At 43.9% G+C, this 288,358-nt stretch overlaps 4 protein-coding genes and 1 pseudogene across 9 annotated transcripts; 3 read left to right on the top strand and 2 right to left on the bottom strand.

The window, feature by feature from the left end:
• The first annotated feature begins 14,923 nt into the window (after nt 1–14,923).
• On the top strand, nt 14,924–15,023 carry LOC132575595 (U6 spliceosomal RNA; annotated as a pseudogene).
• Nucleotides 15,024–47,942: 32,919 nt separating this feature from the next.
• NUDCD1 (NudC domain containing 1) lies at nt 47,943–116,990 on the bottom strand. Its single transcript, XM_060243316.1, has 10 exons — nt 116,583–116,990; nt 109,695–109,849; nt 100,717–100,902; nt 96,508–96,691; nt 91,759–91,941; nt 87,493–87,703; nt 77,249–77,393; nt 64,438–64,563; nt 50,554–50,710; nt 47,943–48,962 (listed from the first exon to the last, which is right to left on the bottom strand). The coding sequence occupies exons 1-10, from the start codon at nt 116,701–116,703 to the stop codon at nt 48,670–48,672; spliced, it is 1,761 nt and encodes a 586-aa protein (XP_060099299.1). The 5' UTR covers nt 116,704–116,990; the 3' UTR covers nt 47,943–48,669.
• Nucleotides 116,991–117,031: 41 nt separating this feature from the next.
• ENY2 (ENY2 transcription and export complex 2 subunit) lies at nt 117,032–128,205 on the top strand. Of its 3 annotated transcripts, none has more exons than XM_060243318.1 (6): nt 117,032–117,270; nt 119,560–119,641; nt 121,952–122,050; nt 122,761–122,831; nt 124,605–124,679; nt 127,879–128,205. In XM_060243318.1, the coding sequence occupies exons 3-6, from the start codon at nt 121,983–121,985 to the stop codon at nt 127,953–127,955; spliced, it is 291 nt and encodes a 96-aa protein (XP_060099301.1). In that variant the 5' UTR covers nt 117,032–117,270; nt 119,560–119,641; nt 121,952–121,982; the 3' UTR covers nt 127,956–128,205. The 3 variants fall into 3 exon arrangements, with proteins under 3 accessions (XP_060099301.1, XP_060099300.1, XP_060099302.1); XM_060243317.1 differs by having other exon boundaries at nt 117,177–117,454; XM_060243319.1 differs by lacking the exon at nt 117,032–117,270 and having other exon boundaries at nt 119,536–119,641; nt 121,971–122,050.
• Nucleotides 128,206–131,013: 2,808 nt separating this feature from the next.
• Nucleotides 131,014–154,713, top strand: EBAG9 (estrogen receptor binding site associated antigen 9). The gene is made up of 7 exons (XM_060243315.1): nt 131,014–131,322; nt 139,079–139,176; nt 145,419–145,497; nt 145,611–145,769; nt 147,859–147,966; nt 150,210–150,301; nt 154,169–154,713. The coding sequence occupies exons 2-7, from the start codon at nt 139,094–139,096 to the stop codon at nt 154,287–154,289; spliced, it is 642 nt and encodes a 213-aa protein (XP_060099298.1). The 5' UTR covers nt 131,014–131,322; nt 139,079–139,093; the 3' UTR covers nt 154,290–154,713.
• Nucleotides 154,714–158,798: 4,085 nt separating this feature from the next.
• On the bottom strand, nt 158,799–236,265 carry SYBU (syntabulin). Of its 4 annotated transcripts, none has more exons than XM_060243311.1 (7): nt 236,171–236,265; nt 229,381–229,588; nt 189,589–189,786; nt 169,184–169,286; nt 166,070–166,174; nt 161,222–161,371; nt 158,799–160,609 (listed from the first exon to the last, which is right to left on the bottom strand). In XM_060243311.1, the coding sequence occupies exons 2-7, from the start codon at nt 229,577–229,579 to the stop codon at nt 159,499–159,501; spliced, it is 1,866 nt and encodes a 621-aa protein (XP_060099294.1). In that variant the 5' UTR covers nt 229,580–229,588; nt 236,171–236,265; the 3' UTR covers nt 158,799–159,498. The 4 variants fall into 4 exon arrangements, with proteins under 4 accessions (XP_060099294.1, XP_060099297.1, XP_060099293.1 ...); XM_060243314.1 differs by lacking the exon at nt 236,171–236,265 and adding an exon at nt 231,429–231,567 and having other exon boundaries at nt 165,974–166,174; XM_060243310.1 differs by lacking the exon at nt 236,171–236,265 and adding an exon at nt 231,429–231,567.
• Nucleotides 236,266–288,358: the final 52,093 nt, after the last annotated feature.

Raw genomic sequence — 288,358 nt, 5'->3', positions numbered from 1 at the left:
ACAGAACAAACAGTGTCTCTAAATGGATCTCATGGTTTTGCTCAAGGGGCTGAAAGGAACTAAATTAATCAAGTGACTAAAACATCTTCCTATGCAGAGAGGTTTAAACATTTGGGAAGAAAAGTAAAGTAAAGAGTGTGAGTGCATGATGAAGGTTTATACAATTCTACATTGAGGATGGATAACTGGTGGTGGTGGAGGAAATAGCTGCCAAATCACAGCTGACTTATAGTGACCCCATAGGGGTTTCAAGGCCAAAGATAGTTTGCCATTGCCTATCTGTGCAAAGCAACTCTGGACTTCCTCGGTGGTCTCCCATCCAAGTACTTATCAGGGCCAACCCTGCTTAGCTTCCAAGAAGTGCCAAGATCGGTCTAGGATGGGCTAGATAGAGGGAATTTTAATGTGAAAACTTAATATAACCCAATTGAAGTGTGTGCCTATGTCGCTCTCTCTCGCCCACCTGTAGTCCTGTACCTAGACCAATAAATCAAATAGATATTCCTTATGCATAAGTGTCAACAGATTCCAGCCAAGAATCTGCTTTATTTCTATGTTAATGAAAACAGAATGGAAGTCTCCATCTGGCATGTGTATCCCCTTCGTTTAGCAGGAGAGAAGTCAACAATAGTCACATCCAGTTTCAATTAAATATGTGGGCCTGTTTCCACCTGCAGAAATGAATATGAATGAAACCGAGGGTTTGATAAACATGCATGTTCATCACTTATGACTGTACCACCTCATATAGAATACTAAGTTCACCTTGCAGCACTTCAGGGTTTTTCAAGAGTCAGCTCAATGGCAAGTTATCAAGTTATACAATAACCAAGGGTGGAGATTTGATATGATCTACTGGCTTATGTGAACCAGGCCAGAATATATATGTCTCTGAAGCACTAGGGAACACAGAAAGAAATTGGACTTCAGAAATATGTTTCAGTGCAAACCATTTTTTGACTGGGGAAGGCAATGGCAAATCACCCCGTTAAAAAGTCTGCCGTGAAAACGTTGTGAAAGCAACGTCACCCCAGAGTCAGAAACGACTGGTGCTTACACAGGGGACCTTTCCTTTCTTTTAGATATACTGCATTAACACTTTTTTAAAAAAAAATTGCTTCATTTATACATTGTTTGGTGAGCCAGTTTGGTGTAGTGGTTAAGTGTACGGACTCTTATCTGGGAGAACCGGGTTTGATTCTCCACTCCTCCACTTGCACCTGCTGGAATGGTCTTGGGTTAGCCATAGCTCTGGCAGAGGTTGTCCTTGAAAGGGCAGCTGCTGTGAGAGTCCTCTCAGCCCCACCCACCTCACAGGGTGTTTGTTGTGAGGGGAGAAGATATAGGAGATTGCAAGCTACTCTGAGTCTCTGTTTCTGAGAGAAGGGCGGGGTATAAATCTTCAATTCTTCTTCTTCTTTTTCCTCTCTTCACCTGCCATCTAATGTGAAACCACTAGCTCTGTTGCACATAAAATTTCTCACCCTCTTTCCTTTACATTTAAGAAGGGCTAGCAAAAGGATCCTTCCTGAAGCTAAACTATAAAAGAGGTTTAAATCAAATACCAGGCAATACCAGAATGCTAAACTTATTGTCACAGGAAACAAAGGGAAAACACAGTGCATGAAAGTCAACAAAAATGTCAACAAAAATGGAAAAGAACACAGCATATGATTATTTAAATTGATACTATGGTCAATTCAAAAGGACACCATAGTCTCTCAACAATAGTAACAGTCAATTCAAAATAACATAAGAGTCTTTCAATAAATAGCTAATGATGATCAAGCAACATAGGTGGCAGGGGTGGAATTCTAGCAGGAGCTTCTTTGCATATTAGGCCACACCCCCTGATGTAGCCAATCCTCCAAGAGCTTACAAAAAAGAGCCTTGTAAGCTCTTGGAGGATTGGCTACATCAGGGGTGTGTGGCCTAATATGCAAAGGAGCTCTTGCTAGAATTCCACCCCAATAGGTGGTAAACATGAAACTACATGCATCCTGGGCTTTAAGCATGTTTCAGGTCAAAATCTTCTTCACAGTCACAATTCTACCTTAAGAATTCCAAAGGGAACTGATGCTCAACAGAATGACTTGCTACAAGTAAGTACCCGCTGTCAAATGGTTTAAATGGCATACAATTGAAACTTATTGTCAGGCAGTAGGAACCCAACTGAACTTACCAGCTAGAAGTAGGACTTCCAACTCTGAACTGGGAAATTCCTGGAGATTTTTGGGGTGGAGCCCAGGGAGAGTGGGATTTGGGGAGGGGAGGGATCTTGGCAGATTATCATGCCATAGACTCCATTCTCTAAAGCAGACATTTGCTTCAGGAAATTGACATTTGTTTCTGGAAGTATGCTAAAATTCCAGGAGATCTCCATGTCCCACCAGAAAGATGGCAACCCTAGCTAGCAATCAGGGCTTGGTGACAGTGACACAGGCTCTCCCTTGCTCCTCCACAATGTGGGCAAACGGCCATAGTATCCCTCATGCACTGCCAGCCAATCAGAGCTCCATTAGGGTGGCACCAGCTTATCCTTGCTTGGCCATAAGCAGGGTTTTTTTTCTGGAAAAAGAGGTGCCAAACTCTCAAGCAGAAAATGAAGGAGAAACACATGGGATTCTTTGAAACAATATTATTTTCAAGCTCTGTAGACTTACCTCTACTTTAAAGCAATTTCCAAACTTTAGACATGTCACCAACTTTCCAGGTCTTGCTTTTGGTGCATAATGCTGAGTAATGACCTTGAGGCAACTCTGTTTTAACATACTTTGTTGGATCAAAGACTGCCATGCTCCCCAAGTGCCCTTCATGAACTTTTAGACATTTTTGGAGGATTTTGTTACCACAAAGATGTTCTGAAACTGCATTTTGGTGCATTTTCCCCAGGAAAAAAAGCTTTGGTCATACATGAGGCTGGGCTGGCCTCACCTCCCCCCACCATGGTACAACCTAGGCAATCCCCTGGAGGACTGGGCAGCAGGTAGGTTATAAGGCTATCTCCTGAGGAAAGAAGCAATGTGGCACATAGCAGGTGGGAGTGGTCTGTAAGCAGTGGTTGGGGCTTATCTCTGAAATAAGAAGCAGCCCTGCAGACTGGTGGTGGGGAACAGCATCTGGCCTAATGGTAGATCAATGAGGGTGGGAGGAACCTGCTCAGGCCAGTGAGATATTTCTTCCAAAACCCAGGAATTTCTAGTCACATGGGTGGAGCAGAAATGGCTAAGAGTAGGGTTGCCAAGTCCAATTCAAGAAATATCTGGGGACTTTGGGGGTGGAGCCAGGAGTCTTTAGGGGTGGGGCCAGGGGACATTGGGGGTGGAGCCATGAGCAAGGTTGGAACAAGTACAATTGAACTCCAAAGGGAGTTCTGGCCATCACATTGAAAGGGACTGCACACCTTTTCAATGCCTTCCCTCCATTAGAAATAATGAAGGATAGGGGTACCTTCTTTGGGGGCTCATAGAATTGTCCCCCCTGGTCCAATCCTTTTGAAACTTGGAGGGTGTTTTGAGGAAAGAAATCAGATGCTATGCTGGAAATTTGGTGCCTCTACCTCAAAGAACAACCCCCCGAGCCCCAGACACCCATGGATCAATTTCCCATTATTCCCTATGGGAATCGTTCTCCATAGGGAATAATAGAGTGCTCAGTAGACATTTCCCTCCCCCCCCCACTTTCTAAAGCTTTCTAAAGCGGGGGAGGGCCTCCAAACCGGGGATTCCCCTGCCCCCACCTGGGGATTGGCAACCCTCCCTCTCTCTCACACACACATACTTACTGGGTCTGGTTACTTGCTCTGAAAATGAAAGCAAAACAAACTGAAGCTGCTGCTGACCCTTCCCCATGAAGTGCTTCCTGTTTCCTGCTTTCTGCTCAACTTTAAAGACACACAAACAACAGCAACACACACACACATTTTAAAACGGGACCTATTTGCAGGTTTCTAAACCTGCTGGAGCTCTAGAGGTACATGGTGGCTGTGAGGGCGGGGCTTCCCCCACCGGCCAGCTGGCTGGGGGTGGGGGGAAGCCTGTAAAACCAGGAGATCCCCTGCTGGGATCCGGGAATTGGGAAGCCTAGCTAAGATGGCGTGGCAGCCCACTAATTATTAAAAGAAGGCCTAGAAGCAGGCCAAGGATATTGTAGCTGATCCTGCTCAGAGCACTGAGGAGCAGAGAGTGGAGAAGAGGAGACTTCTGGTGTGGCAACTTTTCACATCTCTCCTCACTAAGGCCCAGAGTGCCTTTTAGTGACAGGAGAGTTTGAAATGAAGGGGCAAGCCATGGACCAGGGACAGAAGAAGCCTCACACTTCTCCATCTGCTATTCTCCAGTTCACTGGTTGGTTCAGAGATGCATGCTAGACTTGAGCGATAATGACAAATATTGGTTACTTTGTAATTACCATAATTAATATTTTAAAACAATCCCAATCTGAACAGCCTATAACACCTTCCCCAAATAAATATTTTCTAGTTGATTTCGTTATTGCAGTCTCTGCCTCTGTTGGTTCCACTTTTACAAGACAGGTAGCATTTAATTAATAAGGGGGAAGAGAAGCACTGGGTTTTCTTGAATGGCAGCAAGCTGTAGCCTCTGGGATTACATACCTGTGTGAGGTATTCTGGTCTTGAAGGACATGGAGCAGAATGTTGCTGTCTTCTCTCCTCCCAATGCCTGCCCTTCTTTGCCAAAATTTCTTGACATCTGCTCTCCCCTGCTTGTCTGCTGTTCTTCAAACCCTTCCAAGTATATCTGTTAGGGATGTGCAAAAAAAAAAAAATTCGGTAGTACACCGATTTCGAAATATACAGGGGGGGGGGGGGGGAATATAGAATCCTGTATATTTCTGAATTCCGTAGTTGGAATAGCCGCATATACGGTAGATGCTCAGCTATTTCTGAATATACGGCCCCATTATACCCTATGGGCCATTGAAATCAATGGCAAATAGGGTATATTTGTAGCCGCCTGAAGGGGAGGGGGTTTGAGGGAGAGCCCCCAAATTTGCAGGGGACCTGCAGGGGACTCTCCCCTACAACCTCCCCACATCCCAAGAAGATTGGGCCAGGGGGTCCAATTCCTGGGGCATTCAAAGCCAAACCTAACTTCACACCAGAGAATCTCTATAGGACCCAAATGCACTATATACATCAGTCTACTCTATGAACCCTGCCACACAAAACACAATCTGCTCAAGGTCTGCTCTGCAGACCTGGCTGCAGCAAACCCAGATGCCATCTCTCCAGCCCTGTCCCAAAGAACGCGGGGAGAGCTGGCCAAGCACAACAAGCATGCTGGCTCTGGGTCTCTCACCCAGGTGCCAGCTTCCCCCCCAAAAAAACCAGAACCAGGAAAAGGGACAACAGGAGAAGGCCAAGAAACTCAACTGTTAGAAAAGTGGCCTTTTCACCTCAGGCCAAATCAGTCAACAACACCCCCCCCCCCTAAAACCAGAACCAGGAAAAGGGGAACAACAGGACAGGAGGATGCAAAACCTGCAGCAATAGAGAATAGATCCAAACAGAAGGCCAACACAAACTCAACTGTTAAAAAAGTAGCATTTTAAACAATAAAAATTAGGCCAAACAGCACCCCCCCACCAAGAACCAGAACCAGAAGAGAAAAGGAACAACAGCAGCACAACACAGCAGCAACAAATCAAACACAGAATCCTTTTAAAACAGTAAAAAAACTTAACTTTTAACAATACAGGAACTTTACCAACCCCCCCCCCAAAAAAAAACCCCTTCACCCTAACCCCAAGAAATCCAAGCCACCCAAATCAGGAAAAGTAAAAGGACACTGCACTTTTAAAAGTCCTCTCACTAAAGTAAGATATGGGCAAATCGGCAAAAAACCTCCCACCCCAGGCTCCCTCCCCCAGCAGAACCCCCTAACCCCAAATAAGCTACCCACCACCCAAATCTGGATAAGTAAAGGGACTCTGAGTCTTAAAAAAGTCCTTTTACCAACTAAAATAAAAACAAGAACCCCAAGACTGTCTTACCTTAGATGTCTTCTCTACTTCAGGCAAGTCTGGTAAGGCTGAGAGAGAGCAGCAGCAGCTGAGGCCAAGGGCCAGCAGCACAATCTCTCTCTCACACCAACACACACCAACACAGCAGCAATGGAGGAGTCCAGCCAGGCAGACTCTTTAAAAAGGTTCTCTGGCCCTACAGAGAGCAGTTTCAAAAAATAGCACTGCTCTGTGATTGGCCAGACAACAGTGCTTACTTGGATACCCAAGTAAGCAAAAGATCAAAAGAACAACAATGTTGCTGATGGCTGGGGGATCAGCTACACAACAGCCCTGCAAAGCATGCATTTGCAATGCATTTTGCAAATGCATGCTTTGGACTGGCTGCTGGGGCTCCTCTTCCCCCTCCCCCCCCCTCCCTGATCCTAGGGAGGCTATGGGAGAGGCGGGAAAAGGCTACCAAAGGTGGGAAAGGAGGCAAGCAGCTCCCGAGGCTGCAGAAGCCCCTTTCCCGCCTTTTCCATGGATTTCTGTATACTTCCGAATATCTATACGGAAGTATAAGGGGAGCCATACTCAGCTCCCGCATAATGGGCCCCAATTGGATTCGGCTGTATGCGATTCCGTATACAGCCGAATCAGGGGTGATTCGGCAGTTGATTCGGTTCGGCCGAACCAAATGCACACCCCTAATATCTGTCTCAAGGTTCTCTTCCTGTTGCCTGCCTGTTTGCCCACAAACCTTACCTTCCTTGTGTCACCAAACACCTTGCATGTCTACCTTGTGCCCCATTCTTCAAGCTCAGTGGTCACAGTGCTGTATTTGTTACTGCTCGGAATATATCCTATCACTTCTCTCATAGACTGTAATGCAAAACATGTGTGCTTTTCATTGCCTCAAGGAGGGACTCCCATTATTCTGTCTGTCCCTCTCCCTCTCTCTCTCTGTCTTGCCATGAAATCACAGCAGATTTATGACAACCCTGTACAATTTTCAAGGCAAGAGACATTCAGAAGTGGTTTGCCATTGTCTTTCTCTGCATAGCAACCCTGGTGTTCCTTGGTGGTCTCCCATCTAGATACCAACCAAGGGCAACCCTGTTTAGCTTCCAAGATTTGATGAGATAGGACTAGCCCAGGCTATGCAGGTGAGGGAAAGAAACAGAATTATGAAAATGAAACAATAATAACAATAGAAACAAAACCATATGAAACAACCCAATAACTAGAGCTTTTTTTGAGCAGGAATGCACAGGAATGCAGTTCCAGCTGGCTTGGCATCAGGAGGTGTGGCCTAATATGCAAATATTGTTGGGCATTTTTACAGAAAGAAAAGCCCTGTGCAAAACAATGGTGATGACAAGGGATGTAGCCTAATATGCAAATGAGTTCCTGCTGGGCTTTTTCTACAAAAAAGGCCTTGCCAATAACAAAACTTCCTTTTGGAATTAATACCAAAAACTAAAGAGAGGAAACTAACTTCCATGCACAACTCTAATGCATGCTGAGTGCAGCCTCTCTCCAAGGTGCTGAAGCTTTTACATATTCCACATTCAGTAGGAACATGGAGCTTTCTTTGCAGCTGCACTTAGTCTGGTTAAACCCCCGCCCCGCCCCATAAAGAAACCTGTTGCACTATAGACAATAACACATATCGTGGAGAATAAGTTTTCACAAGATGAAGCCCCCATTGTCAGATTCAGGCAGTGATCTTTTAAATTGGTAGGCACAGATACACATAGGCACAGAGGGAAAATAAGTTTTACAAAGTGGTGCCAAAAGGTTAGGAAAACACAAGAGATAATATTAGGTGTCTGGTATTTCGATGAAGAGCACAAATGAATACACGATCCAATCAAAGTGAGTGTGACCCATTGCTGACTCTCTACACATGATAATTATCAGCAAACTGAGAATCAAGGGCAATTACATTCTGTGCCAAAAGAGCACTCCTCGTGTTTGTTGAGCCCAAGTTTAGAGGAGGAAATGAGATGCTGAATTCTCTTTCTATAATAGCAAAATAATATGTAATAGCTTTCAGAGGAAGAGGGGAAATAGGAGCAAAGTGCAGTTGCACCAAGGGGTTAGCAAAAAGATCACTCCAAATACATCCAGTCACTTGCTACAGGAAAATAGGTACAGAATTGGATCATTTCCAGATCAAGTGTGTGTGTATGTGTGTATACCACCCAGAGCTCTTGCACAGGCTAGCTTCTCCATTCACTTTAATGGATGAATAAGCCTCCATTCTTCCATTCCTTTGTCTGCATAGAATTGTCTCCTCCATAGAAGTGAACAGGGAAGGTCTTGTGGGAATGTGTGTGCATCATAATATGGGAGGGGTCTTTATTATTTAAAACATAGTTTAAAGGTAAAGGAAAGCATACCAAACTAAACAAGATGAGTGAAACCATCTCCTATAATGTGTTTCAAATCTGCCATTACAATTTGGTCCCCTGTAGAAATAAAAACAGGTTTCTTACCTGTAACAGATGATCTTCAAGTGGTCATCTGTGCTGTCACACACATGGGTTATCCGCCAGGATCAAACCCGACCTCGGAGAATTCAAAGCAATCTTTGAGAGTTAATTTTGGCGTGCACTTCCTCTCGTCCTGGGGAGGAGGCATCCACCGCGCATGCCCAGACGAGAGGGAGGTGTGTCACACACCCAGTTTCTTCCCGCCACCGAATAGGTGGAAAAATTTTTCTTCAGGAACAAGAAACCAGCAGTGGGGAAGGATGGGCGGGCATGTGTGACTGCACAGATGACCACTCAAAGATCATCAGTTACAGGTAAGAAACCTGTTTATCTTCTTCGTGGTCTCTGTGCAGTCCCACACATGGGTGACTGGCAAGGTATTCTGTCCGGAGGCAGGTGCTGGATCTGTAACCAAAGGACAAGATTAGTTATGCATATAAGAAGCAATACTGTACTTACAGTGTAGACATCTGGGGACATCCGTCGAAGATGGATCGTAGTACAGCCTGTCTGAAGGACGTGTCACGCTGGGCACAGATGTCTAAGGTGTAGTGCGAGGCAAATGTAGATGGAGATAGCAGCCACAATCCATTTGGAAAATCTCTGCATTGAGATTTTAGTGCCTTGATTGTGGGTTGTGTATGCTACAAAGAGTCTATTGTCCTTTCGGAACTGACATGTCCTTTCGATGTAAAAGGCAAGGGCCCTATGTACGTCCAGGTTATGTAAAGTTCATTGACCTGCATCGGTAGGGCACTGGAAAAAAGCAGGTAAAGTCGAAGGTTTTCCCAGATGAAACGCTGAAACCACCTTTGGTAGAAAAGAGGGGTCAGGGCGTAAAATGGCTCTGTCATGATGGAAAATGGTGTATGGCGGGTCTGCTCTGAAAGCGCAGATGTCGCTAGCTCTCCTGCCAGAAGTAAGTGCTACCAGTAAAGCTGTCTTCCAGGACAAGAGATGTAAAAGAATGGATGCCATGGGCTCAAAGGGTGGCTTCATTAACTGGCTCAGTACAAGTGACAAGCTCCAGGTGGGATGAACCTGGCGGGTTGGAGGATGAAGGTGGAGAATTCCTTTCAGGAAAGCTTTAGTAGCATAGGGGGAGAAAACAATGCAGCCTTGAATATGCGGATGAAATGTGGAGATAGCCGCTAAGTGGACTTTTAGAGAAGAGTACGAAAGTCCTGAGTTAGAAAGAGATAAGGTGTAGGTTAAGATCTGAGTGATGGTGGAGAGTTCAGGTTTGAAGTTATGAAGAACAGCATAAGCCGAAAAACGTTTCCATTTCAAGGAAAAAGATTTCCTGGTAGGTTTTTTGGCGTTAAGCAAGACATGCCGAACGTCCAGAGGGAAATTCAGAAATTGATTTTCCAGTCAGTCATAGAAGTGCCGGGTTGTGGTGTAAAACCTTGCCTTCTTGCCTTGAAATCAAGTCCTGAACTTGAGGAAGTCAAAGGAATGTGTTGTCTGATAGGAGGAGAAGAGTGATGAACCAAGGTTGACAAAGCCACCATGGTGTAATCAGGATGCAGTTGGTCTGATCTAACCTTATCTTTTGTAATACCCTCGTGATAAGAGGGATTGGTGGGAATAGGTAGTGTAGTGTCCCTGACCATTGCTGGAGGAAGGCATCCCCTGCCGACAGTAGGGATGTAGGGCCCTGAATGTAAAAGCGAGAGCACTGTGCTTTGTCTGGATATGCAAATACATCTACTGTCAGAGTTCCAAAGGTCTGGAACACTGCGTGCAGGTAACGATGGTTGAGGGCCCATTCATGGTCGTTGACTAGATGGCGACTCAGTGTGTCTGCTTGGACGTTTTGGACTCCTGGTAGATGCACTATCAGGAAAATGCCGTGAGCAATACTCCAGTGCCATAAGGATAGGGCTCATTTGCATAGTTGAATAGAAGCTGTACCTCCCTGCCAATTGATGTAGAAGACAGTGGCTACATTGTCAGAGGTGACCTGAATGTGGTGGTTGTGAAGAGATGGAAGAAAGGATCTCAGGGCTCTGTGGACCGCCAGAAGTTCTAGACAATTGATGTGAAGGGACCTCTCGTAATCGGTCCATTGTCCCTGAACTGTCAGTGTTCCCAAGTGGGCTCCCCATCCCCACTTGGAAGCATCGGTCGTGACAATCACAGAGGGCGGTGTTCATATGAACAGCATTCCTGCCAGGAGATGACAATCCACTGTCCACCACCTTAGAGATGGGATAATGTGAGATGGAACTGTAAGCAAGGTCATTTGGTGTTGCCGGTGTGGATGGAATGTCTGGACAAACCACAGTTGAAGAGGGCGCATGTGAAGTCTTGCAAAATAGAGGACGGCGGTGGTGTCCGCCATAAGGCCTAACATCCTTTGAAAGATGAGGGCAGTTTGGGAACGATGTGTTATGATCGTATTGGCTAAGGATTGGATGTGTTGCACTCTGTCTGCTGGGAGAAAGGCCTTGTGAGATATCGTTGACAGACGCACTCCTATAAATTGTATGTTCTGAGTGGGATTCAGGTTGGATTTTGCATGATTGACCAGAAGACCTAGTGCAGACAGGAGGGACAGGGTAGAGGAAATGTCCTTCTGAAGTTGTTCCTTTGTTTGGGATACGACCAGCCAATCGTCTTTATAAGGGTAAATGGAGACCTGTTGTTGATGGAGTGCTGCTGCCACCACAGCCATACATTTCATGAAGACTCTCGGTGCTGTAGAGAGACTGAAGGGGAGGGACCAGAATTGATAGTGCTGATCTCCGACAGTAAACCTGAGCAATCTTCTGTGATGGTGACTGATGGTGAGATGGAAGTAGGCATCCTGTAGGTCTATCGATGCCATCACAGCCTGCTCTGGAATCAGTGGTAGAATAGATTGCAGAGTAACCGTGCGGAATTTCTTGTAGCGGATATGAAGGTTGAGTGTTTAAGATCCAGTATAGGGCGCAGCCCCCCGTCTCTTTTAGGGACCAGAAAATAACGGGAGTAGAATCCCGTGTGATGGAACTGCGGTGGAACTGGTTCTATGGCTCCCTTGTCCAGCAAGGTGGCGATTTCTGATTGTAGAGGAGGAGAGGGGAGTGTAGGTATGAACCTGTGGAATTTTGGAGTCGAATCGAACTCTATGGTGTAACCCCTGTGGATGATCGCCAGGACCCATGAATCCAATGTTATGGATTCCCACATGGGATAGAATGGTAGTAGTCTGGTGGTGGTGTCTGGATGGTATTGTGGCTGTTGAAAGGTAGAGGGAAGAAGTCAAAGAGACTGCTTTGGGGCTGGTGCTGACTTTTTTGAGGTTTCTGGACGTGCTCTCTGCTGAAAAAGCTGTTTTGCCAGAGGAGCCTTACGTTTCCAGAATTCGGCTTGCCGGGGGGATCGAGAACGTTTGTAAAATGAAGGCTTCCAGGTTCTTTGCTGATTAGGCTGGGATTGTGGTTGAGTAACTCCCAATCTTTTGGCTCATTTCCTACTGTCATAGACTGTGGTCAAAATGTCATCTGTGGTGGCATTGAAAAGACCCTGACCATCAAAAGGTAAGTCCTCTATTTTGAATTCGATGTCAGGCTTCAGTGACGAGGACCTAAGCCATGCATGCCGGTGTAGGGCAATCGAAGAGGCCATAGTTCTAGATGAACATGCCACAGCTTGACGCACTGTGTTGATTTGTTGCTTGCTAACCCTAGTAATTTCTTGGAGGAGGTGGGAAGCCTGCTTCTGTGCTGCATCCGGTAACGAAGGAACCAAGGTGTTAAGTTGGGAGGTGAGGTTGAAAGCGTATGCCGAGAAATAGGCCATATAATTGTGAATTCTTGTTGTGGCAGTGGTAAGGAAATAGATCTTCCTTCCTGGAGTATCCAGTTTTTTGCCTTCCTTTTTCGGTGGAACTGGGTGCCTTGTTTGTTTTGATTTGGAGGACGAATGCACTATCATGGAATTTGGAGCCGGATGATTGAAAAGAAATTTAGATTCAGGGGCATGAATTTTGTAAAGGGATTCAACTCATTTCGATGTGGGTGGCACTGAAGCGGGTTTGTCCCAAGCCTCTTTCAAGATTTCCAGGTGAACTGGGAGCATTGGAAGGAAAGATCCTGCTGGCATGTCTGCGTGTACTAAATCATGGACTACATCCAAAACCCTAGGTGTGTCAGTAGTCAGCTTGACATTAAGGGAAGTAGCCAAGTTAGATAACAGATCCAGATAGGATTTGGAGCCCTTTGAGGGTGAAAGGTCAGCAGGTTTGATTATGTCAGATGCTGGTGAAGGAGGAGCTGAGGCTGTGGAGTGTGATGAGTCAGATTGCTCAGCCTCAGACTCTTCCTGGATATCGATAGGTGTCTCAAGAGGCTTGGTTATAGTAGCAGTAGCTGTTTGTTTGGTCAGCAGAGGAGGCTGTTGTTGTTTAGGAGAGACTGAACACACCGAGGTCGATCTGGTTGGAGACAGTGGCTTTGACACCATAGAGTAGTGTTTAGGGTGACGATAGGGACTTTCATGGTACCGAGGACGGACCTCACAGTATGCCTGCTCTGAATGTGAAGAAGTTTCATGGTACCGAGGGTGCTCATCTCGATATACCTGATCCCGATGTGAGGGATGGTAAAGTGCCTCACAGTACCAACAGTCTTCATGGTATCGATATCGATGGGAATCCAAAGATGGAGACCTGTAATATCTTCGGTACCTGCGAGGAGATGGTGACCTGGACCTCGATGGGCTATAATAATAACAGCATTCCCTATGGCAACTTCGTGATTTCTTGGCTTGAACTCGAGTAGATGGCTCTCTCAGTGTCGTGGGTTCTCTTAGGAGTGGAGATGCGGGTGTCAAATTCTGTTGTTTGGGAGGCAACGAGACCTCCCGGAATGAGTGTGCACCGAGAATGTTTGCGTGCTGACTTCTGCTGGAATCTGGAGATTCGGTGTCGAGGATCTTGTCTGGTTAAGATCCATGAACTGAAGGGGACCGTGAAGGAATGTGTACGACCTCGAGAGGTACGGTATCGATGGGTGCTGAGGGTTCCAATGGAGTCGGTGCTGTCTGTACCGAGGTCGTTGTGTCGATAGTCGGGTGTGATGCAGAAGTCGTTGTTGGAGACTTCAATTCTGAGGGTCTATGGCTGGGTTTAGATTTAAATTTTGGTGATGTCAAAGTCGAAGGGTCTTTAGAAGTCGATTCTGTGTGATGTCTCTTTCTAGAATCGTCAGACTTCTTTGAATGTTTCCCAGACTTAAGCTTGCTGGGAACTGAGGCCACGGAAGCTGCCAGTCGAGCCACTCCCTTTTGAGTAGATAGGGAAGATGGCGAGGTTTGGAATCCCGAAGTATGGGACATAGTAGGGCGCAGCGAGGACTCTAACAAGAGACTTCTGAGTCTAGCCGCATGGTTTTTTCTTGCTTGCTTCCCAAACTGGCTACAATGCAGGCAAGTGTCGGTACGATGAGCCTCACCCAGACAGAAAAGGCATAAAGAAGGTCCGTCGGTAGATGGGATTTTAGAGACGCACCGAACACACTTTTTAAAAGTGATTTTGTCTTTTCCTTCCATCTGCCCAGGGGGGAGGGGAAGGAGAGGGAGAAAGGCAAAATAGAAGAGAGGATAGTAAGATTTTTTTTTTTTTTTACAATACCAGTGAGTTGAAAAGGAAGAAGATGGACGTGGGGAAAAATGGTGAGGAATTGCAGGAAAAAGATGAAGATCGCGATGAAGAGAGGAGATGCAATGAGGTAGGTGTATCCCAGGTGGCGGTAAAGAAGAAACTGGGTGGGTGACGCGCCTCCCTTTTGTCTGGGCATGCATGGTGGATGCCTCCTCCCCGGGACGAGAGGAAGTGCGCGCCAAAATTAACGCTCAAAGATTGCTTTGAATTCTCCGAGGTTGGGTTCGATCCTGGCAGATAACCCATGTGTGGGACTGCACAGAGACCACGAAGAAGATCATGAAAGATACATAATTTTTCCCCTTTTTAAAGTAATTGTAAAACATCACCCTGACTATAATTGCCTCTGTCAGGCATCAAGGTAACATCCAGCTCACTCCCCCCCCCTCCCTGATTTCTGCATGGTTAAGTCTCACCTGACTGATCATTCCCAATTTCAGGATGTTCACTGAAATGCCTGGTGCATATTTGACATGCTGAGCAAAAAGTTACATCTGTATTTAATACATGAACAGATGGAGAGCCGATAAAAGTTACAGTGAAGTACAGCTTGGGGATTTTAATACAAGACATGAAGCTGCATTCTAAGGACAGGGACTTGAATTGCCTGCCCATTTTCTGAGACAATACAATATAGTATCTGAGCAGAATTTGGTAATAGCACAGAATACCAGTTAGGAACTTACATGTTCCTGTACATTTAAAATGGGAAGCCATTTTGCAGATAGTTTGAGTCCCTTCTTCCCCCTTTGGGAAGAATTTATACAATGGGAACAACATTTTATCCACACTTAAAACATTTGCAATAGTGCTCGCTTCGGCAGCACATATACTAAAATTGGAACGATACAGAGAAGATTAGCATGGCCCCTGCGCAAGGAAAGAAAAGGGATGGTATTCCCACATGTGGTGGGAGTGTCCTGAGGCCAAGAAACTATGGGATATGGTAGTGGGAATGATAAAGAAATTCTTTCAGGTAGAGCCGAGAATTAACTTTGAACTAAGGCAGATGAGTTTATTAGGGAATGAAAAAATAGGGAAGAACAACCAACATTTACTAAAAGCAATGATATCAGCGGGTAAAGCGGTAATAGCGGCAGGATGGAAGGATAAAAGTAAATGGAAGGAAAGTACTTGGCATAACTATCTCTTTGATTTTGTCCAGTCAGATATAGCCGCTATAATGTTGCAAGAAGAATCATGGGAAGAAAGAAGATCAAGAATTAAAGAAAAGTGGCTGACGTATCTGAAATGGGCGAAGGAAGAAAGGAGAGTGGACATTCAGTGGAAGCTTCGAGTCCTTTGTCCCTGGCTGGAAGAAGAAAAGGATGCATAGACTAAGGGGGGTGGGTTGGGGGTAAATGTAAAATGGATATCAGAAACCATGTAGAGAAACGGATAATGTATTAATAATAAAAATATACATATTAAAAAAAAACATTTGCAATAGACAGAGGAATGTAAGAAACAGTTGTGTTGGTAAGAAAAGGGGTGCTGAAGTTTTAAAAAGCAATGCAGAGGTGGTGGTTGTTAGCCATTCAGTCATGTTTGACTCTTGCAGATTCTATGGGCCAGCTTTCTCTCCACGTTTTCTGATCTTGTACTTTTTGTGGTTCCAAGGTCAAGGGGAGGTGCAAAGGCAGGCACCCCAGGCAAAATTCCTCCCTACTAACACATTCTAGTTTAGTTTACAATTTCAACTGAAATAACACACAAACACACCATTTTCAGAAAAAGTGGAATAAAATTGGCCACAATTTTATTTGTTACAGCTGTAGTAAGCCTTGGCACAGCATGGGGTAAGGATCCCACTCATCGACTGACCCACCTGCCAGTCAATGCTCTGCTGGTCACCTTGGGATGGCAGGTTAGGGATTCCACTAGGGTGGAAGCCCAGGGGTGGTTTCCCCTGCCACCTGAGTTTAAGGCAATCCCCTGGACATGCCCCCAGGCTAGGCACATCAGTCACCCCTCACACCAAGATCCCTTAAGAGGACCCCCATACTCTGGAAGTGGGCACGTAGGCCGATTTTCCAGAGAAGGAATCCAGTCCCATGCTGATACCGCCAAGTTGTGACAAGAAAATGAAGAAGCCAAGCCATATGGAACCCCTGATAAAACACCTAAATAAGGGGCTGGGAGGGTGGGTCAAGCAATCCAATGGCCAAAGAGGGCAGGAGGAGGTTGTGCTGCATCCTAAGTAGCTGCCGCTGCCCCCTGCCCTCTGACCCACCCCAAAGACAACCTATAGGGCCAGAATCAGGTTAGGGCGGCCCCCTGCTTCCTGCACGTGGTCTGGCCCTGCCCCCCTCCACCAGCAAAAGGCTGCCTTGCCTCTTACCCCTCCCCACGGTGCCACAAATGGGGATCAGGGCAAGTCCATATTTCCACTTCTCTGAGTTGAGTTGAGAGGCAGAAATATATAAAGTGTGAATTGCAAAGGGGAAGTCATGTTAGGCTGTTGCACTCCAGATAACCAATTCTTGCAACACCTTAATTTATTTATTTGATCTTTGTTAAAACATTTATACTCTGCTTTTCCTCTTGGTTCAAGGGGTCTGACAATAATAATTTCCAGCTAAATCCAAAGATAAAATAAGAGGCCCCAAATTCCTCCCCTGTTTGCCCTTAAAAGATGCCTGCTTTTCAAACACCTTTCAAAGCTCTGGCAAACAGGCAGGCCTTGCAGCACCTTCTGAAGAGAGGGGCCCCCAACCCACCTTTTTGAGGAGCTTATTCCACAGTTCCAGAGCCATGATGGAAAAGACCCTGGCTCTGGTCAATGCCAGACAGGCTAATACAATGTAAGTGCTGTAATAACTAACAGATGGCTGTCGGATAACTGTAATTGGCCCACAGGGATACATGGAAAGAAATAGTCCTTCAAAGATGTGAGCAGGAATACAATTTTTTGAGCAGCAATACAATTCTGGCTGGCTTGGCATCAGGGGGTATGGCCTAATATGCAAACAAGCTCCTGTTGGGCTTTTTCTACAAAAAAAAGCCCTGGATGTGAGTGATAGGTCATTTTTTATATTTTTATATTTTTATGTTAGTTTTATATATGTTGTAAGCCGCCCTGAGCCACTCGGTGGGAAGGGCGGGATATAAATCCCAGATAAATAAAAAAAAAATGAGGGGCTTTAAAGGTCATTACCAGACTAACAATCATGTTTGCTGCCATTGTGTCAGAGTCCCCTTGATCCAACGTCTGAGTGTGGGTACCAACCAGAGGAGGTTGGGGTGGTTTGGAGACAATATTTACAAAGCAAAGCCCATCATTTTGCAAATACCTCCCTGTTTCCATTGCCTTCTTAAGAACATAAGAGAAGCCATGTTGGATTAGGACCATGGCCCATCCAGTCCAACACTCTGTCACACAGTAGCCAAAATCCAGGTGCCATCAAAAGCTCCACCAGCAGGGCCAGAAGTTGGTACCCACATCAATTTTTACAAGCTTGCTGGACAGCAATATGTGGTTCTCATTCCCTCTCCAAAATAATCTTTAAGGTGCTGCAAGACTCTTTGTTAAATTGTGTGAACTGTAAGTAGCTGGGCTTGAAGCTGAACATTTTAGCTTCAAGCCCAGCTACTTACAGTTTGCACAATTTAACAAAGTCTTGTGGTGCCTTAAAGATTATTTTGGAGAGGGAAAGAGAACCACAGAGTTATGTGAATTGATTTTTTTCCATTCATTTCCCCTTCATTCTTCAAATGTATTGTGCTAAGAACTGTTCCTGTTTGGTATATACTAGTCCTGAAAAACCTGAGTTCAGATCTCAGGTCTGCCCTAAAATTGTGTGGTAATTTTAGCTGAATCATGGTGAGTTTGGGATGATTTTGAAGTAAACTGGAAAAGCAAAGCAAATGGAAACTCTGGCCAGCGGTGCCTTTTTCCCAGTTTGGACTGGGTAGACCACACTGTAGACTTTCCTGGGGAGAAAAGATTTGGCCACTGTGGTGCATGCTCTGGTCACATCTAGATTAGACTACTGCAATGAGCTGTATGTATGGCTGCCATTGAAAAGTGTTCAAAAATTGTCACCAGGATGTTGGCAGGAATGGGTCATATGAACCATATCATTCCAGTCCTGGCCCCTCTACACTGGATCCCATTCTGTTTCCAAGCATGATTTAGGTTCTGGTGTTGAGCTTTAAAGCCCGGTATGGTTTGGGACCAACATACTTGAAGGACCACCTAATCCCTTATGAACCCACCTGACCTGACCATTGCTGTTACCTTTCAAGGCCTGGCTTTGGGTGCCCCCTCTTCCTGAGATGAGGTGGGTATCAAACCAGGAGAGGAACTTCTCGGTCATGGCACCAAAATGCTGGAATGCTCTCCCCAGGGAGACTCATCTGTCTTCTTCTGTTGCCATCTTCCACCAGTAGGTGAAACCTTTTCTGTTTTGTTTGATATTCCCTAAGAGATCCCTCCTTCTTGCCCAATTTTTTGTTATTTGTATGTTTTTGCATGTGTACTTTAGCTCTGATTTTAGTTGATTTAATGATGTGTTTTTGTTGACTTCAATGGCCTTTCCATGTGTTTCATGAGAACAAACCAACCTGGTGTATAAACAAGTAAAAAAAGGTACCAATCAATCCTGGGTTTTTGAGAAATGTACCTGCATTTTCAACCCTTTCCCCAAAAGTTGAACATTTAGATTCATATTACAAAAACTGGATATAAATATGGAAATCAACCATAACAGTATCATAGAATATGCCTCCAAATCCAGTCTCCTTTCCCCCCACAGCTCAGGTAGCCTTTCTCATTGTTTATACCTTTGTCTGGTTGCTACCATTTCTCTGCACTTGAAACTCACTAAGTCTATAGTTCTATTTATACTTCAAGAGCTTTTCATTCATTTCATCTGCATCTTCATTCAGTTATATTCCATCTTTAGTCACATTAACGTCATGCTTCACCAAGGTAATAATTCTGATGATTATTATAAAAAAATGTAATTCATAAGCTCTGAGGGAAAAACAAAAGCTAATCGATTTTAGCACTGGGGAATCAGATGCTTGTATTGAATAGCTAGAAGACTGACTTATATGGCTTTTATTATTGCAAATACAATATATAAATCAATTGTCTCAGTGTCTCCAAGGCAGCAAAGGCAACTACAATTTCCTTTTAACAGAAGGAAAACCAAGCTAAAAGACATGGGAACATAAAAGTGTTTCCAGAAGCTGTTTTTGTCTCAGTAGAGCTTCTGCTTGCCAGACATAAAAAAATCGGCTGCCACAAACCTCTGTGTTGGTGTTGGGCTGAACTCCAAAGGGCATGTTTTACAAATATTTTTATCTCCTGCAAAACATGCCCTCCCCCTGTGCAGGTTTTGCACCCTTTTGCCAAAGATATGAAATTATTCACACAGTTTGGGTAGCAAAAGGAGCAGGGATGATGCACTCATGCCCAAATCCAGTCAGATTGTTGGTTAATGTACGCAGACACACTATGAGGAAATGAATGGCCACGATTAGGCTGATATAATTTACAATTTCACATTTTTTAATACGTGAGCACAAAAATCCTGGAGCAAGATCTATGGTCTTTATAATGTCCCTATTTAGCTACATGGAATAATATGTGCATGAATTAATTAACGCTTTGTCTGACTAATTATATTAACACTTGTTCTTGACGTGCATGTATGTATTTGCGACCACTGAAGAATATCCATAGGGCCAAGAGGCATTTGGTCTTGTTTACTCTGGATTTGTTTGTGGAGATTCTCATTAAGTCTGGTTTACTGTGGCCTTTGCATGTATATTATATATACTGAGGACTATTTAGTCTAGTGATTTTTGATCCAAAGGCTAAATTCAAGGGCTTTGTTTTTAAATTTGTATTTTAAGTGCACTGTATAATAAAAATATTTATTTTAATATTGAGAATCTGTGTTGACATATCATAATGCTCCACATCTAGATACACAACTAAATGTAGAGCTTGTTCATCTATACTTACCTTAATTTCAGTGGTATGTATATTTAGACGTACATTCATATATACCGGCACATCCACATTCTGCCTCAACGGTTTGACTGTGTTGGAGTGAGTCTTGCTACACAGTAGTTGACAAGTCATGAACTCACAAGTGCAGCATCACAGGACCAGGAGTATCAGTTCAGGAACCTGCAGATCAGAATACATTCTCTTTCTCAGCCCCCCCCCCCATCCCATTCAGAGTAGGAGTAATGGATTGGCTGTGCGACAACATGATGTCATCTGTGACCCCTGATTGGCAAAGATCTCAGAGCAAAAAAGTTCTTGCAAGGTTACAAAAATGACACTGAAGCAGCAACTGGTTGGCAAAGATATACAAAAAACTGCAAAAAAGATAGAATGTGGGATTTCCCCCCCCCCCCATGAGTTTCACCATCACCACTGCTGCCCTTTGCAGAAACAATATTTATACTTCAGAAATGTTTAGCAACAGCATTACTTTTTTAATTACCTGCAGCCCCAGTGTTTGCAAGATAATGACTTTCCATTCTTCCCCCATCAAGAGCACCCTTAAAACACACATTAGTCCAGTAACCTACTCAGGTCATTCATTAGCAAGAAAATATAATCTCCTTAGCATCCCCTGAGTTTCAGTTCTTTGCTACTGTCAGAGTCAGGGATGTTTTGTATGAAAGGAACTTTTGAGCTCACACTCTGAGATTATCCCACTACCACTATGACAGGAAAATATGGCCTTGATCATTCCCTCACCACTACCACTCTGTCTAGAACCCCAAGACCACTACAGGTAATAAATGAAACACTGGCTCTTGCCCACCTTGAACCACCCTCTCTGTATCTCCATGGCCATTCTTTCAGCCTTCCTTGACCAGAGCCTGGCTTTTCCAATCCCTGCTTTGTCAACCTCCTCATTTGAGCCCTGCTCAGTGGAACCTCAGATCCCCATAACGCATCTCCTTCCCTCACCTGCGGCACCCTTTCCCCTCTTTTCACTACTTCCTTCTTACCCAGCTTCATTCTGGTAGACACTGTACATACAACTATCACAACTGAGCTCTGCCTGGACTACCTGTTGGTGAATAAATCTAATTTAAATAGAATGGCTTTTATTACTTTCCCATGTATGAACTCCCTATACATGAAACATTAGCCCACAGATTCTAGCCTACTCATTCACATAACATACTAGTTTTTCACGGAATTATTAGTATAGGAAAAGTTTGAAAAATGCAATCTTTCACCTGAAGTCTGAAATTCTACTATCTCAGTGTTCTGTCACCTCACAACCATGCCAACGTCCCCCATATTTAGATTTCTCAGAGCAGTGGAAAAGGAGGAGTGGACTTCCTTTTCCCAGCTCCATGGTCCCATATATACACACATCTTTTAAAATATTAAATGAAATGTTTTTCTTCACCTTCAGCATTCAGAGCCAGAGTACACATAGCATGGGGATAACTATGAGTCCCCCCAACCATTATAATGATTCCATTTGTTCATTGCTCTAGTATCTTGTTATAAACTGTACACATATTCCCTAAGAGTTACTAATCTTGAACTATGAACCAAATGAACATGCAGATATTGGAACCATTTGACTGCACCAGTAGCCTGGGTGGAAATGACCTTCTAAGCCACACCAACCCTGGTTGTCATGTCACTGAGGCCACAAAAGACATCTTGGCCCAGGTATTTTTTAACCCCTAAGAGCTTTTAACCACTGCCTAGAAAATCCTACTGCTGTATATGTCAAAAGAATAATTTGCTTCTCTGAAATGGGGATGATTCTGAAAATGTGCCCTTCATTTATTTCCCTTTTTTTCAAAGTAGAATTATTTATCTTTAACAAGACATTCAGGTCAATGTAGCCTCAAGAAATAAAGACAACTGTTCACTTAATGTATGTTTTATGGATTCTACAACAGAATTTTTTCATCCACTTCTTATCTGTTATATTCCTGCATTTCACAACCATTGTTATACAGCCTCACTGAACATAACTTATTATTCTAGGGTTTTTTTAAACCAATTTCAGTCTTATCTTAGATGCTTAAAAGCACTCCAATAAGCAGAGGCAACCTTTTTTTGTGACATTAATGATAATCTCTTTGTGATCCCACATTTTCAATAAATAGGGTTACTCATGAAGAACCAGTCCAATAATAAGAAAATTAATTCCATCTCTCAGTTGAGAAATATATGGAATAGTCGGTGACAATAAATATTAAATGTTTATACTTTTCAAAGTAAGAGATGGAGTTTGGTTCCTTATTGACAAAAAGATTCTGCAACACTCAGCCTAGTTATTCAAAATGTTTGGATGTAGACCCCACAGCAAAGTAGAGAGCACATGGATCTTACTGTTTTTACTTCAAAAGATTATTGGTTGAATCCTGCGGTACACAAGCACAAAAAATCTCATTAAGACATATATTCCCTCCTTGCCTCTTTCCATAGCAACTCCCTGAACATTCGTCTTATACTGATGGTTGTGGCATCCTAATGAATAAAATGTGACACAGTACAGGGGTGAGGATGGGAAATTAGGTCAAATCATTCCCCTTTCCTCTTTTGCTGCCAGAGGAAGGATAATAAAGTCAGTTCTTTGCAAAAGAGGGAGATGGGGTGACTTAATAGAAGGTGGTGGGGTGGGATTCTGTTCAAGGACTTTTCACCGAGATATCAGACTGACAAGCTATCCGTCACCCCCTTTACACTCTTCAGCCTGTCCTGTTTGATCCCTGGGAATGCTCAGATATACTTGCTGCAACAACCTTAACTTTATTAGATGATTGCATTTAAACTGGAAAAGCAAAAGGTGCAAAGGTCGGGGTGGGTTAGGAGGAGCCATGGCTTAATGGTAGAACATTTGCTTTCCATGCAGAAGCCCCCCATGTTCCATCCCCAGCATCTCCAATTGAAAGGACCGAGTAGTAAGTGGTGTGAAAGACCTCTTCCTGAGCCTCTGGAGAGCAGTTGCCCATCAGAGTAGCCAGCACTGATAGAATCATAGAATCATAGAGATGGAAGGGGCCTCCAGGGTCATCTAGTCCAACCCCCTGCACAATGCAGGAAACTCACAAACACCTCCCCCTAAATTCACAGGATCTTCATTGCTGTCAGATGGCCATCTAGCCTCTTTACCTTCCTCCCCCACAACAGACACCCTGTGATGTGGGTGGGCTGAGAGGACTCTCACAGCAGCTGCCCTTTCAAGGACAACCTCTGCCAGGTGCAAGTAGAGGAGTGGGGAATCAAACCCGGTTCTCCAAGACAATAGTCCACATACTTAATAATAATAAGTTTTATTTATATCCCGCCCTTCCCGCCGAAGCAGGCTCAGGGCGGCTAACAGGACATGGTATATACCATGATCAGTTATACAATTCATAAAAGATACAGTTAAAATACAGTTAAAAAGTTACATAAAAATTATAAAACCATAGTAAATTAAAGGTGCTACATTCAGTGGGGTGTCTATCCAGATGGCTAGATGTCACATTCAGAGTTCCCTATAAGCTTGTTGGAAGAGGGTAGTTTTGCAAGCCCTGCGGAATTGGTTAAGGTCCCGCAGGGCTCGCACTTCCTCCGGTAGCTGATTCCACCAGTGGGGAGCCATTATTGAGAAGGCCTGCTCCCTCGTTACTTTCAGTGTGGCCTCCTTTGGTCCAGGGATTTTTAGAAGACGTTGGGAGCTGGATCTCATACTTAACCACTACACCAAACTGGCTCTCAACAGAAATCCCTAACACAAATATCCTATATTATTTCCCCAACCTACTTAACATACTCCCTCAGGCAAACGTTTGAGCATGATGCCTGAATAGAAACTTTGGAACCTTAGGTCCCAATTGAACTTTTACTGTCTATTGGATTCATGATTAATCCCTTGCCTGAGGAAGGATTCTGGAAACAGGAGAAAAGTCGGCATCGCTGTTGCAATGTTATTTCATGTGATTAAGACACAAGGATTGCACATCTTTTTATGACTTAATCTGGAGATTGGGGTTGGAGACTTTGAATAGGAGCCATATGACCATTGAGTTCACTGATGTTTGTTAGCATGATATCCACCAATTGATTTGTCTGTAAAATGGGACTGAGTACTTAGGATATTATATGGACTGCTTTGGTTATAATTATCACAGTAAAGTTTATTGTAATTTTCAATAATTATCCATAGTAATTTTCACAATATTTGTTTGTTATAATTTCCTTTTGTGACGGCCTTTGTGTTACAGTACCCACCTGGAGGTTGGCAATCCTAACTTTCTCAGATATGCAGGGCCCTGATTCAGAACAGGTCTATATAGAAAAGGAACTTATATTTTTCTCTCACAGCAGTCACCTAACACCAAATTATCCAGGAGGCGCTATTAGCAGTTGTATGCATCAGTGTACCTACAAGCCCCCAATGGGGCAAACAGCACTTCAGGCCATTGTAGGAAAGGAACACTGCCAAGAGGAAGGCAGAGCCCTTTCTCCCCACACATGGCAATCACAATCTGAACTGGAGTCCCACAAACCTTAGAGCAGAATTCCCAGCAAGGAACAAATTGCTGATATATGACTCAAAGCTCGGGCTCCCATAATATGTAAAATGTAATGCTTAATTGGTAGACTAGTAGTCTACATACACTCTGATTGCCTCATTTACTTTTTGACCAGATATTGTTTTCATCTTTGCTGTATAAAATAATATAGTATACCTTGTCCTGCGAAACGGGACCTCTCTTTCTGAAATGGGACCTCCCCTTCTGCCCTGGCAGCTCTGGGTGTAAATCTGTTTGCTACCTTAATAGAACTTGTGATGCATTTGATGAAGTTGGTTCTGGGTCAGAAAAGGTTATGCCATGCTAAATTTGTTAGTCTTTAAGGCACCACAACACTCTGTCATTTGGGCCTCAGCAGCTTAATGCAGTTGTCACACTAAAAGAATTTATTGGGCTTGTTTTTAAAAATTTGGGATCATTTTGAGCTATGATCTTCTTTAGGGAAACAAAGATTTTCTCAAGGAATCTGTTATATTTACGCTCTTGGATATAAATGGATGTTGAAAGGCTTTTTAAAAGCTGGTTTTGGTTGATGGAAAATATGTTTTTTCCTCCAGTTCCAATGGACAGGTTACTGAACTGATGAGGTCTCTAAAAGAGAGAATAATGTGAGACTTTTAGAACTGATATGAGAAAGTTTTCTCAGAGAAGCAAACTGTATATAACTCTTAGAAGGGTCTAAGGTGTTATGCTAATCAAATACATTACAGTTCCAATGAAACTTGGAAGGGATATATAACCAATCGTTACTATGTATTGTGATTTTTTTTTTTAGGCTCAGCTAACAATTTTACCTGTGTGGTATCTACTCTGGCGTGTAGGCCCTATTCCACCTTGCCTTGAAAGATTTTTCTGAACACCTGGAGAGACTTTTCTTTCACTCTTGGGTAGCGTGCCGCTGCCACCACCACCACCACCACCTGACCTTTGTAAGGAATTGCCCACTAGGAGGGTCAGGACTTCCAACTTCCCGTCCAATTCTGAGGCCTTGCCTCTGCATCTCCTGCTGCTCAGTGCCTGGTTGCCATGGGGACAGATTACTGCCTAGTGCACCCTGGAGAAATTGCCACTTGCCAACTGTCTGCCGTCCCCCAGTCCTCCTTTTGAAAGTGTGTGTCCAAGATGGCAAAAATCTATGTGGTACAGAGAACCACTCCCAGCATCAAAAGTTATAAAGTATTTATTAAGACGACAGCTTTTGCAAGCATACTTTTAGAACAACACCAGACTGAGCAAGGAATCAAAAAGAAATGGATAAAATTCAGATCCTCTGTTCCTCTCTCTAGACATGCCCTATCAGATGTTAAATATAGGACAGTCTCCCTAGCTCATGAAATTACAGATCTCTACAGAGTGTCACTACCTTAAAGATCCCTCCAGCTCTTCAGGCAAGCATGCGACTTGCTCAGCGGAGAGGTCTGTCTGCTGCTATCATGGATGCAGCACCCAAGGAAAAGAGACAAAGACAACCTCCTTGCTGCATATCTGTCAGACCAGGTGAAGGAAGCTTTTCCTGGAGGTTTCCAGGATTTCCTTCCTGAAGATTATCCCTGGAGCCTTGTTATTTCTCCTCCTAGATCTATTAGCATTTCTATGAAGATGAACTGAGGCAATTCTGGGGAGCAACTGAACTGACTTTTACCCTGTTCTCTGCCCAGAGGGCGGAAATATTTTTGGGGGAACACAAAGCTGAGGTTCTGTTCATCTCAAATCTCCCAGTGAAAAATGCATTTTTTCACAACCTGCATTGAGAAAAAAAAACAGGTTCTGATACATGTATATTCAAAACTTTTAAAAAACATGTATTTAATACTTGTTTTCCTGCCTCCACAGATCTTCCATTCTTATGCTACGAGATACTATGTCTCGTTTACCTACCTACCACTTTTCTTATCAACACTGACAGTGTGGATGTTGTTCAGAAATCAGCTGAGATAATCTTAAGGCTGTTGCTCATCTGTGTTACCTGGGTTTATGGCAATACAGAGATTATTCTTCCATGCCGCTATATAGAATGAACCTTTCTCTCCTGAAATTAATAGACATCAAGAGAAGAGCCTTCAGATAGTCTATTGCAAAAGCCAGTGGCTAATGACATTTTTCCTGGAAACCATTAGCTGAAACTATTGGTTATCATTTCCTTCATAAAAGCTGTTCCCCCGATGATCCTCTTTTCGGCCTTCTTTTTAGAAAACACTTAACAACAAGGTTGAAACCCATTCCATGTTATCCAGCTGCAGCATGAGACACATCTTTCCATGGAGCTGAACTTCAATCTAATGATCTTCCTCGCATCACACTTCTTCCCTGCTAATTTCTGGAGCACATAATCACTTCCTTGTAACTCCATTATATTCCACCTGGCAATGGGGAGTCAGCTAATGGCTCAGTGACATCAACCCACACTTTGACTATAAGTCAGCATTTGGCCAGGCTTGGGGGGTCAAAGGAAGAAAGAGGTTCGCCCACTTACAATGGATAAAAGATCCAGTCATTTTGCAAAAATTGTACACTGTTAGTTTCTAGTACAAAAAGCCCAACAATCTCCTGTAGGGCTAGGGTTGGATTCTAGGGATGCAGATGACCTGGTTGTTTCTATTTTATCCACATTCTGAGCATATTATATTGCTCCTTTCTAGGCCATTAGCTGGCCCAGATTCTTGGGTTTTCTTTTTTAAAAGTTTCTAGAACTTATAGATTCAGAGGTATGAGCTAAACGATCATGGAGTATTGGCTAGGGGTCCCCTGGGGTGGACTTTCTCACTTCTTTCCCCCCCACCACAACACTAGGGTTGCCAGACCACCAAGTGGAGGCAAAGGTCCCCCAATTCCAGGCCCTGCCCCTCAGCCTCCAATCAGCTGGCTGGTGGGAGGACTTGCCAAGAGAAAGAAAGCAGTCCAGGCCACGTCACTGATATCGCACAGGAAGTGATATAATCACAGCAGTGACATCTCTGTGATGTCCTGGTATTTTGGCAAAAACTTTATGGTAGAAGTCATTTTACCATTGAGTTTTTGCCTTAAAACCAGAGCATCACAGTGATGACACAGCATGATGGTGTCACTTCCTGTGCAACACCAGCAATGCAGCCTGGGCACTTCCTCTTTTTCCTTGTAATTTCCCCCATCTCCCACAAGTTGCCAGGAATGGCCTGGCAATCCTATGCAATGCAAATTTGCCATTGAAATGCTATTCCTGGGAGACATGGAGATGCAGGAGCAGCATTTTCAAAATCACATCAGGTTGTTAGTAAGCTTAATGGGGAATCGGTGGAATGCGCATGCTCTAAAGAGAAGAAGCCTCGGCTCGCCCCTCTCCAGATAAGAAAAGAGATTAGGACCAAAAGATAAGTAAATATTGAAGTTTTTGGGGTCATAATATTTGGCAGTGAGGCTAAAGAGTCAAAGAGGTAAAAGGCGTGCTCAGAAGAGAGCTGGCAGTGAGAAAAAGGGAGTATTTTGGCAAAACAGATAAGAAACGGAGGCAGTGATTAGCATCATAGAAATGGCTGCCACTACAGTGAAACAGCTTTCGGAACAAAAAGCTTAATGGGGAATCTATGTCCCTGTTTTAGTATACGCATAACTATAACATCCAAGTAGTGACTCCAAGGAACTCATGGTTTCTACACTAACTGCTTCTTACAGAAGAAAACATCCTTTTTGCTTTTGATGATAATTATTCTTGTTCAGGCTGTGAGACTCCAGAACATCAATAGACTAGAGAAGGCCCCACTCCCTCCAAATGAGGGAGAGAAAAATGCCTCCTCAAACAGCCCCATACTGTGGGCAGCTTGGCAGGCATCTCCTCCACCATGCCAGATGCCTTCTTCCTTGCACTGTATAGGGCTCATCCAGGCCACATACCACCTTCCCTATGCCACATCATGTGTTTAGATCTAGCCATACACCTCTTGCCCTGGCCTTTGCGGACTCTGCTGGGCCATGGGGCTCCTTCCCTGATCGCTCACCTCCTTCCAGTGGTAGCTCCTGTCCACCCTGCACGGATCCAGAACAGCCTCTCACTTGGGGCTGGGTGGCCCCAGCAGAGTGCAACCCTCAGGCTCATTGCTTCATTGGGACTTTCCCTGCTGGCCTTACTTGTCAATCCACCCTCGACCCAGAACCCTAGTCATGATTTAGTCAGGCTACAAATCAGGTTACAAAATGCAAGCAAAACAGTTAGTGCTCAGAAAGCACTTTGACCCAAACACAGATTGCCAATGCAAGATCCAGTTTTGCTTCCTTTTGTTTGGAGCATGTGGTCAGCCAGGAGAGCTTTTGTTGTGCTCCAAATCTCTAGAGCCAGTTTGGTGTAGTGGTTAAGTGTCCGGACGCTTATCTGGGAGAACCGGGTTTGATTGCTCAATCCTCCACTTGCACCTGCTGATGTGACCTTGGATCAGCCACAAGTTCTCAAGGCTGTTCTGCTGAAGAGCAGTTCTGGGAGAGGTCTCTCAGCCCCACCTACCTCACAGGGTGTCTGTTGTGGGGAGAGGAAGGGAAAGATTTGTAAGCCTCTCAGACTCTTCTTCTTCTAGAGAGTCAGAGAGAGTCAATGGAAAACAGGCAGAGGCATCTGACACCAGCAGTTTAAATGGGTACCAGGAGAGCTGACATGGTACGTGTGTCATTGCTCCTCCTGAGGATCTCCTTGCACATTGGCTGCTGCTTTTGAAACTGGCTGGCTAACCCAACATCGCCAGGTATGCAGCTAGAGTCCTCTTTGAGAGCAGACACATGGCAGCTGGACTAGCATGTTCCTTGGCCCGTCTTCTGGCCCAGCCCACAAATTCAGCCTTCATTAAGTTGGGTTCATTGATTGTCAGTCCACCCTTGACCCAGAACACTGTTGATTGACTCAGGCTATAAATCATCTTCAGGTAGGTTGCTCCCACATAGAGATAATTGCCATAGGACTCTCATCATTACTGTGATTACAATGAGTAATTAATCTGTCCCTATAGTTTAAAATGAGTTACCGTCTTATAGCTGTAGCCTAATGCTATAGCAACAGGTCCACTGCAGTTTTTAAAAAATCTTTGGTGTCCTTGGTGGGTTGGTGGCTGCAGAAGGTTGGAGAAAACAGTGCCAATATGGGCAGGACTTATAAAAATGTGAAACTTCCTGTCTTGGGCAGACATGTTTTGACTATCTTTCCCAAAAGATCATATCACATCAGGTTTAGGAAAAATCAGAGGAAGGCTAGGGAAGCCCTAGATAGGTGACTGATCTTGTGTGGATGCTCAAAAATACCTGGAGAACCTCCACATGGAACCAACCATAGTTAGTTTTTTTTTAATGAGAAAACTTGATCTGAACTCTCTCATTCTCACCCACTGACTTTTAAAACTCTATAGTCAAACAGTGATTATTCCTAGTTCTTGAAACACTTTTTTCCCATACTGTCTAAATAAAATACAAAGCCATGGGGGAGTTCTGCTTTCATAAAAATTCATTACTGCCAATAAATAGAAATTTAGATCCTTGCAGAGAAGTGTATAGACTGGGATGGAAGGTAATGCCTGCGAGACAGAAGAGACTATCAAACTACTGGTGCCTTTTTCATGTGCACAACATGGCCCATTCAGAATGTTCCCCCCCACCCCCACCAGTTTCCTTCAAGCTTGAGATTCTTTGGTTTCCATGCTGGACAATGGATTTACTTTGTTGTCTTTTGTATGGAGCAACTGGCCTCAGGCACCAGCCAATGAGCCTGAAAGGAGCTTAAGATTCTCCACAGTGGTGGTTTGTAAAGCTCTCTTACCACTTGCAGGGATGTGCTTTTTGTTTCCCTTTTCTTTGGAAAGTAACAAACATGCTATGTCTCATTCTGTTCCCAATAAATTGGCTTGCTCTCAAACTTTCTCCAGTGCCCAGAGAGAAATTTCTTACAAGAGCAAAGACCAAGATTTGAGTTCAGTATCACCTTAAAGGTCAACAAGATGTTCAGAGTATTCATTGGAAATCAAGGATCTGCATTCCTTCTTGCGTTTGGCAGAGAGTTCTGACTCTTGAAAGCTCATACCCTGAAAATCTTTTGGTCTCTAAGGTGCTACTGGACTGAAATCTAGCTCTGAGGGGAGAGGCTGCGGCTCAGTGGAAGAGTCTCTGCTCTGTATGTAGAAGGTCCCATGTTCAATCCTCACCAACTCCAGTTAAAAGGACCAGGGAGGAGGTGATGTGAATAAGACCTCTAAGACCCTGGAGAGCTGCCACCAGTCTAAGTAGATAATACTGACATTGATAGATCGAAGGTCTGATTCATTATATGACATCTTCCTGCGTGCTCTTTTACAATCCATCAAGATGGCTACCCACCTGAAATTGTAAGAATAAAGAGGTGTTGGGGATTAAGTCCTGCCATACAACTCAAGCTGTGGTTCAGTGTTTGTACTTCTTGGGGTTCACACCCAGCTATGGATTCCTGCTGTCCTTCAGATAAGAACATTTTTTGCCAACTGGGTCTGTGGGCCAATCAAAGAATGCTCTCCATGGGGTGAGATCTTTGCTAGCAACTGCTATGTGTTACATTGTTTCTGCCTCTGATGTTTCAGGTATTTCAAAACACAGGATTGGATACAGACTGAATTTCCCACTGGCAGAACTGAACTTTCCTGCCTCTCCCCTCCCCTCCAAAATTGCTTCCATGTCAAGCCTTGTCCATCATGTTCCTTTTACCAGCCTCATTAAGCTGACTCATCCTCTGAAGTCCAACTGTTGCTTTTTACTGCTGTTTCCATTGTCCTCCAGGTGCAAGCAATTTGCCTTCCTACCAGCTTGCCATTCCTGCTCTTATAATGACTCTGCTCCAGGAATTAGCACTGATTGCTGTTGGGCAATTAAATGGTCACTTCTTTGTCTCTCTTGAGCTGTCAAGTGCTCTTTCCTTCTTCGGTGCTCTGCTGGTTTAGGAGAAGCCAGCAGTGATTGATGCTCTGATCTCTGTACCATTTCTTTTATCTCCTGCCATTATGAGCAGCCTGGCTGGGGATGTACTTGCTTCCTGACACTTTTTTTCTGGGTGTGCTTCTAGACCCAGTTGCTCAGGTGGGCATTCCAATGATGCAAGGTCTGATTCTTCCATTTCCTCATCCTCAGAGGAGGAGGCAGATGGCTGGCTCATGACAGTCATGCAGATTTTTTTTAAAAAAAAAAATTCTTGGGCAGCAGAAGGATTTTCACTGTGTGACTGGAGTATGATGTAGGAGCCATTTTGTCTCCTACATCATACTTCAGTGCTTCCTTCAGCAGCTATTCTTTGGCAGCTATTCTAATCCTGCAGCAGCTATCCTTTGGCTGTGTCCACCACACTGTGTCAGAATTCCAAAGGTACCCAAAGGACTGAAAAACGTTGGGTACTCCTGAGCTATTGCAACTAAACTGAACCTCCACATTCACAGGCCCACTTAATCTCAGTGCCGGGAGATAATATTGAAGGAAGGCTTCAGCCTCTAGGCCCAGTTGTTGGCCTTCCAGAGGAACTGGTTGACCATGGTGTGAGACAGGATGCTGGACTAGATGAACTATTGATCCAGCAGGGCTCTTCTTAGGTTCTGAAGTTTTTTAACATCCTCATCATACTTTAATTGTGCTTAAAAATAATTTCAGATACCCAGTATGCCACACCCTAAAGCTCAAGCTCCCAAACCAACTCACCCAGGAGAAAACATCTTTTAAACATTATAAAACTCCCCAGCAGCACTTTGGGAGTTTTTCAATAAACAGGAAGAAAATCCCTAAAAGAAGTAAACAGGGCTTCTAAGCATGCAATGCTGAGAGTAACCTTCAGAATTTCTTTCTAATTCTTAAAATAGATATTCAAGGGCTCTTGGGTGCCAGTTCTAAACCAAGGTATTTGAAACAAGATAAAAGCCTACAGGAGAAAAACCATTATTTCTAGCCTGTTCCAATCCTCACTCTTTTTGCTGTTTCTCTTTAAAGAACCCTCTTAAAAACCTGCAGGCATTGATATCCCTGCAGACTATGCTGTTGCAAGGGTGTTTTTTTTTTTTTAAATCCATATTACAAATACCTGCTTGTAATGCTCATCACTATCCTCACCCAGTGAATTCTAGTAAATCTGTGAGTGCAGTATTCTGATTTTCACAGGATTGAGAGCTGCCCTGCTTTCTTAAATATACATGAAACAGCAATATCCTTTGTAGGCATTTGTCCCATGGGAACTATTGGTGAAGTGAGGCAACATAAAGTCTCCATTGAGGTCAGTGTGGTTGGGGTGGTGGCGGTGGCGGCAAGTACTTTGAAGTCACAGCCAACTTATGGAGACCCCACAGGGATTTCAAGGCTAGAGACATTCAGAGGTGGTTTGCTGTCCTCTGCCTCTGCATAGCAACCCTGGGCTTCTCCGTTAGTTCCCCATCCAAACACTAACCAGAGCTGACTCTGCTCCACTTCCAAGGTCTGATGAGATTAAAGTCTGACAGCAAGATGTCAGAGTGTAGGAAGTTCCTTGTGTAGAGCACTCTGATCAGCCCAGCCCCAGCTATAGTTCTAGTGAAGACAAACTCAACAACAGCCAGTTCAACAAGTATATTAGGGTTCAGGCAATAAGCATAAGTCAAAGTCAGTCCAATGGTCAGGTCACTCACATTCAGTCCAGCCAGTTCAATGGTACAATATCACAGTCCAGAAGAATAGTCATTTACCAGTCCATCAATCCAATACAGTCAATCAATCCAACAGAATAACAAACCACTCTCCAACTCCTCTCCACGTCTCTCCTCCAATATTCACCCACAAGAGTTAGAAGTGTGGCCACTGTTGTTATACATCCATTAGCCAATCCCTTTGCTCAATTAGCTAATGAGTTTCACATGTTGCTCACATGCTTCTAGTTACAGCTGTATAGTGGGAGTTACATAATCTTTACACAGTATTATGAAGCCTTAAAGTGACATATACTGTCACAACAGCTAAGAAACTCTAACCAAGGGGTGGCCAAACTGAGGCTCAGGAGCCACATGTGACTCTTTCACATATATTGTGTGGCTCTTGAAGCCCCAGCCACCTGGCTTGGAGAAGGCATGTCTCTCTTTTAATGACTTCTCTGAGGCCAGCCAGCCTGTAGTTTAGAGAATGCGTTTAAAGTTGCTTTCTTTCCACCTGTCTGTCACTCCTCCCATCTATTTGCCTTCCTTCCTTGCAACTCTCAAACATCTGACATTCATGTCTTGTGGCTCTCAAACATCTGACGTTTGTATGCGGCTCTTACATTAAGCGAGTTTGGCCATCCCTGCTCTAACCTCTTTAATCTTTCTTCATAGGGAAGGGGTTCCATCTTAATCACTTTAGTTGCCCTTTTCTGCAGGGACTGTTCCACACAGCTACATTCCCACTTGTATTAATTTCAGGACCTTTTATCGATGGTAAAAAAAATTGAGATCCTGAGTAGCTGAGCAGATCAAGAAAAGGTAGAGAAAAACTAAAGGCAGGGATCCAGGTAATACTGCAAAAAAACCTACCACCCCAATCCTGCAAGGAGCTTTATGCTGAGGCAAAGATACACACTGTCCAGAGAAACACATTAATGGACTGTGAGTTGTTGAAGATTTGAATATTCCCCTTCCCCTCCAGAAATGCAGGTTCCTGGGTATCATTCTAGCATGAAGTATCCATCCAGTTCCTCATTACTGCTGTTAGCCATTGTATGCAGTGTCTCAAATGGGATCCGTCCACTGATTTCACAAACACCTCTCCTAAACGCCTTATTCATTTTGTGCCCAGAAAACACTAATCTCCTTGGATTATTTAAAAATATGGAGCAGACATCAGAGTGCACGGTGGTTCTGTTGATTTGACAAGTTGGTAGGGAATGACAAAATTAGTCCAGCTGATGTTCATTAGAACAGCTATCAATTTTATAACTATATACTAAAATATAGTAACAAAACAAATGTTAATAAATGCCTGCTGGAAGATCAAGTAAATAATACAGGTACAACCAATGGGCCAAAATATGTTTCCTATAGCAAATTCTTCTTCCTTGCCTTATCCTTTCTTTACTTTACAACATGAACGTGCATTGACATAAGCATACCATCTGACTTGGATGAAAGATAGGAGTGTTAAAACTCTTGATTGTAGTTTTTCACCCAATGTCAGATGACTCCTTATTTGTCCGGGTCAAACCTTGCCACATTGATCCATGAAATGGTCACCTTCAGATTGGACTACTACAATTTGCTCTTCATAGGGCTACCCTTGAAAATGCTTTGGAAACTGCCAGTGGTCCAGAATGCAGCTTCATGGTCAGGTCATATTACTCTAGTCTGTGGCAGCTGCACTGGCTACCAGTCAATCTCTGGATCCAATTCAAGGTGTTGGGGTTAACCTTTAAAGCCCTTAATGGTCTGGGACCCTCATACCTATGGAATGCCTCTTCCATTACAATTACCTGTGCTCCCTTCGGTCATCATCTTGGAGGCCTCTTGCAGGTGCCTGGACCTAAGATGGCTCAATTAGCTGTCATCAGGGGAAGGTCCTTCTCAGTTATGGCCTCTACCCTGTGAAATATACTCTTAGATGTCATGAGTCAACCAGGGCTCAGTGATAGTGAGGACTCCTCAAGAGAAAAAGACTCCTCGGGAGAAGGGCAGCTCTGAGTTAACAGAAGCTGGCATGCAGGAAAATGAACTGCAGACATGTCAGCATTCACAACCCTGCAGCCCTGATCCAGCAGGTGAAACTCAGTTGGTTACTTCCAACCGTCCATTATCACCAGCACCCTTAGAGCACCACAGACAAAGACTAAGAACAGAGCTGCAAGAGAGATGGCAAAGTGCACACCTCCTGGCCTGATGCCAGTTGCTTGTTGATAACACAGATGAGTAGTTGCAGGACTAGTCTCAAGCAGCTGGCTGCAGGCATGACCTTTAGGCGTGTGGCTATAAAAACCAGCCATTAGGTGCGGAGGCAACAGCTAAATCACTGATTGTGCCTTGCTGATTCTTGGAAACTGATCTTGGTTTGGATACCTCTATGTAGCCTGACTTTTGGAATGAACAGCTTTTGCTTTGGAAAGTCCTCCTGCCTGATATCTTTTGAGGAACAGATGCTGTGACCTGAGACTGGAAGCCAGTGGGTCAGTACACCCATGCCCTGCTGGACTTGTTCAGTTTCTGTAAGACATGCAAAGCTGAATTGTTTAGGTTGGCCTTCAGAGGGTCATTTGCTTGGGCTGTTTTAATAGTGGCATGGTGATAACCGCATATTTTAATGTTAGAATTCAATGTTTTTATGTTGTTTTTAATGTTTTTATGTTGTTTTTACTTTATTGGCTTTAATGTTTTAAGTTGCCAGAAGACCCTTTGGGTAAGCAGCGACCCCAAAAACCCAAATAAATAAATAGAATCTCTTTAGGTTGACTCTGAGCTTCTTCTCAGCCTCTCTCACAAGATGGTCAGGAGAATAATATTGCAGATGCTGCTCTGGGCTCCTTGAAGAAGGGGTGCGGAAAGGATGCAGTTGTAATAAATACATACATGGCAACTTGGGAGTCTCCCAAAATAGCTTCTTCCAGTTCTAAGAGACAATCTTTAGGTGCTCTTCCACTGGTATAATGGTAATTACACCAGAAGAATGGCAGTTGTATTGGCAGACGAAAAAGGGATTTCTCCAAATATACTCCTATCACTGATTTGATTTGGAGAGTAGATTCTGTGATGTTACACACTGGGCGTTTTCGCACTGACCTTCAAGTAGCGCGACCACCCTCTTCACACCGGAGGATCTGCCCGGATTTTGCACAAGAAGCGCCGGCGCACCCAAAAGAGCCGGCTACTTCCGTCGCGAAACCCGCTCAAACGGAAACCGCCAAGAAGCAGGAAAACGTTTGAGCGGGTTTCACGACGGAAGTAGCCGGCTCTTTTGGGTGCGCCGGCGCTTCTTGTGCGAAATCTGGGCAGATCCTCCGGTGTGAAGAGGGTGGTCGCGCCACGTGAAGGTCAGTGCGAAAATGCCCACTGTTTTCTCCCTAGGCTCCACCTCCCAACATCTCCAGGTATTTTCCAACCTAGAACTGGGAACCTTAAGAAGACTACAGCAGGTCTCTTGTGAGACAACACAGAATACTTAAAGCAAATAAGTAGCCAGAGTGAGAAATGTAAAAACTGCCCAACTTTCAAACCTAAGTCTAAAACCAAAGCACTAAAAACTATAACCACACAGGAATTAAAGAAGACAAAGGGGAAAAAACCAATTTCTGTTTTATTCTTAATTATCAGAGTTTTCACTTTAGTAACAGTCCAAGTTTTCTACCAGGTACCATGACAAGCTTTTTTTTGCTTTTTAATCTACCTCACCTTGTATCATTTTGCTATCTATCACACAGGAGCAGTTGAGTTGCAGAAACTCAAGAGGAAGCTGGTAACAAAACACAGAATACTTAAAGCAAATAAGTAGCCAGAGTGAGAAATGTAAAAACTGCCCAACTTTCAAACCTAAGTCTAAAACCAAAGCACTAAAAACTACAACCACACAGGAATTAAAGAAGACAAAGGGGAAAAAACCAATTTCTGTTTTATTCTTAATTATCAGAGTTTTCACTTTAGTAACAGTCCAAGTTTTCTACCAGGTACCATGACAAGCTTTTTTTTGCTTTTTAATCTACCTCACCTTGTATCATTTTGCTATCTATCACACAGGAACAGTTGAGTTGCAGAAACTCAAGAGGAAGCTGGTAACAAATGAGTCAGGTATTATCCCTGACAATCCTACCTTGCAATTATCTCTACTTTGCAATTATCTTTCAGCTGCCCTGAGCCCCATAGGGGAGGGCAGGATATAAATATAATAAAATAAATGGCCAAAGGTCTTAATAAGGTCTCTAGCCTCCCCCCCTGCCCGGCATTGTGACTCATGACCAACATTGCAATGCATTTCCTTCCAGGTCACTGGAGGTACACATTGCCAACTGCAATTCATTTTTCAAAGAGCACAGTGGCAGGTTTATAGCATCCTCACTGTCTAAGAGAATAATGGATTTGATGAGATATTTGGAACAAAACCAATAAAAAAAGAGTAATGAAAATTCAAGTTAACAGCTTCTTTGTATTGTATGAATTCTGCATTTGACTGGGGTTTGGGTTTATATACAACAGTGACTTCTGTCAGAAGAGGCCAAACCATCCGTACCCTTTTGACACCCAGAAAAAAAAAATCAGCTTCAAACTTGTTGAGAAGTGTTCAGTTTCCAAGAAAAATTCCATGCCTTGCCATCAGCAAAGTTAAATGAACATTCTTATGTATAAATTGGCTGTGACATCCTTCAAAATTAATAAAAAGCCCAACCGACTCCAGGGTAGGATTTCTGTCTTCACCAAGCCTGGATGGTGCCTGGATGCATCACTCCTAAATATTTTGCCAAATGAAAATATGGCCAGATTGCACGTAGAAGTAGCAGCTGGAATCGCTGGTGGCAACATCTTGGCAGTGACCTTCAAAGTCCACTGAAGTCAATGGGCTTAGAAGACTGTAACTCTGTTTAGGATGGGACTGTAAATCATTTATAATTATAGATTACTGTTTATCAAATGCTCCTAAATACCATTTTTAAAATAATTTTATGTTATTTATTAGCTGCTCTCTCAGGCTGCTGGCGCTTAAAATCAAAAAGGTGGCAGAGCAGTTTTTAAACTAAATCTTGGGGGAAAGCCGACAGGAGATGAAATGTCTCTGGTTCGGGAAGACTTATCTCAAAGAGATGAAGGGTTAGCTGATACTTGTCCACTGAGATGGTGACAAACAGAATGGACTGCCTGCCAGAGTCTCAAGGCGGCAGGAAGAAGGTGGCGGGCCTAGCTTGCCTGGGAAATTATAGATGTTTGTACACAAATGCTAGAAGTTTTCAAAGTAAAATTGGTGAGTTGGAATGTTTAGTGTTGGGAGAAAACATAGACATTGTGGGAATTTCAGAAACTTGGTGGAATGAGGAGAATCAGTGGGACATGGTGATTCCTGGATATAAGTTATACCGGAAGGATAGGGAGGGAAGGGTTGGAGGTGGGGTGGCTCTGTATGTCAGAGAGGGCATACAGTCCAGTAAGACTGAGGTCAGAGAATTAGACTCCCTTCTAGAAATGCTTTGGGTTGAAATAGAGGGCCCAAAAGGCAATTTAACTATGGGAGTTTGTTATCGCCCACCAAATCAAAAGATAGAGGATGACTATAATATGAAGGAAGGCTTGAAGATGGTGGCTAGACATAAAAACTGTGTCGTCATAGGTGATTTTAACTACCCGCAGATTGATTGGGTCAATATATGTTCTGGTCGAGAGAAAGAGATTGAGTTTCTAGATGCTCTCAATGACTGTGCTATGAAGCAGATGGTCTCTGAACCTACCAGGGGTGGGGTGATCCTGGATTTGGTCCTAAGTAATGCCCAAGACTTGGTGAGAGATGTAAAAGTGATTGCACCGCTTGGGAGCAGTGACCATAATGTTATTGATTTCACCATTTCTATAAATAGAGAGTTGCTCCAAAAGACCGGCACAACCATGTTTAACTTTAAAAGGGGTAAATTCTCTGAGATGAGGAGGCATGTGAAGAGGAAACTGAAAGGAAAGGTAAATACAGTCAAAACCCTTGGGGAAGCTTGGAGGATATTTAAAACTACAATCCTAGAAGCTCAGATAGGAAAGGTACAAACAGGTATAAGAGAAGGCCTGCATGGTTAACAAACAAAGTAATGGAAGCTGTAAAAGGTAAGAAGGACTCCTTTAAGCGGTGGAAAGCTAGTCCAAGTGAAATTAATAAAAGGGAAAACAGGCAGTGGCAAATCAAATGCAAGACTGTGATCAGGCAGGCAAAAAGGGACTATGAGGAGCATATTGCAAAAAACATAAAGACCAACAATAAAAATTTCTTCAAATATATTAGAAGCAGGAAACCAGACAGGGAGGCAGTGGGGCCCTTGGATGACCAAGGGGTCAAAGGATTACTGAAGGGAAATGGCTGAGAAGCCGAATGCATTTTTTGCCTCCGTCTTCACTGTGAAAGATGAGAAGTGTTTGCCTGCTCCAGAACCACTTAGATTGGAAGGGGTGTTGAAAGACCTGAGTCAGATTGAGGTGACAAGAGAGGAGGTCATACAACTGATAGACAAATTAAAAACTAATAAGTCACCAGGTCCGGATGGCATACATCCAAGAGTTCTGAAAGAACTCAAAGTTGAACTTGTGGATCTTCTGACTAAAATATGTAATCTTTCATTGAAATCTGCCTCCGTTCCTGAGGACTGGAAGGTAGCAAATGTCACCCCATCTTTAAAAAGGGATCCAGAGGAGATCCGGGTAACTACAGGCCAGTCACTGACTTCAATACCGGGAAAGTTGGTAGAAACCATTATCGACAGAATGAGTAGGCACATTGATGAACACGAGTTATTGAGGAAGTCTCAGCATGGGTTCTGTAAGAGAAGATCTTGCCTCACTAACCTGTTACATTTCTTTGAGGGGGTGAACAAACATGTGGACAAAGGAGAGCCGATAGATATTGTTTACCTTGACTTCCAGAAAGCTTTTGATAAAGTTCCTCATCAAAGGCTCCTTAGTAAGCTCCAGAGTCATGGAGTAAAAGGACAGGTCCTCTTGTGGATCAAAAACTGGTTAATTAATAGGAAGCAGAGAGTATAAATGGGCAGTCTTCGCAGTGGAGGACGGTAAGCAATGGAGTGCCGCAGGGCTCAGTACTGGGTCCCATGCTCTTTAACGTGTTCATAAATGATTTGGAGTTGAGAGTAGGCAGTGAAGTGGCCAAGTTTGCAGATGACACTAAATTGTTCAGGGTGGTAAGAACCAGAGAGGATTGTGAGGAACTCCAAAGGGATCTGTTGAGGCTGGGTGAGTGGGCATCAACGTGGCAGATGATGTTCAATGTGGCCAAGTGCAAAGTAATGCACATTGGGGCCAAGAATCCCAGCTACAAATACAAGTTGATGGGGTGTGAACTGGCAGAGACTGATCAAGAGAGAGATCTTGGGGTCGTGGTAGATAACTCAATGAAAATGTCAAGACAGTGTGCGATTGCAATAAAAAAGGCCAACGCTATGCTGGGAATTATTAGGAAGGGAATTGAAAACAAATCAGCCAGTATCATAATGCCCCTGTATAAATCGATGGTGCGGTCTCATTTAGAATACTGTGTGCAGTTCTGGTCACTGCACCTCAAAAAGAATATTATAGCATTAGAAAAAGTGCAGAAAAGGGCAACTAGAATGATTAAAGGTTTGGAACACTTTCCCTATGAAGAAAGGTTAAAACACTTGGGACTCTTTAGCTTGGAGAAACGTCGACTGCGGGGTGACATGATAGAGGTTTACAAGATTATGCATGGGATGGAGAAGGTAGAGAAAGAAGTACTTTCTCCCTTTCTCACAATACAAGAACTCGTGGGCATTCAATGAAATTGCTGAGCAGTAGGGTTAGAATGGATAAAAGGAGGTACTTCTTCACCCAAAGGGTGGTTAACATGTGGAATTTACTGCCACAGGAGGTGGTGGCGGCTACAAGCATAGCCAGCTTCTAGAGGGGGTTAGATAAAAATATGGAGCAGAGGTCCATCGGTGGTTATTAGCCACAGTGTGTATATATATATATTTATATATGTATATATACATATATATAAAAAATTTTTGGCCACTGTGTGATACAGAGTTTTGGACTGGATGGGCCATTGGCCTGATCCAACATGGCTTCTCTTATGTTCTTATGTACATTATGTTGAGAATGGTTTACAACAGAATCTAATGCTAGAAGCTGGGGAGGGAGGTCAGCCAATAAAGATGGGCAACAAAAAACCCAGACAAAATAAAGGGTCTCTTCAAACACTGCATAGTTAACATACAGAATTCACTGCACCAGCACATAGATGATTACTAGTTCAGAGGCATAACAAAGGGATTAGAAAAATTAATGGAGAATCCATCTTTCAATTGCTATTTGCCAAAGCTTTTTTGTAGCAGGAACTCATTTGCATATTAGGCCACACCGCTCTGATGTACCAATTCTCCTGGAGCTTACAGTAAGCCCTGTACTAAGAGCCCTGTAAGCTCCAGGAGGATTGCCTACATCAGGGGTGTGTGGCCTATCATACAAAGAAATTCCTGCTACATAAAAAAGCCCTGCGCCATGACAACTAAATGGGATTTCCATGTTCAGGGGCAATATACCTCTGAATGCCAGTTATTGAAGGCCAGGCTTTGGTCTCTATGACCATTGTTTGAGACCCTTCTGGGTAACTGGCTGCAAAACCAGATGGACCATTGATCTGATGCAGTGTGACTCTTATGTTCTCATTCAGCCAAATCTAGTTCTCCAAGCAACTTGGAATGAGTTCCAAAGCCAAAAAGGCGCATCATATTCTACACATGAACACTGTATAGAGGATATCTTGTAAAACAAGAAGAAATTTAAAACATAATATTCATTGCAGCATATTCCAGGATAATTTTCTCATAATTTTAATGGGCAGGAACTAAAGAATATCTTCCTGAGCTCGCATCTCTGTTTAAAAGGGCATTTGAGATGTTCTTGGGACAGACTTTGTTTGTTCTTTATTATTATGATGCACTCTGTCCTGGTTTTATGATATAGCTTTTTTTAAAAAAAGATATCGTGATTCCTTATGTTCCAACTATTTTTAATTCCTAGGGCTTATTACTCTAGTGTGCTATCTGCCCAAGGTCAATAGATGGTTTAGAAATATTCTGATTTGATTTTATTTACATTATTATCACAAGGACAATATGGATTACACATAGTCAGTACAATCAACAAAATGGGACATTCAATAACCGATGTATTAGAGTATTAAAAGTCCGAAAACCACCAGAAAAGCATAGCGTTAAGTATAACACATTAAGTGGTACAGAAATTCCATAATAGGATCCTACTTAGAATAAGCTATATGCAGCAGTATAGACAACAGTCTCAATCATTTGAGTAAGTTTGTGCAATATATTTACAGCCCTTAAGTCTCACCTGTTGCTTTCTAAAGTCAAACTCTTCAGACCATTGTTTTCTTTAAGCACAGTGGTTCTAACATCCCCATGAGGGCTTTTCTGGTAAAAGGCCAAAGAAATATCTAGGCTGAGTAGGCCCCTTCCCTGAAGTGAAAGGAGATGAACATTGGCACATAACCTCATGAGAGAAGGCTACATGGACTACATCTGGTCTGTGAAACAAAGAAGTTTTTTTGAAAGATTTACCAGCCCCATGGAGAAGGCACTTTCCCTTTGAAACTATTTATCTTGCTGCTTTATCAATAAATAAAAAGATTTTTTTGTGGAAGGCTGAAGAGCAGCCATCCTTTTTGTGCCCCAAACTCATCCCTAACTCTCCAATTTTTTCCAGCTCTTGATTTCCTCAAGGGATTAGGTGAAGGAACCAGCCAACAATAAAAACATTGGATTCACATTTAATATAAAAGCTTTTGGAACATTTTGGGGGAAAACAGCATTTTAGAATGCGTTTTATGCTGGTTCCTTTACTTGCTTCAGTAGTAACTTGCACAGTTGTGTAATCAGCCCCTCTTTTTTGGCATTACTGTAACTTGTGGTCTTAACTTCAGCATTACAACATTTGAACAGAGGATTTTCACCTCTGAAGTTTTTGATCACTGTTGCCGCTCAACAGAGTTACTATTGTAGGCAGAATACCTTCTGTTGAGAATAATCATTCAGAGTGGCTATAAACGTAACAAGAGGCATTTTTACCTCAGAAGTCTCTTACAACAGATACAGCAGGGACTTTCTGCCCTGTTCAAGTGAGCATTTTGTCTTAAGGGAATCTTCCAAAGTGACCACTAAGGGCTCAAAAGCTTGATTCAAAGATATTGTGAAATTTATTTTGTGGAACAAAGATTCTGCTCACAGCACCTCAAATCCTGGTTTCATTTCCTTCTCTTTGTAACCTGGGAGGGCATCACCAGAACATGACAGGATTGTCTGCTTTCAGACATCACCTGAAACAATTACTAAAACTATTTATGGCTAATAAACCAGAACTTGGTTTGATGGACCCTAGCCAATCATAGTGAAATAGCCTGTGCAGACAATCATACTGTGTGTGTAAAGTGCTTTCAAGTCGTAGCCAACTAAGGCGGGCGTCAGCATACCCTGAGGCAGGGCAGCTGCTGGGTCCAGGGTTTCTGGCAGTCCCACTGCTACACGCACACCCTGCCCACTCACTTGCTAGTGCTCCACCACCCAGGGACCCTGCTGCACACACTGCCTGGTACGACTGGGGAAAGGCCTGCAGGCAGCTGTGAATATAGGCAGTGGGAGTGCTTGTGAACAGACGAGGGAAGGACACACAATAAGACAGGAGACATAGGTGGGTGGGAATGAGTGTCTGGTGGCAGTCAGAGAGAGGGGGTCTTGGAAACTCTGCCTGGGGCCCCTCCCAGGGCCGTAGCCAGGGTTTCATATTTGGCGGGGTCCGCAGCAGGATTTGTTGTTTGGGGCGGGCCGAGGCCCACCCAGTTTGGTGGCCCTGAGCTCTCAGCACTGTAAGCTGCCTTGAGTTCCACAAGCTAACCCCCCTTTGCCTGGGCAGTCACAGCAGCTCTGCTCCGCCCACCTCTTTCTTATGTGCCCCTCTCTCAGAGAGACAGAGACCTCTTGACTCTCCCCCCCGCTTTGCTCTGCACGCTGTGTTAAGGGAGAAAAAAAAAGCAAAAAGATCAGCAGCAATGATACTACTTGTTCAGAGCAGCAGTGAACAAAGGGGACAAATTGGGGGCCCTCCAATGGAGGGACCATACAGTTGGAAGGGGGGTTTGAAAGGATGGGCCTGGCCTCTCCAAAACCTGGAACCGGCCCTGGAGCCAACTTATGATGACCTTGTAGGGTTTTCAAGGCAAGAGATGTTGTTCAGAGATTGTTGCCATTGTCTGCGTCTGCATAGCAACCCCTGACTTCCTTGGTGGTCTCACAACCAAGTACTAACTAGAGCCGACCCTGCATAGTTTTCCAAGATATGGCAAGATCGGACCAGCTTGGGCCATCCAGGTCAGGGAAACAATTGAATTAACCATAGCTGAATTAAAAACCATGATTTCAAAAGATCTGTACAGTCATTTTGTTAAAAAATCCCCCATAGTTATAGATAAAAGGGTCTTCTGAAGCCACATCCTCAGTTATGAAACACAACTTGTCAAAGGCAATGATTTTAACAATTATAATTAAGGGAAAAGCTATGATCTAGTGGGATAGAAAGAAAATGAGATTGATGAAATTATGCATGGGAAGAGAGTTGTTGTTTTTTTATCAGAACACAAATTCAGAATCAAGTAATGGATAAAAGAAAGTTCTTTACATAGTGTAATTATGGAATTAGCTGCCACAGGTGATAAACACTGTTAGATCAGTTTCAAGTCAATTTATGGATGAGAGGCCATCAAACCCTACTAGGCGTGATAGTTGAGCAGCTCTTCCATTTAGAGGCATCATGCCAGCTGGCACTGGAAGCAGTGGCCAAGGACTGTTGTCTTCATGTTCTTCTTGTGTGTTTCCTGGATAGACAGAGACGGCCACTGTAGGAAACTAATGATTGAACTAGAGGGCTTAATCTAGCAGGGCTCTTACTTTTTTACTTTGCCAAGTCAGGTTGCTTCTGAGTTTGTACTGCTTGGTGCATCTGGACAGTTTCACAGAAGTATTCCTGGAGCCGTTCTTCCAAGAGACTATTTGATGATAGTTATCCTCTGCTAGTGGCCCATTATCACAGTGTGGCCATGAGCAGCTCACAGACGCAAGGGCAGTTCTAGAGGGATTACAGATTTATGATTAACCAGAAACAGCATTGTGTGCCATAATCTCAAAAAGAGCAAAAGCCCTTTTCTGGTTAGATTTGCTGCGTCAGTAACCTGTTCTCCAAGTCAAGGTCCATTTGCTGTTCATCTCTTCACTTTATTGTCTATTATAATAATAACTTCAGGGGGAAAAATGACAAGGATGTTACTTTCATTGCTTAATCTGTCAAGAGAATGAAAATTAGTTTTCAGTAGTTCCAGGCTTCATAAATAGGATTCTGAATGGAATAGATGAACCATTGCATAATAGATGAATTGCTCTTTTATGCTGGAGCGTTTCATCAGATGGTAAAATCTTGTTTCACAGCTGGGCTGGCTGATACAGGTAGATATTAGTTTTTTCCTGTAGGAGTTGATCGCCTATCCATTATTGTCTTCACTCATTAAGCTTTTAGGAGATTTAAACTGAGATATAAGCACAGAGCTAGTTATGCTTAGTTTCATGTGCACTGAAAGAAACCCCCCTGGGTGTTTGCTGTCTCCAGTTCTAAAGACCTGAGCTATTTCTACCTTTAGTAAAAAATGTTCTCCCTCTCTTCCTCAAATGCATCCTCATACACAATTTTGATGTAACCCATTATTCTTCCATACCTACAGAATAAGTATCTACAACTGCATTCATACATATTCTTCCCACATGATGCTTGCCTCTGCTCTGCCCCTAACACTGTTTTGTCTCCACCCTCTCCTACCCCCCAGGATAAATTCTAATCTCCTTCAGGAAAAGACCCACCGTTTTGCAAATATCATTTTGTCAAGATCCAACTTCGAAAGCTAAGCAGGGTTGGCCCTGGCTAGTATTTGGATGGAAGACCTCCAAGGAATACCGGGGTCATGACATGGAGGCAGGCAAAGGTCAACCACCTTTGAATGTCTCTTGCCTTGAAAACTCTTGAGTTCACCCATAATTCAGCTCTGATGAGACGACACTTTCCACCACCACCAAAGCACCATCTACATTTGAAGAACTATTTATTTACTTCATTTATACCCTGCCTTTCTCTCCAACGAGGACCCAAAGTCCTCCTAACATTTTCCTAAGTTCCATTAGGCTGAAAATGTGTCTCCTAAAATACATTAGGCTGGAAGCGTGTGTCTGGCTGAAGGCCATCCAGCTAGTTTCCATAGCAGAGTAGGGATTCAAACCTGGTCAACCAGATCCTAGTCTGACACTAACCACTATGCTAGGAAAAAATCTGGAATGCTGAGCAATACTATCCCATTGAATTAAAAAAAGATGTTACTAACCGACTGGTGGTATTTGGAAAAACTGATGAGATTAAATCTCAACTGGTCAATTTCAATAATCCACAGAATGGAGCTAGGGCTGGTGTCAGTTTTTAAAAACATTTGTAAAATGTCAATTTTTAAAAACAAGGATTAGTTTCCAAAGTTTGAGAAATTGGCAGAGTTACCTGAACACCAGGGCAAGAAAAGATGGAACAGAGCAAAGTCTCTTTCTGGGTCAGTCCTGGATCACATATTAAGCCTTCTACAGCTGCAGAGCAGATATCCTTCTGCCTGTGCAATACTGTTGAACATTCCCCTCCCACACTGTTAGTATAAGCACAGCTACACATCAAGTTCAGTGCATCTTCTCTCTTATTCCTTTTGACTGTGATAGCTATTTTGCAACTTGCAAATTCAGATCAAGTCGTATTCCCTCTCTTATCTGAGCTACAGTCTCCCTCCAGGAAGATTTGGCTGTCCTCTTCCAATCTTTGTCTTCTGCCAGCAGGTAAAGACTTTTTTGTTTGCTCCTTCCTGCCCTATCGCTTACCTTGAGAGCCAGTTTGGTGTAGTGGTTAAGTGTGTGGATTCCTATCTGGGAGAACCAGGTTTGATTCCCCACTCCTCCACAAGCACCTGCTGATGTGACCTTGGGTCAGCCACAAGTTCTCTCAAGGCTGTTCTACTCAAGAGCAGTGTTGGGAGGTCTCTCAGCCCCACCTACCCCCCATAGGATGTCTGTTGTGGGGAGGGGAAGGGAAAGGAAATTTGTAGGCCACTCTTGAGACTCCTTTGGCTAGTGAAGGGTGGGGTATAAATCCAGTCTCTTCTCTTCTTCTTCTGATTACTGGTATATATTTCCTTCATATATGTTTTAATTTTAATTATTAAGATGGGTTATTATATGTAATTTTCAGCTGCCTTGGTGGTCCTGATTGGGAAGGTGAATAATGAATGAAATGAATAAACAATTGAACCTGCCTTATAAAGAGTCGGACCATTTGTCAACTAAAGTCAGCATCATCAACTCTGGTAGCATGCAGTGTCATGTTGGATTGGTGTGTATTATAAATAAAGATTATTTCAGAAATTAAAAACAAAAAAAAACCCTCTGGTAGCAGCTTCCCAGGATTGAGGTCTCAGACTGGGATTGAACCGGGGACCTAACGTGGCAAAGCGCATGCTCTACTGCTGAGCCACAGCCCTGCCTGTCATTAGAAAAACACACAAAAGACTTGAAAAAAACATCCTATTTTATTTCTAAAATGCCTGTAGATTTTCATCGGAAACCAGAATACAACCCAGTCTGATCACCACCATTACAAATAATGAGATGGGCTTAGCTTCAATTAAAAAGATGCCTGAGCCAAGCTGATGTTCATATTCCTCCTCATTTGTTCAATGAGCCAAGTGAAGCCATTTAAGAAGAAGTGAAACATAACGTGGGTGGGTGGCGGGGGAGTTTTCGTACACTTTAGGTTACAATTTAATTATCTGGGATATTTTTCTAGTTTGTTTTTTTAAACAGGGACTCGGTTTGTTTTTTTTTACCTTAGTAGGATAGATTCTATGAAAATAAAAGACTAGCTACTTCCATTTTATTTTTAAAGAGTTATAGTGGAAATCTGTTCGTAAAAAAACCAGCAAATAAATCATTTTGCACATCTAGATCCTGCCCACTGAAAAGGGTTGAAAGAGAATGGGAAAAGAAACATTTCTCATAACATTAGATTAAGGCTTCCAACAAATACAACATATTACTGATGCTTAAAGCTGGATTTTTTGTCCTTCTTAAGTATAGGCAAATTCTAACATACAACTGATCATGCTGTTAAAATAATAGTACATGTGACATGTTGCTTTTGCACCAATATGCCATTGTACTTTCCAATGCATTTATAAAGTCATTATTTTGAGCTGCAAGTCGAAAGCAGAGAAGTCAATGGGATAGATTTTTGGCCTTCAATTCTCAGTGCTTACTTTTATTATAAACAGGATTTTTGCTGTGAGAACAAATAATCTTTCGTTTGTTGCTTGAAACCCCAAAACTGGGTCGTGGGTTTCCAGAGTCGCTACCAGCTGTTTGGCAACTAGCCCTACTTGTCTTCCTTCTTTTCTGTTGTAGAGGACGGTGGAAAGAGGAGTCGGCTGCCGATAGATAAACACTCGCCTCAGGCACTCGCAGAGAGCAGAATAGGAATGGTTCGGGGCGCAGGCCATGAATTTCTTGTCTTGTTTGGATGCTTGCACATAACCTGAAAAGCAGCGAGGCAATAACAGTAGATATAGTTATCCCAGTTCAGTTCAGGCTCTGCAAGTCTCTTGGATGCACGAACACACAAAGCTGCCTTATACAGAACTGGACTCTTAGTTTATTGATGATGTACTTGTCTACTTAGACTGGCAAAGGCCTTCCCTTGTCTCAGGAAGTGGTCTTCCACATCACCTAGTTCCTAATACATTTTCAACTGGAGATGCTAGGAATTGAATCTAGGAACTTCTGCATGCCAAGGTTATGCTCTACCACTGAGCCACAACTTCTCCCTCCCCTTCTGCACCTATGCATCCTCAGGACTAGACTACTATAATGCAATCCACATGGGACTGCTTTTCAAGACTGTTCATAAGCTGCAGGAAGACAGCATTAAGTGATAGCCATGTTCCTGAGCAGTGAAGGAATTTGAAGAATATTATACTAGTGCTCCAAATTATTAGTTGGCTCTCTATAGCTTTCTTATTCACCATGGCTTTTATTGCATTTTTAATCAAAGGCAATACATGGACAACATACTTATAAGCATAGTTAAAAAAATACAGAAGCAGGAAAGTCAAAGTAGTACTCAATTAAGTGTATATATAAAATCCAAGCACATAGTACAAGCTGACATAGCAATAGCCTAAAGAAAATAACATGACCACATGACCAAATTTTCTATATGCTTCTGAGCACGCTCAGAAATGTTGAGTTATGTCTTCCTAAGTCACAAAATAAGTGAACCTCAACATACTTTAGGGACTGCCTTCTTCTTCAAGTTCCTACATGATCCTCCATGTTATTATCAAATTGTAAAAAGGATTCAAAATGCCATTTGACTGTTTTAATGCTTAACAGGGAACTCTGTCTGGGTGGAAAGGCAGCACATAAATGATTTAAAGACGATCTTTGAGGTAACTAGGAACATCTTTGTGATCTCTTTGTTTGAACTGTTTTGAGATCAAACTAGCCCTAATGATCCTATATATTTGCCACAAACCTAGCTCTGTATTATTGTTTGCTAATTACAGTATTTTCACTTCAGAACTGTCCACGACATTATTAAAAACACCACTCCTCAACTCCCACACAAAACCACTTTTATCTGCCATTTAAAAATTAAGAATGATCACACCAACTGCTGATGAATTTTCAATCAGATGATGCATGACAGTTTGACTCCCCTGATAATATTGACAACAACAAAATTGGCATGCTGTATAATGTGCCTGGATTGCTTCTGAAGGATTGCATTTGGAGCTCATCTAAAATAGTCTAAAATAGTTTACATCAGTAGTCGTAATTGACTAGAATCATTTATTCAATGTTCCCCAAAAGCTTTCCTGCACAAAACTGATCCCTGGTTAATTCAGAAGAAGGCTGGGCGTGACAAGAGAATGGAATAGCTAAATACTGATCTCTATTGCCACAGTAAGTTATTATTTGGCACGATAAGCTGCTTCCAAAATAAATTCCATTTCCTTCAGAATTGTAGGAATAGTCAACAAGTTTCTATCAGGGAACTGTGGTATGAATGATTGCCTGAAATGGGAAAGGTTTAAAGAGAATGCTGCAAAGTCTGGTTTCTGTACCTAAGGCATTGAAAGTAGAAACATGCTCCCACATGTCCTGCCAATCTGGGCGTGGCTGCCAGAGAAGAGCGTCAACATCATGGCGCAAGCAAAAACAGGGCATTTCCTTGGGATCCACCACCGCTGAGAAGAGATACTGGTTGCTCCCAAGATTGACCTATGCAACATCAAACACAAAATTAAAACATGTTAATACTTACTCTGTAAGTATGATTATTCCTTAAATGCATCAGTGGCAACAGGAAGAAAACAGTACTAATAAAACCCCCTAGTTTCTCAAGGAGAGGGCCCAAATGAAGTGACCAAATTTTGAGTTCTGCCTTTCCTTTAATGGTCAGCTCATTTGACCAAAGGTCTCAAGTCAGGATGACATACAATATCTTAAAAAAAATCCACAAGTGCTAAAAGCTTATCAGGGATTCAATTTATTGCAATGGTTCATTCAGGACCGTATCTTCATGGGTATGAGGCTATTCAAACACATGAAAATAAGATCAGTGCACCTTCCTAGCATCCCTGCCCAGGGCCTGAGCTCTGCACATGAAACAATCATAACTATGTCGTTAGCACCTTAAAAGGGCTTACTGCCCTGACTGGATACTCCAAGCTAGCCCAATCTCGTCAGATCCCAGAAGCTAAGCAGGGTCACCCCTGGCTAGTATTTGGATGGGTGACCTCCAAAGAATACCAGGGGCATGATGCAGAGGCAGGCAATGGCAAAACCAACTCTAAACATCTCTTGCCTTGAAAACCCCACCAGGGGTCACCTTAAGACAATTGTGACTTGACGGCACTTTTCATCACCACCACGGGCTTACTATGTATTAAGACTGTCAATAATGAAAGAAAGTAAAGGTATCAAACCATTAGTGTTATTGGCTTGCATCCTACCACTCAAATGAACTCAGCAAAGCTTGAAAACTTCCTCCGGCCTAACGTATCGTTGATTGACACCAAATCAATTCAACTTATTCCACTGCTTTATAAAATAGTTCTTTCTTGGTCCGTTGAAAGAATCAAGAATGCTACTATTGTTTTTTTTTAAAACCTCTAGAAAGCTCTCTGGTTTTATATTTTATATTTATGGATTCTATTCTTTGCACCCTCCTATTACTTATTGCTTTTGGCACAAAAGCAGTCCATTTGAGATTATAAAAATTTCAGTGAAACAGCCTATAAAGATAAATTTCCAGAGAGAGGATTCACTAGGGAAACCTCAGTGTTTCCTACATATCGCCTAGCAGCACACTGGATTTCACTGTCTGTATTCCATGCATTGTCTGCAATAATAACATTGCTGCCTGCTTCTTCAATCATATTCTGATTCATAAATCAACACTGCCTGAATCAATATGACTCCCTAACTTATCACCTAACTGTTATGGGAATCCCAGAAAGCACTGTAACTAAAGTAAAGTTTCTGTATGATCATAATTCACAGCAGATCCTATATTCTCTTCTTCCTTCTCCTAAGCCCGACATTGTTTTTTTAAAGATGCAAAGAATACTTTATTAAAATATGAAAGAATAAACAGAACATCAACAATCTTAGTGAATAATTTCAAGGAGCATGGTTATAAGCACATTATAAAACAGAGATAATTAAAATAACTACAATACCAGAGGAATATGTTACAACTAAAAATATTGTTAGTGGTTATCAACATAAGCTAAGAATTGATAATAAAATTAATAGGTATAAAATTGAGCATGAATATAAAATTAAATGCCTATTATATGAAGAATTCCACTCCTGTGTCATAGCGTAAAAATCTTGTGCAAGAGAGAAAAAGATATCAATAAAAATGTGTGTTAAAAACAGAGCGATGACGTGTGATAGGGACTGATAAGCGGAGGGACGGTGGCTCAGTGGTAGAGCATCTGCTTGGGAAGCAGAAGGTCCCAGGTTCAATCCCTGGCATCTCCAAAAAAGGGTCCAGGCAAATAGGTGTGAAAAACCTCAGCTTGAGACCATGGAGAGCCGCTGTCAGTCTGAGAAGACAATACTGACTTTGATGGACCAAAGGTCTGATTCAGTATAAGGCAGCTTCATATGTTCAAGCGCAGCATTGTTGAGACTGCACTCTTCCTACACAACTTAGTTAAAAATCAAGAAAGCATATTTGTGAGTGAGGTTCCTGTACTACTTAAGACCAAGGCTTTTTTTGAGCAGGAATGCACAGGAACGCAGTTTTGGCTGGCTTGGCATCAGGGGGTGTGGTCTAATATGCAAATGAACTTCTGGTGGGCTTTTTCAACAAAAAGCCCTATGCTAAACAATGGTGATGTCAAGGGGTGTGGCCTAATACGAAAATGAGTTCCTGCTGGACTTTTTCTACAAAAAAGGCCCTGCTTAAGACAATAAACTCCAAGGCCACTAAGGTACAGGAGCAGCACAGCTACCAACTCTGGCCTAAGGAACTCCTGGAAGCTGGGGGATGGACCCTTGGGAGGGCAGGGTTCGGGGAAAGAAGGAGCCTCAGCAGGTATAATGACATAGATTCCACCCTCCAAAGCAGCCATTTTCTTCAGGGGAACTGAACTCTGTTGTCTGGAGACCAGACAGACATTCAACAGATCTCCAGGCCCAGTTGAAAGGGCTAATATATGTATTGTGAAGCTTCCCCCCCCCCCCCAACCCGCTTTTCTTCCACAGCACCTCTAAGCTGGGCTTGTTTCTGCTACAAGAGCCTTGCTGGGGGAGGATGGACTGTGAGGATAACGGAGGGGACGATACACATTTCCAGCTGCATGTCCCTTTCGAGCTTGACGTTACACCTTGCATCCCACATAAGATGGCAGGTGAGCCCTGCACTTGATGACATGGGTCTACTACTATTATGTACTGGTTGGATCTTGGTACCAGAGAGTAATTGTATAACACATCATTAATCCAGCCTAAACCCATTGATTTCAACAGGTTTAGAAAGGGATTGTTCAACAGAGGACTGAACTGCAAGAGTTTAGCATAAGGAGATGCTGCTTATCAGGTTTCCTCATCAGATACCTTTGCAGGCTATGAGAAGACCAGGTTTGGAATTCAAAGTGAAAGTTTAATAGAAAAGGCAGTGGGCCATCTGGTAATCTCACTTTCTCACACTCGCCATAAACTACTGCAATCTCTTGCTGATCAGTGTAATGGAGTTATTTGAAATGCTCCAAGATCAGAAATTGCACCATAATTTTCTCAAAGTACTTTACAAATGAAGTCAGCCACCATAGCTGAGAATTTCCATACTATTTAGCTTACATGCTACTGCTTCTGAGAGGTTGGTTCGCATCACAAAAAATAGGCTACAAGATAATTAGGATGTTAACTGCAAAACAAGAAGCCACAAAAGGCAGGCTGGAATCAAGAAACCGGGAGACTTAGCTGCCGACTCTCAAAGGAATTACACAACATTGCTAAGAAAACTTATTTTTCCACACATCAAACTGTTCATTTCTTTTTCAAAAAACTGCCTATTTCAACTTTAGGAATCATATTTGCATTTTATCACATGACAGAATCATTGCATAAAAATACTATACAGCAAGCACAAACCCTAGATGTACATGAAGCTGGACCCCACCAAACATTTCCGCATGCATAGCAGTCCTTGCACAAGCAAAAGAGTAAAAATTACCCATCTGCTTGCATGACTTGAGAATGATTATATTTTCACTATTTTTTCTGGATGTGCCGGTGGATTGCCAGGCACCACCCCTCTCCACCCCCGGTCACCAGCGTGGGGAGAGGCATCTCAAAATTGGGAAACCCTGGAGATTTGGGGCTGGGGCATGAGGAAGACAAGGGCCTCAGTGGGGTATAATGCCACAGAGTCTGCTCTCCAAAGCAGTCATTTTATCCAGGGGAACTGATCTTTGTAGTCTGGAGATGAGCTGTAATTCCGGAAGATCCCCAGGCCCCACCTGGAGACTGGCATCTCTATGCGGGGGACCTAGCACAAGGTATTGTTCTCCGATACAGTTTCAAAATCTAACTAAATGAAATCATGCGGACCTTCTAATGTACTTTTCAGCACAACATATGTACACTGTTACTTCTTTAAAAATTATATTAAAACGCCATGTGAAGCTGCAGCCACTGTGCTGCTGCTATTGCTTTCACAAGCAGAACTGCATGAGACACATTTTGTTTACTGCTCACAGGTAGCTAGATGCAACCTGCAGCTTTGAGTCCTTCAGGGACAGACCAGTCACAAATGTTTCCATTTCAGAATTCTTGTTTTATTTCTCACATATTCAGTGACATAAAAACATTATTTTTCTCAACAGCGTGAGATCTTGTTTACTAAACTTTAAAAAAAAATGCACTAAGTTATGGTGCTTTGGGGCGCAAGTGATTTTATGCCATTCAAGATAGCAAATTACATCTCAAGGATTCGTTCAGCTAGTGGAAGACTTCCCCTTATGCTTTATATTCTTCCACTTCCTTCCCCAACACAGCGCCCCGGGATGCCATGGTGCCCTCAGGCACTTCCCCCAGGTGGGGCCTTTGTGAAGGCAGAATCAGTGACTGGCTATATCCTTACAAATATAAGGGGCTCTTCACTTGGATCCTCCCATCTGCTCACAGCAGAAGAACCCAGAATCCTAGCCAGTAGCCACAGATAGGCTGTGGTAGAGGTTAGGGAGCACCACAGCAGTTAAGTACCCCTCCCCCAATTGTTTTCTAGGTGCATAATTTAGGTTTCATTTTCCCTTTCTGCCATTGTCTTCTTTTGTGTGTTTGCTATCCTCACCTGAGTTTAGTTTTTGTCTATGTATATCCTCCATCCCCTTTCTTCTTGCCTGTGCTTGACTCTGCCTCTGGTGGCAGCCATTTTGTAGTTGCTCCTGTCCCGTCTCAAATTTCCAAAGGTACCTGCTGGCTTAAAAAGTCTGTGGACCCCTGTGGTACTGAAAGAAAGTGGCTCTCAAAGATAATATGAGAGATGCTTCAGCAATTTCTTCAGTGGAAAAGCTGGCTATGCGCATGTACACACTTTTAAAAGCTGATTTGAACTTTTGTTCAAACTCTCACTCTGAAAGTGCCAGTGCCCTGAAATGGTGATTATTTATTTTGAAAAAATATTGGAAACGCCTGAAGTCAAACATCAAAACAAGAACTAATCTGGAGCGCAATTGAATTACAAGCACACCAGGACAAGGACTAAGGTCACTCCAGGTGATAGAGGGGCCATTTCCTGCTGACCAACTTTAGAATGCCCAACTATGTTTTGGGTGGAGACAGCCTTTAGGATGTTTTGTCTTTGTGAGACAGCCTTTAGGAGAAACATCGTGTTCTTCGAAGTATTTATTTGACTTGAGATTCATCTCCCTCTCTCCACATGGCTTTATTGAACCCTCAGGGCAGCTCACAACAGTGTGTGAAAAACAGACAATACATATTTCACAAGATTAAAAATCTGAAGCTTAATCAGAATAGCAGGACACAAGGGGAGGGACTGTGACTCAGAGGTAGAGCATCTGCATGGCATGCAGAAGGTCCCAGGTTCAATCCTCAGCATCTCCAGTTAAACGATCTGGCAGTAGGTGAATTGAAAGACCTCTGCCTGAGAGCCTAGAGAGATGCTGCCAGTCTAGGTAGACAATACTGACTTTCATGGCCCAAGGGTCTGATTCAGTATAAGGTGGCTTCATGTGTTCAGATAACCAGCAATAGATAATACAGCTTCAGAATAAAATTCAGCATTCCACCCAAATACATATTTGGATAGGAAAATTATTTTGTGGGCAGGAACAGGTTGTAGGAAAAGGAAAAGAAAACCACCTAGTTCATTGGTAGGGTTGCCAGCTCTGGGTTGGGAGATTTTTTGGGGTGAAGCCTAGGGATGGCAGATTTTGGGGATGTCAGGGACCTCCTTAGGGTAAAATGCCATATAGTTCAACTTCCAAAGCAGCCATTTTCTCCAGGGAAACTTGTCTGTAGTAATAGCAGTTGTATTGGCAGGAGATCTCCAGGCCCAACCTGGAGGCTGGCAACCCTATTTGGGCCTGTGCATGTTTGCATTAGAATTTGTTGGCTACTGTTACCAACTCTGGGATGAGAAATGCCGGCAAATTTTGGAGCATTTGGGAAGGGTAGGGACCTTGGCAGGGTACAATGCCCTAGAGTCCACCTTCCACAGCACCCATTTCCTCCAGGGGAACTCATCTCTGTAGTCTGGAAACCAATTATATAATACCAGGAGATCTCCGGGTCCCACCTGGAAGTTGGCAATACTTTTACCAGCCAAAGTGTTAGCTGCATACTTCCGGTAGCCCATTAATTTTAAAGAACAGAAAAAGCTCACCGAGACAGAATTCGTTAGTATTCTAATATAGAAAAAATAATCAGTCTGCAAAAACAATTACATTTTCCCAGGTTGGAGTGCTTTGAAAGACAAAAAAGAGTATGAAAGTGGGATTACTAATGCATCAATCATTATTAAAAAGAGAGAAAGGCACATAAAATACTACTAATTACAGCCATTTTCCTTAATCACCAACTAAGCAGACATACGATATGAACATTTTCTGGACTACTCAAGACAAACTCCCCCTACAGTGTCCGTTTGTCTCAAAATGACAACATGGCTGTATGGGGTAAAATAATCCTGCAAATTCAGATTAAACACAGCAGTCACAAATCTGAACAAGAACTGGCCCACAAATGGAGCAGATTCAATTGCGTCTGGGTTCCAACAGCACAAAATAATGTGCATTTCCATGTTAAGGAGCCATTATGCAATGAATAGATGCAAGCTACCTTTAATCATTAACTGGCATCAATGGGAGCAGATTGAAAGCTGTAATGATTTGCTATAACTCATAATTTATTTTAGAATGGAACTGAAATATGGAAATACATTTTTAGACATACGGTATGTATGCTTCATTTCCACATTTCTTTTTATCTTACTCTTATCTATGCTAATACCTTTTATAATGCCAATAAAGGAAATTGCTGACTGTGAATTTGCCATGTACACAGCAGTAAATACAGAACTCCAGCATTGTTACATTAAGAGATTCCCATGTTAATTTCAAAGTAAAATGTAGGTTAGGGTTTGTAGAATCTTTCGGGCTCAAGTGCCGTGTTCTACTGGAGAAAGTTTTCCTTCCAGACGTTTCGTTCTCAGCTGCGGAGAACATCCTCAGTGGCGTTGCAGCCGGAGCAGGCGCTCTGACCTTCTTGGCTGCTGTGCATTGCAGCCAAGAAGGTCAGAGCGCCTGCTCCGGCTGCAACGCCACTGAGGATGTTCTCCGCAGCTGAGAACGAAACGTCTGGAAGGAAAACTTTCTCCAGTAGAACACGGCACTTGAGCCCGAAAGATTCTACAAACCCTAATGATGTTACCAGCCGTGAAAACCTGAAATCTTTGATAAAATGTAGGTTGCTTTGAGAAGCAGCTGCCTTTTTGAAAGGTCTCCCCTTCTCTATAGTGCCCTGCATTAGGCTGTCTTTGAACTTATGGAGAGATCAGAGTGCAAGGGAGCTATTCTATAAAGATCCAGACCTCAAGAACTCTTTGGACAGCAAAGGCTCACTTGGTAACACTCATCTGTTAAAGTGTTGTATCCGTCTCTATCTGAACATCATTTTTCATTGGCAAAGAACATGCAATTACACACCAAGGAACGTACCAAGGCAAATGATGCAGACTTTGAAGAGGCAGACTCCATTTTGCACTGTAATCGTACCCCACTACTGATGTTTAAAACAAAGCCCCCCCCATAAAGGTTTGCAGAGTGCTTGTTGAGTACAAATATAGTAGACATATCAGAAATCTGAAAGGACATAAAAAGCAGGGCCTTTTTGAGCAGGAATGCCGTTCCTGCTGGCTTGGTGTCAGGGGTGTGTGGCCTAATATGCAAATGAGTTCCTGCTGGGCTTTTTTTCCTACCAAAAAAGTCCTGATAAAAAACATACTATCACTCCAGCTATGAAAATTAAGTCATAATGGAGGCTATTGCAAACAGGTCACAAAATGAAAAGATGGCAAAAATTTACAAGTCTTCTAGGACTTAAAAGTGGGTCATGAAGCCTCTGAAAGTGGGCTGTGAGCTGGCCCTCTTTAATGGCCACCCCTGTCCTTTTCACTGCTCTGTTTTGTATTTAGGAAATCAAGACCTGACCTTGGAAATGGTATCTTCCCTGTCATGCATTGAGTTTGTGTATAAAGTGCCATCAATTCACAGCTGACTTATGATCCCAGCAAAGGGTTTTCAGGGCAAGTGAGAAGCAGAGGTGGCTTGTCAGTTCCTTCCTCTGCATAGTTTTCCTTGGTTGTCTCTCTTCCAAGTACTGACCCTGCTTAGCTGCTGCGATCTGACAAGATTGGGCTATACTGTGCTGCTTTCTCTCTCGTCATATATCAGTTAGTATGTTTTCTTCACAGCATATACATGTTGATCAAGTAAAACATGTTCTGATGGGCATTATAGTGAGTTTCTTAGACTCTTAAATAGGACTAGATGGAGTGATAGAGGAGAGGGTGGTCAAAGGCTGGAACATAACCTCCAAATGCAAAGGCTGTGTATGTCAAAATATGGCTTGCTTGGGGTTCACAGTGGAGACTATTGTGCCCTTTGTGTGATGTTTGCTGGTTTCTCAAAAACATCTGGTTATGGAATGCTGAACCAGAAGCATGTCAAGTCAAAGTTACCTGTAGTGCCAAAAACCCCTGATCCAGTCTTGGAGTCACCACACCACGCCAAGTAAATTTGACTTGTGGGTTACCATATTAAAAAGTTTGGGAACTATTTTGTTAGGGGACCCAACTGAGGAAAGAGACTATGTTCAGGGTTCTGATGAGGGCTGAATGAAAAGCACTAGATGCTAGGGATAAAGGACAGGAGACAGCAGAGAAGCAGGACAATCAGGAGAAGGCAAAGAGACCTATCCTGGGCAGGTCTGCTGTAATTCCTGTTTTATTCAATGGAGGTTACTCCCAGGAAAGTATTCTTAGGACTGCAGGCAAGAATGTCTAACTGGCCAAAACGAGTTGGACTAGGTGAAAACTCTGGAATGATCCAGGAAGGCAGTTCATGTGCTCTCTTTCCACAATGCCACAGGGCACTGGAACACTCCTGACAATACTCTATTTCATTTAGCTGTCTATATATAACCTGTTCTTCTCACAGTGGGGACTCCACTTCATTTATTCCGAGACTGTGAGGAGTGTGTGTTGATCTGTGTATTAGAGATGTATTCTGCGGCTCCATTAGGAATGATTGTGAATGTATGAGAAACTGAGCAAAGGACACCGAAATGATCCTGAAATTCCAGAAAGGACGAGTTCTCTTTCTCTCTTCTTTTATTTTGAGCTTTGGTTGCATTGCCCCAAAGTGCATGACTCTCAGGATGCTTATGTATTAACATTATGGACTTCGTGCCATGTACATTATGAGTTGGATGCATTTGCAAAGAGGAGCTTCATAGCACTTGGATTTAAAAAGACATTGTCTATGCAGGACTCTTGGCTACTGCAAATTTTGTAGTAATATGACAAAAGTATTTGATGAATTTATATTGTTGATGTTAGATATTGTTCTACGCAGCATTTATAATTGCATATTTTGCATTCACATATTGTGTAATTTGCATTGCATTTTGGTGAAAATTGTTTCCACTGCTATTTACACCGAAGCCAGTCAGAGTCCACAACTTCCATGGCAGGGCTGCGATTTAAGTCGGGGTCTCCCAGGTCCTCATCTGGCACTCTAACCACTATATCATGCTGGCAAACCTCCCACAATGCTGCCTTCTCATCTTTGTCACGCCATCTGATCCCCTGGCAGAATCCAGTGCTAAATAACAAATAGGCAGAAGCCTAACCCTAAATAAGTCAATTTTAGGGCTAATGATAATGGAAAATTTTGATTCCCGGGGTTCTTTTGAGGGTAAAAAAAGAGTACTGCACTAAATACTGTAATCATTGAACCAGTGTCTGGTCTGTCACATGCTTTAAAGAAGCCAAGGTAACTGAAATCATCAGTCATTTTAGCATCCTGATTAAAATGGCCCTATTGACAGTCTTCTAAGAATGTGACAAATAGGTAATTAAGAACAAAAACCATTGGCACTGAGCTTGCCTAACTGGCAATTATCTCATCCTGATGCATAAAAGGAAGCCCGCACCTCTCATGAATTGCCTGTTATCTACCCAGTGCCTTTCTGTTGCTGTCACTGGCAATATTCTTTCCAGCTAATGATTCTGGATGATAAATGGCAGTAACCTTTTGACTCAGTTGCAAACAAGATGAGTTGTTATTCTCACAACTACTTAAAAATAAGCAAAGGAGATGATTTTTACATGAACAGCACGTGTTTGCCATACAGTCTTCAAAAAGAAAGGAAGGGTAATTATTCGGACAATAAGGCTAACTAATTCAGAAAGTTGCTAGTGTTACGTTGCGTAAAAGGATTTCAATGCACTGCTAGAAAGCATCGCATTCCAAATGTATAAAGGTGCAATGCTCACCCAGGCCAAAAATGACTCTCTTTCAATGAAAGCCTTCCCCAAGAGCTACTAAGATAAATTCAAGGCATGATGCCTGGATAACTGATCATTTCTTGGGTCTGGCAGTGGGCAGATAAAGCTTTAATAGAAAAGGCAAGGCTTCGTTGGCCAAAGCACAGAGAAGCGGCCTCAGAAGATCTACAGTCCATAAAATAAAGATTTCCATCACTGGCTCCAAGATCCATCAGCCAATACGTATCAAAACCAGTATTTCCTCTAAGCTGTTAGCGTGAGCTAGCTCACAGATTTTTAGCCTCTGGCTCACGTATTTATGTCTTAGCTCAGGAAAAATGGCCCCAGAGCGCAATAATTTATGCAGTAGCTTACAACTTTAATACCAGTAGCTCACAAAGTAGAATTTCTGCTCACAAGATTCCGCAGCTTAGAGGGAACATTGATAGAAAAATATCTAGTCTTTTCTGTAGTTTCAACTGAGGTTGGCTCATGTTTTTCATCCAGATCCAAAAGTATGTGGGAGCTCTGATGAACACAGAGAGCTTATTGTTTACAAATAAATTTGGATTTATATCCCACCCTCCACTCAGAATTTCAGCGTCTCAGAGCAGCTCACAATCTCCTTTACCTTCCTCCCCCACAACAGACACCCTGTGAGGTAGGTGGGGCTGAGAGGGCTCTCACAGTAGCTCCCTTTCAAGGACAACTCCTGCAAGAGCTATGGCTGACCCAAGGCCCTGCTAGCAGCTGCAAGTGGAGGAGTGGGGAATCAAACCCGGTTCTCCCAGATAAGAGTCTGCACACTTAACCACTACACCAAACTGGCTCACTACACCAAAATGACTGCTATATTCATTAACTGAAAAAGGTATTTTACTTAGTACCATCATATGACAGCACATACAGCAACAGTTAAAAAAAAGAGAGAAGGCATCAACTAGTAGCTTTTGAATGACCAACTGAAATGAATCTCAGAGGTGGTGGTAAAAAGGCTGTGAAGTCACAGCTGACTTATGATGGCCCTGTAGGGTTTTCAAGGCATGGGAAGCTTCTGGTACAGATCCAAATGACTCAGACAACTGAGTTCTGCAAGTGACTCAGACAACTGTGGAACTAGTGTAACTATCACTTGGGGGCACTCTGCTGTCAACCATAACTGCAAGTGCACAAGGCTGCTAAGTCGCTACTCCCCCTCCTTGTGACCAGACAGCAAGCAGCCAGAATAGTGATCAGATCCGAATTAACTGCTTCCGAGTATTACCAGCCATCAGTGATTTTTTGTTGATTCAGTTTCTATTATACTTGGTAAGGACAAATACGTCATATTAACTAGATAAATGGAGCAGCAGTTAGGAAATCATTAAGACGGAGGTCTTTTGTAAAGCCAGAAAGAGATTCTCTGCATTCTCAACTGATCAAGTTCAAGAGAGCCCCTGGTGTAGCTGAGTATACTGGGCAGCCCTGCTGCTTCCAGAACCCCAGGGCAAGAGTGAGCAAAGCTGCTGGAACACTTTGAAGGAAAGTATTTTCCTTATGATGACCTGGGCATCTCCTCAAATACTTTGCAAATAAGAGTACAAGGGCTTGCGAAGGCATTGCCCCAAAACTTAGTCCAGAGGACTGTATATGCCACAGAAAATCCAAGTCCTTTGTGATTTTAAACCCACACCTCCCTCATGCCCTGACCTGGATAGCTCAGGCTAGTCTGATCTTGTCAGATCTCAAAAGCTAAGCAGGGTCTGCTCTGGTTAGGGTTTGGATGGGAGAATCTCCAAGAAATACCGGGGTCACTATGTAGAGGAAGACAATGGCAAACCACCTCTCAGATGAACATATAAACCTGCCTTTTAATGAATCAGACCCTCAGTCCATCAAAGTCAGTATTGTCTACTCAGACTGGCAGCAGGCTCTCCAGAGTCTCAAGATGAGGTTTTTCATGCCTGCTTGCCTGGACCCTTTTTAGTTGGAGATGCCGGGGATTGAACCTGGGACCTTCTGCTTACCAAGCAGATGCTCTACCACTGAGCCACTGTCCCTCCTTCTCAATGTCTCTTGCCTTGAAAATCTCATGGGGTCACCTTAAATCAGGTTAGGGTTTTTGTTTTTTAAAAAAAGGTGAACCACCTCTAAAAGGAAAAAAAAAACATCTCCATAATTTGCTGCCGGGGGGGGGGGGGGAAGAGGGATTAGAACAGAAACTAATACTCAATCTTAGGATCACTTTCAAAATGTAGCTATTCTCTTTTACAGTAAGAGGAGAATAACAGCAGAAGTACAACTGTACACCAGAACAGACTATATTGTTGAGGGAGATTTCTGGACTTTCCGATGACTATGTAGTTTTAGAATCTGGCTCACTGATACAGAAATTGTGTTTGTCATCTTCTGCTATTCTCTTTGCTGTATGTGCAACCCTGGCTGAAAACAAAGGTCACTACTGGCCTTAAAAGCAGAGATGTCTCAGCTGCCTACTCAGACCTATTTTTCTGCTGGCTGTTTTAAATTCTCTCTGCTCCCAGTACACTCACTTCAAAAACACTGAACAGAAATTTATCTTTTATTTCAGCACAAGCAGAGAGAGGTATCCCTATTATTCTTGAAAACAACTTTTTAACAATCACAAATCTCTGGTTTCCTTTTTAAAAAGCCCCACCTCAAACTAACCTAAACTTGTTACAAGCCACCCATTTGAGGCTGCTGTGCAGATGGTTTTTCTACCCTTCCAGTTCATGGAAGTGGACCGTCTTATGTGAGTTTGCAAATCTAATACAACATTCCTCATTGGTGTATTGTTGGGATAGACTCTTTATAGATTGTGTCCATCATCGCCTATTTTCCAATGTGTTCTCTCACATTCTATGGCTAACAATGCTCCAGATGCTCCTATGTCTCTGGTACAAAGTGCCATCAAGTTGCAACTGACTTATGGCAACCGTGTAGGGTTTTCAAGGCAAGAGATGCTCCAATGTGGCTTGCCATTGCCAGCTTCTGTGTAACAACTGTTGAATTCCTTGGTTGTGTCCCACCCAGATTCTAACCAGGGCTTAGCTTACAAGATCTGAAGGGATCAGGCTAGCCTGGGAAAGCCAGGGCAGGGCAGACAGACCTTCTCTAAATAGGCATTAATCCAGTTACTAAACAGTTCAAATAGGTATGATGTTATGAGGGCCTATGAACTGAGTGTATTTGGAGTGGGGAGAGGAGACAGCCAATAGGTGCAGAGGTCTGGACAGAGGCTACAGGACAGAGAGTGTGCCCATTCCTCGACCTCAATCAGCCTCCCCAAACTGCAGTCTGCGCCACTGGCTCAATAATATCGATTCTCATTGGCTCCACATAGAGGACAAAGGTAAAGAAAATGGTACAGGAGAAAAATGTTAAAAGGATCTAAGACACTAAAGTATTATTTCCAACTTACCACATGGGTGACCTTCTGGGTGTTACCATCAAATCTGCACAAACTTGTGCTGTCTTCAAGGAACATATCACATTCTTCCAGCTCCTGAGCATTACATGGAGGGTTTTCTCTGGTAGAGTCTGGATTCTGAAATCAAACCATTTTTTTTTTTTTTAAATTTCAAGCGGATGTGCAGGAGTAGTAGTTAAAACATTATTTAACAATGACAAATGAAAATTCAAACATAAGCAGTAAAACCTTGCTTTTCTCCCCAATGGGGACCCGAAGTGGCTTATATCATTCTCCTCCCCTCCATTTTATTCGCACAACAGTCCTGCAAGGTAGGTTAGGCTGAGAGAGTGTGACTGCCCAGGTCACCCAGCAAGCTTTCACAGCATGAGTGGGGTTCAAACCAGATCTCCCAGATGCTAGTTCAACATGCTATACCACACTGGCCCTCTATCATGATATCCTACTGAATCAACTACTTGAACAGAAGAATAGCTGTGCTTGGAAGGATCAGTGGTCCATCTAGGCCAGCATTCTGTTTTACACTACATCAGACCAGATGCCCCTGGAAAGCCTACAAAGCAGAGCATTGGTTATTGCCTTTGACTATGAAGTTTCCACTTAAGCAGAATAGCTGCAACACTTGATGGATCCTCCATGGATGTATCCTCCATGAATCATCAGTCTAAGCATGGAGCCACACAGCCATTCAGCTGCCAGTGTTGGGATATTGACCAAAACCTTTTGGATTACTAAAAATTCAGTTATGAAGGAAGAAAAAATACAGCAGAAATAGGGTTAAATAAGAGCTAATCCTTGTGACTTGGTCCCTAACTTTAGATTGTTTAGACAATTTTTACCCTATCATTCTACTCACAGTGCACTTGAGGCAGCTTGTGATAAAAGTAGATAACAGTACTCTCCCTCCACTCCTCTCTCAAAAAAGCAAACAGAAGCAGATATACAATAACAGCAGAGATAAAAAAAAGTAGTACAGATCAAAATACAGCAGTAATCCAGAAGTCATTTCAGCAGTCACTGGAATCCCTCCTAAAAGATTTCAATGCAATAAAACAGTATAGGCTACAAGATCATTGGTTAGTTCGTTAGTGTGCTCCAACTGGATCAAATTCCAAACCTTGACCAGCTGTGGAAATCATTTGCAAGGTCTTCAATCTGTATGTAGGAAGAAAAGCGGCCTGTTCACAGGCTCAAGGAAAAGACTCGTAAGATTAAGTGATTTGCACATTGGAGTTCAATTACTGGGTTATGAAAAGCAAGTAATGGATCCGCAACACCTGTAGGAAAATAGGTCAGCAAACTGTTGACAAAGTGGTTATGTTGCTTAACACAATTGTAGAACCATTTGGGTATATTTGTTCAGTATTAAGTGAGATTTAAATTTCTGCGTACCAGCACGATGTTTGTTAGAAGCAAAAGAGAAACATACATTGAGATTTTTGCTCGTGAACAGACTGCTGAACAAACATTTTGGTCTCTGGTGTTCTTGACATTGTCAGTCATCTGCCTTCCCTTGTCTGAATACTCAAAGGGCAATGTGGATAGAAATTTTGCTTCAGTTTTCAACGCAGGAGTGCCAGAGAAAAACAGAGGAGATTCTCTGGGTGCCTGAATGACTTCCTCGGCAATTCTTCCTTGCACACAAACTGAAACCCAATTCTTGAACAGAATTGAACTTGGTCCTAGAAGATTATCTCTGATGAGAAAGTGAAGCACAGGGGAAAGCAGAATTTGGATTAGGCTATAAAGGAGAAGCGTTCAAGAGAAAGGGAAAAATATTTTTCTTACTTATTTAATAAACCAGGCAGGGCACTGAAATACCTATGCTGAGATATTTATACAAGCTACCCCAGTGTACAAGAAACAATAATGCCCTAAATGTACTGTTTTTAACCTACAACAAGCAGGCATTTCTCACATTTAATTTTCTGTGGTTTTCCCAAGGAAGATTTGGTTTAATTAAGAAGTCACAGTTAGTTTGAAAAATTATACAACTCTGTGTAAACCAGGAAAAAAACTAGTCTCACTCTGTTTCCTGGGCAACTGTTCGAAAGGACAATGAACAGAGCTTCTTAATGAAGAGAGGTGATTTATTATTTTTAGTATTTCTAGTCTTAAAACAATGAAACATTTATTTGATTTGCTAAGAAGCAGTGCTAAATTTATTTGATTCGTTAAGAAGGGCTAAAAAGGAAATATTTAAGAAAATTTCTAACATGGGGGAATAAGATTATTTCATTGACACTATGGCTCCTTGACAGTTTTCATGATCATGCATTACTTTGAAGATCTATATTGCTACAGCCCCATGGAAGCCAATGGGACTGTCAACAGGATGTGGAAACTGTTGTTAAGTCACACCTGTATGGATAAGCCCCATGTGGTAACTGCCCCTTGGTCCCTCCCTAAATTTGAGCAAATGAAGGAGAAGGCAGTCTAAATCCACTGGTCCTTGAAGGGTCAAACTCTGCTTAGGATTGCACTTCCAATTGCCTCTCCAACCTGTCTACATGGAATTAACATACAGATCTCACTGGTACTTCCATATACATGCCTTGCTGGGAAGGAGTTACCACAGCAAGCCAAACTACGATTTCCCAGAGTATCTATGACCTGAACAGAGGTAGACTGGTAGAGGATGGGCAGAATAGGATAGCAAACCTGAGTTAATGCTACTTATGCACCACAACACCCTAACCTAGATAGGAATATCAGATTAATGACATGAGGCAAACCACCTCTGAATATCTCTTGACTTGAAAACTCTACAGGGTTTCCATAAGTCAGCTGTGACTTGGTGGCACATTTCACCACCATACACCACGGCTGAAAGTGCATCATTATCTGAAAGTCATGACTGCTTTCTCTACCTTGTAATCCATTTTTCTACACTCACTTCAGTGCCATAGTGGTCATAAACATTAGTGGTCATAAGGATTGTTCAGAATTGGGATGAGATAGTCTTTTTTATAGCAGATGACATTAAAAACAGTGCAATAAAAATAGTACACAATAACCAATGCATTACAATTTTTCACAAGTATAAAAATCACACCTCAATTCCCTTTATAAAAATCCAGAACAAATCTATTGTACACATTTTGTGGGGTGAATAGAAGTGTGGAAATACAGAATATGGTTATTATTTTGCTATTGTACTAAAAGGTGAGATAATGCATCATGATGTAAAGGGACACACAGACTCCTAACCAGTGTTCCTGAGCTGAGCTAGTTCACAGTTCTTTTAGCCTCTGGCTCACATATCTTTGTCTTAGCTCAGGAAAAATGGCCCCAGAGCAAACTAATTTATGCAATAGCTCATAACTTTAATGCCAGTTGCTCACAAAAAAGAATTTTCAATTACAAGACTCCACAGCTTAGAGGAAGCATTGCTCCTAACCTGAGAAGATCACAGGCTAATGTGCAGCCTCTTGACCAAATCAAATCTCAGATTCAGTCCTGGGCTGGGAAAACCTAAGTTGGTGATGTATGAAGTTAGGAATCCTGTTGAATCTAAATAGAATGAGTTGAAATATGAAGTGCTCAAACGTGTCTAATTTTAATTAGATTTCTGAGCACCTAACATGCTCAAGAATGGGAATTCTCTTTCTCCCAATACCTTGTTATGGTTTTAAGAGCACAGGATTCTAAAGGTGTTCATTATCTATGTATTTTTAGGTTATCTACATATCTTTAGGTAAAAACTATACTCAGGGGGGGAAGTTCAGATTATCACTTACTTCATTTATACCCCACTTTCCTTCCCAATGGAGACGCAAAGCGGCTTCCATAATTCTCCTCTCCTCCATTTTATCCTCATAAAAAACCCTATGAAGTCAGTTAAGGTCATAAGGATTGTTCAGAAGTGGGATGAGATAGTCTTTTTACAGTTTTCCTTTCTTGCTGAGATACACAGCAGAATCCCTGTGATGTCAGTTAAGCAGAGTGTGTAGGACAGGTCTGAAATCATCCAATGAACTTCCATGGCAACATGAAGACTCAAAGCTGAGTTTTTCCAGTTCCCAGTGACACTCTAACCACTACACTGGCTCTTATTAGGAAGCAGATCTAACAAAAACATCTGAGTAATACAGCAGCATTTTACAGTTGTTACCAGATTGGATCCAAAGAACCACAAATGGATCATTGTGTGGAAATGATCTGTAGAGCCCTGCTCCCCCTCAAAAGTTCCAGAGGGCAGGTTCAAATTCCCCACCGTCCCATGAAAGCTCCCTTGGTGGCCTTGGACTAGTAGCAACCTCTCAACTCAACCTCCCTCACAGGGTGTGAAGATCAAATGAAGGAGGGGGAAATGGCATTGTAAGCCACTTTGGGTTCCCACTGGGGAGAGAAGCAGGGTTTTAATACTGAAATAATAATAAAGAATGACATAGGCCAAGGGTCCCCAACCCCTGGGCCATGGACCGGTACCAGTCCGTGAGTTTTGTATAATTATTTCATTATATATTAAAATGCAATAATAATAATAATACGACACTGGATTTATATCCTGCCTTCCACTCCGAATCTCAGAGTGGCTTACAATCTCCTTTATCTTCCTCCCCCACAACAGACACCCTGTGAAGTAGGTGGGGCTGAGAGAGCTCTAACAGAAACTGCCCTTTCAAGGACAATGCTGCAAGAGCTATGGCTGACCAAGGCCATTCCAGCAGTTGCAAGTGGAGGAGTGGGGAATCAAACCTGGTTCTCCCAGATAAGAGTCCACGTACTAACCACTACACCAAGCTAATAGAAATAAAGTGCACAGTTGTATCATCCTGAAACCATGGACCACCCCCAATCCGTGGAAAAATTTTTTTCCATAAAACTGGTCCCTGGTGCCAAAAAGGTTGGGGACTGCTGACATAGGCTATGGTATGGGTAACTGAATAGTTTGGAACCAAAAGATTCTACTCCCACCTACCTTGCAAATGAGTCTGTGATGGACTGCACTTTTAAGAGCTTTGAAACACTGTACAAACAGCTTTGAGTGATAGGCTGCTCTAAGCAATCTGACTAGTTAGCGACAGCTGAGCAGAGAAAGACTTGAGAACTGCATGCTGAGAGATTCAGTCAGATTTCTGCCTTGATTGAATTGAGTAACAATAGTCTGATTTCAGCCTTAGTTGAGAAGAGTCAAGTACTGACAGTATCAGAATTCAGACCTGACTGAGAGCGGTTTAACACAGATGGAGAACTGGGGGAGGTTGGCAAAAAAGTGGGTAGTTAGAAGACTCCCATTCAGGCCAAAAAAGAGGATAGATCTTCTTAGAGAGAAGAAAATTCCCTACCCAGTCAAACAGGAACTTAGCTCTGAAGACTGCAGAGAACCCTGGTCTGGTGTGGCTTGAAACTGCCTGTAAATATCTTAAGAGTCAGTTTGAAAACTCAAGGTAAGTACTAGCAGGGTTTTTTTTCTGGAGCTCTGGAACCTCTTTGTGGAAACAAAATTCTCAAAAATTGTTTAAAAGATCGTGAGGGGCACCTGTGTGTTTCTCCTTCATTCCCCTCTTGAGAGTTCCAGCACCCCTTTTTCAGCGGGGTGGGGGGGGAGAGAACACCCTGAGCACTGGTGTTTCAAGAGAAGGGGTTTGGAAACAGTGTAGCAACCTTCTGGAAACCAAAAGAGTCAGAGAGTACTCAAAGAAAGTGTACTGGACTACTTGGGAAAACACTGGAACAAAAGCCTCTTGACATAAAGATTTAAGTAACTGTGAATAGCTTAAGAAACTCTCATTAGCCTGAAACATAAAAACTAAAGTCTGTGCATGTACTGGTTTTACCCGAGATTTCAACCCCCAATTTTACCTGATGTTTCATAAAACATGTTAAATAAAACATTTGTTACTTTTGAATTTAAAAACTTCTTGAATGCCATTTAAGTTGTTTAAGGTAAAGTGAGCTCCTGATCCTTCCCCTCAGATTCTTGGGCTGAGCAAACAGCCAAAATATCGTATTGTGACAGGGTGGGGCAACCAGAATTCTTCAAGAAAGAAGAAAACAGACAACTAGGGCAGTTCAGTCACAAAAGGGAAAGGAAAACAGAGGGAATAATCTTGCCTCAGAGGGAGGGGTATGGTCATGGCTGTCATGGAGCCCTTGAGGTTTTTTTGCAACAACGTATGGGTGGAATGGGAGATTTCTGCCAATTCCCTCTTCTCATAGCAGCCCTATGCGACAAGGTTCCTGAAGGCCTCATATCCTCAGAAGTGGCTTTTTTGGTGGGAACACAGAGTAGAAGGAGAATAGAATTGGCAAAGATTTACCCCTAGAACTTTGCTTCATTTGCAGTTCTCTTTTATCCAACCAGACTTAATTTTCTTACAATTACAGCATGTGACAGACAGAAATAATGGGAGAGCTAACTTTTAAACAGACGCCAATAGGTGGACCTTAAAAGGGTTCTTTTTTGGTGACATTTTAAAGCCACTCATTGATTAAATTTTAATGTTAATTTGGTACTAATGATATCTTACTTCTACTGTTGTGAAATGCATTCTCATTAAGAGGATGATAACTTATGTGTCCTTAGGAATTCTGCAAAGTTTCTCGGATCATCTAACATTCATAATTTTAACACTTTGCTTAGCATGACAGTCAGTGCCACAAATGAATACTGTTCAAAGGAAGGTTTTAGAGTACAATGATACTTAGGCAGATGATACTTAGGCAGATGGAAACTATCAAGCCCAAAGATACATCTGTCAAATTCTAAACTACATTTACAGATATAATACCCTACAGGTTACAATAAATAATCTAAACTGATGCGGGACCACAAACTCCCATAACTATTACCTCTCAATATTATTCATTAATGTTATCAATAAAAAAAACCCTATGAAAACTCAAGAAGTGCTTTATCACTGCAGTGAGTAAACAGACTTGACTGTTTGGTAATATTAATAATTTTTTTTCAAAAGGGAAGATCTTCCAAATATATAGTATGTCAGTGCAATATTTTACTGCCTGAAATATATTGAGCTATAAACCTTGGGAAGGGTCATGCTTGGCTTGTGTTCAGTTATACGAGGGTAACTTCTGATATCCCAAAGAAACCAGTATTCAAGCAACACTAGATGCTTCTAAATTTTAAAAATACACTGTGAAAATTATGCTTTAGGAACCACTTTTAAAGTTGAAGATATGTCTTCTAACATAAAACCAAAGTCAATCTCTCTTGAAGCATTTGACAAGATTGTTCATCCCACCTTGAATCAACAGAAACAAGTAGATGACTAGCAACCTTCATTCAAGGCCTGAATGGAATGAAATGAGGGAGCAGTTAACATGTATTCACAGATGAGAGCTCCATCAATGGCAACTAGCCAAGGTGACTATGGAGAACAGCTATATGCAGAGGTAGGGGACGGACAGTGGCTCAGTGGTAGAGCATCTGCTTGGGAAGCAGAAGGTCCCAGGTTCAATCCCTGGCATCTCCAAAAAAGGGTCCAGACAAATAGGTGTGAAAAACCTCAGCTTGAGACCCTGGAGAGCCGCTGCCAGTCTGAGAAGACAATACTGACTTTGATGGACCAAGGGTCTGGTTCAGTATGAGGCAGTTTCATATGTTCATATATGTTCATAGTGAGCTTGAATACCACTATTAGGAAGAAACTTCAGGGAAAGGCCTCAGCCTCTATAGCTTGTATGCTTGCCCTCCTGGGCAACTGGTTGGCTGTTGTGTGAAACAGGATGCTGGACTGGATGGACCACTGGTGTGATCAAGCAGGGCTTTTCTTATGCTCTTATGTACTTCAGTTCACCGGGGTAATCTGAACATCTGTCCTTTGAAAACCAAAGAAGAATAGGTTCTTATGCCCCACTTTTCTCTACCTTAAGGAGTCTCATAGTGGCTTACAATCACATTTCCCTCTCCACAACTGGCACCGTATGAGATAGACAGGGCTGAGAGTGTTCTGCCAGACACAAGGTCACCCAAGCAGGCTTCATATGGAGGAGCAGGGAATCAAGCCCATTTCTCCAGATTAGAGTCCTTTGCTCTTAACCACTACACCATGCTGACTCTTGGGCAAAAAAGCTCCCAGAAGAAGGTGGTGAAACAGATTTTTCCCCACCCACCTTCCCTCCAACAAAATGCACCACAGTACAGAAGAGGAAATCTGGCAAAAATCACCTCATTCTTTCTATTCTGTGGCAAATAAAGCAATTTCAACACCACGATTTTCCAGCTCCCTATAGTGTATGGTTCATGAGGATCACTAGTATTGATGGAAGATTTCAGAAACAAGCACTAGGCTGCTGGGAAGGGGGTGATTTTGCCCCACCTGCTCATTTTGAAAGTTTTTCATCTGGACACATGACAAGCCCATGGCATATACAAAATCTGGGGAAAAATTGTTTTAATAAAATAATCACAAGCAACGTTTTAAGACTTCTGATCATTTTAAATAGTGCAAGCAGGGCTTTCTCTGCAGTGGCACCTCTTTTATGAAACCTCTCCCCTGTGAAACTGATAGAGGAAGCTCTCTATTAGCATTCATATTTTGAAAAGCTTTAGAAAAGGAACAATATCCATCAATTCCTCTTAACTGTAACAGCTTTTTATTTTGCTTTGCTTTCATTGTCGCTGGCTGTCCCATTGGGTTGAAAAATGATGTTAATTGAGCAAATGAAATAGGTCTCACTAGATGAGATAATAGAGGAATTTTTACTGCAGCGCACACACTACATTTTATAACTTGCTGTGCCAGTATCTCGAGCCAGGGAAATTGTGCCTCAAACTCCTCTAGTGTGATTAATAAGTGTTATTAATCCTGCGATACTATGAACTCCGAAAAAGATTTCTCTTAACGGCTTTAACAAATTATTCCTTTCTCTCCATGTTGAAATAACGAGTTTTTGCAGTGCACCTACTTGATTTGTGAGTGAAGAAACTTCTCCATTGCTTTTTCCAGTCAAGGCTGCTGTGACCGGCTGACTTGAGAGGCTATTTGGTCAGTGAGACTCATCTTGTGCTGATGGCACGTGCTATCCAGAGCCAAGTAGAACCTGAGACAAAGGGAGGGATGAAACATTCCCTTTCCTTGGGAGACGTTTTCCACTGGAGCAAGGGAGTTCTCACTTGGGGAAGAAAGGAAGGAACTGGATGAACCCGCAGTAAGCAGGGCAGGATGAAAGATTGTATTAGATAGAAGCAACTTTTGTAGGTGCTATACTATATAGTCCTTTGAATTATATGGAACATGAAAATTTGCTGGTAATGAGAAATCTGGAGCCACTCAAAAGTCTGTATAACTTTGTAACACAAAAAGAAGCCTTGCAGTGCTGTCCCTTACAAAGCATAGAAACTGCCTACAATACGGGATGCTCTTCTAAACAAACGAAAAGGAACAGGCTATTTGCAAAGATCACTCAATGCACAACAGTTATTTCTAAACACTCGTAATTATGCACTGACATTGACCTTTAAAGCTCTGTCCAGTCTGGAGACAGCATACCTTAAGGGCTGCCTGCTCTGATATGAATCTATCCAATGATTCTGGCCATCTATGGACAGCCTGCTTGGGTTGCTGTGCCATCTGCAGCCACATGGGTGGTGGCAACCCGAAAAAGGGCCTTTTCGGTTAAAGTGCCAAAACTTTGGAACTCCTGCCCCAGGGAAACTGATTTGTCTTCCTTGATGGCTATCTTCCACCAATGGGTAAAGACTTTTTTTGTTTTATTTATCGTTCCCTAAGTCTTAATGGCCCTCCTTCCTGTTGTGTGTTTATACATGTCCTGTTTGATTATTTTAAATATTTAACACACATATGTATTTTAAATGCTGTTTTTAATATTTTAATGCCCGGCATGCTTTAATGTTTGCCACCCTGAAGACCCTGAGTTGGGAGAAAACGTGGCACAGAAATGTTTTTAACAAATAAATGTCGGGCTCAATTAATGAAGGATAACATTCTTTACTTGTATGAAGATGGGGGTTTATTCCTTTTTAAGACATTATTTACTCTATTTCTAGTCTGCCTTTCTCACTGAGACAGTGTAAGTTGATTAGTGGCCATACAGCGAGACATCTAATAAGTACAGTGTAGGTTGATACAATCAGTATGAGAAGACATCAAGCAAGTATGCACTAGGGTTACCGAAATCTGAACAAGCATTAAATGTTAGGTACAATACAGAGCATGGATATAATGAAGATAAATGGAATTGTGTCAGCAGAAAACAGTGAAATGACACCAGATTAATATGTGCAGCAAACTTGATAAAATCTTCACTGCCTTTATAAAGTGCCTTCTTGAAGTAGTCTGGGACAGAGAAAAGCCCTCCTGAACAACTGCAGAAGTGCCAGATGTGTAAGCTGAGGGAGACTTATGATCTAGCCCATTATGTGGCCAAGTGCAAAGTAATGCACATTGGGGCCAAGAATCCCAGCTACAAATACAAGTTGATGGGGTGTGAACTGGCAGAGACTGACCAAGAGAGAGATCTTGGGGTCATGGTAGATAACTCACTGAAAATGTCAAGACAGTGTGCGTTTGCAATAAAAAAGGCCAACACCATGCTGGGAATTATTAGGAAGGGAACTGAAAACAAATCAGCCAGTATCATAATGCCCCTGTATAAATCGATGGTGCGGTCTCATTTGGAGTACTGTGTGCAGTTCTGGTCGCCGCACCTCAAAAAGGATATTATAGCATTGGAGAAAGTCCAGAAAAGGGCAACTAGAATGATTAAAGGGCTGGAACACTTTCCCTATGAAGAAAGGTTGAAACGCTTAGGACTCTTTAGCTTGGAGAAACGTCGACTGCGAGGTGAAATGATAGAGGTTTACAAGATAATGCATGGGATGGAGAAAGTAGAGAAAAAAGTACTTTTCTCCCTTTCTCACATACAAGAACTTGTGGGCATTCGATGAAATTGCTGAGCAGACAGGTTAAAACGGATAAAAGGAAGTACTTCTTCACCCAAAGGGTGATTAACATGTGGAATTCACTGCCACAGGAGGTGGTGGCGGCCACAAGCATAGCTACCTTCAAGAGGGGTTTAGATAAAAATATGGAGCAGAGGTCCATCAGTGGCTATTAGCCACAGTGTGTGTGTGTGTGTGTGTATATATATATATATATATAAAAAATTTTGCCACTGTGTGACACAGAGTGTTGGACTGGATGGGCCATTGGCCTGATCTAACATGGCTTCTCTTATGTTCTTATGAACAGGAGAGAGAAAATGATGACATATTGGAACTTTTGGAAGCAACACTGAGTTTGGCTGCTGCTGTTGGGACTCCCAAGATGGGAGCACATACGGCCGGGGCTGCGCGGACTGCACTGGCTGCCAGTGGTGTACTGAGTCCATTACAAAGTGCTGGTTATCACCTTTAAAGCCCTATATGGCCGAGGACCTGCCTACTTGAGGGACCGTCTCTCCCCATATGAACCCCAGAGAGCGCTGAGGTCAGCTGGAAAGAACCAGCTGAATATCCCTGGGCCAAGGGAGGCCAGATTGAAGACCACCTGGGATCGGGCCTTCTCCATTGCAGCTCCACTGCTGTGGAATCAACTCCCGGAGGAGGTGCGGGCCCTGCGATGTTTAGACCAATTCCGCAGGGCCTGTAAGACCTACCTCTTCAAAATAGCCTTCACCTAATACCGAGCCAAGAAAGTTTCGCTAGACATGCTTTAGCCACTGAATTTTATTAAAGATCTAAGTTATAGCACCACAATGTTAATTTTAAATACAAGTTGTTAATGATTTAATGATGATTTTATAATTGTAATTGTAATTGCGATGTATGGTTTTATTGTATATTACACTCGTATGTTGTGAGCCGCCTTGAGCCTGCCCTGGCGGGGAGGGCGGGATACAAATAAAAAGTATTATTATTATTATTATTATTACACACTGCCTTATTCTGCTAAAGGCACATTTTTAAAAATTATCTTAGTCTGTTAGGCATCCCAAGGTGAAATAGCTTTCCATGCTCATTTTTTATCTAGTTACGCTGAATCATCCAGTTGTTGCTTGTGTTTTACCCAGTCTTGTTCACTTGAGTACTGTTTCCAACAGTGAGGGGGGGGGAACTGTTAGGTAAATGTACAAGTAGCAGACATTAAAAAATGCAGTGAAGCAAATGTATTAGCTTTCAAAACAGAAACTTACTTTCTAATAGAGAGAGGGTTTACTGGGAGTTGAAAAATAACAAAACAACAATTCAGGAAAACATCTCGTCTAGCTACTCTCAACCTACATGTTAACTCAGAGATGTCTAAAACTCATGCGAGGAAAGACTAGAGATTCACAAACAAGGGCCCATAAAATGAAACTCAATTTCCAGTCCAACCCCCATGTATTGATTACCCAATTGAAGCATCCCAATACTAGCTAATTATGCATATTTTCACCTAGCTCTGGCAGTAAATACATGCAGGGTATTCTAGTGGTCTGTAACCTTAAGCTAGCTGACATCAGCATTCACAAACAAACAGCTAATTATCTCATGACTTCAGGGACGGAACTTGCAAAACTCCAACAAAAACCAATTCATATTTTATTGGCAGCTGCAAAACCCAGGCTAGCTCAATCTTGTCAGATCTGGGAAGCTAAGCAGGGTTGGCCCTGAATAGGAGACCATCGAGGAAGTCCAGGGTTGCTATGCGGAGGCAGGCAATGGCAAACCACCTCCGAACATCTTTTACTTTGAAAACCCTATAAGGCCATCATAAGTCAGCTGTGACTTGATGGCAAAAATTTTAAAAAGCATATTACCAGGCTGCAATGTAAAAAATGTAACTATATCTTAAAAGATCAAGAGTTTTAATTTTATTATTCATTTTACCATTTCATCAGAGGTAAGATGCATCAGACGCTTGGCTATCGCTTCACTCTGGGCAGGGTCCATGATTAATTCACCCTGTGAATCACCAACAATCAGCTCTGGCCACATACATCCTTCTTCCTTCTTCATCAAGGAAATCTCCAAACTGGAAAGAGAAAAATACTGATAATTGGAAAGAGATAAGGCACATTTGTAAAGTATCCCTTCTTGCATTTAAATAGACTGTATAGCTTTCATATGCATATTCTGGAAAAATGAAGTAATATGATTCAGCATAGCTACTGTTGGGACTGCTTGTATTCCCACACATGCACCAAATTTATCATCTCATGTAGCATTTAGCATTCTGACCATTTCAGCATTCAGGTATCTTTTTAAAGCAATGGTTTTGTCCTTAAGGCAAGAGATAACCTTGAAAACAAGATCAAAGCAAAGCAAAATGTTAAAGTTGGTTCAGGATTCAGATCCTGTAAGATGGGCTCCAGCAGAACCCAAGCTCTAGTGATGCTGGTAGTGGCACCTCCAAAAGGTAGCCATGACCACAGCTGCAATGGGGCAGCTTATGAGCTGCACAGACTGCATATCTGGCATCCAACCCAACTCTCCTTGGGGACCAAGGCTTGTGTCCGCATGCAATTTGGACTGGATCATGAAGCCTTCGAGAGCCATAAATAACTGTAACTCCACTACCATTAAAGCCAAGCAAGAACTTCCCATGGTCTGAGCGTGAGAACAGAACTATGCAAAAATTATACTCAGTGATGACCTAAATAGGTTGGATCCTATGAATAGATTGGAGCCTATGAATATGTTGTTCTACAGATGAATATGTAGACCCTCCCACCAGGGCAGGGAACCTGGCTCTGGCAGAAGACGTGCTTTCCATCAGAAGGAGGCTCCACCATTAACTGAACAGACAACCAGGATATATACTGATAGCTTCCTCAACTTACAGAACTCATCTTTCCAAAACACATTATTTAAATTCCTTGGAAGCAGAATTTGTGCAAGCACAATGGCTGTGTTCTAAGCCAATTCTGATTCTACAATAAGCCACTTACAGCTCAATGCTATAGATAGATCCAGGTGGGCAGCTGTGTTGGTCTGAAACAGGAGTCAAGTAGTACCTTTAAGACATTCAGAATCTAAGCATTCATGTGCATGCACACTTCTTCAGACAGGGAAAGTCTGAAGTGTGCATGCACATGAAAGCTTACATTCGGAATAAAACTTTGTTGGTCTTAAAGGTGCTACTTGAGTCCTGCTTTGTTCTACTAGCTCAGTGCTATGTTCACTTACTGGAATGTAAGAGCTACTGAGATGAATGCAGCTTACTCTAAATAAGTGTAAGAGTTATTATATTTATAGTTCTAGCCTACAGTTCAAAAAGGTCAGAAACCACCTTTTCTCAGAATACTCTGCTTTTCCTCACCAAAAATCTGCTGGGTTTTGGGGTATTCTTGTAAGCTAAATATACCCTAGCAAAAGGATCTCACAGGTAAAGGACGTAAGATCCTCTTGTGTGAACTCCGTTCATTCCTGCTGTTCTATGATCCAACTCTTAATTTCTAATGTTCCACAGGTTTCTGTTAGAAGTTATTATGCAGATCTTCTAGGTTATTTCCTCTTCTTTCCTTCCACTAAACAATCACTGAATCTCAAAGATAAACTTTCCCAGGAAAGACATATTTGCGAATAGAAGTGGAACTTCTTTGTTTTCAAGGAACAATGGAAAGAAAACTTCTCAGTAGAATTCAATCAAGACTCTATGAGTAGCTAAACGTATAATTTTCCACTTAAGGAACATGCCTCTCTCATTATATTCAAGACTCTTAAGGATGAATTCTTCTAGCACAATTCACAGCAAAAATAACTTATTTAGCACAAGAGGATAATATGTCATTTTGGCACTTTATCGCAATCTAATCATTATTGTGCCACTTTGCTTTATAGATGAATTTATCTGTTAGAGAAGTCACTCATTCTTCTTTCCCTTAAACTGTCATTAAAGTCACCCAGTTATTAGGGGGGGGGCACACTGGGGGAAGAGGAAAAGAACTGCCTTAGTAAATACTGTATCAAGATTTGCAATGGATAAAGTATCATGAATATAATGAAAACCACTCCACTTTTTGCAGGAAGGACTATTGAAAAAAAATGGTTACAAACAGGGAAACAACATAATTATTACCACTTGAATATTCCAGAGCAATTCCAGTATTTCTAACAAGCTGAACATGTTTTAAGCCACATCCAGAGATATCTAGACATTTTAAAAGGTCCCAACTATGTGCATCAAAAAGGAAAGCCCACCTTTCCACTGTCTCATTCCATCTTGGTCCTGGATGCTTACTGCCACCACCTTGCTCTTTGCTCTGGTTCTCCATTGCCCAAAAGACTGTTCCAATCCCTTGTGTCTAAGAGAGGCTCAGTCTCTAACCATGTCTTCATATTCTGGCTCATTCTCTTCTGTATTGCTTGGTGTTGTTCTTTGAATATATATATTCAATATAAGAATGGAAGTCCAGCCCAGCCCAGCCGCATCCGACCTAATAGTCCAGCATCCATTTCCAGCTGTAACAGTCAGGTGATTCCAGGAACTTGGACATTCCATTGGACCACCTTCTCCTGTACGAACCTGCCCCAGTCATCTTCAAAAGTGTCCCTTTCAACTAAAGCCAGATGGCTGGTACCTGAGAAAGGGCCTTTTCTATCATGGTGCCAAAACTTTGGAACCCCTTCCCCCTGGGAGTTATCTCTCCAGCAGATGAAGACTTCTTAGTTTTGTTTGGTGTACCCCCAGGAACTCTTCCTAGTGCTTCTCCTTGGTTATTACAATTGTAATGTGTACATGTTTTTATTGAATTATATACCTATTTTAAACACTTATGTTTTTTAATGTTTGGATGTTCCCTACACTGAAACATTTGGGAGGGCGCCATCTCACCCAGTTCCTCTCCTTATAACATTCTTATTCCACTTGCATTTTGGCTATGTAGACCCCAAGATGCCTAGCATAGTTCCTTCCTCCCTCCCTCCCTCTGGTCAAAGGGGACCCCCTCCCTTACAGCAATGGAAAAGCTGGCCAAATCCAATCCCTGGACACCCCCCCCAGCTTTGTCATTTCCCCCTCATTATTTGGATTAGTTCTGGAGATTTCCTCTGAAGCAACAGTATAATCCCCTAAATTCTCCCGAAAATGATTTAAATCGCTTCACTGCTCCATCAGCATGGATTCCAAGTGTAAACATTATTGCCTTGGTTAAAACAGAAACCCAACACTGCCACAGCTTAATGAAAAACATTGTTTCGTGTTCATCCTCATTAAATAGTTTAACACACAACATTAACATCCACCTGATGCTGTCTTTTGTAGGCAACCACATGGATTTGTTCACCAGCATACAGTGCAACAAAAGCTGCTCTCACTCTGAGTATCCAAGACAACCTCTTGCTCTTACACTGGAGTTGCGGGGGGGGGGGGGGGGAGGGAAGGAATGTGCCCAGAAAATATCCACTGATATCCTAAGGAGGATATCTGATATATATTGAGGCCGATTTTGCACTCACCTCACTCTGCCCTCACGTCTGTCTTCTCCACGCGGCATCCTCCCGATTTCCCACTATTTGCGTCGGGGCTGCAGCAAACATCGCGGTTTTTGCACAGCAAACGGAAACTGGTTTTTTGCAGTTTCTGTTTGTTGCACGAAAACTGTGATATTTGCTACAGACCCGGCACAAATAGTGGGAAATCAGGAGGACGCCGCACGGAGGAGATGGACATGAGGGTGGAGTAAGGTGAGTGCGAAATCAGTCTGAGTTGTAGCTGGATTAAATTTTCTGCTGAGGAAAGGCACTTCCATCAGCACTTTCCTTGTCTCCCCTGCTCCCGCTGCAGGCCACTCATCTCCCTGAAATGCTGCTCCTGAGGAGCTGAGGAGTGTGTGTGTGTGTGTGTGTGTGTGTGTGTGAGAGAGAGAGAGAAAGGGGAGCCCAGGAATGGCATGGAGGGCAAATTTATTTATTTAGAATATTTCTATGCCATCTCCTCTGAATTCTGCTTGAGGCAACTTACAGTTAAAACAATACAGAAATAAGAAGCCATTAAAATAAGCTGTTTGTCATAAACAGCATAAAAATGGATGAAGGTAAAGGAAGATTCTCTGCATTAGTGGAAAGGCAAACCAAGGGCTTTTTTTGTAGAAAAAGCCCAGCAGGGACTCATTTGCATATTAGGCCGCACCCTCTGACATCACCACTGTTTCATACGGAGCTTTTTTGTAGAAGCAGCCCAGCAGGGACTCATTTGCATATTAGGCTGCACCCCCTGACATCACCACTGTTTCATACAGTGTTTTTTTTGTAGAAAAAGCCCAGCAGGGACTCATTTGCATATTAGGCCACACCCCCAATACCAAGCCAGTTTGGTGTAGTGGTTAAGTGTGCGGACTCTTATCTGGGAGAACCGGGTTTGATTCCCACTCCTCCACTTGCACCTGCTAGCATGGCCTTGGGTCAGCCATAGCTCTGGCAGAGGTTGTCCTTGAAAGGGCAGCTGTTGTGAGAGCCCTCTCCAGCCCCACCCACCTCACAGGGTGTCTGTTGTGGGGGAGGAAGGGAAAGGAGATTGTGAGCTGCTCTGAGACTCTTTGGAGTGGAGGGCGGGGTATAAATCCAATATCTTCATCTTCTTCTTCTTCAAGCCAACCAAAACTGCATTCCTGCTCAATCCAAGTGTTTGGTATTTTTTGTATAGTTTTTTGGGTTAATATTCTGTACTGTGCTGCCACTGTTTTTCTCACTCAAAAAAAGCCGTGGGCAGACCAAGACCGACTTCCCACTCGCCTTACGCCGCTGTCAAGCTCCTCTTCTCAAATGGGGCCTCCCTCCAATTTCACTCTATCTGCCCCGGAACTTCAGCCAGCGTCAGCTTTTTCGCACAGCAAAGAGAAACCTCTAAAAACCAGTTTCTCTTTGCCATGCAAAAAAGCCGCTCTGGGGCAGATAGTGTGAAATCAGAGGGAAGCCTCACTGAGAAGAGGAGCTTGACAGCAGCATAAGGCGAGTGGGAAATCGGTCCAAGTATTTCAGTTTTTCAGTAGTAGAAAGGATTTCCCAGTAGTAGAAAGGCAGACCAAGTATTACTCTTTCCTATCTTGGATGGGGTTATACTCTGCTTTAAAAAGCCAGGTTTGTAGCTTAGGAGAACCACTCAACACTATGGACACTTAGAAAATCAGCTAGCTGTTGTGGTCCAGAGTGCTTTTGCTCAGCTTTGGCTGGTGCATCAGCTACATCCATTCCTGGGTCACTTAGATCTAGCCACAATTATCCATGTCTCGGTTACATTCAAACTGGACTACTACAATGTAGTCTACTTGGGTCTACCCTTTTAAAGAGTTTGGAGGCTGCAGCTAGGGCAGAATGCTACAGCTGGACTCCAGGTTGGGGTCACCTACTGGGAGAACATGTCCCTCACACTGCAGCATTTATACTGGCTATTGATCCACTCCTGAATGCAATTCAAGGTGTTAGTTTCGATCTTTAAAGCCCTTCATGGCTTGGAACCAAGTCTTCTCCCATATGCCCCTGCCTGGGAATGAAGGTCACAGGGAGTTACCCCCTCCTGTCTGTCCCACAAATTAAAGATGTTTGTTTGGGGGGGGGGGTACATGAGAGAAAGCCTTTACACTGGCAGACCAACAATTATGGAACAACCTCCTCAGAGAGGTGCACCTGGCCCCCTCAATGTCAATCTTTAGGAGGAAGATGAAGATAGTTTATTTAGGACTGCATTTGATTGATTTAGATATTATTGGAACTCCTAATCAAAAATTTTTACGTGTGGTTGTTTCAATAAATGATAACAAAGTTCTAAACAAAGCCACCTGGGGCAGTTGCCTTTGGTCTCTCTAAAATTTGTAAGTAGTTTCTGTAGCCTCATCGTCCAATTTCTCCACAGCTGCTAGACAAAGCCGTACCCACCCATCTTCATTAAATACCGACTTTCCTGCTGTTTCCACACCACTCCGCCTCAGTTCTTTGTGTCTTGCATTTACATTCTCCACTTGGAAAAGCAATGTTTTATAGCATACTTGCAGAACTTTTAGGGCTCTGTTTGGCAGTCGGAATAGTGATAGAAATGGGCAGGGGGAGAACTAGCAGGACCACCCTCTACCCCATCAAGGTCATCACTGCAAGCCCTACTAGAAATGCCTCCAGCCACAGAAGTGTGGCCAGCAGCGAGCAGAGACAGGGCTTTCTCACTGGTGGCTCTTCAGTTATGGGATGTGCTATTCCTTTCAGCTTGCCTAGGAAAGGAAAGGTCCCTTGTGCAAGCACCAGTCATTTCCGACTCTGGGGTGACATTGGTTTCACAACGTTTTCACGGCAAACTTTTTACAGGCTGGTTTGCCATTGCCTTCCCCAGTCATCTACACTTCCCCCCCAGCAAGCTGGGAACTCATTTTACCGACCTCGGAAGGATGGAAGGCTGAGTCAACCTGGAGCCGGCTACCTGAAAACCCAGCTACTGCGGGGATCGAACTCAGGTCGTGAGCAGAGCTTAGGACTGTAGTACTGCAGCTTTAACACTCTGCGCCACGGGGCTCTTGCCTAGCACCCACCTAATTACCAGGTGAAAACATTTATCTCCTCCTGCAGGTTTTTTACATTTTTATACCTGCTTTTGATATTTTAATTCCCTCTTTCTGGCCTGTAACCTTTTATAATGCTGATTGCTGATGGTTTTACTGATGAGAATTTCAAGGAAAGAATTGTTTTAAACCAACTGTGTTGTTTTTGTGGTTCACTGCTTCGGGTAAGATTCTCTGGAGAGGCAGGGCAGAAACACCCCAAATAAATAAATGTGGCTTGATCTTCAGAAAGTGCAATCCCTGCACAGAATACTGACACAGCACCAGTAAATTAAAGCGGAAAGCTCCGCAAGGAATGTTGCTTCTCATCATACACAGGTTTACCTCAGGGTATCTGGCTTCTGTAGGAAAGCAAACCACATTGGGAAGCCATAGCTCCAAGTCCTAAGACCTGCTGCTAGCTTTAACAGTGCATAGATCTTTTTCCTCTGTCATTTTCATTCACTTTTCTCTTTCCACAACAGTACACAAAGCAGATGAGAGTAGCTGTTTGCCAGCAGGTGACATAAGGAAATCCAACACCAAAGGTCTGCCTGGAAGACAGACTGCAGGCAGGAGAGAGACAAAACTCCAAATTCATAACAGCGGGGGAATAACACTGAATCGTTTGGAAACAGACATTCCGAGCAGCTTCATGGTGAGGCTGTGTCTTTGGCAATCCTTCTTAGCAGCTGCACAAGTTTGCATAAAGGCACCGAAAGCCAACAAAATAAGATAATAGCAAGTGCAGAACAGAACTGACTCCCAATTAGGTAAAGAAGGGGATTGATTTGTGACTGATCCCCAATGGGGAACTCACACAGTGGGAACACCGGCAGAACCTCATTTTTCATTTCAGCTTAATGCACGTCTCTCAATGTCTCCAAGCAAAAAGTCAACATCAAGTTTGGGGAAATGTCACAACTGCTTTGGGAAGGCAACGGGCCATTTTGCAGAGAAAGCAGGAGAAACAATCTCACACAGTGGGAATCCACTCCGCCATACATTAATCAAAAGCAGCAATCGGTTGGTTAATAGCAGAGAGGAGGCGCTTCTCCAATAGCACTGTATGTGTAGCACATTTTTTTAACACAAGTCAGCACTGGATCCTGAAACAGAGAATGCCAGATGCTTGTTCCATTGAGAATGGATATAGATGAGGACCACTTATCTCAGTGTGGCTGCATTAAAAAAAAGTTCTTTTGCAGCTGGAAGCACACTGAGGCGGCTGGCTGGTGAAGGAGGAGGAATTGGGTTTTATATACCACTTTCCCCTACACTAAGAAGTCACAAAGCAGCTTACAATCATCTTCCCTTTCCTCTCCCTGCAACAGGCACCTTGTGAGATAAGTGGGGCTGAGAAAGTTTTGAGAGAACTGTGACTGGCCCAAGGTCACCCAACAGGCTCCGTGTGGAGAAGTGGGAAATTGAACCTGGTTCTCCAGACTAGAGTCTGCTGTTCTTAACCAGTACACCGTGGTGGCTGTGTAGTTTCGACTACATAGTGAACCAAGTATTTCTGCATTGCTCTGGCAACTCAGATCAGAAAAACAGGAACAGGGCTATAGATCTGAATTTCCTGAAGGGGGGGAAGAGAGGCACGGGCTGAACCTGGTCGAGGCCCATACTTAGGTAGCTACATTAACTTATTTCAATATGAAACTATATTTTCAAAAATCATATGCCATCAATTCATCCTGTGGTTTAAAATATATTTTTTTTCATTCATAATATTCTGCATCTCAAAGAAATAAGATTGTGCTAGATAACACAGACAACCAAGCTCCCCGTGTGCAGTAAAAAATACCAAGCGAGGGGTTTTAAAACCCATGAACAATGCAACAGGCCTACCTGGACCCACTCAGAGGAATAAAAATGGCAGTGGAATTTGAAGACAGGGACATGGCAGCCCCTGAAGCCACTGCCAAATGAAAGAGCAGTCCAAATTTTAGAACTGTGTCAGCAAGAGAAATGAGTTTGGGAGCTGCCTTTCTTGCTACGGCAATGGGATCCCATTTGCAACTCTCCTAACTTCCTCTTATTGTTTAATGCAAGTGCTGCTAAGCTAAGATTCTCTAAGAACAAGCATAAAAGACTTTGGACCCAAGTTTAACACTAAGATTTCACAAAGCGTCCAATATATGCCAATGCCTGTTGTGTAGGCAGATTGTGAAATCATGATGACTGTTTATTTCTGCAAAATAGTTGCCATAAAATTCACCAGAGAGTCAGGAGAAACAGGAATTGGTTTTCCATTGGAGAAAGCCCATCTGGTCTATATGTCCAATGAAGGAAACAAATGCTAGACATAAAAACCTGGTGTGTGTGTAGAAATGGGCTATATGACAGGCAATCCGATTGCGGGGAGGGGAGGTTGGAATATCTGCCATAAGGGGGATTTCAAATTTTGGCTTAGGGGTAGATGATCACCAAAACAGACAGAAATGTTTAAAAGGTAGAATTTTCCTTTGCTTTTTGTTCAAATGCTTAGCTAGGATGTGTGATCTATGCTGGGACTCATGTTTTTATATTATTTTCCTTAGATCTGTATCCACAAGGTATGGCAGCCACTTTCCATGTATATGCTCTAATTTTACCTTTAATAATAATGTTTATTTCCTGTTAGATTGTGATGCAAATAATGTTTATTTCCTGTTAGACTGTGATGCAAATCCTACCTGCATGCTGAGACTGCTCTTACAAGCTAAGAACATGCATACATGGGAGGGCTATAATAATCGGGAAGCTCAGCCCTTTGCACTTGGCTCGGAGGCAGTGTTTCCAGGGTTCCCAAGGTACTGATTATGTGACAGGCTGGGTTTCATATTTTGGTGCAGTGGCATGAACAGAAACTTGCTTTTACATAACAGGTAAACACGCATATGAGAACATGGATATAGGGCAAGTGTGTGATGATGCCTACTCTGCCCTTTACTAAAAATCAAACTATGAAGAATTATTCTGGATACATACAATTCAGACAGCTTTGCAACAATGGAGGGATGCTGCCCCCCTCTGCATAACCCTGCTAATTTTCAGAGACAGCCTGGATTTCATTCTATGCATATAGACTGTTATCACACACAAAAAAAGAAGGCATGGAGAAGGAAATGCGAAGCCTATCTGAAGCACATGGCACGGTCCTATGGCTTACTCAACTGCAGGCATAGTCATAGAGATGGCATGATAGGAATGTGCCGTTATCTATGGCCAATTGTACAAAATGTGGCATCACCCAGCAATTTCAGAACAATAAATCAGCCATCCACTCGCTGCACTGGCATTGAAGCCAAACAATTACAAAAGGTTTGGAAATCAAACCTGGATTACTTGTTTGCTCTGTTAACTAGAGTTACCAGGTCTTCCCTGGCCACCAGCAGATGGAAGGGGAGACTCTAGGAGATTTGGAGATGGAGCCTAAGGAGGACCGAGACCTCAGTATAGAGCAATGCCATAGACTCCACCCTCCAAAGAATCCATTTTCTCTAGAGGAACTGATCACTGTAGTCTGGAGATGAGGTGTAATTCTGGGGGATCCCCAGGTCCCACCTGGAGGCTGGCATCCCTGGGCACAACATTAACCAGGTTATGAAGTATTGCAATAAATACCTGTTATTTTCTTTAATTATCCATGTTGAGCTTTCATGGTCAATTGATGAATAAAGGGTTCCTTCCAACACAGGTAGGAGTGGATCTTTCAGTGCCACACTGATACTATCCGAAGAAAAGCGAACTTGTATGTCCTCCTTTGTGAACTCTTCCGGTAGCCGAAAAGTGACTGTCAAATCATCTCCACTTTGTTGCCAGTAGTAGAGGGGATCTACAAACAGAAACACGGAAGAGAATACATCACTGGCTGCAGCCCTGAGAAGATTTAATGAGGAAGACTGGTGGGGAAGTGTTCGGAAAGCCAATTCTGTTTTCACTGTGAAGCTTTAATGATGCCAGCCAGAAAATACAGTAGTTACTTTCTACACAGGGCAAAGTGGCACTCATGTCTCCCCCTTGGGCACTTCTCCTCCACAAATGTTGAGACTTTATTCATTTATAATCTGCTCTTCAGCCACACTGAGTCCGAAAGTCGGTCACACTTAACATCTATCATTTTTTCTTAAATTAAAAGTCGTCAAGATGCGCAATTCCACTGGGAACTCCATTCTTATCTTTTCGTAAATGAAATTCATGAAATGCTGTGCCATCTGTTGGGGCCTGGCAAAAACAGACAGATAGCTGGTAAAGGGGATGAGTGAAGGAAGGATCCTAGATGTCAAGCTCTCCACTCTCACAGCCTTCTTCCATCAGCCTGGAGCTTCAATAGCTGGAATCTGTGATGCCCCTGTTCAGTAAGGGCCTCTTGCAAGCACAAACCAACCCAAGTCACTGGGGCAGCATTATTTTTCTAGGAAGCAACCGAGTAGCTGTGACTATATATACCTGGGTCCTAACATCACCATGTGTTTTCCCAAGGCCATCTCCACATCATTGGCAGGGAAATATATGTAGTGGAGTACAGACAAAGGGGTTCGTCACAGTAATGTTAGTCTTCAGGACCCGAAACACTAATGCATTCTATTTTTCATCAACTTAATATACTCTCCTTTATTACACACACCAAGCTGCACTGCGACTAGAAGACCTACAGAATGGATGCCACAAACGGCACAGGCAGCAGAGATCAGTGGCACTCTATGACCATAACAAAGCATTCCCCAGCACAAAGCTAAGAATATGTACATTCCCGGCTGTCTCTCCACTACACCCTGCTACATGTTCCCTGACTCAGCAGGCTCAAAATGACACCCTCTGAGGCATGAGACTGCAAATACACGGCAGTTCAACTACTCCATGCTGCACTTGTTAAAAAGGTTAACTGCCACTCAATTAGCCATGTGGCTGTTCCTTCATTATAAATCCAGGGGAAAAGAATGGCCCATGTTCTCCCCTCCTGTCCCATCAAGGTTGAAGTCTCTCTCTAGCCAAAGGAGCCTTCCGCCAAGTTAAGTGGCTTGATCTCTGGTGGAAGAGGCTCTTAAGCTGCAGGAAGATGTCCGACACGGCTTAACAGAGTGGATGGACACAGGTCAATTATCAGTATCTAAACACAGAACAGATGTCTAAGAACAAGTACAAGGTTTCTATGCAGAGGAAAGGCTTTAGCACAAATCCTAGATGTACCATGATAGATTAGCCTGTCAACTTATCACGCCTGGCACCCTGAACACTCCCCATGGCTTTGGAAGTCAAAACCTCTTCATATAATCAATTATCTGAAATGCTACCAGAGAGGAAACGATTTTTGCTAACCTCTGCAGGTTGTCAGTTTATGTCTTGAGGCATACCTGCGTTAGGCTGCCATGGCCTCAGGTAATGGCCATCAGGTTATTCAGCCTTTCAAATAAGCTTCACATCGACAATTACCTGAGCTGATAACTTGACATCTTGCATGGAGGGGGGAGAAGTGGACCGTTCACATCTAACATTACGGAGTGCACAAAATACTATGTCAGATAGCATCACAACTCTGGATTTGGCCTTTGCAAGACTGACTGTTATCAGAACAGTCCCTCTTTTTTAGGGTATGTTTCTGCGTCATAGAGAAAAGATCAGTCCCTGAGGGTTTCATCTCTGAGACAATTACCTTGTGAACTCATCATGTTTTGAAGAACAACTAATTCTTCTACATTTTACTCTTTATAAGCAGGCAGATTTAGTGATATATGGTGTACGAAGTGAAGCTGGACTTGCTTCTCCCATGTAGCATTGCATGAGCTAAGGGTGAATTAAAAAGGAATTACTTTTTGTGTTAACTGGTTGTCTCAAAGCCAAATGTGAACTTGCAGCTATTTTCATAGGCAATCCTACCTCCACTCTTCCAGTATGAAAACACCTGAATAGTGCAGAATTATTCCAGTTTAGGCCTTTTGGTTTTAATGAGATTAGACTACGTCACCATACCAAATCTGTAAAGGGTTGCACCAGAAGAAACGTTTTGTGAACTGGCAGCGAACCACATGATTTGGAGACATTTTATATTTAGCCATCAACAGTGATCTGTTTTACTGTACAAATTAGAAGACACTGCTTAAAGATTAAACACATTTGCACTGGTATAATAAAAAAGGAACTATGGTGTCATTACTCAGGTCTAAAATAGGTTTTCCAGGATTCATCTCTGTTCCATATAAGGTTACAGTTCCGGAAGTAGTCAAGAATGTCTTCTACTGATTCTGCCTAATAAGGAGGTGGTATTTTCTCCAAGTTCAGTCTGATGATGGCGACAGTGGCGGAAAATGTCATCAAGCTGCAGCCAACTTCTGTCAACCCTGTGGAGTTTTTACAGGCAAAAGATGAACTGAGGTGGTTTGCCACTGCCTGCCTCTGCACAGCAACCTGGACTTCCTTGGTGGTTTCACATCAAAGTATTAATCAGGGCCAACCCTGTTCAGCCTCTGAGATCTGAACTGGGTTTGCCTGGACCATCCAAACCAGGATAAGACTGACCTGGTAATCCTTATTCATGTATTGTAATCTGAAATCTAGATGCTCTTACTGCTGTGTGTTGAACTGTCCTCAGTGGTGGTTTGTAAATTTCACCCAGGGCAGAACCATTTTCTGAAGGGCATTTGTCTCTCTTCCAACTGTTGGGAACTTGTGTTTCCAGTACAAATGTGGTGTGGTGGTTCACAGCATCACACTACTATCTGAAAGGCCCCAGGTCTGAATCTTCATTTGTGAAATGGAAGCTCGCTGGGTGACCTTGGGCCAGTCAAACTCTCTCAACCTAGCCTTCCTCATAGGGTTGTTTGTGAGGATAGCATGGAAAAGAAAAGAATGATGAAAGCTATTTTGGGTCCCCGCTAGGGAGAAAGGTGGGGTGCACGAGAATCAAATGAGAATAACAACTCACTGCATTTGTTCTCCAGCATCTACAGGAGTAGCCTATCTCATCTGATGGCAACCTGTGCAAACAGCTGGTCCCAATGTACTTGAGACAGCACATCTTTTGTTCCATTATGACTTCTTTTCAACAACCCCTCTTGCATCATGTTAAGGTCGCTAGAGCACACTAGAATGATTAAAGGGTTGGAACACTTTCCCTATGAAGAACGGTTAAAGCACTTGGGGCTCTTTAGCTCGGAGAAACGTTGACTGAGGGGTGACGTGATAGAGGTTTACAAGATTATGCAAAGGATAGAGAAGGTAGAGAAAGAAGTGGTTTTCTCCCTTTCTCACAATACAAGAACTCGTGGACATTCAATGAAATTGCTGAGCAGTTGGGTAAGAACTGACAAAAGGAAGCACTTCTTCACCCAAAGGGTGATTAACACATGGAATTCACTGCCACAGGTGGTGGCAGCTACGAGCATAGATGGCTTCAAAAGGGGATTGGATAAATATATGGACCAGAGGTTCATCTGTGGCTATTAGCCACAGGGTATTGTTGGAACTCTCTGTCTGGGGCAGTGATGCTCTGTATTCTTGGTGCTTGGGGGAGGCAAGACTGGGAGGGCTTCTAGTGTCCTGGCCCCACTGGTGGACCTCCTGTTGGCACCTGGGTTTTTTTGCCATTGTGAGACAGAGTGTTGGACAGGATGGGCCATTGGCCTGATCCAACATGGCTTTTCTTATGCTCTTAATTGCATTCAGCAGCTGCCCTACAACAACAGAAAATGCTGCCCTGGAGATACGCTAAAGCCAGAACTGGAACATCTTGCAGAAGCAGTGCAAGATGCATCTGAGTGGGTTTTTGCTAGCCTGATAGGGTGTGTGTGTGTATGAGATCAGGAAATCAGGGTTTTCCCCCCGCTACCGCCAAAGAAAAACCAACTTTATTGATCTTTTAAAGGGTACAAGGAAAAAGGAAACCAGGGTTACCTTTCTTTTTTTCTTCCTCCTTCTCCTTTTTGCTTTCCTCATCTTTGTTATCACAGCTTATAAACGTGAAGGGTTTGTAAGAGATAACCATCAGACCATCACCGCTGGGTTCTATAGCTGCATAGTGAGGAACTGACTTTCCTTGAAGAACCTGACGCATTGAAACCTCATACTCCAGGACACCTAACAAAAAAGAAGAACATTCGGCTAAGAATAAAGATCAAGCTTAATGCAGTACTCTCCCAGGTTGTCTTGTCCTGTAATAACCAAAGTCAAGGCACACCAAGGTCTGAGCAGACGTCTCGAAACTGCTCCATCTAATTAGATTTTAGCATAAGAGGATCTCCATACAGTGGAATAGAAACCAGTATTATGCTAGCTGTGGTCCCAGGGCCAAAGGGCGACACTGTACATTTAGATAAAAACAATAATCTGCTTCGTTAACATTCCTGATGGCAAGGTTAGTGTCCACGGCTTTAAAAGTTCTTCAATTACAAGAACCCAAAATAAGCTAGCTGGAACACAACAACCCTATACAACCTAGTTGGAATCTCCTGTTTGAGAAGGTAACTATCATGGACACCCCCATCTCTGCTCAGCAGCCTCCTCTCCTTTCCTGATTTGCTTTCCAGGACCTGTCTTCCCCATGGTCAATCAGGGTACATATAATAACCTGGATTCCTCTGCCTTTTCTCCAAACCTGGGGAAAAGGAATCTTCCTTTTTAAAAAGCTTTCAACACTATAATTGAAGCCAGCATCTGTTTCCCTATTGTTCTTGCCTTGAGAAGTACTCTCTACTGCAGGGGTGTCAAACATGCGGCCCAGGGGCCGAATCAGGCCCCGCCCCCTCGGGGCTCTTATCAGGCCCCCGAGCAACTGGCTGTCATCTGCTTCCTTCACCCTCTCTCTTGCTTCCTTCTGCATAACAGCTTGCTTTGCTCAATCGCACAGCAGAGCTACTGAGCTAAGTGTCTCCCCTTTCTATTGGCTTAGACTCCTCTCCCTCCTGGTCCCCAAGGAAAGGAAGGAAAGAGACAAAGTTTCCTTTGCTCAGTTCCCTAGATCCCATAGGATACAATGAAAACACCATTAAGATCAACAAGTGCGAATGTTTTAAGCATATCTTACGTTTTTAAATAATCTTTAATTATGTTTGTCTGTGTCCTTTATAAAGTTTATCTCTCTGCTAGATGGCATTACACCTTATGGCACACATGGCCCGGCCCAACAAGGTCTCATTGATGTCAGATCTGGCCCTCATAACAAATGAGTGACACCCCTGTTCTACTGTATACCTTGAGTGTGGTTCCTTATCATGCCCCAAAAATCACTGTGTGCATCCACTGCATACATATAGGAGTACTGGCAAGTTCCCTCTGACATTCAGACTGGTGTTGCCTGAACTTCCTGTCCTGACACAAATAGGCGTCTCTCATGTTTCCTTGTATTTATCTTCTGGATTGCCTTCCCAGATGCTTGAGACCCCTGTCCAAGGCTTGAACCTGTAAGCTCCTGCTTCACCCTCTTTTTCTGCATCTCGCTTCCCTCTCTTTGAAAGTTTTAAAACTGAAGAACTTGAACTGAAAAAAACTAAGCTTTTTTAATGAAACAAAGAGAGGGAGCTTTATCAATGCAGTATGATAACAAAAATTGTTTTTCCACAACAATAAGTCCATGCACCACAATTTTACCTTATTTTTCCTGGGCTGAAGCAGCTGCACATTAAATATCCTGGTAGATAACATCACAAATTCCTTCTGCTGCCTCTAAGTGGAAAATTTTAATTTAGGCTTCAAGCTACTTATCAGCTTCTCCCCTTCTACATTTTTCTCTTTGTGTTTTGTAATTAAAACAAGCCTGAAAACATTATTTAAACGTAAAAGGTATTGGCAATGCTGTGTTTCAAATACCTAAAGGAAATGTATAACATTAGGTGCCAACGCAATAGCCACCAAAGCTCAGGGCTATGGAACACAGGAATGTAAACAGAGAAAGGAAAGGCTGATTTCTACTGCAAGGCTCTGTGCATCAGCAGGTAAACCAGGACAAAATATCAAGACTCCCAGATAATATGGAGTTTCTGTTCCCAGAAGCCATTATCCAAGGACACTGTCTGTTTTTGTCCTGATAGACTGAAGTTTAACACTGTCGCTCAACCTTCACTTGGGATGCAAAAGAGCTCTTGCTGTGTGCAGAGAAGGAGATTCTGGGATGAAAAATGTTATCGGGGGCAGATTGCCTTCAGCAGTGAGCAGCAGTCTTGTAACAAGCTTATTTCTGATAGTAATTTGATTTTTGTAAACTTGGGGGTAAAGACATCCATGTGAGGAGAGTGGCAACCAGACATGCTGACTACAGAGAACCTCTACAGGCAGGGACACTGAGCCTCTGAATACCACTGCTTGGGGGGGGGGGGGGCATTATGAGATGGGCTCAGTCTCTATGGCCTGTATGCTGGCCCTCCAGGGTAACTGGCCAGCTGCTGTGTGGAACAGGATGCTGGACTAGATGGATCACTGATTGGACACAGCAGGGTTCTTCTTGTTGGTGAAGATGCACAGCTTCAGCTATGAATGTAAAACTGGCTCACTGCTGTTTAGGCACAGAAACAGCCTTCTTGCCTGGTATGGGCTTGAGGAGGAAAGGATCCAGTTCTTTCAGTCTACATTAGAAGCTGCATCCGCACAGCACGGATTGGCCAGTGCTTGTGCCTCTTACAAAGCCAACTTCCATCTCTCTCTGAACAGATGTCAAAGACTAAAAACTGTGTAAATAGCATTAAGATAAACAAATATTGCCCTTCCATTTCTGCAAGGCACTGCAAGTGCTTCAGTTTTGAAAACACATGAAAATAGAAGAAAAGGGAGGAATGGTAAGAGTCATATTCCAGTATCAGAAAAGCAGTATGCAAACAGAGTTATGCATCCTAATCCTATGCTTGTTTACTCCCCAGTAAGTGCATACAGGACTGTGGCCAGAGAGGTATAAACATTTTAAGAACATAAATCTAAAAAGAAAAATATATATATATTTTTGTTTTAAAAAAATCAAATAATGTCCATCACACATCACCACACAGAGATACGTTTCCTCACAGGCAGATTATTGATTTGGCCTGGAGACAGAAAAGTTAAAACACAATTTCTCTAAATCCCCCATGCTCTCAGGTGTCAGATTCTGGACCCCACAATTTACACGCTGGGGCATCGAAAGAAGATATTCTTCCGAAAGAAGATATACTGATTAAACTGAGAAACTCAAAATCAATTTTACTCTGATGCACCTTTTGTCTTTCATCCCAGACATCCCAACGTGATCCAAAAGGTTATTTTCCAAACCTTCCAACCTTAAAAGATGATGCTCTCTTTAAAAAAAAGTTGTTTTACACTCTAACCTTTATCAGCTACAAAGACAAGTGAGGTATTGCAAGCATATTTCAGTTTTTAAGTTCGGATGAACATTTTTATTACCCTCCTTGGGCAAAGAGAAAAGGCATAAATATTTTAATAAAGAACAAAATTACACTAGTAAGGCAGGTTGGAACACCTCCAAATCAACCAACTCTTATGAAGTTCCCCTGGGCAAGCTTGCTCTTCTACATCTCTCAGCACTGATGTTGAGAAGTTCCCTACTTCTTTGGGTGGCATTTTGAGAAATGGAATGGTAAGAGAATCCTCCAACCATGACAAATCATACCATAGAGTACAGGAAAAAGAAGAGAAAGAAATGCAGGGACTGGTAGCAGCCCTGTGTATACGCTTCAAGGTTCATTTTTCAGCAGATCATTCGGTGCATGCTCACTGCACCTTTGATGTGGCTTCTCTTGAGAAATTCTGATGAGGCACCACCGCACAGAACTCATGTTCTCATGGCATTTGGCCTCTTCCAAATAATGTTTTCCCAGAAGTAAGTCTGTAAGGCTTCCGAATTGATTCTGCTTAGGGTCACTACCTCCTTTCAAGGTTCCAGCAAGCTTCAAGAATCTCAAAACAGACGCTTTACCTTTCACTTACCAACACTATTTATTTATTTGTTTAGATTTGTATTCTGCTCTCCTTACGAATGGGCTCAGAGCAGATCACATCATAGATAAACAGATACATTCACAGAATATATATTTAAAAATTTAAAAGAATTAGTAATACAGCCTAAAAACAGATAACTGTATGCAGGGGTTATTTTGTAGAAAAAGAGGTGCCAGAGCTCATTAGCAAAACTCATTTGCATATACCACACACCTGACATCACCGGAAAGTGCTCTAAATTATATCAGCCCAGCATCTACCTTAAAATGATTCTTGAATTAGAACTGTCATAATAAAACCTTATTTCCATCATACTTTAAAAATTCCTTTTTTCCTATGTGGCCACAGTGGCATGATGAAGATTTCCATCTGTCTGCTTTATATGTTTTGGCTATTTCCCCATTTTTTTTTGTGGGGAAGAATATTAGAAAGTTTGTCAAATCTTAGAGTGCAGCAAAATTCTCACAAGGGTTTTGTACACTGGAGCCCAGAAGCAAGTATTGGGATGGGGTCATAAAGAACACAATAAAATGTAGAGGTTCCGGAGCTTCGCTTCTGTGAGCTCCCACTCAAAATGAGGCCTGACAGTATGACCACTAAAAGGCCCCAGGATTCTTGACACTTCACTGAACAACTGGAACGGCAACTTCAGAACTGCATCAGCAGCTAGTCATCATAGCTTCGCTTTCACATAAGCAGAACCAAAACCCACAGGCAACTCACCCTCTTTCACCGCCTCCCTAATTGTAACCCACTCCAATGAGACGTGGAAGCCGCTGCCATGCACGTCCAATTCGTCCTTCTCCACTCGCAGCAGCAGTACACCTACAGAATGTGAATTGGCCTTCACAAAGGAGACGCTGTGGACAATAACAAAGGGACTCTCGAATTCTTCATTGAATAATATCTGAAAGAGAGATGGAGCCACTTCAGCTATGGTGGTGCTTTCTGAATGCACAAATGTATACTCTGAATGAAACAGAACGTCCAGAGTCAGACACAAGGTTACAGGAGGAAGTACCTCATTAACTCAAGTCAGGAATTACAGACACTCAAGAGATTTCTCTTCTCCCACAGAGGAAGAAAAGGAAAAAGACAAAGAGGAGGACGAAGAATTAATTCTAGTGCTTTTACATTTCATCTATTTTCTAGTTCTGTCCTGTCAACAAATGAGTGGGTGATATAGGAGCTCGCAAAACCTCTGACTCTGTATCCATAGACCATCTCCCCATTTTCAAGGACCAGAAACAAGCTGAGGGGCAAGGCTTTGCAACAGGGGCATAACATGGCCACCATTTTTGGAGAGGGCCTTATCAGAAACTTCAGCTGTGCCCATTATACCCTGAGGACTGAAGCTGGTGCTGTGACATAACTTTCAAAAAGCTGGGGTTCCAATAAATGATCAATAAAGGAAACAAAACGTGTTTAGAATCTGGACACGTGTCTCCTTGTTTTTTTCTGGCGGCACTTGACAACCAGAAGACCTACAGTGTGATTAGAAGGATTTTTTTATAGTTCGGTGCCTTTTGTTAGTTGGAAAACTGTTTTGTGAACTGCTTACTGAGATTTGTGCAGCTTGTGAATTTCTTCCAGGGGCACTTGGTAGCTGGAATACCTACAATTTGACTAGAAGAATTTTTGGACCATTTTGGTGCCTTTGTTTTATCTGGAAAATTATTTTGTGAACTGCTTATTGAAAACTGTGCAGCTTGGGATTCTTGTTGTTTTACATGTACTGCACCTTTAAATGAACCATTGTGCTTTAGTATATGTTGTGCTTGGCTCTTGCTGCAAGCCATTGTGAATAGTGTAACAAATACATATATGTATGCTTATAAGCACATTTTGAATATTTGAATAATTATTTGATGGATCTACTCCCCAGTGGTTTTTCTTTCCTGATGGGTATTCACACTGGGGGATCCCTTCATTTTGGTTTGTTTTTGCAGCCCAGAAAAAGGCAGGCAGTCAAAGACTCAGGGGAAGATTTTACTCCACTTTCACAGCACAAATATACTTCTGTCAAGAAACTGCCACTACTAAAACTGAATCAGAAAATTCCTAGTGCCAGTTCTGCCTTGTCCATGAACTCCCAAAGCAGGCTTAGGAAAAGCACTATTTAAGCCTCAGCACGTTGCTCTGCAAACTGAGAATAATAATATTGACTTGCCTTACAGGGTCACCATACAGATTACTGTGCTATTGTATGTGAAATGCTTTGAAAACTCTAAAGGACTATAGTATTGTTACGTATTTTTACTACTACTATACCTTTCACCATGACATGAAGAATTAAAAAAAAGATTATTTCTGGGCTGTGCAAGGATGCAAGAACACATTTTGTCATTCAGAATTTCTGACGATTTTGCTCAGGGACCCTGGGCTTCTGGGAAATCCAGAGAGGAAAATGGAACTCATAACATTGCCTAAAAATGCTGCTGATATAGTGTTATTATTAGCATCCCTCTAAAGCTAATTAATGCTGGAGTGCTTGCAAACTTCCTCCCGCCACATATAATATTTAACTCTCCTCATGAATTCGGCCGTGGATCTAGTGACTTGTGCACCAAATCAAATTTCACATTTCGAGAACCAGCTACATTAAGTGAACGGCACGCAAAGGTGCACATCGAAGAACAAAAATAACCTCAGTAAACGGGAGACATATTTTTTTGAGCATTCTATAAATCTTTACAATTTAAAGAAACAAGTTTCATGTCTCAGTTTCAACTCAGGTATACTTTTATCGCTGGGATTAGTAACTAGTAACATTTAAATAGTTTTTATAGCAATTATACCCAAAAACTATGAGCGGGGAGAGAAAATTTTATTTCTGTGTGTTAAAAGCTGGAGCCTCCACCATTCATTTTATAACTGGACTTCCAGGCCCTGGTGTGATCCCACTTCTTCTTGAAGGTATAATATGAACTGCAAATAGACCTGCTTAAACATAGGCACGGTTTGGACGTATTGGCCAAGCCACAGGCTAATTTTTCCATCAGCAAACTGAACTTTCCCGCCTCCTCCATCCTGCTGCAGCCCCCTGGTAAATGCTGCCTGCAAGGGGGGGAGGGCAGGAGAGCCTCAGAAAGAGCAGGGGTGCATGTTCTGCATTGGGAAGGACAAATCAGTGGAAACCACCAGTTTAGTCTGGAACCAGCCCTACGATCTGCCATGACATGAACAAATCTTCGGGGCCACAGAGTAATTAGTTACTTCCTCTGTGTGTAGGCCACCAAGCCGCAGCTGACTTAAGGAGACCCCAGGGCAAGAGACAAGCAGAGGTGGTTTGCTTTCCTCTGCAGAGAAACCCTGAAATTTCTCGGTGCTCTCACATCCAAACAGTAATCAGAGTTTTCCCTGCTTAGCTTCTGAGATATGACTGAGATTGGGCTAGCCTGGGCCATTCAGGTCAGGGTTGTTACTTCCTCTCTTCCTAGAGAGCCAGTTTGGTGTAGTGGTTAAATGTGCGGATTCTTATCTGGGAAAACTGGGTTTGATCCCACACTCCTCCTCCTGCACCTACTGATGTGACCTTGGGTCAGCCACAAGCTCTCACAGAGCTGTTCTGCTCAAGAGCAATTTCTGTTAGAGCTCTCTCAGCCCCATCTACCTCACAGGATGTCTGTTGTGGCGAGGGAAAGGCCACTCTTGAGTCTTCTTCAAGTAGTAAAGGGTGGGGTATAAATCCAATCTCTTCTTCTCTAGATATATCTTAACTGAGACACTCCAGCATGCAATTATTCTGTCAACCAGGATTACAAACCACAGCCCGAAGCTGCTTTGCACCCTGAGAATGGTAGGGTGGTGATAAGCATAGGCCATTGTTTGCCAGTTCAAATACAACAGCAAATTATTTTTCTTCTGGTTTAGGAAACGTTCCCAAAGTTTAGGAGCTACCCTTATTTTTCAGCCTTTGGAGTTTAGTATTTTAATGATCCTTGTTATTACTATCATCAAACCTAATCTCCAGTTTCTTGTCATTTTTTAAAAAAACTAACATAAAAGGTTTGCGATATAGCCTGGGTGGTGAACTAGAAGTTAAGATTTATCGCTCACCTGAATAAACTGTACTTTAGAGAATTACCAAAAGGTGCTTACAAAAAACAACAGATAAAAATACTAAGTACCACAACTGAATTTCTAGGTGCCACAGTGCCTGGGTTTTGTTGATTCCAGCAATAAATTCTCAATAGCCTTGTAGTAGTAGGAGGAGGTAGAGATTGGATTTATATCCCGCCCTTTACTTGGAGTCTCAGAGTGGTTTACAATCCCCTACCTCTCCCCACAACAGACAGCTTGTGAGATAAGTGGGGCTGAGAGAGCTCTGAGAGAACTTACCCAAGGTCACCTGGCAGCTGCATGTAGAGGAGTGGGGAATCAAACCCCGTTCTCCAGATTACAGTCCACCAATCTGAACCACTACACCAAACTGGCCCTCAGTTACTTCATTTATATCCCCCACCTTACTCCCCCAATGGAAACCCAACATGGCATACATTGTTCTCCTCCCCTCCATTTTATCCTCACAACCCATTGATGTAGGTTAGGCTGGGAGTGTGAAATTGGCCAAAAGTCACCTAGCTGGCTTCCATGGCAGAGTGATTAATTTGAATTGGAGTCTTCCAGATCTTTAGTGGGGCACTCTAGTTTCTTCACTATAAAAACTATAGCATTCTTAAAAAATCAAGAGCAATTGTGAAACTGATGCATTTTCTGGACTGTACTCCAGTAGAATAAGGGGGGAAAGTTGCGCAATGAAAAATCTGAGAAGCAATTCAAGACAGCTAAGAACCCGGAAGGCATTAAGTAGCAGAGGCAGTCACTTGTAGTTTTATCCTAAGCACTTCCAAGCAGTGAAGGATAGAAGCAACAGACCATTCATTTTAAACTTCTACGCCAACGGGAAGCTGTTATGTTTTCAAGACTCACTTCCCATTTTTCACAGGCATCTTCTCCACGCTTGCCTGTTCGGATCAGATACAGCCTCCCCGTTCCATCGGAAAGAGTTACCCAGGCAGAAGACGCAAAATGCATCGACGCACAAAGTCGATTATCACAAGCTGTCAAGTCTGCAGGAAGCCTAAACACTTCTCGCGGCTTTTTCAAAGCAGTATCCTGTAAGTGAGAGACCAGGGGGTGGGGGGTGGGGACTGAAATCATTATGTGAAGATAGCAGATAAGTGCATCTTTGAGGAACAACACACAAATATATTCTTGCAGCAATTATATGGATTTTTATTCTAGCATAAACTTTTATGCTCTGCAGCCCACTGTGTCAGAGGCAACTGATTAACACTTTCTGGTTGAAGCTTTGGGGGGTGAGGTGAGGTGGGGTAACATCTGATTTGCATTAATCCAGATCTAGACACTGATTCAAGATGTAGACCAGGGATGCCAAACATGCAGCCCGGGGGCCGAATCAGGCCCCCGGTGGGCTATCAGGCTCCCAAATAACTGGCTGTCATTTGCTTCCTTCTCCCTCTCTCTTGCTTCCTTCTGCAAAGCAGTTTGATTTGCTAGACTTGCTCAATCGCACAGCAGCTAAAGAGCAAAACTTCTATGTTCTCCCTTGGGGAGGAGGGGGGAGAGAGAGCTTGCTTTGCTAGACTTTCTCAATTGCACAAGAGAACTACTGAGCCAAGCCCCTCTTCCTTCTATTGGCTGAGGCTCCTTCCCCTTCTGGTCCCCTGGGGAAGGAAGAGCCAGAGCTTCATTTGTCCAGTTCCCTGGATCGCATGAGAGAGATACAAAGGAAGCATCTTTAAGACCAATGAGTGCTAACATTTTAAGCATGTTTTAAGATTTTTTAAAAAATTATTTGTGTTTGTGTGTGTCCTGTTGGCCTGACATGGCCCGGCCAAACCCGACATAACCTGGCCCAACAAGGTCTCATTTATGTCAGATCCGACTCTAATAACAAATGAGTTTGACACCCCTGTAGACAATTCACAGCACTAGTGGAAGAGAGCCGCTGTCCTTGTATGAGAATTCTGAAATGCCTGAGGATGGCTCCTACCTCTCCATGCCCACTTTAGAAGAGCAGCATATGGACTGAGCTGAAGTCACGAGAGATTTGTGACCAAAAAAGGGGTGATGGCAAACCAAGAAAACCATTTGCTACTGTACCATTAATTCCTCACCAATACGCAAGAAGGGTTAAGGACTTAGAAGAGCCACAATGAAACCAGTGAGGGACTGTGGCTCAGTAGTACAGCGTTTGCTTGGCATGCCGAAGGTCCCAGGTTCAATTCCCAGCCTCTCCAGTTTAAAGGTAGGAGGTGATGGGAAAGACCTCAGCCTGAGACCTTAGAGAGCCACTGCCAGTCTAAGCAGACTATACTGACTTTAACAGACCAGCATAAAGCAGCCTCATGCGTTCAACCTAAATTATGAGTTACACCCTTCTAAGTCTACTGACTCCAATGGATTTAGAAGGATGTAAGCTGCTGAGGACCACATCACTATACAGCTGTTAACACAATACATCTAGAAGAGGTCTCAGCTCCCAAAACTGGACAGCTGACAACCAGAGGGCCGAAGCCGGTCTGTAAATGGGTGCCAGTTTGTCAACCACCAATCTAGGAAATATCTTCTTCAGCATTCAACAGTCTCCTTTCAACTACATCCTTGGGGAGGGGGCAGTGTTGGACAATATACTCAACATACACTGAGTGTTATCTGCTGTTACGGTTAGCAATACACGCTTGAAGAGGATAATGCCTTCAGAAAAAAATACCCTTTTCACCTGAAAGAAGAGTACGTTATTTAAAAAAAACAAATTGCCATTCATCTTTATAGCACATCCTTCTCCTCACTCGTTCATACAAGAGAAATCCACTCATTATTGGTATGCCACCCTCCGCAGATGTGCATTTCAAGCTAAGATTAAAGCAGGTTCCCTGCATTTAGTTTTGTGCCTGTGATTGAACTAGAAGTCTCTAGGAATTTCCTCAGAGCTGAACACTGTGGTCTTAACTGTGAGGCTATCAATATTATCAAGAATGACAGAATTAAAAAAAAATTCACTTTAGCTCACCACATCAGAGAAATACCTTTTAATTAGAATCAAGCAAAGTAACACGAAGCATAGAACAAGTTTTGATATCTCCAAAATTTTTCACCAGACTGGATGTTCAGAGGAAGGGAGATTAAAAAATGTTCCACAAAATGATGGAAAAGTTCAAAGTCTGTTATTACACTTTCATCCCACCTTCTGATTAGAAACTCAAAGCTGTGTATATGCAGCTACCCTCCATTTTATCCTCCTAAACCTTAACTCTGTAGGGAAGGTTAATCTGTGAGTGGTCCATAGTTACCCAGAGAGGTTCCTGACCGGAGATTCTGAATGTTGGTCTCTGTATTCCCACACACCACAGAGAATAGAAGAATAGGTTTTATGCCCCCTTTTTCTCTACTTCAAGGAGTCTCAAAGTGGCTTACAATCACATACCCTTCTTCTCACCACAACAGGTAGGTGAGGTCAAGAGAGTTCTGAGAGAACTGTGACTGGCCCAAGGTTACCCAGCAGGCTTCATGTGGAGGAGTGGAGTACCGAACCTGGTTCTCCAGATTAGAGACCACCACTCTTAACCATTACACCACACTAACTCTCTCTCTCTGTGGACTTCAGGTAATACATAATGGAGACCAAGAAGCACCACAGATTTAGATTATATGGTCCTGCAAGCAGACACTATTGGGACAAAGAATAAAACAAGCAAACCTAAAGACAACTGTTTATAAATATCAAAGCCAACAGTTAATTGGACACTTCTTTGGCACCACCTCATATCAAGAAGGGGGAAGGGAATCTTTGGTTTTCATTGATATTCTCCCCGCCCCCTTCAATAGTGTATGCATTGATGGTGCATGCATCCAAAGCATCTGGTTGACTATTGCTAGAAACTGAATTTTATGTTATGTGAACCAAAGTCTGTTCTTACATAAGAGAAAGTAGCTGAATTTTGTGGATGTGTTTAATCCCAAGTGCACCTGAACTACAATAGTCAACTTTTAAAATGAGTCTGTGGTTATGGATAGGGCTATGGAGATTGATTTCATTTGCAAACCACTTCTTTGCTGTCCCCTAAATATTAGCTCCATCCTGAAGTCAGTACTCATTTTCCAGGGTCAAAGAGACTTTCAACATCAGTTTCCAAGGCAACAGCTGTGTAACAGTTAACACTGCCTATGAACTATTCATTTCTCTCTCTGGCATATACACACACACAAGCACACAAAATGACTTCCTGACCCATTTGCTGAAACAGCTTGAGGATAACTCAGAAGCCATGCATCACTTGGATCTGTAATTCCCAAGTCTGTAGTAGACATGAGGAAGGTTAAAGCTCACCACAGCCAAAGCCAGCAGAAGCACAAGGTGAAAGTGAAGAAAAGAAATATCTTTCAGGGCATGCATAATTCGCGCCCCCCCCCCCCACAAAAGCAGGCCACAGAGAGGTTTGCAGAAACAATAAGATCAATTTTTCCACTGAATTCATTTTTCTCAGCAAAACCAAGTTTTGTAGGAAGACGTGCCCTATTTTGGCCTCACTATAAGCCTCAATTATATACTGATGGAGGTGCGAGTCTTTTCAACAACAACTACATCCTACCTATGAGAGCCGCAGAACTGTATTACTTATCTCTTATGATGCCTAAAAGGGGAGGGGGGCTTGCGTTCCTAACTGGTCTGTGATGTTTCGTCACACCAGCCTGACAGTATTTCAGGATGGGTAGTTTCTAGTGCATGATTCTCAACATGATGCCTCCTGGCACCAGAGTGCTTGCCAACACCTTTTCTGGTACCCACCTAGAGTTCTTAGAAAGTGGGTGGTTTGTCCAGCAAGGTTTCTGGTTAGCTGTACAGATTTTTAAAACTGTTGCTTTGGCAGCAGCTGCTACCACTGCACAAGGATCTTCACTGTGTGACTGAAGGGAAGCTGCAGCAAACATAATTACAGCTCCCCCCGGGCAGCATTTTGTGGTTGTGCCCACCACACTGTGTCAGAATTCCAAAGGTGTACACAGGTGCAAAGAGATTGTTCTAGGAAGATTCAAGACTCACAGCTGGTGGGTTCAACTTAAGTCCAAAATTAGGCCACTGTGACTCCACTGCCTCTTTGGTCTTTCAGTTCCACAGCCTCCAGAATACACTTGTCCATCCATTCCACCGCAGGCCAACGGAGATGCCCTCTGCCATCCTCATACTACATATGAACCCCAACACAGACAGTCAAAACACTAGATGCTGAATTAGAACTCAGGCACTGCTGATGTTTCCCAGAAGCATCTTGCCTGTTGGAGCATTGACTATTTTTAATTATGCATATATGGCATGCTACACTGCTAACTAAATATCTAGGCAGAATCGAAGGCATGCAAAACTTGAGCTTCTGTCTTCTAGTTCTTCTTTGGAACAAAGACGTACCACATCAGCGATCAGCCTAGTGAACATCTTTGTTGGCCATGGGTGATCTTTCGAGCCATCACGTGTGACGACATGGACTTTGATCTTGCGAACCAGTCCATCGGTGCTAGTCAAGATCTGATCCACAAGTCCCTGGTCAACCTGTTCCCCCTACCCGACCAAATTCTGTAGGCTAGCTCTCCCCCACTAGCCTGTGAACTATGCAGCCCTTTCTCCTGCTTCTTCTCCACTTCTATCCACTTGTCTATCTACTTCCAACTTTGTGCCAGGATCCTCAACCTACTTGCCTTTCTAGTCTCCAAGCTCTCCATTTGTGCAACAATCCAGTCTCTAACTAACTTCCAGACAAGCCCACATGGTCCCTGTTGCCTCTACAGATACTTTCTGAAAAATTGAGGTTTACTGCATGGAGGGCAGGGAGTCCAAGCAATTAACTTCTAAGTGGCTCTGCTCACCTTTAAGGTTAAGGTTATGAATATAAGAAAATGTCAAGGAAACGGTTCAGCAGTTAGCGATTAGATTTTAGATGAAGTTTTAATTCTTTATTCTAGTTTTAATCTTTGGAAATTTCTTATCTGTAGTGTGCGTATGTGTGTGTGTGAGAGAGAGACAGAGAAAGAGACACAGAGAGAAAGAGACACACACACACACAGAGTTTTATAAGTATATCTGGTCTAAGGATTGTAATATCAATAAACTAAACTAATATAAGAAAATCCTTTCTGGATCAGACCAGAAGCCAATCAGGTCCAGCATTGTGTTCATACAGCGGGCAACCAGCTGCCTCTTAGAAGCTCACAAGCAGGATAACTGCAACACTACCTGCCCACCAACTGAGAGAAAGAGGCATCCCGTCTCTGGCACTGGAGGGAATAGATATTCATTGTGACTAGCAGCCACTGACAGCCCTTCCATGAAAGGAGCTATTTGCCACCTTTGATCACAAAATCTGAAGCATCTGTTACTTAAAATCACCATATTTTCAGACGATCCAGAACACCTAACCGAGAAGCGCGTATATAAATTCTGCATAAGCTCAGGCAAGCGTAGCAACAAGACAAAATGGCAATTCCTTCTTTGTGTTCTTAAGCAGAAGCAGAACTACAAAGAGTGGGGAGCAGATGAAAATGCATGCCATCCTTTTTCCTGCTGGGACTATTCGAATGGAGATTAGAGATGACAAGAGTGTTACAAGCCTATCTGAGACATCTGAATGCCTAAAGCCTAAGCTTCATCTTCAGATAAGGAAAACCCCTCCCTGGCCTGCTGTATGAAGATTGGACCATGCAATTAATTTCATTTGATGGTGCATTAGGATTTAAAGTGCTAGTACAAAAAGTATAATATTTGATTAGCAAAACAGTGCAATCTGTAACAGCCAGTGAGGTCAATATTATGGACTAGTGCAAACGTTGTTATGCACTGTTATAAACAGAATCAAACAAGGCAAAATCCGGGTCATGCAATCAGGGGCAGTGTGAAATGTGCAAACAAAATACACAGGACGTACTGAGCAGGGCTATCTATGATAGGGAACTGTGTTGTTTATACTGTTCAATAAATAATACCGATTAGTTGGTAAAATCAAGGAATGTAAAATGTTGAAACTAGACCCCCCGGGGAAATCACATAATGTATATAATTTTAAAAGTGTGCATCTTAATTACGCCTCTATCCCCAAGCACAAAATTTCTGAACAACAAATCTCTTTTACCCATCAGGAACAAAGTAGGCATATGAAATTACGTTGAAACGTTGTAGCAGTTTTTAAAAAGTAAGCGCTTGGGAATACTAAGGATGCTAAAAAACAACAATAGAGATGAAAAAAGAAGTACTTTTATTAGGAAAAAAATTAAAGGACATTCTTTCGCAGGGCCTGTAAAAGAACTGTTCTGCCAGGCCTTTGGTTGAGGCAGCGGGGGTCACATTATACGGGCCTCCTCTGCCCTATCCAGCCTGGGTTACTTCGCCATCCCAACCTGCACCACAGGCTGAGGGCTGGGCCCAGTTATTAACATGATGACCCTTTCTGGAGTTACATACAGTTATATCCCTGAGGTCTGATGCATTACCACCTTACCACTTTGTAGATTAGTTGGGTTTTTAGCTTTTAACTGAAACTATATGGAAATTGCTTTATACATTTTAGAGACGCATTCAGTGTTCCCTCTAAGCTGAATTAGTGTGAGCTAACTCACAGATTTTCATCCTAGCACAGGAAAAATGGTCCCAGAGGAAACTAATTTATGCAATAGCTCACAACTTTAATGCCAGTAGCTCACAAAGTAGAATTTTTGCTCACAAGGCTCTGCAGCTTAGAGGGAACATTGGACGCATTATACCCTGCCCTGAACCTGCTTGCAGGGAAGGGTGGGGTTAAAATCCCATAATAAATAATAAGTAAATGAAAAAATAACACAGAATTTTTGAAAGAAAAATTATTCCAAAACCTAATTTTTTGAAGTTGTGGTGGTGGGGGGAGAATACTATAGCAAAAAGGTCCTTATGCTCTAAAAGAAAAGACTGACAAGCCCAAAGATTAAAAAAATTGATAAAATCCTTTCAAGCTTATGGAACACTACAGGAAAAAATGACAACTAAGACAAAGGTAATCAACTCCACAATAAAAAAAATGAAGTTATTGAAGTTTACAGCACCATATTTCACTTTCCACTAGCTTTTAGTTAAGCCATACCATACCTTGCCCATGATGCAGTGCCATATGGCAATGTGGAGCAATGGGTAGACCTATTGTGGCTTTGAACAGTGCCTATCTAAAACAGCTGCAGTGAGTGCCACGCTTGTGGGCGCAGGGCATTTAAATGCAGGAACAGAGAAACCTGTCAACAGCGACCCTTAATTTTATCTTAACCCACACATTTGTGTGACTTCGACTCATTATTCAAGACGTGTGGGGTTTCTGACAGAAATAGGCAGTGCTAAGTCAGGGCTGATGTAACCTTTGCTCCATGCTCCACATACATATGGGGATGGGCAGAGACAAGTTTTTGAGACTGAAGTTACGAGGGAAATAGTTTAACAATGCAGAAAAAAATGATGCCCTTCTCTAACTTTCTTCTGCTTGTTTTTAAAAAAGAGGGAACAGAGAGAGAACCTCTTAATAGGTAGATGCTACTTTACAGGACTGTGTGGGAAAATAGACATGCAAGTGTTTTCTCTTCATGCTGCCCCACCAATTTTTTCTCTTTTTTCCTGTGTTTATCGATATCAGTTTTCATCTTAGATTATTCATGCATACATTCCTTTCACTCCTCCTCAAACATCAAGGTCAAGAGCGTGACTCAGTTTGGTGGTCTCCAGTGACACCCACAGTACTTCTATGGCATTCACACAATGACTGAAGAGCCTTTACAGTGAGGAAGCTGATGCCTTTACAAAGGCAACGATCTCACGCCTCATTCCATGTCTTAGCAACAACCTAGCTGAATGTCTAACAGACATAGGACTGGGGATCTAGAGACAACTGCTAGCATGGTCTTGCGGTTAGAGTGTCAGTCTAAGATGGGGGTCCCCACCCCAACCTTTTTGAACCTATGGGTGCATCTGGAATTGTGACATGGTGGACACAGCTACAAAATGGCTGCTGCAGGGGGCAGAGCCAGCCACAAAATGACTGCCACACCTTAGCTTCAGTTTGGTGCAGTGGTTAAGTGTGCGGACTCTTATCTGGGAGAACCGGGTTTGATTCTCCACTCCTCCACTTGCAACCTTGGGTCAGCCATAGCTCTCACAGAGCTGTCCTTGAAAGAGCAGCTTTTCTGTGTGATCTCTCTCAGCCCCTCACCTCTCTCAGCTACCTCACAGGGTAGTGGAGGAAGAAGATAAAGGAGATTGTAAGACGCTCTGAGACTCTGATTCAGAGAGAAGGGGGGGTATAAATCTGCGGTCATCTTCTTCAGTCACACAGAGTAGATCCTTGTGCTGTGGGGGCAGCTGCCGCCAAAGCAACATTTTTAAAAAATGCATAGCCAATCTTATCTCCAGTAGTCAATTAGAAGCCTTGTTGGGCAAAAGCCCCACCAGGCCCTGCCCACTTCCTAAAATCACTTGATGGGCTCCAGAAAAGGTGTTGGTAGGTGCAATGGAGCCGGGAATAATTATCTCCATAAATAAACGGAGACAGAATTTTAACTTTTTTTGGGGGGGGGGGGGGGAGAGAAGAAGACTACAGATTTATACCCCACCCTTCTCTCTGAATCAGAGTGGTTTACAGTCTCCTTTATCTTCTTCCCCCACAACAGACACCCTGTGAGGTAAGTGAGGCTGAGAGAGCTCTTACAGCAGTTGCCCTTTCAAGGACAACTCCTACAAGAGCTATGGCTGACCCAAGGCCATTCCAGCAGGTGCAAGTGGAGGAGTGGGAATCAAACCCGGTTCTCCAAGATAAGAGTCCACACACTTAACTACTACACCAAACTGCCTGACAGTTTGTTTTCATTTTCCCCTGCAGTCTTACCAGAGCAACAGATAAATTCATGACTCTTCCAAGCTGATCAATGTAGTAAACGTTATCTTGGTGCCAGGAATCCAGCTGCAGGTAATTGTACATGCCAAAGGCACGCATGTGTTCCAAGGTGTACTGCTCATCTCGAAGTCTGACTTCTGCTACCGCTGAAAAACAAAACCAGGGAGAATTGAGTGTGGGGGGGGAGAGATAATTTCAATGTATGCAAGATCACATAACTATTTCAGGATTATATAAAGGAATCCTAATTTGGGCATTTGGTTGTTTGGAACCTGGATCTAAAATAAGAGTCACACTGAAAATTGTGAATTTTCAAAGCATGGTGGCATCTGATTTTTCTCCCCCAAACATACTGAAGCCAGGCTGGCAGATAAAAGAAAGCATCACCAGAGTGCCATCTGCTGCTTGCATCTTCGTTTGTATTTACAGAGGAAACTGGAAAACATTCAGCTCTTTCCTGTTGTCTAAAGCTTACATTGCTATGGCAGCCCAGAAATGGGAAGGAAAAGAAATTGCAAAAGGAACCTTAGATTTTTAGAGCATTTTTCTTTGAAATCACATCTTTTCATCCACCCCAAACTTACAGATTTCCTTTGCAAATCATAAATCTGGGGACATAGACCCATTTGTGTGTACAATTTCAGGTGGGGTGTCGTGTTGGTTCTGCAGTAGAAGAGCAAGATGAGAGCCTTAAAAAACCAACCGGACATTCAGGGTATAAGCCGTTTACAGTCAAAACTCCCTTCATTAGATTACAAGTAGAAACAAGGAGCCCTGAGATCCCAGGCATAACACCCCTCTTTTGAAAGCTCATACCCCAAAAATCTGACTAGTCCTCCAGGTGCTAGTGGACTTGAATCTCATGTATATGGGTCACTACTACTCAGTCCAAATGCCCATACATGATCTTAATGCCTCTTGTTACAGCAGCTGCGATATGGAAAAACACAACTGACTGCTTGCCCCAGTGAGCTGCTAAGGGTCCCAGCCTGTTGCTAAAAAAATCACCAGTTTCAAAGAAGCTGTATTTTCGAAGACAGCTCTTCTTTTGTTTTATATTTGTACACACACACACACAAATAAAAGGCATATAAATAAAGGCATATAAATAAAAGAGCTGCTTCTGGGACAAGACACAAAAGCTTATTTCCTCCGCCCACCGACTCTTCCCCTTGCTGTGAACCAGCTGAAAAGCTATTTGTGCAACATCCATGCATCTCCCCACACTTTCCCATGCCAAAGCTCTGCCAGGCAGATTTGTTAGGGGCAGTCAAGAGAGCCAGAGAGCGACAGTGCGCCAAGAAAGACAATAAACCAATATGTTAGGAAGTGCCAGCATACAGACAGCCTCCTCCAGCAATCTCATCAAAAGGCTATTACTTAAAACTATTATTTGCTTTGCACTGCCATCTTGCGGCAAGAACCTGCTATGGCTGAAATTCCCAAGCGGGCTGACTGTATCTTAAACAGAGCCGAGACCTTCCTTCACCATCACTGGTATCAAATGGCTTAATTGGGTCAGGTTGTTTATCAACGCCAGTAAAAGGCGTTACATGGATTTTGATTCATGTTCTGCATTTTTGCATGGGCCGGTATGGCTGTCTACAACTCCTCCCCACTTTATATCACCACTTGCACCCAGAGTGAATGGTCATCATGCTCATTTTGCATGCTTTTGGGTTTTGCATAGATAGGAATATCCCATTCCTCTTGACCCCACCCCTCCACATCTGAGTGTCTTGCTGCTGCGAAACTGTTCCATGCATCAGACCAAGTGGGTGCTCACCTACAAGTGCATATGCCTCAAAAAATCTGTCTTTAAGATGCCACAAGACTCCCTTCCTATGAGAGCCAGGGTGGCACAGCAATTAGCATCACGTTCAAGATCTGGGAGGCCCAGGAGCAGATTTCCACTTGGCCATGAAAGCAGGCTGCATGATCCAGGGCCAATCACTTTACAGGATTGTTTGAGAGTAAAACTGAAGAGCATCGTTGATAAGCTGTTTGGGGTCCCCACTGGGAAGAAATGTGGGTATGCATAACTGCAGTGATTGTAAGAACCTCTGCTCGTCTGCACTACACTTTGGCTTTTTAGAACACTCCATGTGGATGTTTTTAAATGCACATGACCAATGGCTCAAAACATGTCTCACTTAAACAGATACCAATTGTTTACAGGTCTTAATAAACATATCAAAAAAAGCTTATGTTGTCTGGGGTCAGACTGTAGCCTGTATATCTTTCTTGTCTAAAAAACTTTTGAGATTGGCAGTCAGGAGGTTTCTTTGAACTTATTTGCTGTTCTTATACTTTCCTTGTGCCACCTCAATTTCTGTTTCTTTCTCTAATACAGACAGAAAGAACTATGGTGCCTTATAACAGAGTATGGCTCACTTCAGTGTTGCATAGCTTTCTTTCTTTTCTTCCTTCCTTCGCTAAACACATATCATTCAGCTCATCTACCCAAATAGTATGCAGTACATTCCTAGGCCCTATGAAACACCTGCCTTGCTGTCAGCTTAATTTCTTCTGTCAATTTATCTCAAGTTGCTTCAGGATTCCTTCAGATAAGTATTTACCATACAACAGACTGCAGGTTTTGCAGGGCACTCTCCAATACACATACAGTATAAACACACGGTATCTGTTTGATATTATGCTCCTTTAATGGAGGACTGCTTTCTGATAATAACATTACTAGAAATAAAGGCTTGCATCCAGATTAGCATTTCCGCAGGCACACAGATTTCTCCCACGGATCATGGTTTTCTTGCCTCCCCTCTCCCATAGCATCCCAAAATGCTACCTGAAGAGCTTGTTCCTAGAATTTTTAACCCAGTAGCACCTTAAAGAGCGAGCCCCGTGGTGCAGAGTGGGAAAGCTGCAGTACTGCAGTCAAACTCTCTGCTCACAACCTGAGTTCAATCCCAGCAGAAGCTGGGTTCAGGTAGCTGGCTCCAGGTTGACTCAGCCTTCCATCCTTCCGAGGTCAGTAAAATGAGTGCCCAGCTTGCTGGGGGGGAAAGTGCAGATGACTGGGGAAGGCAATGGCAAACCACTCCGTAAAGTGTCTGCCATGAAAACGTCGTAATACGACGTCACCCCAGAGTCGGAAATGACTGGTGCATGCACAGGGGACTACCTTTACCTTTCAGCACTTTAAAGACCAACAAGATTTCAAGGGTATAAACCATTGGCATCTATGTTTATATTGTATACCCTCGTCACCAGGACATGGGATCTGACAAAGTGAGCGATTCTCTTGCTCTTCTATGGCAAACCAACACAACTACCTGCCTGAAACTGATTACGAATGAATAGCTGCAAGAACAGTAGCTGACTTCTGTCTGCTTAATGGCTGAAGAACAATCACAGAATCACAGAGTTGGAAGGGACCTCCAGGGTCATCTAGTCCAATCCCCTGCACAATGCAGGAACTTCACAAATACCTTCCCCCACCCACATACACACATCCCCAGTGACCCCTGCTCCATGCCCAGAAGATGGCAAAACCCTCCAGGATCCCTTGACAAACCAGCATGGAGAAAAACTGCTGATTGACTCCAATCAGCATTTCCCTGGGGGTGTAAGAAACGTCCTTGAGAACTAAGCCCTGATGCAACCCTTCCTGCCCTCCTTCTCATGGGCTGCCTAAGTTTACAGAATCAGCAACACTGCAGTCAGATCCAGCCGCTGTTCAAAAAACCTCCAAGGAAGGTGAGGCCCACCACATCCCAAGGAAGCCTGTTCCGCTGAGGAACCACTCTGTCAGGAAATTCTTCCTAATGTTTCGCTGGAATCTCTTCTGATTTAATTTCAGCCCATTGGTCCAATCTTCTAGGGCAACAGAAAACAATTTCCTCCAAAAACCCCCAAAGTGGACTTAAGGATGGCTGACATCAAACCTTCAACATTTAGCTCATCTATAAGCTCAGCAAATGGCATTCTGAACAGACACGGTGCTTATTTGATATGGGGGAAGGGGTCCAAATTACATTGGAAGGCACTTTGGTTTCCCATTGGGGAGAAAAGTGGGGTATAAATAAGTAATTATGCATTAAGGGCTGTGGAAAGCACTTTGGACATTCCAAATCACTGCAGGAATGCTGGGGCCGCAGCCCAGTAGCAGAACATAAGATTTCCATACAGATGGAAATGGCTAGGAGCAGAAAAGACACCTTTCTGGAGATACCAGAGAGCAGCTGCCAGTCTGGGCCAGACAGACCAAAGGAAAAGTTAGTGTACGGCAGCTTAATGCTTGCACATTTTCTTCCGGATTTTTAGGCAAGTTTGGTTCACAAATTAGCTTTACAAAACAATTCATACTTTATTATCATTTGTTACAAATGCTCCCTGGGGAGGGGATACTCAGCTGTCTTTCAACTGATTTGGGGGAGGGGGGGGTTAAAAGTAAGGCAGTGCCTGGCTGGCCTTCCTTTAACTTAAGGCAAGAGGAAAGGGAAACCACATGGAACTAAGCCCAGCAGGAAAATGCCTGATTCCTCTAGGCCTTGCTTGGGCAAAGCCCATCAATGGCAACTGGAAGCCTGAAGGGGGGGGGGGAGAGAGAGCTCTCATCTGGATCTAGCCACAGCGGAAGGGGACAGAACAGCTACTTCTCCTCCCATGACATCATAGATGTCCCTTTATGATGCCAGCAGGGATCAGGTCTCTCTGTCTCCGCCCCCTTCCATCAAGCGGTTCAGGGCTCTTCCTTGTTCCTGTGTAGTACGTTAGGCTACGGGAGGCTTTGACTCCCTCCCCCCAGTCACCCCTCCTCCATTTTATCCTCATAACAACCCACAGGGGAAGATCAAGAACAGAGCTCTATTAAGCCTGTCTGTAGCAGTAAAAAAGAGTAAGAGTCCAGCAGCACCTTAAAGGACTAACAAAACCTGTAGCCAGATAGGAGCTTTCGTGAGTCACGGCTTGCTTCTTCAGATACAGCTAAAATGCAAGTTCATCTGTCCTATATATTTGGAAAGCAGAGTGATTTCAGATGCCAAATGACATAGCCCCTTCAGTATCTTGGGAGATCTACCAGCCCACAGTCACTCTCACTCTATGTCATACTCCCAATTGTCTTCCAAGGTCGGTCTGTCTGCAAGAGTCTAGAGCAGGACAATCCCTTCTGCACTACTTACTTCACTTAAACCTCACTTTTCTCTCACCGATGGGGACCCAAGGTAGTTTACAACAGGCCCATAGCTATGGGGGCCCGGCCCATTCATTCAACCCCCCTCCCATCTGTATGGCCCCCTTTCCTCTCTCCCTCCTCCCCAAGTCTTGCTGGCAGCGGGTGCCTGGGGGAGCTGGAAGTGCTGGAGGAGATTCCAGCAGGAGGAAGAGTGGCTTCCAGGGCACCACCACTGCTTTCTGCTCCCCTGAACAAGCTCCTCTCCCCCAAGCGGAGCCATCTTGGCTTTCTCCGGACCCTTGCTTCCCAGTCTGTCCTGCCCAAGGCCAGGGAGGGCTGAGCAAAAGCCACTGAGATGCTGCCAGTCAGGGAAGATGGTTATTGCTGTGGTGTGGGGCTTATTGGCTCCCTGAAACAAAAACTGGGCCCCTGTGCCCCCCCTAACTTTAAATCCTGGCTATGGCTTTCAACATTCTCCACTTCTTCGTTCTACCCCCACGGCAACCCTGCGAAGTACATATGAAGCTGCCTTATACTGAATCAGCCCCTCGGTCCATCAAAGTCAGTATTGTCTACTCAGACTGGCAGCAGCTTTCCAGGGTCTCAAGCTGAGGTTTTTCCCTCTTATTAGCCTGGACCCTTTTTAGTTGGAGATGCCAGGGATTGAACCTGGGACCTTCTGCTTACCAAGCAGATGCTCTACCACTGAGCCAGCGCCCCTTCCTCTTTGGAAAAGGTAGGACAGACTAAGAGTCTGTGACTGGTCCAACATCTCCCAGAAAGCTTCTCTGGCCAAGGTGGGACTTGAACCTGGGTCTTTCAATCCTTGCCTAGCACATCTCCATCAATTCCGAACTTAGACCAAACAGACCAGCTGTTGGAACAAAACCCATCTTCATCAGGGTAACCACCCTGGGAAGCAGCAGATCCAGCAGAGTGAGAGCCAGCGACCCCTCCTCCATTTCATTCTCACAATAGACTCACAAGGTTGGTCAGACTGAGAAGAAGAATTGCAGATTTATACCCCGCCCTTCTCTCTAAAGCGCCCCCTTGGCAGAGTGGTAAAGCAACAGTACTGCAGTACTGTGGTCAGAACTCTCTGCTCACAACCTGAGTTTGATTCCGGCGGAAGCTGGATTCAGATAGACGGCCCAAGGTTGACTCAGATTTCCATCCTTCCGAGGTCAGTAAAATGAGTACCCAGCTTGCTGGGGAGAAAGTGTAGATGACTGGGGAAGGCAATGGCAAACCACCCCGTAAAAAGCCTGCCATGAACACGTTGTGAAAGCAATGTCACCTCAGAGTCGGAAACGACTGGTGCTTGCGCAGGAGACCTTTCCTTTCCTTTCTTCTCTCTGAATCAGAGACTCAGAGCGGTTTACAATCTCCTTTAGCTCCTTCCCCCACAACAGACACGCTGTGAGGTAGGTGGGGCTGAGAGAGCTCTCACAGAAGCTTCCCTTTCAAAGACAACTCCTGCGAGAGCTATGGCTGACCCAAGGCCATCCAACAGGTGCAGATGGAGGAGTGGGGAATCAAACCCAGTTCTCCCAGATAAGAGCCCACGCACTTAACCACTGACTACACCAAACTGGCTTTCAAGGAGGGCGAGTGACCGGTCGAAAGTCGCGGGGGTGGGGAGGCTGACGGTGGAGCCGGGATTCGAACCCGGGTCTCCCGGCCATCTCCCCTCCCGGCCGTGCTCTAACCATGCAGGCCCGCCCCCCGCGGCCGGCACTCACGCGACTCGAGCGGCACTTGGTAACAGGCCAGCGGCTCCAGGGAGAGCTTGTAGCCCTCGAACTTGGGATCCAGCAGACTCCGCTGCACGCGCAGGGAGCAATGCGCCGCCGCCGCTTCCATGCCTCTCGCGCCGGTGGCGAATCAAGTTCCGGCTGAGAAGCGAAAGTTTCCAAAGCTGCTCTTGAGGCTCAGGAGAGAGCTCCGGTCGTCGGCTCCGCCGCTAGAGCTGCTGGGTAAGGGAGGAGCGCGAGGCATGCCGGGAGGCGTAGTTTCCGAGCTTGTCTTACGGGCCGCTTTTGGAGGCTGCGAGAACCGCGCGGCTTTGCCTCTAAGAAGGAGCCGAGCTAGAGAAAGAACGATGCCTTTTAACTGGACCGGGCCGAGCGAGAGAGACAGACATCAAGAAGACCAGAAAGGCATTGTGGGACACGTAGTTTTGCGGATGAGCGGGAAGGGAGGACGAGGCATGCTGGGAGTTGTGGTTGAGTGGAAGGAAGCGGGCGTAAAAAATAGACGTTTCAGGACTACAGTTCCCGAGTATCTTTGCACGAACTGAGGGCGGGCTTGTGTTTTCTCTTTCTTTTACTAGGGTTAAGTTCGGGTGCTCCGAAGAGAGCGGCGGTGTCGCGAGTTCGGGTCGTGGTTGCTTCGGAGGAGAGGGCGTTGAAACGAATCCATCGTCTGCAGGTGAGGTTCCCCGGCCGGCAGCGGCGACTGAGAACGCAGGGTGTCACTTTCAACGCGGGAGGTGAAGGCGCCTCCTTTCTTCGGCTGCCCAACCGCGAGAAGAGTTGCCAGATTCACGTTTTGGATCCCTTTTTGGATGTGCTCCTTTGGCCATTCCCAGTGTGGGAGGGAGGGAGAGGAAGAGGTGTGTGTTTGACTTGCAGTTCCTCGATTGGGTAACCGCAGCTCAGGGCAATAGTGAGATTTTCTGCGTTTGCAAGCTCTGAAGTGGACTGCTAATGCGGTGTGGAGCTTGCACTTTGCTGAAGGCAGTTGGGAAAGCAAACAAAAAGAGAAGCATCCCGCTTCCCGCCTCCTTCCAAGACCGGGGTGGAAGGAGGTGCTTAACGTAAGAGCCACATGGAAGAAATGTAAGATGTTTGAGAGCCGTAAGACAGGAAGGAAGGAAGGCAAATAGATGGGGGGAGGGAGAGATGGAAAGAAAGCAACTTTAATTTAAAATATTTTATCCAAGCCACTGGCTGGCTTGGCTTGGCGATGTAATTTAAAGAGAGAAATGCCATTTCCAAACTGGCCAATGGAGCAGCGGGGGCTTTGAGAGCCACAATTTGGCCACCTCTGTTCCAAGGGTTGGATAATGGAACACGACGGGAGGGAAGGAAGGAGGTTTATACAGGTATGGAGATGTTCTCCTTCTCCCCAAGCAGCCCAAACTCATGGACATGTAGATGCAGGAGAGGCCAAAGGGGAGGAAAATCTTCTTTGCAAAGAGTGAAACTAACTTGTGGAACTCTCCACAACTAATTTAATTTTTAAAGTGGGATTAATATAGAACTCACCCTAAGCCTGCTTCAGTGGGGAGGGTGGGATAGAAATACAATAAATAAATTTAGGGAGAGGTTAGATCTCTTATTTGGTAGTATAGGGCACTTTCATGTCTTCATTGGATGTTTAAAGCATTGATAAACAAAGGGGACAAATAGCGGTGTTGCCAAAGTTGGTGTCAGAAGTGTTTTGCACATTTACTTGTGAGTAAGCCTGGCTGATTTTGACCTGGATGGCTGAGGTTAGCCTGATCTTGTCGGCTTTGAGAACCTAAATTTTCCAAACTTCCCTGGCAGGGTTGGCTCTGGTCAGTATTTGGAGACCTCCAAGGAATACCAGGGTCACAATGCAGAGGCAGGCAACAACAAACCACCTCTGAATGTCTCTTGCTTTGATAACCACATGAGGGATCAGCATAAGGCAGCCATGACTTGACTATGCTTTCCACTACCAAGCATGGCTGCAACAGCCAGCCACATTTCCAGTTCAAGGATCCTCCCTGTTTTTGCTCAGGTGCTTTTTTCTTTACATAGAAAGCACCAGTCCTCCTTTTCCTCTGAATCCAAATGATTCAAGTTCTTTGTGCTGACCTTTCCATTAGGATTTAGCATCTCTCCCAAGTTTTCTTTGTGTGGCCACAGGTCAGCAGAAGCCTTATGGTGTGATCCTAAGCATGCATACTCAGGAGTAAACCCCAGTGTATTCGGTGTACTCTCTAGTCAGTGTGCTTAGGACTGGAGCCTTTGTGAACTTGGTGCAGGACCTCTTGCATGCAGAAGAGGAACAAAGCGTTCAGGATGATTTGACTTGGCCCAGTGTCCAGGGCAAAGTTAGTCTGATCCTTCACAGGTTTTCAGTGCCTGGACATAGAAAAGGGAGGCAAGCACAAATAATGGGCTGTCTACTTAATCAGTCCCTAAGTCAGTTGTGACTTGATGGCCCCACCAAACATGCTGTAGTGGATGGGGGAGGTCAAGTTCCCTGCTTGGCGCTATAGTTGACTGACTGTGCAATCCTAAAACCTTCTATAACCATTGGTTTCAGTGGGATTAGGACTGCACTGTGGATTACCTTGGACCTTGTTTTCCCTCAGTTGGAAAGTGCTGTCAAGGCGAAGCTGATTTATGGCACCCTTGTAGGGTTTTCAATTCAAGAATGCAAAAAAATTAATAAAGGTGGTTTGCCATTGTCTGCCTCTGCGTGGTGACCCCAGACTTTCGTAGCAGTCTTCCATCCAAATACTAACTGGGACTGACCCTGCTTCTCTTCTAGGATCTGATAAGACTGAGCTAGCCTATTTCATCCACATCAGGGTGGGTCTAATTTGCTGTATATTATTTTAATGATAAAAAGGGTGAGAGGGGACTCTTGTGTGCTCTTGGAGGTCCTTCATGGAAGGGTGGGATAAAAGCTAACAAATCAATCTATTTCTTAAAAAAACATTTTTCTCCACTTTCTTGGCAGAAGCAGCAGTAATATTATTGGTCCACGCTAGCGGTTGAAATCTTGTTGGAAGAAGTATTCTCTGGGTCCCTTCTTTTAAAATGTAAGTTTTAACATGATTTTTAGCTGTCTTTTCCTCTCACAAACTGAGTTTATTAACTTTAAAGAAAAATAGTAGTGTAATATAAAATACACATAAACACACTGATTTCAGTAAAACACATTAAATGTTATAAGCATCATCAATATATATAATTCCCCTATAGTGGTGGCCAAATGGAGCTCTCCCATTGGCTTACAGGTACATTCCATGCACCTGACAAATACTTGGCCCATCATATGTCAGTCACCACCTCTGGGTTCCTGTTGGTGGACTCCCCTATCCCCTGCCTACTGCAGGCCTGGGAACACTGAAGAAACCGCCAAAACAGTCTTACCTCAGAATCAGACACATCTCAGATGCTTCTCTGTGTCCTCTCCATCAACCTGCCTCAGAAAGGGCTGCTGCTCTACTGTGGCCTCCTAAAGCATGTCCTTAGAGGCCATGGTGGCTGCTGCTTTCTTGTCATTCCTTCTCACCCTCCTCCCCCACTGGGGAAGCTGTTAGCCAGAGGCTTTTGCTAGGCAACCAGTGTTGCTCTCAGCTGAATAGAATGCCATAGAATCCACCCTCCAAAAGCAGTTATTTTCTCCAGGGGGAGAGAGATCTGTTGTCCGGAGTTCAGTTATGATCCCAGGAGATCTTCAGGCTCTACCTGGAGGTTGGCTACCCTATGTCTGGCAGCACCTTCTGGGTGACTTGATGCCACCTGACTGACATGACTTAACTAGGCCTGGCTTCTTGCGCCTGTTCAGCAGCAGCCCCACTATGACAGACAGGGTGACAGCAGTTGCCAACTCCAGGTTGGAAAATTCCTGGAGATTTGAAGGGTGGAGCCTGGAGAGGGTAGGGTTTGGGAAGGGGTGGGACTTCAGATAGGTACAATACTGTAGATTCCATCCTCCAACCCAGCCATATCCTCCTGGGGAACCACTTTTCCCAGTCTCCAGGAGAGGGCTGGAGATCACTCAGAATTATAACTGCTCTCCAGATGGCAGAGATAAGGGAAAAGTGGAGGAGAGGGGAATGATGTAAGCCATTTTTAGGTCCCTTTTGGGAGAAAAGTAGTGTATCAATTATGTAATACTCAAGACCAGTGTAATACAGTGGGACTTGTAAGGAACACACAGAATTGTATTGCATGCCTTCAATAGTAAGCATGTAATGAACAAAGGAGAAATCTTATTTCATCTCTAAGCAGAGCCTCAGCTAATCCTGTTGTAACGTAACTTAGGAGTGTAATCATCAACAGAATTACAACCCTTTAAGACCATGGACTTCTGAGTCTGTTTAGAAGGATGTAACTGTGTTTATTTTTTATTTATTTATTTTCCTATTTATATCCCGCCCTCCCCGCCGAAGCAGGTTTAGGATTGCACTGATAGCCACTGGTGTGCGACCTCAGTGTTCGCATCTAAAAATCATTGTTTATGATTCCTAACTAATCAACAGATGCTGTTGCCTCGTATTTGTAGAAAGATCAGTGGTGAGCATTGTTTTGCCGTTGTATATGGCTATTCAAAGCAAAGCAGCGCAAGTGCACACTAGACAATCTTAGAGCAGGCACACGCAGTTTGTGACCCACCAAACTGAACACAGCCACCAGTCTTATGGGAAGCTTACTTTTGGCTTTACAGACTGTCTTTGCAGTCCCAGTAGACATTTATCACACCCCTGGCGAGCCACAAAACATAGCTAGTGGGGGGCCTTCAGCTTGCTGGCTCATGGACTTCCCTCTAACTTGGGGTGGAAGTTCATCATTAGTGTTCCTTGACAGTGTGCGCGTGGGAAGTTCACCTGTATGAGTAAACTGAAGAGTGCAACTCCAGAAGCTGTGATAGAAAGACAAACTCCAAACAGCCAGTCAACAGTTATATTTGGGTAAATACGTTAGAGGCAGTCACAGGCAGTCCAATGGTTCATACACATAAAGCAGTCCTTCCAAGATACAGTACCAAATCAGTTTCCAGTTAGAGAAGTCAAGAATCCAGTCCATACATTACATAAGCCAGTCTTATCCAGTCCTTCAGAATAACAGTATAACAGCCAAGATGTTTCTCCTTCTCTCACGCACCGTCCTTCTCCTCCTTATCATCACCCCACACTAGCTGAGAGTAAGGCTTGTACTATTATAGTGCAGCTATCCAATCCCCATCACTGATTGCTAACAAGCTGCACCTGTTACTCTCGTGACAGTCATCATCCCTGTATAGCTTAGTTACATAATCATTACTCAGCAGTTTTGTTCCCTTAAAGAACCTAACTCTGACATTTTGATCTTATATTTTTTTTGATCTTATATTTTTTTATTAGACCTGTTTCGCATATACAGACCTGGAAAAAAATGAACAAAGATGCACAGATGAGAGCGACTATTAACCAAAAACTAATAGAAACGGGAGAGCGAGAACGGTAGGTGGGCTTTGTTTCTCATCCCAGCTATATGAATATATTGGGTCACATTCTTACTGAAGGATAAAAGTAACTATGCTTGATCAGACCAGAAGCCCATCCAGAGGTTGGGGGAAACTGTGTGAAAAAAATTCACGTTCCAGTGGTTGTATATAACACTGAGAATGCAGATTTTGGTCTGACATATTTGTAAATCAAGGCTTTCTGTTAGCTGATGTGAACTTATATTGCACCCTATCGAGTTTAAGAAAACTTCAAGAGGCTCACAATAACCAAAGCTTGTGCAGTGGCTGAGCTACTCTATAATTTATTTTTAAATTTCTAGCCCAGCTTTTCACCCATGCCCAGTCCTTCACACAATCTGTATCCTTATCCTTATTTGTTTTTAAGTTCAATGGCCCAGAAGTCTTGGACAGCAATCTGTATCAAATATGGAGTTTTGCTTTACCTTTTGCTTGTCTGGCCACTTTTAACTTCCTAATGAGTAGAACAGAGAGAGTGCAGATTCCAAGGGTCAGATATTCCTTTTAATCACTATTCCTTTTATTTTTAAATTCTGCAGATGCTTGCTATTCTTCCTCACCCGTCCCAATCAAAGGGAAATCAAGATCAGGAAAACTGTTGTTTGATTGCCTAAATTAGCTGATCTTTTAAAAATAATGCATTATGTTGCTTAGCAGGTTTCTAACTTTATATGTGTTTCCCCCCAGCCTTAAAGAACTACTAAGAGCCAAGTTAATCGAATGTGGCTGGAAAGACCAGTTAAAGGCCCACTGTAAAGGTAATGTTCAGTTGATTCCCATGACCTGATACCTGCTGACAGATCTGAGTCCTGAATGCACACGGAAGTAAGAACCTGCAAACTTCATTTCAAATGCTGATGGACTGAAATGCAGTTGCCTGTTTTACAAAGCTCATCCTAGGAGGCTCATATGCTGCATTTCAGATCCAGTATCTTGCAGAACCAGGATATTGATTCCAGAGGTGGAAATAAGTACAAAATCATTGAATCTATAGCAAAATTCCTGTACTCCTTTATTCCTTTTGTCCAAAGGTTCTATTGCAGTCCATTTGGATTTGTGCTGTTATGCCAGTAAATGCTGTGTGTGTGATATTCCAGAGGTGAATATAGATGAATGAGTTCTCTGACCAATAACAATGGACTAGTGTGAGAAAATAGAAAATATGTTTCAGTATTTCTTTATATCTTTGATGCCAAAGTACTCTGTGCTTAAGATGCTAAATTAAAAGTATATATGGAATTGGATCCTCTGCAGCACCAGCAGAAGGTGACAGCAGATGGCTTCCACCTTCCTCAGGAGCTCCCTGTGACTACCTAAAAAGGTGATGCTGGTGGGTTCATATGGGCTTAAAAACCAGGAAAATGGGAGGCTGCAGGGGAGAGGAGGAAGCATGGGCTGTGGCTTAGTGGTGAACCATCTGCTTGGCATGTGGAAGGTCCCAGGTTCAATCCCCACCATATCCAGTTGAAAGGAGAAGGCAGTAGGCAATGTGAAAGCCCTGTGCCTGAGGCCCTGGAGAGCCACTGCCAGTCTGAGTAGACACTTCTGACCTTGATGGACCAAGGATCTGATTCACTTGAACACATGAAGCTGCCTTATACTGAATCAGACCCTTGGTCCAAAGTCAGTATTGTCTACCTAGGCTGGCAGCAGCTCTCCCGGGTCTCTTTGTCCCCTACTACCTGCTCCTTTTTTAAGTGAAAATGCCAAGGATTGAACCTTGGACTAACTGCATGCAAAGGAGATGCTCTTCCACTGAGCCACAGCCACTCCCTATTCAATATGAAGCACAACACATGTGTTTGTGTGGTGCCCCTCCTGCATCAACTGAGCCTCTACTGCCTGAAGATGGCTTCTGGTGTTTGTGGAAAGGTGGGGTTGGAGTCAACTCTTTGGGTATAGTGTTGTCTTGCTTGAGGTTCCTCCAAGATTTAGCAATCTGAAAGAGTAAATGGAGAGCAAATGTTGTATTACTGTCATACTCAACAACGTATGTGGTAGCTGATGATCCTATTATCTTTGTGGTTATTTGTTAGCCTCTCTAAGGCAAGATGCATTGCTCTTAACTGTGCTTAAGACATCAGGCGCACCCTGTAGGTTCACTTGCTTCCATTCCCTTTTCCTCTCCCCGAATCAAATTATCTCCTCTCATTTCTTTATTAACACGAGTATAGCGTTACGTAGACACCAAAGATAGTTGGTACCGCTGAAGAGGAAAGTGCCGGACAAAGAGAATAAAAGAGGGAGGAGGGAATCCAAGAGGGCAGCTTTAGAAATTCTTTTGCCATGTAGCATGATGAGGGAAGGGCTGCTATTCAAAAGGTGCAGGTCCAGAATCCCGCTGGGTGCATGCAGATATATGAGGAGGGCCTGTTTCTCACACCTATCACACCTATTTGCCTGGACCCTTTTTTGGAGATGCCAGGGATTGAACCTGGGACCTTCTGCTTCCCAAGCAGATGCTCTACCACTGAGCCACCATCCCTCTGAGTTCTAAAATGGTGAGTTTGTTACCTCTCCCTTCCTTTTAGATGTCATCAAAGAGAAAGGACTAGAACATGTTACTGTTGATGATTTGGTGGCAGAAATCACTCCAAAAGGCAGAGGTAAGAGAACTGCTACAGCTGTGCTCGGTTTACACCAACACATAAAGCCTTTTTTTCTGTTTTACTCCAAATTATGCATTAAGTCAATGGGAGGATGCAACACAAGGCAATTATTGCAAGGCCAGGAGAGCCTCCTCTTCCGTCATGATTCATGTACTTAAACTGTTTTCACAAGAGTTTAATTTTCTTAGCGATTAACTGAAAGTCCTTAAAACTTCCCCCCACTCCCCATTGTTAGGGGATTTATACTGTACCTCCAACAGCACAAACCCAAAACCAAAACCTGTAGTTATCAGAAGACTAATACATACTCACTAATAGGTTTTAAGACCTCGTAGATAAACTTTATTAGACTCCCAGTTTGGAAAAGCAAAACAGTTTATTAGACTCCAAGTTTCTCTTTAGACAGAAGGCTTAAAATAGAGTTAGAAAGGCAAAACAAGAGATTGCATTAGTACAGTTGCTCATACAGTTCCCCCCCCCTCCTTTAGATAAAAGGCTTAAAATATATGGATAGAAAACAAAGCAGTTGGATAAACTTAGCACTTTTAAGAAAACAATTACAGTTAGAATTCAAGCATAAAGCATAGTTCTACCATAAAGCAGAGAGTATACTGAAAACTATGTCCCAACGGGGACTTCTCCCTATTAGTTACATTTTCCTGTTTAAAATCTAAGTCCCAAGTCCCATTCTATCAGAGCTATGCTCTGTGTTCAATGTTTGAGGCCTCAAACAGAAATTAACAAGGACTGTTAATTTCTGGGCTAGACTGACAAAGAGGTCCCTGCCTCTCATCCAGTCAGCAGTTTCTGTTCAAAACCCATGGCTTTTAAAGGCTTCAACCGATCCCGTATCAGATCTACTGGTACTCCCATATTAGATAGCAATGCTTCTGATGTAAACAGTTTTACAGCCAAATGTAAACACTCAGAGCCCAGCTTGTCCCCAGGTCACTTTGGCCTTTCACCCACCTAGCAAGCTTCCTCCATCTTGTTTCCTGCCATATTATATAAGTAGAGGCAGCTTGAACTTAAACCCACTAACCCAATTTAGCCTAATATAGATGCTCTATGGTGCTGAAAGACTGAGACCTCTAGTGGCCAAATTCCATAACTGCATCCAAAATAATTGTGAGGACCAACTCAAAGAGAAATATAGAAACTTAAAGAGCTTAGTGCCCATTTCATAAGAGATCCAACCCAAAATTCTGCAATACCCATATTCTTCCTTCTCTGCCCCACCCCCAGATCTTCACTTTTCCAATTATAAAGGAGCTAGAAACATCATCCTAGTTAAATTTTATTTGGAATCTGTTCCAAAGGAACTCAAGTCAGCTCACAGCAAATAAAAAATCATTGGCATATTTAGCACAAATATTGTTTCCAAAAAACCAAATACGCATAACCATAACAGATAAAAAGCAACAGTAAAGCCATTGGCTCTACTGGGTCAGTTCCACTAGTGGAGGTGCTTTCCTTTGGCACAAGCTGCCTTCCCTAGATGTGATAGGTTGTCAGGAAAAGGCTTCTTCTGCTATAGAGTATCACCCCTAGTGGAATGGGTTTTCAGGGTCCAATTCAAGAGTGTGTGTCAACCATACCATAATGTTATTCTAGACACCTTTGGGCTGTTCTCAGGAGAGAATTCCACAAGCATGGAGCCCTTGCAGTCAGCATTATGATTCATGCTGAATATATCCTCATGGTGACCTGCAAGGTACTTGATTCTCTTCCCCTCCCCAATTCTGCAGGCGTTGCAAATAGCAAAACCCTTGCAACGCAATCCTGAGCATAACTGGATCCTTCTAAGTTCTTCAAAGCCAAGATAAAGCTTCAGACTGCTGGTTCTTACCTTTAAAGCCGTGAATGGCTTGTGGCCGTATTTGAAAGACCACCTCCTCCCATATTGGCCAGCCTGCCTGTTAAGAGCTGCCTCTCAAGCCTTGCTGTCTCTGCCTTCCCACCTTCAAAGGCATGGCTTTTTCAGTAGTGGCGCCTTGCCTATGGTATGCCCTTCCCCATGACTCACCTGGTGCCTACACGCCATTCCTTTAGGCACCAGGCCAAAACATTCACCCAAGCTTTTAATGAAGAGATTGATTTTTAAAATTACATTCCTTCCATTCTTCCAAGGTTGGTAAAATGAGTACCCAGCTTGCTGGGGGTAAAGTGTAGATGACTGGGGAAGGCAATGGCAAACCACCCTGTAAAAAGTCTGCCGTGAAAACATCATGATGCAACGTCACCCCAGAGTCAGAAATGACTGGTGTTTGCACAGGGGACTACCTTTACCTTTTAAGCTTCCAGATTATCTCAGACCACTAGTCAGAAAATGCACTGATTGGCTGCTTAGAACTGATAGCTCAGTCCTGGAAACTATAACTGGCTGGTTAATATTAAGGAAGCATAGTGCTAACAGAATTATCATAGTTATTTCAACTATAAAATAGAACAAGTTTCTAGTGTGTTTTCCATTTCAAAAGAATAGAAATAGATATCATTGTATAAACCCATATAGACAGTAAAACCATTGGCCATTTAAGTTCAGGAACTATGTGGTGCCACTGTTTTAGCCTGGGATTATTTTATTTTATTTTAAAAGGGTTATTTTAAATGGCCAGTAGCACTTGGCACTTGGTTTTTTTGGCCACTTGACAGAGTGTGTTGGGCTGGATAGGCCATTGGCTTGATCCAACATGGCTCCTCTTATGTTCAGTTATGCTAGGCTGGAGTTTTTTTAATGCTTGATTTTTAAGTCATCTCTTTTAATGTTTTGTGTTTATAATTTTGTAAGCCCCCTTGGGCAAGTTCCTGCAGAGGCAGGCTTAAAATTTTCTAAATCAATACACTGTGAGTGGATGACTAAACTATCAATGGTGGTGGGCTTTGTGTACTTTGAGTTGCAAGTTGCGCTGACCTCATCTGGAGTAATCTGGCATTACACTTTGGACAACTGAGACTAGTCTGTGATATGCTTGTTTGAAGCAAGAGGTAAATTACACAGTGTGAGGTCAATACAATCAATGTGCTGGGACATCTAATAAGCCATGCCACCAGGATACAGAACCTGAGCGAGTGTAGCATATTAAGACATGATGCAGAGTACAGATACAATGCTGAAAAATATTGCATCCATGGAAAGTAATGTAGTGGCAAGGTAATATTTTCTCTTCTCTGCCCTTTCCTATTTGTATTTCAGCTTTGGTACCCGACAGCGTAAAGAAAGAGCTTTTACAAAGAATAAGAACGTTCCTCGCTCAGCATGCCAGCCTTTGATTCTCCGGTTGAGTCTTACCATGTTGTGTTAAGTGAATCATGCCAGAAACTGGAAGACATTTTTTTCCTCCATGCTTTAGAGTGAAAGTTAACTTTTTTTTTTACATTTAGTTACTGGAAGTGTCCTTGACTACACTGACAATTTAATCTTGATATTTTAATTTTAAGAAAACTCCAGCCACCTTATGACGTATGTTGAAAAGAAACTCCGTTTCTTGCCATTAAAAGTATGTTGTGTGGCGTACTGTGACTGACATGTATCAGCTTGTTTCCTTTTGCACCTTGGCTGTTGTTGTCCCTGGAGGTTATAAGTGTCTCTCAAAATGCACCAGCAGAGCTGTGAACAACAGAACCTGTGTGGTATCAAGGATCCTGTTTGAATTTCACAACAGCAAGATAAAATGATGCCACTGAGAGTGAAAGCTGGGGGATTTGGAAAACAATCCTCACACTACAGAGAATCTCTGCTACAGCATTCTTACTCTGTCAGCCTCCACGGACTCAGCCTTAACCTTCAGCATTCAGTCCATTCAGGCTTATATTCTGGGTATGCCACTTGTCAGCATAACAGTTAGATTCTTGGGAATCTGATTGAAAGGTTAACAAGGCAGTGGAAGGTATATTCTAAAACAATATTTTGGTTTGTATGCCAATAAAGGTATTGAGCTGAACTGATATTTTGGTTGTACAACAAAATGCTAGTCCAGCAGCATCTTAAAGACCAACATTTGCTTGGGGTATAAGCTTTCGTGAGTAGCTACTGCCCACCCGAAACTATCTTTCATTGTACAGTGAACTACTAGTCTTGCATTCGAGACTAGGCAAGATTGAAAAATAATCAAAAAGCACACCTTTCCCTCTTTGTAACCTGTGTGTTGATCCTATGACTGTTCAAGCAAGAGGCTATTTCCAATAGTGGTTTTTTTTCCTGATGGATAAAAGTCTTGCTTTGTTAAAAAAAAGCTTTTCAGTGTTGCAAGAAGACTTGGTGGAAGGGTGTTTAGGATTCAACCTCGTATCACTGGAATAAAAATCCAGGGGATACACTTGATGCCAACAGTGTTGTGTTGTATGTATAGCATATGTATGTGGATAAATCTAGCTAAAATTGGCCAGTGAGTAAATAAGGATCAGGACAATGAATCAAGGTTGCTCAAATAAAACTGAAAAAAATGTAATTTGTTGATTACGATGCGATATGCTGCATGCATGTTTGGAAATAAGGTAAATAATATTTATTCCCCAAAAAATATGCATAGGATTAATGTGTGAGGTTGGTGCTTGACTGTAGGTGTAAAGGCCATGTCAGTTGTGTTGTATGGTAGCTTGATCTGGTGACAAGTCCTAAATGTAATGACAAAGGTTTTCACAAGTGTTGAAGATCTTACCAATGAGGTAGAATTAGAAACAATTATTCTTATATAACACAAGTGTGGAGATGCTTCATATGGATTGTAAAGTAATCCTTATAGCACCCCTGTAGGGTAGGCCAGTATTCTCCTATACTGCAGTTGAAAGGGGAGCTGAGATCCAGGTTTCTGGTTCAGGCAAGATTCAAAAGCAAAACTTCCCGCCAGCTTCTCTTTGTCTCTATGCCAGCTCTGGAAACAAGCAGCCTTGATTTTTTTAACTTGTTGATCCATAGGTTCTTGCTTCTGGTGACATGCAAAATGTACCTTTGGTACTTTTTTGACATATGACTGGCTGTACTTTTTTTTTATAAGGTTTTTAAAAAAATAGTAAAAGCTTTGAATTAGTCTGCTTTGTCAGATGTGATTTCCTTGGTTGATCAGAGTCCATTCACATGAAGGGGCAGAATCATAGAATCTTAGGAAGGGATCCTACAAGCCATCTAGTCCAACCCCCTGCTCAATGCAGGATCAGCCCAGCGCATTCCTGACCAGTGTTCGTCCAGCTGTTGCTTAAAGATTGCCAGTGATGGGGGGCTTACGACCTCCCTCAGTAGCTGATTCTACTGTTGAACAACTCTGACTGTAAAAAAGTTTTTTCCTAATGCTTTGTAAAAAGTGGGACTGAATTCAGTTCATGCAGATGCTGTAGCATTTTGTGTGCCTATTTGAGAGAAAAATGAACGTCCAGAGTCACTTCAAAGATTAACAAACTTCATTCCAGCATAAAGTTTTCTGAGTGATAATACACTTCATCAGTCTTTAAAATGCCACTGGGTGTCAGTTTAATTGCGCTGCAGCCATTACAAGATGAAGTCTCAGAAACCCCTGTCCCAGGCCATTTTGGATGAAACAAAAAGGCGACTTATGAAATCACTGGACTCAGACCTGTTGCTTCAGACCAACATGGCTACCCACCTGAATCTATCTTCATCAGAATGCAGATAGTGTGTTCTCTTAACAAAAAGTGCTATACCCACATCTACATAGCCCAGTGTCTCCAGATCTCAGAAGTTAAACAGCGTTGGCAGTGGTACTGGTTAGTGCTTGGATGAGAGACCACCAAGGAAGTGCAGGTTACTGTGCAGAGGCAGGCAGTGGCAAACCACCTCTGATTGTCTTCTTGGAAAAGCCATGCTGGGCTGCTATAAGCTGGTGATGACTTGAGGGCAACACAGATGCACGTGCATGCTCTGAAAAATTAAGCAATTAAGCGCTCCTATCCTGCCACAAATTTCGTTTGTGAGATGCTACTGGACTGTCGCTCTTTCCTATTGCCATACACACGTGCCTATATACCTATACATAAACATGAGCTACTATCCCCTACCCTTTTTTAATCCTACACGTAGGGATGTCAACTTTGGGTTGGGAAACGCCTGGAGATGGGGGGGGGGCAGGGGTTGAGGGAGGGACCTTGGCAGGGTACAATGCAATAGAATAGTCAATCAGCCAAAGCTGCTGTTTTCTCCAGGGGAACTGAAGATCAGCTGATACCAGGAGAGCTCTAGGTCCTACCTGGAGGTTGGCAACTTCACATCCTTCCGGCCACTGTGACCGTAGCAACCCGCACCGCCCAATGGGACGCCAGCCCTTCCACCAAGCGAGACTCCGCGGCGTCACGTGCCGCTTAAGCCCCGCCTCACAGTCTAGCGCTTTTCTCCAAGCCGCTTGCCGGGAGCGACGCGCGTCTCCTTCCACTTCCTCGGCGAGCCCGGAAGAGAGGGGGCGTGGCCGGAAGAGGTGGGCTCGAGCGAGCGGGTCTCCCGGGTGACGACTAGGTCGAGGGGGCTGTGGCGGCCCGGGAGGGAGGTGATGGCGCCCGCGACCCTCCCAGTCGTTAGCGGGGTGGCAGGCGGCGGCCTCTGCCCTTGAATGAAGGGAGCTCACGGTCGCCGAGGGAAGCGGCTCCCCCTCGGCTTGGGCCGCGCCGCCTCGTCTTCTCCGTCCTGAGCAAGGTGAGAGAATTGGCGGCGGAGGAGAGGGCGCCGCCGCCGTTGCTTCTACAACGGGACAGCGGAGCGGTTGAGGGGACGGGCGGGGAATGGGACGCCGATGAGGCAGCCACTGGTTGGCCAGTTCAGCCTCTCCCTCCCACGGCGGCTGGCTTCTCGCTCAGCTCGGGCGCCCCGGAGAGACTCGTTGGGGGACGTCTGAAGCGTGCGACGGGAGCTTTTCGGACCAGTCGGGGAGGGCTGCAGTCTCTGCCTTCCTCTCGTCAGTGGCTTACTTCGTAGGGAGGCTGTGGGATTTTATTTTATAAAATTCAAATTGCTTTCTGCACCGTTTTCTGTAAAATCAAGTCTCGTAAATGGAGATGGAGTTAGATCCCAGATGTTCTGCAGGAAACCTCATGGGAGAAATCTCAAAACCAGGGGTGGCCAAGCTGTGGCTCTTTCACACATATTGTGTGGCTCATGAAGCCCCAACCACCCCGTTGGCATTTCACACTGGCAACTTGGAGAATGCATTTAAAATTAAAGTTGCTTTCTTTCCACCTCTCCCTCCCTCCCTTCTTTCCTTCTTCTCTCAAACATCTGACATTCAAGTCTTTCAGCTCTCAAACATCTGTTATTTATACTATGGGCTCTTACATTAAGCAAGTTTGACCACGCCTGCACAAAACGCTGTAATTTTGTGTGACCAAATTTGCGTCCAGGGACAGAGTAAATCTCCACAGTAAATCTCCAGGGTCACATTCGTGTGTGTGTTCCGTAATAGCTATCTTGACCTTTTAAAAGCTGAAAATAATGGGAATTGGCTTTGGGACCTTTTTCAGGTAGAGGAAATGCTGTACTACTGAGCCCAAGATTTCTAGCGTTAAGATGTACTGTGAGATGTATGGAAGAACTATTAGAACTATTTTAATCCTTTTATGTTCTCTTGTTCATCTGTTAAACAAGCAGTTGCCAGCCTATCTAGGGTGGAGACCATTAAAAAGAAATCAGGGTGATTTTTTTTGTCCTTTTCTCAAGTACATTTAAAGGAAGAAGTCTTAGTCCTGTAAACTATGTTGTGTTCTCCTACTCAGTTTGTTGTTTTAATTTGCCACCAAGTCAGACATAACAATTCTCAAACCTGCCTCCAAGTCAGACAGTGATTATGAAAAAAAATCTGAGGATAAAATTCCTTATTTAATGACGTAATCAGAACCAGATTGTTCACTAGCCAAAAATTATGTGTAACTCTTTTAGGATTTCTCTATTGGATCACCTCAGAAACTTTGGAGTGTTTTAGGTTTTACTGTGGGTTTTTTTACTTGGCTTGCTTGCAGCTGATAGTTCTGGGAGTTTTTCTGACATATGGTAGATTATTGTCATTGAATATGGGGGTTTAGAATGTGTAGGAGTCTGTCAGGTTAGAGCCAAGATACTCATTCAGAAATCATACATTGCTACCTTCCTTGGATTGTGCCAGTTGAGACCTGGGGCTGACCATGCCTGACCATGTTGATAGCAGAGCACCAGTTTTTTGGTTAGCACCCATGTCCAGATGTCCACCCAAGCAACCCAGTCATTGGCAGCACTGATGGGGCCAGCAGTGCTGGAGAAGTCACTAGGCATGGCTTATGTCCGTCATCTGGGCAGTAGTATCTGCGAAAAGGATCTGGGGTCTTAGTGGACCATAAGCTGAACATGAGTCAAGCAGTGTGATGCAGTGGCTAAAAAAGGCAAATGCAATACTGAGCTGTATTAACAGAAGTATAGTGTCTAGATCACGTGAAGTGATTGTATCGCTTTACTCTGCTCTGATAAAACCTCACTTGGAGTATTGTGTCCACTTTTGGACAGCACATTTTAAAGAGGAGATAGACAAGCTGGAACAGGTCCAGAGGAGGGCAACAAAGATGGTGAGGGGTCTGGAGACCACGTCCTATGAAGAAAGATTGAAGGAGCTGGGCATGTTTAGACTGGAGAGGAGGCGGCTGAGAGGTGATATGATCACCATCTTCAAGTACTTAAAGGACTGTCATATAGAGGATGGTGCATAATTGTTTTCTGTGGCCCCAGAAGGTAGGACCAGAACCAACAGGTTGAAATTAAATCAAAAGCGTTTCCGGCTCAACATTAGGAAGAACTTCCTGACCAGTGGTTTCTCAGTGGAACAGGCTTCCTCGGGAGGTGGTGGGCTTTCCTTCTTTGGAGGTTTTTAAACAGAGGCTGGATGGCCATTTGACAGCAATGCAGATCCTGTGAATTGGGGAGGTGGGCAGTGTTTATCAATTTCCTGCATTGTGCAGGGGGGTGGACTAGATGACCCTGGAGGTCCCTTCCAACTTTATGATTCTATGATCTCCTCCAAATCCTGGCTGCCCTGCTAGAGCTTGGCTTGCTCATAGTGTGTTTCCAAGTACAACAGTCTTTCCCCCTTGATTTGTGGGCTTTTATTGTTATTTAAATTACGTTGTGATTTGCCCTGAGCCCATTTATGGGAAAGGGCAGAATATAAGCCTCCATAAATAAATAAACAAACAAACAGTATCTTTACAGGAATATTTTGAGCCAACAGAGTCTTCCTAACCACTTGTTCAAATGTAGATGAAGGATGGCATGCTTCAAGCCCTTGTATGTAAAAAAGGAATCCACTTTCATACCATGTGAAGAACTTGCACCTTTCTCACTGAACTGATAGATTTTTTAATACATTTTTATGTGGCGGGGGGAGTATTTAACCACTCAGTTCTCTGCTTGTATTCTGAACTGAAACAGTAGCAGGATGATTGTACCATGTGTTAAGGTTTGGTGCCTCTGAGAGACAATCTGGGGACAGATCCCTCAGTTTGGTTTGAATCTTCTGAGATTTTTAGCATTTGTTGCAGAAAACTTCATTGTCTGGTTTGGCATTTTCTCCAAACTATATGGCAGCCATAGTCTTTAAGGTACTTCTGCATGTGAAGTTTTTACAGATGGTGGGTGAGTGAAAGGTTGTGTACATGATTCAAATCAGTACCTAATAAACTATATGCTGTGGAAAAATTCAATAAAACATAGGAGAGAAAATGATATTTCTTGTACAGTATGCATGGGCACCTCAGTTGCTAAAAATATTTTTTTTAACTGAGTTTTTAGACAACAGTCTCTAGGTTGCCAGTCTCTAGGCAACACAAAGCTAAACTTTGACATGGATAATCAAGGATGCTCTTGTCACTAAGAACTCTGGGAAAAGCCTATTTCTACATCTAACTATCAAGACTTGAAACATGTATATTTACCTCATAATAGGACAGTATTCCAGCATAGAGTAAATCAGTTACTCTGTGTTTGTAGCAGTAAAGACCCAGGGGCAGGTTGTTCCAACCAGAAGAGTGAGGGACAATAAATTGTCGGTCCCAGCAAAGGAAGATCAGCCTGGCCCTACAGCATGGCCTGTCTTATTTTCACTTATGCATATTACCTGCCAACAGTATTTTGTTCTGAATTTTAATTACTGGAGCTGCTTTGGAAGGTGTATTTTTATTCTGCTTTTCTGACAAAAAGTAGCTGTGGTTTGGGAAGTTGCCCTTAGATAGAAGTATCTTTGCAAAAGGTTCAAGCGTCATATTACAAATTATTAATAAAGCTAAAAATAATTTCCTAGTGTAGGCTGTGCTTTGTAGGAGAGTCACCATGTGATCTAGTTTGAAAACAAATGTTCCTGCTTTATATTTTTCCACACTCTGCACACCCTCAGTGGTGGCTGCCTGCCATCATTAACTCAAGCTTCAGTTGTAATTGTGTAGTTCACACAAGAGCTAAAGGTCATGGCACATTCTTCCCTCCTAAAGAGATGATAATATAGGCAATTGGCAGCGTTGCTATCACATCTTTCTTTGTCTTCACCCATCTGCCCACTTTCCCATTTGTGGCATTGTATGCTTAGAGAGTAGCTTCAGCATCACCTTATATTAGATATATGCATATTTTGGAACATGCCTTTTCACACTGCCTTAGTTATGTGGGAATGTAAACACAGAGCCAGGACAGGGTGGAAAAGGCTATACTGTGTCATGATATTTCAGATAATAAAAGTTGTAGGGCTCCTGTGAAGAGAGTGTGGTGATTGCTAGGTAACAGAATATATCCTTAGTTATAGGACAATGTTGTTGTTAGAATTGTTACTGTACTGTTAGAGGTCAAACGGTGACACATCTTCCCCAGTTCCCTGTAATTTAGGATGTCCTTACTTGGGTCCAAAGTAATCTTATAAAAGTTTAGTATTGCACATTTAAAAAGTGAATGGCCTGCAGAGTGAAAGTAGGACTGAGGGAACGTTAATGAATTTCTAGTGAAGCCAGAGAGATAAGCATTATGAGCTTGGATGTTTGCAGAATGGGTGGCTCCCCCCTCAAGTGGGTATGTACATGTGACATGCTGTTCCTTTCAATGAAACGAATGCTCTTCTAAGCAAAGAGAACAGTTATCCCCTCTTACAAGAGCAGTTAGAACAAAATTGTAAAAATGGGTACTGACTGCTTTAGAATGGAAAGCATCCTTCTTGAGAGCCAGTTTGGTGTAGTGGTTAAGTGCGCAGACTCTTATCCGGGAGAACCAAGTTTGATTCCCCACTTGCAGCTGCCCTTGGGTCAGCCACTCAGCCATAGCTACTGCAGAGCTGTCCTTGAAAGGGCAGCTTCTGTGAGAGCTCTCTCTCAGCCCCACCTACCTCACAGGGTGTCTGTTGTGGCAGGGGGGGGGCGGATGAAGGTAAAGGAGATATTAAGCCACTCTGCAGGGTATAAATCCAATATTATCATCTTCTTGTGAAGCACCAGTGAGAGTCTTTAAACCAGTCAAGTGAATAGCCACTAATCTGGTAACATGTGGCAAGCAAGGATTTCTTCCAAGCAGGCGAGGTTCTGTCAACTTGGAAGGGGGTGGGGGGAAGCTCTTGGAAGTTTCTGCTCAGATAAATTTTGTTAGTCTTGAAGGTGTTCTAGGAAGGGCTTGTTCATTTCATTCTGGCTCTTGTGTTTCACAGTTGAGTAACATTGGTATGAATGGGCAGGCTGGCTAGCGATTTCATGAGGCTGCGTTTTTAAACATAGGACACAACTTGTAGGTTGCAATATTGTAGTTATTTTGACTTTTCAATACAGCGTAGAAGAAAGGTGTGCATTGTAATTGTAGCTTTCCAGGTTTTATTTGAATGGCTAATTAGACTTCGCTTGACACTCTTGGATAATATAGGAAGTTTTTGTTAAGTTCTAATGTGATTTTTAAAAATGAAAAGTAGTGTGTGGCAGGGGAGAGAAGGAAATGATAACTGAAGGTTTGACCATGGCATCTGAACAAGGCTACTGATTCTATTGATCCCTACAGACTAGAACTATTCACCTTCACCGTGAGCAGCCGCAGATTTAGTCTCGGGTAAATGTCTTCCTAATCTCTTCTGTATAGGATTTTAATTGTAGATGCTAGGGACTGAATGTGTCACATGTATTCAGCTATGACCCTTCAAGAGAATCTCTTGGGACAGTTCTTTAACATGGAAGGCCTGAGCCAGCATCTGGAGAAGATAATTGGATGAATTTTGTTGTTGTTCCATCGCACAGTCGAGTTCGACTCTTTGCGACCCCATGGACAGGCCCTCCTGTCTTCCACCATCCTCCAAAGTCTTCTCAAATTTGTGTTTGTTACATCAATAACATTGTCCAGCCGTCTCATCTTTGCCGTCCCCTTCTTCTTTTGCCTTCTGTCTTTCCTAGCATCAGGATCTTCTCCAGGAAGTGCTCCCTTCTCATTTGGTGGCCAAAGTATTTGAGCTTCAGCTTCAGCATCTGACCTTCCAGGGAACAGTCTTGGTTGATTTCCCTTAGGACTGACTGATTTGATCTTCTTGCAGTCCAAGGGACTCTCAAGAGTCTTCTCCAGCACCACATCTCAAAAGCATCTATTCTTCTGCGCTCGGCCTTCCTTATGGTCCAGCTCTCACAGCCATACGTTACTACTGGGAATACCATTGCTTTGACTATACGGACTTTTGTTGGCAGGGTGATGTCTCTGCTTTTTATTATACTGCCCAGGTTTGCCATAGCTGTCCTCCCAAGGAGCAAATGTCTTTTAATTTCATGGCTACAGTCACCATCTGCGGTGATCTTGGATCCCAGAAATATGAAGTCTGTCACTGCTTCCATGTCTTCCCCTTCTATTTGCCAAGGTATGATGGGGCCAGATGCCATGATCTTAGTTGTTTTAATGTTGAGTTTCAAGCCTACATTTGTGCTGTCCTCTTTCACCCTCAACAAGAGGTTCTTTAGGTCCTCTTCACTTTCTGCCATTAGAGTAGTGTCAGCTGCATATCTGAGGTTGTTGATGTTTTTCCCGTCAATCTTAATTCCGGCTAGTGCTTCATCCAGGCCAGCATTCCACATGATGTACTCTGCATATAAATTAAATAAGCAGGGTGACAATATACATCCTTGTTGAACTCCTTTTCCTATTCTAAACCAATCAGTTGTTCCATATCCCGTCCTGATAGTTGCTTCTTGACCCTTATACAGGTTTCTCAGGAGACTTGTGAGGTGGTCTGGTACTCCCATCTCTTTAAGGACTTGCCAAAGTTTGTTGTGATCCACACAATCAAAGGCTTTAGCATAGTCAGTGAAGCAGAAATAACGTTTTTCTAATACTCTCGTGCTTTCTCCATAATCCATTGAATATTGGCAATTTGATTTCTAGTTCCTCTACCTCTCCGAAACCCAGCTAATAAAATGAAGTTCATACAAACTTGAGATGCTGTTGGTCAATGACAACGGTGTTTTGATTATTGATGCTGTCGTAATTTCAAATTCAATTGAGAAAAACTTGACCATATTTCCAGCCTCAGCAGGGAAAGTACAGGGCTGGATCCCATCAGCTTTTCTTCCCATGCAAGTCGGAAGAGGGGTGACTTTGATCCTTGTTCTCATTGAAGCCCCATCCTTTGTGCATACAATTCTGGAAATGCAGTTCTTTATACTAATTACGTAAAAGGTAGCGCTTCTTTGTACTTTGGTATTACTTTGTTTTATCTAGAATACTAAAACTTTAAATTGCTGCTTTGTAAATCCTGTATACTTTTGCTGGGATCCAGCTGAACATGTGTGCTCTGTACCGTCTTTCTCTTTCTCACTCTGTCTCCATATCCCACCTTTGTTTCTATGTGGCAAAAAAAATGAGTGTGGAGTACCCCTAAAAACAACTTGAGTGACTGTTGAGCTTACCCATTCTAGCCGGCAGACTTTTGCTGAGAACTGTTATTGAAGGAGGGTGTGTGAAATCTTTTGTTTGCTTTTGACCAATATTGGGTTGTCTCATCATAGGATTTTCAAGCTACAAGATTACTGTTGCCTCCTCCTTTGGTCAGGGTTCACATCATGAGAAGGCAAGACTCACTGGAAAAGGCAATAGTGCCCTGAGAAGTTGAAGGCAGTAGGAAAAGAGGAAAACCCAACATGAAATGGATCAGTTCAGTAAAGAAAGCCATGGCCTTCAGTTTGCAACACCCGAGCAAGGCTGTTAATGATAGGACATTTTGGAGGTCATTAATCCATAGGGTCACCATTAGTTGGAAACCACTTAACAGCTTGCAATACAAAGGCTACCAGTTACGCTTGTGGTTGCCTTCAGCCTGCAACTGTGGACCTGAATTACATTGTCTGTATCACTACTTGACTTTCCACTCTGTTTGCCAGTAAAAGTGATATAAAAGTGCCCTACAAATGCCAGAATAACTTTCTTTGTTCTTTTTTTTTAGGCAGCAACTTCCACCATGGCCATTCCACAGTTCCGTCTTTTTAAAATTTGTACGTGCCTGGCAGCAGTGCTCTCTTTTTTCAAGAGATTAATATGCAGGTAAACCGCAGATCTTGCATGTGGTTTTGGTTCATTTGGTCTTGTCTCTGTTCTGTTGTCACTGTCCTTTTGAAGACATCTTTAAAATTACATATGGAAAATCTAAGGGAGCGTTTGGAGCTTCTCCTTAAGATTGCAAGGGGATGAGTAAAATACGACTTTCACTAAAAAGTTCTGATTCTGTCAACAGCTGCTTTGTCAGATTTGAAGCTCTGTAGAAATGTTCGGAAATGCTATTTGATAACAGTAATTTAGCTTCATTATGCAGTAGCTTTCTATTAAGTCTTTTTTTTTTAAGCCTACTGCAATCCTCTTTTAACTGCTGCCAACATATATTAGTCTGACACTTGTAGTTTACCTGGTAGCAATTTTTGCCATGCTTGAAATAAATCCCTGTTTCTTTTGTTAGATATTTTAAAATATTGTAAAGAGTTTTGGGAAAAAGAAATCCTGTTCTGTGAAAACAGAACCCTGTGACCTCTTGAAAGACAGCAGCAATTACTGCTGCATATACTGTTGCAGGACAGAGCCCACCCTGTGAGATATGGACTCTTATTTATGTATTTAAAAACATTGAAATCCTGCCTTTCCTCTTGGTTTAGGACAACTTACAATAATAGTTAAAATATCCTCAACTAAAACCAAAGATAAAATAGCAAACTTCAAGTTGCCCTGACCTTAAACTATGCCTGCCAGCGAAACTCCCTCATAGCCATGGCAAATAGGCGGGCCTTGCAGTGCCCCCTGAAGATCTCCAAGGAGGAGGCCCCCTCTTCCTCGTGGAGTGAATCCCACGGAGCCAAGGCCATGATGGGAAAAGCCTGGACTCTGGTCAGTGACAGATGGCCCACTCTGAAAGGTGGAGTATTCAACACTTGGCTGCTTGATAATCATAGTTGGTGCACAGGGACATATGGAAAAGGATAGCACTTCAGATATGTGGTTTCCAGGTTGTGAAGGGCTCTAAAGATCATAACCAGCACCTTGAATTGAAGTCAGAAACAGACTAGCAGCCAGTGTAGCTGCTTCTGAATAGGCAATATATGTTCCTGGGGGCCAGCCCCCGACAGGAGTCAGGCTGCTGCTTTTTGGACCAGTTGTAGTTCCTAGGTTGTCTTCAAGGGCAGCCCCACACAGAGTGCGTTGCTGTAATCCAACCAAGAGGTTACAGACGCATGGATCAGCATGGCCAGATCAACTGAGTCTAGGTAACGAGAGAGTTGGTGAATCAGATGTGGCTGCTAGAAGGCACACCTAGCCACCATGTCTGTCTGTTTTTTAAAGAGCAAGGCAATGTCCATGAGTACCCCAAGTTCTTAACTTGCTCTGAAAAAGCCAACGTCACTGTGTCCCGAACAAGTGGATTCAGTCCCTCTACAATATCAGCCTTTCCAACCAGCATTACGCCCTGAGACACTTCGGTGAGAAGGGCGGGATATAAGTCCACTAAATAAATAAATAATAAATTGTTTGGATTCAGCTTGTTCGGCCTTAGCCACCTGACCACAGCCCCAAATCACTGTCTCAGAACCAAGCATCTAGAAGCTTGGAAGATGAAATATAGAGCTGGGTGTCATCTGTATATTGATGACATCCAACCCTGGAATCCAGACAATCTCATTCAGTGGCCTCATATATGTTAAAGAGGATGGGTGATAGAATAGAGCTATGTGGCACTCCACAAGATAATTCCCACCCCGTTGAATCTGCTCCTTCTATGGAGACCCTTTGTGTTCAGTCAGACAGAAAAGAGCAAAACCACCAAAGGGCTACACCTGTAATACCAACTCCCTATTCAAGCTGGTGGAGTGGTCAGTTGTATCAAAGGCCACTTAGAGGTTCCAACAGTATCAATGGGGAAAATTGTTCCCTGTGGAACAATTTAAAGGAAGATCATCAATTCAATCCATCTCAGTGCCAAACCCAGTCTTGAAACTAGACCAAAATGAGCAAAGGACAGATTTGTCATCCAGGAAATCCTGGAGCTGCTCTGCAATTGTACACACCTTTCCTAGAAAAGGTAAATTGGAGACTGGCATGCAATCGGCCACATCATTCCTAGCCATTTAAGATGTTTTGAGCAGAGATCTATATCTGTCTCCTTCAAAGGCCTAGAGAGAGCCTCCCCCTCAGTCAGGGAGGAATTGGTGCTTTTCACTAACTGCTCCCATATCTTTTCCCAACAAGGTTGTAAGAGCCATGATAGACATGGATCCAGAGCACAAGACGTGGCCCTTACGCTCCCAAGGACCCTGCCAGTGTCCATAGGCAAAGTCAACTTGAAACTATCCATAAAAAAGGACCAACAGGGACTTCTGACAGTTCAGACACTGGAGCTGCATTCAGCTTGGCCTCTCTATTAGAATGGATGAGAGGGATTTTGTCAGCAAAGAACCTTAGCAAAAACATCACAGCTGGAGGCCAAATTTTCATCATCTGCAGGGCCAAACTTAAATGTTATTGTCAGGAACCATTTTAAGCAATGGAGCTGGATGAGATTCTGCTGATGTAATGGGGACAGAGAAGAATGTCTTCATCATTGCCATTTCATAAGCCTGCGAATGGGCTTTATGACATGCTGTCTCTGACTCATCCTTAGTCTTTTGCCAGTGTCTCTCTAAATCGTCTTCCAGTGTGCTTCATCTCCCCCAGCTCTCTGGTGACTATAGATGCATTTTGCTTACAGGGAAGTTTAAAAAAATGTGTGTGTTTTTTTTTAAAGTAGAGCCAAAAGATCAAGCACTGCAAAAGACAGGAGTAGGTGTGTTCCAGTACTGTACAGATCCCAGATAAATACAGAGTACTAGATCCCAGTCAGTACAGTTATGATTGGCTTAGATATGTGACTTTTATCAATGAAGAAGCATTACGTTTGATAGGGTAGACACTAAAGAGGAATAATTGCTTGCAGAAAATTATGCCAAATAAGCATGTTATTCTTGAAGGTTCCCTGGGACATTTAATCTGTTGGAGCATAAACAGACAATTGGGAGTGTTCTTCTGTTCTTATTCACTATTGAGTGAAAATGTAGCTCATATTTTGGCTCATGAATTTCTCATTTAATTTCATTTTAGATTGGGATTTATCCAATAAAAAGTGAGGCTCTAGGAAGAACTGTGGCAGTCCTAAACTGGAGCATAGCTACCAACCCTGATAATCTCTCACTTCTACCGCCTCCCCTTGGTTTATAAATGTGTTCTCTCATTTCTCGTTTCCCAGCACATATTATATGCATGTGTACGTTTGTATGAAAGAGAGACTGCCTTCTAGAGAACTTTAAATGTGGGACTCCAATCAAGCAGTTTGTACTGCATTGGAGTCTGAAGATTTGCACTTTAATGAGACTTCATGTCGTGTTCCTAGAGCAGCACTTTGGCACCATTTACTTTCTGTGTTCTGGTTCAGGCATCCAAGTACAAAATAAACATGACCGTTTTTCAGTGGTACTCAAGACTCCGAGTGGCTGGCTTCACCATGCAGGCAACAACTGGGAGAGGATTGAGCTTTTGACTTCTGTGTATTTTGCAGGGAAAGCCGGTCGCTCATTGATGGCCCACTGGTTGTTTATTTTGTACTTAAGAGTGTAAATAGGGATGTGAGTTGTCCCTGATCGATGATTCACTTCCCTGTTTAGTGGGTATACCTCTACCCGTTATATGACAACAAATCCTTGACTGTGTCTCAAGTACTTTCACAACATGGTGCTAAAATATGGCAATGGAAAGCAAAACAGTTTCTTAAATATCCATATTCAGTTATCCCTTGTTATTACTCATTTCAGGATACAAAAATGATTAGCATTTTCACCCTCACGATGAGCATTTTCAGGGTGAAGAGAACTAATCAAGCAACAGAAGAACAAAGTTTGAGTTCAGTGGCACCTTTAAGGCCAACAGTTTTATTCAATGTATGAGCTTTTGTGTGTAAGCACACTTTTTCAGATACAATGCAATGAAAACAGAAATGATAGTCATACATATAGAGGCAGTCGATTAGCATACAGAATAATAAAGGTGTTTTTAGCAGAATAAAAGAATAATGAGCTTAGTATATATGGTTATCATCTCTTTGGGTTCAACTGGAGGGGGAACATATCAAAGGTTATAAATATGTTAGGATAGGAGACTGAAGAAGAAGAGACTGGATTTATACCCTATCCTTTACTCAGAGCAGTTTATAATCTTTCATTTCCTCTTCCGACAACAGACACCCTGTGGAGTGAGAAAGCTCTGAGAGGACTGCTCTTGAGAGAACAGCTCTGCTGAGAACTTGTGGCTGACCCAAGTACACCCCAGCAGCTGCATGTGCAGGAGTGGGGAATCAAACCTGATTCTCCGAGATTAGAGTCTGAGCTCTTAACCACTGCACCAAACTTGATGTATGCTTAATTGTGGTGCGAGTCTGTCATAGGTCCAATCCTTCACTTCTTAAGCATGTTAGGTGACCTTGCAGCATTTTTTTTATTTGAAGTGGGGCAGTTGTCTATTTTCCTTGTTTCCAGACCAGATCAAAGAAGTACATTTAAATCTACCATTCCAAATTGCATTACATTCTTAATTGTTAAATGTAGTAAACTGAGAGTTAACTAACTGATTTTTTTAGAGGTGAGGTGCAGTGTCAAGTGTGTGTGTGTGTGTGTAATATGTCCCCCCTCCCGAATTGAATAAAAAAAACAGATCATAGCTGTATATACTGAGGTCATTATTCTTTTAATCTGTTAAAAACACCTTCATTATTCTGTCCGCTGACTGCCCACCCTCTATATGTATGACTGTCATTTCTGTTTTCATTCCATTGTATCTGAAGAAGTGTGCTTGCACATGAAAGCTCATGCGTTGATAAAACTTTGTTGTTCTTAAAGGTGCCACCAGACTCAAACTTGGTTCTAATGCTTCAAACCCACAAGGCTGCCCACCTGGATCTGATCAATTAACTGTTAATCTGGACTTTGACTCAGAGGAACTTGGGCTTTCATGGAAAAAATCTTTTCACATCTCACTGATTCTATGAAACAAAATGCACAAAAAATGACTTTAGGAGAGATGGGGGAACATTAGAAAAATATATGTAATATATTGGTAAATATTAATAGTCCAGTAAGAGAAGGGTTAGGGAAAATCTTGGCAAAATGAATGATCCAAAGTATTAAAGACTGTTCAAGAGGCCTCAGTCTTTGGGGACAAAATGGGTTAAAAATTGAATCCTACACACTCCAGCTAGCCCCATTTTTAGGAATGGCAGTGATTTGTGTATTGACCTGGATTAATGGAACTGCATAACTAGTTTTGGATGGCAATAGGGAACTTGGGCTTTTGCTTCTCAAACAGTAGTTCCCCATGCCGCATAGTACTCTGCTTTCTGAAACACAGGAACAGCTTTCAGAAGCAGTGGGTGATATGAAATGGGGCTTTGCTATTAAAAAGAAAAAAGTGGAAAATTCTGCCCAGATTTTGTGAAGTAGTTCTTTGGAGTTCAGCTGTTACCGGTATTTTGAGGCTGCAAGTACTGACAGCTGTTGTCATTGTGAGAATATTTGTCTAGCAGAAGTTTTAGTGACACCTTTGAATGTGGGAAATCCCATCCTGATGCAGCTAATGCTTGCTGTTTGTAACATATTCCATTCCTCTTTGTTTTATTTATTTTTATTTATTATTATTAATCATGATTTGGTCTGGCAAGCCCAATAAGAACAGTGCTAAATATTCCTGGAGAGGGGAGGAAGTCTTGTGGCGTTAAAGACAATTTTTATTCAAGTATGACCTTTTGTGGACAACAGCCAAACATTAATCTTAACAACCTGTGTCACATTTTTCTCCTGCTTTTGGATAGCTTGCTGAGCTTCGTAAACTTGGATACTGCTAGTTCAGCGCAGACCTTATAACACTAATTTACAAGAAAACCAGTTGTTGTAAATAAGCCTGTTCCTTAGAACATTTCTAGCCCATTTTTTGTACCAGGTTGTTTTGATTTCAACTGAAAAATAATTGCAGTATTCATGATTTTATTGTACCAGTAGAGGCAAGCTGTATGTTATGACTAAGAATTCTAGTTAGTCCAAGACTTATTCAGAAGCATTTGCAAAGTTTTTTCTGGTTTGTCGCTAAATCAGCTTTTAATTGGATTGTAAATTGTGTAAGTAGCATGGGTTTTTGATGTCTGTAGTTTTGCTTGATGTTACTGATCGTTCTGTGTAGGCTCATATTTTCTAAGCTACATATATAATCCTGTGCTTCTTTATCAGGACTGGAAGAGGACGGAAACTAAGTGGTGACCAAATAACTTTGCCAACTACTGTGGATTATTCATCAGTTCCTAAGCAGGTAGTGTTTTTAATGGCATGGGTATCAATGTATTTGCATGGAACTGCACAGTGAAACATTAGTGGTTGATGTCAGTTTCCAAATAGAATGATGAGATCATGTTTGCTCTTCAGCCAGAAGTAGAAGATTGGTCTTCATGGGATGAAGATGCTCCTACCAGCGTGAAGATTGAAGGTGGTAATGGCACTGTGGCCAATCAACAAAACGGTTTGGAGGAGATGGAGCCTGACTATTTCAAGGACATGACTCCAACAATAAGGAAAACGCAGAAAGTACGTTCGCAGCATTTTAAAATGTAGTTCTTTGCTGATGTTCAGGTTCAGCGATGGCAGGTGGTGCTCAGACAGCAGTTTGTTCATGGAGGTGAACAGGACTGAGTGTGTGGTGGGCTGCTGTGATACAAGTGGGTGGGATAACGTGTGCAGAGTTACACAGGTTTCCTCATACTGGATCTCTGTTGCCTGCAAGCTCAGTAATACCTGATAAGGGGCCAGTGTCAAATTCTGGAGTAGAGTTTGCTGCTTTTGGTTAAGAACATAAGAGCCCTGCTGAATCATACCAGTAGTCCATTTAGACCAGCATCTGGTTTCATACAGTGGGCATCCAGTTCTTCTGGATCGCCAACAACAGGGCGCAGAGGCCAAAGCCTTCCCCTGATCTTGCCTCCTGGTCTGGGATTCAGAGGATTAGTGCCTCGGAAAGTGGAGGTTCCCCTCAGTCACCATGGTTAGTAGCCATTGACAGACTTATCCTCCATGAATCTACCTAATCCCTTTTAAAGCTGTTTCTTCCTGTGGCCATCACTACATCCTCCAGCAGCAGATTCCACATTTTAATAATTCTCTGTGTAAAGAAGTGTTTCCTTTTGTCTGTCCTGAACCTACTTGCCCATCAACTTAATTGGATGCTCTTGAGTTCTAGTATTTGGGAGAGGGAGAAAAAAAATCTTTGTCAACTCTCTCCTCCCCATGCACAATTTTATAAACCTCTGTCATGTCTCCCCCCTTAGTTGCCTCTTTTTAAAATGGGAAAATTTTTCTAAACTGGAAAGTTCTCATAGGGAAGGTGCTCCAACACCCTAATCATCTCCGTTCCCTGTTCTGTACATAACAGTGCTCCGTCCTTTTTCCTGCTCCGTCCTTTTTGAGATACGGTGACCAGAACTGTACACAGTATTCCAAATGAGGCTGCACTATAGATCTGTACAGGGGCATTATAATAGCAACTGTTTTTATTACCAATCACTTTCCTAATAATATTGAGTTGCCTTTTTCACTGCTGCAGCACACTGGGTTGACACTTTCCTTGAGCAATTCTGAAGACCTTTTTACCTCTCTGTCTTGGCAAGTTCAGACCGCGTTCACCTATACTTGAAGTTGGGATCTTTTGTCCCAATGTGTGCACCACCTTACACTTACCAACACTGAATTAAATTTACCATTTTATCGCCTACTCATCCAGTTTGTGGAGGTCCTCTTGGAGCTCTTCACAGTCAGCCTTGGTTTTCACCATCCTGAATAATTTGGTGTCATCTGCAAACTTGCTGTCTGAACTACTCACCACCAGCTCCAGATCATTAATGAATAAATTAAATAGCACGAGCCTTGTGGGACCCCACTGCTTACTTCCCTCCACTGTGAGAATTGGCCATGTATTCCTACTCTGCTTCCTGTCATTTAACCAGTTTTCAAATAACCACGTTATCTAGCTGGGCACCTGATTGTGATTTGGTAATCAATGTATGTATTACATTTCATTGTTGTATTACAGCGCTATCAAAACAGAAGTTATGTCTTTCATACTAATCTATAGTTACTGAGTCAGCTACATGGACTGGCTGGTGTTTATATATTTAGTGGCTGTACAGTGATAACAACTTGTGCTGTATCCCCACTCATTCGACGGTGCCGCCAACTATTGTATACAGAAGTAACTACATCCCAAATTGCCACATGTCACAGCATGAGCATCACAGTAGTGGTGGAGAAGACACCATTTGGTTGCAAGATCACTCTGTGTCATGCTGTGGGTTTGATGGTGTTAAGAAGACCACACAGCTTATATGTACAAGAGACAGAAGTGTATAACATCCTGAAGTTCCCATCGGCCTTCTCTGGGAAAAAGCTGATACCAAGAGAGCATGATACAATTACAATAGTGTGTTGAGAGGGAGTGAGTACATGCATACATCAGTCCTCTTAACATCCATATCTGACACTTGGTCTCAAGATAATTTCAATGCACAATCATGTGACATGACTGTCCAAAGCAGCCAGACCTTGCACTTGCACTATCAGGAAGCATCAATTGTTGCAGACCACAGAATTCATGATTGCATTCTTCTTCAATGTTGTCTTTCAGATTATTGTTAAAAAGCGTGAACCTTTAAATTTTGGCAACCAGGATGGCAGTGCAGGATTTTCTAGTAGATTAGCAGCGACACAAGATGTACCTTTTATTCACCAATCTGTAAGTATGTTTTCCATATGGTTTGTTTCTAGTTTCCAGATAATTAGGGTTTTTTTCCTTTCAGGAGAGAAAGCACTGCTATGGCCCAGACTACATTATGCTGGAGATCCATGTCTGGATTTCCCTAGGGTGGAATCTAGCCTTTGAAAGCAGCAGCGAATGGTGGGGGATTTGTATCAGGGTCATGGTAAGGGGTTAACTTTTTTCCCCTGAGGTATTTCTCCAGTTGATCTGCCCACTCCACCTCAAGAGAGCTGCAGTTTGCCAGGTACAGGGGGAAATACCAAAACCTCTTTTTCCTTAGCAGATAAAATTTTACCGCAAAAACTCCTCTTAAATACTAAACTGCACCTCAGGGTGTTAATTGTAGGTCTTCAGCCTCCTCCTTATTTTGGCTATTAAGGAAGCTGTTTCATTCTAATAGCAGTTTTAGACCTGCTTGTCTGATTTGGGCCAGCTGCCAGTCTTGGAACATAAAGAACTGGTCTGACAATTTAGGCACACAAAATGATAACAGGTTGAAGTGATTCTAAGAACTTGCCACTGCCTGCCTTCAGGAGCAGCATGACAGAGTGTTGATTGTGGTGTCATTGCACTTGTCCATACATAATGCAAGAGAATTGTTAAGCGTACCAAAAAAGGAAGAGCTGGCTAATTATTTTTCCAGGCATTTGAAGAACTCTGATAGTTGACTGGAAATAGGCTGTGGACTTGGGTGCACTTATTCTCTTTTCTTGTTAATTATTGTGCATAGGAACCACAGTGCCATTTCACTCCATTCTTCATTATTGTCCCGTGTTGCTCTTCCACACACATCTCTGGGGAAACGCTTGTTTTTTTAATTTAGATTTAGGAACAAAACCAATGCATCTGTTCGTTTGCTGTCCTGATCTTAGCTAGTTGTAGAAAACGAGCAGGTAAATTGAAACATGCTTGTGTATTTTATTTATTTACCTGCCTTTCTGCCATCAACAGGGCCATCAAGGTGGATAACAGATTAAAAACATGTCTTTAAGATCATTTAAAACTAAACAAAAATACATCATTAAAACAAAACCAAAGCTAAAATACACATACTAAAGCATAAAAACAATTAATGGGGTCAGGATGGAGGGATCGTTCACAGAATATCAAATGCAGCAACAACAAAAAGCCTTCATTCACTGGCCAAAGATGCCAGTAGAAGAAAGGCAGAAAGGACTCCCTGGAGAGAGAGTTGTAGAGCTTTGTGTCACAGCCAAGAAGGTCCTTTTCCAGGCTGCCATCCCAGTGAGGTCATTTCCTCATTCCAGAGGTCAGCTAAGGCACCCACAGGAGCACCAGCCAAATCGACAGGAAAATCCCCTAGAGCCATCAGAAAGCCATTTAGAGCCATCTGGCTCCAGGGGAGGATTATTTAAACAGCTCCCCATCCCTCTAAGTCTAAACCTATGCAAATAGTGATCTGACTGTGACAAAGCTATTGTTATTAATTCCTCCACTCTCAGATCACATTTGTCCTGCTGAAAACAAAATGCCAGATCAAGAGTGTGACCTACGCAATGCGTAGGACCAGTTATTGCCTGAGGCAGGCCCATGGTTTTCATTGGGACCAATGAAATCCTAAGCCGTTACCAAAAAGCCTTGGCATGAATGTTGAAGTCCCCCAGGACAACCAGGCTAGGGGTCTTCAACACCAGCCCGGAGACCACCTCTGTCAGCTCAGTCAGGGAGACTGCTAGGCAGCAGGGTGGAAGCTACACCAACAGAATTCCAATCCTGCCTATCAGTCTTAACATTAGACACGTATCCTGAATAGAGCATCATGCTGGGGAATAGAGTCCTTTTGGACTACAGCAGCCCCACTGACCCTTTTAGTAAGCTTGATCAGTATTTGAATTATCCAGTGAACACTACTCGAAACCAGGGGTTGTCTCCTCACCACTATCAGAGGCAGATTGGAAAGTGGTGCTTTTGCTGATTCCACTTTGCACTGCAGCTCTTGGGGAGTGGTCTTTGGGAATAGCATTGAGTGCCACCATGCCGCAGGGGCTGCTGTGGGAGAGGGGAATTAGCAGAAATCTTTTACGAGCATAAGTGCTCTTCATGTGATAATTAAAAAAAAAACTTTGGATGCAACCTAGGGAGATTAGGGTTATGAATAAGATGATGAGACCTTGCTATGCACTGTATCTTTCTGAAGCTGGCTAAATGTTTCTACTGGGAAACTTGTGTATATGTGTTGAATCATTTCACTTTTCTAGCCGGAATTGGGAGACATGGAGACATGGCAGGAAAACACAAATGCCTGGGAAGAAGAAGAAGATGCAGCCTGGCAAGCAGAAGAAGTTCTAAGGTAACTTAGCACAGTCCCAGAATCAGGGCTCTTTTTGAGCAGGAATATACAGGAACTCAGTTCTGGATGGCTTGGCATCAGGAGGTGTGGCCTAATATGCAAATGAGTTCCTGCTGGGCTTTTTCTACAAAAAGCCCTGCGCAAAACAATGGTGATGTCAGTGGGTGTGGCCCAATATGCAAATTAGTTCCTGCTGGGCTTTGTCTACAAAAAAAGCCCTGCCCAGAATAACGGAGTACAAACGTAAACTATATGCTCTCACTGTAAACTGGTAGTTTCAGCTTAAAAGGAAGTTACCTTAGAATGAATAGGTGAGAGAAAGCATGGAAAACAGGAATAAATAATATTACAAACTAGATTCATAGTCATAGTCTTCATTTGTGGTGTTTCCAACATTTGGTGAACATCATTAATGTGTGGCAATGCAGGATTAGTGAAAAATGAGTTTTCAGTAAGTCCTGAACTATTCATGGCTATCACTGGATGCACTGGGTTGGATCTATGTATAAGAATTGACAGAAGGGGTTGACAGAGCAGATCTCCCTCAGGCACCCTCTTGTTTGCCCGGAAGTTCCTGTCTGAGGACTGAGAGAGTCTGACAGACAAAATGTGTTGCAGGGGACTGCAGGAACAACTAGGGAATTATACAAAGCCATTCCTTTCCCCCTCTTCCACAAAACAGGTAGATGAGCAATGTTTGCTCTGCCAACCCTTTTTGTGAAGTCTTCGGTGTCTTCAGCCCGATAGCCTTTCCCTGCTTCCTTACAAAATAACGTAAGAATTTGAATAAAATGTATAAAATGGTCACCAGCATGTCGAGAACCTGGGGAATAGGAATACAGAAAGGAAAGGCAGTCTCTTATAAACAGAAGTGGCTAATGTTATAGTCATTCTTCCCCAAGGAACAATATTATGTGATTCAAAGAGGATAAAGCAAAAGGCCTAGGTTTTCAACAGCACTTTCCTTTTTCGGACAGTATAGTTTAGAGATAAGCAACTGTTTCCACTGCCATTGTTTTCCTCTGTTGACACTGAAAGTTGGCAAAACGGCTGCTTATTTAGGTGATCCCTCAGGTCATTTATCCTTGGTGACAATCTAAAGTTTATATAATTGACAGTGATCTTGCCTTCTGTGTTTTCTTCAGGGTGCCGTACCTTACTCTCGCCTCTTAGACAGTTTCAGTTTGTCAGCTCTCTCTGCTTCCAACCATCTCATCTTTTTTGAGTGCCTTGCAGTGCTTTTCCCTGGGTGGGGATGGAAGTCATCTTCTATTGCCCATCAGACTAGTTAGGAGGCTTGCCGGATGCTCAGTGGTAATGGTCAGGGCGGCCAATAAATTGAACGTAATAATTGAACATAAATAAATAATAGCTGGGCACAGTGTGTTTAGTAGGCAAGTTTCCTGCTACAGCAATTTACTACTGTAGATTAATTTGTAGGTAATACTTGTTGGGCTTCATAATGCTCTTACATGGCGTGAGAGTTTGAATTTTCCTTTAATTTGGCAGAGGCACGTTGTGCAAATTGTTGGTACATGATTAGATCATCCATAAGCAGTGCCCTTAGCCAGCAGAGGGCTCAGTACACCACAAAGGTGGCTTCTCTTGAACAAGAGGTTAAAGAAAATGAAATGTTGTAAACATCTCTGAATTATTTTTCCAATTTAAGGCCAAATATTGTGTGCAGTGTTTTCTGTGACAAGGACTGAAGTTATTGGGGAGGGACGGTGGCTCAGTGGTAGAGCATCTGCTTGGGAAGCAGAAGGTCCCAGGTTCAATCCCTGGCATCTCCAAAAAAGGGTCCAGGTAAATAGGTGTGAAAAGCCTCAGCTTGAGACCCTGGAGAGCCGCTGCCAGTCTGAGAAGACAATACTGACTTTGATGGACCCAGGGTCTGATTCAGTATAAGGCAGCTTCATATGTTCATATTGTTTAGACAATCTTATCAACCCGTTCCCCATTTTTCTTCAAAAAATCATGTCTCTTTGTAATCCAGCTCTTGACTTTGCCATGGTAATATCTCTACAATCATTGCTACTTACTTCACTGCTTAGGTATTCTTAGTATGAAAAAATAATTCCAAGTATTATACCAGATGATTTGCTTTTTGCTGTAATCTCAGTTGCCTTCTTGGTCCCAAAGGCCTGCTAATTGGCTGCAGTGAATTCACTCTTTGTGTTTTTCATGCAGCCCTCTATCAGGGCTGGATCTTGGGGGGAGCAGAGGGGCTGCTTGCCCCAGGCACTGCCAGAGGGGGGTGCCAAATTGGGTATGGAGTTCATTCTATTCTATGGGCCCATAAGATAGAATGGGCCCATAAGGGGGCATCATTTTTTAAATTTTGCTTCCTCCCCCCTGCCCCCCCCAAAAATGTAGATCCGGTCCTGCCCTCCATCCCTCCTGTTTTCCATTTAATTGTTACATTTCAGTTAGAACATAAGAGGTGCTCTACTGAATCAAATCAACCTCCTGTTTCACACAGTGGCCAACCAGTTGCCCTGAAGGACCAACAAACAGGCCATAGAGGCCAAGGCCTTTCCCTACTGTTGCCTCCTAACACTGGTATTCAGAGCCTTATTGGAAATGGATGTGGGGTTCCAGGTAGAGTGGTTCCTCAGTGGGACAGGCTTCCTCAGGAGATGGGCTCTGCTTCTTTGGAAGTGTTTAAACAAGGCTAGATGGCCATCTGGCAGCAATGCTGATTCTGTGAACTTAGGCAGATCATGTGAAGGCAGGCAAGAAGGGTTACATCGGTGCTTAGTTCTTATGGCCCTTTCTGATATGCCCAGGGAAATGCCATTTGCCACTTTGGGGTCAGCCAGCAATTTTTTTCCAGGCCAATTTTGCTAGGGATCCTGGAGAGCAATACCCCCTCTAAGCTGTGGAATATTGTGAGCAAACATTGTACTTCATGAGTTACTGGTATTAAAGTTTTGAGCTACTGCATAAATTAGTTTGCCTAGGGCCATTTTTCCTGAGCTAAGGCAAAAATATGTGAGCTAGAGGCTAAAAAACTGTGAGCTAGCTCACACTAATTCATTTTAGAGGGAACACTGTTGGAGAGGTGAGTCCTTCTTTGTCCATTTTCTGGGCTTCAAGCAGGAGTCACTGGGTGTCTGTGTAGGGGAGAGGTACTTGTGAATTTCCTGCGTTGTGCAGGGGGTTGGACTAGATGACCTTGGAGGTTCCTTCCAACTCTGTGATTCTGTTATTTCTCTTGCTGAGAATGCTGGGCTAAGTTGGACCTTGGTATGATTCAGCAAAATACTTCCATTCTTAAGGAAATATGTATGCTTGTGATAACATAGGTTAGAGAAGCCTTAATTATCGATCACAAATGTGAACTCTTCTTTGGTGATTTAAAACACTTTAGTGGACTAATTGTAAACTAGTGCTGCAGTGGCTAGAGTACTGGGTCTGGATGGCCCTAATTCCTGTTGTGGTGTTCTGGATGCCATTTGGTCAGTCACACTTTCTCACAGGGTAGTTGTGAGAATAAAACTTGTAAAGTGGATCCATGTTGTAAACCACCTTGAGCTCCTTGGAGGGAGTGTGGAATGAAAATTTGTTCAGTTGTAATTTGGGCGGGGGGGGGGGGGGTGGGCCAAAGTTCCATCTCTTTCTTCAGTGATTTGTAGATTCTTTGCTTTGTTCTGTTGTGTAGTGGACAGATTCAGTGGGGATGTGCACTCTAGTTCCAAGGTGGGTGTTAAAAGTGTGTACCTCTCTAAGACTAAGCTGGCTAGGTGTAGAAAGTGGCTGCTGACTCCCTTTGAGTGGTTCCACATACACACACAAAAAAGTTCTTGCAAAGACAGGCTAAAAAAGTTTGGCTGTGCTCAACCTCTCTCTCTTGTGAAATTGCAGGCAGCAGAAAATAGTAGAAAGGGAAAAACGAGCAGCTGAGCAGCAAAGGAAGAAAATGGAGAAAGAAGCGCAGCGGTTGATGAAGAAGGAGCAAAATAAAATTGGAGTGAAGCTGTCCTAACATCACTCATCTCCCCCCCCAGCCCCTCACTTTTTTTTGTCTCATGGCACCAGCGAAAGGGGAGAATCTAAATACATAATTTTGTATTGATCTCAGTATTTTTAGAACTCCACTCACTTCACTTTGAAAGCCATCTTTGGGGAGATGCAGTTCTTCCATAAAGGATCTTCATCTGGACAGTTCAAGCCACAAAAGCATCCTCCTGCTAAATCCTGCCAGAATGGGACATTTATTTCCTGGCAGGAGCCCTCTATTCCGGCCATTCTCCTAATACAAGAAGAGAAACTGCTGCATAAAACTCCTCAAATGCCTGTTTGAAGCTTAAGGGAATAAAGGGGTGTAAATAATTTAATGATGGCAATTTATTGTCTTAAAATTATGCTTATTACTGGAAAGGTGTGTAATTAAATAATTTTAAAGAAAAGCCTGGCTTCACTGATTGATCTCTTATAATCCTTGGCTTTACAGCACCCATTAAGTAGCTCTCTGTATATTTTAGGGAGGCCAACTGTACTGACAGCTTTGTGCACAGAAGAAAGTGTAATTTATTCAGCAGCAGCCATGGTGTTGTTGCTTTTTTAGCATCATTGTAAACAGGCTTTCTGAAGCAGGAGAAAATTAAGTGCTAGTCTCATCTGACACCATTCCCAGGACTTGTATTCCAGAACTGCAGTACATCATAATTGCTGCGAGCAGAAACAATGTGGCTCTACTATTCTAGCTTTTCTCCTTTAACTTCATTCTGTGGTAACCTGCTTGTCAGTATCTTGAAATACCCGAGTCAAGTTATCTGAAAATTCTAGTCCTGCAATAGTACAAGTAACTTATATTTCCCATGCATGAGTTACAAGCATCTGCTTACCTGCTTTCAAGGAAAGACTTGGGTGATGGACCCAAAACACTTGCCATATGAGAAGTGTAATTTAATGTAAGGAAGATATTTTGTGAACCTTCAAATTCAAGTTTTAAATCCTGCTCAATATACAATTGCCTGGCCCCCATGTGACATCTGTGACATGGCAGCCAGAGATGACTTAACTCCTGAGTACAAAGTGAGAATGTGATGTCAGCCTTGAGGTGAGACAGCTGCTTCTAGTTCTTCATGACTAGTCCAATGTATTAAGTCAGATTTATTTGTTTTGTAGCTCTGATGTGAACTTTTCCTGTTACTAAGGAATTACTGTGCCTGTTCCAAGCATCCCGAACTCTATAGGGTATGGAGATCTATCAACTGGAGATGGCTCTCCTGGGGTGGAGGTAGTTACTGGAGCAGGGATGAATTATCAGTCCCCTACTCAATCTCTTAATATAGCATCCTGACGGAATTGTTCAGCTGTTTGTCAAAGCAAAAGGCAGCTGAAGAAACTTCTTTTCTGCAGACTGTTTTTCCAGCACCTTTCGCGTGACCTGGAGCCCTCTATTTGATCTGTCATCCTGGCCTATCAAGACTAAGAGCTGCCACTTGATCTGCTCCTCTTAGGGCCAGTCTTTACATTATGTTTAGAATGTGTCAAGAGTTGGAGACAGGTACTTCATGCTAAAGCATTAATGCCGTGATCTTCAACAGTTCCAGATGTAGAATTTGCTTTTAACCTTCATGCAGCAGCATGGGACTACTGAGCTTTAAGGACATGATAGGAAATCATGTGACATAAATATATTACTGCAATCATACAACAGGAAGAGTGGGAGCTAGAGTTATGACCATGCTGGTGTCAAGGCCAAGATGATGGGCAGCTGACAAGGAGTAGCAGGAACAAGAGCACCAAGTTGAGCTCCTGTAAGTGTATTGTAGTGGGGAACAAGCCAAGAGTTTCAACCAGGATGGATCCTATCAACCACTAAATAATGTTGCCTTGATGTCCTATTCTTGCATGCACCTGGCTGCAAGGGAAAGTATAGGGTGTGTGTATAATTGAGTCAGCAGGTGGGGCTGCCCAGACACTTGAGAGTCCTCCTGACCCCCAAGGTGAATCGATCCTTCTTGCTACTTCTGTATCATCACCAGCTGCTGCCAAAATTTATAAGTAGGCTAAACTATGGTATAAAATACTGAATGTGTGTTCATTTCTTGGGAAAATTTGTAATGGCAGCAAGACAATATAGTGGATTGCAAGGCATATTTTAGTACAAATTTAAAGTGGGGTTTTTTTGTTGGTTTAAGGCTTGGGTGCATTTTATAATGGAGGGAAGGAAAGCCATATTATAAATGGATTTTCTTTCTAATGGTTGACCAACCAGGATGGTGACAAAATGGCTCAGTAGTAGAGCATCTGCTCGGTATGCAGAAGGTCCCAGGTTCAATCCCTGACTTCTCTAGCTAGAAGAACTGGGCAACAGCTGATGTGAAAGACCTCAGCCTGAGACTGTAGAGCCAGTGCCAGTCTGAGTAGACAATACTTACCTTAATAGATCAATGGTCTGAATCAGTATAAGACACCTTCAGATGCTCACATGAAAACAATGCAGCTGCTTTTGGTACTAACTTTTTCATTAGTTTCAAGATAACTGACTAGCTGTAGGGGGATTGAGGCAAAATGTGATAGTTTTAGCTACTAAAAGTATTATCAATCATTTTAAACTTTTTTGAGAGGGCAAAGTTCATCAGTTGATTAAAAGGTGGAACAAGTCTAAGCCTGTTGATTTCCAGTTTTGAGTAACTGTGCATAGGATTGTACTGCTAGTTCTGCTGGTGCATTTGTTATGATCCTTGAAGAAAGTGATAGGCTACCCAGAAATACCAATCTTTTCTATTGGTCAATAGTCTTGTAATATTTCCATAGTAGGCTATTGTGTGCCTGCTCCTAACAGCTAAAGATCTTTTTATGTTAACCTCATTTACAACTACATAATTCAAAATTTTTACTGTAGAGCATTCTTACATTAAATGTTTATTGAATCTACAGTTCAATGCATTCTATTAATTTTTAAGATCCAGCTGTTGATACCTATTTATGTGCATAGGAAAATGAAGTGTGGCTAGGGTTGACTGCTGATGGACGTTAGCTATAGCAGAAATATATACTGGGTCATTTCCAATGGCAGAGCTGTACTCCAAGAAAAATCTTTTCTGCTGGCAGAACAAAGTTACTGGAGACAGTCCACTGATGAACAGATTTTTGTCTGGAAGTGCAAGCGAAGCCAATGGAATTTGCTTCCAAGAAAACAATTTTAGGACTGATGTTTGGCCTTGTGCTGTGCTTGGTTCATCTTGGGTAACTGTAAACAAAATCAAATCAAAAGCCTATATGAAAATCTATATGAAGTTGTTGCTTAACGTGATGATAATTAGACTTCCATATCTTGATGAATAGTGCCTATCTTCACACCACTCTTTTGAATGGGGAGTATATTAGAACACCTAACCTAGTATCAGCCAGGTGACTCTTTTTGTACCTTGTCGAGTCTTTTGGCACTTTGGAGAAGGCACCACCACAAAATGGCTCTCCTGAAACTTCCTAACTTCCCCCTATATACAAACCATTTCACCTCCCTCACAAGGTGCCTGTTGTGGGGAGAGGATTGTAAGATGTTCTGAGACTCTATGGTAAAGAAACTGGATATAAAAATCTATTCATCTCTTCTGATTCTTCTTGGGTACTTCTATTTCTCCTTCCCTTTCTTCTGCTGACAGAACTCTTCCAGTGAAGCAGTTTCAAGCAAACGTACTTCCCTAAAGACCACACAGTGAGATGAGGTGCGCATTCCCCATTAAACTACTCTCAAGGCATTGCAGAAGGCAATTAGATTTACAATTCCGTAACTGTCACAGGACCCTCTGTCTTCATATTAACTGAAAGCCAATGGAGGAGTGGGATGGGGAAGTGATGAAGAATGGAGAGATCCAGGAGAAAAGGTGCAGAAAATGAACAATATACATGGCAACAACAAAGAAAAGGAAGGAGCGTGAACAGAATGTAGGAGAATAAAGATGATAAACTTGATGAGGAAGGATACAGAGGGGTCAGGGAGTGAGTGCTACAGTGGGGATTGTTGCCTAAATGCCTTAAATGTAACCACAGTTGGCTTGGCAGAGGGGAGGTAGGAAGGCACAGCCTGATCTCATCGGATCTCGGCAGCTAAGCAGGACTGGTACTCGGGTGTCCATCAAAGACAACTCCACAGAGGAAGGCAATGTCAGATCACCTCTGCTTCTCACTTGCCTTGAAAGCCCATTACTGAGTTCACCATAAGTTCAAGGCATTGGTTGCAGCAATGCCTTGAAAGCCCATTACTTGCCTTGAAAGCCCATTACTGAGTTCACCATAAGTTGGTTGCAGCAATGGCTCGTATGTACTGGCCTGGACCCCTTGCTCTAGTCATTATATACAAAAGGCTATCCTATCAGGGAGTTTCCCAGGGTTTCGTGAGGTGGAGGAAAATTAGTGTGGTCCAGGCCTTCAAGGTGAGCAAATCATAACCCCTTCTATTTCAGGGACTGGGAGACAAACGAGTACTTAAGTATCTTATACTTGTTCTGGACCAGCAAAAAAAAACTAAGACAACTGGTCAGTTTTAACATGCTTTACTTATAATGTAGTTATAAATGTGCCCCCCTAAAAGATTATTTAACAAGAAAATAAGTTATAACATTGTACACTTAAAATATCCTTCGCACAACTTGAGTGACATCAGCACATTCCAAGTAAGACTTCATTTAAGACATACTTCATAAAATATATTCACAACCATATTTATAAAAAAAAATAACAAGATTCAAGACTCCCATCAATCTACAATAATGCATTTTTAAAAACGTTTTTGGTTACGGTCCCCTCGTACACAGGATCGGAGCAGTGGAATGCAGGGGTGATTACATAATTAAAGCGCACCAAGAAGCACGGACAGACAATACATGCCAAGACTATGTAAGCTGCCATTGCAAGAATGAACCTTCCCCCCCCCCTCACATCTGCAAACATTTTGGTAGAACAACCCGTACACCTGACGACAGAATGAGAAGTGCTGAGCATGCTTTCCAAAATGCACTTGCATTTTACACTTAGTGGAAACAAGTCTCCATGCCACCAATAGCTTTTCCTCTTCAGTTTCAAACAATGAACATGTTTTCAACTAAATGTAGTGCAAATCAAACCTTTTTGGAGCAACAATAAGACCAGACCCACCATTACAGACACCAGCTTTCTCTTGACCTCGCTACACCCGTCAAAGCTTGGTCTCTCAATACACCATACAAAAAAAGTTACATCTAGGGATGCATGTTGAGGGGTACACGGCGAAGGGAATGCAGGGCTATCAGGCAGCAGCCACGAAGCAACGCTCCAATGTTGTAGACTGGATTAACTCCTCCTTTCTGAGTACTGAGCATCCATATTGCCGTCGGCACAATGGGGGCAGCGACAGCCATAAGATCAATGAGGAAGTTGTTGCTCCAGTATCTCTTCACGACCCTTCCCTCAGACAACTCCATGACGTTCCCGACCATTTCAGCTGGACTGTCTGTGAAGTCCAGTTCCTTCATGACCCGGTTTTCATAATACCTAGAATCTATGGCACCATGGACCGACTCCATGGGAGACAAAAGGATTGCAGAATTTGGGTCACATGGAGTCAAGTCCACCAGTGAGTCTGTGAAGCTGTCAGGACCAGAGCCATCCGATTCTCTTAATGCAGGAGATGGGCTAATGGGGCGGCCATCTTGTGTCTTGAACAGGTTCTGAATCAGCTGTTCCAAGCCTGAGCTATACAATAATACATCAGCCTGAACTGCCTGTTCCATCGCCACATTGTGGCTGCTGTTATCATCCTCTTCTGTGGAGTTTGCCAGGTTTGACATAGGATCCAGATGGTTTAAGGCAGAGGATGGAAAGTCAGCTGGGTGCCCAAGTTCAGGTGTGGTAGTGACCACAGTCTCTTCAAATAAGTCATTCCCATTAGCTACATCATCACTAAGCAGCACACCGCTATCTGCCAGATCCTCCATAGATTGGTCCTCCACAAGTAGACTGTCTGCCATTTTGGAATAGGCTGTACTTGTAGCCAAGGACTTATCAGGAGATCCACACTCATACTCTAGACTCCGTTCGTCACTAAAAGAACCATTCTGTGCCATTTCCATGCTTTGGAGTAAGGATTCCAGTTTCTTATTCTGGATGTTGATATCCACAAAATACTTCTGAATCCCTTTGTCTTTCTCAGCCAAGCTGTTCTTCATGGTTTCAATGACCTGCTTGAGCTGTTTGATCTCTTTCCTTGCTTCTTTCAAGGCGAGCTGAGCTTCCACACGATGACACTCTTCTTCAATCCAATCTTCTCGCATGCGCGCCAGCTGAGATTTCAGTTCTTTGATTTCTGTTTCTCTAAAGAAAAAAAACATCAGTGCCTGTGAACAAATTCTGCTCCCATTGGACAACTAAAGTGTGACAGCAAAAGGGAAGTAGACAAGGATGCCAAAGGGAAGTAGACAAGGATGCACGGAGATAAAGCGTCACTTTGAAAGTAATCTGTAAGTAGAAGGCATATCCACAGAAGAAGGAAAGTGGTTTGTACAACAAGGTAAAACGTGATTGTCGCAGGACACTAACAGCTCTTTAAAATATTGGGGCACACTTGACTTCAAAAGGGGCACTTCACAAATTACAGACTTGATGGATGAACATTACAAACCCACATTGCTCATCTGCAAAAACAGGATAACATTAAAGTGCATGTGTGTCTTGCAGCAAGCTGGTGTACACTGATGGCTTTCAGTTAGGCTGGGATGTGCAGTTGGGTTGCAGTCAGATATGCTGACTGCAGATTCTCAGAATGTTTCTGCAGTGGACACAAGGGTTTTTTTAAAAAAAAATTGCTACTGTTTGAGCCTATAAGGAGTGCTCATTAAAAGGTTGTAGCCTGTACAGCAGGATGAAACAGCCCTCAAAAGGATCACTGTCTTCACATAATGAATCCCATTCCACTAAAAAAGTTACCTTTCTTGAAGTCTGCTCTCAGACTCCTTTAATTTTGTCTTCAGGTGCCTCACTGTCACTTCCTTCTGCTGCAGGGGAGTCAGATATTGTTCCGGACTCGGTGGTTTAATGCCATGATTCTCGCCACAAGAGGTATATCGTGCAGACCTCCTGAAACAGAAGAATGTCATTGCATGTGCAACTTCTTCCCCCCAGGCAGAGCTGAAACGGCACTCTGCTCACAATAAGGCAATTTGATCTGATAAAGGAGAGCAGCATTGGACTCAACCACCGTTTATGCAGTCAGTTGGCCAAATGCACCTTTTCCCAATTCCCTGCGCATCAGACACAGATGGTGCATCATCTCATTTTAAATTACGATAAGTAGATGGTGAGATTACTGCATGCAACCGGGGCTGATATGTTAGAGAGAAGCAGAGACTGTGGTTTTGTTAAAAACTCAGGAGGAAATGAGCTGACATACTACAGTCCAATCTCCTACTTCTAATTATAAGCAACAGTTTGAACTGTTATAGTAGCATACTATGAGTAGCACACTGGGCAGAAGCAGGATGCCTTTACTAATCTCTGAAGATCTTAAAGGTGCCACTGGACTCAAACTTCGTTCTGTTGCTTCAAACCAACCCACTTGAATGTAACCCATATCAACAGACAACTCACTGAAAGGCAGGATTTAAATATCATAAATGAATACAATAACGGAGAACAAAAAACCCAAGGCGTTTCAAAACAGTGAACTGCTAAACTGTAAGTGTGTTACATGAAAGTTTAAAGGTGCCACTGGACTCAAAGTTTATTCTAATCTCTGCTAATAAACACTTTCAGGAAAACCACAACCTGGATTTTGCTGGCTTTCCTTTGGCCCTAGTGAGAATAACGGTGCCATGTATGATTGGCCCTCTTCCCATCAGTGCCATGCAGTAACAGTGTCTGTGCTTCCCTCCAATTCAGCAACAGGATCCTAGCTAGTCACTGAAAGCATAGTGAACCTTTTATTTATGGTTTGAACATAACACTGAAGCAAGTCAGGCTGAGGTTACATTTCTTTTCAACTGAACCTTTGAACAGTTTCCCTTCCAGCATTTGGGATCCTTTGTTACAATTTACACACTCTTTTCAGTCAGCTTTAAGCAGCTCTTCTCCACAGCTCCACTTGGCCTGACTCTCTCCCAACCCACTAACTGCTACTTGTAACTCTCTTAACAGCTGTTTTCAACTCTTAGTTACTATTTTCAACTGTCCCTCTTACTAATATTCCATTAGCTCCCACTGCTTACTCTTAGGAAGAGGCAGAACCTAACGTATTTGCCACATTCACTCTTCTTCTGGTGCTTAAAAAGCTAAACTTTTTGTTACATGACTTAGTATACACATCCACCTTAGATCCTTTTCAGTCCGGCTTCCGCCTTATGATGCTTCCACCTTAGATCCTTTTCAGTCCGGCTTCCGCCCGGGCCACGGGACAGAGACGGTGTTGGTCACCCTCATGGATGATCTCCGGCGACATCTGGATCGAGGCGGTGTGGCGGTATTGCTGTTGCTAGACCTATCGGCGGCGTTCGATATGGTCGATCACCGGCTGCTGACCCGCCGCCTCGCCGACGCCGGGATTCAGGGGTTAGCCTTACAGTGGCTTTCCTCTTTCCTTGAAGGTCGGGGACAAAGGGTGGCGATTGGGGGAGAGTTGTCTCAGAGGCACCCACTTAACTGTGGGGTGCCTCAGGGGGCGGTTCTCTCTCCAATGTTATTTAACATCTATATGCATCTCCTTGCCCAGATTGCCCGGGGACATGGGCTGGGTTGTCACCAGTATGCTGAGACACCCAGCTCTATCTATTGATGGGAGGCCGGGCCACCGACGCCCCTGTAGAGCTGGACCGGGCATTGCAAGCCATGGCTGATTGGATCAAGCTGAGCGGGTTGAAATTGAATCCAGCAAAGACAGAGGTCCTTTGCCTAGGCCGCAGTGCCCCGGAAGGAGGGATTCCCCTTCCAGCTTTTGACGGGGCGCCACTGGTACCAGTGCGTGAAGTCAAGAGCTTGGGAGTGCTAATGGAGTCTTCCTTGACAATGGAGGCCCAGATAGCGGCCACTGCCAAATCCGCCTTTTTTCATCTTAGACCGGCGAGGCAGCTGGCCCCCTTCTTGGAGCGAGGCGACCTGGCAACAGTGATCCATGCGACGGTCACCTCGAGATTGAACTACTGTAATGCCCTCTACATGGGGCTGCCCCTGTACCGAACGCGGAAACTGCAGCTAGTGCAGAATGCAGCAGCCAGGCTACTAGTGGGACTACCCTGATGGGAACACGTGCGGCCTGGGCTGCGGGAACTGCACTGGCTGCCAATTGTATACCGGGTTCGTTACAAGGTGCTAGTTATCACCTATAAAGCCCTATATGGCCAAGGACCTGCCTACCTCAGGGACCGCCTCTCTCCATATGTTCCCCAGAGAGCACTGCGTTCCAGCTCACAAAATCTTTTGGAAATCCCTGGGCCTAAGGAGGCCAAACTTAAAACAACTAGGGAGAAGGCCTTCTCTATAAAAGCGCCCCAATGGTGGAATCAGCTGCCGGAGGAGGTGCGGGCCCTACGGGATCTCAACCAGTTCCGTAGGGCCTGCGAAACTGCCTTCTTCCAAGAAGCCTTTAAGATGTAACCAGAATGAATATTACGCTGCCTGGATAAATAGAGACTGTAGCACCACTGTATTGTTTTAGCTTATTCTTAAAATTAATTTCTATTTTGCATTTATATTGTTGATTGATTTTATCTGTTATCGTCGTACCATGATACTGTATCATGCTCTGTAAGCCGCCCTGAGCCTGCCTCGGTAGGGAGGGCGGGGTATAAATAAAAACTTATTATTATTATTATCCTCAGTACAACAGCCTGAATCCTAACTGTTGTTTTATACTGTCAGGAAAAAGTGGCCCGATTTTCACCAATTCCCACTCCCACTGGAGAACACCATTTTGTCTCTACTGACCTGCACAGGATGTACAGTTAGCTACAGCTGGAGGAGAGAGGTCAAGATAATTCCTTCCTACAGGTGTGGCTCTACAAGTATGAAACAGGATCCAAGCCCTAGTTTGTGCAAAGGGTTGCCAATTTTTAAACTTGGCTTGCTACCTATCCCTTTCATATCAGGATGATCTGCTGCTATGATCATGTGCTATAAGCCATAAAAAGCTTCAGTTTCAGATTTCTGTGTATTAAACCTTTAATGACAGGACAGGATTTTCTTTTTTTGTGACCAGATGGCAACCTTATGTGCACCATCAAGCTGGCTAGTAAGATGGCTTTGTCTTGATATTTAAGGTTGCTAGGATGTAATGTAACACCCCCTATGTACTTCTGTAAAGGGCACACCGGGAAAAAGATGTCCCTCATAATCCTTCACACCCCCAATTATTTCACAGTGCCAGCCCTCTTTGGCCCAGAAGTGGGCCAGAGTGAGGTCTGGAAGTGTACAGAACAACCAAGATGGAGTAGGCCAAACAAAATTGTTCTAGCAGCAAAGAACAAGTCTGTACTTGTTATTTTGGGAAGTGACTATAGGGCATCTCCGGGCTACAGGTTTTCTCCTCATCTAAAATGAAAGAGGTATTTCTTTCTTTTGCAGAGCCCACAGGAAAGGTAAAATTCCTCCTTATCACAAAAGCCCAACACTTTTGGGTCCTTCCTTCCTAATCCTGTCACCTTAATTAATGCACCATTCTCACAACTAGGAAACATAGAACATTATATTTTTGTATCTAGCACCTGGGAAACATTTAACTCATAATGGAAATCCCATCAAACTATTGTATAAACCACTTAACACACCCAGCCATACCTCCAGGATACATTTTTGGGTACAAATAGGCCCAGCTTTGCCCATGCTCAGTGTGTTGTGTGTACCTGGATCCAACCACACATTCAAAACGCTGGCCATCTTGCCCCTCCCCCATGGACTTCTCCACATCTGGACAGGTAGATATGCTTTCCCTCCATGTTCTCATCTCTGCTAAGTATTATTTTCTAATGGTCTTGCATGTGTGTTAGTTTAAATTCTGGTTGGGTGTGTTTTAAAAATATTGTTATTGTTGGTTTGTTGTTATCATTTTCTTTAAATAAATAAACATCATTTTCTTTATTACAATTGGTTTGGTCATTTCAAAACACATCTCTCTTTATAGCAAGTACTGGTAGACACTTGGTGGAATCCCATTCCTAAATAGCTCTATCTATCGGCTACTTCTGCTAATTTCCCCATAAAAAGAGGAGACCCCTTCATTTGTAGTAAAAGTAATATGGCATCATCTTTGGGCCAGAGAACTGAACTAATGCTAAAAATGGCTGCACTCATCAAGTTGCATATTCTGGAACTGATTAAATTTAAGCTAAGCAGATGGAACCTGGAAGGCATATAGTTCTTAACCTCAAGGAAATATCTCATGTGGACAAGTGGCCTCACAAAAGAAGTCAGTAGGAATGCTTATAAAAGCACCAAAGCACACTCTGGTTTGTTTTTGCAGCAGCAGCTAGTCAGGACAATGGCAAGCAATGTTAAATGCTAGTTTGGCCTACTGGAGGCTGTTTTAGATGGGAAATTAATAGCAACCTTAAACTAAGAAGACACAAGCAGCCTTCGAGGACCCTGCAAGGATGTGCAACAAGGACTATCTTCTGCTGCAATTCAAGATTCAGATGACAAGTGGAGATAGAAGGGGCTTAGAAAGGAAGAAAGGGTTGGAGAAGGCTCACTTGCCTTGTAACAGGGCTATCGCTTCCCTTGAATGAACCTGAATTGCTGCTACTGGCTGAAGAAGCCCCATAATTCTGATGGGTGCTAACAGGACTCAACTGATTTTTGCACAGCATCGACAGGAAGTCCTTCTCACGGGATGTTGGAGGACTAGATCCAGTCTTGTAGGACATAGATCCGCTATTCCGTCCATGAGGCCCCCGACTAGAATGAAAACCAAAAGCAACACATTATAGTGCACCATGAACACCCCCCTCTGCCCAGATCACACACATGCATTCAGTGGATTCATTTATTTTATACCCAACATTTATTTAGGTAATCCCTATTTTTATTCCCAGTGAATAACCAAAACATTTTACAACATCGTTGACCCTTCCTCCATTTTGTTCTTACAACAGTCCTGGAAGGTAGTTTAGGCTGAGAAAGAAGGAATGACCCAAGGTCACCTCCAAGGCAGTGAGGATTCGAACCTGGATTCTAGTCCAGCACACTAACCGCAGCACCACACTGACCCCCTTTTTCAATACACTGACCCTTCTTTTTCAAAAGAGAAACAGTCAACATGCTACTTGCTTTCTGGAAGCTGAGAATAATCCTTGAGTGTGCTACGGCAGAAAAAGCACTGGACTTTACTCAGGGAGGACGAAGATGAAATCTCTGCTCATGTGTGAAGTGCACTAGATGTCCTTCAAATCATGACATGTACTAAATATGGATTGGAACCGTTTAGACCCAGTGATCCCCAATGTGGCACCTGCCAGTGGGTTTCTTGGAACCCAGTGCTTTCTGCCATGAGGCCAAGAGCCAATCTTCTCTTTCCTCCAACTGACTGGGGCAGGAGGGTTTTCAGAAGAGCCCAGGGAGCACTGAAGCGGAAACAGCTACCTATATCCTAGGTGGATGCTTGGTTTTGAACCACCCAACATTTTATGAATGATCTCAGCAACCATGGCTGCCATGTTGGGGTGGTGCCCAATACCTGTTCCCAAAATTCCAAAGATTGCCCATGGGTTCAAAACGGGATCTGCCCCCTGCCAAAGCTAACCATGTATGTAGAATATGTAAAGGAAGGGCGTGGCAAGTCTCTACTATGGGTGGAGCCAAACAGGATTTTCCAGCCCTGAGCCAAGATGCCTTAAAAACTCAGACTCAAAATATAAACACATGAAGTGAGAAACAGGAAGGAGGGTCATATCCATGAAAACTCTCAGCAATCAAGCAGCAAACAGCCCTCGATCTGGAATCTGCTTGAACTTCCCTTGCATGCAGAACACTTTCCACAGACCAGATGGCAGAATGGCTGGGCTGGAAGCCAGCCCCTCCAAAAGAGTGGTTTGGGCAGCTCGTTGTTCACATTTGTTTATAAGAACGCAACAGAGAGCTGTATCGGGGCTATATGGCTATTACCAGTGCGCCAAGCAGTTTTGTAAGAACTGCACCCAGCTCCTCCTCCACAGAGGAAGCCATAAAAGCAGGGAAACTATTTGAATTTTGTACGCATGGCACAGTAGAGATATTTTTGGCAGGCGTAATTTGCCTCGCTGGCTGGAGAACTGTATTTGAAAGGATATTATACAGGACTTCAGGGGAAATTTCAACGCTCAGCCCTGTGGTTTCCTTTGCTTTACTTCCGTGCTTGAATAACTTGTTAAAATTCCTTTTTAAAAAAAAAAGCACAATAAATGACTTTAACTCAAACATCCTAGGGTGCAACTAACTTCACTTTAAGGAGAAATTGACAGAACAAAGGTTACCTTGTTACTCATGCAGTTCAGACTAATTTAATTCCCAATTCCAGCAAATAGGATTTATTACAATGTTCAGTTCCCTCAGCGAAAATAATAATAAAAAAATGTCCAGAATGAGAAAGGGAGTTTTCTTTTAAAAAGCATTTCATAGTTTATAATAAGGAAGCAATCAGACTTAGTCTTTTTATTGCATTTATCCTCAACTCTTCCTCCAAAGAGCTCAGAAAGATTCTAGAGGCAAGTGTGGCACAGTGGTTAGAGCAGAGGTGCCAAGCTCATCTGTTATGAGGGCTGGATTTGACATAAATGGAACTTTGTAGGGTCGGCCATGTGTGCCATAAAACAAAATGCCAGGTAAGGGAGATATAAACTTTATAAAGGACATAGGCAAACTCAACCGACGATATTATTTTTTACTCAAAATACAAACATGCTTAAAACATTAACACCAATGTTTCCTCTAAGCTGCAGAGTCTTGTGAGCAAAAATTCTACTTTGTGAGCTACTGGCATTAAAGTTGTGAGCTACTGCATAAATTAGTGTGCTCTGGGGTCATTCTTCCTGAGTCAAGACAAAAATGTGTGAGCTAGAGGCTAAAAATCTGTGAGCTAGCTCACGGTAACTCAGCTTAGAGGGAACACTGATTAACACTCTCACAGTATAAGTATCTCCCTGATATCTACCCTCCTAGTTCCACCACCCATTACTCATTAGCATTGGGACAGTCTACAGGGACATAATGTCCCTCTGCTTTCTGGCAATAAAGGTAATGCCCAGTTGCTCATGGGCCAGACAAGAGCCCTGGATGGGCTGCTTCCAGCCCAAGGGTCATATGTTTGACACCGTGGGTTAGAGTGTCTGTCAGACTAGAATCTGGGAGAACCAGGTTTGAAACACCCCCCCCACACACACTCTGCTATGGAAGCTCGCCTTCACTGGCCTACATCTTCCTCCCCAATGATATTTCTTCCTCTGTACTTCCCTAGCCTGTGCATCCCAAATAAGCCCTTTATTGCTGCCAACACCACATCACTTTGTCCTGACATTTCAATGTACAGCAACAAGCATGCTGAGCTGCAAAAGTTTACAGTAAAAAAAACAAAACTAAAAAATGTGCTGACTAGCGGATGGACATTAATTGTTTAGCAGGAGTTACGAGAGAATGCGTCCAGCTGTTTCCCGCTTCTTTGAATCCTAGCTGTTTTTATCCCCTTTGTTGAACTGCAAAACTATGTGCTGAACATAGCAAAAGGCTGTTCTGCACATTTATGATCTTTAGAAACCTCTCATCTAGATCTCAGGTTCTTGATTGTACTACAGATCATATCTACATAATGCAAGGGGTGGTGGGGGGTGGTAATTAAGGTAAACCTTTCTTCCCCCAATCTGCCCAAGGAAAACCCATTTCCCCAAATAAGCACCATTCAAATTATGGGAGAAAGGATAACACACTGTGGCTTACTTCCGAGAAAATGATGATCTTTTACTCCCAGCCACGGACATATGGACTTCAGGAGCTGAAATGCTGCCCGTACTGCTTGATGAGCTAAAATCAGCTTCGCTTCCTGGAACGGAAAAGGGAAGAATCAAAACAGGACAGAAAGTCTAGGACCCCTGCAGTTCTCAGTCTCTCTGGTGAACCAGCGGCATCCTTCATTCTCTCTCTTGAATTTGGAAACCAAGCCCATTGTTTACAGAAAGTTAAGGGTGGCGATTCATTCATCATCAGCAAATGAAGATGCTGCAGCAGCCCATGGGTAATGACTATTTAAAAAGCCCTGTGTGAAACAATGGTGACAACAGGAGTTATGGCCTATATGCAAATAAATTCCTGCTGGGCTTCTACAAAAAAAAAAAAGCCCTGATAATGACCCAATTTTACTGACAGAACTGCTGCCATTTTTAAAAAGCTCCCCCAGCATGGGTTTGGGTGAAATGACAGGTGCAAGGGGAAAACTGCAGTGAAGAGGGAGGGGAGGTTCAAAAATTCGCACCTTTCTGTCCAAACTAGCTTTGACTACAGTATTTCCAGGAATTGGGGGTGGGGGGTGGCAGTGCCAAAACATATTCTGGAAGGAACAGAACAAAACAGGGGAAACCATGGAGCCGAATGACTAGATGAGAACTATGTTACAATGTCATGTAGATGTTCCAGAAACCAAAAATCTGCTGTGATTTGAGACCTAAAATGGAACAGAGCACGCACTTCTATTGTAATTTCTTCTGTAGTCCACCTTTTAAGTCCTTTTGCGGGGTGGGGGGGGGGAATGAAGATTTTCAGATCAGCAACTTCAATTCCCTGGAAGTCTGAAATGTGCATACAGTAACAGGTTTTTGAAAGTCCCACTGTTTCTGTCCATTTATTTTTATTGTACAGTGCCTGACACCTGCCCTGAGTAAACCACCACCGTTTCTGTTTTTTGGGACTCCCACATAACACATAGCTGTATTTGTTCAGTTTCCAGGGTTTCCCTCATCATCCATATGCTCTGACAAAGTTGGGCTGTCCCACACAGATGTTTTATTCTGCCTTGGGTTCCTTACCACTGTACTCTTTTGGGAAGCTTCCACATGACATCGTCCTCTATTCATCCTGCTTCCGTGTTTTCCTCTGGTTTGCTGTGATCTGTCCCAAATCTGTTGTGGTACAACACTTTTGGAAACATCACTGTCAAGGTGCCTTTAACACCATGTGAATGGGCGGGTGTGCATTTTTCCCCAGGTTCTTCCCATGCAAGTACCACTTTCCCTACTTCATTCCCTACAGTGGTCATTTCCCCTACACTCCTGGACAGCTGCAGGACATTTTTAAGAACATAAGAGAAGCCATGTTAGATCAGGCCAATGGCCCATCCAGTCCAACACTCTGTGTCACACAGTGCCAAAAAATTTATATATATATATATACACACACACACACACACACACTGTGGCTAATAGCCACTGATGGACCTCTGCTCCATATTTTTATCTAAACCCCTCTTGAAGGTGGCTATGCTTGTGGCCACCACCACCTCCTGTGGCAGTGAATTCCACATGTTAATCACCTTTTGGGTGAAGAAGTACTTCCTTTTATCCGTTTTAACCTGTCTGCTCAGCAATTTCATCAAATTCCCACGAATTCTTGTATTGTGAGAAAGGGAGAAAAGTACTTCTTTCTCTACTTTCTCCATTCCATGCATTATCTTGTAAACCTCTATCATGTCACCCCGCAGTCGACGTTTCTCCAAGCTAAAGAGTCCCAAGCGTTTCAACCTTTCTTCATTGGGAAAGTGTTCCAGCCCTTTAATCATTCTAGTTGCCCTTTTCTGGACTTTCTCCAATGCTATAATATCCTTTTTGAGGTGTGGCGACCAGAACTGCACACAGTACTCCAAATGAGACCGCAGCATCGATTTATACAGGGGCATTATGATACTGGCTGATTTGTTTTCAATTCCCTTCCTAATAATTCCCAGCATGGTGTTGGCCTTTTTTATTGCAAACGCACACTGTCTTGACATTTTCAGTGAGTTATCTACCATGACCCCAAGATCTCTCTCTTGGTCAGTCTCTGCCAGTTCACACCCCATCAACTTGTATTTGTAGCTGGGATTCTTGGCCCCAATGTGCATTACTTTGCACTTGGCAACATTGAACCGCATCTGCCACGTTGACGCCCACTCACCCAGCCTCAACAGATCCCTTTGGAGTTCCTCACAATCCTCTCTGGTTCTCACCACCCTGAACAATTTAGTGTCATCCGCAAACTTGGCCACTTCACTGCTCACTCCCAACTCTAAATCATTTATGAACAAGTTAAAGAGCATGGGACCCAGTACCAAGCCCTGCGGGACCCCACTGCTTACCGTCCTCCACTGTGAAGACTGCCCATTTATACTCACTCTCTGCTTCCTATTACTCAGCCAGTTTTTGATCCACAAGAGGACCTGTCCTTTTACTCCATGACTCTCAAGCTTTCTATGGAGCCTTTGATGAGGAACTTTATCAAAAGCTTTCTGGAAGTCAAGGTAAACAACATCTATCGGGTCTCCTTTGTCCACATATTTGTTCACCCCCTCAAATAAATGTAACAGGTTAGTGAGGCAAGATCTTCCCTTACAGAACCCATGCTGAGTCTTCCTCAATAACCTGTGTCCATCAATGTGCCTACTCATTCCGTCCTTGATAATGCTTTCTACCAACTTTCCCGGTATTGAAGTCAGACTGACTGGCCTGTAATTCCCCGGATCTCCTCTGGAACCCTTTTTAAAGATGGGGGTGACATTTGCTACCTTCCAGTCCTCAGGAACGGAGGCAGATTTCAATGAAAGATTACAGATTTTTGTTAGAAGATCCACAAGTTCAACTTTGAGTTCTTTCAGCACTCTCGGATGTATGCCATCCGGACCCGGTGACTTATTAGTTTTTAATTTGTCTACCAGTTAATTTGTCTATCAGTTTTAAAAGCATCAGGAATAGCTTTATCACTGTAGCACTATGAGGCTATAACATTCTAAACCAATGATGTACTAAGCTCCCAGCTTTCCTTAAAAAAAAAGTCTTTAAGCCTTCTCCTTGCAGAATTATAAGGTACTAGAGCTGCACATTTCTCTCTATGCCTCTGCAACAAAAAAGAGAGTTAAATTTAATTTAAAAATGAAAGCTGAGAACTAGCATGTCGCTGCATTAGATAGTTATTATAGCAATATAGCTTTTGCTACTTATATAATACCAGGAAAATGCCCTACACTGGTGTGGAGGAGGGGGGGGGGGAGGCAGCCATAGTTGACTGAGGCAAGGCAAGTGCTGGCTGAACTTCTATGGGGATGTTTCATTGCCATTTGCAGCAGCAATGTCAGCTACAGGGAAAATTTCCGTCCTGTGTGAGCAGCTCATCTTTATTCAGATTTTTTACGGGAAAGAACCTATCCCAAGAACATTTGCATTCACCTGGACGGGATTTTTCTGCCCTGCAAAGAAATCTTTTCTGCATCACCGCCATTTCTCTAATTTCAGCCCCTTGCAGGGACCACTTACCCTGTGTCACTTAAGCCAAAGGCTTAAATAACCCTCTTAAAGGTAAAGGTAGTCTCCTGTGCAAGCACCAGTCGTTTCTGACTCTGGGGTGATGTTGCATCATGACATTTTCATGGCAGACTTTTTACGGGGTGGTTTGCCATTGCCTCAAGACTTCCCCAGTAACCTACACTTTACCCCCAGCAAGCTGGGTACTCATTTTACCGACCTCAGAAGGATGGAAGGCTGAGTCAACCTTGAGCCGACTACCTGAACTCAGCTTCCGCTGCTCAGGTTGTTAGCAGAGCTTGGACTGCAGTACTGCAGCTTACCACTCTGCGCCACAGGGCTTTAAAATAACCCCCTGAAGCCCCCTTTAAAAAACAAGTTAACCGCTATAGCGTTATAACAACCTAATGTCATCTATTTCCATACCAAATATTAATAGAGCCATTATAGCGCTCCAGTGTATGCACACAATGAGCTAATGGGGAGGAAGGATTCACCACACAACCAACCCTTTCAAATGCCACCAACGCCACTTGTATAATATACTATTAAACATGCATGAATAAAAGAAACAACAAAAAAGGGAGCGATGAGTCACCATGGCAACTGTGATGATCATGCTCCTAAAGCTGCTGTAGAGGAGGGCAGAGTCTACTTCTCAAGTGATAATGACCGTTTTCGCACACAGCTTACCTCGCAGTCACAATCCTGTTCCCTCTGCAGCGTCTGTTGGATTTCCCACCATCTGCGCCGGAGTTACAGGAAGTGCCGCGGCTTTTGTGTAGCAAACGTAAATTGGGTTTTAGCGGTCTACGTTTGCTACACAAAAGCTGCGGCACTTCCTGTAACTTTGGTGCAGATGGTGGGAAATCTGACCAGACGGTGCAGAGGGAACAGGATTGTGACTGCGAAGTGAGCTGTGTGTGAAAACGGTCAATGTCTCTGTGTGGTAGAGCAAAGTGAACAGGTACTTGAGATTAAAGGGTTTGTGAGCTCGCAAACACAATAGCAGAAACCACAACAGGATGCACAAGTGAATTGACACCTGTAGCTTAACTTCATTGCTGATGTTTAGAAGACACCATAGTCTATTGCTGGGCAGACTAGACCGCTCAATACTGAAAAGAGAGGAGGAGAATAGGAGGGGAAAAGATGGAGAAAACGCAGCGCAGGGGCTGTAGGAAGGACAAAAGAATCCAAGCTTATGTTAAGAACCCAGCCTTGTGTTGTCTCCTTGCCTGCACCAAGCTACACAACTATCAGCCAGCCACTCTGGTACATCAGTATGAATCTCTGATACAAAGGTTGAAAGATTAGTAACCACAAAAATAGCACTTAAAAGTCACCCAATTAAACTGAGATGGTATTCTGGAGAGTTTAAACAGGCTAAGAGGGATCTACACAGATTATGGAAAAACTCTAACCTTGAGGATAATCCTATAAAACATGGGGGAAATAATCCTATAAAATGTGGAGAAAATAGTGATGTACCAGAAAAGGGTATGAATAGTTACTTTTTAAAAGGAACATCTAAAGCAACTGTGGGAATACCTAGAAATAGCAATAACAGACAGTTCTACTGCAACAGGTAGGAATTAAAGTACTAACCCAACCCAATAATAGAAACCCTTTCCAACATAATATCTAGGTTGGACCTCAGAATAGGATGTAACCACCAGCTCTGCAGGAAATTCTAGATATGGAAGTATGACCAGGCCTATTAGAGCACTGTTTATGTAGCAAGCAGCTTGCTTTCCAGCCTTTGTTTTGTCAAGAAAAAGGACCGCTCTAATGTATTTGGTTAGTCATTCAATCTAACAGTACACCAGTTAGCCCTTGTATGGATGACAGAAGCAGTAAACCAGACCACCCACAGACAAAGCAGGAAGGTCAACAGATCTGCACAAAAAACATGGTTTAGTAAATTGCTCCTCCCTCCCCCCAAAAGAAAGATATCCTGAAAAGACCTGATAAGGAGTAAACATGCTGCAGAGAAGGAATATTAAGAATCGCTTAATGAAGGAGGTAGGGTTGCCAGGTCTATACTGGAAAATACCAGGAGGCCTTGGGGGTGGAGCCGGGAGAGGGCAGGGTTTGGGGAGGGGAGGGGCCTCCGCAAGGTACAATGCCACAGAGTCCACCCTCCAAAGCAGTCATTTTCTCCAGGGGAGCTGATCTCTGCCAGAGGGAGATCAGTTGTAAAAGTGGGAGATCTCCGGGCCCCACCTGGAGGCTGGTAACCCTAGAAGGAGGGGTAGGGTTGCTGTCCTCCTGGTGGAGCCTGGAGAACTCCTGGAATTACAACTGATCTCCAAACTAGAGAGATCAGTTCCCCTGGATAAATGGCTGCTTTGGAAGGTGGACTATATGGCACTATACCCCTTTGATATCTCCCTTCTCTCCAAGTCCTGCCCTCCTCAGGTTTCATCCTCAAATCTCCAGGAATTTCCCAACCCAGATTTGACAACTCTGGGAGGAAGAGGGGAGGAGAACTCGGTGTGTTTGAGCCCAAAAGAGTTTAGAGACTTGTGGAAACAAAGTTCATTGGAAGGCAGGAAGATTTCCAAATCCTAATTCCCCTCCCTGAGACTCTTTGAAGAGCCTGTCACACTTATAATACCTTATTTTTAGTGTCTTAAATTGCACTAAAATGGCTAGCATAAGAGCCTGCTAAATTCTACGTATTCCAGTTCATGGCTCAACGGAGCTTTTATTTCGCAACTGAATGGTACACTTGACATGGCATACCGTTTCAGTGGGTCTTTTGTTGACTTTGCTGCTATCAGTATTAGCCTGGGACATGGATACCATTGTGACAGCCTTGGTTTAGTTGTTATTGTGCATGCACCTTAGGCCTATTGTGTAAGGAAAGAAAATTAATTACAGTCCTCATAAATAAAATGGAAGAATAGAAGGTCTGAGTTTCAACTAACTGGTACTCTGAAAACAGAATCAACAGCAGAGACATTCCATTCCTTCAGAAACAAAGCAGGAGTTGGGATGCCTCCCCTGCCTTCCTCTGTGCTCAAAAAACACAGGTCCGATGGCTCATATGTCCTTCCTTTAGCGAAGGAAATCCTCATGCAAGCTACTAGGCTGGATCCATGGAGGATGAAGGAACTGTGCTGGCAGAGTGGGTAGGAAACAGATTGCTTCTAGCTCAACCAGCACAAATAAGCCAGCAGGCGGTACGATCATGGGCTGTTCCATCTGCTAGTTCTCTTCAAATGGATTATTTTGGAAAAGGGACCTTTCTTACAAGGAAAGAGAACTTTGCCTTGCCAAAAGGGTGTGTGGGAGCCAACTGGAGTTGCAAGATGACATCCCTGGACTGCATATTTGGAGCCCAAATATTCCATCCTGCAAAATGGCCAAGGGTGATCTATTAGGTTAGGCTGAGTGCCAGTAGAACTTTGAAGCTATGCATCTATAGAACTACTGCAACACGTTCTATATTGGGCTGCCCTGGAAGACACTGCAGAAACTACAATGGGTTCAGAAGACAGCAGTACAGCTTTTGTCAGGGGCTAGCCAACTGAAACACCCCTTTCTTATTTTAGAACAGTTTCACTGGCTGCCAGTTTGTTTTTGTTTCTGAGTTCGATTCAAGGTGCCACTTTAAAGCCTTTTGTGACCTAGACCGTTTGAAGGACTGCCTCTTCACCCCAGATGTCCCCGTGTGCCAACTGAGGTCTTCTGCTTGACATGCTTTTACTTAATCCCCCACTTAACATGTTTCGCAGTTTTGAGGAAAAGGAGGTTAATGGGGCTTTATTGTATTTTGCATTTTTTTAATCTTAAAATTGTAAATTGACTTGGGCCACAAAGGAAAGGTGTGGTATAAATAAAGGACTCAACTCCCAAAAGGATTCCAAGTCAAGCATTAATGAGACCCAAAAGACAAGCCCAACTTCAGCAAGGTTTCTGCATCTAGCACCTTCCAACCAGACCATGGACTTAATTCATGAAGGAGAAAAATCAGGCCATAAAAGTATCATTATGGCTATCATAATGAAAATTTCATTATATGGATATAATACAATTTCAGGGGGCACGTCCTATATAACAAAAAGGCAATTCCCCTACCTTTGTTGGTACAGATCCCACTGGCTCCACTGGGTACGGCATCAACCAATCGCCTTGCTGGACTGATTTCAAAACTAGCTTGTTCAGAAAATTTTCCCTGCAACATGGATCGCATTCTTGCTGAGATCCTACCCAGTCTCTCACGTATCTAAATTCCAGTGGCTTCAGAAGGGAAGCCTCATTTTCCATGGAGGCCTTGGTATCTGCTGTTGCTAAATCGGCCTTTTTTCATCTTAGGCTGGTCAAGCAATTGATTCCCTACCTTACCCCCTGGAACATATCTACAGTAATCTATGCAATGGTCACTTCCAGACTGGATTACTGTAACTCACTCTATGAAGGGTTGCCCCTGAACCTGATCCAGAAACTGCAGCGAGTGCAGAATGCAGCAACACAAATGCTGACAGTGACGCCTTTGTGGTGCGCATTCAGCCAATGCTCCACAAACTGCACTGTCTGCCAATAGAATACTAGATCTAGTTCAAGATTACATATGTTTTTAACCTTTAAAGCCCTACAAGGCCAAGGCCCTGCACATCTTTGGGACCATCTCTCCCCATATGTGCCATGCAGATCAACACCTTCTGGTGGTCCCCTGAAAGACAGCTGTTTAGCCTCGACCAGGGCCAGGACATTCTCTGCCTTGGCCCCAGCCTGGTAGAACATGCTCCCACTTGAGATCAGGGCCCTGGGAGACTTGTGACAGTTCTAGACATCTAGAGACTCCGCCAAATGAGTTTCCCATCAGTGCATCATCTACAGGGTGACCATATTCAGTCATCTCATGCTCTAACCAAGACTGGTTTCAGATTATTTTAATTCTGTTGTAATGATTTTAACCCCATTTATTTGTATGTTACAGTTACTACATTTGCTGAGTTGACATGTGTAAAATGCCCTTGGCCCTCTTACGGGGAGGGCAAGATATAAATAAAACACAATAAATATAAAAATAAAAGGGCTTTAAGATACATAAGGATGAACCAGAGAGTTCCTGTAATCTGCAGAGATAGCAAAACACTAACTAATATATCATTTATTATAGCCTCTCAAATGTACATATGGGGGCTTTACCCTGTATGGAAAGCAGAACACACCTGGATCAAATGACATGATGTCATTTTCACATGACATGATGTTCATTCTCAGCACAACTTGCGGAGTTCACACTGCTTTACTCTTTAAGTCAGGAAGAATATAAACTTGTTTTTCTCCAGTTTAAAAGCAAAGATTTGGAGTAGCTGGAGTGGACTGACTGTGTAGACCAGGGATGGGCATGGACAAAAAAAAGATGGGTTGGTTCAGTTCAGAGTCCATGGCAGCCCACGGACCAAACCTGGAACCAAACCAACCTCATGTGTACTAAACCAGTCTGGCAGAAGAGGGAGGGGATCACTCAGGTAGGGGCTTCCCTTCCCCTTTTCTCCAGGCCATGGCAAGCTGTGGGGCCAGGAGAAAGGGGGGTGATTACTAGGGAAGAGACTTTCCATCTCCCTTTCTCCTGACCATGGGACCAGAAGAAAAAAGGGGGGGTTGCCGGAGAAGAAGATTTCCTTCTCCCTCTCTCCTGCCTACAGCAAGCTGTGGCCAGCAGAAAGGGGAGGGTAAAGTGCCCCCGCGAAGGCACTTCACCCCTTCTATTTAAGCTCTTCTTTCTGCTCCACTTTCAAAATGGTGCTTGCTGGCCTGCCCTTTAAAGAGCTGTTTGTGCTTTCCCGACTGATCTGCACTGTGCAGTTTGGCAGATAAAGAGTAAGTGAGGGGAAAAGCTACCAGTCATGATGGATATCTACTCAAGGCCATGTTCAAGGTCGATCTTTATTCAGTTTAAGATATGACAGATTATGTGAAGTACTTATGTGCACTTTCACATTTCTGTTGGCTCCTAGGTTAGTAAAGAGAAAAAGGATGCCACTATAGATAAAAATGGTATTTTCCTCCCCTTGAAAAGCTTAGCATTCCTGTCTCAATTCAAAAGAAAGGTAATGGAGGTAAACATGCACTTAGAATTCTCAGGGAAACAAGCTTCACGTTAAATTACATTCTCTCATAAAGTCGCTCAATAATTATCACTTGGAGGAATTAAACAGTCAATGATCTTACTGAAGAAGGGTATATTTAACATACTTGCTTTCATGACCTTATGTGTCAATGACATTTGTAACTGCAAACATTCAAGGATGTTTTAATAGCAACATAAAGTGTTTTGAGGAGCAATTCCAAACAATTTCCAGCCAAGCATTTTTGCATCTGGGCTTGGCTTTCTCCCCACCAGTTAATAAATAATCAGATCCCATCATTTCCTCTGTCTTGCTTAAACCTCTGAGCATAAACAACTCTCTGAGCTGCAGGACGAAATACAACAAGCACAAAAGAAGTACAGTCTTCGGGCCATGATCCAACCAAAGCTGAGCATTCAGTGGGATAGTTCAAGCACACACTTCTATCTCTATCCCACTGACATAAACTTTAAAAAAAAGTATTCTGTTTTGGCAAAACTAGCTCTAAACCTCTAACAATAAGCCTATCAGTATATCAGTCTAGGTTCACTTTCTTTCATATGTGGTCTCCATTCATCAGTATGGTTGAAAGTACACAGATTGCAATTGAAGCCACTGTCAAGGGGTTCACTGACTACAACTGAAGCCATGACTAAGGGAAGGAAAAAAGAATCAACACAGCTGGAGCACTTAGATATGGCCAGTGTTACATCAGAGCACCAGAATGAAAAGCAGAAAACGGGTCCCACCTCATGTGCTGAGGGTGGGAGAGATCCTAAATACTGAAGAACCCTGGTGGACCTTGGAAGAAAGCAAACATACTTCAGTCAGGAGTACAAATGGCCTCCTTTTGCTGTCCAAAGGAAGGAGCTGGTTTTACTTCCCCTCAATTGAGTTCCAGATTTCTGTCACCTTACTCTGTTCCAGCAGAATCTGAGCCTGCTTCGGCAGGGAGAGCGAGATATAAATACAACAAATAAAACAAACAAACAAATAAATAAATAAACTGATCTTGTCCTCATCTGCATAGCTCCACCCTTTCATTTGTATACCAACATCTATCCTCAATCTGTGTTCTGTTCCAGTCTTGGTCATTGCTGATACAGTCCCACCACCACATGTGTTCGTTCTCTCTCTCTCTCTCTCTCACACACACACACACACGCACACACACACACACACACACGCACACACACACAAGCCCTCTCACACACACTGCAACTTTCAGGTTTAAAATCATCAGACTAATCTCAGGATATTTAGATGTTCTAAAATGGCTGTTTCGATGCAGGGGACCGATCAGAGGCGTATACCTTGTGCTGTGTCAATCTCTTTGCTTACATTTTGGGTGTTTATTTTAATGTATTTACTTAAGCTTTTGAAACCTGGATAGTATATCCTGTACAAAAACAAGATCACTTTTTATCCTTTTGCAAAAGTGATGTGTATATTTTATGCCTTCTGTAGAGTATCGTTTCATACTGGTGTATCCATGGAGACAGATCCTTTAATAACTCTGCTAGTTGGCGGGTCAAGTAAGCAAACCTACACAGGCACCATAGCAACAGACGTGAGACTAAAAGGGAACCTATCAGAAAATGAGCAGCATTTTCTCTCTCGATTCTCTCTCGGGAATGTGCAGACTTGCTCACGATTTTAAGAAGGTGCAACAGGAAACAAAAGAAGAGCAAGCAGATCACAGCATGAAAAGTTGTTGGGAGATAGGGAGATTTTTGTGCAACTGGCATTAAAGCCAAGCATCGAAAACAATCAGACGTTGTGCCACAATGTTAATAACAGCAGAGGAAAATAGGAAACCTCTCTGCACATCTTCACCTCTTAGTTAAAGTCCTTTCATTGGAAGGTGGGGCTATTCCACTAATTTTGGAGCCAGGCTGTTTCCATGCAGTTTCTTTCCCCATTGAGGATGAAGAATGCTCCCATATTTGGGGAGAATTTATTCTGATCCAAATCAACGGCAGAAATGTGGGGCAGCTGAAGGCCGAGGGGCCATTCCACCCACAGCCATGATGGGGAAAGAACGGTGCTAAGCTCTGCATTCCCCTTACCCTCCAACCCTTTGGGGCTGAGCCATGGCATAGCTTTAACCCAGACTCAGCTGTGAAGAGGGAAAGGGGGTTGCTCAACTACGTGGGGGCAACGCAACAAAGGGGTAAAGATGTGGGTAGTATTGGCATTGGGGTGGAGTGTGTAGATATCCCCCTGCTGCTGTTTTAATTGTGGGGGCTCACTTTCACAAAGCCTATGTAGAAGCAGCCTCATGGTCAACCGGTGGTGGGTTTCAACCGAAACACATCCTTCCAGGGCTTTTTTTTTTTTTTTAGCAGGAACGCACAGGAAAGCAGTTCCAGCTGGCATGGCACCAGGGGTGTGGCCTAATTTGCAAATGAGTGCCTGCTAGGCATTTTCTACAAAAAAAAGTCCTGCATCCTTCCATTCAAGTATCACTGTCTGTGAACAGCTAGGGGGTGGAGGAGTGAACAGATCATACAAACTGCTGAGCATCAAAAATCTTCCCGCATGCAGAAAGAAAAACGTTAAAGACTTGGAGAACCCTGCTGCTGTTGATATCAATATTTCATTAAGAAATAACAAGCAAGTACTCAAACAGTTCCTTCCCCCCCTCTCCCAAAAATTCCCTAGTCAGAGAAGTTAGCAATTAAAATTTTGAGAGTTAGTAGAAACAATAGAGGGGAGGAATGAAAAAGAAAGCAGCACGTTAGCAAATGCAATTTAGGTTTTATTTCTGCTGAAAGTGAAGACTCAGGGGTTAAAAAGCTTTACAGAAGAGGTGATATTGATAGAGGAATCTGAAGATAGACAGAATCGGAAGATCAAGCCAGGAGTATGAGGCATCCAGAGAAGATGCAAAAGAGCTTGTGGGGAGGGATGGTGGCTCAGTGGTAGAGCATCTGCTCGGAAAGCAGAAGGGCCCAGGTTCAATCCCCGGCATCTTCAACTAAAAACCTCAGCTTGAGACCCTGGAGAGCTGCTGCCAGTCTGAGTAGACAATACTGACTTTGATGGACCGAGGGTCTGATTCAGTATAAGGCAGCTTCACATGTTCATATATGTTCATATGTTGAAGGAGCTGGAGAATGAAATTCCCTAGCCAGAGAAGTTAGCAATTAAAATTTTGAGAGTTAGTAGAAACAATAGAGGGGAGCAATGAAAAAGAAAGCACCACGTTAGTTTTCTTTGTAGAAAAAGCCCAGCAGGAACTAATCTGCATATTAGGCCACACCCCCTGATGTCACTGTTGTTTCACACAGGCCTTTTTTGAAGAAAAAGCCCAGCAGGAGCTCATTTGCATATCAGGCCGCACCTGCTGGCACTGAGCCAGCTGGAACTGCGTTCCTGTGTGTTCCTGCTCAAAAAAAGCCCTGGTCACAGGAAGCAATGGAGAGAGGAGGAAAGGAAAGAAACTTAGATTGTCAAGATCACTGATTGTGCTATGAAGGGAATAGGCTTGCAAATCCCCAGGTGGGGGCAGGGGATCCCCTGGTTTGGAGGCCCTCCCCTGCTTCAAGGTCATCAGAAAGTGGGGGGAGAGGAATGTCTGCTGAGAACTCTTGTTATTCCCTATGGAGACTTATTCCCATAGGAAATAATGGGGAATAGATCCATGGGTATCGGGGGGGGGGTGTTTTTTGAGGTAGAGGCACCAAATTTTCAGGATAGCATTCAGAACCTCTCCCCAAAATATCCCCAAGTTTCAAAAAGATTGGACCAGGGTGTCCAATTCTATGAACCCCCCCAAAAGGTGCCCCTATCCATTATTTCCTATGGAAGGAAGGCATTTAAAAGGAGTGTGGTCCCTTTAAATGTGATGGCCAGAACTCCTTTTGGAGTTCAATTACGCTTGTCACACCCTTGCTCCTGGCTCCACCCCCAAAGTCTACTGGCTCCACCCCCAAAGTCCTCAGATAGTTCTTGAATTGGACTTGGCAACCCTAAAAGTGAAACATTAAAGGTCTGGAAACAAAGTTTCCATTCCACTAACAGTGGACTCTTCCTGCAATGCAAGCAGTCTTCCAGCAGTGAAAGTAGACTTATTTGATGGATGAAACATGTTCCACCTCTGGAAAATTCTTTGCACCAGAAGAATGCTCCTTGGATCATATGGAGGCTCCACAAGTAGCAGGACAGAATGTTGGGATCCAATCCCAGGAGTTCATTATGGATGCGGAAGAGGAATGAATGGGAAGCCAGCAGTGAACCTCTGTGGCACCAACCGAAGCTGCCCTAGTAAGACAAGAGTCCTTGAGCAGCCTAGCCTCTCACGTTATGGAAGTCAAAGAATCCCTCATTGAAGCTTCTGATCAATAACTGTTCAATGGTCTCCTAAATGTTGAATCTGGCATTATGCTTCCTTTTCAAATGCTACCCAAATGAAGGTTTTGAGCCTTCAGACAACAACTGAGAGGGAGCTTGACAATGAGCTTATGAACAAATGGGTACTATACTTTTTGATATAACTTTGATTTTAGCGAAGACTCCTGCATATTTACCTCCAGAGAAGTCAGAGCGGTTAACTGCAAAATGAATGGCAACAGAAAGAACTGGTAAGATCATCAACCACCTATTCACTGGCAATGAAACTATTTTATTGGGTGCCAAATGTGCCTTACTAAACATAACTCTTCAGTGTCAACTTTACAGTGAACTGCCCTCTTTAAAATCTAACTACCGGCAAGAGCAGACTAAGCGATATTTTGAAAGTGCTCTTCAGCACAATGGGCCAATGCAAAGCTATTCTCTAAAAAAACCACTCCCATGACAAAGCTGCTATTCAGTTTTTGTACATTCTGTATCCTGTGTCTGAACACCAAACACATTATTTCTCTCCCTGGTTTGCTGATCTTTGCAACAAATGGAGAACAAACAGCAGTATGCCCAGGACAACGTTACAAGCAACGGTTTTATATATAAATAAACACCCCTCTTTAAAGCGTGCTTCTCTTGAAAACAGAATGGTATGATGTAAAATCAACAGAAAGTCTACTGGACTGCAGAACTTCCTGCAGATCACTGCTTCTCCCTGCCAAGTCATCTCCGTAGCTCTTAAACATAAAGGTGCATGCAGATCGAGCAGGTTGTGAAGGGCTTGCGGTCTTTCATATTCAGGAGCCAACTGGAATCCTTCAGTCTTGATCCCTGTCATGCTGGGGGCAAGACTAGCTACTGTTTTGCCCCGCTCCTTTCAGTTGCCCCCATCACTTTCAGTAAAACCCACCCACCCCCTCTCACACGTGGTTGCCCAGGACTTTTTTTTTGTAGCAGGAACTCCTTTTCATATTAGGCCACACACCCTTGATGTAGCCAATCCTCTTAGAGCCTACAGTAGACCCTGTACTAAGAGTCCCATAAGTTCTTGGAGGATTGGCTGCATCAGGGGTGTGTGGCTGAATATGCAAATAAGTTCCTACTACAAAAAAAGCCCTGTGGTTGCCCAAAGCCAACCTTGCAGGGTTATTGTTCAGTAGCATGCCAAAGATCTGGCAGGTGTGTAAAGACTTGTGCAGACTCTCTCACGTTAAACAAAACTTTATTTCTACAAGGCACAAACTTAGGAGTACTGCAAAGGGCAGGATCTAAGCATTCTAAGGAAAATAAAGGCTAGGACAGGTGCTAGCTGAAGTATTGACAATCCAAGTTGCTTCTGATTTGGGTAATTGCAGGATGCTTGGCCCTGGTACATCTGCATCATTCCCCTCTGCCATCCTGCACAACAAAACACATACTCCAAGGAGTTCCTAGCAAGAAATTCCCCCCAAGAGCTCAAACCAAGAAGTCTCAAAGGAACAGCCCCATTTTCAGACCTCACTCCATATGTGTTCTGGGCAGGGCTTTTTCAGTAGCAGGAACTCCTTTGCATATTAGGCCATACCCCCTGATGTAGCCAATCATCCTGGAGCTTACAGTAGACCCTGTACTAAGATCCCTCTAAGCTCTTGGAGGATTGGCTACATCAGGGGTGTGTGGCCTAATATGCAAAGGAGCTCCTGCTACAAAACAAACAAACAAACAGGTTCTGGGGTTCCAATTTTGGGGTTCCAGCCTACCAAATCTATACCCTCCAATCAAGAGGTGTTAATACATCAAAGGGCTGGTGTGCTATCCCTCTCAGCTGGAAAGGATGCTCTGTATCCAGCAAACAGCATCTTTCCCCCTCTTTCTAACCACGAAGATGCAGAGATGTATCAAACCATCTTCAGCTGCACCACCCAACCGTGTCCCCATAAAACACACCGATGCCAGAATTTTAATGGATGATAGAATTATAAAAAAGGAATGAATTTGGTACACATTGGACCTGCACCAGACAACAGCTAGGGTCTAGCAACATACAAGCAAAAACAAAAACGAAGTTAGACCAGTCCTGCTTGCAACGTATGGTGCTTTCCTCCCTATATATGATGGGCCCAGAAAGAAGCTGCATAAGACTTTCCACAACTGGAAACATAAATGGGAATACAATAAGTGAGGGGTAGCACAAACGGATACCATCATCTTTTTCTTGCGTTTCCGTTTATGCAAGCGCTCTAGAGCAAGTACAAATTTTCTGCTGGATCTGATGCAATCTGATGCTTGCTGCCTGTAATGCACAAGCATCAGGACAAAAGACACCAACCCAACAGTGGGAGCAGTGTCTTCTGTCCCAAGTCTTCTCTACTGTCCCCTCCCCCTCTGTTGTACCATTTGCAACAGCAGGAAAGGCCAGGATCCAGGGAAAGGAATACCATTTAAGGTGCAGAAATGTTATCACCTGCTCTAGCACCACTGTCATCCTCCTCTCTGGAACTCCTTCAATGCTCTTTCCCGCTACACCTCACAGGAGCCAAGCGGCAGGGACACAGAACTGAAAAGAATTAGTACCATTTACCCCATTAACCCTCAAAATTGTTTCCTGCCCTGACATTTATGCCTTCTCCACCAGGGGCTGTCCTATATCAGCCCAGGTAGGACCATCTCTTCAATTGTTGGAAGTTGTCATTCACTAGCATGGGCAAAAGGTGCTGGTTCAGCAGTCAAAGACCGTTGTAATGTAGCGGTTAGGACTCTGGGCTAGAACTGTGGAAACTAGGTTCCAACCTCCACTTGGCTGTGAAACTCATGGGGTGATCTCTGAGCAGTCATTAAGGTACTCAGGGTAGGCTCAGCCTAACCTACCTCACATTATTGGGCCAATACAGTGGAGGCGTGTACAATGCATATTGTACTGGACTCCTTAGACAAGAGAAGGGCAGGATCATTATTCTGAAGCATCCCAAGTAATGCTTAAGTACTGATCTCTGACACTGGGATGCAAAAGTCATCAGATCTTCAGAACTCCGGCACTGCAGACAGTTCCTAGAGACCTCTTTCTGTGTCAGCTGAAAACTAAAAACAAAACAGAACTCTAGATGGCCTTTTTAAGCTAATTCTCGGTGTATGCGAGTTTTAACTCTATTGTATGGATTTTATATTGTAAGCCACACAGAGTAGTTATTGTTAAACTTAACAAAATAAACAAAGCATATTCGCTATTGGACCACAACAGCCATTTATGAGATTTCTCCGAGTTAATCCTCAGTAATGGAGAGTTCCCCTTGGTTTATTAGCTACCATGGACACAAAGTTACTTGTAATAAGAGCCAGTTTGGTGTAGTGGTTAAGTGTGCAGACTCTTATCTGGGAGAACCGGGTTTGATTCCCCACTCCTCCACTTGCACCTGCTGGCATGGCCTTGGGTCAGCCATAGCTCTGGCAGAGGTTGTCCTTGAAAGGGCAGCTGCTGTGAGAGCCCTCTCCAGCCCCACCCACCTCACAGGGTGTCTGTTGTGGGGGAGGAAGGTAAAGGAGATTGTGAGCCGCTCTGAGACTCTTCGGAGTGGAGGGCGGGATATAAATCCAATATCTTCTTCTTCTTCTTCTTCTTCTTCTAAGTACCATGGACACAAAGCCGCCCTGAGCCTGCCTTGGCGGGGAGGGCGGGATATAAATAAAAAGTATTATTATTATATTATTATTAATAGAAAATACTGTTAAATTAGCTTTGTACACATAGCTAGGATGCATATTTTAGTGTACATACTGTTATTTATTTATTTATTTTATTTATTTTATTCAATTTATATCCCGCCCTACCCCACCGAGGTACCCCTCATCCCCCACTTCCACGCGTGGCAAGAGTCAGAGAGGGTTGGCTTCCTTTAGAGGACAGTACTGGAGATTTACAGTATTTTGCTATATTTGCTTTATTTCCAGGTGTGCAGGTAACAGCACAAGTGGGATAAAGAGGTGCGTTTACAAGGAATGGCTAGATTTTAGTCCAGCAGCAACTCAGAGACTAACAAGATTTTCAGTTATGAGACAAAGCTCCATTCATCAGATACAAGGGAGCTCTTGAAAGCTCATATCTGAAAATCTTAGTTGCAACTTGCTACTGGACTCAAATCTATTCTAGATGTTACCTTCTAAAACTATCTTGTAGGAACACAGTTCTACTGGCACTAATAAACCTCCAGAGACAAAGACATCTCATACTCCAGTTCTGTCTGCTTCTTCTCTCTGTCTTTCCCAGAATCTAAAATTGTACTTTCTTTTGCACAGACACACACCTGCCCCCTCCCTTCAGCTAAGAGGGAAGATCATCTTTTCCAACAGAGCCATTTCCCGATAATTAAGCCCCAGTGAGGAGATATCTACAGTCATTAACCAACACCACCATTCTTCTGTCATAGGCTGTGGTTTCCACCTTGACAGGACACTTTAGGACAGCCCACAGGATAGAACTGTTTACTGCAAATTCATTAAAAAATATGCCTGTTAGTCATCGCAATATCTGTTGCCAGCAGTGCCTTGAAATCAGACCAAGAACTAATATTTCAACAAAACAGTAAAAACAGGAAGTAACAAAAAACTACCATATCCATTTTGACCAGTATGTGGGAAAGCTCTGTATTATGTGTTGCAATCATCAGTGACTGGTGTTGGGTCTCTATGACTCTGTTTTCATACTAAAGGTGGATCCGTACAAGTTCATCTGGTATAGTACAGCAGAAAGTATGAGTCATGGTCCAGTTGAAACCAAAGCTCAACTAAAAACTGCAGACTAGGGCTGTCAGGCTGTCTCAAGAAATATCTGGGTACTTTGGAGGTGCAGCCAGAAGACTTTGGGGGCGGAGTCAGGAGCAAGGTTGTGAGAAGCACAATTGAACTCTGAAGGGAGTTCTGGCCATCACACTTAAAGGGACCGTGCACCTTTTAAATGCCTTCCCTCCAATTGGAAATAATGAAGGATTGGGGCATCTTCTTTAGAGGCTCATAGAATTGGACCCCCTAGCCCAATCTTTTTGAAACTTGGGGGACGTTTTGAGGAGATGCTATGTTGAAAATTTGGTATCTCTACATCAAAAAGCAGGCCCCCCGAGTCCCAGATACTCAACAGATTGATTCTCCATTATACCCTGTGAGAACCAGTCTCCATAGGATATAATGGAGTGCCTAGCAGACATTTCTTTTCCCCCACCCCCACTTTCTGATAACCCTGAAATGGGGGGAGAGATCCAAACCAGAGGATCTCCTGCCCCCACCTGGGGATTGGCAACCCTATTGTAGACTGGGGGAAGGGATGATAACACTATTACTGGGCTACTGTAAAACATTCAAATAACACATACTAAGCACTTTAAAAACATGTTCTGTACACTGTTACTATGACCACTGCTTTCACATCACATGGTTTTAATGGAGACATAAAGCTTCCTTATACTGAGTTAGAACACCGGTCCACCTAACTCAGTATTGTTTTCTCTAACTGGTAGCAGCTTTCCAGAGATTCAGGTGGACAGAGTTCTTCCCCAACACCTGCTACCTGAGATCCTTTGACTGGAGATGCCAGGAACTGGCCCTGGGACCTTATGCATTCAAATCATGTGCTCTATGACTTAACCACCGTGTTGGAGAGATGTCTGTCATCCAGACACATGAATATTATCAGCATATATTAAATTAAGCTTCTTACATAAAAAAAAAATATTGAGCTTGTTAAATTCAAGCAACAGAACTCTCTGTTCACAAGAATGTGTCTATATACCTCCTCCACAGACTATTTGGGAAAACTATTTATGTGACTCCTTTTTTAGTTGATGATCAAAAGTATAACATAACACGTTTCTTAGCCAAAATTGCTTTTAAAAGGCCTCTCCCCTTTTCCATCAGCACCAATAAAGAGCTAAAGCTGTTTCCCCACCTTATTAAGTCTCCATTTAAATTACATTCTTGCTTTAACCAATAACAAAAGCAAGAGAAGCTAGTCAACAACAACAAATAAAATTATGGAGAAAAAATATGGATATATATAAAATATGGATATATTAGTAACCATTGTGCATTTCAATCTGCAGAGAAAGGAACATTTTATTCCAGCAGAAAATCATCCCCAAGGAATGAAACATGATTGAACATAAAAACAATAAACTATAGTTTCTCGGAGGCTTCAAATAAATTTGCAGTATATTCCAAGCATTAAACTGCTTTCTGATTTTATACAAAACGCAACCAAGCTTCAAGGGATTATAATGTCAACCTTTTCAGTATTCAACATGTGTGCTTAAAGAAAAGGAACACCGCTGTGGTCCCTACAATTGTTTTCTTTATACATTGGGCCCGTACAATATTTGCAAGAGTAAAGAAAAACAAGCAGACCTTCTACATGCTCATTGAACAATGACAGCAGCACAAAATGCAAAATCTGAGGAGTCCTTACCAGGCTTTACGAGGCTTGTCTTTGTTTCCTTCTTATACCGAGCTGACTGTTGCATTCCGTCCCCCATTGTTCCCGAATTAAATTTCTTTCTTGTGTGGTCTCCATCGCTGCCAGTACAAAAGCTGACTGGACTGTGTCCAGTGTCAGGAGGAGTCTTCACTGGAGATACCGACTGGCTGCTGGGGCAACCTGTGTCATCTGAAAACAGGGGACAAAAATCAACAAAATGCTACAAGGAATGTTATCCCGTTAAGTCAAACACAAGGCGCAGAGTGTTAAAGCTGCAGTACTGCAGTCCTAAGCTCTGCTCACGACCTGAGTTCAATCCCCGGCGGAAGCTGGGTTTTCAGGTAGCTGGCTCGAGGTTGACTTAGCCTTCCAACCTTCCAAGGTCGGTAAAATGAGTACCCAGCTTGCTCGGGGGAAAGTGTAAAAGACTGGGGAAGGCAACGGCAAACCACCCTGTAAAAAGTCTGCCGTGAAAACATTGTGAAAGCAACGTCACCCCAGAATCAGAAACAACTGGTGCTTGCATAGGGACCATTCCTTTCTTTATTTCATGGTGAAGTTGCTGGTTTCTAATGAACAGCCTAGCCTCTCAGCTGGTGGATAAGGTTTTTGTAATCTGTAGGGTAGTTTCTGATTTTTGAAACTGGGATTGCATTTTTGGGGACACGTCTGGATGTCTGAAGACTGTAAAAAGTAACTAGGATCAGAGCAGCTCAACAGGAAGCTTTAAAATGGAAGGAGACAGGACTGAAAAAGACTTTGGGACACTCAGACCAGCACTGGTAGTCTGTTTACTCACACACAAAAATACCATGCACATTATATATATATATATATGTGGGGAGGGGGGTGTTCTCCCCTTGCTTCCAAATAGAGTTGCCAGGCCCTGAAATCAGTGGGCGACTGGGGGGAGGGGGGACATGGAGGAACTGGCCAAAACTGTACAGTAAAACCAAAGAGTTTTTGACAGTTCCTGGAGAGGACTGACATCACAGCTGGGAAAAACTCTGGGGGCTGGCAACCCTATGCTCCAAAACAACCTTCTGCAGTGGTTAATTTGGTTTGTAGGGTTGCAGACCTGTAATACGTATCTTCCAAGGCCTCTTACAATCATTTCAGCAGTGAAGAGATCATTACCTTCACTACAGAAAAGAACTTGGGGGAGGTGGAAAATTGGGTTTAAAGACTGTGTTATGGCTTGGATCCAAAGGTGACTTGGTACCTGTGCTTGTATAGGAAGGGGGCAGTCTCCTCTACAAATGGGGCAAGGACAGTTGTGCCTATACAACATCATTTTTGGAGCAAAACTGGAAGCGACATCAAAGACAACATCAAATCAGGCCATGGTTCTAGGATTTGCTCCAAACCAGTATTAAACCATAGAGTTTGGGGCAAATCCTAGAGCACTAAAGCAATGTGATGACATCGCTTTCAGTTTTCCACTAAAAGTCACATGGTACATTGTGCTGATGCCACTAATCCCCTGCTATATTTACCCCACCAGCCTGGGATGCAGAGGTAGGAAATGGGGGCCAATTCCAGGTGGTCTCCTGATCCCCACCCTGACATGTTACTCTCCCGTCAGAGAAAAGACAGGATGTTTAGAAAATATTGATTCTTATTTCTTAAGAACACATCAAACATGAACAAAAACACTTTCAGAACCCAAATCACTTCAGCACTGATATCCATTAATTGCCATCTGTAGTGGACATCTCCATTACCCAGAATTTTGTTTTATTACCCATAATGGCACATGTTATTAAAGTCTTAAAGAGCAGCAGTATATAAATAATCAAACATAAAACTCACACCAACTATTATTCCTTGTCACACATGCAATAAAGTTAAGCATAGCTGAGCTGTTAGTGCCTCCTGTTTCCAACTGAGGAGTAGTAGTTATTGGCAGCAGGCATGAGCAGAAGAAACCATCCAGTTTATGGTCTTGCTTATGCCCCTAAGATTTCAACAGAGATCTTAAGAATACATCTAGGTCCGAGGCAGAAACATGATACTCCAATCCTTACACTGCACTGAAATGGAGAATGAGTATGTGTAGCTGTATTTTCATGAGTTCATTTCTCATTCATCCAACCCTCTCCTCACTCTCTTGATATGTTATCCAATTTAGACTGAGATTATCATCTCCTTGGCATCAGAGACCTTCCTCTGTAAAGCACATTCTACATACTGTGTTATATGACATGCGTGATTCATAGATGCCTGCTTTGCTTCCGCCTCATAGAATTATGCATTTGAACAACCATCCCCCTTCTTAGCAAAGCAGTATAACGATATGCAGACATCCACTTTGCCTGAGGGGAAGACAGAGTTTTGGGGGGGAAACCCTCCTTCCCCAATTCCAAAACTGGTCCTGCCCAAAGCACATGTGTACTTCCCTCATGTTCCCCACATATACAATAAAAAATATTTTTGTAATTGTTTGGAGAGTAGAATCTGAATTTAGTTCTTTTTAATTTAGTTCTCCCAAAACAAAGCTGTGTGCTGTTCTCCAGGGCTATGGTTGTTCTTCTATGGAAACTAGGTTCTTTCTGTTGGAGCAGAGTTTTCCAACCTGTGGGTCGCATCCCCAAAATTGGCCAGGAAGGCTGTGAAGGTGGGTCCTAGCCTTTTGCAGTCCTCCCCAAAGTTGGCCACCAATTCCTAGAGGCCCAAATATTTGAAATAACTTTCTAGAGGAGGTTGAAGGGATACCCTTGCTGGCCAATTTTAGGAAGGTGTGGAAGGCCAGTCTTTTCAAAGCAGGCGTCTTCTTTTTTTCCCAGGCTGTCTTCGTGGTTGCCTGTTTGGTGGATGGTATTTCATTGTTTTTGTTCTATTTTGTTATTTTATTATATTTGTTCACCACCTTGAACTTTGAGAAAAATAGGAAATTATCTTTTAAACACAGGACTTTATTTTTGGGAAAAGAGTTGCTGGAACTTTTAGGAGGGAAATGAAGGGGAAACACATGGGTGCTCTTTGTAAACTTTTAAACGTATTTAAAATTTTTGTTTTCACAAAGAGGTTCCGGAACTCTGCTCCACCGTGCTCCCCAGAAAAAAAAGTCCTGTTTGAATAGGCTTCCCAACCCTCCCGCCCTGGCGGGGGACCCCAGGATTTCCACTCTCTTCCCCCGCTCCTCAAAAAAACGGAAGCGGGGGGAGGGGGAAAAGGGCGCCGGGGAGCATGGCGAGCTGCCCGATCCTGAAGCGGGCGAGGCCGCCGCCCCCTCCCCGCCCACCGCAGCTGCTCCTCCGAGATGGGCCCAAGCTGAGCCCATCTCGGAAGAGCAGCCAAGAGCAGCGCAGCCAAAACCAGAGAAGGGGAGGGCGAGGCAGGCCAGGAGCATGGCGAGCTGCGAATCCGGGCCCTTCTAGGACCCGGACTTGCGGCTCGCCACGCCCCCGGCCCGCCTCCACCCCCCTCCGCTTCCACCCCAGAGGCGGAGCGGGCGAGGCCGCCGCGCCGCTGCCGCCTCTTCTCTGCTCGCCGTGGCTGCTCCTCCGAGATGGGCTCAGGCTGAGCCCATCTCGGCGGAGCAGTCATGGCGAGTGGAGAAGAGGCGGCAGCTGCGGGGCGACTCACCACGCTCCCCGGCGCCGTTTCCCCCTCCCCCTAGCTCCACCCCAGTGTCTCCTGGCTCCACCCCAAAAGTCTCCTGGCTCCACCCCCAAAGTCCCCAGATATTTCTGGGGTTGGACTTGGCAACCCTATGTTTGAATGAATGAATGAATGAATGAATGAATGATCTCTACCCCACTCCTCAAGGAGCTCACTGTTCTCCCCACCACCACAATTTTATTTTCACAACAACCAGGCTGTTTATTGTCAGAATACAATCTGGGAGACCCAGGTTTCAATCCTCACTCTGCCATGGAATCTCTCATTCCAACGAAAAGGAATGAGACAATGATGTAAACAGCTTTGGGTCCTCACTGGAGAAAATACAAGTTATTAAGTAAATATAGGGCTTCTTTTTTGAGCAGGAACACAGTTCCAGCTGGCTTGGTATCAGGGGATGTGGCCTAATATGCAAATAAGTTCCTGCTGAAGTCATACAATGAAGTCAAGTATAATAAACAAATAAAATCCTGTTGAGGCTGAAGGAGATCAGCCAGCCAGAAGTCACACAATGAACTTTGTACGGGAGGATTTGACTCTGAGTCTCCCTGGACTGTAGCCCTAACCATTATACCACCTTTCTCTGCATGTTCCCCAGAGAGCACTGCATTGAGGGACATAAAACCTACTATCCATCCCCGGGCCAAAGGAGGCCAGGTTGTGCTCTACACGGGCTTAGGTCTTCTCAGTGGCAGCACCAGAAATATGGAATGCCCTACCAGAGGCCATAAGGGCCCTGCGGGATCTTTCTACCTGCTGCAGGGCCTGTAAAACTGAACTATTTCGGCAGGCGTTTAACACCTAAACCGGGAGAGGACTGCCACCCTACATTGCTAAAGAGCTACAGTTACTATAAGATCACCATCAGGATAGAAGAGCCTGCCTATATTGAAATGTACAGTGTACAGTGCCATAGAATGTTTTAAATTGTTAATTGTATTTTATTGATTTTAAATTATAATTTATAATTGATAGTCAGTCGCCCTGAGTCCACTCGCAGAGAGGGTGGGTTAGAAATGGAAAGTAATAAATAAATAAATAATACCATGCTGATCCAATCTGCATAAAGAAAAGAAGGCAGCAGACAGATGGATCAGTAAGGCTAGCAAGAGGTGAATTCAAACACACTGCAGAGCATTAGGCCCACCCTGATCATATATGCATGGGATGGAGAAAGCAGAGAAAGAAGTACTTTTCTCCCTTTCTCACAATACAAGAACTCGTGGGTTAAAACGGATAAAAGAAAGTACTTCTTCACCCAAAGGGTGATTAACATGTGGAATTCACTGCCACAGGAGGTGGTGGCGGCCACAAGCATAGCCAGCTTCAAGAGGGGGTTAAGATAAAAATATGGAGCAGAGGTCCATCAGTGGCTATTAGCCACAGTGTGTGTGTGTATATATATATATATACTACATTTATAAGAACATAAGAGAAGCCATGTTAGATCAGGCCAATGGCCCATCCAGTCCAACACTGTGTCACACAGTGGCAAAATTTTGCCACTGTGTGACACAGTGTTGGACTGGATGGGCCATTGGCCTGATCTAACATGGCTTCTCTTATGTTCTTATAAATGTAGTACACAGACCCCATGACCTGGATTGCCCAGTCTCGTTATCGGAAGTTAACAGGGCCAACCCTGGCAAGTACCTGGAAGGGAGACTTCCAAGGAATACCAGGGCCAGGATGCAGCGGCGGGCAATAGCAACCCACCTCTGAATGTCCAAGCCCCCCTTGGGGTCGCCAGAAGTCAACCATGATTTCCATGCACGCACACACACAAACAAAATACTCACCAAAAAATCAGATATGTAGTAGACATAAATACACTGCTTTTTGAATTAGAAATTCACAGTTGTCGGGGAGGGATGGTGGCTCAGTGGTAGAGCATCTGCTTGGTAAGCAGAAGGTCCCAGGTTCAATCCCTGGCATCTCCAAAAAAGGGTCCAGGCAAATAGGTGTGAAAAGCCTCAGCTTGAGACCCTGGAGAGCCACTGCCAGTCTGAGAAGACAATACTGACTTTGATGGACCAAAGGTCTGATTCAGTATAAGGCAGCTTCATATGTTCATATGTGTTAATCTACATAACCAGGAAGCATTTCTTTGGTTTCATATTATACACGCTGAACAATTTATTTTATTGTGAACTGCACCAGTGACTACTGAACTTCTAGGATTGGGACTATAACTGATATAATTCACTTTCTTTTGAGTCTATTTCTGATTATACTGCTGGACTTGGCCAGTGTTTTACTGCCCTATAAATATTCATATTAAATGTTGCACTCGAGTGTGTACATGACTGAAACCTAATTCAGCAGCTTGTCGCAATGAAATGCTTTCTTCATTCTTACTGAAACCAATTGCACATGCCATAGAATCATTTATAGCTGTAATGGGCTGGCTATTTCCGAGAACCTTTCACTTCCAAACAAATGGAAACAAGGTATTATAGCAGACTGCTGCCTTGATAAATGCATTTCAAAAGCTACCATTCCTGTGATGACTAAGAGCTACTCCATCCTCTTGACTTGGGCATGAAGCTCCCGGGCAGCTGGGGGTGAGGGAGCAGTTCAGTAAGCTTTATTTGCATTTGCTGGAAAACAGCAAGACAAACCAGTTTCTTCCCCCTTAATAGTGTTGCCAGCCTCCAGGTGGGGCCTGGAGATCTCCCGCTTTTACAACTGATCTCCAGCTGGCAGAGATCAGCTTCCCTGAAGAAAATGGCTGCTATGAAGGGTGGACTCTATGGCATTGTCCCATGCTGAGGCCCCTCCCCTCCCCAAACCCCACGCTTTCCTGGCTCCACCCCCAAAGTCTCCAGGTATTTTCCAATACAGACTTGGCAACCCCACCCCTTAATGACTCTTTTTTGCAGCTGTACTATTAATAAATCTTACCCTATCTAAGCCCACCAGGTTCCACCAGGTAGACCTAATAAAATTCACAGGATACGACCCTTGTCCCACTCTGACTCAGGGTTGCCAGGTACCTCCTGGTCACTGGCAGGGGATGGTGAGGTAGGATTGGGAATCTAGGTTGGGAATCTACTGGAGATTTGGGGAAGGAGCGTGGGGAGGACAGGGACCTCAGTGGGGGACAATGCCATAGGGGTCACTCTCCAAAGTGCTTGTTTTCTCTCAGGGAACTGAGCTGTAAATGAGCTGTAATTCCAGGGGATCCCCAGGTCCCACTTGGAGGTTGACACTTACGCCCCAAGAGAATCAAATGGGCTCAGACTGGAATACCGCTATGTAACATTGCATTATTAAGAACATACTTGATTTCTTATTGCACAATCCTAAAATGTTTCCTTCAAAGCTTCAATGCACTTACTCCCCCAAATAAATATATGCAGCACATAGCTTAGTTTTTCAAAGTAAAAAATGAGCAGATGGTCTGCCCAGTGTCCCAGATCAGGCCCATAACTTACATTTGGCTGGACCTTATGATTCCCATCTGCTAAGTAAGGAACTGTGCCCCAATTGGAGGAGTTTTGTATTGAGAAAGAAAGGCTTCTATACTATCCCAAAGGGAGTTATATGATCTAACCCAGTCCATTTAGTCAGAATTCTGTTCTTCTGGTCAGGACACTAATGACTTACAATAACAACAAATCAATCCTTTTACCAAACAGATGGGCTCTCTGACCGGCTATAATCTAAAGGAAAGACATTCCCAGAAGTATTTTGGAAACCTGATGGGCAGATAGAATGTACACAGCTCTGTTTGCCCTGAAATGCTGAGCAAGAGCTCCTACGGTATCAACCCCTCACCTTATAGACTTAGCATGATCAACTGCACCAGGGTTTATTAGGAATGTGTCCAAGTCTGGAAGAAAAGCCAACTTGCAAAGTGGCTACAGCTTGTTAAAGTGGCCATAGGCTAAAAAGGACCAGTCAATCAACCAGGCAGATGAGGAACATCTCCATCAGACTTTGCCATTGACCATACAGATACCTGGATAAGTAGCAGCAAGCAATATGATTCCCATCAGGGAAAAGGCACTGGAGCCAGATTTCTCTTCTAGATTCACACACATTTTGAGTTTCCTGCATTGTGTAGGGGGTTGGCTTAGATAACCCTGGAGGTCGCTTCTAAATCTATGATTCTATGATCCTAAGAACCTGAGCAGTCATGCCATATCAGAAGAATGGTCCACCTAGTCCAGCATCCTGTTTCCAAGAGTGGCTAGTCAGAGAGTCACATGCAAGGCCTGCTGGCAAGCGCCCTCATATGCTGCCTCCTCCCCACATCTGATAATGAGGAACATTATCATGCACCTGATGAAGTGGGCTCACAAAAAGCCCATGCTAGTTCTTTATGCGCTCAGCATAATTAATCATGCCAGGGCTGTTAAATATATATTTTGACTATACTGCTGGACTCTGAGAGTAGTTTACTGTCCTATAAATATTCATATTACATATTGCACTCCAGCATGAGCGTGCCATTTACCTAACAGGTGAGCATGTAACTCTGATTTGTCATCATCTAAAGGCAAGAAGCTCCAAGGAGTCTTTAAGGAGTCATGAGTCTTTTGTGGGTTTCACTGCAACAGACTTACACAGCTACCCTGCTGGAATGAGTAGGCTTTATTGGCACTGCTTTTTGTCTGGCGGGACTCCTGTGCCTTTGTCGGGCAACAGTGACCCTTCCTGAATTGCTACACTTCCCTGTAGAGAAAAGCCACTTCTGCCAAATTACTCCTTGAGAGACATCTGTTCAGGCCACCAGAGTCCTGCAAGTAAAACAGGTTGCCTTGGCCTGCTCAGAGGCTCACTACTTGAATTTACTCGTCGGGTGATCTGATCTATAGGCTTTTCAGGACTGTACCATGATCTCTTCTCTTGCCTTTTGCAAGGTCCGGTTCCAAAGGAAGTAACATTTGCATAAAACTCCTGACAGGATGCCACTGCTTGGTCACAAGAAGCGAACCTTTACTTCCTTGTCACTCTCCAGTTGTCACAACAAGGACACCATTGCTTCCTTGGCACAAGGGGTGACATTCCTCTGCTTTGCTACAGCAGTGTGGTGCAGCAGTCAGAGTGCCAAACTAGGATCTGGGAGAGTCCAATTCCAAGTCCTGCTCTACTATGGAAGCTTGCTGGGTGACCTTGGGACAGTCACACTTTCCAAGCCTAGCCCATTTTAAGGGTTATTATGAGGGTAAAATGGAGAAAAGGAGAAAGATGTAAGCCCTCTGGCATTCCCATTGGGGGTAAAAGTGGTATATGGGGAAGGAGAGAACGACAGAGACAGATAGGGAGAGACAGAGACAGAGAGACAGAGATACGAAGTGGTATCAGAAGATTCAGAAATATGAATATAGAATCCAAAGTGAAATTAAATTTTGGTACCAAGTAAAATTTACACAGAAAAAGCTCTTTGTTTTTAATTGCAGTTCTCCTGTTTTCAAGAAGACACCAGGCTGCTTACCACAGGAACAAAATGAACTTGGCACTCATACCCATTCCTCCTCCGAGTGCATATCGTTAACAGCCTTTAGACATGCCAATGACTAAGCCAGGCTTTTGCATTCAGCTGCCAACAATGACATGCTCATTTATGCCCTCTCCTCTTTCCTGTGACCCATCAGTTATTTTTAAACTAGCCCTACACCTAACACCGGTGCAAACCTCCGGTTCCAAACAGCTGCATGGAAAACTGTACATCTGTACGATGGCAATGGCCAGCTTATGCTGCCAGAGACATTTTTTCCATGCATAGAAGTATCAGATGAACATCTGAACTCTACTTCTCTCTTGCAGGATCAAAATCTTCACCGTCACACAGAATAGCAGCTGCACATAGAAGCGGACTGTCCATCAATGGAGATGACATATCTTTTGACTTATAGTGGACAAGACATCTCCCCGGGCATGGAAATAATATTCGGAGCACATGGTGGAGTTCCCTCAACAAGACCATTTTTACCTCTAGAGTTGAAGTTATTTTAGTTATTTTAACAGATTTGAGTCCACTAGCACCTCAGAGACCAAGAAGAGTTTCAGGGTGTAGAGATTCACAGCTCCCTTCATCAGGCACAGTAGAATAAAAGTGGAGATCTCTTTTACCCTAGTCAGAAGGTGGGGGGAGGGGGACTTATTGAGCAGAATCCTTGTAAAAGATACAAAGGTACAAGGTATATTGTAATCAGCTTGCTTAGAGCAGAGGGGAATCACTTTTATCCCACTGCATCTGACAAAGGGAGATTTGACTCTCGAAAGCTTAATTTGAAACCTCTTGTTGGTGTCTAAGGCGCTTCTGGATTAAAATCTAACTGTTCTACTACAGACCAACACAGCTATCCTGAGAAGCTGTGAATTTTAGCATTCTCTCACACATCACCCATGAATCCAAAGATCCAGCCGGCCAGTTCTTCGAGACAAAGGAAAAGAAATTTTAGTTTTTGTATTTTAAAATGCTCTCTCTCTCTCTCTTTTGGTCAAAAAGCAACTCCTCAGTCTACATTACAAACTGCTTTTGAAACTGGGGGAAAGTTTCCAAACTAGTCTGTGACACTGCACGAAGTAGGGAGTCAGCTGTTCAAAAAAAGGCCAGCATTCTAGTTGGACTCATGTGAGCCTCTAGGCTGAGTCAGCACTCTTTGAATCCCAGCCAGAGTCCATAAAAATCTAAGCCTCTTGGATCAGAGAAATCTGGAGTCGAGACCCTGGCTAGGTTATGTATGTGCTTTATGACCTAGTAAAAGTCACTTTCTCGCACATTCTGATCCCTGGCACGCTCACTCGGACATCAATCCTACTAAAAGTTCCAAAGTAAACGTTCCAGGATTGCAGGTTCCGTCTTTTTTACAGGAATTGTACTGATCTACTTCACCAGGTTGTTTTGGAGAATAAATAAGAGGAAACCATGGGCACTATAATCAATTAATGCATCATAACTGCAAGAGCAGCACACTGGAAAATGTTCTTTAAAGTCTGCAGTATAATTCTGCGCACTGAAAGAAAAATCTGACTGAGGGGAAAATCCAAGTTTCCCTGCTTCTAAACACAGCGAGATCAGATGAATGTTAGAGAGTTTAATCCCATTTAAATCCACTGACTCCTTCCTTTCCTGTCATTCTGCAAAATCAGTCAACAGTCAGCTTTGTACAGCAGTCAGGATATTTGTAGTACCTTCAGTGTTCAAAGGGTTTCACACATGCATTATTTCCACATTCAACAGCCCTGTAATGCAGGCCAATAGTAATTCCCCCTATTCTGTATTTGAGGAAGTTGAAGCACAGCACCTTGCCCAAGGCCTCCTACTGAATCTGTGTGCTTGGTGAGATATAAGCTGGAGGTCCTACAAACAACAGCTCAGGTAGGGATGTCAGCCTCCAGGTGGGACCTGGGGATCCCCTGGAATTACGGCTCATCTCTGGACTACAGAGATCAGTTCCCCTGGACAAAATGGCTGCTTTGGAGGGTGGACTTTGTGGCATTGTACTCCACTGAGGGCCCCGTCCTACCCAGGCTCCATCCTCAAATCTCCCATAGTTTCCCAACCTGGATCTGGATCCCACACCAGTAACAGGGGAGAACCTCGCAACCCTACCTCAGAGAGCAATCCTAAACCACCAGTCTGCTCAGAAATAAATTCCATTTTATTTACTGGGGCTTACTCTCAGGAGAGTGTTCTTAATGATTGCAGCCCTGATCTCTCAACTGCTATGCTGTGTCAGTTATCTGTAGGAATTTAGTAACAGAAACCCCTTTTTGTTGATCCACAAGAAAAGGAAACGGGAAATGGGATGATGTTCTTCTTACCTGAACTGCCAGGTAGCTGTCACTTCTCAAAATCGCCCAGAAAGAGCTACCCACAGCCGGCACGAACCTTCGCCCTGTCATAACCACTCTGATGGTTCTGAAATTACTGCCCTATCAATCATGAAGAACAGCTGGCTCAGAGGCTGACACAGAGGAGACACCCTGTAGGCATTCTCCTTGCCTGCCTTGTCAGCTTCAGCAATTCGGTGCCAAGACCCAACCTCTAGCCAAGATAAGGCTCCTTAGCAATATCCCCCTTATCAAAGCAGAAAAGAGACATAATGGCTTTCCTGGCACAAGTAAGAAAGAGTTACCTGACTGCGAAGACGTTGCCTCTGTTACGACTGGGACCGAGAGGAAGTTCCCTTGTCTTTTTTTGGGAACCAGAGATATCATTTCCCTTTCAGAAGAAGGAAAAAGAAGCCAAAGATGTCCCAAGCTACGAATGTGGCAGCGCAAGCAAAGTGAGAGGGAAGGGAACGAATGGGACTCTGGCTAATCATCAGCGCAGCAACGTCTGTTCTTACTCCCCTCCTCTTTGCTTGACAGCAGCAAAATAATAATAATAAAAAAGATTCATTCTGTCAACTTTCCGCTTTCATGACTTGGCAACCCCGCAGCCTTCCAAGGGCACACAATGCTATGCTCCACCCTCTCGCACAAGGCCGTCTGTTACCACACAACTCCTGATAGACGTCAGCTCTCACTTGGCAGTCATTTGTGGCAGGATGCATTAAAGTTAACCCCTTCCAAAGCCTCAAGAGCCTGGAAACCAATGAGCCTGTTGCAGTCCCTCCAAAATGCTTTAAAAAAAAAAACTGCTAAATTTATACTGACGCCAGCATGACAAGATGACAAGGGAAGTGGCCTGATTCCTAGAAGGGGGAACCATAAAGGAAAGTCCTGGCTTGGCTCTGAACTTACCTAATGTTGCTTAGAATTTGAATGCATAAGCACAGCAATTCCCATAACAATCCTCTTAGGTAGGCCAAAGCTGGCATTCCCTTATCAAAAACTGAGGCTGAGGGGGAGGCCTGAAAACTGCCTAGTCAGGTTCATGGCTGGGGTGACCTTTGAATGGGGAACTCATGCCCTCAGCCACTATGCTCTGCTAATTTGTTGCCCCTTTTATTTTCTATGACTGGGGAAGACAATGGGAAACCACCCCGTAAAAAGTCTGCCATGAAAACGTCATGATGTGACATCACCCGAAAGTTGGAAACAACCAGTACTCACACAGGGGACTACATTTACCTTTTTTAAAATAAATAAATAAATAAATTTTCTCCACTTCTTAAACTTAAATTCTAACTTTTCATCGTTGCTTACGGCACCATGTATACTTCTCTCTTTCTCCATGTTGTGCTCACAGCAAACTGGTGAGGTATTTGTTCTAAAAGTGTGACTGGCCTAAGGTCATCCAGTTAGCTTCAAGGCTAAGCAGAGCTACCCACAGACTTCAACCCAGCTCTCCCAGCCTACCTAGCTGTAAGGAGATGATACGCTGAAACTAGGGTTGCCAATCTCCGAGTAGGGTCTGGAGATCTCCTAGAATTATAACTGATTTCCAGATGACGGTGATCAATTCCCCTGGAGAAAACAGCTACTGCGGGGTGGACTCTATGGCACCAGACCCTGCTGAGGTACCTCCCCCTCCCCAAACCTAACCCATCTAGGGTTGCCACGTCCAAATGCCTCGCTGGCGGGAGGTGGGAGGAAACTTTCCAGGAGTGGGGCAGAATATCATAATATGCTGACATCACATGGAAGTGATGTCAGCTTGTCATGGATGTTGTGCAACACTGTTTTGGTTTGGGGGCAAAACTCTTTGGTAAAATCAGCCTCAAATCATAGAGTTTTGCCCAAAACCAGAGTGTTGCCGTGGGACATCCTGGACATGCTGCCATCACTTCCACATGACATCAGCGCATCATGTTTATTTCTGGCAATGTCACTGGTTTGGAGGCATGATTTCCTCCTGCTGGAAGCCCAAAAAACTGGGGGATCCCCTGCTCCCAACATCCCAGGGTCCATCCCCAAATCTCCAGGAATTTTCCAACCTGGAGCTGGCAACTCTAACTAAAAACCACACTCCACACCTTGGATTAAGAAAAGGAGCTATCTATCTGATAAAATGAGAAGTTTATGTTGTAATACAGTTGTTAACCTTCCAGAGGCTACGAAACTGCTTTTGGGTTTTGTTGTAATACAGTCTCGCACAGCTACTCCTTTGGAAAAAGACTCTTGAATGTCACTGAACTCTGCAAGCCTTCATCACCCCAAAACATGCTTTCAGATAACATACCAAAAAAAAAAAGAAATGTGTCTTTTGAGTTGGATCTTGTTAACAAAGCTTTGCATGGAATGAGCTGAAAGGAGATGGGTAGGACAGGTGAGGCACTGATGGAGGTTTTTCTTTTACAGCTCTCTTTGTTGTCTGATATACAAAGCCAGCGAGGAGAGAAGCAAAGGTCATTTGGCAAGGCTTCCCAAACAGGTGCACACGACATTGTCAGAAGAACAGTCACTGATTCAAAGAGCCAGTGGGGTGGTATTGGTTAAGATACTGGATGAGGATCTGCAAGACTCAAATTCAAATCCCCACTCTGCCATGAAGCTTGCTGGGTGACCTTCAGACAAGCATACTCTCTCAGCCCAGAATTGCCAACTCCAGGTTGAGAAAGTCCTGGAAATTTGTGGTGTGAGTGTGTGTGGATATGGTTGCCAGCTCTGGGCTGGGAAATACCTGGAGATTTTAGGGGTGGAGCTTGGGGCATAATGCCCTAGAGTTCAACTTCCAAACTGGCCATTTTCCCACTTTCTCTCTGTCACCTGGAGATCAGTTGTAATAGCAGGAGATCTCCAGCTACCACCAGGAGGTTGGCAACCCTAGGTGGAGCCTGGAAAGGGAAGTGTTTGGGGAGGGGAGAAACTTCAGCAGAGTAATAATACCATAGAGTCTACCTTCCAAAACAGCCATTTTCTTCAAGGAAACTGATCTCTGTCGGGAGATAAATCATAACGCCTGGAAGTTCCCCTGAAGAAAATGGAAGCTTTGGAGGATAGAATGGTATGGCAGTATACCATGTTGAGGTGCCTCTCCACGCTCAACTCACCAAAATCTCCAAGAATTTCCCAACCCAAAACGAGCCACTCAGTGCATTAGCAAGAAATGTCCAATCTATCAGACCTCTTCCTGCATTAATATTTATTTGTTTCTTTAGGTAAAGTTGGTAGCAAAGATCCAGGACACTTGAATGGCAAAGAACAAAATCATCCTTGTCCAACCAGAAAACACAAAGTTATTAGGAATTCTGAAAACATGATTCAAGAATATGTATTTCTGCTTGAATTTTTACATTGGCCTTTTTGCTTGGCTGGTTGATTTATTAACGTACAATCTGACTCCCAGCAAGAGGAATTATTTACTGTACCATGATGAGACGTGCAGCATGTTCTCCATCGTCTTTAATTCAGAATACACGCCCAGTGAACCCTTCAGAGCTTACCCAATGCGCTGATTTGTAGGGCAGCAGCAAGCTCAGCACTCTTGGATCACTTAAATTTTAATCGAGCATGGAAGTGGAGGGAGAAGCTTTGCCTGATTAAGCTTAGCCTCTTCACTCAATTTCAGAACAAATCTGCCATCTCAACTAAACAATACGCTTACTGGCAAAAAGACATTTGACTTTCAGAGGAGACTGACTCTGCAGGTAAGTTAAGAAAGCAGGTTACACTGCAACAGGAAAGAGACTGCCACCATGGTATCCGCCAATACCTTTTCTGGTGTCCATCAATTATTTTTAAAAAGTGGGCAGGGTCAGAAAGGGCTTTTGCCCAGCCTGGCTCCTGACTGGCCACTGGCATTTTGATTGGCTGTGCAGATTTTTAAAACGTTGCTTTGGCAGTTGCTGCTACCACAGCACATGAAATGTCATTGTATGACTGAAATTAAGGTGCGGTAGCCATTTTGCAGTTGGGTCTGCCTCTTGTGGGAGCCATTTTGTGGCTGCGGCCACCACCCTATCTGAATTCCGAACCATTCAGGCTGAGAATGGAGACTCCTATTCTAGGGATTCTTTGCAGAGCTGACAAAAGCACTTAACTGTGGCCACCGCGAAAAAGCACAAAGGTGGTCCACATTGGTGTCTATGGGATGGAACGCTGCAAGTTCAAACTCACTTTGAAATGTGAATAGTGGTTGCTACCAGGCCATATGCTTTTCTTCTTGTAACCCTGTGAACGCTGAAATTGCTTAGCAGCTTTAAGACTAACGGATTTTATTGTAGACAAAGAGAACTGTGTTTCTTGAAAGCTTATGCTGCAATAAAATTTGTTAGTCTTAAAGATGCTACTGGGCTCTTTGCTATTTTGCAGCAACAGACTAACATGGCTAACTCCTCTGGATCTTACAGATCTTATCAGTATTTAGGACCTCAAGCTACAGGCTAGAACATAAGAGCCTTCAAAGAAGAAAGACATGGCGACAAAAGACCCTGATAACCAGACATTTCAGAGCAGAATACAATTCAAAGTGCACTGTTATGTGAAAGTAAATTTTATTAAAATACAGAGGACCTGCTCTCACGGTTCAAGGAGCTACTCACTTTTAATACAAAGAGGCAGAGACCGTGCTTACTGCCCCCCATCCCCAACATTTTATGGCAAATGAAAGCCAACAAGCATATTCTACCCTCATTGGGTTGGGGAGAGTCTCTTTCTTTTGAGAGGGGGGGGGGTCCGTATACCTGGGGATTTTGCCAGGTTTTGAAAAAACGCCTACCTTGTCCTAGTACTCCTCTGCTATTATTGTTACATAAAAGCGTTTCTTCAATGTAAGTGCTTTCTGTATGCAAAAGCTGATTGAACACACCACAAAACAGAGTTTATTTTGTTCTAGACAATGTTGCATTGTGAATCCATCAGATAAAAGTAAAATCCAAAGGGCCCAAGCTGAGTTTTTCAGAATAAGGAGGACACGCCCTGCCCCTGGACACTGAGAGCTCAATGACACCCTTCTGAGTTTCTTTCAACACATTTCTTCTGAGTTTCGTTCAATATATATTTTTCCCTTTTGTAATTTAAGATGCCACCATTGCTTTATCAAGCAAGAGACCAGCAGGAGGCAGGCAGGCTTTAACCATTTCCATCTTGATGTTACCAGTTCTGGAGTGGAAATTCCTGGAGATTTGGAGGTTGAGCCTTGGGAAGGGCAGGATTTGGGGGAGGGAGAGACGTCAGCAGGGTATACCATCACAGAGCCCACCCTCCAAAGCAGCCATTTTCTCCAGCGGAACTGACCCCCATAGTCTGGAGATAAGTTGTAATTTCAAGAGACCTCTAGGTCCCACTTGGTGACTGGCAAGCCTAACCCCTACCGTTTTCTCTCTGAAGGGAGGGGGGAGCCATTCCTGAGCAGTTTTCATTCCCATGGGACAAAATTTACAGGTATGACTGGGGAAGGCAATGGCAAATCACCCAGTAACAAAAAGTCTGCCAAGAAAACGTCATGATGTGATGTCACCCCATGGGTCAGTGATGACTCAGTGCTTGCACAGGGGACTACCTTTACCTTTTTATCACCAGAAAGGATAGAATTGCTTGAAGGTGGCTTTTCCCAGAGATAAAATAGCAAAGAAGGAAAGGGTTAAATTCCCTCTTCTCCTCCTCCTCCAGAGCCAGTTTGGTGTAGTGGTTAAGTGCACGGACTCTTATCTGGGAGAGCCAGGTTTGATTCCCCACTCCTCCACTTGCACCTGCTGGAATGGCCTTGGGTCAGCCATAGCTCTGGCAGAGGTTGTCCTTGAAAGGGAAGCTGCTGTGAGAGCCCTCTCCAGCCCCACCCACCTCACAGGGTGTCTGTTGTGGGGGAGGAAGGTAAAGGAGATTGTGAGCCGCTCTGAGACTCTTCGGAGTGGAGGGCAGGATATAAATCCAATATCTTCTTCTTCTCCTCCTCCCTCTGTGCCATTCTCTTGATAATGCAGTCCTGACAGCTAGCTGAGTTGAGGAGAAGCCACACCTCAGCAGTAGCTCATCTGCCTGTCATGCACAGACCCCTATGATCAGTCATGGGTATCCCAGAGGCAGGACTAGGAAATGCTGCTGTGCTTGACAGCTGCTGCCAGGGCAAGTGAACTTTCTGAGATTTATGGTCCCACTCTAGCTGTGTGGACCCATATTGCTGGATAACTGCACTATCTGGGCAGGAACTCCTGGCAGTGAGTGATTATCGTGTATGGATCCTAGGGATGCCAGCCTTCAGGTGGGACCTGGGGATTCCCTGGAACGACAACTCCACTCCAGACTGCACAGATCAGCTCCTGGAGAAAATGGATGCTTTAGAAGGTAGACTCAATGGGCACTGTATCCCACTAAGGTCTCTTCCCTCCCCAGGATCCATCCCCCAAATCTCCAGGACTTTCCCAACCTGGGGGAGGGACGGTGGCTCAGTGGCAGAGCATCTGCTTGGTAAGCAGAAGGTCCCAGGTTCAATCCCCAGCATCTCCAGCTAAAAAGGGTCCAGGCAAATAGGCATGAAAAACCTCAGCTTGAGACCCTGGAGAGTCGCTGCCAGTCTGAGTAGACAATACTGACTTTGATGGACCAAAGGTCTGATTCAGTATAAGGCAGCTTCATATGTTCCTATGTTCTGGCAACCCTAACCGCCCCCACTCCCAAAGTCCCTGCTGGAGGTCATGGGGAACCTGGCAACCCTAGTGGATCTAGCCCAAAATAAATCCAGCAGTGATTACTTGGCAAAGCTAAGACTGTTAACTGCAGTCTTTGTCGCTCCTAATTCAGCACCTGAGCTACTGCACTCTTATGCACTATATTTGCACTTACTTCTATGTTAACCAGCCACAGAAGCTTAGACTGCAAGAGGTGCTCAAGTGCTCAGGCCAGGGCTGGCCCTAGACTGTCTGGCACCCTAGGCAAGGTTAACTTCTGTCGTGCTCCCCTGCACTGAGAACGTCACTGAGTCAAATGGGGGCAGGTGCCCAATTTGGTGACCCCAAAAGGCCTGCACCCTAGGCAATTGCCTAGTTGGCCTAGTGGCAGGGCCGGCCCTGGCTCTGGTACAGCTAATTTGTAGTTGGTCTTCTTGATAAGGGTGTGATAATGTTAATAAGGTGGCAGGCGTAGCTGATCTCGGGGTTCAGCCCTACTCGGCATCCCTGCAGGACTGCACAGATTGCAACAAGATGTTGCAAGAACTAGATTTCCTTCCTGGAAATTATGGGCAGGCTGAAAAAAATGAAGCTTTTCAAAGTTGTTTTTATGCTGGCAAATGTACGCTGAACCCATAAGCGTTCTCGATCATAAAGCTTTTAACTGGACTTTAGCACTCAATAAAGCAAACGTTTTGGTACAAGCCAAAGTGGCTCCTTTGCACACTGCCTCTCTCCCCCTCCCCCCCTCCGCCCTTGGTTTGGATTTCAGCAGCAGGATTCAGATGTCAGGCTGAGACAAACATTCTCCCAGAAGCATCAGCTGGCCCCGTTGCTTCAAACATGCCTGGTTTCCTCATAAGTTCCACAGCCAATCTGGAGCAGCTCTGTCCTGCATGCGCCACATTTACCTTGTCAATCAGGAGAGGAGCACACGCTGGAAGGAGGGTCAAGCAGCCAGGCTTTTTTTTTTTTTTGACAGTTTGTCTTATGTAGCTGTTTCAATTGGGGAGAGGAAGAGGCATTCCTGGAGAGATGGTGGGGGTGGGATTTAAGCTACGGTATCTGCTTGTAAGGTAATAGGTCACCAGGGGAAAATATACACTTCATCCAAAGTGAGAGACTCTTTGGCATAAAGAGGGGAGGGGATCTGTTATGCAGTGAAAGTGGAGTTTATTGTCAAAGATCACAACCTGGTCTCCTTCTCATGTGCAGCAAGGCTTTTTTAGTTTTTCACTGTTACAGAGGTCAGCTAGGAGGGCTACAGGTACCAACCAGTGTTCCCTCTAAGCTGAGTTAGTATGAGCTAGCTCACAGATTTTTAGCCTCCAGCTCACACATTTTTGTCTTAGCTCAGGAAGGATGACCCCAGAGCACCCTAATTTATGCAGTAGCTCACAACTTTAATGCCAGCAGCTCACAAAGTAGAATTTTTGCTCACGAAACTCTGCAGCTTAGAGGGAACATTGGTCCCAACCATAGATATCACTACCCTTTTAGAGCGAAGCTCAGGCCATCTAAAATGATGTGAAGGGTGTACAGCACGTCCCCTCGCTCCTTCATTTTCAAGTGCCAAAAACTTGAAAAGGTGCCAGGGGGTGGAACAAAAGTTCCTGGTCATGCTGTGTTACCGTGAGGCATTTTTAAATGGCCTGAGTTCAGCTCTAAAACGGCAGCGGCATCCTATGGATTCCATAATGTCTAGTTTGGCCAGGGCTTTTTTTGAGCAGAAATACAGTTCTGGCTGGCTTGGTGTCAGGGGTGTGGCCTAGTATGCAAATGAGTTCCTCCTGGGCTTTTTCTACAAAAAAAGCCCTGAATTTGGCCCTTCCCAACCCGAACAAAAAATGTAATGCACTAAATATAATGCGCTAAACAAATCCAGTCAGCCGAAGTTAAAGCTGCCTTCCAGGCAAAACTCCAGTCAAGAATTGAGAACCCCAGTTGCCCCACAGACCCTTCTCCAGAAGCACTCTGGGAACACCTAAAAACTACCGTCCTGCAGATCTCTGAAGAAGTCCTCGGGTTCTCCACAAGGAAGAACAAGGACTGGTTTGATGAGAACAATCAAAAGATCCAAGATTTACTGGCGAAAAAGAGATCTGCCTACCAAGCACATCTTGCTCAGCCCTCCTGTCCTGGGAAAAAAGCAACCTTTCGCGCTGTATGTAGCAACCTCCAGTGCAAGCTTCGAGACATTCAGAACGAGTGGTGGACCAAGCTTGCTGAGAGAACCCAGCTGTGTGCAGACACTGGTGATTTAAGAGGGTTCTACGAAGCCCTGAAGGCAGTATATGGTCCATCATATCAGACTCAGAGTCCCTTGCGTAGTGCAGACGGCCAAGTGCTCCTCACAGACAAGGCATCCATATTGAACCGGTGGTCGGAGTATTTTCAGGTTCTCTTCAGTGCCAACCGCGTAGTTCAAGATTCAGCAATTCACCTCACCTCACTTCAACCAGTGAAAACAGAGTTGGATGAGATCCCCACTCTAGAAGAGACTGTTAAAGCCATCAAGCAACTGAAAAGTGGCAAGGCAGCAGGAGTTGATGGAATTCCACCAGAGATCTGGAAGCATGGGGGCACAGTACTACATAGCTCACTTCACAAAGTACTTGTCACCTGCTGGGAACAAGGCAAATTACCACAGGACTTTCGTGATGCAATCATCATCACCCTATACAAGAACAAAGGGGAAAAGTCAGACTGCTCCAACTACCGGGGGATAACCCTGCTCTCCATCGCAGGCAAAATCCTTGCCAGAATACTCCTGAACAGACTGGTGCCCGCCATTGCAGAAGAACTCCTCCCAGAGAGCCAGTGCGGCTTCAGAGCTAACAGGAGCACCACCGACATGGTATTTGTTCTCAGGCAGCTCCAAGAGAAATGCAGGGAACAGAACAAGGCTCTGTATGTGACTTTTGTCGACCTTACCAAAGCTTTCGATACCGTTAGCAGGAAAGGCCTGTGGCAAATCTTGGAACGTTTAGGATGTCCCCCAAGGTTCCTCAGCATGATCATCCAGCTACATGAAGACCAGCGAGGCCAAGTCAGACACTGCAACGACCTCTCGGAGACCTTCCCAATAGGCACAGGTGTAAAGCAAGGCTGCGTTCTCGCGCCAACTCTCTTTACGATCTTCTTTAGCATGATGCTTCAAAGAGCCGCAGTAGATCTAGATGATGACGATGGTGTCTACATCCGCTATCGCACCGATGGCAGCCTGTTCAACCTGAGGCGACTAAAGGCCCACTCCAAGACAATGGAAAAACTCATCCGAGAGCTACTGTTTGCTGATGATGCTGCACTCGTCTCCCACTCGGATCAGCTCTGCAGCATATGACGTCCTGCTTTGCAGAGGCTGCCAAGCTATTCGGCCTAGAAGTTAGTCTGAAGAAGACAGAAGTTCTCCACCAGCCTGCACCCCAGGAAGATTATCACCCTCCCTGCATCACTGTGGGTGAATCAATTCTGAAGACAGTCCAGCAGTTCAGCTACCTGGGGTGCATCATCTCCTCAGATGCTAAGATCGACAAGGAGATTGACAACAGGCTGGCAAAGGCAAACCGTGCCTTTGGCCGACTGCACAAAAGAGTGTGGAGCAACAAGCATCTGAAAAAAGGCACAAAGATCAATGTTTACAAAGCGGTTGTGATGACAACCCTCATCTACGGCTCCGAATCGTGGGTTTTATACCGTCATCGCCTGCGACTCCTTGAGCGCTTTCATCAGCGCTGGCTTCGCACCATCCTCAACATCCACTGGAGTGACTTTGTGACCAACACTGAAGTTCTCAAGCGGGCGGAGGTTACCAGCATCGAGGCACTGCTGTTGAAGACGCAGCTGTGCTGGGCAGGGCATATTTCTAGGATGGAAAACCACCGCCTTCCCAAGATTACCCTGTATGGCGAACTCTCCACCGGCCATCGAAATAGAGGGGCACCAAAGAAGAGGTACAAGGACTCCTTGAAGAAATCCCTTGGCACCTGTCGCATCAACCATCACCAATGGTCTGACCTAGCCTCAGATCGCAAAGCATGGAGGCACACCATCCACCAGGCTGTTTCTTCTTTTGAGAACGCACGCATAGCTGGTCTTGAGGACAAAAGGAGATTGAGGAAGAATCGCACTGCTACAGCACCATCCCTAAATCAGACTTTTCCCTGCAGCCACTGTGGCCGGACCTGCCTGTCCCGCATTGGTCTTGTCAGCCACCAGCGAGCCTGCAGCAGATGTGGACTATTGCACCCTTCTTAAATCTTCGTTCGCGAAGCCAAGCCGAGAGAGAGAGAGTTTGGCCAGGGCTTTTTTTTGAGCAGAAATACAGTTCTGGCTGGCTTGGTGTCAGGGGTGTGGCCTAGTATGCAAATGAGTTCCTCCTGGGATTTTTCTACAAAAAAAGCCCTGAATTTGGCCCTTCCTAACCCGAACAAAAAATGTAATGCACTAAATATAATGCGCTAAACAACATCCAATAACATCATGGTAAATAGGGCTAATTAAGAACTAATAATAACACCATCTAGGGATTAGAACTGTATATGTTTGAGATGTTTTAATGATTTTGTGATTTTATTATAACGATTTAATTTCATGCTGTTTTAACTGCTGTTAGCTGCCCCAAGCCTATCAGGGGAGGGTGGAATATAAATATAATAATATAAAATTATATAATATAATGTAAATAAATGACTGATTGATTTCCAAAGAGAGACACCCCAGAACTTAAATTATTGGGAAGCCTTAATCCCCACATTAAGGCTGGCCCAACAACAGAGCAAGCAAGACAACAGTCTTTGGGGCCACCCTGGGCTAAGCACCTGTCTAGAAGGGTGTGACAGAGAGATGCTATTTGTGCTTCTGAAGGCAATGTTGCTGCTTCCATGACAGCCTGTCAAATCCAATATGCATATTTATAACACATTGGTGTCCCAGCCCTTTCTTCTAGGAGCTGAGGATGGTGTACATGGCTTTCCCTTCCCCCTTTTTAGAATGTCTACTTGTGAGGTAGGTGAGGCTGCGATAGAATGACTGACCCAAGGTCATTCAGCAAGTTTCCATGGTTGAGTGGGAATCTGAACAAGGTCTAGAATTTGCCCATTTCACCTGGACAGCCTCCCAACAGATGCCCCTCCCAACTCTCTCATTTTGGCTGGCACTAGAACTGAGGGGGCAAAAATGATGCATGACTATGGTAACACCATAGATTTGGGGGCGGGGGGTCTCCAGAGTGTCACCTGACACACTGACATCACATCTGGGTTTTTACCCTGAAGCGACATGTCACTTTGGGGTAGAAACCCAGATGTGCTGTCAGTGTGTCAGGTCACACTCTGGGAACCTCCCTCTCCCAATCTATGGTGAAACCACAGTAAGTCCCATTGCTTGACATGTTGATATGGGTTTTCACCTGCAGGTGACTTTGATGAGTTGTGCAGTGTCATTAGGTATTCAGCTGTATAAACCAACATCTTCTGGTGATTCCCAGCCCAAAGGATGACTGGTTAGTCTCATCCAGAGCCAGGGCCTTTTTGACCCTGGCGCCAGTCTGGTGGAACACTCTCCCTAATGAAATCCGGGCCCTGAGAGACCTAATGCAATTCTGCAGAGCCTATAAAATGGAGATGTTCTGCCAGGTCTATGGTTGAGGAAGTGAAGATTTATCTATACTGGCCTCCCCCTGCTTAGCTCTGCTTAGCTTGCCTAGCCTGTTTTGCTTACATGCTTTGCATTGCTTTGCTTGCCTCCTTCATCTCTCACCTGCACATCTCCCTCAGTATCAGTTATCATCTACCTGCACACAGATGGGGAGCTTAATTTGGGAGCAGTTAGATTGATTAATCAGTGCCATCAATCACCATTGTTGCTGAAATTACTGATGTTAATAGGTCTTAACGATTGTTGATATGATGTTATAAGTGCTGAATGATTTGATTGTGTTGTTTTATTGTTTGTTGTAATCCACCCTGAGCCTGCTCTGCTGGGGAGCACAGGATAGAAGTCAAAATAAATACATAAATAAATGTATCTCCCTTTCCCTATCTCTGAAGCTCTTGGGAGTACTAAAAAGTGACCTGGCAACACAGATTTAAAACCAGATCATCTAGATCTTAGTACAGCACTCTCTCTCGGCTTGACTTTGTGAATGAAGATTTAAGAAAGGTGCAGTAGTCCACGTCTGCTGCAGGCTCGCTGGTGGCTGACAAGACCAATGCGGGACAGGCAGGTCCGGCCACAGTGGCTGCAGGGAAAAGTCTGATTTGGGGTTGGTGCTGTAGCAGTGCGATTCTTCCTCAATCTCCTTTTGTCCTCAAGACCAGCTATGCATGCGTTCTCAAAGGAAGAGACAGCCTGGTGGATGGTGTGCCTCCATGCTTTGCAATCTGAGGCTAGGTCAGACCACTGGTGATGGTTGATGCAACAGGTACCAAGGGATTTCTTCAAGGAGTCCTTGTACCTCTTCTTTGGTGCCCCTCTATTTCGATGGCCGGTGGAAAGTTCGCCATACAGGGCAATCTTGGGAAGGTGGTGGTTTTCCATCCTGGAAATATGCCCTGCCCAGTGCAGCTGCGTCTTCAACAGCAGTGCCTCGATGCTTGTAACCTCCGCCCGCTTGAGGACTTCAGTGTTGGTCACAAAGTCACTCCATGACTCTAACCTGTACATAACACCACCTCTCAGTTGCTGAACTTTAAAACAAAAGTGAAAACACAGTGTCCTGGACAATGGCTGCTACACAAGAGGGTGCGAAGAGAGGATTTTAATTTGCCTTGGAGAGACAAAATAGCTTGGATTAGGCCTGCTCCCTAAACCCTGGATATGTAAGGCTAGTTATGTTGCAGTCAATGTTCCCTTTTGTGAGCAAAAATTCCACTTTGCGAGCTGGCAAAGTTGTGAGCTCCTGCATAAATTAGTGTGCTCTGGGGTCATCCTTCCTGAGCTAAGACAAAAATGTGTGAGCTGGAGGCTAAAAATCTGTGAGCTAGTTCACGCTAACTCAGCTTAGAGGGAACCCTGGCCTTTATTGCATCCTGCAAGCCTGAGACTTGACAGTCAAAAAAAATTCTAGTTCCTAACTGTGGTTCAAATGAAGCCTTGAGGCTTAGCATGTCTTTTCCATTCATAATGAAGCCTTCTGCCGACTTTCTCTTTCTTTGTTTCCAGGCAGGCTCCAAGATTAATAGTTCCAAAGGTTTGCTCCTAGTTTCGTTTCTGTGCTCGAAAGCAAAAGAGACAGAACACCTCATCTCCGTAGTTATCTCCAGTCGTCCATACAGAGAAAAGAGCTCAAGGCTTTTTGATGGACGTCAAGAACTAGTGCTAGAAAGACAATGAAACCAGTGGGGTCTGACACAGATCCGAGATCTGTAAGAACGTGAGCTGCTATCAATACGGTAGTTGTGCCTTTGATGTTAACATGTTTCAATCAGATTCAAATCTATCAGCAAAGAGTAGATTTCAAAGACTGGGATGGTGCAAGGTATTTCTGCACTCTGAGCAAAACTGCCCATGTCTTCACCTGTGTCACTGTCAGCTGTGCCCAAGGAGAGCCCCTGCTGAACTGCTATCGGGGCACACAGCTGGTGATGGCAGGAGACGAAGGAGACAACTATACTGCCAATAGCCAGTGGCAAGCCAAGTCCCTGTGGATTGTCAGGTAACTGCTTGGGTGGTTTGAACACAGGTAGGGTTGCCAGGCTCTGGATGGGATCTGGAAAATCTCCTGCTTTTACAACTGATCTCCAGCTGGAAGAGATCAGCTCCCCTGGAGAAAACAGCTGCTCCAAAGGGTGAACTGTATGGCATTGTACTGTGCTGAGGTCCCTTCACACCCCAAATCCCACCCTCTCCCGGATCCACCTTCAAAATCTCCAGGTATTTTCCAACACAGACCTAGCAACTGTAAGACAATCCCAGGGCCATGGGGTTTTCAAGGCAAGACACATTCAGAGCTGCCATTGCCTAGCTCCTGGACTTCCTTGGTGGTCTTCCATCCAAGTACTAACCATGGTTGACCTTACTTAACTTTCAAGCTCTGACAGGTGAGCACTAGGCTGGGCTATTAGGCTTGGCTAAAGAAACACCTCCTTTAAAAAGGGACATGATGGGGCGTAAATATGACAAAAGCTCATTGTATAGTAGCTATTCCTTGAAGGAACAGGTCAGGCAAAGAACACTGAAATCAACCCACTGCTTTATATAAGCAAGCTATGTTATAAGTTTTTAATTAATGCAGAAGACCACTCTGAATCTCCCTTGAATATTTCCGCATTATTTTAAGGTTCTTTCAGAACAAAACTAGGAAATCGCCTAGAGAGAAACATTCCTCCCATCCACCATTCAAATGTCATGTTATTATTTACCAGCTGTATTTGCCAGGAGCAAGCTCTGTATACTGAGTAACTATTGTTATGTGCCAGATGCACATGCAAAAAGTAGAAAACATTTGCTTGACAAGAAAGGAGGATTGTCCTCTGTAATTCTTGTTCCTCTGGTTTATATAATAGATGGAAATTTGCCACAAACACCATCTTAAAATATACTTTTAAAAACGTCTGATCCTGAATATACTCAAGAGCAATCCCTATTGACCCTGTCTACAAATCTGGCCTCCTGGCAATGAAATATGAATCCGTCTCAGGTCAAGCGACAGACTACTGGTCTATCTAGCACACTGTTTCCCCTTCTGACTGCCAGTGACTCTCCAGGCAGAGAAAGCCCCTCTCCAGCACCTGCTTCTCGAGATCCCTTCAGTGGAGATGCCAGGGACTGAAACTGAACCCTACTGTAAGCAAAGCATGTGTTCTACCATTGAGATACAGCCATGGTCCTGCTACACCCCTCCACAAATGTAGCTTTCCCTAACTCTAAAGGAACACAAAATGATGCTAGGGTTGTCATTGGGTCAGAAATTCATTAGTTTGGTCTGATTCTCTCCATTTTAAAAGGAGTTCTATACATATATAAGAAGGCACAAAGCTAAACATTACTGCTTGCTGATTCAGATAGATGAAGTGTAGGGAAAGGAAAAAGGGCCATTTAAGAGCTGGCAATCCTAAAAACACTTCTGAGTAAGATTAAGGCCATTTCCACATGGGTTTTCTGTCCCAGATCCTGCTGTTGGGAAGTGGGTTATTTTTCTGCTTCCCCACAGCATTGTGGTGCCTTTGTGCTCCTCTCAGAGTTTCCCCAGCTCTTCTGTGATCTTTTGCAAACTTGCTTTGCAGCAAAGTTTTGGGAAAGACTGCAGTAAATCATGTGTGCAAACATCTGGATTTTAACAATCTCTGTGTTACATCCTCTGAATTCCAATTCCTTCCTTCCTTCCTGTAAGTCTCTCTAGCTGCTTTAATTGCTGAGATATAAGGAGAAAGGCACAGTTCCACAAAGGGCTAGAGACTTACTTAAAAAAAAAAAGCTGGGAATTCATAGGACTTGACACTGATTCTTTTTTTATTATAATTATAGTCAATTGCTAATTTTTTAAAAAGAAAGAATAAAAAGCCCTATGGCCTATGGGGACTGAGGCAGGATAACTGCAGGGAAACATGCCATGCAGCAGCCCAGTTGCTACAGCTCTGTATCAGCAGCAACAGGGAAACCACACCAGCCAGTCACTTTGTGGAAACCACTTTAGTAGCCCCAAAGCAAGCCTTTTCCTTGTTTGTCCTACTAGTATGACTCATGATTCAAAAAAGCACAAGGAAAATACCATTTGGACCATTTCACAATAAGCCTCAGGGATCTGGGAATGGAAGGACTTTCAGAACAAAAGGCATTTGAAGCACGACAGGAAAAGGGCAGTGGCTGGCGATACATGATGCATCATGAACTAGACCATTTGCTGACAAGAGGATTACATGAACAGGTTGCTATTCCGGCCCCACCCTGGCCGCGCCGCAACGCGGCTGCGCGCCTTGGGGCCGCTGTTTGCAGCCCCGGCAGGATCAAAGAGTTATTTCCCGGGCATCCGGGAACTGTGAAGGGGCGGGGGCGAGGCTTTAAGTAGCCTCTGCCCCAAACCTCAGCACGCAGTAGCGTGGAGGCGTCGGACGAGAAGGAGCTTGTTCGGCAGGGGTCCACTTACTGCGTCATCAGGCCGGGAGGCGGCCTTGGCGTCCATCGTCGGCAGCAGTCATCGGGGAGACCGGGCTGAGGCGCGCTATCGCGGCGGTCGGCTCGGCGAACCCGGAAGCGGCTTTGAGCGCGGCTCCGCAGAGCCGCGGAACAGCTGATCAGCGGTCCCGGCGGCAGGAGGCGGCGGAGGCGCGCGGTCTGGCCCGTCGGGGCTGGCCTGGATCACGGTTTGGTGCATTGGGGGTTGGCGCGGCCCCTCGTCGGCGGTCCGGAGGGCCCCTTTGTGGGTGGTGGGGGTCCCCTTTGGTTACCTCCCTCCCCAGTTTGGCGGTAAAGGCGTTCGTGAGGGTTTCCCCGGGACTGCATTACTGTCATAGGAGCTTTGGTTGACTCAAGGGGATCTCTGGCTTCTGAGTTGGGGTGGGCTCTGTCTGAGTGTACAGGTGTGAAGTGGGGCCTGAAGTGGGATTCCACATCTCTCCTGGCCCCCCCCCTTTTTGTTTGGCCGTTGCCACACTTTGGTATATTGTTGGCCTACCCCCCCCCCCTCTTCCTCCTGCACATTTCTGTAGCCTGTGTTCATAGAGTAGTTCACGGCATGGCTCCTAAAAAAGGTCAAGGCCCGTCTAAGGGCAAGCAGCCGGCCAAGGCAACCGCTAAGCGCAGGCACACCGATACTCCTTCCGAGGAGACTGACACGGCGGTAATACGCCAGGCTATACTGGATAGGGTACGGGTCATGGAGGAGGAACAGGGTGCATCTGGGTCCCAAGCGGTCTGGCCGGGGCGCCATAGTGCAAGTGGCAGGTCTGGAACTATTACATTTGAAAGGGAGTTGCTTTCCAGGCTTTCTTTCTTACAGGATACTATGGTGAACAGGTCGGGGGCAAACCACCCTCAAGGGGCAGGAATGAGCAGCGAGCCACTGTCGGGTGATGCCAGCAGGGGCCTGGATGAACAGGAGGAGCAACAACAGGTGGCACAACCGGCGGCGGCGGTTGAAACACCGGTTCTGGAAGAAGGTAGGGCAGTCTTGGCTTCACAATACAATCAATGGCCATGGGGCACCTGGGGGCCAAACCTACCACAGCAGACGGGCGCAACCAGGGCAGACAATTGGCAAGGCGAGGCCGGTCAAGGGCCGCCCCTTGCGGTCCCGGGCCCTTCATGGGCTTCGGGTGGCAACGTTTTTGGGCAAATTCCGAATTTTGCAGCAACGTGGGGGCAGCCGCCTTGGGCGCCTTCCACGTCGTCGGCTGCTTTAACCCCTGGAACGGCCCCTGCTTCTGTGGGCATCTTGCCGTGGGGTGGTCAAATTCACTCAGCGCATCCTTTTGGATGGCCCGCTGTGCCTTGCAACCCATGGGGATATATGCAGAATCCCTACGGGTCTGTGCCTCTGCTATCTATGCCGTATGGCGACCCCGCTATGCCGTTGGGCGACCACCTTACCCCTGCTACAAGGGAAAGGATCCTCAGGGGGGAGTACGTGGATGTGTTTAGCTTATTGTATAGGGAACTCGAGAAGAAAGGCAAAGAGGAGCTTGACGAAAAAGAAAAGGAAAAGCTCAAGCGGCGGAGAGTGGACAGAACCTGGGCCAACTGGCTGCCAGGTTTCCTCATTTACGCCGGAGTTATAGCTAGAGCGCAGCCAGCTAGGGCCGCCGCCTTATTCCAGTATTGCGATATTATATACAGGGCGTATACGGATTTTGGCGGCCCCGCCTGGTTGCAATACGATGAAACGTTTCGGATGAGGGCGGCAATTAACCCCCTGATGCCGTGGGACCAAATCAACCAACAGTTGTGGTTGCAGCTGATGGCCCCGGCAAAACCCAATTTTGGGGATAGGGCTGATAGTGGGCACTTGGTCCACAAGCAAACAAACACTGCAACGGCCCGCCCAACGGCGGGCCAGCCGGTTCAACCCCGGTTGTTGTGTTGGGAGTTTACCTCCCAAGGCGTCTGCTCGAGGAAAGCTTGCAAATTCAAACACGAATGCCCGCTGTGTGGGGGCTCCCATGCATTCTCAGCATGCAGTAGGGCGAAGCCAAAGGGCGGACCCAAGCGCCCCGGGGGCAGTGGGGGCCCCCAGTCGATGGGAAAAGGGGCCCAGCCCCATTCGGCTGATGGCCCTTGAGCGTCTTATTCGCGATTACCCGCGTTCTGCGGACAAGTTGTATTTGTTGGAGGGTTTCACGTTCGGTTTCCGCATCCCTTACATTGGACCACGGGTCCCTTGTAGTGCCACCAATTTGCGTTCTGTTATAGGTTTGGAACACGTGGTTAGGGAAAAGATCGCTAAGGAATGCGCTGAAGGTCGTGTTATCGGCCCGTTCACCGCCCCTCCCGTTCCCAATTTGAGGGTATCCCCGTTGGGGGTGGTCCCTAAGAAGGTGGTGGGTGAGTTTCGGCTCATTCACCATTTATCTTACCCTGCAGGCGGGTCGGTCAATGATGGTATACCCGACCATTTGTGTTCTGTTCGCTATACTTCGTTCGACCAAGCGGTTAAGGTCGTTCGGAGGTGCGGGCCTGGCGCTGAAATGGCAAAATGCGATATAAAATCTGCATTTCGACTTTTGCCAGTTCACCCGGATGACTTCGAATTGTTGGGTTTCCAGTTTGAAGGTAACTTTTACTTGGATAGAGCGTTGCCCATGGGTTGCTCGGTGTCCTGCGCCGCCTTTGAGCGTTTCAGCTCCTTTTTGGAGTGGCTGGTCAAGGACAGGTCGGGCTGCCGCGAGGTAGTGCATTATTTGGATGATTTCTTGTTTGTAGGCGCATCCGGTTCTGGCAATTGCGCCCGTTTGTTAGACCTTTTTACGCGATTAGCAGCGGAGTTGGGCGTGCCACTCGCTCATGAGAAAACGGAGGGCCCGGCCACCTCTATCATTTTTCTGGGTATTGAATTGGATACGATACAACAGTCATCCCGGTTGCCGGATGACAAGGTTGCCCAGATTAGGACCAGGCTCCGTGCAATGGGGGGTAGGCGCAAGGTGTCTTTACTCGAGTTACAGCAACTTGTGGGGTACTTGAACTTCGCTTGTAGGGCCATTGCGCCCGGTAGAGCCTTTATACGGCGCCTTTATGACGCCATGGCTAACATCCGCCTACCTCACCATAGGATTAGGATAACGGAGAGCATCCGCGGGGACCTGCAGGTTTGGGAGGAGTTCTTGACTTCTTTCAACGGAGTGTCTTTCTGGAGGGAGGAGCTGATGCTGGAAGCCGACCTCCAAATTGCCTCCGACGCGGCAGGCTCCGTCGGTTTCGGTGTCCTATTCAGAGGTCATTGGTGTGCTGAGCCGTGGCCTGTGGAGTGGGTCCACGGTGGCCTGTGTAGAAATTTGACCCTGTTGGAATTCTTCCCCTTAGTTGTAGCGGTTTTCCTTTGGGGCGAACAGATGGCAGACAAGGTCGTGCACTTTTGGTGCGACAACCTATCTGTAGTGCACGTGGTCAACTCTCTGACATCCAAATCTAAACCAGTGATGTCGTTTGTGCGAGTCTTTGTCCTGCGCTGTCTACAGTTGAACATCGTATTCGTCGCCAAGCACGTGCCAGGCATTAATAACGGGATGGCGGATGCCCTGTCTCGCCGACAGATGGAGCGGTTCCGCCTTCTCGCCCCGGAGGCCGATGCCCATCCGACTCGGATGCCGCCCCACCTTTGGCACCTTGGTTGGCCGAAGCAGGTAGGGCAATTCTGTTAGCACTGGCCCCGAGCACGCGGAGAGCTTATGATCGCGTGTCTTCACTATTCAAGGCATTTCGCCGATCGGCTGGGCTAGGTGAGGTATGGCCCATCCCGGTGGCCCACTTGATGCAGTTTTGTGTTTGTCAGAAGTCTAAGGGTATGAAAGTCAAAACCATCAGGGGCCACTTGGCGGCGTTGTCATTTCTCAGCAAGGCCCAAGGCTTCCCTGCTGTTGGGGAGGATTTTAGGATTAGGAAGATGCTGGAGGGCTGGGCTAGGGAACAAGGGCAGAGGGTTGACACTCGGGAGCCCATATCCCCCACCATTCTACAGGGTTTGGGGGGGGAATGGCCCAAAGTTTGTGGTTCAAACTACGAGATGGTATTGTTTCACGCAGCGGCTCTTTCCGCCTTTTTTGGAGCTCTGCGTGTTAGCGAGCTGGTCCAGGCCTCGCGGAGGGACACAAGTGACACCGCTTTGCAGATGGGGGACGTGTCATTCAAGCAGGGACAGGTACTTTTGCAGGTGCGGCGGTCCAAGACGGACCAGCGAGGCAAAGGCACCACAATCAGACTGGGTCCCTGCTCCGTGCCTGGATTATGTCCGGTACAGGCGCTTCATGCGTACTGTCAAATACGTGGTTCTGCAAGGGGCCCCTTTTTTCGGCACGAGGGAGGTGCACCCCTCACGAAGTATCAATTTTGGGCGGTCACCTCCAGGGCCTTGGGCAACCTTGGTCTTGGGGGTTTCCGCTTCGGGACTCACTCTTTTAGGATTGGCGCGGCATCAACGGCCGCGGCCATGGGATACCCGGGACCTGCCATTCAAAGAGTAGGGCGGTGGAGGTCTCCGGCCTTTCGGACTTACATTCGCCCACTGTTGCTCCCTTGAGTGCATAAGGGGGAAGTTGGTTTGTTGTTGGTCTCACTTTGTTTTCTTGTTTCAGGTGCTGTGGCTCGACATGGGAGGCTGAGGATCCTCGTATGCGGTCACAGCATGGTCTTTTGGGCGGCCCATTTCGCAAGGAGTTCGTCGCTTGGGTCACAGCTCGGGCTGAGCGAATGGGCCTCTGTCGAATGGTTGGGGCGTCGGGGACTTCGTTGGGCCCAGTTGTTGTCGCTGTTGTTCGACAATCGGCCTCGTTCCCCTCCTCATCTATTGGTCATCCACTTGGGTGGGAATGACCTAGGTTTGTTGCAGGGCAGGGCGCTTACCCTGCAGGCGATCGCGGATTTGCGGGTCATCGCTAGTAGGTGGCCCGGAGTCCGGATCATTTGGTCAGCCATTTTACCTCGGAGGAGGTGGCAGTCTGCCTGGAATCCCGCTGGGATAGAGCGGGCCAGGAGAAAGGCAAACCGAGCCCTGCAGCTGGCTCTTGAAGGAGGGCTGGGCACCTTCCTGGCACATCCCGGCATTAATGTGTACAATGCTGAGCTTTACCGGGCAGATGGGGTGCATCTGTCTGATGAGGGGAATTGGGTCTTTTTGACAGAGCTTAGGCAAGGTCTTCGGGAGGCTTTGGGCCTCCCGGGGGTCGCTAACGCCTAAGCAGAGGCTTGGCGTTGCGGTTGGCAGAATTCCCAATGGGTTCTTACCTTGCCGGCGAGCACCCAGGCCTCTGCTCCTGTGGTGGTGCGTACGATCCGTATGGAAGGCAGATGGGCTTTACGGCTCAATGTTCTGAAATGCGGATCGGGTACATGTATCCCCTTTTGGCGCCCCTTTCTGGTGATCGGGGTGGGCAATAAGGGATGACATGTTTGGTCAGCCGCCCGGTTATAGCCATGCGTGTTTGGCTATCCCCGGGGGCGGGGTGGCTCGCCCTTCGAGGACTTGGCGGGGTCATGCATGACCCCAGGGCTCGTCCTCCCTGTTTTGTTCCTTGCCTAGTTGTTACTGTTAAATAAAGTGGCCCATTTCCCAACTACTGTTGTCTGACTCTTTATTCCGTTTGGGGGTGCAATCCGGCCCCACCCTGGCCGCGCCGCAACGCGGCTGCGCGCCTTGGGGCCGCTGTTTGCAGCCCCGGCAGGATCAAAGAGTTATTTCCCGGGCATCCGGGAACTGTGAAGGGGCGGGGGCGAGGCTTTAAGTAGCCTCTGCCCCAAACCTCAGCACGCAGTAGCGTGGAGGCGTCGGCCCGCCCGCCCACCCTGCAGTAGTACAGGTTTTACCGGTCGCCTTATTAGGGGCCAGGTAGGAATTTTTTCGCAACACCTGAATTGGCCGTTGGTGTTGTGTTTTTCGCCTACCTTGTACTGCCAGCAGTGGTGTGGAGTTGTTAGGTAGCTAATTCGGCCACTTTGCAGAATTCCCAATGGGTTCTTACCTTGCCGGCGAGCACCCAGGCCTCTGCTCCTGTGGTGGTGCGTACGATCCGTATGGAAGGCAGATGGGCTTTACGGCTCAATGTTCTGAAATGCGGATCGGGTACATGTATCCCCTTTTGGCGCCCCTTTCTGGTGATCGGGGTGGGCAATAAGGGATGACATGTTTGGTCAGCCGCCCGGTTATAGCCATGCGTGTTTGGCTATCCCCGGGGGCGGGGTGGCTCGCCCTTCGAGGACTTGGCGGGGTCATGCATGACCCCAGGGCTCGTCCTCCCTGTTTTGTTCCTTGCCTAGTTGTTACTGTTAAATAAAGTGGCCCATTTCCCAACTACTGTTGTCTGACTCTTTATTCCGTTTGGGGGTGCAACCATCTCTACTGTGCTAGTATTCTGCATTGATTTCTCTAGTTGCCTGCATGTCAGGATCTCCCAAAATTCTTAGAGCCACTGTCAAGCAATTTTAGGGAGCCCACTATCGCATGCTGAGCCCCTGAAATTTTGTTACGGGAGGTCAAGGGACCACCTGGAACACTGTGGAATACTGGGAGAATCAGTGGTGGGAGGGGAGTCTCCGTCTCATCATCTGCCAATGGTGCTGCCTTTCCACTGGTGTTATACGAGTGGAAGGGTATTTTAGAATCCAACCCAAGCACTTTTAGCTGTCAAAAGCAGTCAAAGGAGACCTCAGCTTGGAACACTGGGGAAGGTTCTCGATTGCTGCTTTTTCCATGTGCTGCAGAACTGAATTTTTTTCATGCTCTTGGAACAGACAATTTGTGCTTGCCACTGCCTATCTCCTGGGTTGGACTCAACCAGCCTTTTAGGTGATGAAAAAGGAATGAGGGTTCCCTTCTGACAACTAAAAAAAACGTTCTTCTGGGGATCATGGGACTGCCATGGGTAAAAGTCATGTGGAATGGGGGGTTGTGGTAAAAAGGGGAATTGAGCAGGACTGAGTTAAAAAGCTGGATGGATCCAACTCATTTTCATGTGCACACACCATCATGGTGAATATGTGGGGCAATTCCAGTGTTTGGAAACAAAACATGAAAGATAAAGAGAATCTCAGGGAGAAACAGGAAGGGATCATAGCTCAGAAACAGGATACATACTGTGCTTGCATACAATGCCAGAATCTCAAACCTTGCCAAAGGCAAGGACAGTTCCCCTTAAAAGACTTCCAAGTCGCAGCGCTGGGAAAGACCTCTGTCTTTAGAAAACTTCTGCCAATCAAAAAAAACAGCACCACTGACACACCCATGGAGTGACTCACTCATTATGTGGCAGTTTCTCTGCTTTTATTGATGGCATCTGTAAAAAGATGGCAAAATCATGGAGGATAGATCTGTTGATGGCTATTAGTTGTGACAGTGAAACGGAACCATCATATAAAGGACTATCTGAAGCTGGGGAGGACCAGCTGAGTTTCCCTCAGGTCATGAACTTCACAGGGCAGCCTTGTATCAATCACTCCCAACCTAACCTGCATCACAGGGTTATTGTGAAAATAAAATGGAGGTGGGGGGGAACCACCTATACTGCTCGGGAGGAAGGGTATAGTATAAATAAGCAAGACTTCTCTTTCGTGCCTTGCTTATAAGCTTTCAAAAAGCACCCAGATTGCTACTGATGGAAACAGAACAAGGGCTAGACTCTTGTGTACAATGGTAATACATGCTGCATAATGCAAATGCTAGCAGGAACAATTCAGAAGTGATGCAAAAAAATAATGGGAGTAAATTACTGGGGAGAATTGCAACCAGAAAAAATAGGTAGGAGTGCATATAGCCAGAGGCTTCAAGACATGCAAGCACAGAAACAAGCAGTTTAGACAGCAGATCCACAGCTCCTTTCCTAAGTCTTTGAAGTAAGGTATGACAAAGAAGATTGAGTTGCAGTCGAGACAATGCATAATTAGGACACAGATTACATTTGGCAGTAAGATTACAGGTGCAGCAGCTGCCAGAAGAAATGTTACTCATGCTTAGCTTTACATTAACAGTTGCAGTGGATCTCCCTGCACATCATTGTATTTGAGATGCCACAGGTCGTAAAACACATACAAAAAAAAAGAAAGGATGCTGAAGCCGTGCAAACGTAAATTGATTCCCCCATATTTCTTGCAGCTGTATTTTGTTCACAGTGAGCAACTGCAAACTGCTGATATAATTATGCAGCAGGCGCATCATGGTGCATTGCTTGGAAATCAGCTTCTCTCGTTCTCATAGCATCGAAGTAAAAACTATAGGCTTTTTTTTTTGCATGTGCTTTGAATATCACCATATCAGATCATTCACAGTTGTTCACACATGACAGATTTTTCTTGTTCCTCATACCTTTTTTTTTTTTGCTGCCAAGTCACAGCTGACCTATGGTGACCCCATAGAATTTTGAAAGCAAGAGACATGCAGAGGAGGTTTGCCGCTGCCTGCCTCTACATCACAACCCTGGTATCCTTAGAGTTCTGCCATCCAAACAGTAGCCAGAGCCAACTCTGCTTAGCTTCCAAAATCTGATGAAATTGGGCTAGCCTGGTTTTCACTTACCTAGCACATCAAGTACTCCGTTGTATAGTAATCAAGATGGGTGGAACAATTATGTGCTTCAGCTACAGCACAATCAGTCCAAAGGTGTCACTTAGAGTTGACAAGTCTGCCTGGGGAGGAAAAAAACTGATCTAGCCTGCTCTAGGGCCTTTACAAGTACCCCGATGATACAGCAATTAAGTGAGGTTTTTTTCATCTTGTGGAGGCTAGAAAAGCAGCACTTGTTAGTCACTGCAGATCAAACTGTCACCAATGGCCCACCCTACAGGGCCAATGCAGACATCCCACTGATAGCACAAGCACATGAAATTTATAAAATAACTGTTCCTTTGTGCACAGTGCATAACATTAAAGAAGGAATTCCTAAACATCACAAAGCATTCAAAAAATGGACATGAAGTTATTCATACCTGCATGAAAGTAATGCAAGAGAGGCTCAAAGAGGGGGTTTTTTTTGTAGTGGCACATATTAAAGTGCCTTAAGACCCTACTAGTAATCCTCTATAAGAATCTGTCTCTTGTTGCAAAATATTCATTACATCCTATTACAAATATGATCCATATTTTTATTCCTTTCTGCATTAATTGTACAGAACAGCATTCATTAAAGAGGGCTGGCTAGATTTATGGAAGGTCTATCATTGGCCACAAACAACAATAGCCAAACACCTCTGATTGTCAGATGCCGCAGAGCAGTCAGCAGGTGAGTGTTGCTGTCTGCAGGCTGGACTTGTGGGCTATAATTGTGAGTTAGCATCTAACTTACTGTTGTTGAAACAGGATGCTGGACTAGCTGAACTGCTGGTCTGATCCATCATGGCTACTGTTAAGTTCTTTAGTTTACAGTTATCAAAATCTTGACCACCTGATATTATGTAAAGGCAATTTGACTTCAGTTTGGCTATGTGTTACCGACAAGGTCAGTTCAGTAGTAATGAATTTGAGATACAATTAAGAAAAGTACGTATATTAGACGGCCATTCTAAGCTGAGTTACACCCTTCAAAGTCAATTGATTTCATTGTGCTTTGAAAGGTGTAACTCTGTTTCAGGAGGAGCATGTTGAAGATCTCCAAAATCAAATAATGGTGATGAATTGACCATTCCACTGGATATTGCTAACAATAAATCTTTGCACTATCAGGGATGATGGGGACAAAAACCAAACCTACCTCTGCTAAGGCAGGAGTAGAATAAAAGAAGGCACTGAGGGAAAAGAAATCTTTATGTCACACAGACCATACCAGATTCACAGAACTAGCCAGCAAGTCCAGAGTACTAACGGCCAGTTCTCTCTCTCTTTCACATACACACATATTCATTACTCATTGACTATAACATTGAGTGAACATAAGAAGAACCCTGCTGAACCACTGCAGTGCTCTATTTGGTCCAGCCCCTTGTGTCACATAGTGGCCAACTAGCTCCTTTGGAAGGCCAACAACAGAACATAACAACCAAAGCCTTCCCTGATCTTGCCTCCCAGTACTGGTATTCAGAAGTTTACTGCCTTTGAATGTGGTGGTTCCCTTTAGTAGCCACTGACACACCAAACTTTCTTGTAAGTGGTCTCTTAACTGGCCTTCAAAGATACATCACAACAAAGAGAACCTTCATGTCACCCAGCATCAGTACACATATTGTTTTTGGATGAGACAGTTTACACATTTAGAGGAGAATTATCGATAATAAGGAGATGCCTGCATTAATTTGTCTTACGTACACTCATGATTGAAACTTTCTGGACTACTGAGTTTTAACGGATGGGTCAACAGCACAAAAGAATAAAGCCTATGTGTGAAGATCAGTTGAGGAGGGGGAGAGAATGGGGAGAGGATGGGTAGGACTCCCAGTGAAAGAGTCCTGGCAGATCGATATATTAGCATGGAAACACTCCTTTAGGGTTATCAACCATCCAAATATTACCCTTCAATTAGATCTTCCTCTAATATTGTCTAATATGGTCTAAGAAAGGAATAACTCTGCTTAGCATAGCACTGTAAGTCAGCATGGGATGAGTGTGCTTATCCAGTGTACCAGTATGAGACAAGGGTTAGGGTATCTGACTAGCATCTGGGTGACCCAGGTTCAAATCCCACTCAGCCATGAAGGCTTGCTGGGTTACCTTGGGCCAGTCATGCTTTTTCAGCCCACTCTACCTTAAAAGATGGTTGTGAATGCAAAATGGAGGAGGAGAGAATGATACAAGCCACTTTGAATCGCCATTGGAAAGATAGGAGGGGCACAGGTGAAGTTAATTAATTGGTGTAATCAATGTACAGCTTGGGTGAATTTCCAATGGTCAGATTACTGCTTTAATATCTTTCTGCGGAGAAGAACTTTCATATGAATGCTAGAATTTCTTACATAAACATTATTCACATCATCATCATTATAATTATTATTATTCCACACAGGAAACACTGTGTAAAGGGTGTATAGAAATCAACTCTATGACACATATGGTGGATCAGTTCTTACAAATGGGATAAAGGTTAGAAAAGACACTGGGTAATTACTTTTTTAAAAGAAATCATAAATCTGTAACCCCTGGTGCCAAATTGTACATATAATGCTTGTACATCTCTGGAAGATTTCACTTCTAAATGTTTCCTAAACAAACCAAGCCTTTTAAAGAATGCCAGAATATGTCGTTTTCAATTTTGTTACAAGAGAAGAGGCCAATTTTTCATGCAGCCGTTCAAGGCAAACATATCCTGATCCAAACAGCAACATCTGACTTCATTTAGTGACATGCATTTAAAATACTCAGTACTGAATTTCACCACCATCTTCCTTTTACTTAACAGCTCTAACTGTATCCAAGCAGTCAGAATGGGTAAAAATGCAGACTTGCACACATTGCCAAATGGAAAACATACTTCTTATAGAAACAGTGATCACAAATCACTCAGCAAATATACTGATTGTCTACAATAATATCTTGGCTACTGTAGACACCCTGGGGAAGTTATTCTATGCATTCAGAAAAAGAAGAAGATGAACCCCAGTTTAAAGACTACCATTTTCACAGCCACACCCTTCCCTTTGGTACCTGAGCAAAAGCTGTTGCTGCTGATAGTCCTTGCCGACCCTCCAGAAGAGCTCAGGGGGTTGAACTCTCTGCTTTCCTCCTCTGAGAAGGGTGACTCGGATGCTGGGGACACTTTCTGGTGGTAAGGGTGCTGCTGGGGGAGATGAGGCCGGAGGACCAGGCGGGGAATACGGCTGCGGCAGATCTCCTTGTCTTGCATTTTGTGCTCCTTACAACAACAACAGCAACAATGGAAATGTCACTTCTTGTTCTGCTCCAGTCCAAGCATTCCAATCGTGGCATTAGATCAATCACACCAAACAGTGCTTCCACATGGGAGGGGCATCATGCAGTGAGCATCACAGTTATAGACACAGAACCATGTCATTTGGTGCTATGGAATGGGATTCCTCCAGGCCAACAGCAGTGGCTCATGGGAGAGTTCAGAGAGTATTGCAGCACTGCACTCAAACAACACTGAGCTTGTGGGTCCTACTGTACAACATGACACTAGTAATAGGGAGGGGCAGTGGTTCACTAGTACAGCACTATCCTCTTCTTTTGAAGTTTGCAGGTTCAATCCCAGGCATCTCAAATTGAAAGGATTAGGTAGTAGGACATCTGCCTGATATTGGGACTGAGGCTGCCAGCCAGAGCAGACAATACTGAACTTGTGTGCAGAGCAATGTGCTGACTTAGTAGAAGGCATCATGTCTGTTTATAGGCATGGAGCACTGCCCACGCAGAGACAATTCTCAGTGGCTCTATCCCACCCCTTTCACTTTTGAAAAATAGGTCTTGGGCCCAATTTGCACCCAGAAATGCAAAATATGAACAGGAGAAGCACGAGTTTGCAAACACGTATATCACAGAAGTATAACTGGCACACGGTTCTGAATCACTGCAGCTCCCTGTTGAGAGAATGAAGTCCATACTATGGGAAACAGGCCTGATCCAGATTAGGGCTGCCAATCTCCAGGTCTTTCAAAATTACAACTGATCTCCAGATGGATCTGGCCCCTTGGAAAAAAATGGCTGCTTTGGAGGATGGTCTCTGTAGCATTATATCTGGCTGAAGACTCCCCCCTCCCCAACCCCCCCCCTCCCCAGGTTCCACCCCCCCTTCCCCAAATCTCCAATAATTTCCCCACCTGGAGCTGGCAAGCCTTACATGATCCATGAACATGTCATCCATGAACTGCATTTTAATCTCTGTAAAATAGTCTCACAAACCAGGCAATGAGCCCACAGCCAAACCCACACTTTACTGGATTAAAAGTAGTTTTCTTTTTAAAAAAATCCCACGTGGCCATGTGTGCCAGTATGGGACAGGGCAGCAGGCAGCTGTGAAAAATAAAAGCAAAAGGTTCGCCTCAAATGGGCTGACGTCTGAGCTCTGTTCTACAAAGGGTCACAACAGCACATTTAGTGTGTTCAATACTGGTGGAAAAGTCCCCAAAGGCAATTAAGCCCAGTGATCATCACCACCACAACCCTCCCCCCACAGGGACCTGGGCACATTTGCAGGGGAGCAGGAGGAATACCCAGTGGAAGCAGCAGAGAGCCCATTAAACCTTCCTGGATGGGGCTGGCATCATTTGGAGCTCGAACTTCCCCCCACCCCCTCCAGAGGAGGTTCTGCAGCAGGGATCGAGCTACAGCAATGATGTCAGACTCCATCAAGGATGGAGGAGGGATGCTCTTCTGCCGCTGTCTGCGCAGTGGTGGCAGGGGAGGGCCAGAAGGACTACCTCTGCTCCTGGGTAACAGGTGCCCAGGGGCAAAGGCTCTCCATCTTGGGCTCCACCTGCCCCTGGAAACGCCCCCCCCCCTCTCTAGTGGTCCAGGTGCCACTTCTGGCTAGAGAGCTGCACACACCCTGAAACCCTCTGCGATGATGTCAGACTCCATCGGGACTAGAACGCACGCTACTGTTGCTGCTCCTTAGGCTAAATGGGCACATTTGCTCCTTAGGCAAATTGTGCCCATTTTTTCTTTTTGGGAGAAGAGCCCCATTTCTTGAGTAACCCCCCCCCCCTGCCGCGCCTGACTCCCCCACTCGCTCTCACCTTGGCGCTTTCCTTGAGGGGCCCCATGGCTCGGCGTGCCGGTCCAGGCAGCTGGCGGGGCTGAAGCGCGGAGGGGCGAAGGGCGGCGATCTGGGCTGGGAAGGGGCGCTGCCAGCGCCGCCGCCTCCGCCGCTTCTCCTGCTGCCGATCGCTCTCCGCTCTCCTCTCGCCTTGGCCGCGCTCGCACTGCGTGCGCTCCCCACTAGCCCCAGTCGAGCCCAGCCGAGCCGCTTCCCCGCCCGCCCTGACACGTGGAGCCGCTGCTGGCTGCTGGCTTCTGCTGCAGCCGCGCTGACGCTTTGCCTTGGCTGGGCTCGTTCGCTGCTGCTGACACCGGGCAGGCGGGGCGGAGTCGCTGTTGGCGCGTCCTGCCCTCCTCTTGCCCAAAACGGGCGGAGGGGCTGGCTGAAGCGGGGGCGAAGGGCGGCCCTCTGCCAAAGGAGGATCCCCCCTGCGAGCAGCCAAACCCACACAGGAATAACCCCTGCGCTGGCTTCCTCCAGGGAAGGCTGCTAACATCCAGGGGATGGCTGGAGATCTCCCGCTATTGCAACTGAGCTCCAGCTGGCAGGGATCAGTTCACCTGGAGAAAAGGGCTGCTTTGGAAGTTGGACTCCGTGGCATTATGCCCCAAATGCCTGCCCTCCTCAGACTCCACCCCGAACCTCCAGGTGTTTCCCAACCTAGAGCTGGCAAACTACCTGCAAGACATGATATGGTCACCTAGGCAGGGGGCAGGTTGGTGTCACCAACTCCAGGTTGGGAAATTCCTGGAGCTTTTGGGAGGGTTTGGGGAGCTCAGCAGGGATGTGGGGCCATACAGCCCACCCTCAGAAGCTGCCATTTTCTCCAGGGGAACTGATCTTGGTCATCTGGAGGTCCCCAGGCCCCACCTGGAGGTTGGCAGCCCTTTTGTATATACACCGGATCTGTTTCTGTGCTAAAACGCTTTGCTAGTTCCTCATCAGTTAGAACCGGGCCACTCCTTGAATCCTTGTTTGTATTTGTACTCTGCAGGGTAGTAGGGCATAACTATCTCTTGCTTGTAAGTAAAAGCAAAACAAAAAACAAAGCACCCACACACCAACACACATTTCCTCTTACAAGAGAAAAACAAAACAGGAGTACAGTGGCACCTTAAACACTAGCCAAAGTATTGCAGCATAAGTTTTCATGAATCATATGCAGCTGATGAAGTGAGCTCTGACTCATCAAGGGTTGTTTTATGTTGCTGCTACAGACAAGCTCAGCTAGCTACCCATCTGAATTGGCATCATGGAAGGCACTTCCCTCACATATATTTAACTATCCAGTGATACATTCCACAGGGAAAGGAGGACTGAGCCATGTATGCTGAGCTCCTCAGAGAAAGGGCGGGATATAGAATAGACTGACAGAGACAGCATTCGTCAGCTGCAAGCAAAGGAATAAATTATCTTCTGGCACACTGAATGGCATTGAATTCTGATCTCCACCAATGGAGAGACTTTGTCGAAAGGGCATGATAGACTGGAAAAGGAACAGAAGAGGGCAGCAAAAATGATCAAGTGTGTTGGCACACCTTCCTTACAAAGTATGGCTAAAGAGTCAACTTTGTATGTGGCAACTGTGAAAAAAGCAAACTCCAGACTGGGGATGGGACTGAAAATAAGACAGCTTTATTGCAATGCCCTTGTATAGGTCTATGGTGTGGCCTCATTTGGCAAATTGTGAACTGCTCAGTGTACCTCAAAAAAGATATGTCAGAAAAAAAGAGATCTGTCAGAGCTGGAAAAAACACTGAAGTGTATAACTAACATAGATAAAGGGTTACAGGTCTTCAAGTTTAGAGCTTCTATAATTCACCTGGAGTCTCATTGGGGGGAAGGGGGAAAGAAAGAAAGAAAGAAAGAAAGAAAGAAAGAAAGAAAGAAAGAAAGAAAGAAAGAAAGAAAGAAAGAAAGAAAGAAAGAAAGAAAGAAAGAAAGAAAGAAAGAAAGAAAGAAAGAAAGAAAGAAATGCATGGAATAGGAAAAGGACACTGAAGGACACCCAGTAAAGTTGTCAGCTGCAGTAGATTAAGTCAGTCAAAAGAAAATACCTGTTCATACAGTACATTCAACTGGGATTAGGCAAATTAGTGGAAGAAAGTTCTTTCATTTGCTATGGGAACCAATGTTCCCTCTAAGCTGTGGAGTCTTGTGAGCAAGAATTCTACTTTGTGAGCTATTGGCATTAAGGCTGTGAGCTACTGACATTAAAATTGTGAACAACTGCATAGATTAGTTTGTTCTAGAGCCATTTTTCCTGAGCTGAGGCAAAAATGTGTGAGCTGGAGGCTAAAAAATTGTGAGCTAGTTCACACTAACTCAGCTTAGCGGGAACACTGATGGGACTACATCAAACCTGCATGCTCAGGGCAATCCACACCACAAAATGTCACAATCAGAAAGCAGAAGCAACAATAATGCATAACGAGAACATTCTTGTTAGTGACCTGAATATAGTGAATCATCAGGATTTAAAGGCTGATTCTCAACATTATGGATTAAAAAATCAGGCACCTAGTTAGCTGCACAAGTTTGGTCCATGTGGCAGGGAATCTGTGATTGGCCATGAGCCCCAACATACACAGCCTCTTGAAATGTGATGACCTATGCACACTGCTGCTTTTATTCTTTCTCTCAATTTTGCTTTCCTCCCTTGGTTAGCTTTGTACTGATTTCAAAGCGTGATGGGAGGAAAAACAAGGGAGAAAGTGGCCAGGGAAATCATGTTTGCAAGAAAGAATGTCCCTCCACCACCATCCCACTGATTTGCCAGAAAAAAGATCCCCTGTTTGCCGTGTCACATCTAGTTCTCTCCAGTTCTCTCCAGAGAAAGTCTTTCTGAAGTCGATTGGCTGCACATCTATATACAACAGTACACCGTTTCTTGCTTTAATTTCTGGCAGCCCCCTGATGTTTATCTGTCTAATGCATTGTTATCCTGCTTTCCTTCCAAAGAACTCAGGGGCAGCACTCACATGGTTCCCCCTTTCTTCACAACAAACCTATGAGGTAGGTTAGGCTTTGAGAATAATTGGCTGAAAGTCACCCAGCAGGCTTCTTGCCAGAGTGCAGATTTGGCCTAACCACTACACACAATACTTGCAGTACTCCACAAATGCTAAATAATACACCATATTTGAGGGGCAGTGAATAAAAAGGCAGCAGCATAAAGGACATAAAGAAAGGAAGGATGGCCAACTACTGGAGAACCAGTTTGGTGTAGTGGTTAAGTGTGCGGACTCTTATCTGAGAGAACTGGGTTTGATTCCCCACTCCTCCACTTGCACCTACTGGAATGGCCTTGGGTGAGCCATAGCTTTTGTAGGAGTTGTCCTTGAAAGAGCAGCTGCTGTAAGAGCTCTCTTATCCCTACTTACCTCACAGGGTGTCTGTTGGGGTGGGGGAAGGTAAAGGAGATTTGTGACTGCTCTGAGACGCTGAGATTCAGAGTATAGGGCGGGATATAAGAATCCATGCACTTAACCACAACACCAAACTGGCTCTCCAGATGACCAAGATCAGTTTCCCTAGAAAAAATGGCTGGAAGATGGTCTCATTGGCATTATACCCTGCTAAGATCCTTCTCCTTCCCAAACCCTGCCCTCCCAAGGCTCCACCCCAAAAATCTTCAGGTGTTTCATAACCTGGATCTGATGATCTTAACAGATACTGTTTTCTATATTTTCTAGAGACATAGCCTTTCTCCAAGATTCAGGTGTCACAATGTAAGGCATTTGGCTTTGATGTTTGTTAACTAACAGAGAAACTATCTGGAAATGTACCTATTGTCCTCTGTTGTTTCTGGCCTGTGCTCTATCAATGAAGAAAAGTTGTTTCCCTTTTTCATTTTCTGAAAGTCTCTTAAACATGTGTCTAAAGAAGATCACTGCAGATTTTTGGTGAACGATATTCTAGTAGCTAACTACGTTGATGGCAAGAGGTAGCTAGGCAGGGAACAGCATGAAGTTTTGTGCTTCCACCTCTTTCTAACACTTTGTAAGATTTCAATATGACAAATAAGACTTCTTAATCCTGCAGATACCCCTAAATCAGGGTTTTCAACTTCTGGGTGGGGACTGTAGATTTCTCTACAGTTGATCTCCGGATGACACAGATCAGTTTCCCTGGAGGAAATTCTGCTTTGGAGGGCAGACATTATGGCATTACAACCTGTTGAGCTCCCTTCCCTTCCCCAAAGCCCACCCTCCCCAGGCTCTGCTTCCCAATCTCCAGGAACTTTTCTGGAGTTACCAACCCTAACTATTCAGCCTTGTTATGCCTGGGAAGAAGGCAAGTTTTGCTACAGAGCCCACTACAATAGTAGTTTTCAGTCTGTGTTCCAAGGCATCGTAGGGTTCCTATGGAAATCAGTAGTGGCAGACAGGTTACTCACCTCTATTGTTCTGCCCTTGACAACATCCAGCCATAAGGAAGTATAGGGTGTGTCCCAGGGAAACCAATAGGCTTGGCACAGTATATAACCTACCCATGAACACTTCAAAACATCCTTTGCAATGCACTGAGCTGCTGTGGCAGGCATGTAGACACATACTGGAAAGCAAACTGATGCAACATGTTTTTTTTTTTCTTGGAGACAGAAGCTTTGAAAATCAATTCAAAAACAGAATGTTACTAAAATCTATTTCTACACTACCTGACCTGCAAATTCATAGCAGGTGCATTAGGGAGAGCTGGGACTCATTACAAGCTTACCTGAAGCAGCAGTAGTGATAGATGAAAATGGTGTACAGCAGCACTGCTATCTCTATGGCAACTTGGCAGAAGACGATTACAGGTGCATGGCAGCTATCCGTCGACTGTATGCAAAAGTGGGAGGAAAAGGAAAGGTATTAATTGGGTATCATGATGAAGTGAATTGGTTTAAATGGTCTGAATCGAAGCAGTCAATTGTATCCTGAGCAGAGACAAACTAGGCAGGACCCTTTCACATCCTTTGCAGATGAAATTCTCCAGACAACCTTTACCAACAAATGAATTCAAATGGGGTTGAGAATTGTAGGCATGTACAGCAACTAGACTACAGGAATGGTACTGATGAAGGTAGGGCAGGAAGAGGAAGTAGGATACCAGGTACCAGAAACTGTGTGGAAGCTATTTAAATATCTTTTGTTCTTCTCTCAGATGTCCTGTGTCAGCCTTGAGTTACCATTTTGGAGGCTGAATGGCATCTGTGGATGGTGTTAGCTGGAAATATTATCTACAGCTTGGATCCACCTCATTTTCCACCAGTGGAAGGGCACAATTTTTGCCTATTCCCCCCTCCCATTGCAGACTCTTGTAACACCCAACGCTGTTCCTGGGCATCCCCTGATGTCTGAGCAGAATTTCAGAAGAGAAAAGGAGGCTGGATCCAAGCCCCTGAATTGTATCCCCAAACCAAATTTCTAACATACTGTATAACTGAATCCCATCTCTTCTTTAAGCTCTTTATCTGTTCATAGTGTCACAGAATTAGGGCTTAAATTAGGGGACTTTCAGTCCTAATTCTATGACACTATGAGCAGATAAAGAGTTTAAGCCAGCTCTACCCACCATATTGGAACTTGGGTCTGCCAACTGGGAAGTCCTCCAACAATCTGGAAGGGCCACAACTCTCTGGATTACTGGATTCCTCCATCAGACAGAGGGGATTCTGTCCACTATTTATTGTCTTCTTCTCCCCTGGTTCCATTCTCCTCTGGCACAATAGATTTAAGAACCAATGACAGCGAAGTAAAATTATCTGGTAGGCAGTGGTTTAGAATGTAAAATGGTACAATGACAGAATAGTAAAATTAACAAATTGAGCAAATCTTTGATCTGAGTAGCATGAGCATGCGAAAGCAATAAAACAGCAGTATAATTAACAAATTTTACTTTATTATTTTATAATAATAATAATAAATTTATTCTTATATCCCGCCCTCCCCCGCCAAAGACGGGCTCAGGGCGGCTCACAGGCATGGAATTCCATGGTTCAATAAAACAATACAATACAACAATTTTAAATAATCAGTTACATAATAAATTAGTTAAAATAGATAAAAATAGGTGCTAAATTACTATGAGTCATAATATCCACAAGATGGCTGGGTGGCTACACATCAGTTTAGCCAGGTTCTGTTTCAATTTTAATGCTACTCAGATCAAAGGTTTGCTCAATTTGTTAATAAATCTGTACCATGTTGCATTCTGGGCCACTGCCTACCAGCTATGTATGGCTCTGCTCAGCTATATACGACTTTGCTCACTGTGCTGGATTCCTCGTCTGATGAAGTGTGCTTAAGAGCATACAAAAGCTTACATTCTAAATAAAAATTGGTTGGTCTTAAAGGTGCACTTGACTCCTGCTTTGTTCAACTGCTTCAGACCAACACGGCTGCCCGCTTGGATCTATTAACTTATTACGGTACTGCATGCAAAACCAATATTGTATACTTGGCTGGTTCAGATTCCCACTCAGGTATGAAGCTCATTGACCATGCGATTCCATGTACAGTGACCCCAATCAAAGAGCACTGAAATCAGTGGGTTTAGACTAAAGTAACTCTGCATATAATTACATTATAAGTTACCATCTTTCACTCTTGAAAACAACATGAATAAATTCTCATTCACCCGGCCCTCAGCTCTTTCAAAGAAGTATAGTACATAAACATGACAATATTATGACATAGATATTGCTGTTGATCTCTTGCAGACAGATGCTGATTTGTCAATGGGGGAGTGGTGATGACTCAGTGATAGATCATCTGCTTTATGCAGAAGGTCCCAGGTTCAATCCCCAGCATCTCTAGTTAAAACACAGTAGATGATGTGAAAGCCTCTGTCTCAGACCCTGGAGAGTTACTGCCAGTCTGTGCAAACAATACCAACCCTAAGAGACCAGTGTTCTGATTCAATATAAGACACCTTCATGGATTTTTAAATTGGTGTTGTCATGGGATATTGTTTATTCCAAAAATCCCTTGAGGTGTAACAAGAGAAGGCTACCTACATGAGCGTGTTATAATTATGCCTGGTGTGCTTTCTACCGTAAATGGACACAGCTGTGCAGACTGTAGACTTCTTTAGAATCCCCTTTTGGTTCTCTAAAAATGTGTCCTTGCCCTCTAGTGGAGAGAATACAGGCTCTTTTGATAACTGGATTGATCCCAAGCTTATGTCATTAAAAATCTTACATTTTTAAGGCAGGGGTGTTGAACTCATTTGTTATGAGGGCCGGATCAGACATAAATGAGACCTTGTCAGACTGGGCTATGGGTGTCATAAAATATAATGCCAGGTAACAGATATATAAGTTTTATAAAGGACACATACAAACACAATTATTTTTTTTAATCCTTAAAATAAAACATGCTTAAAACATTAGCACTCGGTCTTAAAGGTGCTTTCTTTGTATCTCTCCTGCATGATCCAGGGAACTGGACAAAGGAAACTCTGGCTCTTTCCTTCCTTCCCCAGGGGACAGGAGGGGAAGGAGCCTCAGCCAATAGAAGGAAGAGAGGCTTGGCTCAGTAGTTCTGTTGTGTGATTGAGAGAGCCTGGCAAAGAAAGCTCCCCCTCCCACCCTTCCTCCGCAAGGGAGGAGCCTCAGCCAATGGAGAAAACAGAGGTTTTGCTCTGTAGCTCCTGTGCAATTGAGCAAGCCTTGCAAAGCAAGCTGTTATGCAGAAGGAAGCAAGAGAGAGGAAGAAGGAAGCAGACAACAGCCAGTGGTACGGGGGGCTGACTGGAACCCTCCGGGGGCCTGATTCAGTCCTCAGGCTGCAGGTTTGTCGCCCCTGTTCTAAGGTACCACAAAACTCTGTGGAGCTGCCTGGGAAAACTGCCTTGAACATTATAAGCTCCATGATACAGAAACCTACAACCAGACTCTGTGAATGAAAGGAAAAGTAATACAGTGGGCCTTTCTGAATCTTGAAACTGTAGATAAGATGGGTGGAGAGGGAGGGGGATGCCCTGCATAAGTAAATTTGTTCCTAACATGAATAATTTAGGCATTTCCTGGGAGCAGTATTTAGGTCCTTTCTTATTTAGGTCAAAGCTGACAAAAGCAGACTGTCAACTTCGGGAACTGTGTCATGTTGTAATTGTACAACGTCTTGCCTTAATGCTACAGTCATGTATCTATTTACCTCATACCTAAAAGCCAGCTCCTCAGTACTTTTGCTTCTAGCAGGAAAAAGAAATAGGCCAAAGACAATGCCTAAAGGGATGCACATTTGGTTCTTAGGGGCTGGGATCACCAGAGACAGGAAGTAAAGTTAATTCCTAACTGCACCTCCTGGTTTTATCCCCTCTAATAGCAGGTTATCAGTCATTCTTACCAGGAAAAATGGCATCCCTTGTCCAGCAAGCACTGCCAGATTTCCCCCTGGAGGGTGGAGGATTTGTAAGTCCCAGGGGTTCTTGTGCTAAAACAGCCCTCAGTGCATAGCTCAATATCACCTGTTAAAAGATTGACATTGTGCAAGGCATTCTATACACGTTTGAAATCATCAACATAAACTCAATTTTAATGCAAACTTAATTTCTTCTCCACAATTCTGCATCCTTGTTTCCCTTTGTCTCAAGGAATGCATATAGTATCATTTAATACCCAAGCCCAGCATATGAGAAAACTGCTGAAGGTTTCATGTGAGAGCCTGGTATTGTTAGGGTAAAGTGCATATTGTACACAATACCATTCAAAGCCAGAAGCATAATCAATGTGAAAGTTTCAGATCTGCCCCCCCCCCCCCGCAGTGCCTCGACACACAACTGATCTACATAGTTTGAGAGTCTGTTTCTCATAGCACCAGACAGAGAGTATGATTCGTTCCATAAAGGGAAGAAATATAATGGAACCATGTTGATTTCAGTTTCTTTAATTAACTGAGAATGTAGATTATAGGATTTCCTTAATAAATAACATAAACACCTGCATAATTGAATAGTAAGCAACCAACTGCAGCCAGTTTCCTGCTAGGTAGCATCCTAATGCATTTTAATGAAATTATAAAATACAAATATGTACTAAGCATATTGTTACAGATTTGCTGGATGGTTGGTCTGTTGAAGTAAGTCCAGAACTAATAATGTAAATCAAACTTGATAAATCTGGTTGTTTTTGGTGGGTTTTTTTTTGGGGGGGGGGGTTGCTTGTGGTCCAAACACATTAGCTTGAAGATATACAGTTTAAAAATATATATATCGGGAGTTTTGCCAGATAAGACAGGGTCAGAAAGACACACACAAACACAAAAAAATGGATTGATTAAGACAGAACTTTCCTACAAAGAAAACTATGAATATAAAGCAATTTTTAAAAGAGTATGAGTCAGCAAAAGGGAAGGCAGAATGATATGGACGGATCTCAGATCTCAAAGATAACAAGGGTCACAATAATTGTATGGAAGACCACCAAGGAAGACTCTGCACAGGAAGTCACTGGTAGATCACCTCTGCTTCTCGCATGTCTTGAAGGCCCTTTGCTCAGGTCACCATGAGCGGCTTGTGGCTTAACAGCACGTACATATGTAAGTAAGGCTGTATGGAATATTTTATTTTAAGGGATATGTCCATATGATGTTGTGCTTATTCTGAGCAGTTTATGGCCTTCTTAGGTTTTCCTCTTTTAATCTGGTGAAAAGCATATGTTTTTCTCTGGTTCAAAGGGGAAACTGTGGGGTTTCTGTGGATAAAGCATCTATCTGGATACTCCACACACAGCTACCATGGGGTGTATGTGTGGAGCAAAACACTTTAAAATTGGTGCAGGGCAGCTTGCAATATCAGGACTTTCATTAACACATAACATTGATGGTTTCTGAATGAATGTTTCAGACTATAAGTAATATTTCATTTTTTTTTAAGTTGAATTCTCCATTAGAGCCAGTTTGGTGTAGTGGTTAAGTGTGCGGACTCTTATCTGGGAGAACCGGGTTTGATTTCTCACTCCTCCACTTGCACCTGCTAGCATGGCCTTGGGTCAGCCATAGCTCTGGCAGAGGTTGTCCTTGAAAGGGCAGCTGCTGTGAGAGCCTTCTCCAGCCCCACGCACCTCACAGGGCGTCTGTTGTGGGGGAGGAAGGTAAAGGAGCTTATGAGCCGCTCTGAAACTCTTCAGAGTGGAGGGCGGGACATAAATCCAATATCTTCTTCTTCTTAGTGTTTCATCCAGTTTGGTGTAGTGGTTAAGTGTGCGGACTCGTATCTGGGAGAACCGGGTTTGATTCCCCACTCCTGCACTTGCATCTGCTGGAATGGCCTTGGGTCAGCCATAGCTCTGGCAGAGGTTGTCCTTGAAAGGGCAGCTGCTGTGAGAGCACTCTCAGCCCCACCCACCTCACAGGGTGTCTGTTGTGGAGAAGGAGGGTAAAGGAGATTGTGAACTGCTCTGAGACTCGGAGTGGAGGATGGGATATAAATCCAAAATCTTCTTCTTCCAATCCCACATTGTTTTGTACCAAGATTCAATACAAAGCAAGGTGATTTTTCAGTATAAAAAGGAATAGTGGAAATTAAGATTTCTATTGTTTACACAGCGCCAAACAACAACCATTTTCTAACCCTGCTCAGTTAAGGCCCATGATAATATGAATTCAAATATATAATTTGCTTGAGAACTGGGGACCATGTTTTGAAAATGTAAATGAAAAACTGATGGTGGATGATGCCTCACATTGATCTTGACAGGCTGTCCATTTATTCAAAATGTTAACCATGGCTACAAGGCTATGAGGTTGCAAACTTCACTATTGCAGGACATTTCTTTTGAGATTTACTTTCTTATTATGGGTCAAATGCAACACAGGGTGCCTTGGATAACCAAGGCTTGGAGGGAAGGAACAAACCCTCCCCAAACCTAATGAAACTCCATGGGAAGTTTGGGAGGTTCATGCATTAATTACAATTTGTGGATGGTTTGTGCACATTCCTAATTGACACTTCTTTTACTACAAGAAGTGATATGTAGATTCATGTTTATCATCCATCCTAAATTAAAATTTCTGAAAGGTCCCTATCTTGTAATTGTCTTTAAGAAAAAAAATATACAGTTCTTCTGTGCTTCTCCACATGAAAAGGATGCCAAAGGCAAATGCCCAGATGTGTTTCATTTCAAATTTGGCATCTTTCTTGTTTTAACAAGAAACAGATGGGAAGTTTACCAAAGTTAAAAAGGGTGAGATAACCATAGTGTTCCTAATTTAGTTCATAACCCTTTAAACTAGATGATGGCTTCAAAAAGAGAGAGAAGTTCCTAAGCAGCATCAGGCTTTAGAAGATCTGCCAGGATCTACAAAAATGAAAAAGGAGGTTTCATGCATCTGACAAGCCACGATACTCTGCTGTTAAGCTGCTTTTGGACTGGTGGGCCGAGTGTTCTGACTGAAAAGGAAGATTCTTGTTAATTTTGTCTCTGACTGATTTTGAACTCACCTTACAGCACACTCACATTTGTCTTCTCAGCGTAGCTCCCTTCTGATTTCCCACTATCTGTTCTGGAGCTGCAGCAAGCATCGGCGTTTTCACACAATAAACAGAAACTGGGTTTTAGCGGTTTCTGTTTATTGCACGAAAACGCTGATGCTTGCTGCAGCCCCAGGGCAGATAGTGGGAAATCAGAAGGGAGCTACGCTGAGAAGACAAATGTGAGTGTGAGAGCGGCGTAAGGAGAGTGCGAAATCGATCTTTAGATCTCTCAATTTTGTGGCTTTTTATTCTGTACTTCCTCCAATGAGTTAAGGGAACAAACCCAGTTTTCCCTTTCCTACTTAATCCTCACAGCAACACTATGGAGTAGGTTAAGCTGCGCATATAATGAGCACCTAGTGAGTTCCATTGCAGAGTGGGGATTTGAAAGTGGGCCTCCCAGATCTGAGTCCAACACTCTCACCACTACAACAGCATAGAGGAGAATATGTGTGTGTGTGTGTGTTTGGCACAGTAATAGCAATATTTTTATTGCATCAAATTTAGAATCAGATGTAAATTGCTTTAAAAATCAGTACCTATAACAAACAGAAAATAAATGAGAAGAAATAGCATTTCCAAGGATGGGGGTGGGGGCTGGTTTATATGCTACATGCTACATTCCTTGGGAAAGGACGTGGATTTTTTTGGTCAGTCTCAACCCACAGGAGACATAATGTGATTTAAGACATTCTGCATGGCCAAGCATTGCTTAGGATGTATACGGCAGTTTTAGGTGTGCCCAGACGGCACTCAACACACACAGGAGCTTGAGCATACCCTGTGGAACTTGCAGTGTACCCCTTCGAATGGCAGATATGTACATAACATGCCAACAGTGCAAATCTTCCTTGAAATTCTCTCAGTTTCAAGAGAGTTTTGCCATCTGGCATGTGGAATGCATGTGTTGCTGCTTGAGAAATCAAAGGGTCCCCAGGCAATGTGCAAACTAGCATCACAATTCTTTGGACCCGTGTCATTGTGATTATCTTCTGAAACACAGAGGCACAGAGAGGCAGGAAACATACCAAGTCCTTCACTGCTGAACTGCTCATTATCCCAGGCAGAATGCTAATGTTGACACCCCAGTTCTATTCCTCCTTCCGCTCTGCTGAGCACTGATTTGATCTGACAAATGGTTTCTAGCCAAATGCTAGAACAAAAAGATGTTGTTTCTCTCTCTTTCTGCCTCATGAAGAATGCATGTGCTAAAGGCATGATTTCTACAAGCAAAATTGTGTCGGCCTGTCGTCATGCTAAACAGTGAAAATTTTTAATTTCCATGTAATGATATTGACTGTATGCATGAACAGACAACAGCAATTATGAATCAATTTAAGTTGTGTTGGTTGGGTTCGTATGCACTTATAGAAAATTCCAAAACACATGTCTTAGTGCCTGGCAGCCATAAATACATTGACTATAACCCCCTAGGGAAATGAACCCACCTCTTTATCTGCATAAAATAGATATACCAGCATACTTGTATGATGCCTCATTCTTTTCAAAACACTTATCAAAGCCTGCAATTTCTACAAAGCCTTTAGCACACCCCTCTTGGCCCTCATAAAACTAAGCCTAACTTTAGATTCCCATTTATCTGATGAAGTCTGCTTAAGAGCATACAAAAGCTTACATTCTGAATAAAACTAAGTTGATCTTAAAGATGCACTTTGTTCTAAGCCTAAGTATGTGCGACTGAACTGAATACACATTCTTCCTCTGTTTGCCAGATCTGTCTTTCATTTCTCTCCCTGTTGCCTCCCAAGCGTCAAACTTTACATTCAGGATATGGACTTGCATTCGTGTGGGTTTTTGTGTGTCTGGAAAGTTACAGAATAACACTGATGGTGCAGTGCTATGGCTTTCATCATCCAATGAAAGTCACCTTCATATTTCAGTACCAAGGACAGAGTTTAAAAAAGTCAAACAGCCACTTACTTTATTGACTGAAAATATGTGATAGGAATGTTGACCAACTTACTCTGCTACAAGGGGAAAGGTAGCTCAGTTGCATTAATTAAATCAGCCAACATGCATGCTTACACACATAATTACCATTATTATTGTTGTTGTCATTATTGTGCCATTTGTTGTGCATAGATTAAACAATCAATTTCCAAGATTGGGTTTACTTGTTTCTGCAGTAGTCCTTTAATATTACTAGCCTGAACAGGTTGCCCATTATTTGGTATATATCTGTGTTTCAAGTAACATCTTAAGATCTTTTTCAGAAACACATGCTGAGGATCAAGCATTAGAGTAACTGGCATTGTGAGGTAGGAATTAGAGCAGTGGCAACTTCTGCTGCAGTACCAGTACAATTAAAGGCAAAATTGGTCTTGTATCCAGGCAAGACAGATAAGGATATCTGGGATATGGTAACCAGCTTGCTTGTCAATTTCTCTTGGCCTCTTTTCCTTTTTCACCAAAGTGTGATATTCTCATAGCCAAGACATTTCATACACACACACATGAAGCTGCCTTATACTGAATCAGACCATTGGTGCATCAAGGTATTGATACTGTCTATACAGACTGGCAGTAGCTCTACAGGGTCTCATGCAGACGTCTTTAATATCACCTACCTGATCCAAATAGTCCAAAAACAGCCAAACATCTGGATGAAGCTGTTTATCACCATCTTGGCCACCTCTCTCTTTAGGTGAAGGAAACTAAAAGTTTCCCTACCCTTACTTGCCTTCACTAATCTTCATTGCTGTAAGCCCTTTTCTTTCCAGCCTGATTCACTTCTAATATCAAACCCAGGATGATGCAGTGGAGGGCAGTGAGAAAGGAGCAAGGTCACCCACAGTCTCTTTTATATGGTTTAATAAAGAGACTCCACCATCCTTTTATATGAAAATGGGAGGGACACATGGATAAATACCATAAATACCCTTGGCTGCCCTGTCACATCTACATGGGCCCTTAGCCATTCTCACGTATGCAAAATGTAAGACGGGCCTACAGGGAGAATTCCTACGTAAGTACAGTCTCTTGTTGCTTATTGGAAAGATCAGTAGCAACAGTGCTTATCACCATGGTAACACAGCAAAAGAAGGGGATGATTTAGTACAAAGTCCAGCTCTGGTGTTGCTGTTTTTAAAAAGATATTATTATATCTGTCCACTTAGTGATTCCACATTCTGTCTTACTTCATGATAGCCAATTATATTAAATGGACTAATGCATAGCAAACAGTTCTCATATGTTAATTCCTGACTTTTGAGAAATAGAATGCAGCTGGTCAGACTGCCTGTGATGCTGGCTGGATCCCTGGATGTTTTGCTAGCTCCAAAAAGGAAGTGTGGGTGTGGGGTGGTACTGACTGGGGCCATGGTTATGATATGGTCCAGGCTAGCCTGCTTTTGTCAGATCTTGGAAGCAAAGGAAGGTTGGCTCTGGATAGTACTTAAATGGGAAACCTTGAAGAAAGTCCAGGGTGTCTATGCAGAGACAGGCAATGGCAAATCACCTCTGTTCATCTCTTCCTTTGAAAATATATATATATCTTGCCAGGGCTTACAGAGGCTGGCAGTCGGGGTACAGAATTTGTCTTCAGGGAAACAGTGCAGCAGCAAATTAGGCAAACCCCTCTTCTTCAGTAGCACACTCTCCATCCATGTTTTTCCTTCTGTATCTGCTTCCTGCTTTTGCAGCTGAACTATACATCTTGGGATTTCATTACAGATACTCCAGGATCATGCTTCCTTAGGCACTAACTTGCCTTCCAAGTCTTCACTGGTTCAACTAAGAAGTTCTAAAGTCAAAAGTAAAGCCAGGGTCTAGGTCCAGCATATACAGGGCACTGATATGGCACAATTCAAATGTGCAAAGTGCTTCACATGCATCTTTTCATTGATCTGTACAACACCCTGTAAGGTAGGCCAGTACTCTAGAAGCCTTAATAGCCCAGACTAACCCAAGTTTGTCAGAGCTCAGAAGCTAAGCAGGGTTGGCCATGATTTGTACTTTGATGGGAGACCACCAAGGAAGACGTAGGTTGCTTTGCAGAGGGAAGCAATGGCAAGCCACCTCTGTTCATCTCTTGCCTTGAAATACCCATGAAGAGTCCCAATAAGTCAGTTGCAACTTGACAGCACTTTAAAAAAGAGAGGATAGCTGTGAAGCTAAGAAAAACAAGTCTGTTTATTTGTGTAAATATTTATACCCTGCCTTTCCCTGTGGTGCAAAGTGGTTTACAAATCCAAATCTGTAACATATCAGACACAATAAAACCTCAAATAAATGCACCCCTATGCCTGCATCCTACATCCATAGCAAAATAAATTTGGCTTTAAAGAGCTTCCTAAAAACACAGCCAGCGATGCACTCTCCTCAGGGCATCAATTCCACAAGGTGGAAGGGACAGTAGAAAAATCATAGGCTCTGATCAATGCCAGGCAGGGTACCTTAACGGAGAAACAACCAGTTGTTGGTAAACTGAGCACTGTTGCTGCCCAGGGAGCAGACACAGAGGAATTAGGAACATGAGAAATAAGAAGATGGCTTTGATCAATCTGCAAAACAGTGAAGAATGAACACTGTTGCCTTTTCCACTTTCCTGCTCTCCTGGCTCCTAAATTCTGTATGTGTCCTTTTCTTCAGCTTCCCAATTTAATCAATAGATTGTGCAATCCCATTTTTTATCACATTCAACAGTTCAGCTTTTTTTCCTCATCTACTTCCATCCACCTCCCATGACAGCTTTTGACAGCCAAGAGTATTCTGAATGTAGGATAAACAAAGAGACAACTAGGTGAATGACAATGAATGGACGGTAGATAATTTCCTTTCTCTCCTTCTGCATAATTCTTACCTTTTCTTTCTATCATGCTTCCCCCTCCCCTATTTTGGTATTAATAATTTACTCTGAATATCTGCTGAGACTACAGCCAAAAGAATCGAAACACAGCCTAGGGCAAGGATGTCAAACTCATTTGTTATGAGGGCCAAATCTGACATAAAAGAGACCTTGTTGGGCTGGGCCACGTCTGGTTGGGCCGAGCCATGTGTGTACCTATTTAAGACTGGGTAGCAGAGATATAAATTGTATAAAGTACACAGACAAACACAAATATATTTTTTAAAAAACTTAAAACATGCTTAAAACATTAGCACTCATTGGTCTTAAAGGTGCTTTATTTGTTTTTCTCCTATGGGATCCAGGGAACTGAGCAAAGGAAGCTCTGGCTCTTTCCTTCCTTCCCCAAGGGAGAAGCCTCAGCCAATGGAGAAAACAGAGGTTTTGTTCTGTAGCTCCTGTGCAATTGAGCAAACCTTACAAAGCAATCTGTTATGCAGAAGGAAGCAAGATATAGGGAGAAGGAAGCAGATGACAGCCAGTTGCTCGGGGGCCTGATAGGAGCCCTCTGGGGGCCTGATTCAGCCCTCAAACTGCATGTTTGACACCCCTGGCATAAGTATTATCCACTTCTGAAAATGGTTTCCTCACTTAGTGATGAATTTCTTCTGTACTATGGACAGAACTAAGGGTTTTGTATCTTTCCTCACCTTTAAAATGGGGATGTGTTTCTTCTGTCATCTGCCTATAATTTGGGAATGAGGATCCCTGGGTCATGAGGTTCAATATATGACAATTTTATACAAATCAGGTCGAGATTAAACAGAGATTACCAGCAGGAGCATATTTCCCACTTAAAACAATTCACCAGAATATAGTAAAGATTCCTATAATGTGACATACAGATGTTAAAGAATCCAAACAAAAATCATAAGGAACACAAGTGGTTGGATCTTACTGGTTTTTCCATTGGACAAAAAAGGAGGAAGGAATCCCCTTTGACCATCAAGAAGGGCACACTGGAATCAGTAGATTTGTATGGACAAAAGTCATGTGGGAGAGGGGCTGTAGTCACTAGGGGGATACAGTGAAGCTAACTGAAAATGCTCACTGCATCCAATGAGCCAGATCAGAATATCTATATTGTTTGCCCACATTTTGGATGTTAGTAACAAATCTGGCTATTGTGAATGGTATGTGTTCCTTGTCATTGGCTAGCTAACTGCTTTCAGGCTGTGTGCTCTGCTATTCTGATTTCTCTAGAAAGGCTGAATTATATTTTACAAAATCCTCACATCATACCCAGGTCTGCCACAAGGAATTTCAATTGGTTGCACACAGGGCATTTCATGTTCAGAATCCAAATGCCCAGGTACATAGGAACCCACTTCAGTGTATACAGCTCAGACTATTCTAAGCTTTTCTGGGCACAGAAGCTATGCATGGTCAGCCATGGCTAGTACTTGGATGGGAGATCCCCAAGGAAGACATGGGTTGCTATGCAGAGGAAGGCAATGGCAAACCACTTCTGTTCATCTCGTGCTTTGAAAACCCCACAAGAGGCCACCATGAGTTGACAATGGTGCTTTATTATTGTAGCAGCCCTATTAGCCCAACTAGCCTGATCTCAGCTAAGCAGGGTTGGTACTTGGATGGGAGACCACCAAGAAAGACCAGGGCTGTTAAGCAGAGGAAGGCAATGGGAAACCACCTCTACTCATCACTTGCCTTGAAAATCCCATGAGGTGGAACTTAATGGAGTTGCCATGAGTCAGTTGTGACTCAGTGGCACACTTTTCCTTTAAGGTTCCTCAACAAAGCATAGAAATCTGATCCAAAGGAGTACATCCACACCCACACTTGGGTACACATGTAAGTCTTTGTGGACAGGATGAGAGCCAGAAGACTTTGAAACATGTAGTTAGGTCCTTATTTGTGTATCTGCTTTAAACTGTTTCTGTCTACTTTTTGATGTCTGACTTTATTTTTAAAGTGCCTTTCGCTAAATTGCTTTGGAAACTGAAAAGGTAAGGTAGCCATTTTGGAAAGAAAGACATTAATGCCTCTTTGTGATGAAAGGAAGGGCTACCTCCACCACCTAAAGGCCATCATTGACAAAAATGCAAACGAAATTGGATCCAGAAACAACCAGCCCTTGAAGAGAAATGGAACGATCTGATAGGACGGAACCAAGTTTAGAATCTTGCCTGTCATTCTTCTTCCATTCTCTTGAGGCAGGTTGTGACCCGTCTCAGCTTGATTCAAGTTTTGCTGTGCTTGATATGTATAAAATTAGAGCCAGTGAAACACTCATTGCTACTAGCAGCATCCCACATGACACAAAACAGCACACTCTGAGCAGGTGAGATGAATGGAAGCAGATGATCCCAGAGAGGCTGTTTTGTTAGTAAGCATGTTGCCTTGTTTAGCAGCCTACTGACCCAATTATTTCAATCTTCTCTTGGAAGGCATTTGCTGCAGGAAAGGGCAGGCTGTTTTTATTGGGGGGGGGGGGGAGTAAATGAAAGGCACAGAATTCAGGGGAGTTCTGTACAAGCTTCAATGGGAAATAGTTGCTAAGAATAATAAAGAAAAATCAGTCTACAGTTTTTATCACAATGAGCCGGAGCATTGCATTACATCCCACCACCCCATTCAGCTAGGTGGTAGCCAGCTTCTCCAGCTTTTTCCAGTACAAGGGATCTTCCATGGGTGAAAGAGGCCATTAAAAGGAATATACAGCCAACTGGTTGTGCAGAACAATAGAATACAACTCAGTCTGTTTTAAAGCATATGGTCCCTCTGCTTGGTGACCGCTATCAGGAACAATGCCAAAAATAAAAGAGACAAATCAGACATGATGCTTTCCAATACAGGGTTATTGCTCCAGGCTGGCTTCTTAACTATATTGGGTTTCCCCCCCCTTACACACACTATTATTGTTCTCCTGGTTTTTCATTGAGTTTTTCTTGTTTTTTCCCCCCAAAATTGCGATTGCAGTGGTCTGAACAAACACAGGGGAAAAAGTGTGTGTGTGGGAGAGAGATGGAGGGACAGCAAAAACCAGCAAATAATACTGTGTGTAAAGGAGGAGGAGATTTCATGCATATCCATGGCTCAAGGGAAGCAGAGGCTAACCTGCTAATTTCTTGTGACAGATCTCATCCCAAGATGCTATATATCCCACACAGAAAGAAAGATACAGGTTAAAAGTTATGGTGCCTGTTAGTTTACTTATATGAGAAAAGGCAGATTGGAAGGGGCAATTGTGGTCAAGAAAAAAGGAGGGGAAGCACTAGAATCCTCTTCCCAAAAGGTATACCCCACTATAAACTGCCCCCCTTGACTCTTATTTATCTTTTTAAAGATGTGCAACGTGATAATAATGGGTTTCCAAGACTGCACCTCTTTTATGGCAATTTGTCAAAACAGAGGCAGATAACCTGTACAGACCTGTCTGTTTTGGCCACAGTTCGCAGCTCTGAGCAGTTATTAAATCAACTTAAGTGTACATAACTCTGTGTAAGATTAAGGCCAGTGACTTGTAATCCTATGGTCTACTTCCACTTGCAAAAAAGCCGTTACTTTTTTTAAAAAAGTGCAGGACACATTTGCACAAGAGGCATTTCTACTCTCAAAAACACAGGGCTAACAACAGAATAACAGCCTGAATTTTTAAATGTGATGGCACGATTAAAAATTGGTATAACAAACTGCAAAATGATATGTGCTCACAACAGTGCAAGGATCCATGTTCAGAAACACTGCTTCCATGGCTTCAGCAAATAGCTGTGTTGGTCTGTAGTAGAACCGGTAGATACAAGTCTAGTAGCTTCTTACAGACCGACAAGATTTTTAAGATAACGAGCTTTCAAGAATCAAAACTTTGACTGATGAAGGGAACCCCGACTCTCACAAGCTCAAACTCCAAAAACCCTGTTGGTCTCTGAGGTGCTGCTGAACTCAAATGCTGCATACATTTTTTTGTGTGTAGAAAAAGCCCAGCAGGAACTCATCTGCATATTAGGCCACATCCCTGACATCACCAGGGCTTTTTTGTAGTAGGAACTCCTTTGAATATTAGGCCACACCCCCTTATGTAGCCAATCCTCCAAGAGCTTACAGAGCTCTTACTACAGGGCCTTCTGTAAGCTCCAGGAAGATTGGCTACATCAGGGGTGTGTAGCCTAATATGCAAAGGAGTTCCTGCTACAAAAATCCCTGGGCATCACCAATGTTTAACACAGGGCTTGTTTGTAGGAAAGCCAAGCATGAACTCATTTGCATATTAGGCCACACACCCTGACACCAAGCCAGCCGGAATGGTGTTCCTGTGCATTCCTATTATTTTTAAAAAAAGCTCTGATGATCCTGGCATTAATGGAACACCGCTTAGTTAGAGATGGTGACATTTCATAGGGTATGTTCCACTGATTCTGGGTTGGTTTGTTTTTTTAATGCAGCTCAGCTGCTCCCAGACTGTGTTCCAGAGAATGTTAAATTTCCATAGAAGGCTACCAAGGTTTTTTCAGTGAGCAGATTTTGATGTACAAGCTTTCCTGAAACATTTTCATTGCAAATTGCATGCATTTAGTTTGCATCATGCCTGCTTCTCATAGCATCCCAAAGGCTGAAGGTAGTTAGTTACAATTTAAGAGAAGCTCATATACAACCAACATTCATTTACCTAATTCCAGATTAAACTATGACCACCAAATACTGGCTCTAAAATCTTCCAAAAGATGTCCAGTCTTGAATTTGGCCAGGGATGGACTTGCCATTTAACTTACAGTGAAATTTCCCAATAGTCCCTTGTCCTAGAGGGCCATTGGTAGCCACCAGACCAAGCATAACCAAGTTTTCACAAGTCTGCCTCATGACCCACTTGGCTCAGTCTCTTCATCAGCAATGGTAACTGTCAGTTCACCAGATGTCTTTTCTAGCTCTTTTCAGAAGGAAGTCCAGGGTGAGCTAATATCCATTGCTTGCACCACTGAGTTGAGTGACCCATGCAGTGCTGCCTGGTTGGGGGTCACTCAGCTTGGCTTGTTCCAGGGCCATCTTCACTTCCCAGCCTACTCCTGTTTCTACAAGGCTATAAGTCCACCAGACAGCCGAGAGAAACTGTGCCATAGTTACTAGAAAGTTGCTTGGTTTAGGACTGTGGAGACCCGAGCTCAAATCACCAGCCAGCAATGAAGTTCTGCAGGTATCCCTGGGCCAGTCATTGTCTCTAATTCTAACTTAACCCTTCAGCATAAAATGAATGAAGAACTGTGCATGGTGCCCTGAATCCTTTGCAGGAACAATTGGATACAAATGTGACAGATAGATGAGGAGATTAAGGATAATGCCTGTCTTCATGCTTTTGCCATCAGAATGGGGTACATGGATAATATTGTTAAGATGGCACATGCTGGTTACGACGAGACCAGCATTGTGTTCAATTCTAGAAGAGTTCTGTCCATGGTATGCAACATTGATGAAATATGAAGTTCTACCATCATACATTCCCTGAGTTTAAGAGGGCTTTTAACTTCCATTTCTAAAACAGTAGTACCAGAAGGCAAACTGATTTCAAAACTGAGGGGTTTGAGTTGTAGCATCAGCATGGTGGCCAACCTTCAGGTGACACTGGGAGATCTCCCGCTATTACAGTCGATCTCCAGACAACCAAGATCAGTTCACTAGGAAAACATAACTGCTTTGGAGAATGAACTCTATAGCATTATACTCAGGTAAGGTTCCTCCCTTCCCCAAAAACCACCCTCCCCAGGCTTCACTCCCCCAAATCTCTAGGTATTTCCCAACTGTAAGCATCAGAACCAATGTAAGGCTAGAATCCGTGAGAGTGCTTGGAGATTTTGGAAAGGAAGATAAGGAAGTATTAGCAATAACTGGTTAGCTCTTTAGGGCCTGGCAAAATTCATCTTGTCCTGGATTCAGGTTTTGGAGCCTGCTGGTCTGTTCAAGAGCAGCTGCTTATCCTGCAAGATACTGCTTAGCAAAGTCTGGAGCACACAAGCAGGCAATGCCTGGACCACAAAGGTAGAGGTCTTGTGAACTAGTTAATCTACCAAAGCTCCCTTCCTTAGCCTCAGCTTAAACAGACTAGGGGAAAGTCAGCCCCAGACCAAAATCCTGAAAGAGATTTTAAGCTAAAGCCATAAATCATGGGTCAGGCTGCTAGCTTAACACAACATTTTCCCTTGGTTGTGTGCGAGCTCACAACCTCTGCTGCTCCTGCCAGGTGAGGGAGAGTCCTGGAGGGCTAGTGATCTAATCCCTAATGCAAGATGGCTGACATGTAGTTGAACAATACAAAAGCAAGATGCTATCCTAACCAATGTAGGGCTAGAATCCGTGAGAGTGCTTGGAGATTTTGGAAAGGAAGATAAGGAAGTATTAGCAATAACTGTAGCTGGCATTATTCTTCCTTTGGCATCCAAATACAATTTTGAAGCTTACACCACTGTTGAATATTTTCTTAAAATTGAAACGGAGAAATATAAAACAACCAGGGTCTTCTGGACTTTATGGGCTAACAGAACTTCAGCATGGAAATGAATGTTTATTAATTATTGCCGCGCTTTGGTTACAATCAGGGGTGGAATTCTAGCAGGAGCTCCTTTGCATATTAGGCGACACACCTCTGATGTAGCCAATCCTCCAAGAGTTTATAAGGCTCTTTTTTGTAAGCTCTTGGGAGGATTGGCTACTTCAGGGGTGTGTGGCCTAATATGCAAAGGAGCTCCTGCTAGAATTCCACCCCTGGTTATAATTGTTGTTATATTGACATGTAGTTATCCCAGGATCTGAGAGGGCAGCTGGAGGTTCTTGTGATGGACCTTCAGCAGCAGAGCTCCTTGAGATCATCCCTGGGAGCTGATAGGGTATAAGGTGGCTGCTACAGTGCAGGGGTCTCCCTGACTTCCCTGCTGTTCCACAAGCAACATTCCTGGCCCCTCAGGCTCCTCTTCTAAAGATTCCAAGTGTGAGTCCAGAAACTGCCCAGCGGGTCCTGACATTGCCTTGAAAATCCAGCTGTTAATTCAAGCCTAATATTCATTCTTCTATGAAATCTACAACCTGTTTCCTTGGCAAGAGGGAAGATGGAGCTTTGAGTGAATACTAAGCAGAGCTTTCTGTAATTTTTATTATGTGGGGAACACATCAAAGATCTTGCAGAAGCAGAGAGAATTTTTTAAAAGCTTGAATGAACAGTGTGTTGATTTGGAAAATCAGTTTCATATTTCTTCATTTCTGTGTAAGTTTTTACATTTACTGGTTTGGATGTCTTCAGCCTACATATTATATAAACTGTGAACTAAATAAGAGTCTGGGAGCAATATAAAAATGAAGGGTCAAATTGTATGTTACATTTACCATGTGATTGCAGGACATCAACTGTGAGATCCCTGTGAGAACTCAATTCATAAACACTGCTGAGGCCAGCTTCAGATCAGGACCACAGCATGGGTAATGTGCTACCCCCCATGCCATTTTTCCAACCCACAACAGCCCATAGGTCTGGGTTTTTGTTTTGTTTTTTTGCCTTGTGGGGACTATGTATGTAGGCATCAAATACACATGCAGGCCTCCAAGGGTGCGAAAAAAGCCCTCATGGAAGGATTTCAGGTAAAAAAAATGGCATGAAGGAAGAAGCCCCCCCAACTCCCCCCCCAAAAAAAACTGTGGGCCTGTGGTGTTTCTGAACTTGCAGCAGTCTTGTATCTACAAGTCCCTGTGATGTTCACACGGTAAATGTAACATATTGTTTGAACCTAAAACACTGCTTCTCCACACAAGAATTCCATCTTACTCCAACCTTGCTCTTAAAAGGCAGACACCAGAGGAACTATTAAACTTGTGATTTGTTGCACAGCTTGCTCATAATAACAGTGTCCTCTGTTCAAATGTCCAGTTACAGCTTTGTGGTCCAGTTATTCCTGCCTCTACACAGGGCTCAGGTCCTGCTCCAAAGATTCTGTAATTGCTCCCTCTAGCCACTGCACAGGGTTAGGCTTTGAGAAGTAGGTCCCATGACTGCTCTTGTGGCCAGAAATATTGCTTCCCTAGTCCCTACAGGGACTAGTGTGAAGGCCTTTTCTCTTTTGCCTGCCAAAACCCCAGGCCTCCTACCTTCATCTGTCAGCTGTCTCTGTTCTGCTCTGGCCTTTAGTTCTCCTTCCCTCTGCCAGGCCCATTCACTTGAATAGGCCTTGCCTCCTGAGGTCTCTATTCCTAGGGTAGCCTTTACCCCTGAGGAGGCCAATACTGGAACTCTTTAACCCTTTAGGCACCTTCAGGATTCCGTCCTGTTTTTCCTGTTAGTTATAATGTAGCCTCCTTGGAGGCTATTTCCAGGTTCCCCCACTGTACAGCCTGGCCCAGATACCACGGGCTTTTGTGGGCTTGAGCCCATGTTATCCAATGAAGTGATCTTCTGTCAGCTTTATGCACAAAGGAAGGAAAGAAAAAGTTAACAAAGAGCTGTGAATTAGTACAACACCCAAGCAGCTGGCTGGCTGTTTGGGTCTAAAACTCTTTTTTGTGTTGGCATTCAACTCTATTCGAATACTTGGCAAAAGATTGTGTGTGTGTGTGATTTCTTTACCACTAAAATTCAAGACATTCATTTCAGGTAACCAAGTATTATGTTTATATTCTGTGGTAAAAACCATCTGCTTCTTATTTCACACTGAGTTCCACATGGTCTGTCAACCAGGCCGTGAGTTATATAATTATTTCATTATATATTACAATGTAGTAGTAGTAAGAAGAAGAAGACAACATTGGATTTATATCCTACCCTCCACTCCAAATCTCAGAGTCTCAGAGTGGTTAATCTCCTTTACCCTCCTCCTCTACAACAGACACCCTGCAAGGTGGGTGGGGCTGAGAGAGCTCTCCCTAGCCGCTGCCCTTTCAAGGGCAACTCTGCAAGAGTTATGGACAACCCAAGGCTGTCCCAGCAGCTGTAAGTGGAGTAGTGGGGAATCAAACCAGGTTCTCCCAGATAAGAGTCCACACACTTGACCACCACACCAAACTAACAGAAATAAGTGCACAACTGGATCATCATGAAATCATCCCCCCCCCCCCCACTCCACCTAGTCTGTGGAAAAATTGTCTTCCACAAAACCAGTCCCTGGTGCCAAAAAGGTTGGGGACCACTGTGTTAAAGAGTACCTTCCTTAGAAGATCCCACAGAAAATCCCTGAATATCTTATCTTCACAAAGCATGGCTGACACAGTGGCTGAATCTATAGTGACTAAATGCAATGAATAAATAATAGAGAGGGAGTTCAACTGTGGAAAAACAAATCTTATGTCATGCATAACATGATCTCAGAAGACATCTTTAGGCTGAGTAATGCATTCACTGAACCATATTTTAGTCAATATGTTCTATTTTAGTGCTAGGATATTACACATATTGGTGTTCTATGGAAGTATCATATTGAACAACAAATTTCTTTTTAGTTGGGTTATCTGAATTATTCCTCAGAGCTCCTGAATGTCCAAGTAAGTACATTGTTAATACTCTGTGTGTGTGTGTGTGGAGAGAGCAGCTTATACGCTGTCCCTCATGAAGCATTATCATTCGATGCCCCCTGTATACAGCTGCTTGTGCAAAAAGTGCTGTCAAGTTGCAACTGACTTATGGAAATCCTTTATGGGTTTTTCAAGACAAGAGACTCTGGAGGTGCTTGCCATGGCCTTCCTATGTGCAGCAACCCTGGACTTCCTTGGTTGCCTCCCATCCAAGTACTCACCAGGCTCTCTCTGCTTAGCTTCTGAGATCTGATATGACTGCACTAGCCTGGGCCACCCAGGTCAAGACAACATATATAGTTATCAAGGAAGACAAGATGCTTAAAAAAACCCAACAACTTTGAGGGCTAATGACAATTTGATTTTCCAGCTTGTCATGGTGTCAGTTCAAGTTATTAGGCCAAAGAAATGGAATTGAAGTGAGACATCCAAGCAGGCTTTGGTTTTAAATGCCAGAAGCAAGAAACAGAGTCAAGTTCCAAAAAGTCAGGCTGGTTTAGGTGACAGAAAAGGACAACTAAGCTGTGTCTCAGGTAGGTGAGACCACTTGTCAGTACTGTCTGTTCTGACTGCCAGTAGCTGTCCAGGGTCTCAGGCAAAGGGTTCTTCACAATGCCTGTTGTCTGATAAAGCAGGGGTGGCCAACGGTAGCTCTGCAGATGTTTTTTGCCTACAACTCCCATCAGCTCCAGCCAGCATGGCCAATGGCTGATGGGAGTTGTAGGCAAAAAACATCTGCAGAGCTACCATTGGCCACCCCTGTGATAAAGAATGGAGTACAAAAAAAAAAAAAAGAACTTTTTTATATTACTGAAGCTGGTACCAAAGATATAACTCTCCTTTACAGGAAAGGCTGTATATGCCATTCTCAAGAATGACAGAAATAATTCTATGGACTCTTCTTAGAACTTTAACAACTGGCATTCAAAGACTCATTCTTCTGTTTGGGTCCTTCTTTTAGAGTGACTTGGTACATGATTTTCCATATAAGGGGGCTCATAATGTGAAACTAATGTCAAACTGCACGTATATATAATACATCAAGTGTATTTGCGGCACAAGAAGAAATATTGCATGAAACAACAGGAGAGAAGGGATTTTGAATAAAGGAAAGAGAGGAAATGCTGACACCTAGAGGTAAAATGTCAGGCTTTGTTTTACAGTGTGCCATTTAAAGCCAGCATCATAAGAACATAAGAATATAAGAACATAAGAGAAGTCATGTAAGATCAGGCCAATGGCCCATCAAGTCCAACACTCTGTGTCACGCAGTGCCTCCCCCCAAAAAACAGGTGCCATCCAGGAGGTCCACCAGTGGGGCTAGGACACTAGCCCTCACCCTGTTGTCCCTCCCAAGCACCAAGAATACAGAGCATCACTGCCCCAGACAGAGAGTTCCAACAATATGCTGTGGCTAATAGTCACTGATGGACCTCTGCTCTGTATGTTTATCCAGTCCCCTCTTGAAGCTGTCTATGTTGCAGCCACCACCACCTCCTGCGGCAGTGAATTCCATGTGTTAATCACCCTTTGGGTGAAGAAGTATGAAGAAGCCCAGGATAGCCTGCTGTTATCAGATCTCAGAAGCTAAATATGATTCGTCCAGGTCAGTATTTGGAAGGGAGATCACCAAGGAATGGCAAATGGCAAACCACCTTTGAACATCTCTTGACATGAAAACCCCAGTGGGGTCACCGTAAGACAGCCGTGACTTGGCGGCAAACAAAATATGTTCCTTATACATAGTCACTGGAGGTCCCTTCCAACTCTATGATTCTCTTATAAATATATTAATCTCTCAATTCATATATGGTGCTTGAGACACGAATGTAGAAATAGGTTCAATACATTTCACCATCTAGCTGCACCCACACTGAGACAAAGTGTTACTTATTCTTTGGCAGCATCATTTAAGTCTTAATAATATTTTTGTGGGCCTGAAACGCTTGCCCAGAAGCCATCCAAGATGGCTAGATGTATTAGAATTTGATTGGGGTGTCGTCAGAGGTCCTACAACACCAGCACACACTAGCGTTCCATGGTCTCAGAGGGATAAAAAGGCAGCCAGGAGTGTCAGCAGGTGATAGTGAAGTGAGAGAGGCAGCAACAATCCACCTAGGCTAGAGAAGGGCAGGAGGCAGCTCCAAGAGGCCCAAAAGGGACCTGAGAGATCCACTTCCCCCTTCCTGTTGAAAATAAGGACCTCAGAAGAATACTCAGGGTTTGGCTGAGAAGAAACCTGGAGAAAAGGCAACATCCAGGGATCTCTTAGCAAGGATATATGCGGTTTTGTGCCTAAAAAGAGAACAGGAATGGTTGGAACTCCTTTCAATACCCAGAGCTAAGAGTGGTGAATGAAGAGGTAGTAGGGTTGCCAACTCTAGCCTGAGAAACTCCTGGAAATCTGGGGGCTGTGCCAGAGGGAGGGGAGGGATTTTACCTTGGATCTATGGTATACTACAGTTCTCTAAAGCTGCTATTTTTTCTAGGGTAAAAGATCTCTGCAATCTAGAGATTACCTGTAATTCTGGAAAAAATACTAAGCCCTACCTGAAGGTAGGCAGACCTATGTGGTAGTCCTCTTTTTCTTCATCTGGAGTTGAAAGGGCTTAGGTTGCCCTGCAGGTATAGCATAAGGGCTAGGGATGTACCCCCTCAGGCTACTTCTTAGATGGGATAGTGACAAATTTTAACTTGACTAGGCCACACAGCTTGGTTCAGATCCACAGAGTGCTCACATCAATAGCTAAAACAGCTAACTTTAGGGATGCCAGCCTTCAGGTGGGTCCTGAGGATCCCCCAGAATTACAGCTCATTTCCAGACTACAGAGATCAGTTCCCCTGGAGAAAATGGATGCTTTGGAGGATGGACTGCATGGCTTTGTACCCCACGGAGATCTCCACCCTCCCCAGGCTCCATCCCCAAATCTCCAGCACTTTCTCAACCTGGATCTGGCAATCCTACCCCGCCATCCCCTGTTGGTGGCTGAGGGGACCTGGCAACCCTAGCTAGCACCACGAAAACATAACTAAGCCATAAATCAAACAGAAGCATAGCTAAAGCTAATGAACAATTCAGCTGAAAAGCTGCAGGGCAATCAATTCCCAGATACGCAACAGTGTAAAATGAGGTCAGATGACCGGGCCAGTTAGGTTGGCTGTGTTCTTTGAGTCTACAAGAAGTGATGTGGCATTATTAGGCATGAAGATTAAACTGTCACAATCTATTTGTAACTGCAAGATAAAACTGTATGCTACAATTACGTAGTGATGACTATGGGTACTGGGTCCCTTTCACATTGTCATTTTTAAACCAGTTGTTATCAATTGCTGGCCTGATACCTTGTAAAATCGCAAAGGGAAAAAGAATTCAGACAGCATATTTAAATCAATTTATGATCCATATCAGAAGCACTCTGCCCGTTTCAAGTTGTACTACTTTTTACCACATCCCTTTTGTTCTATTTTGGCGGGGTGGGGGGCATTCTAATTTCTGTGCAATAGTGCTACACCACTATAGCAATTCAATCATCTGAACACTGGCAACATAGCATTGAATTGCTGTATAGGTCTCGCATTATAGTGCAAACGCTAGAACATTCTTAAAAATAGAACATGCTGCAAAAAGGGGAGGAAAAAGGCATTTTTAGAACTTTCAGAGACATTCCCAAGCCTTGCTACAGTGATTCAGAAGAACAAAGAACACCTGAAAATGGATGAAAGTTTTTTTTAAAAAAAGGCTCAGCCTCACTTTGCAAATGGGACAGCTTTGAAAAGGTAAATAAAATCCTTTAGCAGCTGGATGCCAAAATGGTTGTGTCTGAAACGACACAAAAAATCTGTTAGAAATCAGCTGCTAAAACAGATGACAAAGGCTGTTCGAAAGGTGTCTGATCCATTTGTGGCTCTGCAGATTTCAAGCAGATTCATTGATAACACACACATCATCTATTCCAGAAACAGGGGAACTAAAATAAGACAGCCTGTGGACAATATGTGAAAAGGTGGTTACTGGATTAGATGCCTAAGAACTGCAACTCCCCCTGTACCTCAAGATACCGGCACTTCTCCAATACCAAGAGACAGGGTGCCTCATGTGCAAAATGTCATGCAACTCAAGGGGATCCAATGAGGAGGAGGAAGGAGGCAAAATCACATTGCTACCCTCTTCTGCACAGCAGGGAAGATTCTGTTCACCCCCCCTTTCTTATTATTGCTTCATGGCATTTTCTGCACAAGGCTTTCTCAGTCCCCACCACTGGCTTTTATCTGATTTTAGAGTGCTACAGAGAAAATGCAAAGGCAGAATTGTAAAGGAAGGGAAGGGGGGACTCTACCATCATCAGGTTTACCTTTTGGTTTTCTGGATCCTTTCGTAGGGCTGTCATAAAAGTTACTGAAACTATCTGTGTATGTATTTAAAATATTTCTATGCCACCTTTCCACCTAGTACAGAGTCCCCAAGTATATAAAGAGCTTGCAACACTGGATGCATATTGTATAGACATGCACACTGTCAATATTATTCAGTTTTTCACTAAAAAAGAGGCTCGTTTTATAGAATTTAAATCAGAACAGAGCATAACCAGGAGTTGCGGCAATTAAAGCGAGGACTCAGACGACTAGAGAGGCAATGGCGGTGTACTCGAGACGAAGCGACTAGAACATCTTATAGAGAGTGTATGAAGTCCTATGAGATGGCAGTCAAAGCCGCAAAGAAAACATACTTTGCGGCTAAGATTGCATCTGCAACTTCGCGCCCGGCACAATTGTTCAACATAATTCAGACTCTTATAACGCTGCCACAGGGCAGCCCAAACGTTAGTCAATTGGAAATAGGCTGTGAGGCTTTTGCGAAATTTTTTGCAGATAAAGTCGCGTCGCTCCGCCACGACACCCCCACCATATTGGAGACAGTATCCGAACCCGAGGCTCCTTGCCTGTCTTCAGATTGTATTCTGGATGGTTTCGGCGCTCTCAGCTTGGAGGAAGTTGACAGGATCCTCTTGTCTGCACGCCCTACAACTTGCAATTCGGACCCTTGCCCCTCCTGGCTTATTAAATCTTGCCAGAGGGAGCTTAGGTATCCTATACGGGATATCATAAATAGATCCCTGATGGAAGGGCAATTTCCAACGCCTCTTAAGGAGGCAGTGGTCCGTCCCCTCTTAAAAAAACCAACACTGGATCCGGCCGAATTGGCACACTATCGGCCGGTCTCGAATTTACCCTTTTTGGGTAAACTCATTGAGAGGGCAGTGGCGTTGCAACTACAGAGTTTCCTGGAGGATGCTTCCGTCCTTGACTCCCATCAGTCGGGCTTCCGCCCGGGTCATGGGACGGAGACAGTGCTGGTCGCCCTGGTGGATGATCTCCAGCGGCATCTGGACCGAGGCGGCTCGGCGGTACTGATGCTGTTAGACCTGTCGGCAGCGTTCGACACGGTCGACCATCAGTTGCTGACTTGCCGTCTTGCCGACGTGGGGATTCAGGGGTTGGCTTTACAATGGCTTACCTCTTTCCTCAAAGGTCGGGGACAAAGAGTGGCGATTGGGGGTTAATTGTCCCAGAGATACCCGCTGGATTGCGGGGTCCCTCAGGGAGCAGTTCTATCCCCGATGTTGTTTAACATCTATATGCGCCCTCTTACCCAGATTGCCCGGAGATATGGGCTGGGTTGCCACCAGTACGCTGATGACACCCAGCTCTATCTACTTATGGACGGCCGGCCTGCCTGTGTCCCAGAAAACCTGGACCTGGCATTGCAGGCCGTGTCTAGATGGCTCAGGCTGAGCGGGCTGAAGCTAAATCCGACGAAGACAGAGGTCCTTTGCCTGGGTCGCCGTGGTCCAGGGAGGGAGATTCCCTTACCGGCCCTCGATGGTGTGCCTCTGTCAGCGGCGCACAGGGTTAGGAACCTGGGGGTGCTACTGGAGCCTACCCTAACTATGGAGGCCCAGATAGCAGCCACTGCCAAGTCCGCATTTTTTCATCTTAGGCGGGCAAGGCAGTTGGCCCCTTTCCTGGAGGGCGACGACCTGGCAACAGTGATCCATGCAATGGTCACCTCGAGGCTGGATTACTGCAATGCCCTCTACATGGGGCTGCCCTTGTGCCGAACCCGGAAGTTGCAGCTAGTGCAGAATGCCGCTGCCCGGCTGTTGTTAGGGCTCCCTAGACGGGAGCACATCCAGCCGGGGCTTCGGGGACTGCACTGGCTGCCGATAACATACCGAGTTCGGTACAAGGTGCTGGTTATGACCTTTAAAGCCCTTTATGGTCTGGGACCTGCCTACCTTAGGGACCGTCTCTCCCCACATGTCCCCCAGAGAGTGCTGAGGTCGGGGTCTCAGAACCTCCTTATAATCCCTGGGCCAAAGGAGGCCCGTCTGAAAGCGACCAGGGACAGGGCCTTCTCGATTGCAGCTCCCTGTTGGTGGAATCAGCTCCCGGAGGAGGTGAGGGCCCTGCGGAACCTTGAACAGTTCCGCAGGGCCTGTAAAACAACCCTCTTCCGGTTGGCATATAATTAACTGTGAGCAGAATGCCTGAATATTAAATCTTAAACATCAGATTACTGAATATTGGAAATTTGAAGGACTGATTTAAGGAATAGTAGCATAGTGTATATCGATGTGAGTTTTATGTATTTTTAGGCTTTTATGTATTTTATTGTATAATTTTAATTGTATTTAAATCGACCTTTGTTAGCTTTTATTGTTGTAAGCCGCCCTGAGCCCACCTCGGTGGGGTAGGGCGGGATATAAATCGAATAAAGTAAAGTAAAGTAAAGTATAATGATTTGGGAGCCGGAGAAGCATAGGTGGAGCTGCTCCTGGTATATGTTTTCCCTGCCTCCCCCCTTCTAATTGCAGTACTCTGAATCCCCCCACCCTCATTAAAAATGATTCCTGATGCTCAGGACCATCTACAACAGCACAGGATTTATCATAAGGAGTTATATATCAAGGACCATCCCCACTAAAGTTGCCAGCCATTAGCTGGCAACCACAGGAGAGGGAGGGGGCAGGGACATAGGGAATGACATGTTGCCGGTGTGACATCAATGTGATGCTCTAGAATTGGTCAGTTCTGCAGGGCCTGTAAGACGACCCTCTTCCGGCTAGCTTACACCTAGCTTGAGAATTTAATGCAACTTGCCAGATTTCTTTTTATATACTTGGAATATTTATTAATTTTAAGGTTTTATCTGTTTTAAATGTTTAATTCCTTACATGTTTAAATATTGTTTAATTTTTGTGTCGGATTTATTGTTGGAAGCCGCCCTGAGCCACTTGTGGGAAGGGCGGGATATAAATTCTAAATAAATAAATAAAATAAATTAGGGCAAAACTCTGAGATAAAACTGATGTGATGCCACTCTGGGGTATTTGCTAGAAGTGACATCATGCCACTGACCCTAACCCTAACCCCTGCCAGCAGACAACACAGACAGACACCAGGAGGTCTCTCTAGAATCCACAGAAGTTGAAAAATTTCCCTTTTGCATAAGTGCTTGCATTTTTCACTTTTACAAGCAGGGATGTTTGGTTGTTTGTTTGGGTTTTTTTTAATCACCTAATGTCAAAAGTGGACTGCACAAAGTACTGGTGTTATTTGCTGACCGGTGAAAGACACGATTAGTATTATACTTCCACTTAGCAGAAAATACCCTTCTTAGCCACAAGATGGCAGGGACGAATAAAATCAAGATGTGGACCATACCCTTTTTCTCAAGACATTTTGCTGACTGATTTGTGTATGTGTGTGTGCATTGTTAGAAGTCTATCATGCTATCCAATTTTATGATTTATCCACTTTTTTAGTATTTTATTTTAAATTTAGTCAAAATTATTTTAAAATTCTAGGATTTGCTTGTTACCTTTGTATCTATGATTATTTTCCCCTGTTGCCTACTGCATTTATTTGTTATATTGATACTTAAATTAACCCCTGTAAACCTCCTCAGGAAGAAAATCTGGCTGTGAGTACAGGATAGAAATGTCTAGGACAAATAAACAGAATAGTTAAAGCTACAGACTGCTAACCTGTTTCAGACTATCTGCTAAATGACAAGCAAGACCAGTTCAGGGAAAGCTAGTCATGGTTACATATAACTAAACTCCATGGGTCAGTTTAGACCAGGGGTGGGGAACCTTTTTTCTACCAAGGGCCACTTAGAAACTTATAACATCATTCATGGGCCAGCAGGAACTCATTAGCATATCTGGCCACACCCCCTGATATTAGCATATTATCAGCCCGACGGGAAGGGAACGGGGGGGGGAGCCATGGGCCCTTTGACGGGCTGCTCCCCTTTCTGTCGGATGAAATTCCGGGAGACCCAAGACAAAAGTAAAATCCCTCTGACTGGAGGAGGGGAGGTTCCTGAATGCTTGTCACTCAACACCTCCAAGACCTCACCCCAGCCCAAGATGGGTCCGTGGCCGGTCATTTGCGCCAAGGGACTTCTCCCCAGGCACTTTACTCTGATGTTCATGACCCAAGGGAAGAAGGCACCGGCTTCCAAGGCAAAGGAGCAATTGCGAGTAGGCCCGCCTGGTCACAAAGCTAGAAGAGCTTTGGCGCAGTCTTCGACCGGGGATTGCCGCCGGCCAGGTGGGGAGGCCGGCACGCAGCCTGGAGATTGCTGCTGGCTGGGCGGGGAGGCTGGCGTGCAGCCTGGCCCAGAGATTGCTTTCTGCTGGACAGGGAGGCCAGCCTCCCTGCCCAGCTGGTGGCGATCTCCAGGCCAGGCTGCGCGCTGGCCTCCCCGCCCAGCCGGCAGCGATCTCTGGGCTGCGTGCCGGCCTCCCCACCTGGCCGGCGGCAATCCCCGGTCAGTCAGTCAACTCTGGGCTGCCAGAGTTGGGCCTGGGGAGGCCTCTGCGGGCTGTTTCAAGGGGTCTCGCGGGCCGTAAACGGCCCACGGACCGGAGGTTCCCCACCCCTGGTTTAGACTTAACTAACTTAAATGCACCTTAAACTTTTGGATTGAGGCTCCAATATTTATTAAGAAAGGATCAGTGCTCTTGTCTCAATCAAATATTTATTGAGAAGGGATTATTCCACCTGTTTCAATGGCTCATTGTGTTAACTATGAAACTAATTTAATTTCTGATAAATTAATTGAAAGCATCACAGTTCAGAGTCATGATTCATCCTTCCCATTGCTTAATAAAGCAGCCAGAATTATTATCACCAGACCTCACTGCTGAAGCTGAGAGAAAATAGTGGCTTGCCTAAGGCCACAAAGTAAGTAAAGTGAAGTTTGAACTGGTGGTTTATAGGCTCACAGCTCATGTACTGCTTCACCACAGTATTACACCAGGTCCTATATTGAGAAGGGATTACTCCTCTTGTCTCTGGCAAATATTCAGAAGAGATAATTCCACCTGTTTCAATGGCGCCTGTTTCAGTGAGAGACAGTTTGGCGTAGTAGTTAAGTGCACAGACTCTAATCTGAGAGAACCAGGTTTGATTTCCTACTCCTCCACATGCACCTACAAAGTGACCATGGTCAGTCACAGTTCTTGAAAGAGCTCTCTCAGCCCCACCTACCTCACAGGGTGTCTGTTGTGAAGAAGGGAAAGGAAAGGAGATTGTAAGCCACTCTGAGATTTCAAGTTAAGGGTGGGGTATAAATCCAATTTCTTCTTCCTCCTCCTCCTCTTTCGCCACAGAAATGGGTGAGGAGTCAGGGTACGCTGCAAATTACCCAATAATCAAAACTCTTTAATAATAAAATTGTAGTATTTTGAATCTTATTTGGACAATTTACAACACATGCGCACATTGCATCATTTTAGTGTTAACAGCCACTAGCTGTTGCAGAAACACATTCAGCAAGTTTTGTTTAGATGTACAATCTTTTTCTTTTGGGATGGTACTCAGGGGAAACCAATTCTGGGAATTCACAGGAAATTGACTGTGTATAGCACTAATTCGCTAGAAGCTGAAATATCACAACCTCTACCTCTCTCAAAACCTTGTTTAAACGTTTTAAAAATCTGTTGTTTAAAAATATAATGGGGAAAATGCACATTCAGCTGAATAAATATATGTCCAGTGCTTTCAAAATAAAAAATGGTTGCCAACCTACCTTAAATCGGGTGGAGAGATCACCTTATTAGCATTCAGTTAATTGGCCAATATTGTCTGTCCAATACATTGCAAAGGCAGAAGTTGAATGCAAGCTGAAAGACAGAAAATCACTGTAAATCTTAATTTGTACCATTATAAAGATCTGAATGCATCCTTTATACTCATAAGGCTGCTTCCATCACCAGTCCTTCCTGCAGCTTTCATAGAAGGTAGAGAAATTTTTTTTTTTGCTAACCTCGACAAAAAGCATAAGAGGCTGACCCTGACCCAATATAGTTCTGGTGAGTATTATTTGCCCTCTGTGACAAAATGTATTCATTTATTTATTTAGTTCATTTATACTTTATCTTTCTCCCCACAGGGACTCCAGATGGTTTACATAATTGTTCTTTTTCCATTTTGTCCTCACAAGAACAACCCTGTAAATTAGGCTGAGAGTGTGTGACTGGCCCAAGGCCACCCAGCAAGTTTCTACAGCACAATGAGGATTCAAACAAAACGGCTATTGCCCCTGCACGATCGGTTAATGGCACCATTTATATTTATTCTTATGGTGTGCTAGAGATTAATGAAAGCATATCAGAAAAAGGCTGCATCAAAACTATATAATTGTTGCCTGTAATTAGAAACTCATGACAGCACAGACAGAACAAGGGCCAGACCGAGGCAGTAATAGTAATATATTTTTTCTGGAAGTTGGGTTGCCAAGTCCAATTCAAGAAATATCTGGGGACTTTGGGAGTGGAGCCAGGAGCAAGGTTGTGACAAGCATATTTGAACTCCAAAGGGAGTTCTGGCATTCACATTTTAAAGGACCACACACCTTTTAAATGCCTTCCCTCCACTGGAAATTATTTATTTATTTATTTATTTGAGATTTATATCCCGCCCTTCCCACGAATGGCTCAGGGCGGCTGAATAGGGGCAATGAATAGGGGCAGGCCTCGGATTCAGTGGGAGCTCAGAGGAGCGCAGCTCCTGAACCTTTCTGAGGTCGTTTTTGCACTCACCTCCAGCCGGCGCGACCCCCCTCTTCACCGCGCAGGATCTGCGCGGATTTTGCACTAAATGCTGCGGAGCAGCCTTTTGCGCCGGAAACTCCCGTCGCAAAAGCCGCACAAACGCCAAACTGCTTTTTGGCGATTTACGTTTGAGCGGCTTTTGCGATGGGAGTTTCCGGCGCAAAAGGCTGCTCCGCGGCATTTAGTGCGAAATCCGCGCAGATCCTGCGCGGTGAAGAGGGGGGTCGCGCCGGCTGGAGGTGAGTGCGAAAACGACCTGAGAGTTCCACCTCCTTGTCCATTGAATAATATTGCAGCTGCATAACAATCCCTGGATGAGCTCCACCGCCTATTTCTCTACAAAACGACCCCTGGATAGGGGCACTTTCTTTTGGGGTCCAATCCTTTTGAAACTTGGAGGGTATTTTGGGGAGAGGTACTGAATGCCCCACCCGGGAGCTTGGCAGCCCTATGCCTAGGTCATGGCTTACCTTGCTGTCTTTTGGGCCTAGTTGAGGCCTTGTCTGAACCTTGGGGATGGCAGTTAGCAGAATTCAGCACTGAATTGATTTGGCTTCTGAAAGTGTTTTAGTTCATATTTGGTGTATTTTTAAGAGACAAAAATCACCATTTCTAGGCATCCTGCTTTTTCCCTCACTACACTGAACTGAACTTTCCAGAAGTCTCGTCATGGGATATGAGCCTCCCCTCCAAGCACTAAAACTCCAGGGTGAAACAAATGCAGGCAAAAGCCCCAAGAATTCTGGGAATTGTAGTATGTCAAAACATTAAGACTAAGGACTGTGATCGCCAAGAGATAATACATGATTACTAACAGAATCCACGCTTGCCCATTGGGAATATGGGGCGCCACACTTGCCCAAAATAGAGAGTGATTTCTGTGGTGTTATAGTTGAGAGGAGTGTGAGGCAAAGCACCCCTTGCCTCCCCCTCAAGGTTAATGTGAATAACAACGGGCTTGTGCTTTGGCCTTTGACTTTGGAATTTATGTTTGTGCCGCCTAATGCAAGCCCTGAGAATGTTAGACAGTTGAGCTATTTTTTCTCATTTTCTTGCTGCATGATTCTAGAGTAGGGTTCCCAGGTCGGTGCTGAAAAATATCTGGAGGCTTTGGGGGTAGTTCCAGGAGAGGGCAGGATTTGGAGAGGGGAGGGGCCTCAGCAGGGTACCATACCATGGAGTCTATCCTTCAAAACAACCATTTTCTCCAGGGGCGCTGATCACTGCCAGCTGGAGATCAGCTGCAAAAGCAGGAGGTCTCCAAGCCCCACCTGGAGGCTGGCAACCCTATTTAGAGTATTTTGTTAGCTCTCTCTCTCTCTCTGTGTATGTATGTATGTATGTATGTATGTATATATATATATAAAACCTTCTATTGACTGAAATTAAAATAAACTTTATACTTTTAAATAAATAAATAACTGTCTGGTTCTTGTGTGTAACTTCCCTTAGGACCGATGGGGTTTAGGCCTTGACAAGGAGATAGACAGGTTGGAAGGAAGCAGCCTGTGGAAGGAGCTGGAAGGAATGTTGAGAACCTGAACTGAAAAAGGAGGGACTGTTTTATTACTGAGGCCAAACTTAAAACAACTAGGGAGCAGGCCTTCTCTATAAAAGCGCCCCAATGGTGGAATCAGCTGCCGGAAGAGGTGCGGGCCCTACGGGATCTCAACCAGTTCCGTAGGGCCTGCAAAACTGCCCTCTTCCAAGAAGCCTTTAAGATGTAACCAGAATGAATATTATGCTGCCTGGATAAATAGAGACTGTAGCACCACTGTATTGTTTTAGCTTATTCTTAAAATTAATTTATATTTTGTATTTATATTGTTGATTGATTTTATCTGTTATCGTCGTACCATGATACTGTATCATGCTCTGTAAGCCGCCCTGAGCCTGCCTTGGCGGGGAGGGCCGGGGTATAAATAAAAATTTATTATTATTATTATTATTACCAGGCCAAATTCTGCTGAAGAGTTGAGTAGGAATAGGTCACATTAGGGGGCTGTGATTCTAGTAGAGTTCCCAGGTTTGTCCTGGCCGCAACTTGAGGATGGGGGTGGGGGGAGTTAGGATTGCAAGATCCAGTTTGGGAAACTACTGGAGATTTGGGGATGGAGCCTGGGAAGGACAGGGACCTTGGTGGGGTATCATGCCCCAGAGTCCACCCTCCAAAGCATCCATTTTCTCCAGGGGAACTGATCTCTGTAGTCTGGAGACAAACTGTAATTCCAGGGGATCCCCATGTTTCACCTGGAGGTTGGCGTCCCTAGGTTCCAGAGACAAAATTTTGATGTGCTTTGTCACCAGAACACAATCGTATAATCTGTCTTTGTTGAGGACTACTATGCAAGGGTTGTATACCCTGTACCTACATACACAGACCTGTACCTACCACTGCTGTTGCCAATCTCCAGGTGACGACTGGGGGTCCCCAGTATTACACCTGATCTTTAGATTACATTGTTTATTTTAAACATTTATCCCATTTCTAGAGAAAAATGGCTGTTTTGGAAGGTGGATTGTATAGCATTCTATGCTACTGAGGTCCCTCCCCTCCCTCAAGCCTACCCCCAGTGTCAAGAACTCAGAGTACTGATGATCCCCTTTCCCATTTGCTAATGGCAGGATCTGCTGTCAGCCACTCCACAAGTTGTTGACTTGCCTTCTCATCTCTGTCATTCTGCCCTAAGAAATGGAGAGGTGTAAAGGTTAATGTAGTGCCAAGAGAAGAGTTCATGACAAAGAAATCTGTAGGACTGATTTGCAAGTCAATTTTCCAATCATCCAGTCTGGCAACATGGCTTAGAAATGTTTTCTTAATTGCTTACTAGATGCCAGGGTACAGCCTGGTTTTAGAGTCAGCGAGCAATGTGTGTGTGTATGAATAATATTCTCTGAGAAGAAATTGAACAAGACAAGGTATTGGATGCTGTTTGCCACTGTGTCACTGTTTGCTACGGTGTCACTTGCAAATGCAGCTCATTTCCCTGTGAGAATACAGCCAGCGTTGCAATTAGACTGCTTTTTGTTTGTTTTGTTTTTCAAAGCTTCAGCCACAGCTCATCAAACAGGGATTCTAGAACCTGGGCTACAAGAGATGCTCAGTATTATAGAAGGGACTTCCTACTAACCGTTTGGAGAAATATCCACACATAGAAGCAGCCATTGTGCTATCATAACACTGTCTCAGTCATAAACAACTGGACTGTCTTGTCCACACAGAAATCCAGTTGTGAAATGATTGTACAAAAATAGCACAATATCCAACAATGCGGCCTAACAATGCCAGGTCTGGGGAGGAATTTGTAATTATTCAAAAATGAGGCAAAGGAACTTTGCACAGTCTTAGAGGATTTCTCTCTCTCTCTTTCTCTCTCTCTCTCTCACACACACAAACACACACACAAGTTCTATTCACATGTTACAATGAACATACGTTTATCTGTTTACCGTCTCCATGGCTGTGGAGAGAAGCCTAGAAACAGGTTATCCGTTAAAACATAAAACACTAAACCTATAATTCTACTAACAAAATTTAGAATAGTAATTTCTTGAGTATAATTATTATGACTTCCTTTGAGCACCCCAGATAATGCCATTTACACTAGATTGAAACATATATCTTTATTACATTTTCATCTTGCCTTTCCTCCAAGGAACTCATGATATGGGATTCTTCTGTCTTCCCTATTATCTTCACAAATGCAATATACCATAATTTAGTTGACTGATTTATCAACATTTTTAGTAATAGATATAGCAAATTGTTTCATTTGCTATAGGGAACGTCTCTAGCCAGTTAAAGCTGAACACAGTGTAAAAACATCAAAACGTTTCCCTAAAATTCTGAAATGTGTTTGCTTTTAGATTCTGAAAAAACTTTTTTTTAAAACAATAAGGCAACATCTAGAGAAAGTCAGCATATAGCATTTTGACATAAGCTTTGAAATTGTGTGAAGAATTTAAATATTAAAATTGTGCAGCTATAAATTGGTTCTGATGCTTCATCAACCATTGCCTTTTCCAAAAGCTGTAGGAAATGGCCAGTTTTTCTAAGTTTTTGTCCCTATATGGTTGTCAGTCTTTTGAAGGATATTATTTGTGTGGATAAGTGATACATTTCCTACCTGCACATATTTGGGATATTCCCCAATGCTTGCAATGTGCCTAATTGGATTTAGATGAAAGCTGAAATCAACAATAAGTCTGCAAGAATTCTAAATAGCAGACATGAAGATGAAGCATCCCTAGGGTAGACACTCTGCTTAAAAAAAATAACAAAAGTCAGGTACCCAAAGACAAAACGCACATGCCTTTTATTAACTGAGAAAGGCACCTGAACATTTGTATAACTGTGGTTATCTGCTAAAATACAAAGTGGGTTGGATCCATTCAGCTTTTTGCTAATGAGATGATGAGGAGAGTGTCTCATTTGACTGTCAAAAAAGCTGTGCTTGGGACCATGAGCCTTACATGGATAAAAGCCATGTGGAGGAGCTAAAGTAAGCAGGAAAATAAATGTGACTGAAGGGAGAAACTGGTGGGATCCAACCCATCAACTGGAGAAAGATATCCCTAACCCTAAAGCATTTCTTAACTTCACTTGGATGGCCTAGGCTAGCCTGATTTTGGAAGCTAAGCAGGGTCATCGGAACATAAGAGAAGTCATGTTGGATTAGTCCAATGGCCCATCTAGTCTGACACTCTATGTCACACAGTGGCCAAAATCCAGGTACCAACAGGAGATCTGCCAGCAGAGCCAGAACTCCAGAAGCCATCCTACTGTTGCCCCCCAAGCACCAAGAATACAGAGCCCTGGTTAGTACTTTTAGGGAGACCACCAAGGAAGTCTAGGGTTGCTACTCAAAGACAGGCAATAGCAAACTACCTTTGTTTATCTCTTGCCTTAAAAACCCTACTGGGTCACCAGCACTTTATACAATGTGACACTTGAAATGTTTTTGACTCCTGTATTTGATGCCAGCAGTATGGCATCTGCTGCAGTACAATCCTTCCTGCTCCACAGCGATAAGGAGAGATGGCCCAGTGCAATGCAGACCATCAAGCAGAAGACTTCTAAATGGCAACCATGCTGGATGATTCAATGAAATTGCTGAGGAGTCAGGTTAGAATGGATAAAAGGGTGATTTACATGTGGAATTCACTGCCACAGGAGGTGGCAGCGGCTGCAAGCACAGGCAGCTTCAAAGAGGGGATTGGATAAACATATATGGAGCAGAGGTTCATCAGTGGCTATTAGCCATAGTGTATTGTTGGAACTCTCTGTCTGGGGCAGTGATGCTCTGTATTCTTGGTGCTTGGGGAGGCACAGTGGGAGGGCTTCTTGTGTCCTGGCCCCACTGGTGGACCTCCCAATGGCACCCATTTTTTTGGCCACTGTGTGACACAGAGTGTTGGACTGGATGGGCCATTGGCCTCATACAACATGGTTTCTCTTATGTTCTTATGATCCTGGCTCTTGCATGTCTCTTTGTTTAAGTGATTCCTTAGAGTGACTTTGGTTCTGTATTTTCAGGTTTTATTGGTTTTTTCCCTTCCCATTATGAACTAACATGGCTTCATTATCTGAATGTCCTTATTAATTAACCATCCAGAAGGGTTAATTTCTGGATTTCTTCCCTGAACCAAAACAATCACCTCATTCTCTTTAATTTCTGAATAGAGGAGTTTGGTGGCGGGGGGTAGGGGGGCACAGTATTCCCAGGCAGATGCCAGGATCAAGATATTTCCAAATAAGTGATACCCACTAATCTTCCTTCACTCATGGAAAAGATTATGAAAATATATTTGTTTCATTTATTTATTTTTAGAATGTCCACCAGATTGAACCTTTAACTATAATCACTAGGCTTGTTTTTAAATAATTGTGCATAAATCATTGCATTGTGTCTAATACATAATTGCTCAGATAAATTCTTCATTAAAGGTAAGCCTAGTAGTTGACCATCTGTATTCATGTTTGTATTTGTGTGTGTGCACGCAAAATTTGTAAAAGGACATGCCAGTGAAGAATGAAAGAGATATTGCAATTATGGCTACGATGACACTCCACAAATGTGAAGAGACAAAAAAGCAACAACTGCTCTGGATATAAATTGCAACAGTTGAGTGTTAAGTTTGTTTACTTAGAAGCACATCCCATTAAATTAAATGGGATTTACTCTGAAGGTAGTATTTACAGGATCACAATATGAACACTGTAATTATGTGTTGCTGTGTAAGTTATAGTACTTGTGCTTTCAAAACTCCTTACATCCTTCCTCCTCACTGTTATGCTGTCTGGCCATCTCCCACCTGCCAGTCATTTCCTTATAAGAATCAGAGTGTTTCCAAAGTGTGAAGCCTGTCTTTATGAAACCAGTCCTTTGGTGAAGCCTTGTGCAACCATTTCAGCCTTTACATTGCCCTGTCTTGTACAACCATTTTATCCTTTCCGTGGCCCTGCCCCTGTTCTACCCTTTCTCCCTCTTTCCTTTTTGAAAAAAACCCTAAGCATAGCACACACCTAGCACACAGAAGGAAACATTCTCATTGTTCTTATTTATTTTTTATTTTTGTTAATTTTTATTCTACCCTTTCCCACTTAGAGCTACATTAGAGCTACAAAGCAAATGAAGTAGTCTAGGCAACTGCTGAGAGAGCCAGTTTAGTTCAGTGAATAGGAGCTTTAGGTTCATATTCCTGAACCAAGTTTCCCATCAGTTTGACTTTCAGGTTGACCAGATTAGGGGAAATATGCAGTGGGACCAGCTGCTTTCCACTTTGTTCCACCATGTCAAGGGCTTGCTTGAGCAAATAATGGCAATTTTGAAAATATGCTTCAAGTCATCATGGTTTTGTGCAAAGGGGGAATAATTTAAGCCTACAGGCAGTGTGTAGGCTCAGCCAAACCTGCTGCTACTTGTTAAGGTCAGGTAAACAGAAGTGATACCAGAGTAGTTAGACATGATACTAAAAAGGGTGTGGGGAACCTTCTCAATCACAAGATAGGGAATAGAGAAGGACCAGAGCTGAACAGCTGAGTCAGAAGAGGAGAAGGGGAAGGCAATGTTTTCCTGCATCCCCAATGTTCAGCAGTTCTGGCCACACCTTTACTAGGATGAGGGGGTGCATCTTTTTGATAAGGGACATTACACTTTCTTAGAGAACCTATAGGGTGTCAGGTAGGGAGAAAGCAATTAAGCTTTAGCAAGTTCCCTTTTAAAGTAGGTTACAATGAGTTTAAAATTGGTAAGCATCTTAGGCATCACTTGGGAGGATGAAAGAGGCTTTCTCATAGAATTATAGAGTTTGAAGGGACCTCTAGGGTCATCTAGTCCAACCCCCCTGCACAATGCAGGAAATTCACGTATGCCTCACCCACACACATACATCCCAAGAGACCCCTGTTCCATGCTCAGAAGGTGGGGGGGGGGAGGAAACTCCAGGATCTCTGGACAAACTGGCCTATAAAAAAACTTCTGACTGTGGCTGAATGAGTCAGCAGTGTGATGCGGCAGCTAAAAAGGTAATTGTGATGTCCAAAACTGAACACTAGGTGAAGTCTAACCAGAGCAGAGTAAAGCAATACCATCACTTCACGTAATTGGGACACCACACTTCTGTTTATACAACCCAACATTGAATAAGCCTTTTTAGCTACTGCATCACACTGCTGTCTCATGTTTAGTGTATGGTCCAGTAAGACCCCTTGATCCTTTTCACACATACTACTGCCAAGGCAAGTCTCCCCCATCCTATAATGATGCATTTGGTTTTTCCTACCTAAATGCAGAGTTTTACATTTATCCCTGTTAAAATTAATTTTATTTGTTTTAGCTTAGTTTTCCAGTCTATCAAGATCATCCTGTATCCTGACTCTGTCATCTACTGTATTTGCAACCCCTCCCAGTTTAGTATCATCTGCAAATTTAATAAGCATTCCCTCTATTCCTTCATCCAAATCATTTATAAAGATGTTGAACAAAACAGGTCCCAGGACAGATCCTTGAGGTACTTCACTTGTCACTCCTCTCTAATGAGGAACCATTCACAAGCACTCTTTGGGTGTGATCTGTCAGCCAGTTACAGATCCACCTAACAGTAACAAGAGCCAAACTGCATTTTACCAACTTGTCAACAAGAATAGTGTGTGGAACCTTCTCAAAAGGCTTACTGAAATCAAGATAAACTATGTCTACAGCATTCCCCTAATCCAACAAGGTAGTAGCTTTCTCAAAAAAGGAGATAAGGTTAGTCTGACATGACTTGTTCTTGCTGGCTCTTAGTGATCACAGCCATCCTTTGTAAGTGTTCCAGGACTGACTGACTGATGATTTGTTCTAAAACTTTTCCAGGTATAGATATCAAGCTGATGGGTATGTAGTTACTTGGATCCTCCTTTTCCCTCTTCCTGAAGATGGGGAGAACATTTGCCCACCTCCAGTCTTCTGGCACATCATCTGTTCTCCTTGAATCTTCAAAAATAATGGCCAGAAATTACATCCACAAGTTTTTGTTGTACCCTTGGATGCAGTTCATCTGGCCCCGATAACTTTGTTTCATTTAAAGAAACTAGGTGTTTATATACTACTCCTATGTTGATCCTAGGCTGCAACTCTCTTCACTCATATGTTCTGTTTTTGCCATGTTTTCTCAGATCAGTTTCTCAAGGATACAGAGTTCAGTGAAAACTGGGACAGGCACCATCATGGACAAGGACAGTCTCACCTGCTGCAAACAAAGAGGATGAGGAAAGGGGTGATTTGAAAAGTCTGCCAACAGTATAGTTAATTTGTAGCTATAAAAAGCCAGAAGCAGTTCTAAATTTGGTCACTAGACAGAGTAGGGTTTCTGGTCATATAAAGGATAGAGCTTGGTCAGGAAGATGACCACCTGGCTACACAGACACACAGAAATTGTAACTATTCTATGGGAGGGAAGTTGTGTTGGATTTCCTATTGCAGGTTCTCTCAGTGGGTGCTAAAATAGTGGTGCTACCTGTTCAGATTTGGGTTGAGTTTTCCCCCCTTCCCTCTTTCTTTGAATCTCCATTCTGCCAGGAAGCTCTCTAGGTGACCTTCAGCCAGTCACTCTCTGTCTCACAAGACTGTTGTTGTGAGGATGAAATAGAGGAGGGGAGAATGATGTAAGCTATTTTGAATCCCTGTGGGGTGAAATGTGGAGAATTCATTCATTCATTCATTCATCCATTCACTATCTGTTCCACTTTCCCCGCAAGCAGGCTTAGGGCAGATAACAAAAGAAAATCAAGTCAGTGACTCTGTAAGCCAAAATGCCCTCAAAACGAGGATGGGGAATTGTCAGGTGGGCACCTGGCTTAATCAGGATCTTTTACCTGTGTATACAGGATTCCACGTCCAGAAATTAATGCTTAAAAATATTAGGGACTCTAATTAAGTAAAACAATTAAAATTTATTCCACAAAATATAGGTTTACATCCAAGATAAAATACTCATAAAATCATTCATACAGTCTAAGAAAAATAGAGATATAGAGACAACACATGGGTAGACAAACAGGGTGATAATTACCGATCGTAGTCTTCAAGAAGGCTCCAATGGCGATGATAGAGGATGGGGGAAATGGGACCCTCAACTGGCCAAGAATCGAGGATGGATCTAGACAGTGGAGGTAGGGTACTGTTAGATTCAGTTGGGTCAGAGGTTGGGTCAGAGGTTAAATAGACTACCTTAGACCCTCAAAGGATGGGAGGTATAGGGGTGGATGACAGGTGGTCAGCTGGTACATGACCTCAGAAAAGGGGAGGCTCTGCAGTGACCATAAGGGCTGGACTAGTGCAGTAGCCAATAGCCAGTTAATTGGCAACTGATTGGACGCTCATAGCTAGCCAATGAGTGGACTTAGCCTTAGTTACCTGATTGGTTGTCCAGGTAGCAATGGGCCAAGGGGGAGGCTCCAGGATGACTGTTGGGGAAAAGAATGGGGGAAATTACTGGATAGAGGTGTGCTTAAGACTATTAAACTTATCTAAAAAGGTGACAATAGATGGCCAAATTGCTACCTAGGAACACCCGGTTTACTCAAAGGAACTTGGCTCATTGAAGATGGTCTTCCTCTTCTTCAGTCTTCTCTTGGCACCAGTCTTTGTCTTGAGTTCCGTTAGACAAAGGCTTAGGCGGTCTGGCAGGATCCATGCCTAAGGTAAGCTTAATTGCCTTATGCAGAAGTTGAAGCAGCTGTTGGATACGTGAGTCTCTTGCTTTGCTGTAATGGAGTCAGGAAAACAAGTTGGATTCTGGTGGTGTTAGCCTTTGGTTCATGGAAACAGGCTGGAAACTGTTTGCCTATACAGTTCATGGCGGCGTGGCTTCTTCCACTGCAACAGCCAAGACTGGGCACGCAAGGAGCAGCTGGAAGCTCGTCTGTAGTTCTGGCTAACACCCATCCAGAGATGTAGAATGCTGCTGCAAAGCTGAGGCTTATAATATCCATATAAGCCTTAGAAACCGTGGGCAAAGTCCACTTCTTAGAGCAGATGTGTGCAAGTCAAAACTCCAGGCACCCTGGTGACCATACTGGTGATCACGATGTCCATGTGTATGAAAAGTAGAGGGCTTTTTCTTACAACTCATCACAATAAAATTCAAATCAAATAAACAATAGTTATAAATACACAATCAGTAAGAATTACAATCATTAAAACTAAGACTAAAACAAGTAGCAATAGTTGCACAGAGACTTCTTTAAGTCACATAGATAGAGGGATACTCTCTGACTGAGAATACTGGTCTGGATGAACCTGTGGTAGGATCCATCTAGACAGTTCTTTTGGCTGCTTTCAACACTGCCTAATTTACAGGAACTGTGTGTGTCCACACATAAGGCATACAGAGAACTTGTGAAGCATCCGGTTACTAACTCTGAATTGGAAAATTCCTGGAATTTGGGGATGGTGGTGGAGTCTGGGGGTAGGAAAAATGGGATAGAGTTCACTCTCCAAAACTGCCATTTCCTGCAGAGCAACTGTCTCTGTAGTCTGGAGATCAGTTGTCATTTCTAGAGAACTCCAGGCCAATGGCAATCTCAGGGAAGCATTATAAACATGACATCTTAGAAGGTTCCAGATACATAATGGTAAACAAGACACTTCCTTGTGTATTCTGAAAGCAGTAAGTAATTTGAGCAGGTAATGACTAAGGCTCAATTTAATCAAGTAGGATACAGAAGAGAAAATAGAAATGGGAATGCCTTTTGATTAAAGACATAAACAGTTGGTGCTGTTGTTTCCATCCACAGACATTGCAAGCAAAGATAAATTGATTTCTTTGTTGCACTGCTGATGGCATTTGCTTTTTATGGAAAAGTTGCCTGCCTCACTTGATGATTAATGTTTCACATGGAGGTATTCATATCATTCTGCCTCTGTTCCACGGCACTATTATCTAATCTGTATCTAGGCATTCAGTGGGACAAAGACTCTTGTTCTTTGGAGACGAGAAAGAGATACCACAAGATAAAGAAAAAGGAATTAGTTAAAGACCTATAACCCTTGGTAATTACACTTGAAAAACACTGTGGGTCTTTTCTGCATGATTAATCACAATGTGTGCCAACCATGTTCTATATTTTGATGAATGTCCCCCCCCCCACCCCAAGTCCCATTCCAATTAAAACAACATTGTATCCCATCCACATATAATAGGAGAAATATCCTTATTTCATGGGCGTAATACACACACACAACTTGTGATGCACTAAGCTAAGCACAGTCCACCAGTTATAGAAGATGGTCCATATGACAAAAATGCATTTTCTCCTGGAAGGTTGGCAAGCAGTGAACCCCCATTTGCCATTTTTTTCCTTTTTTGGGGGGGGGGGAAGAGGAAGTCAGGCTCACCTTCATACAAATGCTAATGGATGGTGAAACTCCCTCCACTTCTCCAAGCAGTGAACAGAGGTTTGGAGGTGACAATTTCAGGTAAGACTGGAGACAATAGGAAAAGCTGCCTTGGCTTGGGCTGACCTGGGTCAAGTGGGAGGGGAGACAGAGATGATAAAATCTCAGTGCAACAGGAAATAGCTCCCTTTCTTTGGGATCCTCAGGTAATGAGAGGACACAGAACCCTTCATTCCTGAGGTAGTCATGTTAACCATTTGCTCGCTTTGGACACTGTGAGCAAACATCAAGGTATTGGTACTCTGTGGAGAACCAGAACAGCTAAGCTATAGAGCCTGTCTTGGATTTTACCATCAGATAGGGCATGTTTAGGGGAAGGGACAGAAGATTTGCATTTTTACCAGTTTCTTTTTGTTTTCCATGCTCAAATCTGTTGTAGTGCTAAAAGTATGCTTGTAAACATTTTCTTGTTAATAAATGCTTTAAACTGTTGATGCTGGAAATGGTTCTCTGTACCACATAGACCTCCACCATTTCAAACACACTATTTTAAAAGGGGGTCCAGGGGGGTTGGCAAGCAGGTATTCCTCCAAGGGTGCCCAAAGCAGTAAACTGTCCATGTGGTAGTCAGGCATTGGGCAGCAGGAGTCACAGAGGCAAGGCCGCAGAACTGAGATAGGGAGCTGGGAGTCATACCCTTCTCAGTGAGAAATTCCTTTAATAGGGCTGGTGACAGCAGCATGTTACCATACAGAGAAAGAAAAGTCCCTCCAGAGTGTTGGGAACCCTTAGAAGGGCATGGCAGAAATTGGGCCTGCAGGCCAGAAAAGGCATGTTATGGGCATGTTCATGGGTATTGGATAAACATATGGAGCATCATAGGTCCATCAGTGGCTATTAGCCATAGTGTATTGATGGAACTCTCTGTCTGGGGCAGTGATGCTCTGTATTCTTGGTGCTTGGGAGATGGCTTCTAGAGTCCTGGAACAGTGGGATGGCTTCTAGTGACCTGGCCCTACTGATGGACCTCCTGATGACACGTGGTTTTTTTTGGCTACCATGTGATACAAAGTGTTGGACTGGATGGGCCATTGGCCTGATCCACATGGCTTCACTTATGTTCTTATGTTCACAGTCCACTAAAGACTGTATGTACATACCTTGCTGCCTGCATGGGATTGAAAACGTCAGGTCACAGCTCATAGCTGGAAGGCTGAGCTTGTCTGTTACTTTTACCTGCAAGACTCCAGAATGTGCTCTTAATACCCCCCAGCTGAGATGTATATGGAGAAAGCCATGATTCCTGGTCTGTTAGGAGCACTGTTCAATTAAAAAAAAAATGCATAACCCCAGATAGTAGAGAGCCCTGGATTTAAACAAATGTGTGCTATGCATTTGCCCAAGAGAGATGTTACTTCTCATAGAAGGGTCTCACAGTTTTAAGACAGTTTTGGAAATGTAGCTGTATTTGTCTGCAGAAGAGCTAGATTTGAGTTCTGTAGAGCCTTAAAGACCAACAAGGTTTTCTGGGTATCATCTTGGAAAAGTCTAAGCTCCCTTTGTCAGATACAGATGAAGGGAACTATGACTCTTAAAACTCATACCTGGAAACTTTTGTTGGTCTCTATGGTTCTCCTGGACTTGAATCTAGCACCATCTAAAGAGAGCAGCAACCATGTGGCAAGATGTGAAAGGGAAGAGAAGCATTTTGAACAGTCATTCTCATTCAGAATCTATTTTGGAGCTTTCTGTCTTGGAAACAGGCAAAACTTGGCTGTCGTGCTATTTGCTTTTTCGTTACCTGGACAATATTCTTTTCAGAAGAAAATTCTATTCCTTTCCTCCTTCACTGAATCTATGAAACCATAACCCCCCCGCCACATACCTTTATGTGCCTCTTTAAGCACAGGCTTGAAGCCTACACACACCCAATACTGCTGACCCAAGGTCTAGATCATCTGAGGTTTTCCTTGGTCAGCTGACCTCCTGGTTCAGATGAATGATGCTCGTGCTACCCACTAGATTTCATCACAAGAACATTTATTCCCTTACCACTCCTTCCCACTCCTGATGAAAAGGCAGTTCTTCAGGTACAATCAACCAGGGGGATTGCTCTGGAAAGATCATGTGTTTTGGTGGACCTACAAAGGAGCCTTCAGAAGAAGACAGAGGAAGATGTGGCATTCCCACTTAGCAGAGCCACCCAAAAAACCCTCCCTTACTCCATCACACATGACTTTGCAGCCTGCCTGTGAAAAACAGAAGAGCAGGAGGCTCTCCCAGTGGTTGTTCTGCCTCCCTCTCTTCTCTCACCCTGCTCCCCCTTCAATCTTTGATAAAATGCCTCCTTGAACAGGAGGGGGACCCAGGCTAATTTGTCCCAGGACTTCCTCATAGGGATGGTTGTGACTGAATTGATGGGGATGGTGAAAGTACTAAGATTGAGACAATCTTTTCCATTTTTTTTTAGTGCTTCCATTCATTTACAGTTCTGGAAGGGTTGGGGGGGGGGAGCCATGTGACAGGAACAGAATTATTTCTCTGCCAAAATGTGTTTCTATCTCAGTGGATAAAATTAGCAGCGAACACATTGAGATAATATCTGCTCTCATTCTTCAGGAATTGTTTCTCGGTTTCTTTTGAGGTAGTACCATATTAATTCAATAAGCAAATCATTTTTTTTTTGGGGGGGGGGGTTACGAAGAGGAAGGTCAAATGACAAATAGTCTCCCTCTCCCCAAACAGTAAAGTTGAGGGCATTCAGTTAAACTGATGGGCAGTAGGTTCAGGATGGGCAAAATCACACAGAGAATGATTAAAATGTGGAATTCTTTACCAGAGGATTCAGTGATGGCCACAGGAATAACAGCTTTAAAAGAGAATTAAATACATTCATGGAAGAAAAGTCTCTCAGTGGCTACTAGCCATGGTGACTAAGGGGAACCTCCATGTTCAAAGGCACTAATTCTCTGAATCCCAGAGCCAGAAAGCAACATCAGAGGAAGACTCTACGCCCTGTTGTAGGCCTTTCAGAGGAACTGGCTGGCCACTGCGTGAGACAGGATGCTGGATTTGATGGACCAATGGCCTGATCCAGTTGGGAGGTGAAGGAGATTGAATTTATACCCCACCCTTCACTCTGAGTCTCAGAGCAATTTACAATCTCCTTTCCCTTTCTCTCCCCACAACAGACACCCTGTGAGGTAGGTGGAGCTCAGAGAGCTCTTCGAGAGCTGCTCTTGAGAGAACAGCTCTGAGTGAACTGTGGCTAACCCAAGATCATGCCAGCAGCTGTATGTGCAGGAATTGGGAATCAAACCCAGTTCTTTCAGATAAGAGACTGCACACTTAACCACTACACTAAACAGGCTCTCTGCTCTTATGTAGCCAAAAGAATTGTTGGTCATTTGATTCTATTCCACACTGATAAATTCAATGAATAGTATTTCAGCCTAATTCACTCGATCACTCAATCTCACCTAATTCTCCTCCTTACTGCAGCCCATAGCCTATATGGGTTTTGTCTATGAAGGTTCCATGACCCCCAGCATAACGTTTTGCTGGTCAAAGGGAATTCCCTGCTCCTATTTTTACCAGTGGGAAAGCCAGTTGGATTACGGTAGCCAGCTTCCAGGTGGGGTCTGAGTGGGGATTTGAACCTAAATCCCTAAGTCCCTCCAGTTTGTACTAGATCCTCAACATGCTGCTTCTCAATCTATGACTGGTTGTATAGCTGGTTGACTAACCAGATTTAGTACAATGGACTGTAGTTTAAATTATCCACAAATTACAACTGATCTCCAGACTACAGAGGTCACTTCACCTGAGGAAATGGCTACTTTGGAATGTGGACACTATAGTATCACTTCTCCACTGAGCTCCTCCACTTCCCAAAATTTACCTTTCCTGTACTGCCCCCCAAATCTCCAGGAATTTCCCAAGCCTGAGTTGGCAAACCTAGGTTGGATCCAACCTATCAGCTGGCAGTAGGGTTGCCAATCCCCAGGTGGGGCGGGGGCCCCCTGGTTTGGAGGCTCTCCCCCCACTTCAGGGTCATCAGAAAGAGGGGGGGGGGAGATTATCTGTTGGGGTCTCTGTTATTTTCTATGGAGACCAATTCCCATTGGGTATAATGCAGAATTGATCTGCTGGTATTTGGGACTCTGGGGAGCTGTTGTTTGAGATAGAGGCAACATATTTCCAGCATAACATCCAGTGCCTCTCCCCAAAATACCCTCCAAGTTTCAGAAAGATTGGACCAGGGGGTCCAATTCTATGAGCCCCCAAAGAAGGTGCCCCTATCCTTCATTATTTCCAATGGAAGGAAGGCATTTAAAAGGAGTGGGCTCCCTTGTAATCAGTGTTCCCTCTAAGCTGTGAAGTCTTGTGAGCAAGAATTCTACTTTAAAAGAGAATTAGTGGAGAGCCAGTTTGGTGTAGAATTAGTTAGTTAGTTAGTTAGAATTAGTGGTGGAGAGCCAGTTTGGTGTAGTGGTTAAGTGTGCGGACTCTTATCTGGGAGAACCGGGTTTGATTCCCCACTCCTCCACTTGCACCTGCTGGAATGACCTTGGGTCAGCCATAGCTCTGGCAGAGGTTGTCCTTGAAAAGGCAGCTGCTGTGAGAGCCCTCTCCAGCCCCACCCACCTCACAGGGTGTCTGTTGTGGGGGAGGAAGGCAAAGGAGATTGTGAACCGCTCTGAGACTCTTCGGAGTGGGGGGCGGGATATAAATCCAATATCTTCTTCTTCTTCTTCTTTGTGAGCTCCTGGCATGAAAGTTGTGAGCTACTACATAAATCAGTTTGCTCTGGGGGCGTTTTTCTTGAGCCAAGACAAAAATGTGTGAGCTGGGGGCTAAAAATCTGTGAGCTAGCTCACACTAACTCAGCTTAGAGGGAACACTGCTTGTAATGTGATGGCCAGAACTCCCTTTGGAGTTCAATTACGCTTGTCACAACCTTGCTCCTGGCTCTGCCCACATGTCTCCTGACTCCACCCCCAAAGTCCCCAAATATTTCTTGAATTGGACTTGGCAACCTTTAGCTGGCAGCAACTCCCCAGGGTCTCAGAGAAGAACTTCCCTAGCAACCACTACTCACTAATTGGAGACTCCCCAGGCTGAACCTGTGAGCGTCAGCATACACGAACTTCTGCTCTACCACTCAGTGATAACCCCTTCCATTGGCCGCATTTAAAGGTAAGTGTTAAGGTAGTCCCCTGTGCAAACACTGAGTCGTTACCAACCCATGGGGTGACATCACATCACCAGTGTTTTCTTGGCAGACTTTTTATAAGGTGGTATACCATTGACTACCCCAGTCATCTACACTTAACCACCAGCAAGCTGAGTACTTATTTTACCAACCTCAGCAGGATGGAAGTATGAGGCAACCTTGAGCTGGCTACTTGAACCCAGTTTCTGAGAGGATAGAACTCATGTTGTGAGCAGAGCTTGGACTGCAATACTGCAGCTTACCACTCTGCACCACAGGGCTTGTTGGCCACATTTAGATGTCACTATAAACTGAACAATTTAAACAGCAGTTTATTGTATAATCATTTGTTAGTTCACTATATATATATATTTATGTACATAGATATATATATAATCCTCATTTAGTCATGCTTTCTCTCAACACAACCTTTCTGCCTAGATATCTGCTTGGATTGTTGTGAGGAGAAAATGGAAGAAGGGAGGCCCATATATACCATCTTGAGCTCTTTGGGGGCAAGGCAGGATAAAAATATAAATGGGGAGACCATTTGTTAGTCTGTTGCTTGCTTGCTTCCCTGCTACCAAGCAGAATCCTCAAATACAAATGAATCAGAGACAGATATGTCAAAATATCCAGTCAGTGAGGGATGCGATTTTTCTTCATATTTTATCTTCTTTGCTTTATTTATTCAACAAGGGGACACTTTTGTGATGAACGGTGACAAAACATGTGACACACTCAGTTTGGTTCCCAAAGGCACAAGCAGTTTAATAAATTACGGTGGCATCCACAAAGAGCTTCTGCTGTGTTTTCTGCTTCCCCCAAACTGCTGCAAATTTTATTTTACTTTCCACACAACACTAGCTTTGCAGTGGGCTTTCCCAAACTTGTTTTAGTACAGTCTTTCCTGAAAGACCATACTGAAATCAGGTTAAAAGGGGGGGGGGTAAAAGGTGTGGATTTGCACACCCAGCACCTATTCCCCAACACCATCACTCCCAATATGAAGATAGAACAGATTGCCTTTGAATACATATGCTCACCTGTGTTGCAATGTGTTTTCAAATACAAGGTGTCTGAATGTGTACACTGGGTGCAAAGTTCCCATTAAAATTTTGGGTTGCAAGCTCTGGGTTGGAAAATATCTGGAGATTTTGGGAAGGACCTCACCAGGGTAAAAAGGTAAAGGTAGTCCCCTCTGCAAGCACCAGTCGTTTCAGATTCTGGGGTGACGTTGCTTTCACAAGGTTTTCACGGCAGACTTTTTACGGGGTGGTTTGCCATTGCCTTCCCCAGTCATCTGCACTTTACTCCCAGCAAGCTGGGTACTCATTTTACCGACCTTAGAAGAATAGAAGGCTGAGTCAACCTGTCCTTGGACCTTCCACTGGGATCGAACTCAGGTTGTGAGCAGAGCTTAGGATTGCAATACTGCAGCTTTACCACTCTGTGCCACGGGGCTCTCACCAGGGTATAATGCCATAAAGTTCACCTTTCCAAAGCAGCCATTTTCTTCAGGGGAACTGATCTTGATCATCTGGAGATGAATTGTAATAGCGGGGGATCTCCACATGCTACCTGGAGGTTGGTAGCCCTATATTACGTTATATGTAATAATGAGGCTTATTACCTGTCACATTGCCACATAGAAGGAAATGCGTATCTTATGAACACATGAAACTGCCTTATACTGAATCAGACCCCTGGTCCATAAAGATCAGAATTGCCTAGTCAAACTGGCAGTGTCTTTCCAGGGTCTCTGGCCTTTAACTTCACCTACTACTTGGTTCTTTTAACTGGAGATGTTGGGGATTGAAACTGGGACCTTCTGCATGCCAAGCAGATGCTCTACCACTGAGCCACAACCAGTGTTCCCCCTAAGCTGAGTTAGCATGAGCTGGCTCACAGATTTTTAGCCTCCAGCCCACACATTTTTGTCTTAGCTCAGGAAGGATGACCCCAGAGTACACTAATTTATGCAGTAGCTCACAAAGTAGAATTTTTGCTCACAAGACTTTGCAGCTTAGAGGGAACATTGGCCACAGCCCCTCTGATCTCAAATGAATGTTCTTGTCTTTTGCATACGGCTCCATAAGGCCACTTTTGAGTTTGAAGCTGTACATGTAATGGTACCTTCTTGATTCAGTCCTCTAATGCATTTAGTTGGTTTCTGGTGGCAGAAGAAGAAAGGAAAAGAAACTGGAAAGAAATGAACATAATAAGTAAACCTGGTAATGCAAACCTATGAAATCATTGCAAGATGCTAAAGACAGCACCATGCGATTTGGGGGAAAAGGAATTCATTTTAAAATGCAAGTGGCAGAATGATTTGATAATAGTTTAACAATCTAGACATGTAATCCCTCCCCCCAATCTTACTTATCGAAGAAAATATGACTGACAGCAAAATGTATTACTCTGAATACCAATGCAGGATTTAAATTTTTTGTTATCCCAAGAGATGTTCTGTTAATTTTCCCTCTCGTGGCAAGTATCATTAGGAATAAAACAACATAAATTTGATGAAACCTCCATTTTTGGCTTAAGGACAGTACTACCCATTTACAGAAGTGGCTTTCTAAGTAGGGAAGATTACCTCTCAAGGGAGCTTCCTTAATTGAGACAAGATTAGAAGCACATTATAATTTTCAAAGTACTTCCCTGAGACACTGAGGGAAACAAAAGTTTGATATGAATGAAACTGGGTTTGGCCCACTGTAGTTTCCAGGAACATGGGAGTAACAATAATGTTTTACTTGAAGTTTGCAACTATTTATTGTACATCACATTTAAATATGGAGAAAAGCAAAGAATCCCTTGCTGCAATTCCTTTACCGGGTACTTAGCTGAGCA

This window comes from Heteronotia binoei, chromosome 7 (genome assembly GCF_032191835.1).
Source record: "Heteronotia binoei isolate CCM8104 ecotype False Entrance Well chromosome 7, APGP_CSIRO_Hbin_v1, whole genome shotgun sequence".
NCBI lineage: Eukaryota > Metazoa > Chordata > Lepidosauria > Squamata > Gekkonidae > Heteronotia > Heteronotia binoei.
The sequence above is the reverse complement of the archived record's forward strand: the minus strand, read 5'-3'. Positions and strand labels throughout refer to the sequence as shown.

What these genes read in the sequence shown, in the direction of transcription:
- NUDCD1 (XM_060243316.1), bottom strand. Translation starts at nt 116,703, where the DNA reads ATGGAAGCGGCGGCGGCGCATTGCTCCCTGCGCGTGCAGCGGAGTCTG. An exon ending in TGAATTTATCTGTTGCTCTG is followed by an intron (nt 100,903 to 109,694) that starts GTAAGACTGCAG and finishes TCTCACTTACAG; the next exon opens with GATACTGCTTTGAAAAAGCC. An exon ending in ATCTTACCTCTGATGAAATG is followed by an intron (nt 64,564 to 77,248) that starts GTAAAATGAATA and finishes GTTTGATTTCAG; the next exon opens with AATCCAGACTCTACCAGAGA.
- ENY2 (XM_060243318.1), top strand. Translation starts at nt 121,983, where the DNA reads ATGAACAAAGATGCACAGATGAGAGCGACTATTAACCAAAAACTAATA. An exon ending in GTTAAAGGCCCACTGTAAAG is followed by an intron (nt 122,832 to 124,604) that starts GTAATGTTCAGT and finishes CCTTCCTTTTAG; the next exon opens with ATGTCATCAAAGAGAAAGGA. An exon ending in AATCACTCCAAAAGGCAGAG is followed by an intron (nt 124,680 to 127,878) that starts GTAAGAGAACTG and finishes TTTGTATTTCAG; the next exon opens with CTTTGGTACCCGACAGCGTA.
- EBAG9 (XM_060243315.1), top strand. Translation starts at nt 139,094, where the DNA reads ATGGCCATTCCACAGTTCCGTCTTTTTAAAATTTGTACGTGCCTGGCA. An exon ending in TTCAAGAGATTAATATGCAG is followed by an intron (nt 139,177 to 145,418) that starts GTAAACCGCAGA and finishes CTTCTTTATCAG; the next exon opens with GACTGGAAGAGGACGGAAAC. An exon ending in CAATAAGGAAAACGCAGAAA is followed by an intron (nt 145,770 to 147,858) that starts GTACGTTCGCAG and finishes GTTGTCTTTCAG; the next exon opens with ATTATTGTTAAAAAGCGTGA.
- SYBU (XM_060243314.1), bottom strand. Translation starts at nt 231,455, where the DNA reads ATGGGGCCCCTCAAGGAAAGCGCCAAG. An exon ending in CCCTCAAGGAAAGCGCCAAG is followed by an intron (nt 229,589 to 231,428) that starts GTGAGAGCGAGT and finishes TGTTGTTGTAAG; the next exon opens with GAGCACAAAATGCAAGACAA. An exon ending in AGATCATCATTTTCTCGGAA is followed by an intron (nt 166,175 to 169,183) that starts GTAAGCCACAGT and finishes TTTTCATTCTAG; the next exon opens with TCGGGGGCCTCATGGACGGA.